Below are 288,358 nucleotides of genomic sequence, written 5' to 3'. Positions count from 1 at the left end.
GAAATACTGCCCATATCAGTGGCCTGTACATAAAGTTTTCACAATCTTGGCGGGTAATGCTTTCTCTGTGCACGCAGGCGTAGAGTTCTCAGCAGGTAGGCAGACCTCATCTTAAGTGAGGTCTGTGTGTGTGTGTGCGTGTGTGTCCCAAACCATGCAGTTGATCAGCTCCAAAGTTGTCTGGAGATACCTTCTCAAGTGATATTGCCACCAAGTTTGGTGAAATTCTGTACTCACACTTTAGAAATATTTTGCACACACAAATATTTTATGGTGTGTGTGGCTGATAAATTACTGTGATTAGGATTCTGACAATTGAAATATTTTGACATACAATTTGGCAACAGTTAACAATGACGTTGTATGTAGGGGTATGAAACTCTTTTGCTCCACCCTCGGTCACCCCTGTAACGAAGGCAGTGTGTAGTTGGTCACATTTCCACCCAGGAGAAATATACTTTCTAAAGTTCTTTTAAGTTTACTTCTCTTGTGGAAAATATGACAGTTTTTTCTCGTTAGTATTGATCTGAATTATTCAAGGATCCACTGAGCTTAAAGGGCCAAGTAGAACGTTAAAGATCACTTGAATTTTAGCACTTGGAAGGTGTTGAAATGTCAGTTCAAAAATAAGTGAAAAAGGAGCTGAAAGTGTCACTGATGTGTTTATTGAAATTATGGCCTGTGAAATGTGCTGAAAGGAATTTAATTTTAAATTAAAACTGAACCACTGAAGAACAAGTGAAAAGGGGGATGAATGTAGAAGTGTAACTGTTGACTAAAGTTGAAGTGACAGATTTTGCCCCACCACCACAGAAAGAAGATGAAGTCTAAATTGAATCGCTTCGTGCCCAGTTAACTTTAATATCAGTTGAAGAGTATCTGATAGTGTAAAAGTGTTGGAGTTGTCAGTTTCAATGTAAGAACTGAATGCTGATTAAAAAAAACAAGGTAGGGAGAGCGGGGTAATGTGGGACATCGGGTAATGTGAGATAGCCCCTGTATCTAGGCAACGGAACACATTTGTGGTCATTTGACCATTATGTTTTCAAGCCCCTCCCATTCCCCCCTTGCCATGAAGGAGAAGTTGGTGCTGGTGCTATGGAAAGTATGTTTTTTCACCAAATTTTTTTTTAATGTAAAAGTAAATTTTCTTGCTTTGAACTTAATCAACTGTTGTTTCAAAACAAATTGAATCAGGTAGAAAAACTTATATCATACATGTTGATAAACTTCCAACATATAAAACCATGTGATTGATGCTAGCTGAAGATTAGCCTGAATTGATAAGAGATGTTGTTTTTTCTAAAACGGTGGCTGTGGGGTAAAGTGGGACAAATGCTGTGGGGTAAAGTGAGACAGTGTCTCACTTTACCCCACCATGAAGCACAAATTAAGTTTAGTCTTAAACATATTCTAGTGTTATATTACATTATATATGTTTTATTTTTAATGTCATAAACATTGTAGAAAAGCCATCATTCCAAGAAACTACACCCGGAAGTCAACCTGTCCAATCCCCATGATTCTGTTACTAGTCCGATATTAGTGGTTGTCAATCTAGCTGTCAGGATTTTAACTATTACAACATGTGTTGTTATGGTAGTTTTAAAGTGGAAAAAGTAAGTGGACCACTTTACCCCGTTGTTGGAGCAAAGTGTGACACAAGACCACTTTTTTTAAAACAATCATATTTTCACTGCCCTTTGTGTTGAAGACATTCTGATCATTTCCATTGCTAGAAAACACCCTGAATTAATGGGAAATGTGTCAATTTTAATGATATATCAGTTTAGCTCGCCTAGAGGGGAGCAAATGTAAAAAGTAGCAGGTCAAAGGTCAAAGCAGCAGGAAAAATGACTTTAAAGGGTTGCACTTTCCAGATCATACGAAAGAATGCTTCCCTGCACAGGAAACGGATTTGCTTGAGAAACTGAAATCTCTCAAGCACATGATCTGTGTCTGTAACACGCAGAAAGTACAAATGTTGTGCACCCGCCTCAGCATGAATTTTTATCTTGATAATGCACACCCATGGCTGCTCTCACAGGTGCAAGTGCACTGGCCATTCAACAATGTGGGAGTTCTGTGAAATGTGTTGTCAAGTCTCCATCCCTATCCCCCTTCCCCGGAATCCCTTTGCTTTATCACCCGCAGATCCAGGGCCTCTGTGGCCGCACCATGGATTGCGGTTTGTGGATCGTACACCGGGGGTCGCGGTGGTGGATCCATTGTGGCGGATTCTGGGCTGATCGTGGTGCTGGTGGCGGACCCTGTGTCGCGTTGGCATTGGGCACGGGCGGTGGACCAGGACCGCGGTGGTGGCTTGTGATGGGTCCTGGTGGGCGGCGGTGGACGGTGACTGAGGACTGGAGTGGCGTCTGGTCTGGATGGTGGATCGTGGTCTGGATGGTTGCTGACCATGGACTGTGCTTGCAGCGGGACTGCTTGGCATGTCATGTTGGGGTTGTCCTTCGGGATGTCTACCCTCATCAAATGCTGCTAGAGACTTTGATTATTGATGATGTTTTCCTGCACGTGGCATCTATTGCACTTCTGTCCGTCCTGGGAGAGGGATCCCTCACATGTGGCTCTCTCTGAGGTTTCTACATATTTTTACCCTGTTAAAAGGGTTTTTAGTAGTTTTTCCTTACTCTTGCTGAGGGTTAAGGACAGAGGATGCCACACCCTGTTAAAGCCCTATGAGATGAATTGTAATTTGTGAATATGGGCTATACAAATAAAATTTGATTGATTGATTGAAATGTGTGAAAGCTGCATCAGTCTAGCAAGGTGCTTGGCACTGATTTCTCCAGGTTTAAGAGAGGGTCCTAAATGTTAACCATCAGGGCTAAGTCATTTCCAAGCTGCAGCTCCGATCTGCTTAAATCCTGATTTTTATAATCGGGACAACAGCTGGCAAGATGACTAGACATGTAAATCAAAATCACAGGCTATGATCTGGGCTATATATATGTTTATGTAAAATGATCAGTCAGAGAGAAATGTAGGAGCAACATCTTACTTATCTTCACTGTCACGCAGAGTTTACCTTCTATCTGGGTAATGAACTTCTGCTCTGCTTTATACCAGACACATGTATTTGCCTTGTAGTCCTGGAGAGGGTGCTTTTAAAACATGCACTTTTAACTTGACCCATTGACTTTTCGATTGACTCTCCATTAGGTTCACAAACACATTTCTTTTTAAATTGCATTCATAAAAACTTGCATTCATTAAAACCGTCAAATTAAATGTGTGAATAGTTTCTAAAGCTACAGCAACAATCGAAAAGTGTGAGTTTGAAATACCTGCTTAAGTGTAAGCGGTAAAAGGAGCTGACCTTATGAAAGGAGAGGAAGTGGCAGTTCAACAGTTCAAAAAAAAATTCACAATCTTTTACATTTTTGGCATAATTTGTCAATAAATGATGAAGTTGAGACCTGTTGATATCTCAACATAACGAGACGATTTATAACAAGATGATGATTTGTTTTACAGTTTAATCAAGTGTTGACATCCAGAAAACACAGAGAAGCACAAATCATAGTCTGTAAATCCTGGTTTTCAGCAGTGCGGTGGTAGTTTAGGAAAACACTATATGAATAAGTAGATTAATATTCAAAGCTGGTTCCTCAGACTGACGGCTGATAAACAGTCAGTCTTTTTCCCGCTGAGTTCACCGAGTGAACGTGTCAGTTTTCAGGCTTCACAAGAACTAAAAATACTAAGCAGAATCTATTAGCCCACTTTTTACACACAGAAGAGGAAATCAACCCAGTTCTGCCCCCCTCCACCTTTCTTGATTGTTGAAATCAGGATCAGTTCCCTGCACCTTCAGACGTGTGGACCTGATGAGTACAGTCCTGGGAAGTTTAATTCCCAATTCATCAAGTCATGAAGGAGCGTCAACACCTCTCTCATGTGGACATTCACATGTGTGAGACTTCACCACACTTCGTTTGGATAATTAGCCATAAGTAATTATGTCACATTATTAAAGACAGAAATAGCCATGGTTGTGCTCGTCTTAAACGAAAAGCAGCATCGACAAACAACACCTTACTTTCAACACTTGATTACTTTCATCTAACCAGTTCTTCCTGTTTTAACCAAAATACTTTCAGTCAGACACATTCAAATACTTTCATCTGATTTGATTAGGAATTATATTAGTTATATCGTGTTATCACACGATCATAATAATCAAGTTAATAACGGTTCAGAAAACCTGTTTGAGGCAGAACATGGTGTCATGGTCACAGATCAGCATTTGTCAGTGATTGGTTGCCAAGCGTCAAGAAATGTGGGTTTAAGTGTCGGAGAGTAGTGGGAGAAAGCTCAGCGCACACAAGCTGAACCTCAGACCACTCAGCATGTGCAACAAGCGGATGGACGACTAGGTAAGACCTGCATCCTTTGTTGTTGGAAACCAAATGCGTTTAGCATCTGTTGTGGCCTGTGAGCAGCTTGTACAGCCTAAAGCTTGGTGGTGATTAAACCCCTTGAAGTGCGCTCACACAAAATAAACCGATGTCGTGGGCTATCAGCCTCTGACTGAACTCAGGAGAAACTACACAAAGTTGTCACTGCCCCTCACTCGCTTTCCTTGTCAATCTTCTCTGTGTGTTCGGAAAGTTCGGAAAGAGAAAAGATTTTTCTCATGTTGAAACATTCTCAATTTTTGCAGACATCTTTCAATTGGCCATGGGTAGAGTTGTGCCTCCTCAAAAATTCAAGTTTTAAAGACTATGAAAATGAATGAAAAAAGTCTAATCTGATGGCAAATTTTATTCCCTTGAATAACTTGATGTGACGCTGCTCAGCAAATCGAAAATATCCATGTGAGTCCAGTCGACCAGTCTGGGACATTTAGAATAAAACAGACAGCAATTGATTTAAATCATTTATTTGATCATCAGTCGGCCAACCAACAGGACACATGCTCTTCATTTCATTTATTTATCAAGCGAAGCTCGAAAAAATTCTCTGGTTTTATCTTCACACATTAGAGGTTTTGTGTGAAGATACCATTACTGGTTGCTTTTGTTTCCGTACCTAACTGACTTCTTCTTCAACAACAGTACCCTAACACTAAAGTCGTACACAGCAAGCAAAATAGTTAAAATTGTTTCGAGTTCAGTGATTGCGTTTTTATTTATAAATCAATGATAATATGCATACAACCACAAAGGGCAAGACATAATTTGTAATAACTGAATGTACTTACTTGGGTTTTACTCAAATACAAATTGTGTTGGTATAATTGTATTTTTCACATCGAGTGTGCACGTGTGTGTGTGTGAGTGTGTGTGTGTGTGTGTGAGTGTGTGTGGATATTCCACCAGTGTTGGCTCTGAGCTGCTCAGCTCAGAGTGAGACATAAGGACTCTTACTCTGAAAATCAGATCCACTGTGACATTCAAGAGCAGTGAGGAGGTCTTACAGACTAAAATGTCCATAAGTGTATGCATGGTGGTCCACCACTTTGGTTACATTGTTTAGTAAAATTCACGCACCGGATAAATTGTAATAACTTTGTCTATCTTCTCAATTTTCATCTAACCTGCAACCTTCCTCAGAACTGCTACGACACAACTATTAAACTGTGCCTCGGAGCATCACTGTGATGTCATGTCTCCCCCTCAGAACAGCCACAGCCTCTGAACGCTCATCTGACACATTAATGAGAATAATCAGCAGCTCTGCCAGCTCCTTTAAAAGCTAATTTCCATCCCGTCAGCTCTTATTAAAACACAGAGCGGGGATGTGACACTGTTCTGCCCCGCCCACTAACTAGGACCTCATCACCTGCTCTAACAAAACACACTTTCGTAAATAGACGATCTGCTTTGCTGCTTTACTTATAATGACCCTTGTGTCCACTGGATGTGTCGGAGTCTCATCTCGGCTGCGGCTCCAACGTAGATTATTTGAAAAGCGCCAACATAAAAGGATTTCAGAGGTACAAAGTATCTCCTTGAGAGAATGTTGTTGCACCGAGTTCTTCCAATGAAGAGCCACAGAGGTGATCGTGTAAGTAAAATGAAAAGAGAGCGCTTCAGAGAGGCGTTTACACTCTGCCCACTTTGTTTATCCCCACATACCCTGAGGAACTGGGACGTACTATGTGTCTGTCATGTACAGAGTTTTAGTAGTAGCTGTGTGCAGCCATGTGAAGCTCAGAATGCAGAGGGTTAACGATTTAGCGTATTTGAAGTAACGTGTGTTGACGTGAACCCTGATCGGTGTTTCTGAAAGCCTCTGCACTCGCAACTGAGATGCAGAGACGCACTTGTACATCCTTTGAGAGACAATGACTTGGTCAAGGTTCGCTTGTGAATTGGTCGTCAGCAGGTGGCTGTCACATGCTGTCGTCCTTTCAGCATCCAACAAAGGTCCTCCTCGACCTCACTTCAAAATCAGTAAAAAATACTCCTTAGAAATCCAGAATGAAATGCCTTACTGACAGGTTGGTTGATATTTCATCTACTTTTTAATGCAAAAACTTAGTTTTATTTGGTTCTGAAACTGCCTCTCCATGTACAGTCATCATCCGAGGGAAAAAACTGTTATTTTTTTAATTCACCCAATAAAAATGTCAAGACCATATAGCACACGTGTGGTGCTATTTTTTTATTTAGAATATTTTGTGAGTTATAATTGCATTTCTGTTTTTACACTGATAAAAGCTTAACCCAGGTTTAAGAGATGTAATACTGAGTCATGTATCTTATTTGATCAACTAATGTTGTATATGAGAGGAGCATCATCTCATCGTTGCACCCACTGAAAAGCAATGTCAGGGAATTTGGGACAAACGCATATTGAAAAACATTTAATAGGGTGTATGACAATTTAAGCCTGACCAAAGTTATGTCTCTGAGATTGCTGACCTGAGAGGGCTGATGGCCTCTGCAGGAATCCTTTGGATCAGGATGTTTTTAGGTGGAAATACCCATCGTGTCCCTGGCATTGGGATTAGATGATTTAAAAGTGGAATGTTGAGTAAACCGCAGGAGGTGGAATTAAAAGGATGAAATTGCCTGATTATCTGTAGCAGCTGTATTGTTGATTCTGTCCTTCTTTTTTAAATTTGTTAATCCTAATAATATAATAATATAAAACATTGTTGTATTTTAAAGTGAATTCAGTGTGTTTCTCTAGAAGTCATTGCATGTGTCTGTGTCTGAGTTTGCTGTGTATATAGCTGTATAATTATTTTCAGTAATCTGTGACACATTGTTAATATGTCTTGTAGACATTCAAGTCTGACCATGGATTGAACTTTATTATAACGAATATTAAACTGTAAATTGAGACATGATGATATGTGACGCTGTAAGTCTGAATGATGGTCAGCTTCTCAGGCATCCATTTACCTTTCACTGTGGAACTAGACGTTTTGAGTTGATATTCAGACAACGGTCATGAAATGTATAAATATTAGCTGGTAGCTCAATCGATGTGAGGAACGATACTTTCCACCCACCACAGCAAACAGCCTGGCATAGCTGCGAGACTATAAAGAAAGCAAACTGGTCTCAGGTCAGTGTCCGGACTAACAGAACGACTCCGTTGAAAACACCGGCAGGCTGATACAGCACACTAACTCTTGTTTGTTCTCATCCTGTCGCTCTGCACCCTCAGCAGCTGCTGCTGGTCACATTGAGTCTGCAGGACGAAGCCGAGGCTCCTCGCCACAGAAGATAAACGACCACTGAATCAGCCTCAGAGCGGAGAGCGGAGAGCCAGGATGGAGGCAGGAGGCATGAAAAATGCAGCAGTTTCCCCTAAAACTCTCATCCTATATGTAACATTAGCATGATGAGATACTCTCTCACACACACACATGTACCCAGGCATGCATGCACAGATACACTCACACGCACACACACATATTCTTGTATTCTTATACTACCTTGTGAGGACCCTATAGACATAATGTATTCCCTAGCCCATTATCCCGGCCTAATTCTAACCTGAACCCTTTCTGGTCCTGACAAAGATAGAAGTGCAATAACACACTCAAACACACACACAATTCAATCAACATGTAGGCTTTTCACAGGAGGTTATTGCCACCTCCCATTAGCCTAAGACATGTTACTGTACACATTACATACATAACATGTTTGTGTGTTTGTGTGTGTGTGTCAGAGGATTTAAATAATTGATTGGTTGCAGGATGTGATGCACATACTATATTTTTATATCATGTTAACACACACACACAGAGTAGCTAGACAGTGTATACTGTGTACATCTGTGGTAGTGCATTTTCATGTTGAAACTCTTTTTCAAGTCATCCATGTGTAGCATGAATGTGTCGGATGCTGCGATTAGTCCACACAATAATATGCTGTAATAGTCTTCCTGGTTTTCATTTGGGACTTTGAGAAACAAAGAATTAGATTCTTCAATACTTTCTGACATTTAACAGACAAACAGATTAATTATGAACATTATTGTTGGATTAATCAGCAGTGAAAACTAGAACGAAACAATGGAATGCATATCTCGACTTCCATAGGAAAGTTAAAAAAGATTCCTGCTTCTGCCTGCTGATCTGGATCAGAGGCAAATTAGATGGGACGTTTTGTGACCCATAACGCATCCTTCCACCAAGGTTACTGGGGATACAGCTGGTAATTCTGCGAACTAATAGACAGACAAACAAACAAACACAGACAAACCCACCCTCCTTGGTGGAGTTAGTAAAGGTCAGGTGCAGCCCTGGTAGTCAATCAGGATGTTCTCATCGAGGTTTCGTGGGAAATTACGTTGAGTCAATTTTTGTTTAATGCTCAGTGTACACAGTTAAATAAAAGGAAAGTCAGCGTTGGTTAAAGTGTCTTGCTCAAAACACTTATTTTTTTACTAACTACTTGATTCTAGTTAATATGTAGGGTGTTAGTTAATACACTCACAGTGGACAGCTGAATTGAAAATCTGTACCTCCCAATGGCATTTGTCACTTAGCTAAGAACTTACAAACAAAGTCTGTAAACAGGATATTGAGAGGCTCATGTTTAATAAAGAAGTTTGTTGATTTGTTTTTGTGTTTTTTGTTGATTAGCTTTAAGAAGATGGACACGATATGATAGTGTCTCTTCTGTTCCTTTGACTAATTTATGTTTTTTTTTCTCTTTCTACAATAACGTATGTCGATATGTGTTTTTGGTTTATTCTGTATAGGACTTTGTTTGACATTGTTTGAATGAAAATGTCTATGAATGAAGTCTGATTGATTGAAGACATAGTAGTTTAAAGTTTCTGTTCCTCCTGTACTCAAATGTAAATCATTGTTTGACTTGATGCTGCAGTTAGAATTTTTTCTCGTATAGAAAGTGATTTATATTAAAAGTAAACAACAGGAGCGAGCCTAAATTTTCCAGAAACACATAAATGGTGAACGGTCCATATTTAAATAGTGAGGACCACTAAAAGCACTTTACAGTTAAGTTTGGACACACAAATTCATACAATACAATTCATGTATGTGCAGCACTTCCTCCATTACACGTTACTTGCACACTGCTGGCTCAGCAATCAGAGGCAAGTGTGAGTTCAGTGTCTTGCCTAAAGACACTTTGGCACATAGAAAGGGGTCAAACCTGGTTAGTGAATAACTAACTACAGCAACAACAGTGTTGAGTTACAGGAGCTGATGGGTTCAGCCTGACATAACACCATGACTCTGCTTGTCTGTTGAATGTTACAGAGTGGATCATCTTCCCAACAAACAATCTTTGGCAGAACTTGGCGGCCACGCTGAATGTTGGCCAGTTGACGACAGCTGCTGTGATGTGTTCACCTGGTGACAGTGATGGTTGTGTTCTGTGGATGCAAAACAGTAGATTCACTGACAGACCTGTTTGTAAAGGAGCTCAACAGATCTGGTCATTTTCTCAACCTGAGTGTGAGACTCACTCAGAAACACTTGTTCCCTCTCACACTATACTGTTCACTTGCATACAACATAAGGACCTCAATGTTGGTGCTGTGTATGAAGGTTGAACAGTGTCAATGTAAATGTCCCTGTGATGTTCAGTGAATCAGGTGACATTCAGGAGTCTCCACTCGGCTGTGAATCAATCAGTATTGGTCTCAGGCGCTCTGGAACAACCACCTTCACTTTCCACCTCCACCCTGATGTTGTAATCCTGTTACTATACCTCTGCTGTATTGTCCCTCCAACACCCAGAGCGAGGGAAGGGGGGTTTACTATCCGTACAGGATGGAAGGTCACGGGGACAGGAGCTGAAGTGTCAGTGTGTCGCTCTATCGGCTTCACCTCATATTAACAACAAGATGAACCATCTCAGCGTTATGTACACACACACACACACACACACACACACACACACACACACCTCACTGTTCCTATTCAAACCCATTATTAATTGTTTCATGGCACACTTGAATGTGACGATTGTGCAGACACACTGGACCGTGTCGGAGGAAAAGGTCATAAGAAGGAATTCATTCAATAGGTGGAAGGTAACAAAATGTGTGGGTGTGTGTGCGTGTGTGTGTGTGTGTCTGTGTGTGTGTGTATTTGTTTGTTTAGGGAGGTTAAATGATGTAAACATGGTTGATAACGGTTGTTAGTGGATATTGAATATCACTGTAATAATGTTGGTTGGCTGCTGATGACGTAGTGAGTTCCAAGAGAGAGATTTTTTTGTCCTCTTCCGAGGAGTTTGAAGGGAGACACTCCCAGCGAAGGGCACTTAATATCTAGGGGTCTGGCCAAGGGAGAGGAATTGGGACAGGGCATTCATATGGTGTCTCAGCTGCTAGAATCTGTTGCTGCCTGTATACGTCACATACTAGACAGAACCCAAAAGACGAACCAGCAACCGGGTACGATTATTTCAAATATTTTTATGAAAAAGTCAGATTGTGGTGGCTGGCATGTGAAGTTCTAGTAAGTTGCTGACTGGTCGATCTATCGGCTCACAGGGCTGGTCCTCTGAATCCTGTAAAAGAACCAGTATGAGCTGTCAAGCAAGGTGGTTGCCATGAACTCCTCACAATGGGCTCCAGAGTTTGAGCTCCAGAGCCTTTCAAGAACACAGCAGGAGATGCACTGCTTTCAAAACAACACAGAAATCTTCAGAATGTTGAGGTGAGGGGGGGGTGCATCATCGAGATCATCATCATCCTCAACTTAAAAATTCTATATCATCCAGAGCTTTTACCAAGGGGCTGGCAAGAGAGAAGAGGAAAGGGTAGTTCTCTTTACCTTCTTCTAAAGGTTGTCAGCACATTGAGTCACTGACACTCACTTTGATTTGACAGGGAGATACAGTGAGCATAAAGGAAGGATGATTGGTCAAACATGTGAGGAACAGTGATCTGGTAACATGGGACCTCTGCTAATTTTCAAAACATTTCTGTCATTACCCATCTGTCTAAAGGAAGGCTGAATCTGCGTGGACGCAAACAGATCATGTGACAGCCTTATGGTGTCAGAATGGGTGAGGTCAGCAGAATGAACAGAGGGGTCCTGAAGGACGAGGAGGATCGGGGAACACTAACGGACGAATAAGGCAAGCTACCGGGAGGAGGAGCAGGAGGAGGAGGAGGATAGGTACAACAGTGCCGGCTCGAGTCTCGGGGGGGGGGCTACGACAGCGGGGGTTGGCCCCTCTGAGGTATGTCAAGGGAAACAGAGAGACACCACCGCCTGCAGATGATTAATGTCGGGATCACAGTGGTTTGTTGAAGGTTAGATGAGGACTGAGGCGTATGAACCAGTCCCAGCTTGCCGCCACGACATCTATGGACGGGCACAGGGAGGCGATTCGTTCGCCGGACTCCCAGCAGGCCACCGCCAAAGCTTCACTTGTGTCCCCTGAGCTTTCCTTGCCTCAGTTTTCCCTCCACTATACACACTAAATTACATCCCAGACACATTTATCATCGGTAGAACTGTCTCGTTTCCTAATTTAAACCTTCTTTGACATCGGTGGATTTTTTAAAAAGCTGATGTAATTTTTCTTGCGGTCTGAAGATGAGTGCAGCAGCAGCCGCCTCTGGCAATAAATACTATGGAAATATAAAAATGTAACTCCACATGACATTGTTAAAGAACTGGCATGGTTTCCTCCTCTCACACACCACTGTGTGAGGGCTGATACATTTCACTGTTGTTGGATGAGCTGGAGTTTTCGCCCGAGGTTTTCATTTAGGTTTCTTCCCCTTGAAGAGAAATCATCACTAATCAGGAGGATGAAAATGTGTTGAGCTGCTGCTGCTGCTGCACAAACAATCAAAATTGTTTCGTTCAAAGTCAGGGAAGAATCAAACAAGACAAATAATCAACAGACTTCTTGAAATGTGTTGTATTCATTACAGACTTATGTTATTTAAACTATGTGTTATCACAGTTACCAGAACTTACGATGAAGTATGAGGATCAAGAAGAGAAAAAAATCATGAAATAACAAGAATGAAATCGTAATATTACGAGAAGACAGTTGTAATATGCGAGAAAAGAGTCATCAATTTAAATGAAAAAAAATCATAATATTGCAAGAAAACAGTTGTAAATTTATAATAAATTGTTATTATTACATTATCCTAATTATTGGGGCTTAGAAAAGATTGAGCACGAAACTCAGAATATTCCACACAGACTTGAAGGAAATTGGCTCTTCGAACAAGTTCTTCTTGCTGCTTATTTCATACAATATGTTTTGTCTTTATATTGTAATATAATGTCTATTTTTCTCATTAGATCACAACTTTACTCTTGAAATATACGACTTTATCTTTGTAAAGGTTTTTGTAAACTCACAACTTCACAATGTATTTGTACTATTACGTCTTGAATCTCAAAATGTAATTTTTTCCCCCTTTTACTGGCCCCAATACTCCGTCGTAAAACCTTAACAGTGGAGCTTTGGAAAAATCCTGTGTCTTAATCATGCATCAGATATGTAAAGTAGTTCCCCTCTTAGTCTTCCATCATTATTTGTCAATCCTTGCTTTCTTCATTAACTTAATTTATTCCACCTTTCCATCCTTTCTATTCCTGTCTTCCGTCCTTCCATTGATTTCTCCCTTCTTCTTGTCCATCCCTTTTTTCAGTTTTAAATGTCATCTCTATTTTTCTTTCATTTTTGTCTGTTTGTTTTATTAGCAACACTTTCTCTGTTGCATTCACTCTTTCTTTTCATTTTCTTGGAATCATTCTCTCCCTTTCCTCCTTGAGTCTTTCATAAATTTTTTTTATTTTGTTAAAGTCCCCCTCTACCCTTCCTCCTTATTCCCTTTTGTTCTCTTATTTTTTTTTTTTATTTGTTCCTTCCTTAAATGTAATAAAATGATAAAGAATGAAGAAGGGAGATAATTAAGGAAGGCAAGAAAATATGCTTCAAAGAATAGAAAAGAGAAGGAATGAAAAGAGGGACATCAGTAACAAAAGAAGTCTGCGATTATTGGAAAAATGTATTAATAAGCAAGAAATGTGAAGTGGAAGATGGAGGAAAGGAGGGAAGGAAGGAAAACTAAATAAAGGAAAGAAGACAGTAATGCTACAGAGAGTGTAAAGAGTAAGACATTGATGGAGGAACAGAAGAGGCTACTCCAAGCAACAGAAAAAAGGAGAGAAAAGAATGACAATGGAAACATGGGAGGAATACAGAGAAGTAAGAAATTAATTAAAGTGAGAAATGTAGGCCGTGAGGAAGGAAGGTAAGATTGAGGATGGAATAAAGGAGTGAATTAAAGAAAGGATGGAAGCATGGGGAAAGAAATGAAAACAATAATGAGACATAGAAAGAAAAGGAATTAAGAAATTCACAGAATAGAAAAGGGGAAAAAGGGAAATTAAATTTATGAACAGAGTGAAGGAATGAATAGATGGAGGGAAAGAAGGAAGATCGAATGAAAGAGAGGAAAGAAAGCAAAAAAGAGGAAAGTAACCGAACGTGAAGGGTTCTTGTAAAAAGTACGATAAACTTCGGTGAACAGTTAGATGTGAAACGCTTCCTTCCTTTAACAGCTGTTTCTTCCTTCTGCTGCAGCGTGGCTGTGAACATGTGCAGATGGACCAGAAATCAGCATGAATGATTCATCCCTCCTCTTTGCGGATGCTTAGCGAGGAGGCGAGCTGACCGTCAGTTCGTTTCACTGCCGACCACGAGTGACGAGTGGCCGGCTTTAAAAGGGAAAATATGTTTCCTTCATTGGCCCATATGGTAACGTGAACTGATGTCAAGACGTGTCACGGCACATGTGGAAATAATCCACATGAATAAATAAAGTGCAGGTGTCCAGGAGATGTCGGAATCGTCCAGTCAGAATGAAGACATGCTTTTTTTGTTTTACTGCTCAAGTTTTGCTCCGTGAGCTATTTACTATGATTTTAGTATTTTCTACACTTTTCTGCTTCTGGTTTCTACATTTGAGCTGTAATTAATCTTACACTTTTTTGTTTTAAATATCCAGGGAATCAAAACAACTTATAAATGTATTTTCAGAGATGAAAGGAATATCTAAAAGGTTATTTAGCTGAAAGGATGAATAAAAATAAAGATACAGATACAGTTTTTGATTGGTTCTGTATAGGCAGATCCCAACCTCTCCATCTGTGTTTCTCTGCAGAGACTTTTTAAGTCATGCCCCAACCTAAAATTTGCTCAATAGTTTTTTCGTAATCCGGCAAACAAACAAACACAAACACATAATAAACTGTGCGGACGGTCCAGATTTAGAACACTGGGACATTAACATCTGATATTCGTTGAGATTAAGAGCTGGCTTTGCAGAGAAAAATCAGATAACAAAGATTTAAAATGTAAGATTGCACTTATTTTCAGATGATTTTCTTTCAGAGTAAAGGTCCACATTCTGCAGTTATTTGTGTTATTGTTATACTTTATACTTCCATTTGAAGTAAGAAAATGAATCAATTGATAGGAAGGAATTAAAGACAGGAGGGAACAATGAGAAAACAAATTCAAACAATGATGGAAGAAAGTAAAGAAGAAATCACAAGAATAGAAACGGGAACAAATTGTTGAGTTAAATTGAGCAGAATGAAGTAATAGTAGGGGAGAGCGGGATAATGTGAGACATCGGGTTATGTGAGACACTCCCTGTATCTAGGCAACGGAACACATTTGTGGTCATCTGACGATTATGTTTTCAAGCCCCTCCCATTCCCCCCTTGCCATGATTGATGCTAGCTTAAGATTAGCCTGAATTGCTAAGAGATGTTGTTTTTTCCAGAGGTGTAAAAAGTACTGAAATATTGAACTCAAGTAAAAGCGCCAGGAGTGAAGCTTGTATAGAGCGCCAGATGTGTTAGGGCCGGCCCTGTGTAGCGCAGTGATTCTCAAACTGTGTGTTGCGCCCATAACAGGTAAATGCTCGCGACCGGAAAATGCGAGGCGGAACTAATATTATAGCCGAACTAATGTTTTGACATCCGCATCTCTTTAACGGCGGATCAGTAAACAAATCGCTCTTTCGCCGTAGCCAGAGTCGGAACCCGCAACTCTTCAGCCACGGGCGCCTCTGCAGCCGCTCTGCAGTGGCTCCCTGTGCAGTGTTCTGCATCTCGCGTATATTTTTCGCGAACTGTGAACTTTACGATCAGTTTCATATGTTGAACGTTCACATGAGGGAACCATCCACTCTATGCCGCATCTACCACTGCAGTGAGAATTGCCTTGCGCCTTGAACTATGTTTTTTTTTTACTCAGTAACGGATGTAATTTCCAATGTAGCAAAGTACAATACTTCAGTCAAAATCTACTTAAGTAAAAGTAAAATTACCCATTTCAAAAACTACACAAAAAAACTACCTAATTACAGTAACGTGAGTAAATGTAATTCGCTACTTTACACCTCTGTTTTTTTTCTAAAACGGTGGCTGTGGGGTAAAGTTTAGTCTTAAACATATTTTGGTGTAATATTACATTACATATGTTTTATTTTTAATGTCATAAACATTGTAGAAAAGCCATCATGCCAAGAAACTACACCAGGAAGACAACCTGGGGCCAAACACCCCTCACAGAGATGGAGAGTGCAGCCGCTGAGGTCATGCAGGGAAAGAAGTCCTTAAAAAAAGCTGGAAGGGATAGAAATATTGACAAGACAACCCTCAAAAGATTCATAAAGAAAAAAGAGAAAGGGGAAGTAAAATCAGTAGCCTGGGGTGCAGTAGCTGAGGCAAAGAGAATATTCACAGATGAGATGGAGGAGGAGCTTGCCAAACACTAGAAAAAACTAGCTGACCAGTTCCATGGCCTTGCTCCAGTTAAGTGCCGTGAACTGGCATTTGAATACGCAGAGAAAAACAATATCCCTGTCCCTGCCAATGTGGGTGTGCAAGAGATCACATGAATCATAATAATCATAAATGTGCTTAATTGACCAATCCCCATGATTCTGTTACTAGTCCGATATTAGTTTTGGAATGTGTGGTTGTCAATCTAGCTGTCAGGATTTTAACTATAACAACATGTGTTGTTATGGTAGTTTTAAAGTGGAAAAAGTAAGTGGATCACTTTACCCCCTTGATTTCTCTGGTCTGTCTCACTTTACCCCTAAGCTGGGGTAAAGTGAGACACAAGACCACTTTTTAAAAAACAATCATATGTTCACTGCCGTTTGTACTGAAGACATTCTGATCATTTTACTGATGTCATTTTAGCTCGCCTAGAGGGGAGCAAATGTAAAAAAATTCTCACATTACCCCGCTCTCCCCTACGAGGGAGAGAAGTTAGATAGAAATACAACAAAGAAAGGAAGCGATAAAGACGAAAGGGAAAAGCAAATAAACTTTGATGAATATTTGAATAAGAACTTATTGACGTTTATTGATGTGTCATTGGTATTGTACAAACTGCTTCTTGTTCAGATTTTTATCTAAACTGTCAGACATCAGACATTTGTTCCAGCTCTGTAGTGAGTGCTGTTTAACCTACAGTGAGACGCTAGGCCTCCTGGGAAACGTGTCCTCCTCTTCTCCTACATCATCCATCATGGCCGCCGAGGGAGGCAGTTGGCTGTCGGGTCCCTGGAGGAATGCGTCCGGCTCTGCAGGTCTCCGTTTTAAATCCACACAGAGCAGAAGGACACTAGTCCCTGAGATAAATAAACGTTTTGTGTGAAATAAATCAGTGCGGGGAGTTTCATCGTTCAGTGTTGCAGCTCAGGACCCAGACGCTGGACCTGTTCTGATTCTATCATCTGGGAAAAAAACAGGTTTAATTCAATGGCATTAATCATTTCAGAGGAGAAACAGTTTCCTTGTACTCAAATTAGTTTTTGTTTATACATAAATGTAAATATTTTTTGTCCAATTAAATTATTCCATCAAACTGCATTTTATTAATCATATACTACATTTTATAAATGTGAATCTTTTCTTTATTTTGAATGATTTTTATTCTGGCTCCAATATTTATATAAGTTATCATGTGAACGTTACTGTCAGTTATATTTAATTCACATTCAATTTAATTACATAAATAATACAATTCTGTAATAGGAGTTTTAGCTGTTGCTGCAAATTTCATTAGAAAAATATGATTTTAAACATTTTCTTTAGGTTTCACTAGCCATATCTTCTCGAAACTTCTGGATGAAGTATTGCTCAAGGTGCAACAGATTACTAATATATAACAAAAGTTTAGAAAACCTTTCTAGTGTCTCAACACATCCCGAGCTAAGGCTTTGCACTACAATATGGAAGTGTGAAGTATCAAGGGAATCCAGGGGGAAAATGCGGTGCCTCTGATACCTTCTAATACTACAATCCCTGCTGATTTTAATGATTGCATTTTTTATGAGTTTTCCCTGATTGTAAGGTAAAAATAGGAATAAATTAGGAATGATCATTCACCTTATTTCACACAAACCAGGAGGAAATCCCCCAGAGACAAGATAGGCCACAGATGTTATGTTGAGAAACATATTGATCATATATATATACATATGTTGAACTAAATCATTAAATATCATTACATTATATTTACTTTATCGAACATGACTTAGAGAATAAGCATAGGCTGAAAGAGTTAGACATACTTTAACTGACCAAAATAAACCATAGCTCTCAGTAACTGATTAAGATGAAGCAAAGTGATAACACCATGTCAGTGTTATATCTCCTTAGTAATAACACTAATCCTTGAAGGTTTTCACGTGCCTGCAAATGTAAGGTGAGCCATAGAACGGTAGTCACTAACAATAGCTTGCTGAGTCAACTACCCACACATAGTCATATTTTACTGGAATCCATCAACATTATGAAAATTACAATTATCTCCCAAGTTAATTACTAAGTATTACACTACTTAGTGGGAATTAGCATAGTATTGCTAGCACATTTAAGCAAAGCAATCAAGCCCTTTGTAATTTGTAATAAGACACAAAACCAGCTCGAGTGAAAGGTGAACAACAAACTAAAATTGGTCTAAAATGTTAGACAGTTAATTATGTGAGTATGAGAGGAGACTTACCGCCCTTTTCACGAGGAGAAAAGAGCATCTGAAAACTTCTAGTTAATTTGAAATGAGAAGGGGGTGGGCGGAGCATTTCACAGACACCAATACTTTTCGTTTTTGTATTAACTCTGAAAGAGTTCATGTACTTTGACTCTGCGTAGTTTACACTTGAAGAGTACCACATATTTTAACTCTGAATATTTTCATTAACATATCTTAGTCTTGCTGTTGTATCAACTCTGAAAGAGTCAATACTTTGACAAAGCATATTTAACACTGGGAAATTTATAACAGCAGAATTTTCCAGGTCATCTATATGCTAACATTAATTTGAATCGCTTCATTAATTCCGAGTCATATTACATTAGTCTAAACTCTCTGTTCCGCTCTGAACATCCGCCCTGCGGCTGTGAGAGTATTTTCTGAAGACAATTCCCTCACCTTCCTATCACGGTCAGGAGGAAAGAAAAAAAAACTGAATAAGTCGGTGTAGCGTCGTGGTGACACTGAGAACAATGACACTGAGCAGACCTGGCTCCCATAATGCATCAGCTGTCCTCAAATATCAATTTTGCACTTGACTACACACGGCTGGCTCCCCATCAAGGGCTCCTCCGGCTCGTTCTATCCATTTGTCATTAGTAGATCATCAGCAGGGCCGATACTGTATTAACACTGCAGGCAGTCCTCTCTACGGCACTATTTGAGTCTGGATTCATAGAGATGTTTGCAAAGAAGTGACCAAACAAGAGGTGGAATATAGACACAATGCAGTTTCTATAGATACCAGGTAAAACCAGGGTCACAACCTCTGACATCAGTGTCTTCACTTTATGTCATTACAAGGAGCTCATGAACTGAAGTGTCAAGAAAGCACGTCCGGCAAATATATTAAAATGACAAGCATGACATGTTTCTCTTTACCTTTCTGTTATCTATTTAATCACATGCATGTTTCAGCTTCTCTAGTCTTGATCACCACTCAAAGCACTTTAACAGAGATTTGCCGATCACCCATTTGTACACAGATTCATTCAGTGCATCTATCACATATCACTCATACATGACTCACAAAGCGGTCTGATAACAATTTGTAAATTATCTGATGATCAGCAAAATACAATTTCCTGGTTTTAGATGGCATGTTTGGTTTTGGACTATTGGTTGAATGAAATATGAGGACCTCCTTGTTTCTCTTCCTTGGAAATTTGACATGACTATTTTTCATTGTTTTCAGATTTATAAGTCTCTGTGGGTATTAGCAATTAAAAGAAATGCTAAAACCACAACAAACTCCAATCCCACATCTACACACAGTAAACTGCATGAAAGACAATAATACTATCATAATACTAATAATAATATCTGAAATATCTGAAATTCTCAATAGTAGCAGAGATAAAACTAAACTAAAAAGACTTAAATTAAAAATTATAATTTGATGCTGCCTCCGTCAGCAGGACCGGTCAATTCCCAGTGAGGGGACAATGCTTGTTGGGAATCGGGGGGGCCAGTGACAGTGTTTGGTAAGCACAATAAGTTTAAAGACGATCATATATCTGCTTTTATTCGTAACCACAATTACCACCACTTGGATGCATGTGCCGTGATCTCCTGCACTAAAGTGTGATGAAGTCGGATGTCGCAAGCATAAGAGAATAGAAAGAGAAAAGCACCAGAGAAAAAAATCCAAAGCTTTACAAGCACATGCAGCACTTGTGCCTAACACAGCATTTTGTTTGAAACAAGATCACAGCTCAGTCAAGTTACAGAACAAGTGTGAGAAGTAGATGTTAACGAGACTGGTATGTTAAAGTTTACAGTACAAGTACAAACGTAAGTGCTTTGTAAAATACAGCATGGTATGTTGTGACACCAACAGAGTATGTGAGTTTATATTTTGTGTCCACGCAGCAGCCAGTTTGCTGAAGAAGAGGCAGAACCAAGCATCATGCCAAGAGTGCATAGTGGAGGGGAAGGATGGGAAAGACGATCCGATGACTTATGTTAGAGCACTGATTATCTTCAGTTATTCATTGGCTAGGAAAATAGATTCAGTCGATCTAAACATCAGCTGTTTTCAGACATGAAAGCCACACAATGTCTGCACAATTTGGTCTGCAGATTATCCAGAGTTTGCCTTTCACACATGAACAACGCAGCAGGAGAATGGTTCAATCTCTAAAGAGTTAAGGCGAGGGGCGGCACCTTAGTAGAGCATGCAGGGGGCAAGACATTGTGTTTTAATTCTGCTGCGGAATTCACGTTTTATGTTAACAGCACATTGAAACTGGCCACTGCCCTTATCACCCAAAGGCTCTCGAATATCATTGTTTTTCCAAGTTCACATGTTTTTCTGGGTGTTCAACATGTGTGGCTCCTCTTTTTCATCCTGAGATATTTGTAATCTTTTTTATACCTTATTTTCTTCCATTGCGTGTTATAAAACATGAACAATGTTGTGGTCAATCCTCACATGGTCTCTCCTCAGAGAGTCTCCACACAATTTACTTGCCAGCTGGCAGGAAGAATCATGAATATTCGCAGCAACTGACTCAAACTTTTGTGTTCTCACATACAGTTCTTACAGATAAATGCAGGAGTGTATCAGTGCATGTTTTAAATCAGCTATTGAAAGGTGGTAGATAACAGTGCAATTCATAAGTTGTTGTAAAGCTACACCACTTTGCACAGATAGAGAAATCATGATGTTCTAAGATGCTGAAGCATACTTGTTTCTAATCGTACACATATCGCTAATCATGGTCAAGGTGACGGCTTCAAGATCGTCTCTAAGCAGCTTGGTGTTTCTGCCGGTCTCAGCAACAAGAGAAAAAAAGGTTGAAGACTTGGAAAGTTCAAATGATGAAACAGGTGTCAAGGAAAATGAGCACGGATACATCTTGACCTCTGTGATCAAGTACAATGAGTCCTGTTGCCCCATGTATAGCCTTCTAAATTCAAGTGGGCTCCATGGCAGAAAACCCAGGAACACACCTAGGAAGGAGAAACATTAAAAAGCCAGACTGGAGTTTGACAAGACCCAATGCTTCTCGATAAGTCACTTCAGCTACATACTCACAGAAGAAAAAAGCATGGGAGCACTCAGGATCAGATCTCATTTCCAACTAACGCGCACCACCAAAATAAATAATAATAAAGGGCCTATGCAGTTGATTAGTGTAAACCATCTTTGCCTGGATTAAAAAGAATAAAGTCCTTCCAGTTTTACGTTTCACTGCTTTGTTTTACCTAATTTCTTTCCTAAAGGCCTGTTATGAGTCTTGATCTTAATCTAATTCAATCTTGATCGAACAATTACAGGACCTGAGAAAACACCCATCACACTGGAGAAAACCATAGCAGATTGCTCAAGAGAAGCTCGGCCAGCTGAGGAGCGTCAATGTCTCCTACAACTTAACAGCTAAAGAGTTTGGTGTTTTAGTCCAAGCTATTTGTATTCATCGTATTATTTGTGTTACATTAAAAGTCACTTCTGCTCCCATGTTTTTGGTTTCGAAAAAGGAGATGATAAGATATGATACCCCCAAACTATTAGGAATCGTTGGATAACCATACAAAGTTACTGCTATAACTTGACTTCTACACTGTGTCTCAATGATAGTCCGTTGTTACAAAAACACCAATAGCTGATGGTTGTTTACACCCACACCTCTCTTGATCTTACATTGGCTATTAGCTTCCTATGTTAATGCTTTGAGTTATCACCGATCTGTCACCCACTTTTAAAGTTAAACAGAACTGTCAGCCAACATGAACCAAATGCTCTCTGTTAAACTGAATGTTGAGCAGACCTGACTCGACTGCTCAACAGTTTTAGCTGTTGCACTGAACTTTTGGCTTTGGGGTTGTTGGAGATCATCCTTTAGCCGACTTTCTGTCTGAAGACTGACAAAATACTTGCTAAGCTAGGTTAAACATCTACCTAGCTGACATGAAAGTCCTCTTGGAGAAATACGGCAGTAGTTTGGTGAGTAACAAAGAATCATATTACAAAATCACGATGAACAATCGTAATGTTATTAATGATCCAAAGCTTAGAGAAGCCAACCTAAAGTGTCTCGGATTTTCAGGTAGAGGTCCTGAAACTGTCGCCATGTGGCCAATACAACTGAAGCTCAGCATGTTCAACTTTAAGCGCCTGAAAAAAAGTTAAAACAAAGAGAAGATAAAGTTTTGTTAGACTTTCGCTATGCAAACGGTCTCTCCTGCAGCGACGGCAGAGCGCCACGATCTGTAATACAAACGGGAGAAAAATTACGTTTGTTCATGAAGCCAAATAGCCACGTCGCTTTCATCGAGTCATCTAATTATTTCTCTGGAGGTCCAATTAGCCCGGTGGTGGCTGGACATGAAGCAAATCGCTTGTCCAGCAAGGATCCCATGGATTGGCGGTCTTTACACAGGATACAAAAGAAACTAAAAAAAGCCTGCTTTAGATTCCTCGTTCAAATTCTGAGCTTATGGTATGATTAATAAAGAGTAAAAGTTTCTCAGTAAACTTTTTACCATCATGAGGGTGGCACACAAATGTGACAACTTTTTCACTTGACGTGAAATTGGAACAACATGCAATAGACAACACAGCTTGTCTTGTTTTAGCAGGTGACTAAAAGCTGTTCTGTCATTTTGCACAGACGGCAAAACAATAAACCATTCGAGAACATTCCGGATATAGCTCAATTTTGTTAGTAAGTAATCGAGCCCAACTAAAGTTTTAGAGTTCAAAAGTTAAGGGAATAATATAAAAAGCTAAGAAAACATTAAAAGATCAATTTAAATGAGTGTAAAGCAAAAGTTTAAATGAATAAACTGGGATAAGATAGAGAATTAAAGCTGGTGCAGGACGCCTGCGCTCAGTTAATATTCAGCACAGAATTTGAGATTTCAGACTTGAATCAAATGGCTGAGGGAAAAGAATAACACTAGAACTCAAACATTTCATATATCATAAGGGCTACATGCATCAGCATATGACACTTGGCGGGTAACAAAATGTACATTGAGAGGAAATGCAATGCAAATCCATCAAAGTTTCTAGCAACTTAGGTCAGTGTTAATTTTGTGTGTAATGGGAGATAAGTTCATGGAAAAATAGTGTGATAACAATGCAAGTCTACATGACAAGGCCACTGTCTCAGTGTTAAACTTCTCTTGGAAAATGAAAGTAAAAAAAAAATGGTCTGAATCATTTACCACATTTGTGATTTTGTCAGCTATTCAAATCAAGTCGAATGTTTGACTCTTTGGCTGTAATTGGAGAAGCAGCAGAGCATTGGGTGGGGATCTTGCTACATATACCTAGTTTGAAGAGAACCTCAAAACATTAGGATTCACTGGAAGTGGTGTTTATGTCCATCTGATGAGTCTGAGTCCATGCATCACTCTTCTATTATATCTGTTTTTGGTCTCCACCACTTCCTGAAATGTGTGGCTCTTCAGGAACTTGGTGCTGTGTTTGAAAACAGCTGTGTGGTGTGACTGAGAACAGCACTATGTGAGTAGTGAAAGGGAACCAAAACAGTTAAACTTTGGGGGCGAATGGATAAACAATGAGCTGAAACTCACTTTAAAGCTCTGTAAAACCGTCAGAGGGTGCCGCTTCACTTTATAATTTCCTCTGGGTTCATTACAACGTTTTTTCCCACATGGCTTTTACTCTACGAAGATATTCCCTTTTAAAATACATTGAACAGTTTCCTTTTAAAACAGTTTAAATTCACTAATCTAGACAGTTTTCTAATCTATTCATAGGAGATTATCATGACAAATTCAAGCTATTTCAAATCTCCTGTGAGTCTCTGACGCCTTTAATAAACAACATTTTCTCAGGAGATTTATAAATACTACAAATCAGCATTCCCTAATTTCTCACCGAGTCAAATGAACATCTATCTTATCTCCTTTCTTTCTTTGTCTCCTCCTCCTCCTCCTTGCTCTGCTGTGACCGGCCAACATTCAGGACTGCATGTTAAGCAAAGTTTCTTTTACAATTGATCCCGGCGAGTCTAAAGCACAGACAAATGGGCCTGGATGTGCATCATCCATCACACCAAGAGAAGACTTATTGTTTGCAGATTTTAACCTAGAGAAGTTCCTCCCGTTCCTCTCCTGTGAGACCCACAAATCACGAGCTGACAAGGAGTGCCGAGCTGGGCCAAGCTGAGCTGGGCTGGGCCTGGAGAGGGAGCTTATACAGGAAAGATTCCTTAGTTCTGGCTGTTTGATCAGGAATCTGCCATACCTACCCCAGCAGCTTGCTAACAGCAGTTTGTTTAATCAAGAAAGTTTCACTTTGAGTCTTTTTATTTCTTTTTGTCCGTCTCTTAGTTTGAAGAGGTAGTGAAAACGCACTCTCTGCCAAGCAAACTGGAAATCTGAACTCATCGTCATGCAGCATTTACCTTAAAACCCTAACAGCAGTGTGACTGAGTGAATGAATGAAAACACCATAAAAGCTCCCAACAGCGAAAGCTTCACACGCAGTGTGGGTTCGATGTCTTTGGACTGGTCTCGGCCGGGGTGTTCTGCAGATGTTGATGGAGCAGCATTGGTGATGTAACCAAGTTGGAAATTTCCAGGGGGATGGTGAATCTTCGGGACAGCTGGAGAACAGAGAGCTCCTGAACATGAGCCAAAACCTGAGAGCTTTCTCCAGAGATCATAGATTGATGATGCTGCTGCCGTAGGACCAGCAGAGTTTGGGAAGTTTGAATTATTCTGCAGAAATCCAACTATCTCTTTTTCACTTTCTTCATTCACTGACTTCTTATCTATTCATGTCTATTTTTATGACTGAGAGAATAAGGTGAAATACTTCATAAGAACGAGTGGTGCTTTTCTTTAAAGGATATTTTAAAACTGGTTTCCCTAAAAGTAATGAAAGTGGTTTGAATTGTATTACACTAGTGCTTGTTCTAAACCTGCCTGCTTGGAATGGGCATTTCCTGTGGAGATGCTGGGTGGAGCTTTCTTTCTGAAACTGTCCGACCTGCAGTAATTAAGCCAAAGCAAGTCAAGACTGCAAAACTCTATTCACCTGTTTATTCAAAGTTTACTGAAGCTCGATTCAGTGCAAAGAACTCAAGAATCAATTATTGTTGCTGTTGTCATGAACGCACCCTCCCTCATGGGTGAACTGTTGTAGCGTTCAACAATTCACTTAAGTTGAGGAATGCCAGCCATCACTGTAACAGAACACTGGTCACATGTTTATTCAAAGTGTCACGTGACCAAATCTCACTGGATTGTCTGACAACCCTTTTCTGATGAAAGAGCACCTGGTTGAGTCAATCTCTTTATTCATTGTTCACACAAACACCTCTGTGAATCATCACGTGAATACTGAATACAACATTTTGAATGATTTTGAGGACAGACTAAAAGAATCCGCCATTATCCACATTATCCACATCCTCTATATGTTGCCTTTTTGTGTAGACATAAAGAAAAGGCAGAAACATTCAAGAGATTTTTTGCAAAGTTTATTTTAAAGCACTGGGGACTTTTATTACATTTAAATGAATATATTGGATCTTAAAAAAAAACTGTATTTTCAAAGGACCTTCATCGAGTTCTGTGAGTGACTCAACTTAACCAGAAAAAAATTAATAATGCTGACATCCAAATTCATTACCATTTCCTCGCTTTGTCAAATGAAATATGATTTGATCGTGATTGTGCTTCCCTCAAAGTGTATTTGCTGCTGCAAATGAGATTTACATAAATGAAATGTCTGGGTGACAGCTTCTGTTTCAAGGCGCAAAACATAGGAGGAGGAAATAGAAATTTATACAAATGACTAATGCACCTGATTTATCACAATTGACCACTGTGTCGGAGGAAACTGGGCATGGAATTCAATGTCTGAGAGAAGCAGATGTAAAAATATGCTGCACTATAGCAAACAAACAGCGAGAGAGAGAGAGAGAGACAGAGAGAGACAGAGAGAGAGAAAGAGAGAGCGAGAGCAACATTATTGTCAACAAGTAATTCCAAGTTCAGCAGCTCCATTGATTTCCTAACATGAGTCACATGCATCAAAACAGCCCGACATCAGGGATCATTTAGGAGAACTTTACGCAAATCACATGAACTGTAATCTTAGTTAATAGCTCGCCTATTAAAAGTGAATTGTGTCATGCAAAGGCTTTGCCTCAAATGGTAATTTGGATTTTTTTTTATAAATGTCTCTCTTTGACTTTAAACTTATCCTTTTGCGGAAAATTCCTGTCAGCGGACCAGTGATAGACAGGGTTATGTCGTTGTTGGTTTCCACATTGATGTCTTAAGTGGTTCTGATCTAGTGCAGATATTTTGACAACCATCTGAACGATGTCATGCACTTAACTTAATACTGCTGTATGTGATAACACAAACGTTAGAGTGAGACACTATGGACCTTCTCCAGAGTTTCTCCTGCCAGACCCCTGGTAAGAGCTGCAGAGAATGTCTGAATGAGGCCATGCGATAAATAGCCAGATCCTTTACAAGATTCACCGCAAGTGAGTGCACACGTTGCGGGAGTTTCTAACATGTATCACAAAACTGAAAAGAAAGACTACAAATATCTCAGGAAGGAAAAGTGTTGTCCTGCACATAGAACATGTGGACAATGATGTCGAGAGAGCTTCTCTATGGGCCGATGTCGATGTGCAGTAAACAAAAACCGGTTATTCCCGCAGCTGAATTTATACGTTGTGTCCTTCCTCTGCCTGCTGCTCGACCCCTCACTTGATTGCTCCAGAAATGTCTGTGTTGTTGTGAACGTGTCTGAGCGGAGTGTCTCCTGCTGCGTTGTTCATATGTGAAAGGAAACCTCCATAGAAAGCCCAGACCCAATTGTGCGGATGTTCGGGAATGTTCATGTCTGAAAATGGCCTTATGTACGCGCAGCTTTAACTTCATAGGACGTCTTCAACCACTTGTATAAACAAACATGGGATGTGTGCAGTGTAACCTGCAGCCGTCTCCCTCCATCACCTGATGTGATGTCAGAACAGAGGTGCTGTAATATTACTAAAGACTTTCTTAAAGAGCGGCGCCGTGGCAGCGGTCTGGTTAATATTCCCAGAGAGACGTCCTTTAAAGACGTGATAAATGATAGAGAACACTGCGTCTGACACCTGCGATTAGCCAACATTCATCAACAGGAACTAACCACTCCCCTAGAAATGGCTTCCAGGAAACACAGCCCCCTGTTATAATGAATGTACTCATCTCTGATAATAATTCACAGGAGAAAAAAAAGGAAAAGAAAAATGAGAGTGTAAATGAGTGGCTGGAAGCAGAGTTGTGAGTCTGCTAACAGGAACAAATGATGGAGTGGAAGATTTGTCCTGATGGGAAAATATGAATGTGTTCACAGTCAGACAGGATGCAATAACAACAAAAAATAAAACAAGCAACAAAGAAGAAGGTCATGTAATTCTGCAGGAATCTCACACCAGCCATTTTGGATGGCAGCAGACCAAAATGTCAATTGTCCTACATTACAGAGTAGTGAGGGTGAAGTGCTGGAGAGAAAAAACATATACATAGCACCCTACAACTTAATGCACATTTGAGTGAGAAATGCCTCTGATATTGAAGAAAATGTCCGCCGCTCGGGCATTGCCGTGTACACAAATCTATGTACCGATCCAGCCACGTTTTAAAATTTCACCCAAAAAAAAACAGCAATTTCCTTTTCCTCGAAATCACTTCTTCTTCTCGCCTCCAAAACAACTGTTGTACTGTGCTGCAGCTGGTAAATACTGTTAAAAGTTAAAAACAGAGATATGAACCTTATGCAAGAGATCGGTTTCAAAGCGTGGCACTGGGGTTGCCAATGATAAAACATGCCGTCTAAAGAAAAAGCATTAAGTACAACGTAAAGGGGAATATTTTTTTTTTTTAAATTTATTTATTTATGTTCTTGACTGTCACTAGATAATAAAGTAAGTTATCTTTTCAAAGGGTTTGACCTGAGCCTGGCCATACAACAATGACAGTAATCCTACCAAACTGTGACCATCGACAGATAGCTTTAAAATATCTGATACTGATACAAGTATTGGAATCGGTATTGGAATTGGTAAAATTGTGGAAACATCATCTAAATATATAGCTCAAATAAGCTGTGAGTAATAAAATAGCCTTTCTTGATTTAAAGGCTTGCATTGAGCGGAGATGATCAAGTAAAGTACCTTAAATAGCTCCATCGATGTACAAGAAATCCCAGTGTAAATGTTATTTTTTGCATATTTCTATACACCAAAAATAGATATAGTCCACTTATAGGCTACAGAGACATGAAAGTTGATGATTCGGTTGGATGTTCAGAATTGGAGTTGTTGAACCAGATATTATTAATTCTGATTCTAGGAGTTACCTTTAAGATGAGACGCAGTCACAAGGCTGTAGAGCAGAGAGTGAGGGAGAGCATGCTGAGCATCAGGAGACACATCATACAGGAACATATGAGGGTGGAAATGGATGAGGGAGGGAGTTTATATATAATTTATACATAAAACAAAGAGAGATTCTGAGAACATGATACTGTATACTATCTTCTTGAAGGTACACTATAAAACCTATGCATAGTTATAAAGCGTAAAAGAATAATGTAACTTTGAATATATATATATATAATAATCTTTATATATAAAGTTAAAAAGTACACAATCCAAAACACCAGTCTGACCACTGCAGGTCATTCCTTCCTGCTGCTACACTGTTTAGATTTGGTGTATATATTAAATATAAATTTGTATTTTTTATATTGCCTTGTGTTTAAATATTATTTTCACTTATTTATTATTTTAACTGTGTCTATGTTTGCTATCCCCTTTGCTGTTGTATGTGACAGCAACAGGCCCTCGAAGGTGGATGAATCTGGCTGTATAAAAAATATTTTACTAACATGCTAATCTTCAGTAGATGTCAAACTGTGTAGTACGAGAGGCTAAACTCAACAAACACTCAGTTTACAGATTATTAAAGGAGCCCTATTATTCTTTTTCAGTCTTTAAAGGGCTCTTGTGGGTTGCATATCTTTTTTGTGAATGTATATGGTGCACACAGTTTGCCTATTTTTCTAAACTCCAGCACGCTGTGGAACTGTTTTCTCTACATACTTTATTTTGACTGCACCTGTATAATTAAAAATAATCGTCAGTGTAGTGTATAGTTGCAGCGTCGTCTGTTGTACTCTAACGAGGGGGGGCGGGAGCTGAATCCAGCTGTCAGAGTCTCTGCTGCTGTACCAATGGATATAATAATAAAGAAAGAAGCGTTTTCTGAACTTTTGAGACTGTAAACCTTTTCAAGTGGTGCCCCAAATTCAAATTATGAACCTCAAAAGCTAGCATAATAGGTTTCCTTTAACTAATTCAACTGTATGTTTGCTTCTGTTATTTAGCCTACACTGTCTGATAGAACAAAATAAGAGAGACACCTGTCGAACACAACATAATAACACATTATTACATGATTATAATACATGAACATACATACAGGTTATAAAATATATACCAAGGAACTGTACTTTGTTTGTTATAACACTCATACAGCATTGTACACAATGAAATTAATACATACAACTACCCAGTCTCCAAAATAATTTAGAACAATAGACTTCCAATCCCAGCCTGAAGTTTACATCGGTCTTATTTAGAACTTATTCAACTGTTTGTCCTTACCAGGGATTATCTTCTTCCACCAATTGCCAGACCTGTACAGAACACAAACATTAGTGGTGTAAAGTTTTATATCAGAATGTTTGTGTGTTTGTGTGTGTGGGGGGGGGGGGGGGGGGGGGGGGGGGGGGGCAGTTTTCCTGAATGAGACAAGACAATCATCCAGTGGGGAATTGAAGCAACAGAGCAACAGTTCAGGTCTTTAAGTTTAACCTATAATAAAACTGCCAGTCTTCTCTGTTTTATCGACCCTATCGTGTCAGTCGGGTCAAATGAATTTTTCCACTGGAAAACACGAGCAGGTGTTTATCTTTACTTGAAGGGGATCAACCCTTGACAGCCAGACACCATTTATGACTGTGAAGACTAGTTGTTTGCAAGGACACATAGGTACCAAGGCTGTTCTTTGGGAGGACACTGTTAATAAGTGTTTATTGTGACAAAATAGTCCTGATGACATTTTTGTAGAAAGGACAGTGTGGTTGAACCAATATTTAAGAGTTGAGGACATTTTGGCTGTGATGATAATATGTGAGTCACAAAATCATGTTTGTATGACATTTCGTGTGGGGACATATTTTGCCTTAGAATCAAAATAAGACTTGCTATTTGAGACTGTTTGTTTTTAGAAAGACATGTTGTGACATATCAGCTACCATGATGTTCTTTGCAAGGTAATGGTGATTGTTTTGCAAGGACACATTTTTTCACATAGATAATGAAAGTGAGAAGGACATTTTCGTGACTTGATTGGAATGACATGTGGCTCGTGAGGACATTTTGTTAGAACAGAAACGAGTGTGAGGACATTCTGCTTGAAATGACATAATGTAAAGAAAGCGGTGGCTTATGAGGTCATTTTGAAATGACATAATGTAAAGAAAGACGTGGCTTATGAGGTCATTTTGAAATGACATAATGTACAGAAAGACGTGGCTTATGAGGACATTTTGAAATTACATAATGTACAGAAAGACGTGGCTAATGAGGACATGTTTGAAATGACAAAATGTAAATATGGCAATGTGGGGTAATTGTGACTGGTTAAATGAGCTCGAACCAGTGTAATCAAGAAAACTCCAACTACGCCAGGGAATATTAATTACCTCAGACCAAAACTAATAACCATAAGGCATTCAGGTTCAGTATACTAAGGGAGCAGGAGACGTGGTTCAATCCAAAAATTATACTTTATTAAAAAGGATAACATTTAAACCATTAAAAGAGCAGTAAAACACCATTTACACATATAGAAAGAGGGGGGTGGGGGCTGATCCAGGGCTGAGGCTTTTTCCCGCCAACCATGTGTGAGGGAACACAGCGCTCTGCTTCTACTCTCTTCTACAGATTCAAAAGGTCTTTGTGAATTTTAATGCCTCAGAGACGAGTGGCTGTAATTAGTGTTTGTTAAGATGAATGCAGGCGCATCCTTATTAGCATAGCAGCATTTAATGAGTAGCACAATCACAGAGCTCTAATCACCAGGATAAACAAATGAGAGGAGGAAAAATCATTACCTCCTGAATGAAACCATGTCTCATCCGTGCTGACTGTGATGGTTTACAGCCCGACGGACACACGAGGAGAGAAACAGCAGAAACACATCCTGTATTTACAGCTTGCTCATTGCTTCCCCCCTCCCCCGCCAGGATAAGTCTCTTCATGTCATTTAACTTTCATTATTTTATTTTATCTTCATGTCAGGATGATTTTGTAGACTTTTGTTGTTCTCCTGCACATGTGTATTTGCTAACTTTAATGTGCTAGTTTAATCATACACGCAGATAAACTTAATACAACTTGAGTTTTGTTTGTCTACGTTGGTCATTTTCATACAAAAAAAACTCTCAATATGAATTAAAACATATAGAGCTCCCCTTTTACTTCAATCTGGGCTCAAAACAAACATAGATTTTGATGTTTTATTGATCAAATCTGACCGAACACCCTGCAGTCAAAGAGATTCAAACGTTTCAACTTCCTTTACAAGTGTTTAGAACTAATGGAAACAGTGAGAGCCGAAAACATTCACATTGTCACACATCAGAAAACTAATTAAAATACCGTCATATCCCACAGCATACAGATCCTCCCACTCACTAACACAGCTCCCTCTGGTCTTCTTTTGACCTCTGACCCCAGCGAGCTATGCTGATGACACTGATTTCATTACTCTTCAGCGCACTCAGATGTAATTAACGAGCCAGCAGAGCGGCTGGAGGTGAATATCAATCACCGCGGTGCTGAGGATGTGGGCGGCGGCTCCTCCGTCCTCCCACATGTTCAGAGGTGTCCATCAACCAGAGAGCAGCAGCGAGGGCGTAGGGGGTGTTAATATTAACGCCACCGCAGACTCTCAGGAAACCGATGTACTGTCAACAGACTCTTTAACTTAAATTATTCGTGAGCAATTTCAGCGGCGCGTGTCGTCTGTTCCACTTATGACAAACGAGTCAAGAGTGATTTTTATTTTTAAATGATTTTAATATTTAGATTTTCTGAAATGAGGAGCAGAATAGGTGAATACTAGATCAGTGTGAGAGAGCAAATACAGCAGCAGGGAAATAGAACAGATTATTTCTTACTAAAACAGACTGTTTACTCCTGTTGAAGACATTTAGGGGATCTTTTTTTCAGGCACATTTGAAAATTAATTAGGTTTTGCCTGTAGCTCAAGTTTGATTTAGCTCAATGATGCTGTTATAAGATTAATACAGAGGGTTTGTTCTTTTTTATTTTAACTAAGTATATAACAAGACATTTCTATCTACATTAGTACCATGGATTGTATCTAATGACAACACATCTCCACTCCAAATTCAGGTGCAAAACCATCCTGCCCTTTCGATGTCATGAGGAGCCAGAGTCTGTGGTGAGTTGGGTGTGGAGCCACAGTACTGAGGTCCTGCTGATAAATGTGTTCAACCAATCATTAGGCCTTTTGGGATAACACTATATGGACTTATCGTACGATATTTGTTGTCCTTCATAAATTGCTATTTGTGTATACATGCATGTTTGTTAACTCCAACAATTGAGGGAGTTCTGTCACTTCTCTCATCTCGTCTTCTCTATGTCTGGAAAGAAGGCAGAGTTTACACTCACACACACACAACCACATGACCTGTCTGGACCCTCCCACACTCACCAACAAAGAGACAGACAGTGAACCAGTCAGAGATGAAGTGAAAACACTAAGTTTAAGAGAGCCCATCAACATGATGGAGGCGCTACATCGATTTTGTTTAAGAACAGTGGGAACAAAATACGTGAATAAAGGGTTTCCAAAATGTTAATTTTACAAAAGGTGGCCCACCGCCCAACATTATTTCCCCCTCTGACATATGGCCATCGCCTATTTCTAATCTACAACCCCCTTCGTTTTTCTGTATAGGAACTGTAAACTTAGTGAATCATATAAAGCATCGCTGTCAACACAAACATTTTTGATAAGACTTGAAAAGTGCTATATTAATACAAATTTATTGAGTTTAATTTAACTTAATTTAATTTAGGTCCATGTCCCATCTGATGACCTAGAGGAGGCATGGCTTATGACCCATACCGCATCCAGGGGTTTTCAAGATGATTTGGCTTCACTTCTAGGAGTTGTACTCCAGAATGAAGCCTGACTTTACATTGCATTCACTCACATTATACAACCACAACCTCCAGATTATTTTACAGATTAACAGACCCGTCCACAATGGTTAGTTTTGTCCAGTGAAACAGAAAATGTATTCCAACAAGTTCCTCTCAACAAGAATAAGGCTGCGTTACCTTGTGAAATTATGCTATGCACTGAAGTTGATTTTTTTTTATTCAGCTCTCTCAGTCAAGTCATCTGTAAATACTATATGCTCTAATCATAAATTCACTTCATGTTGCAAACAAGTTGAAAAACTGTTTTCGCATCAAATTTTGTCTAAAATTCGTTTGAAACTAATATTTGAGGTATAAATTCATCTGAGCAGTCTCTTCCTCTGTCTCTGTGGCTACAGAAAGGTACCTTGGATTAAATTGGTCACATTTTTGTATTTGGTCTCTGCTACAGGTCGAATGATCATTCGACGTGATGTATGGTTTGTGAAGGTATTCTATCTTGTCACTCTTAAGGGCAATGGAGAAGTCGTGACCTTAAACTCACCCTCAAACATTACTCACTTTAAAGAGCTAGATGACCTAAATGGCTTAGGATCTTCCATGGTGTGGCATGGGACTGCTGCTGCTTTACCTGCAGTATCCCTTCCATGTACGTTACATGTACATTAGCCATCAGGATTCTTCTTATGTTGTTTAGTTGTGGTGGTCGATGTAAATAGTGATCAACAGGAATGTGGAGGATTTGTGTCTTCATAAACAGTAACTGAGTTGAATGGAGTTTAGTGTTTCAGCTCGAGTCTGTACAGCGCTGTCTCACCTTTAAATCGTCTCCACATCGACTTTTCGCAGGCATGAAAGAGATGTTTTGACGGATTGTGAATGCAGCCCAGCTCGGTTCGGCCTCAGAGGAAAATGACTACAGCTTCATCTGACTTCATACAGCTCTCCGTGTTGAAAAAATATGAATCCTCTGCTTTATCTCTTGCTCTCTATTTCCTCTAATTACCCATCGGCACGGTACCACTCTTTGTTTCTCTGTGGTCGAGCAGCGGCACATGCTTTTCTCCTGGTACCTTTTGGGGAATTAATTCATTTTTGCTAAAGTGTCTTAATAATTACAGTGACATCGAGGTTAATTGCCTAATCTCTATTGCCATTGAGGCATCCGGTTGAAATCCCCACACAATCTGTTCCAGAAACAGCAGCCAGAAGATCCTCTCTTACCAGAGGGGACGCTATGACCTAAATAAAGTTCTCTTTTTCTTTTTCTTTTTTGAAACATCCAGCAGGTAGCGGACAGGGAGCTCAGGTACACTGTCGAGTGTCATTAATTTCCCAATTTGATTTAACACTGGAAACTTGTTCTGGAGCAGAGGGGGGAGCTGTCTGAGCTCTCTAAAATATAGAGGTCCAGTGTAACAATGTCAGCCAAGGACTCCTGTTATCACCTTTTAAAATACAAAGGCCACAAAAATCTTGAAGCTCTGAATTATGATGAGGAATCACTTTATGTTGATGTTTTGTTTAATGATCAAAGTCGTCCTTCACACTTAGAGAACCTTCACACACACACACACACACACACACACACACACACACACACACACGAACCCCCCACACACAAACACACAAATGGAAAAACTAACTTAGGTTTAGAATAGAATAGAATATATCTTTATTGTCCACCAGGTTAGAAATTTGTCTTGTGCTCAGCAACACAGGGAACAACCAGATAAGAAACACAAGACAAACAGTGATGGGCACTCTATTCTTGGATTAAAGTTATGTAAGGCCGGAGGTTTGATTTTACAAGTGTAGCGGGTACAATGAAGATTAAGAAAATAATTAGTAGGTCTATGAAATAAAATTTTCAGTGGTTAACACTGTCGTCTCTCAGCAAGACGGTAGGGTTCGAACCTGCTGGCCCTCGTCTTTCTGTGCGCAAATATGTTATTCAGGTTAATCCATCCATCTATCTATTATCTGTACTGCTTTTCCTTTGTGGGTCACAGGTGAGCTGGAGCGAATGCCAGCTGACACTAGATTAAATGCGCGGGACATCCTGGAAAGGTCATCAGTGTATCTCAGGGCTCCATACAGAAAGGCTTTGACCAAAATGGGATTTAAACCGATCACCTTCTTGTTGTAGGGCAGTAGTGCTAATGACTGTACCAGAGTAATCAATATTTACATTAGAGAATAATTATTATATGAGATGGAAACACTGAATTGACCTTGAAAACCAAACAAATGCTGTGAATTTATACAAGAGCATGTGTGACTGTCTTTGAAGGTTATCAGTGACACTTGGTCAAACATTGGGTTTCTGCCCTCTAAATGACCCTGAGGCACACAGAAACTAACCATCTACATGACTCAAAACAATTAATAGGGGGACAGGTTTTACCTGGTTGATCATTCCACCACTAACAGCGTCTATTTTTTACTTTTGTCTTGAACATGAAAGAAGACAACCCCCTCCCCCTTTTCTGGTGAGGTATCTATTGTTCCACTGTCATCAATAACTAGCTATCACAAAGGTAATAAAGCGTTGTCAGCTCTGTCACTAACTTCTTTGACTCTTTGCCATCTGAGCCACATATTCTAACCATGTTCATTCGAGCAGCTCAAATATTTATTTTAGATGCTGTTGAGATGGGAGAGGTTGAAGTAGAATAAATGAAGCACTGGGACATAGTCACTGTCCTCAGTGCTGTTTTCTACTATTTACTAACCCTGTTTTCTGTGGTGTTTATGATTTAGAATTTGAGGCATCAAAAAAAAACATGAGGGCATACTCATTAGTGGAATTTCTGGGACAGGAGTCAATCCCATTTTTAGTAAATTGACATGCTTTTAAAAAGAGCTAGTTTCGATGACAGAGATGGTTCATGAGTTTAAACGATCAGAATGTGAAACATCTTCTCTTTCCTGTTTCCATTGATCTGTATTTTTATGTGGGATTGCACTGTTATTGATCCCCAGGCCTGCAGCAACCCTTCATGATGGTCTGTTTGCGTTTCAGCACATAAAACCTGAACTATTGTATCATAAAAGTCGACATCAACCTGCAACATTAACAATGAAAAGGCCTAAACACTGCCATTCATCAACAGTCTATTGATTGATCTGTTGATTATGTGGGACATCAGTTAGTCTTGCACAACCAGCTCTGTTTTCCTCAGAACACATTTAGATGTTTGTTTGTCATTTCTTCCTCTGTGTTTTTGGTTTAAATGTGAAACTGTATCTGGAATGGAGACATGTTCTTCGGATCCTCTTTGAAATTCATATAACGGGTCTATAAACACACACACACACACACACACACACACACACAACTACAAAAGGGGGTGGAGCAGGGCTGGCCTGTCGCTGCGGAGGTGAACGTTGATAGATGTTGACCTGCACCCAGAGGTGATGGATGTTGGTGTCACTGGGAAGAAGCAGACCCAGGATGGATGCAGGGGGGGGGTGCAGGCTACAGGTACACTGATAAGAATCCACACTACTTACCCAACCCGAGTCCATCCATTGGGTGTGTGCCTGATCAGAGTGAAAGGTCAGTAATCTGTGTTTAATAAGGCAATGAGCAAATACAAGCACTTTATGCATTTCGCAACTAACCTTCACATTGCCAAAATTTCATGATAAAAAAAAAGAATTCGCTTCATTGCAAAAAAAAAAGTTTTACCTTCTCTCTACCTCTGTTTGATTCTGTAAAATGATCACACCATCAAAATGCCCCTGCTTTCCAAACTCACTTTTTCAAAACACAAATTAAACCAATTTTTAATTCATTACATTTATTTGACTTCTTGGAGTTCGCTTACATTTGCCTGGAAAGGTTAGAAAGTACAGCAACGACTGATACATCTCACCACCTCCCATCAACCCTCTCTTCAAAGCTCCGCCCCAAAACACATGAACGTGCACTGACTGACAACTGCTGGAAGACGATCTTTCAGTGACTTGCTCGCCAACCTCTGATAATCGCTCAGCCTCAGTCGTGATGTCTCGCCAGACGAAGACTCTGGGCAGCACAGGCAGGGTGGAGCAGGCAGGTTGGTTAATGACAGACAGGTACACCAGCCAATCATTTCAGTCACATTAATTACAGTCCTGTGAGAGCCACAGACACACCCACTTTTCCTCTTTTTTTGACAACTTGGATGTCAAAAATCAGGATGTGAAGATGATTTTAACAAATCAGATAAAAAGTGTTTCCAAATCAACTAACTAACCGTACCTTTAAGCTCTTTAAGATTTTAATTATTTTATAAATATATTGATTTTATACATTCATGTATTATTTGTTATCATTTATCTGTAAAATGTCAGCCAACAGTGGAATAGATGTCCAATGCTCCAATGTTGCCTTAAACACAGCAAAAGCTTTGAACAGCAATACAGTGATCATCTATCTAATGTTCCATACATCTCTGTCTCTGGCTCATATATCTTGACAACTGTTCATCTTATCATCATCACAATGTGTATGTTAAGGGCCAAAGCTACTGTGTTGAATTTGGTGCAATTTGGAAACGTTATACCTTCAATTAAAAGAAAAATTGAGGTGATGAGCGCTTAGAAGCAGCGTAAAACTCAATTACTGAAGGTCACATTGACAGTTTCAGATAAAAGCTGCAACCAGCATCACCACAGGCCAAGAAAACCGCCTATTCGTAACAGTTTTAGAACAACCACTGCTCTGGAACACAAAATATTAATATTCATAGAAGTATGCCCTCCCTCAGCGGACTGTCATGTGGTCAAACAAAAACGAATGTCGCTGACAGCTGGAGCACGATGCCATCAACAGCAAAAACTGGTTACAACCAGTTGCATTTCAGTGTCACAGCCAATCATGCGCAAACACTAGGCATTCTGGGTAATCTGGGTAACTCACACTGTCCACGCCAGTGCTGATGTGCCACTTATCTCTTGCTTGAAACGTGGCGGTGTCAACCCTTTCCGCAGCAAGAGGAGGGAAACAAACGGCCTTTTTAGAATTGAAATGTCAAACATTTGGCAAAAACGTCCAGCGTCCTTGGGGGCAAATAACACATTTAATTCAGTGTTTAATAGGTTGTCATAAACTTGGCAGACGGGCCCAGAGAGTGACTGAATAAACCATTACCTCCCCTCTAGCACTGTGGTGTTAGTGGTTGTGGGGGGGCTATAAATGAAAATGACAACAGCTATGTTCACGGTGGAAGGGTCGGCTATGAATAGTAGAGTACATAAATTAAATAACCTGCCACTTAAATAGCAGAATGAAGCAATAACAAGATGCAGAGACAGTATAAACACTTTGTTGCAGTTGTTCTCCTCCGGAGAGTGTTACATCCATCAGTGACTTGACTGGTTTGTTTACCCGTTTCATCGACTTTCTGTGTCCTCTGCAATCCGCCACAGCCTCTCTGCTCTGCTATGAAAAGATGACCGGAGCACTTGGACACTCTGTCCCCCTGCACCCTCAGTTCTCAAAATTCATTCATTTTCAGCTGAATGAGCACTCGGCAAGGATTCTCACAAACAGCTAAACTGTTTCTGTGTGTGTGTAAGAGGTCACCGCTAAGGGAATCTCAGACGGAACATAAGCTTGACCCAAAATGCATCTGTTTGTCATTCAGTCGCATCAGCTATAATCTGTTGACAAATAAGCCTTTGGGGGCAACTGCCAATATTATGGGGTTTCCAATGTAGACAGCAGAAACCCAGGACTCCATCTTCCGCTTGCACCGTTTACGGCCGTTTCTCTGAACAAAACACAGACTGATACTTTTTGCAGTTGTTTTAGGTCCAGTCTACATTTTGCTTATCTAACAGTAATCTACATCTGAATGCATGTGAATTGAAAAGCCGATGCATTTCACTCAGTCCGTTCCACTTCTTTGGATCTTGCTTTTGTTTAACCACGGGCTAAAGCTGCTCAAACGGGATTGGGGAAACTAGAAACGGAAACCAGAAGATAGGGAGGGCTCCAAAATTATGTCCCTCGCCTACAGATTTAGGATATTTCATTGTGTGTGTTACAATAACACCCAATCATACCCTTCGATTTCACTGCATAGCTGTGCAAGTTTCTATGGTGCAGCCCTGGAGTGACCACACCCTCAAACCCCATGACACTGGTTCAAGGTTCGGCGAGGGCTTGAGACCCGTGGTTTGACATCTGGAGAATTTTTTTCAGATTGACGCAGAAAATCATAATGCAGTTTAAGTTATATAATTCCGTCAAGCACAAGACATAAGAGACAGGTACAAATAAATCAACATCACAGAATCGTTGGTACGATATTGCTAAATCTATACTATTGCATTTTGGTTTAAAAATGCATTAACTCTCATACGGAGACGGCTGGTGTCCACACTACTCCACATTAGCAGCTTTATCCTTAGTCTACAATCTAGTCAGCTCCTCATCACCTCTGACCTCTGAACTCACTGAAACCATTGCTTCCCTTGGTTTGGTCTTCAGTGTTCAGCAAACTTTGTAAAAGCACTGTGCAGAAGCAGGAAACCATTTCTCTGACGCCTGTAGTTGACCGATCTCAAGCCGCCACTCGCTCTCTCACCCCCTCCCACCAGTTAGCAGTGACCCCTGAGGTTGGCTTACAAGGTCGCCTGCGATGGATTGCTCCCATATTTGCTGACATAACCTGATCATGAGCTTAGATGATTAATTAAGCCACAAAGTATTTCAGACAAGCCTGCTGGATATTCATTTTGAAGCTTTCATTCATATATTTATAACTATTGTTAGTTATTAGGCTGCTTTGGAGAACAAGAGGCAGATGAAAGAAGGATAATTAAAAACTGGAGCAATGAGGGACGAGGTCATGAGGACACCGCAGGCCTGACATAACCTCGACTGTTCAGTCCTACGAAAATGGTGCACTTCTTAAATCCCCATGATAACTCTGAACCGCTAATCTGCAGTCATTGATCTACAGGATGCTGACAGGGACAAAAGAGTTAGGCTACATTGTAGCAAGAAAGCATCATATTTTGCAATAGATGAGCAGAATCATCAGACCGTCCACTCTGGTTTTCAAACAGAGCTTCTAACAAATTGAGTTTGTCACAATATTAATTTCATCATTATTTATTTTAGCTGGATTTTAATAATAATAATAAAAAATTGAGAATAGCTGCTAGATGATGCTTCTACCACCACAGATCAGAACAACATGATCAAAACTAAAACATTTGGTGGATGACGTGAATGTTATGGTGTATGACATAAGACGAAAGGGTGAAAGGGAACCACGTAAGACGGCAGACTGACAAAGACAAAGGGAGGCACAGAGACTTATATACACAGGAGAGCAGGGATGATTGGACACAGGTGAAACACATAAGGAACTGGTGCAGACAATCACAGGGAACGGGGAGACAGGACAAAGACAGGAAGTTAAGGCAGAGACACACAAGGAGTAGAGACTTCAAAATAAAACAGGAAACACAGAACTCAGAATGAAACAACTGAACCTAAACTCAGGGAAAACAGCAAAAGTAATAAACAGAGAGTCCATTATCAAAACTACAATGCTCCTCATCTACCAGTCCAAAACCAGAGTCATGACAGAATTCTGTGTGTTTATATTGCTCCAACACGCGACAGACACTAGCACAAAAAAAAAGAAAACAAACTGAATCCATGGAGCCAAAGGATTTTACTACACCAACAAAAATAAATGCAACCTGTTACTTCCAACCCGTTGTAGCGCCTGTCTGCTCAGCACACACCTTATTCATTTTTGAATGCACTGACTTCATATGAAAGCCCAGACTGAAATTCACTTCAGAGCACAGTGTCAGGGTCCAGTGGTGGAGAATAGAAGTATTGGCTCCTCATCCCTCCATCTCTCCTCCTCTAATAGATTTATCTCCAGTGGGAGTTTGATTCTGATCTCTGGTCTCATCCTCTCCCTGCTCTGTCTGTTGGAGCTGATGGACTCTATCCCTCCTTCACCTGACCTCTGACCTCAGCAGCCCTCCCACTAAATCACCAATGATTTCAGACAGAGAGGAGAGGCTGGAGGTTTGTAGGTTATAAAAGCATTTATCTGTCAGTGTTAGGACTGCAGACACAGATACACTCACTCTGTCTTTATTATTCAATTATTCTCAGACCAATATGGCTGTTGGATCCTCACAATAATAATTGTATGTTCTTAACCTCTGCCAAGGAGTTTATGTTTCCGCCCCTGTCCATTGGTTTGTTTGTTTGTCAGCACATTTACGAAAAAACAACGGAACGGATTTCTATGAAACCTGGTGGACAGATGGGTTTTGATTCATTGAACCATTGAAACCCATACAATTTTGGCAAGGATCTGTACCAAGCCATGGATCTAGGAATATTTTTTTAGCCTCCTTTAACATTCAACATTTTCCTCGGAAATAATTCATGGATCTTATTGAAAAAAGGTTTTCACTTTAGTCAGTGCCATTCTAGTTTATTTGACTGTCTTGAATCCATAAGACTGAGCAATATGACCGAAATGCAGGAAAATTTAAATATGAATGTAACAAAACTTTCTAGGATTGAGAGGTTATGTACAGTTTATCTTATACAGCTACGCACTGCCAGTACTACAAGATTGAAAGACTATAAAGCTGCTTCAGACATGCACTCAATAATCGGAGGGGCTGTATGGGAGAATGTAAATGTCTAAGTCTGTTTCTCCTGCCCCTAACCAAAACTCTGTCAAAATGAAAAGACAACGAGATTTGAGAGCTTTTGCTGTTAAGGACCAGTGCCGGTGTTGATGAGCTGTCAACAAAAGCATAATGGATTTTGTATGTTATGTCCTGCATGCTGCGCCATCCCCTGCCAGAATGTTCGGGACATGTCTGACCTGGACAAATGTCACTTTTCAGTCCTTGATGAGGACGGTTAAAACTGCAAGTATGTTTTAACTGGCCACTAATGCAGGAGGGATTTCTGCCAGTGATGCTGAGGGTCAGTGTGACTGTGACAGACAGAGAATGTGTTTGTAAAAGAGACAGAGAGAGAGAGAGAGAGAGAGAGAGAGAGAGAGAGAGAGAGAGAGAGGGTAAAGAACGCTGCACACAGATCAACTATTAAACAGCATTTAAACATTAAGTTAGAGATATTTGATTATATTTTCTAGTTTTTTAATCATCGCTCCATGAGATGGCAAAACCAAGCTAATGCTGATCTTGTGGAGACCAAAGACTCCTGTGAACAGTGTTAGTGTTAGTTAACTAATTAACTTTCGTAAACCATTCCCTTCAGTTTACTGCATTGCTGGTAGTCAAGACAATATAGACGGCTTTCCTCTTCTCATTCTCATTCTTGTCTTGTCAAGGGGCAGCTGTGGCTGAGGGGTAGAGTGGTCGCTCTCCACCTGAAGGTCGGCGGTTCGGTCCCCAGTCTGACCCATCTACATGCTGAAGTGTCCTTGGGCAAGATGCTGAACCCTGAATGGCCCCCCCATAGAATAACAAAGTGCTGCAAATAGATGCACTGTATGAATGTGTGTGTGAATGGGTGAATGTAAAAACTGTACTGTAAAGCGCTTTGAGTGGTCATCAAGACTAGAAAAGCGCTATATAAATACAAAACGATTTGACATCTTTATTAATTCACACTTTAAAGTGTGAATTAAGTGTGAATTAAATTTGTTTGTTTAAAGGAATTGTCTGGCAGCATCAACCAAAAAAGCAAACAAAGGCACAGTGTGGATCATAATGAGATCTGAGAGTGCCATCTTCCATTACATTAGGATTCTTAAGGTAATGAGCGGATTTATGAGGTGGTGGTTATTTACTCCTCAGGTTAGGGGAAGCAGACGAACATTTGCAGCGGTTGAAAGGAGATGATGAACAGAGGGTTGGAAGAGGAGGAGGGAAGAGGTAAAGGATGGAGAATGAACAGAGAGAGTGTTGCACAAATAATAATCAGTGAAGGTCAGTCTGAGGCCGAGCAGCTGACAGCACCTTTTTAAATGATGAAAGAAATGAAAAATTGGAAATGAGGCCATTTGATTATCCTCTCGTCAGCAGCCTCAGTGATGCATTGAAGACGACCGGCCTGTTTGCTCTTCATTTCATTACAGAGTGTAAAAATGAAAAGCGATAGAGTGAGTGGGTCACGGATTGAATATCGAAAAGATGACAGCAGTCACTGCTCGACTCAGTGACGGGCGGCGTCCTCTCTGGAAGATGTGGTCTGACCTCAAGGTCGAAGCACTTCAGCGAGAAGGGGTAGAGAAGAAGTGAGACACTTTGATAGTGAAACAACGAATTGAACAAACCTTAGAGGTCCAGTGTGGATAACTTATTATAATAATAGGTATTTTCTTGGCAGAAATTTCACATATTGTATGTTTTCATACGTGTTTATTCACCTGACACTGAGAATCATTGTGTTTTTCTAATCTTAGAACAAGCCTTTCATTTGAGCATAGGAAGTAGATCAGGTCTGTCATGTTTTACCGCCATATTTCTACACTAGCCCAGAATGGACAAACCAAGCTCCTACTCTATGAGGCCTTTCATGTTTATATGTTATCTAAAGGCCACTGTACAATTTCCTACATGCTTGTAAGGGGAGGGTGAGGTGAGTTATATTCAGTTAGTCGAATCAACCTCAACCTCAAAACTAGATACCATTAAATCCTACATACTGAGCCTTTCAATTTGAACCTCACGAGGTCACAGTTTAAAGAGATAGAAAATAAGGAAAAATGACATGGCTGTAATGTGACTAAAATTGGCTGAGGGAAAAAAAAACATCCTCTTGCAACAATACTCTGTTCTGATGTTATCAGGGGAATTTTCCATGGAGTTTACCCAGAGCTTGTCTTTTACACATGCACACACAGCTGGAGGTTCTATGCACAGACGCTTCTACAACAGTAACAAATCCTCGGCATTATTCAGGCGAGAGGTGGAGCAGCTGGGTGCAGCAGACAGAGACTCTGCTGCCGAGATCAGCTCTTATCAACACAAGCTCTCTTGACATCTTCATCGGTGACTGGACATCTTCGTCTGTGTCTTCTACATGTATGACACCACTTTTTCACTGTTTTAGTCTATCGTATCATCAAAATATGGAGGAACTATGGAGTCCAGTGCATGTCTGAAAGCAGGTTAGGTTTGGTGAGGACCAGATCAATTATTTTTATCACCATTGTGAGATATGGCATTTTTCAACATGAATCTGGCATTTTAAGGGGACGGATATTTATGAGTGTGTGTTATTTGGTGCCAACCCTTATAAAAGGATTTGGTGAATTGTGGTTTCATTAGAGGACTGTGTGGCCTTAGCAGAGGTATAAGCTAAGAGAGTGCCCCTTGCCTTGCATTGGTGGTAGAATTAGGATTACAGTTATAGAGTCTATTTTGTCAGTGGAGGTCCCCACATGTCTGTGTTAAGTTGAGTCAGAATTTGTCCCTGTAAATAAACATCTTTAAGTAAACAGTGTTAGCCTCCCAGCAAAAGCCCTCCACCCCTCCCTCCCTCCCCTCCCTTCATCCCTCCCTCCTTGCGCTTCTTTTTTTATGTGGCAGCAGCAGTGAAGATGCTATCATGCTTTCAGCATTTCACCTTCCAGTCATATGTCACCCATAGGTCTCAAGGTATATTATGGGACTGTGGATGGGGGTTCTTGGTTATCAGCCTGTTGACAGCTCCATTTGTGGCTGCAGGGATAGATTTCTCTGCTCAGGATGAATGTCAACACCAGCAGCCAGATGTTGTTGTTGTGTCGCAGTGGTCGACACTTAGATAGAAACTGACTATTTGGTTGGTATCGGCCATTGCTTTGGACAGAATTCCCTTGTAACAGATTTTAGAGTCCTAATAAATCAAATTCTGGTACCTGGAGGGGCAGTCAAGATTTGCTTTATAACAAGATATTCTTATATGCTGGGAATAAATGAAGGTTTAATGGACTTTTTTACTTCAATCAAATTTTAAGGTTTTTCATTTGATACACAACCATTATCAACTATTTTTTTCAATAATTCATCCTGTGATTAGCTACAATGACAACTACTAAGAAGGATAATCAGGGCCACTCAAAGGAAGAACATGACTAGACAGAATATAAATTAATACAAAAATAAATAATGAAGTTAAATATTAAGAGAATAAATTAATCATATTATGAGAATAAACTTGGAATAATAACATTTTACAAAAGGTGTCATGTTGGAGGGAGAATATCAGAAGATCAGCCTATCCCCTGTATTAAATGAGGAATGTGCAGCATCCTTTTAACTTTTCGTAAATAACAAAACAATTTAGATTGATTTTGACAATCAGCATCTCTTTATCATAACTTTCAAGACTTTGAAAAGGTTTTGTAAGAAACCGGGGCACTTACTTAAAAAGAGCCACACAGACTTGGAGGAAACTGTATCTTGTGGAGGAGGAAATGTTTGGAAGTGGTCGACTGTGAAGTCATTGTTACTTCTGTGTTAGTCAAGATTTAAGATCCAGAAAGATTTTTTATTTATTCTCATAATAATATTCTCAATTCTCAATATTATCATTGTAATATTAGGACTTTATTCTCAGAATCTTTGAATTTCATTTCTTCAACGTGGCCCTAGAGCTCGTAGATAGTAAACGCTGTCTCCTTTCATTCCCTTTAATTTCTTAACCGTCTAAATTATATTAAAGTTTAAAGATTACATTTTTTCCCGTCAGTTTGTTTCACCATTTGTCATGTTCTCATTGAATCTGCTGCTTTACATGTTACCTGCTTACACTGCGGTTTGTAAACACACATACAAACGGCAAATGACCTTGAAGATTAATTTTGTGCAAACTCAGTAGCCGATCTTGTCAGAACTAATTAAAGATGTGAAGTGTGTTAATGAGAGAGTGTGAAGGGGCTGACTGATATTCAATGTGGTGCAGCTGAATACTTTCCTGCTGTGTTTATGAATCAGCTGATCAATAAGTCACTTGGCTTGCAGCAGACTGTGTGTGTGCGTGCGTGCATGCGTGTGTGTGTGTGTGTATGTGTGTGTGTGTGAGAGAGATTCACAGCGCTGTGTAAAGATGACTTTGGCTGTAACACAAACTGGTACAGGGGATGGACCGGCCCCCATTTAATGCTCATGTAACAGCACTGAATCCTTATCGGATCATGTTGTTGGATTGATATCCAATACATGGTTTGGCATATGGTTATGCAGCTACTACAGTGGACTTGGAGAAACTAGACCTGGGTCCTGTTTTTCAAGAGTAAAGGTTTAAGTCCCTATCAAATGCTGGCTACCAATTAGGCCTTTCCTCTGTAGGGCATAGTGCGTATGCCTGTCTGCTGACAATAGTAAAAACTTCATGGATGTTTTAACGGTGTACGTGGACCAAAGACTGACCCCTGAGCCATTTCAGATGGGAAAGTGAGAAAGTGAGAGAGAGCGACAATGGGGCAAAGATTGCCGCCCACAGTTCTAAATTGAAGCAACAAGACAAAACACATAGAAACCTTTTATGTTGTTATGAACATTTTTAAAACATTATCATTATGAACCTGTGGTGGGACAAATGGGACCATGGAAAGCCGCCACTATCTAGATAGCCTTATTAACCACTGTGTAGGCATATTGGTCTGTTTTATTAAGAATTAAGAATTAAGAATTTAAGAATTAAGAAGAATTTAAGAATTAAGAATTAAGATGCATTTATTCATCCCAAACACATGCACAGTCATGCAAAGGCACACTCATGCAGGAAGGGAAATTTAATCTCTGCTTTTGACCCATCTGGTGCAGGACACACCATGTACGGCAGTGAGCGACCATGTACGGCTCTCGGGGAGCAGATGTTGGGGGAGTAAGGTGCCTTGCTCAGGGGCACTAGAGAGGGTAGGGAGACTCTTGGATTTTTGGACAGATCAATCCAGGTTAGTCTTTTGTTGTCTCTCCGTGGAGTCGAACCAGAGACGAACCAGAGACCTTCTCTGCCCATAGTCCAAGTTTGACTGCAGCTGCAGGTGTGTGATGAAGACTGAATCATCATCTTCTATTGTTTAAGCTGCTATTTTCATATGTAAATTGGAAGGTTAGGGTGAGAGAGGAGAACATTTGTTATGGGGAAACAGAGCAACTTTTAATTTGGGAAACTGAGGGAAAAAATTGTACAGAGCTTCACAGATGAGAGAAAATCATATATCCAATCAAAACTTAATAAAGACTAATTTAATTATGCTGCTGTGGTTTTTTCCATCATAAAAGCCGAGCTGTGATTGTTATGGAAATAATACAGCTGACGTTTCTTCAGGAAATAGGTCCCTGCGTGCCCACTGATGATGCAAATCTCGTCTCATAAATCATCGAGGTGAGGGGCTTCAGGGTAATTCAGTTTAGAGTTATAAATACTCACTGATTTTCAGCTCCCATGGAAACATTTCAGAAAGTTACTAGCCAAACAACAGCAGCTCGAGTTTCTGAGCGGACTCTGTTCAGACTTGGCATCATCACCAATTCCACCGCTACAATATATGTTTTTTTCATTATTGCAGATAAGGCGAAACACACAGATTCCAGGGAGCTCATTGTGAAACAGCAGCAATGTTACTGAAGAATTCTTTGACTGATAAGAAGCTTGACTGATTGATTTTAAATGTATCAAGAGAATGAGACTAAACTAAAGAATGAATAAACAATTCCAACCGAGATCAAGTATTGAAAGTAACTGAGATCCAACATTTGTGCAAACGCAACAACAACCACAGAGAGACACCGGACAACATTATAATCTGATTTCAGACATGCACTGAACTCCGTAATACCTTCTGAAATTGTCCATGGGTCTGTATGTTAGAACGTTAATGTACTCATGTCCAAATGAGCCACTGATCATCTGGAGGACTCACCACAAGCAAGCAAATGATGATTCGAACACATAATGGATTCAATATTTAAAAAACTAAGAGACACAGGACGACAACTAGATGCAAAGCAATCATTGACATACACATAATAATAAAAAACTAGAGGCCCAAAATGACCACAGCAAGATGCACAACTACCATCAAAGAAGTTTTGTTTTGTGACCAGGAACATTAACCATGCTGATGATTTGTCATAGAATTGGAGCAGGAGCACCCTCAATGCTGAAAAAAGTCAAATCTCTGCCGGGCTGCTTTTCTAGTGACAACAGTGAAACCACTTTTTGTAGTATTGAAGTTGACCTAAGAGGAGATAAGAGGAGAAACTATTAGGAGGCCAACAACCGTTTATTGTGAGGGGGGCAGAAACATATCGCATCATCGCTGGTCATGTTTTGTCAAAGTTAATGTTCGCTGCAGTCGGCTGTCAATTAGTGGCGGGGTACAGGTTATTGTCAGAGCCTTCCCACAATCCACCAGTCCAGAAATAGCCAACAAACAATTGAATCAATTTTTTTTTTCTTTTTTTCCCCCTTCCCCCGCTTCTGCTGCTTGCTGTGTGATGGCCCTCCATCCCTTCTTGTTTTGAATCGGTTAACCTTTCTTTTTAGGGCGGCACGGCAGGGTCCTGCTCCACAGATTAGCCACTGACGCATTTATCGAGGGATGACAAATGAGCTGTCCTTCCAGATGCCTGATTACTTGACCTTTATTCCACGGGAGCTGGGCTGTTAGCTGAGAGGTCCTGATGAAGCTAAGTGGTGCCAGTCTGGTATTCGCCAGCCCGTTGTGAGGAAACGCCTGAATGCAATGTCTCGAGGCAGACGTGAGCACGAATTAAGAAAGAAGTTATTAAGATTGGCTGTCGCTGAGGCGAGGTAATTGAAATTCTCACATTCTCCCAAAACAGGCAGAGAGCAGGCACATCAGTTTCTATTTGAGGCCAGAGGGCTGATGAGTATCACACATTACGGCCTGAGGGGGGAAATTGTCCATTTAGTGGCCTCTGATTCAAGATCATTACATGAGTGAGACGGCATCGGCCCCTGAATGTGGCATTTCTTCTATTTGTCTTCTGCCAGCTCATTTCTGCTTTTGTCGGGCAGCAGATTGGCATTTACACCTCTAATTGTCTGTTTTCCCTGTTGTCCCTGAGTCTGCAAACACTAAGCAGGCCTGCTTGTTATCACACACCACATTACCACACCACATTTAAGTGTGCTTCCACATGCACAGACTGCTGTTACTGCTGTCCCCCCTATTAGCTGCATAAACCCAGCCATGCAGCTTTCATCATTTTATCCAAGGCACTGGAGACTTGTGCTAATGTTGACCTGCAGCCAACCTTCCAAAAACTACTTGTTTAGCCAGTAGTGCACCTCATTGACTTAACTAACTCAACTCTAAGAAGAAAATGTCATAACAAATAGGCAAGGATTTCCATTTCAGTAAATCTCTTTTCTCAGCAGCTTTACTGGTCAATGTGTCTGTAGAAAAGAATAAAACCTTGCTCTGTCTGGGTGTATCTCAAGCTCGACGAGACTTTGCAACAGATCCAGGAACTTTGTCTTGGCGATGGGAGGTTCAAGGCTTCTTTCAGAGGATAAAAGCCAGTTTGACTTTCTTCTCAGAAAAGTTGGCCCAAGCCGAAAAAAACAGAGCTTCTTCTTCTTCTTCTTCTTCTTCTTCTTCTTCTTCTTCTTCTTCTTCTTCTTCTTCTTCATTAGTATGAAGTTATCATTAGTCATGTGAACTGCGGTGCGCTTAATGTATGAGAAAAAGTGGGGATTGCTATATTTTTACATATTTGAACAGGTTCGGCGGGCCGAATTAAAAAGCCCAACGTGCCGTGCTTTGCCCGTATGTCTGTCCTAGAGAATAAGCTGTGTGACCTCTTTCAATTTTAATGGTTTCATCGTCAACACCATGGACAGAAAATATATTTTCATTGGATATTTAGGAAGACCATTTAAAGCAGTTTTTGTCAATGTTAACAAACACAGACATTGACCGTCGATATGAGGAAGGACAGCGCTTCGCATTTCAATTGTGTTATTATACATAATCTTGCTTTTACAAAATGATAGATATTGATGTACACCGGCGAAAAGTTTGAGATTTCCTACTTCAAGTGAACACAGAGACATTTCAGGGGAGCTTTTTCTCCGGGAGTCGATAGAAGAAGAAAAGCAGAGAGGACAGGCGCTGGTCATCATCCTGTCAGACAGCTGGTGACAGTTAACTAAAGCCCTGACAACAACTTGACAACCTCAAATTGTTTTTTTGTCGTCTTCCATGGTTAAAGATTGAGATCATACATTTATTAAAGTGATTGTAGAAAGCAGACACATATTTCTCCCTGTCTCTGTGAGGTTAACTCTGTGCTGCTGCAGCCTTTTCGTTCATCTAACAGTATTCACATCTCTCAGATTAGCATGCATGGGTGCATACTTGGAAATAAAGATATTCTGATTCTGATTCTGATTCAACTGGCTGTTGAGATTCTGGAGTTTTGGAGCATTTCTGGTCACTTCTGGCTCCTGGAATGGTTTTCTGTTTTATTTGCTTGTCCAGACTCTGCCTGTTTGCCCTGACAAGCTGTTTTCAGACACTAGCGGATGTGTTCCAGAAGAAGTGTATCTAAAACAACGTAGAATCCTCTAGAGTGTTCAGGTGAATAGGGATGCAGAAGGCAGATGCACAACGTAATACATTCTATGGACGTAACATATAAATTCTGCTGCAAAGATCACGTGTTCTTGTTTACAGCACATCCACACCCGCGTCGGCCCATATCACCAGAAACTCTCTTGACATCTTCTCCTGTGTCTTCTATGGCAACACTCTTTCATCCATAGGTATTTGTATTCTTCTTATGTCTCGCTGGCCAGTGAATCCTGTCGAGGATTCGCTGGTGGAGAAAAGCTGCTGTTGCACTTCCTCCTCTGTCCACTAATCACTTACAGTCGGTCACATTTAATAATATTGGTCTTGAAAGATTATTTAATGACTCATTCAAAAGAAGTAGAGGCCAAAATATCACCTTCCTCAATTAATTGTGTGTTGATGAATTTAAAAAAATCCGATTTTGAGTAGTAAAATTCATTGTCTGAAGTCAGACTTCAGATTCACCTTTTAATCTTGGAATAAAACTTTTCAATTTGTCCGTTGACTAGCTGTAGCAGCTGTCTTCACTTTAATCAGGAGGAGTATTTCCTCTTTTTTTTTAAGCCTGAGTTGTGGAGAGTGAGGTCAGGACTTCATCAGGGGCCTCCGGGGCCCTCGGAGCCCCTCTCTCATGTCTGCAGCAGATGAGGGGATCAGCAGGGTGTGAAATGGCCATGGTGATTGCTCCGAGGCCACAGGGCCTCCAGCCCATTCACAGCCCTGTCAGCTCCGTAATAGAGCTGGTGGAGATTGGAGACAACCCCACAGTTACCCCCCCCCCCCCCCCCCATTCACACTGGTAAAGGTACATAAAGAAAAGAAAAACTATAGTGAAAACGATGTTTCTTCAATATGTTGCTTTTGTGATGCACTTTACTGACAAAAATTAACAGAATTGTCTTGCTTTAAATGATTAAACATATCAGTCTCATATTGTCTTGTCCTTCCAGAAAGAAATAACAACAGCAATATATATTTTTGGTTTGATTTCATGACATCAAACTCTGTCTCTGCATCTATCTGTCAACAAATCAATATAGTTTTATTCAAAATGCTGCTGCTATAGCTTTTCACATGCACTAAGAAAAGCATTTCACTAACTCTAACTGCCCTTCATTACCTGTGAGTTATATATAATATATAATAGATGTATATATAGATTAATGAAATGCCAGACTCTATATATATGACTTGATAACCCCCCTACATTCTGCCGCTGCCTGCGATCCTCCAAGAGGGACCTGCCATCAGTTCCAAAATCTCAACTGGTCACTGATTGTGACCACTTTGTAACTTTTTGTGAAAGGTGCTGTATAAATAAGTATTATCATTATTTTAATTATTACTTGTATCGCCCATTTTCACAAATAATTTCGCCTCATAAGGCAAAACCAACTAAATAAACTCTTTTAACAAAAATCAGAAACCTTAGAGTCACAAGTGAGGGATCCCTCTCCCAGGCCGGACAAAAGTGCAATACAAATTGCGTGTAACAGAGAAAGTAAACAAAATAACATTATTTATAACACTGATGAGAAAAGACATTGTCTCACATGGATTAATGGAGAGGACCATCTAAATTCAAAGTATCTGTACAACAAAAATGAACCAGTGTTGGCCTCCTTTTCAAAACTCAGTTTTTTTAACTTAAACATGTCCCAAAATAAGAATAGGTCTCAGAAGAGGGCTTTCTATTATATTGTTTTTATAATAATGATGTTTGGTATTATTGTTACAAAGCAGTCCTTCATAGATAGGAAGTGAGCTGTGCATGGTGGACATTGAAGTGGGCCAGGCCGCTTTTTGATGTGTGCAGTGTAAATATAGTCCTCCACCCTCCTCTCTCTAATTGTAGCTGTGTTGTTTTCATATTGTTAACTCCCAGAGATGTATAATTCATCACGCAAATAATGTGGAACAAAACAAACTCTCCTCTGAGCCCATGAGAGGCCGAGCGTCTAATGAGTTCACTCCATAAAATATTTATACCTCCTGCAAAATATACTGTCACTTTCCCTGCAACACACACACACAGAGTCCTATATCCCATTAGATATAATAGCAGGGTGTTCGACTGTAACTCCCCGTTGATCATTGTCACCCAAAAACACTGTATACTTTGTGTGTGTGTGTGTGTGTGTGTGTGTGTGTTTGTGTGTGTGTGTGTGTGTGTGTGTGTGTGTGTGTGTGTGTGTGTGTGTGTGTGTGTGTGTGTGTGTGTGTGTGTGTGTGTGTGTGTGTGTATGCGTGCATGCATTACCCAGGTGTGGTAAAGTTTGCCCAAAATGTAAGAGCAGTTTCACAACAGAATGCTGGATAAAAAAAAGGTGGTTAAGTCCAAACCTCTGTAGTACCATTCTAAAGCTGATTGATGACTTAAAAGATCCGATAAACCAGTTAACTCATGTTCTCTTGCATATCTGTCTTTGCCTTCGAGGTCTTTGACTCTGCAGACATTTGCATTATTTTAGTTTTTTTCCATTTTTGCGTCTTCCGAGTGTTAGAAAAGTCATCAACACACCGACTCACTTGTGTTGAATCCGGTAGAGGATCTCATGCTGGGTTCTCACATATCATTCAGGGATTATAGAGTTGTTACTAGAGCTATTTTTCAGGAACTACATATTCTCACACTCGGGTTGGGGTACGACAAATAAATAGCTTTGCCTGTGTGGCTCCCTATCACAAATTATCAAGATGGCAAAACATATCCTCTGCTCAGATTGCTTAATTACTTTTGAAGAGATAGAAGCTTTGGAAGATGGCGAAGAGAAGCGTTTTCAGAAAATAAGGATTACTTCTCTGTCAATTCAGAGTCTGACAGTGGGTTTGAAGTAGAGGATGAGATTGACCATCAGCCAGCGTCAAATAAAGCCTCTCAGCATCCAGCCACAGGACCAGCGCATCAGCTGCCAGCAAGGGGAGAAATATGGATGGACCAAGTCCATTTGCATGCATACTTTGAGCTTCTTATCTTTGCTAGAGTTTTCAGATCCAAAGGGCAATCCGCAGAATCTCTGTGGGATGCAGAATCTAGCAGATAACTTAGTCTTTCCAGAATGTCCCTGGAAAACTTTTAGATTATTTCCAGGAGTATCTGTTTTGAAAACAAAAATTAAAGATTAGCTCGGACGAGCTACTAACATCAGGACAGTTTGGTTAACAAAAATATGAACTCAACACAAGGGTTCAATTACAGGAGGACCAGTGATTTTGCCAAACAACAGAAGTTAAGTGCAGCTATAAATGTTATTGAATGAAATTAAGTTATCGACTTATGTTGCAGTTATACTGACTTGGGCAGGTAAAGTTAAAATCATGGAGATAGAAGTCCATCCCAGTAGGGCTTAACTTATTTTTGTACTTTCAACTTAATGGACCAGATTTGGCCATTATGGAACTATGACGTTTCCCCTGGTGTGAAGCTGTCACCGAGCATCACGACAGACAGGTGGACTTGGCAGCTTCATCCAATCACATCCAATAATGACCTGGGGATCGCGAGATGAGAGGGGCAGCAGGTTTTTCATTTTGCCATCGTCCTTCGCCGACTCACTTCTCCTTCCGAGGAGAGAATTAAGTCCAGCAGGCTCTTCAGGATATAATCTCTACTCTTCAATATTCCCCGACACCACGTGGCTTCTCAGGTAGCTGAGGTGATGAAAGGTCGAGAACTGGCTTCATGATCAGCGGCCACATCACGGTGCCAGCGAGGAGGGAGGGCTGCGCTGATTTTCATTAAGATGGACTGAGGAACGCTTGTCTGATTAGCGGGCCATTAGGCTCTCCATGGCCGACAGATTGGTTGAACAGGAAGCAGGGGAGTAGGCAGACGGTAATTGCAGTCGGAGTGACCACACAGGTGCCAGCTATAGTCCTGCTAGCCTTGATTGGTTAATTAGTGCATTGTCAATCAGCCCCCTCCAGCAGCACGCTCTCACAGTAGTTAAAAAATGGGGAGGGGGGGTTCTAATGAAGACTGAAACTTTCTCTTTCAGCTAATTATGGCTCCAATTAAAATAATGGTTGGACTAAATAGAGTGAAGACCAACACACACACCCACACACACACACACACACACACACAAATACACTGAAGGTTTCTATTGTTACAGGATGTGCAAGATGAGGACATGAACATCAAGTATCTGCTGCCCCTTATTTTGATTTAAAAAAAGCAAGTGTAGTCATAGCTTGTAAGCAAAGTAAGTGGACAACCTTCACATCTAAAGATGAGTCATGCCTGTAGTAGGGCTCTCATTTTTTATTTGAAATTCAAAAAGTTTGTATCCGACCTGTTCAAATACAAAATATCGATCCATCTGGCTTTTATAATACAGTAATATAGCCTATTATTTGTGTGTGGACGTATATATTTTAATTGTTTAATGTAATTATACATTATAAATAATTATCATTAGTGAGAAACATCAGACACAACTACAGATTTGCATTTAATGTTAAATTTCGATTGAATAATTTTAATTAGATACAAAATAAACTATTCAGAACTCAAACCATCCCAAACTGATAATAGAACATGGTGTGCAATATATCAAACAAAAAACTAATTACAATGTTCAAAACAGGAGAAGTAAACCATTAGAACAGGGAACAGTATTTGGGCATGAACCAGCTGCCAGCACCTGTTGAAAGCAGCTGTCATAGCAATCGTCAAGATAACCTCGGAGAGAGAGTGTTCAAAATTATAGTCCCTCTGTCATATCATTTTGGTAGTTGGCTCTTAGACAGGAGCCGTCTCCCATTGTTCACAAAAGGAAGCCAGTTCATAGAGCTGAATTGAAACACATGAAGAGAAAGTGTGTTAGACATGTTAAATGGTTCTGAAAAAAAATTCTCGTTCGTTTTTGCAAAAGAAAATTATACATGACTCCTAGCCCCTAAAAGAGCTTGAAACTAAAACACACAGCTAGAAGTTTGGTTCAGTTGTGATTACTTTCAGTTAAAATACATAAATTCAGTAATCATCATGTTTGATTCCAAATTCAACAGCAATCTTTTCTGAATTCACAGAAAATGCTGAGTCACACCTCCGACTGGATTCTGTTCCACATGGACAGCAGATGATTATCAGTATTGTGGTATTTACAAGCATGTTCAAAACTGCCTAACAAAACATGACAAATTTGAAACAATTTTAACTGGGGATTATAACAGAAACCGATGGGGTCATCAAATAATTGCTGAGAGTCCCATGATTCCCTGTTATCACGAAATGGAGAAACGACTTCTGTAAACCAATCACAGTGCTGTAGGGGGGATTAAGAATGGCTGAGGTTCTTTTGTTAAGAGTTAAAGTAAAGAAATTTGTGTTTTTAAGAAAATTATTAAATCTATCTCAGATTTTGTCCTTGAAGATGATCTGATTTTGTTTGGTTCAAATTCTGTCAATCATTCATAGATACACAATGTGAATTTATCTGGAGCCTTGGTATGTTTTGTTCACATTGTGTCTATAACTGTTGGTCTGAGTCCACAAATAGAGAACATTTGAACACTCACACAGCCCTAAACAATACAAACACTGAAGCTTTTAACACCGTCACTGCAGATTCTGAGTTAGCCGACGTTCCTGCTGTCAGACCAAAATCTCTTTGTTTGCTCCGTCCAATCAACAGCGACCGAACTTGACCTGGGAACACTGGTTTCTATTGATTGCAAAGGCATGATTGCCGTGGAATTACCTCATACGTGGCGTTTTCAACAGAGAGAGCTCTGTTGCTAACAGCGTTAAAACCTCAAGGGTGACCAGCCACCATGCATTAATATTCACGAGGACGGATGTGAAAGATTCTCCCAAACCCAGCAACCACTTGTTTATTTTTTCGGAGAGATGTTTTGTTTTGATGTCGGACTGCAGCTCTGCACTCAGATATGTTTATTAGAATACTTTCTTGTCCCACAAGCAGCGTGGTGTTTACAGATTTATGTAACAGGCCGTCTATTGCCGCAGCTTTTCTCTGCAGAAGCTTCACTCAGGTGAGGGATATCCAAACGTCTGTTTCTTGGATTAAGTGACTGCCAGTGTTTAGCCTGATAGGAACAGATTTCATCACAGCTATACTCATTAACCTTGGCAACCCGTATGCACAAGTTTATGTTTAGTGTTAATAATTGTTGTCTTCAGCTGCTTTAAGATAGGCACTGACATTATCAGGAGGGGCTGCATGTGAGAACGCAAATTTCCGAGAAACTCAGGACTTTCTCAGGAGTTTCATCTGTCAGCCCCCTAATCAAATCTCTAGGTAAAGTCCTAATGAGCCAATGTGATAAAAAAGCAGGAGCTCCTCCAGAGGAGTCATTGCGAGCGAGTGGGAGACGGTGAGGCAAAACTGAAAATAACAAAAGAGTGGTGCCAGATGAAGACGTCTATTTAGAAAGACAACACAATTTGAGAGCTTTTGATTGTGGTCGGTAGGTTTGTGATTTTCAGTGTAAATGAAATGTGGACAGCTACACTCTTTGCTTACAGAGTGGATGTCTAGAACAAAAAATGACGGAATAGAAACTCTGGACACTTTGGACCATTGAAGTTTCCCAGGAATTGTCCTGTTGCCAGACTCAAATTTGAAGTGGTATTAATATGTTGTCACACAAACAAAGTTTACGCAGACAAACCAGGTGCTATGTGAAGGAACCTCCTTCGTGCTTGTGCTTGCTTCTTCTCTTTCTACTACAGTTTCAACCGTCAGTATCCACCTGCTGCAGCAGGAACACTGGGATTCAAACATACCGTACCACACAGCTTGACTTTTCTTTTCTTCAGACATCGTCAATGGCTAACAGCCCATTTCAAACATTACTGCTACCTCTGATAACAATGATAATATTTCCTTCCCATCATGCTCTTCTATTTTAACTTGATCACTGGTATGATGAGACAATCATGGTTCAATATTCTGCGCCACTACACTGTAATGAAGCGGCTCCTGCCTGATATGTCACATGTCCTGAAATAATACGTTAGTTGTTCTGCATTGTTTTTCAGAAGCTGCATTGACATAAATCCTGAGAGACGCATGCAAGCAAGCCAGGAGCCTGTGCAAAGCAAGAAGAGTGGGAAGATGGGGGAAATGAAGGCAACATCAGTGAATACAAACTTTCTGTAGTTCCTAAAACATGTATTAATTTACCCAATAACAAAAAACTATAAATTTTCTAACAGGTGGAATTCAAATTTTACATCTTCCCATTTTTTAGCATAATTGCATTGTTTTGAAGCTTTAGGGGAGAGTGGGGTAATGTTGGAAATTTTTTACATTTGCTCCCCTCTAGGTGAGCTAAAATGATATATCAGTAAAATTTACACATTTCCCATTAATTCAGGATATTTTCTAGCAATGGAAATGATCAGAATGTCTTCAGGACAAAGGGCAGGGAAAATATGATTCTTTTAAAAAAAGTGGTATTGTGTCCCACTTTACCCCGGCTACGGGGTAAAGTGGGACACTTACTTTTTCCACATTAAAACTACCATAACAACACATGTTGTAATAGTTAAAATCCTGACAACCACACATTCCAAAACTAATATCGGATTAGTAACAGAATCATGGGGATTTGTCAATTAAGCACATTTATGATTATTATGATTCATGTGATCTCTTGCACACCCTAGCTTACCTGCACAGGGACAGGGATATTGTTTTTCTCTGCGTATTCAAATTCCAGTTCACGGCACTTAACTGGAGCAAGGCCATGGAACTGGTCAGCTAGTTGTTTCAAGTGTTTGGCAAGCTCCTCCTCCATCTCATCTGTGAATATTCTCTTTACCTCAGCTACTGCCCCCCAGGCTACTGGTTTTACTTTCCCTTTCTCTTTTTTCTTTATGAATCTTTTGAGGGTTGTCTTGTCAATATTTCTATCCCTTCCAGCTTTTCTTAAGGACTTCTTTCCTTGCATGACCTCAGCGGCTGCACTCTCCATCTCTGCGAGGGGTGTTTGGCCCCAGGTTGTCTTCCTGGTGTAGTTTCTTGGCATGATGGCTTTTCTACAATGTTTATGACATTAAAAATAAAACATATATAATGTAATATAACACTAAAATATGTTTAAGACTAAACTTAACTTGTGTTTCATGGTGGGGTAAAGTGAGACACTGTCCCACTTTACCCCACAGCATTTGTCCCACTTTACCCCGAAGCCACAATTTTAGAAAAACAACATTCAGCCTAATCTTCAGCTAGCATCAATCACATGGTTTTATATGTTGGAAGTTCACCATCATGTATGATATAAGTTGGTCTACCTGAATCAATTTGTTTTGACACAACAGTTGATTAAGTTCAAAGCAAGAAAATTTACTTTTACATGCAAAAAACATTTTTGTGAAAAAACATACTTTCCACAGCACCTGCACCAACTTCTCCTTCATGGCAAGGGGGGAATGGGAGGGGCTTGAAAACATGATAGTCACATGACCACAAATGTGTTCCGTTGCCTAGATACAGGGGGTGTTTCACATCACCCGATGTCCCACATTACCCCACTCTCCCCTAGTGTTATACAGTCATTTAAATTGAACTGCTGCTGTTCTGCAGCAGGTTAAAATAAAAGAAACAGTTTGATGTTCCTTTCTCACAGAACAAAGTTATAACGGTAAATAAGGATATGTAAAGAAAAGAAGGGTTCAGTTAAAGTTTTGCTTGTGTTGCACTTGTTACTTATTGTTGTTTTTAGTTATAAAATGAATAATAATAATTACAGATACAATTTGTAGATAAAAAAATACATACTGAAAATATACAGTGAAGCATTGCACATTTAATTCCACTAATTCACCTTAATTCTGAAATTCTGTAAGAAGCTGTTAAAAAGACAGTATTTTACAGGTGAAGCTGCTGCCAGTTAAAAACAGTGAAGCACAGTGTATCTGTTCTGATCACCAGAAAAAAATGTTTTTAACTCAACATATGTTGCTTGCAATTTGATCTCAGATCTCTTGACAGAGTCAAATTGAATTTCTTAATGCCCCCTCCATACGGTGCTATTCAGTTCAGTACTTTTCGTGTAATCCTGCTGACAAATGAAGAAACAATTCCAAGGAACAAGTAATATATCTACATCTATAATTATATGAAATAATCAAAATATTAACTTGTAAAGCATTAGAATAATAATCACATTTAAAATGCATTTCCCATTGGGAATCAGTGTTGATTCAGAATCTGATTCAGTCGGACACTGCTGACACCTCCAGCTGGTTTTCCGCTTTTTACAGAAACACGTTGTACCAGTGGTGTCGGCTGCATTAATGGTGTGTGTGCAGAGAAAATGTATTTGTTTATGAGCTGGACACTGTTAATTACCGACTAGCATGGATAATTATCTCCAACTTCAAAGACACTTTAACCCGCAGAGACCCAGAGAGAGAGAGTGTGTGTGGATGAGCTGGACGACGAGTGCAGGAGGCCCAGAATATGTGCTGCTAATTAGAAGATAATGATGAGTCTAGAGTCGGCTTGATACAAAAATTTAGGAGTCTGATACCTGCCTGGATGTACTGATACTGCTTCTGGAATAATTCCATATGTCTGTTTCATTTTGAGTTTTACTTTGACTAAATAGAAGACTAGAACATGCAGACCTCCATCAGGGAGATGTATCTCTTTGCTCAGAGTGTGTTTATTGCACTAGTGTTCTGCTGATCACACATATGAAAGCCTGGTCTTTGTAGCAGTTTGCAAGTTACATGATAAGACAACGATAAGTTACATAAAAGGATAAATTCAAAGTAAACAGTTCTTATTGTCCTGACCTGCCTCATTAAGACGCTGATGGTGAGAACAGTTAGCCTGCAGTAAATGACAAACACTTGTTTGTCTTTTCTTGAAGGTCATGATCCTCAAGAATTGACGCTATCTATCACATTTACTAACCTGTCGCTCTTTGAGCAGGTCGGCATGACTGTCAGTGAGATGCTTGTTGGCTCCATTATAACATCCAGAATCATAAATAATGCTATATTTCGCTTTGTGCATCTGCTTTGTACCTGCAGCGCACACACACACACACACACACACACACGCACACACACACACAGACACACCGCCTCACTGTCTTACAACAACGTACCTCAGGAAAATGACTCTGACAAAAAAAACATTGTCTTTCTTAAAGTTTCAATTCTGACAAAGTGAAGTGTAGTAATATTTTGAATGGCAGGGTTTTGTAAAACCTTTGCAGGATCATTATCATTATTATCGTTAGAGTCATTATTATCATATCATTACCATAATTCAACATCTGTCTTGTGCTTAAGTCGCCTGTTTCCTGTAAATCTCCATTTATTCAACAAGTCTGGATTGAGTACTGTCAGTAGCTGTCTGAGAATCCACTGTCCATGTCTATAACAAATAATATTCACCTTTATTGTTTTTCCTTCAAATGTCTAATAATAATCAAATGTAAGCTTTATTTATTCAGCAGCTTTTCTAACAAAGTTACCAATTGCTTCAAACAAACAGACACAAAAGTGTGTTTTGCTTATGCGCAAACACCCCACCACAAAATTTATTGTAGAAACTTCTTGACAGCTAGCCCCGATTCATTTTTTTTGTAACATTTAATTAAAGTACATTAAGATACAAATAGAGATAAAGTTTATCTTTTAAAGAACATTTTAAGCAAGGATTTAAATGTAGTGACAGATGAAGCATCTCAGCTGGTTAAGTCATTCCAGAGTTTTGGGGCCTGGACTTTGTAAGCAAGTCAGCCTTTAGTCGAGCTCTGGACCCCCAGGAGATTTCAGCTGTTATAAGATGGCTGAGAAGAACTTCATTTGGTTTAAATGCTCAGGCTCTAAATTTATTTTGAGAGAATCTGCCATTTTTTGCATATTTATGTCTTTCATTATGATGCCATTTAAACAAGGTGTAGTGTAGGTTTTCAATATCCATTTTTAAACTAAAACACATTTTTATTTACATTGGCACATTTCACATTTATTGCCGTCATAAAGTACAGTTAAACACACAGAAGAATACACTGCCGGGGAAAAGGCCTTATTGGTATTGGAAGTTTTGCATGCAGAGAAAATGTATTAAAGGCGGAAAAAATATGGATGTCATCTAATTTTGACATCTGGTACATATTTTTTATAAGCTCCTTATTAACTCATTTTTAAAGAAATATGTGTTTTCAACTATTTCACTTTATATTGTTATTGTCAGGTTTTTAGTTTTCAGCAATTTACGTTGTTATCGTCATTGCATTCTGTGGTATATGTAAAGAAAGCAAAGCAGGAGGAGGATTCACATTTTACTCAAGTAAAATAATCAATAATAGATAATGTTTGAAATTGTTTTCAATAATAATAAATAATGAAATGAGATTATTAGTGAATTGGATTTTCAGGGATAGATAGATAAATAGATGGATAGATAAAATAAGTAAATACTTAAAAATGTTTAAATATAAATAGTAAAGTTCAATGACAAAAGTCCTTAAGGACTTTTGCACAAAAGTGTAATTGTTATTGTGTATGTGAGTCATGAGCCACAGCCAGAGGCAGGAGCAGTCTAACTGCTGTGGGGACAAATGACCTCCTCTGCCAGTCAGTCCTGCAGCGCAGCGAGATGAGTCGTCTGCTCATCTAGAACATGTTCATAATATGGAAAGAAAAAAATAAAGATACATTTTCCATAATAAAGAAAAAGTGTATGCAGGAGAAAATGTGACACTTATAAACACAGATTAGTGATGGGTGTCAGTGTAGAACATCCAGAGCAGCAGAGGATAGACGGTCCTTAGCTTTGTGTTTATCATTTACCATATCTATCAAACAACAACTGTGACCTAATGAACCAAACCCTAAAAATCACTGTGAAGGAAAGAGCATGTTATGATCACACTGAATAGATAAAGATCCGCAGCACAGCTTTACGTGGTGGTTCTGTATTTGTGACCCCACTGCATAGATGGACTGACTTGCATGGTACTGACACAAGGCTCATCTGCTTTTACCTCCCAGTGCAGTGTCACAGCCAATAGGGAAGAGTTACATTTTGGTGTGGATTTGGATCAGAGGTTGGATCCAGGATTTTTTTACACTTTCATTAACATTGTGATGTTGATTTAAAATTGTTAAGGGGACTGATAATTATCAATGTGTGCCATTTGGTGCAGATCCAAATAAAAATCTAGGTCTAGTGGAGGTATACACACTCTCTCTCTTTCTATATATATATATTGGACCTATATATCCTCCACGAGCAAGAACCTGATCTCCTCCCAGTCCTCCCACCCTGATCAGACACTGAACCGTATAGTGTGTCTTCCCTCAAAGCCTCATCCTGCCTTTTAAATCAGACTTGTTACCCTCACCTCGCTGTGACCATATTCAGCCTCAACACTGTTTATAACAGTTATTTTCAGTTAATTTCTTCTTAATGTGTTATTTAGTTATCATAGTTGTGTACCGTATGTACAACATATCTCAACAGAAATACTCAGTTTTAAATTAAAAAGGAATCCAAGATTGGATGATGAAAAAACTCTGGGCTCATCTTCTCAGCTGTACGTTCATGGGAAGGAGTTGTCATTGATCGCTGCCACTATCCAAACCATGAATGAAGTAATAATAAGAAAATACAAAAAGGGACAAATATGAAATAAAGCTGTTATAAAAACTGTTGCGTGATGAGGTATCAGTTTTTTTTAAATTACAAGAAATATTGAACAGTTTGTTGTTTTAGCAATTTTTTAAAACCCTGTTATTACGAGCAGAGGAGAAAAATAAAGGAATCAACACCGTCAGGAATCCCGAGTTTTTATCTTTTTCACAAACTGAGCTTCAGCCGATGAGGGACACCAGTGTCTGCTCAGACAGGACAACAGCGCCACTTTGGGGTAGATAAAGGAAATGCAGGAAAATTGCTGTATTTCTATGGGAGTTTATTGTTGTGTTCATTGAAATTTGCTGGTATATTCTTTTCTCTGAACTTGACATGGTTAATTGGTCCCTACCTGATAATGTACACAGGTAACATACATTTTCTCCCAATGAGAATTATTCAATAAATCATTGTAAAGTATAATTGAATCTGATCTAAAAAGTTTTAAAATTTCATATGTAAATCAAGAAAAACAGAATACAAAAAAATTTCGGAAAATAAAAGTAAATAAAATGAAGCCAGAATAATGAAAATATTTTAAAAAACGGAATGATAAAATGTCTAAAACCAAGTCTTTAAACTAAAAATGTAAATTAAACAAAAATGAACAAAATCAAAATCTGTAATAAAAATGCTAATTAATTACGGTTAGAGGTAAAACCAATTAAAATAGATTTTAAAGTAATTACTTTATAATAATAACAAGGACACATTCAGGCAGTGATTCAATAACATATTTTAATTTTTCAGTGTTTTAGTATAAAAATCCCACCGGCCTGCTGTCGGCTGGTTTCCACTCCCATTGGCTATAACTGTGGTTTTTCCCAGAGAATCAGCTAAAGTACCAAATCTATATACACACACAACATCCACATCCAGAGGAAGTGTCCCCGTCACTACCCTGCCAAAACAAAACATCAAACACTATCACCTCACCGCTCAGATTTAATGCTATTAATCCAAAAGTTAAAATAAAAATAAAAAACAACAGAGGAAGAGCAGGGAGCCTCTACACGTGGCTCCTAGTGTGCCCATAGTATTTTATTACAATACTCTCTCTATAAAGTAATGCATATACATTTTCTGTTTTACAATAAATTAGTACAGGCACATTCTCTTCTCTCCTAGCTGACTGGAGGTCAGTTCAGGTGGAGAAGATGATTACAGAAGACTTGAACTCATCACAGCACACAAACAAAAAGGGGAAAAAAAAAAACTAAACTGTGGGGGGAGAGAAACACACACACTCACACACACATTAGTGGGAACCTTGAGTGTAGCAGATTCTTTTTTTTGGTTTCGGTGTGAATGATGCACTTTAGGCATTTTTAACTGTGAGAGCTCCTATATAGATTTTATATAAATATGTACAAACAAAAAAAAGGAAAAAGAATAAGTAGTCCAGTAAAAACATTCAGGTAAAAAAATAAAAAGATGCACACACAAAATGAATGCCAAATAGAAGAGAACTTGAAGCTTGAGAACACAATAAGTTACAAAAACTGTAAAAAAAGGGTCTGAAATAAAAATGTTCAGTACAGTATGCATGTTTGTTTTTCTCTATGTAGAGATAGCACCAACAGAAACACCGACACCGGCAGTGTCAGCGACGACGTGGATCATCACCTCTGACTGTATAAATGTGTGACTGCGTACCATAACAACTGAGGGGATGAATAAATTAGTGTCAGACCTTGTACAGGATATTTACAGGAACTGCTGCCATCACTCACTCACTCACTCACACTCCTTCTAGCACACGCACGTACACACACTGATGGACATTTTCATGGCAGTGAGATTGTTGCAGCAGTCTTGCAGCACATTTAAGGAGGTCAGAGGTCAAACTCAGACACATTCAACAGGTTTAGACCCGTGATTTTCGGTCCTCACAGCCAAAGTTAGATTTTTTCCCCCAAACTTTTGCGCCTGCTAAACGGGTCGTTCTCATTGCATAGCTCTTTGACAAAACAAGACAGCCGTCACAAGCTACAGTATTTCAGAAAGGAGGGGGCAGATGTGCGGGGAGACATGAAAACAATCCAGTTGTAGGGAATGGTAAACATGTTGCGAGTGTGCGAATGTGTACGTGTGGGTGTGTGTAAATGTTGTGCGTATGAGACCGGAACAGAGTATCTCTGCAGGGGGCGATGTTCTTGCAGGGTTGGGGAGGTGCTTCAATCTGTGACGACGAGGCCGGCGCTTGGCTCCGGCTCGACGCTACCACAGTTCAGGTGCTTCATAGCTCGGTCGAAGGCAAAGCGTACAGCTTTTCGGATGTGGCCAGAGCGAGCTTCCGTCAGCTTGATTCTATCGAGTGTCTCGTTGATCCCGAAGGGCACCATCTTGGATCTAGGAAGCCATTGCCTGAGAGGGAAGATGGAGGTCAGTGCGTGATCTTGCACCACACTAAATCAGATCATGCCGTGTATGTTCCTAATTATCCCTGTTCTGCCATCTTGAAGTAACTGATCCTCAGTTCTCACGTCTTTGGTGATGCTGATTACTGAAGCCAGTCTGACTGTGGAGTCTGAGAAGTATTAAAAACTTCTGATAGACACTGTTTCAATTGGGACTGACCCCAAATTATTCGTATTGGCAAGATATTGCCAAAAAAAGGAGGCGTACTTTTGTTAAACCTGGGCACAATCCTGGATACTGATGTTATCCTTATCCTAAGGTACTCCTGTCCCAAGATAATGTTTTTATTAAAAAAAAAACTTTATTGCGAGCAAGGAAGTCATCACAGGGCGATGGCTACAAGCAAACCTGCCATTGAAAGACGACTGGATCACTGGATAGAATGGATTCACCGTCGGGAAAAACTGACCTTTTCCTAAAGTCTAAGTCAATATAAAAATATGACTAAACACTTCATGAGATGTAACCCAATCTCTCTGTATCTGAAAATCTTCACTGTACTGAAGAGTGGTCCGAACCAATTAAAAGTCTTCAAGTGTTTTTACATCTGTCTATTTTCTTCTTTTATTTTAATTGCAATTAATAGTGTTGATGATAAGAGTTGGTGATTTGTGATGGAAACAGATTTCTACAGAGTTACAAATGTTGTCGTTATTGTTGCTACAACGATTCTTGTTTTTCTGACAATCACATTGACACTTTTTATTTATGTACTAAAAAGGTTGTGCTTGAGAGAGTGGATGACTCTTATTGTCAGACATGTTAAAAACTGGTGAGACGTGTTCAAAACTGGTGTTACAGGCACTGGTAAATCATGAACATATGGTTGGAATAGTAACACTGTCTGCTGAACTTAAATAGAGGAAAGAACACAATGTTAAAGCAGGATTTTACAGAGACTAAATTGTGTCAACAATATGTTTGAATTTCTTGGGGTCTCCCGTATTTTTGAACCACTCATACATTCAAAACTTCACACATTCGGCATCATTTGAGATGCTGTGGCAGAAACAGTAGCTGTGCTTAAGTTCTACTGCAACATTTTGTTATTTAAAAAGCTTTAAATGTCTAAATCTGAAAGTTTGGGGGTCAGGTGTGTTTGATTTTTCTGTTCCCTTTCTTAGGTGGGTGGAAATTTGGTTGATCTGTTGGATGGTGATAGTAGTAAAAAATCTGGCTGGGGTCTGGTCTTCTCATTGGACTAAAATTAAGTCATTGTAATCATTAACCCTCAGTTTCTTTATATTCAGAAAAAATAACCAAATTCAATCTCATCAACAGGCCTCTTGACCTGAGGAAGTACTTTCTCAGGTGTAAAAAACTAAGTTTGGTCCCTTAAATGTTTCCTAAATTTAACTTAGAGGAATTTAACAGAGACAAAGAAGAACCACAGAAGTCCCAAAGCACATGGCTATTATAAAGACCAGCTCTAGGTGTGAGGGATATAGAAAAGAGCAGAACAGCAGAATCACTTGTTGAATGGCAAAGAGTAATGCTGCCTGGGGAGAGCACCCTGATACAGACTGTATAATCAGAGATCTCTTACTATTCTAAGGCTTAGATGCCGCACACAAGCCAAAACTGAATGAATGTCAAATCAATGTGGAGCTAAAATCACTACACTTGTCCATTATGAAGAACTGAGAAGAAACACTGTTATTATTGGTTTATTTCAAGCTTTTTCAGGGAAATGATTTGACCCATCTCTTTTTTTCCCTTTTCCTTTGTTTTCCTCTCTGACAGTGACTTTGCTAACAGTGAAGTGACTCTGCGAGTTCCTCACCAGCTGCGCTTGCTGTCGAAGAAGTGGACGAGGAAGAGTTTCTCTGCGGACCTGAACTGCATCCGCTCTCCGGCTCTGAGAACGTCCAGCGGCGGCTGGGGAAGCACCACCCCGTTGTGCTGAGACACCGTCCTCCGGACTCTGGGCTCCATGATCTGGGAAGACAGACAGGGGGGAGACTGAGTGAGACGGCCTGGCAACAACAATAGTGAGGAGTAAATCCTGGTGGTGGCGGTCGCAAAGGGGAAGCCTGCACTCAAAAGACATAAGCATGCAAAGCTGAGTCAAGCCGCAAACGCTCTGAGCGAAAGCGGCCGACTCCACACACACCAAACAGTTAACAACTGGCCAGCTGGAAGCTGCCGCATGGCTGTGAGCACAAATCACGAGCTACGGCACGTACGATGGCAGTGGGGTAGATGGGTAATGAGACACAGAGTGGACTAACACTCACTCACCAGGGCAGGGTAGGAGGGAAATCCACTACATTTAGCCCAAACTAGTTTAAGAGGCTCCAGAACAAATGGAGAAGCAGCGGTGGGCTTCCACACCTCTACAGGAACAACGACAAGCAAGTTATGAAGGATTCACTGCAACAGACACAGAGCACAACCAGTCGGAACAAACAGCCACACACACAGGACTGGAACACACGCACCTTTTTTAAAGATAACCTTTAAAAAACATTTGAAAAGATTCCTAATGACTTGTCAATACATTTAAGGCATGAAATAAATGAAGTTAAAACATGAATATATGGGGGTAGATTCTTAAGGATCCACAGATGTAGGTGAAGGTGTAAGTGAGAAGTCCTCATCAACAGAGAGCAGGGTGTAGACATATCTTTCCATGTTGAGCTGCTAGTTTCTGTCAACTCTTTCAGCACGATGGGCTACTGTAAACACCAACCAATCTCCACGACAATTCCCATCACAGCTTCATGTTTTTCCCAGACACTCAAGTATGTAAGTACAACACACAGTTACATCTGAAACTTGATCAGGACATCCTTACAAATGAGTGCAATGTTCTATAGGGTATTCGTAGGAGTAGTTGTGAACACTTGATTGCAGTGTTTACACTGCAGGTTCTTGTTCTATATGCAATTACTGTACTTATGTTTATACATACCTATGTAGATGCAAGTGATATTTTTACTTGCATTTAAATCCTTTGTAGTTATATTGGAGGTGATAGTGATTCTAATAAATTAACAAAAAAGACAACCAGTTTAAACACTGGGCCATGCATACAGGAGACACACACTATCCATTAATGAAGCCAAAATATCATGGGTACGAACGCTGCCATTTTGTAACAATGTTTGTATTTGTATTTGAAGGGGACTTTTTAGTTTGGTCCCTGTCCCATACACTAACATGGATAGATTGAATTTATAACCTATATTGCATCCAGCCACCAGTTGCGATCAAGACACTTTGGCTTCACTTTTGGGGAGCTGTCATTCCGTCCATCTTTATATACAGTCTATGACACACACAAACCAACAGGACACAAATAAGGGATGGATATCATTTGACATTTCTATATATGAGTGCAGATACAGTACCTGTGCCGAGTCTCAGGGCTGATAACATACTAAAGCACTGCTCACCTGAAGTCTTCTTGACAAGAATAACTAATGACTAAATATTGAATGTGTTGGATATCCAAGTATTAGGTTAGGGTTATCAAGGGCAGGAATTTATAAAACTACGTAATGTTTGCAATGTGGCTTTTGAGGCTTGCTCTTAGTTTCACCTTTGGTTCTAGATATGTTAAAAAATGTTATATCAGCTACTCTATTTCTCGGATTACTAATAAAATTCTCAAATATAAAAAAGGTTTTGGCCATGAATATGATTTGGTTATTGTTTGTTGAGTGACCATGTTATGAGCGTGTAATTAACTGAACCCACATAGACAAATTACAAACTTCACTTCCGGGTTGTCAGTCTTAAATCTTGGTTTCCTTCTTCTGTTTTCCCCGTTCGTTAAGCACTTAATTAAACCGTCATTTGGCTTACACTTTACGATTAGTTTTTCTGCGGATTTCATCCAGAACCTCAACCTCAGTTTGAGAACCAGTGAGGTAAAGTCCCTTAGTGTGGTGATGTGTGATGACCTGCTGGATTTGTAAAATCTTATTATACAATTTTCTTATATTTGACATTTACAACAGAACCCTGGATCCTCAAATGAACAATCCACTTCACTTCAAGTGAAAGACAAGAAGTGACACAAGAGTCAAATATCAAAATAAGCATGCAGGGACATTAATAGTATTAGTATACGTACAAAAAGGGATTGATTGATACGTTAAGTAAAAGTCTTCAGCAATCGGAGGACAGAACTGAGCAACATGCTGCCATGCTCTTTGATGCACATTTATATCTGAGAGGACCGACGCTGCTCTGCTCACCTGAGGAGATCTTGGCAGCTTTGGTGAACTCTCCGTTTTTGATACAGGTCCTCAGAGAGTTTTTGTCATCCACAGTGCTCCTTCGAGCTGCTGCCGGCCGCCCTTTACCACCTTTAGATACAATGACGGTGCTGAAAGAGATGAGGTGGGCCAGAGACGGAAACTGTTTAAAAACATGTACAGTCTAAGTGTGCATAAGAATGTCTGAAGTAGTTTGTCTCTTGATCCAGCAGAGGGTGCTGATCACTGTCAGCTTGACCTATTACCTGCCCTATTGACCCCACAGTAATGTAAGTCAGTAATATTACAATTTTTATGAAAATGGAGGAAGCTAGCAAGCAAAGCAATCCTGAGTGGACAATCATGACACCAGAGCATCTGAGGCGTGTGGAATTATTTAGGGTTCTACACCATAGATGGCAATGTGCCGATCAAAGATGAGGGTGCATCTGCTTTGTAGCAAATCTGTGCGATCGTGTGTCATGTAAAATTCGTTCGGACTTGATGTTTTGACAAACTGACAGCCATAATGCTGAAAAATAATTATCACTGATATGCCACATATTTAATAAATTGAGTTAATGCATAAAACTGTGGCATTTCATTTTTAATCTAATCAATCAACAGCCCCAAAACTTCAAATTTACTATATAATGTAGAAAATGATTGGTTACATACAGAAGTACATTCAAGGGAAATTTTGTTTTCTTTGTGCTTTTTTTCTCCATGATTCTCATCATGTTTCTCTGTTTCAAGATCATGTTTTCATTACTTATGGAAATGAAAAAACAAGACTCATTTCAGTAAACTCCCCCATGGGCCCTTAGCTCCTCCCCTTCATTTTGATCGTTCACGTGTAGGGCTGTCCCGATACCTATTGGGACGGAGGGGAAGGGCTTTATAGACCCTCAGTTCGAACCTAGGGGTACCCAGAATGCCTTGCGAATCACCGGTAAGCTGGGAGAGAGACCCACAAATGTAGTATTTTCTCGAAGGATTTACAAATTACGATAATGATTGTTATATCTTAATTGAATATCATTTAAATGTATTATGGATGTTTTTCTCAACAACAATTTAAAAAAGATTGCGAGCATGCTCGTATGCTCACGATCCCTTTTCCTCCCGATGATATTCCCTAATTTTCACAAAATGTAATATCGCACACAAGATTTGAGGACTCACAATGTGCTTGATTGAACCTGTGTATAGCCGCGATGTTCCTGAACTTAAATGCTCCTCTAATAACAAAGCATCCTGGCAGAGTTGCCAATAGACCACTGCTAGCATCCTGTGTGCTTTTGATTCATACGTGAAATAATGCAGAGCATCAAAGCTTTCAGATTTCAAATATCATTGATTCACCTGCATTAGCTTAGATATTATTTGGATATTATAGGTTTGTCAATTTAGTAACAACAAACAATCGCATTGGTGTATTTAAGATGACAACAATGTTATTACAATGATATCCCCGGCAAAACCTTTGTCTCGTCTGTTGAAATCGACGACTACTGATGATGTGTCGGGTTTTGTGACGACTACTGTTGATGTAACGGCTTCTTGAAGGGCTGTCCCAATTCGTAGGGGAAGGTTTCAACCTCTCCCCTCTGTGAATCCATTTAACGGGGCAAGATTACCTTTGAAAACAGGGGGTAGGTGTAGTGCCAAGCGGTGTGCTGGGATTGGGATCAGTCAACAGTAGGTCACTGGCTGTTTCTACCTCGACTCACCTCGTGCTGCAGAGAACGCTTCCACTGGAGGAGATGCTCGACTCCGACGCACAGCGACGGCGAGGCTCCACCAGCCGAGGAGAAGGCGAGATTTCTTCCTCATCTACCACAAATCCATTTGCAATTCCTTAGGATTACAAAAAAAGGTCACTGTATAGCCAAATATATTTCAATAAGACTTCTTTGACATTTTAGTTAATGTTTTGGAGGATTATTTATCAGTGTGTACCTGTGCCGAGGCGTTTTATTGGTGACTCGTCGTCGTCCTCTCCATCAGCACTGCTACTGCGGGTTCTTTTCTTCGGCAAGAGGAGCGTCTCCAGTCGAGGTATCACTACCGACAGGAAGGTTTTGGCCCCTAGAGACGGAGGCGATACAGCAGATGCCTCTTGGGTCTTAGCTGGTTTCTGTGGGCTGGCACTCTTGGACTTGCGGAAGAGGACATTGGTCCGTCGGTTGCAGGGAACAGAGACCTCTGTGCTGAGGTTGCCGTTGTGGAGCGGTTGGTCTGGGATGTGCCTTGTGGGGGAGTCTAAGGGTAGTGAGGTAGACGTGTCACTGTCGAGCTTCATGGGAGTCTGGTCCGTGCTTGGTTTGAGAGGGGGCAGCTTCAAGTTGCTGGGCAAGGCGTCAAGCTCTGAATGTAATGTCAAAGGGCTTAACGTTGGCAGAGGTAAATACTTCTCTTGTTCCGAGCAGGGCTTTGCTGTGGGTTCGGGTAGTGGTTCCTCATCAGACTCTGTGGAGATTGAGCCGGGCTCTGAGGCAGCGGGTGGTGGTGGTCGGAGAGACTTCTTCAAGCTCATCTCACAGCGGACCTCCATGATGGTCTTTTTTAACAGTTTGAGCCTCTTGCTGCGGGATGGGCCATGCTTCATGGCTGTGCTCAGGTCCAACTTCTCCAGCAGCTCCTTCAGCTGATCCTCCAGAGGAGTCAGCTGGCGGTAAGCGGGGCTCAGCAGGCGGTCCACTGACAGAGACAGAGAGACAGTCAGTATCATCATGTGCAATCGTCATAGTGTTATCTCCATTCTATCACTCCAGCACTTCCATTTCAACTGCTGCGCTTCAGTGACCACAATGCACAGGTCTCGTACAGACTTTGACTTATTTCAGTGAATCAACATTTATTTCATCAGTCACATGTCTAGAATACCATGTAATTAATAGATTTTCATTTTCGCAACTTACCTTCCTCCCAGGAGAAGGGGGATGGCGCCTCAAGTTTGGGGGCCGTGGACAGATGCAAGCCGCTTGGGAAGTCAAAGCCAATCCGCTCAGATTCGCGACGGGCCCTGCGTATGATGGCTCCTCCGTGATCCTGCATCCTCTGAGCTGCCTTGTAGAAGAAGGTGTCCTTAGAATTGTAGGACATGCAGTTGGCGATGAGGAGGTTGAAGTCCGCCTCAAACTCCTCCAGGCTCCTGTAGTCATGAGCGTCGATGCGTTTCCTCATTGTGGAAAAGTCCATTGGGATTTTAATGTGGTCCATGTAGTCAGGAACCTGCAGGGGACAGAGAGGTCATGTCAGGGCTCGAGACATACAGGAATAACAGACATTGTTGTTCTTTCTTATTGCATTCAATTACTCTGAAAGCTAGTGAGTGGACCTTTGGATTTAGTTTATTGTGGATTGTTATAGCGTTTCCAAAAGCACCAAATTTACTTCCTTACTCATTTTCTGGACATTTGCATCAGAAAAGCTTTGGCACAACAAGTTATCACTTGAGGATAATTTTTGGGACTGAGAAAGGGTTGCAGACCTCCTTGATGTTGACAGGCTGAGCGAAGATGCTGTACTGGTCCTTTTCCTGTAGCTGACTGAGCACGGCTCTCAGCAGGATGTTGAAGGGGGTCAGCTGGACCTCCAGCACTGACTGCTGCAGCTTCATCTGACAAAAGGACACACAGTCTAACAGGGTCAACACAGGTGAACAAGAGTTTACAGTCTTGTTTTTTTAACTTGTACATGGAGGGGTTCTCACCACCATAACATATATCATTGCAGTTTTTTCCAACAGGGAAGTTGTCCCTGTTAACATACAGTATGCTATCATGCGCACCTCATGCACAGTGAGGACAGGTCTGTCTGTTAAGAGCACTGTGCTTGATGTGACAACACGCACATCAAGGTATTATCTACTCAGTTTATGCTGAATTATATTTGCCTGCAGAGGACTGTAAGTGTTAAAAATGTTCAGCTCATTAAGAAACATCAGATGATCACTACAAAGGGTGCAAATTGGGAAAAAAAGTACCTAAAAAGTGGTCAAATATGTTGGCATAACAAGAGGCAAAAGGATGATCACTTTTCTGTCTCACAACAAAGATTCTGACTCACAAACACGTTATGATTAATAAATAACATAATCATTGATACTAATTGATAAATTAAACACCGAACCTTATCAAAGATGTACTTGAAGATTTGTATTGATAAATAAAGAGAAATGTGAGGTTAATCTGTCATCCTGGGCATTTTGTGACTGGCTGGTTTTTGGTATGTAGTTGTTAGTCATAAATCCACACAAGAAACTTCTTGCCATTCTCTACAGATATACAATAAATCTTGAGACAACTACCTCCTCCCTCTTCAGCTTTTCTCTCTTCCTGATGAGCTCCAGCAGCAGACGAGCTCGCTCGAGGTCGTGGCGGAGGCGGTGCCACTCCTTCAACTGTTCCTTCAGAGCCTGGTTTGTCTCCTTGCGGTCCTAGAGAAAATCCAAAAAATCCTGTTTAGTAAGATGATCTTGGTAAGAGGTTAATGCTAAACTGTCTGAAGCTAATGTGTTGCAGCAGCATTCACCATCTGTTTGACTTTGGGTGGCTGAGGGTTGGCCTGCAGCCGGCGGATTAGCTGCACGTTGTTCCTCGACTGTCTCTTCAGCACCCAGTAGCTCAGCACACTCTCGACAAACAGCCGCTTCCTCTGAACTGCCACCTGGTTCAGGATAGTGTCAAAACTAAACCACAGGGAAACAAAAGGAGATATTAGTCAATAAAAACTCATCATATCTTTCACTAAATATTAAGAAAAGAAATGACATGAGCTGTAATACAACATCCCATGTCACAAGCTTTATATTTTTGGTCAGTGTCTGTATATCTATAATAGATCATAATAGGACTGGGTTAGGGTGAAAACATGGCCCAAAAACAATATTGTGATATTTTTAGGCTATATATTGCTATACACAATATATATCTTGTTATTTTGAAATCTCCTCTTAGTCACTGTACAAATGTTAAATTCATAAAAGTCCAAAGGAAGTGGCATAGCGGACGTAAGCATTTCTAAAGGTCCCTGAATGCACCTCGTTGGAAGGTATCAGTGGATATTTAGGTTTGAAACCCGGTGTAAAAGACCTTGTATCGAGTTGAATGTAAGTGTCGGGGCTTGCCCTCTGACCATTGAGCAGCTGTGGAGCATAGAGGAAACTCTAGTCATGATATAGTCATTTTATACATCTTACGTGGAACAAGCCGCGATATATATTAGATATATCGCCCACCCCTAGATCATGATCCATTATATCTCTGGTTGGCTGATAGCTTGAGTGTCTTGGCTAATCAGTCTTCTTTTTTGATATTTAACAGATATTAAGTTCGTAAATGCAGAGTTAGATGGTCAAATGATGGACAAGATTACTAAAATAAGACCCCAGCCTAAGCAAAAAGCTTAATTCTTCATTATTCTTACTTTGGTAAAGTTCTTCTACAGTCAAGCTTTTCTCTCTTAAACTAGACTAGTTGTAATTTTGTAATATTAATGTGCAGCAAAATTGTGACCTTGATCACAAACAGGCTTGTCCTGGGAGAGGAATGTCTCACTTGTGACTCCCTGTGATAGTTTCCCTTGTTAGTTTTTTCTTACTTGAGTAACTGAGTATTGATTAATAATGAAATGCATTCTTAGAGTCCTGGATGCCTGCATACCTTGAGGCGGTTATACTGGGACCAGAGTTGGTGGGAGTCTCAGGTTCTGGTTCAGGCTCTGCTCTCTTACTCTTCTTCTTATGCCAACCCTTGGCACGGGCCTTGCCCCTTTTCTCAACCCTCTTTTGGCAGGCTCCATTTTTCGGATGCTGCTCCTCGTAGATGTTATGGGGCCGGCGGTCACAGCCGTTGGGTGTGTGGCTGCAGCAGTAAGCGGTCTTTTGCACAGAGAAGGTGTTTGCACCGGACGCAGTCACCTCTTTGACTGGTTCCATTCTCATGTAGAGGCCAGCCTTCTGGGCGCAGCTGACATGGAAGGCTGTGTAACAGTTGATCTTGTCACACTGGATGCACGCTCCTGCACCCTTCTCCTTACACAGGTAGCAGGTCAACTTCCAGCGTGCTGGCGGAATGTTGCGGACGCCATCAATTGGCTCAATGAAAACAGTGTCGGAGAAACCGACCTCAGGGACCCAAAGAGCACACGCTACATGACCCCAGCGGCCATCATCAGTCTTCTTCAGGGCTCCACCTCGGTTGGGGCAGAAGACGCAATCTGCAGGCCGCGACGGACACTGCAGACAGTGGCGGCAAAGCCACTGGCCCTCTGGGACGTACGGCACACCGTAGCACTCCTGGTGCACAGCGATATTGCAGGAGTCGCAAAAGAGGATAACATTACTGTCAGCACCGTCTCCATCCATACAGATGCAGCAGACGGCGTCCTCATCCACCAGCGACTGCATGTCACTCTGACCCTGCGTGGATGAGTACGACTCCTTCTCGAAGCGGTCCATTAAGAACTCAAAGAGGTTGTGGGACACCTGGCTGATGCCCTCGCTCTTCCTTTTCTCATTGATGAGCTCCAACCAGGCATAGTCTTCCTCGTCCATGTCGTACTCCACCTCCTCATCCAGCTCCTCCGCCGTCCTTTCTGTGTATTTGTAATATGCTGCTGGCCTCTTCGGCACCACTGGCAGGTTGTATTCAACTGTTCTAACCTTTGCCTCCAACAGGCCGCTGGTACTGGTGTGGGTGCCGCTGGTGCCATGTGAAGCTGTGAGTGCTGCGTTCTTCTTCTGCTGGTTGTTTTTGAGGCGCATAGAGCGCACCAGGACCTGCTGGGGCTTCTCATTGTTCTCCTTGTTGCTGTTGCACTCCATGATTTCCTGGGCCGTTGGATCATCGTCAGCGATTACATCCAGCTTGTCGTAGACGCTGAGGCGATGCACACGGCCGTCCAGCTCCAGCTCCACAATTCGCTGAGCTTGCGCATATGTCAGTGTCTCCCGGTTGGGTGACGGCTTGATGGGTGACGACTCCCTCTTCAGCACAGATGGGCGGTGATTTCGACCTTTTTTCTTCATGTTGAAACCGTTAAGACCCTTAGAACAAAGAAATTGAAAAACAGTGTCAATGACAGACTGTTGTGATGCTGTGGAAGCTGAGTGCAGATATATGCAAATGTCTCTGCAACATGATACATCAGCACTGATACAAAAGCTTTCCAGCACATTAGCTTGGGGAATAAAAACACACTTTGTATAAATAAATTTAGAAGAGCATCCCTATTTGATTCAGGAAAAATCCAAATAAAAAGTGTCAAGACCGTCTAACTAAAACATTGATATCAAAGTTTGATGCATGACATTTTACATATTTGGTGCCACAGAATAAGAAATCTGTCAGTTTTCCAGTAGAGGTTTGATATTCTGTTATTCTCAATATTAATCGAGCTTTTTTAGTTGAATTAACCATTAGACATGTAGATTATTTTCTTAAATAATGACTTGTGATTGTGAGAAAATAGTGAAAAGTTTTCAAAAGCCCCGACAGACAAAACTAAACTTTTAGTTTTAACAGCCATCGCTAAAGATGATAATTGATTCAAGAATCATATACGATGAAATCAATTTACAAACCCTGATCCTAAAGAATGTGTTGAATGTGGCTGTTAAAACGACTTAAAGAGTTAGTGATGCATTTTTCTGTCAATTGTCCCGACAATTCTACTATATTGTTATTGGCACAAATATGGTTCTATATATGTAAAATATCAGGCAAATACATAAATAAACCTATTCTTTAATTGATTAATAATTGAGTGATTTTAATTAGGCAAACAAAATCAAGAATGTGAGGTGTTCACCTCTTCAAATGCAATAGGTCAATGTATATATTTTGTTTGTCAGTTTGTGCCTGTTGGTCAAAAGTAAAAGTAAAATAAAAATAAATATGCAGATTTAAGACAATGGGAATTAAAGTAGGAGGCAGGTCTACATAACAATTGAACAACTTTACAAGCCTCTACAACACAAATGTAGTGCAGTTGAGTTTTACATTTAAAACTCACGTGTCTGAGCAGTTGAACTTTCTGATATCCACATTCTTTCATTGTGGGATGGGTGTCGAGACCAGGATCATAAACAGATTGACTGTGCAAACTAGGTTTCATTCTCAGATTGGCAGTGCTTTCGAAAACTGTTACCTTTAAGACGTGTGGCTACATCTAAGCAGCCACTGTCACCACATTAGTTCCATTGCAGTTGCCTACAGAGGAGTTGGGCCGCTGCCCTCTCTGTAAGAGGCCCCAGGATGTGTTTCTGCACCAGTCATTTCTGAGATCAACGTGCTTCAGTTGGTGTGTAGTGAGACAACAGGGGGCGGACACACACTGGATGTGACAACATCCACTGGATGAATGAAAGAGAGACCCAGGGCAGCCAGACGCCTCTACACCGACCCCTTGGAGCCCTCGGTCGGCGGCCTGAATCCGCTGAGAGTCGGTTGTTGTTGTTGGAAACCAACGTCTAACGACAACAGCTCGGTCAGGTTCTCTCCAACTGAAACTGTGTCTGCTAACCACGGCTAACACTAGCCAAACTCAGTTGAAACACAACCCTGATATATGAGTGCAATCGAGCCTGTTTAAACAGTATCCGCTAAACACGGGCCTCTCGTGACAAAAGATGACCCGGCGTTGTGGGCCAATGAGGCGGCGGCCCCTCCGCTCGTCCTACAAACGCATTAGGACACTCCGTCCACAAACCGGGCTAATGTTAGCCTGCTAGCATTACAGTTACTGAGTGGGGGAGGAAATATGGCGACCAGCACAACAAGAAGCTGGCTCGACAGAAAAAGTTGGCTTTTCCTCATTGCAGCACGGGTTGGTTCTGGGTTCAAACCATCCCGGGCAACTGGGGTTGGATATTAAAGAGGCTAGCAGAGAGTTAGGAGGAACCTACCTCGTTTTTTTTACCAATTCAGCTCGCAAAGACAGCAGCAATGGCGGCGCGGCCTGCGGGGCGAAGCTGCAGCTAAATCCACATTCAGTCCGCTCATCCACCGGCGGCCGCGGCTCGAGCTGAACCGAGTAGAACTTGAGAGAGACCGACAGGTATCCAGGGCGAAGAGCCGGTCCCGGACGTGCTACTGTGGTCCGGGTAGACACCAGGGGACAGTAGTGTAGAGAGACAGGTGGCAGAGCTCCACCGCTGCCCGAGCTCCTGCTTCTCTTCCCCCAACAACAATGCGGGACGTTGTGTGAGTCGTTACGGCGTGACGTCACCGCGTACACAACGTACAAATGAAAACCAGCTTTTCTGACTCGATTGTAGGATTATGTATTGTTTAAATTATATTCAAAATATATATTGTATAGGGTTAACCCTAACACTATAAATGATGTAGAAATTATATATTGTATGAATGACATACTAATAATATATTGTATAAATGATATGCAAATGATATATACATTATATACTAATGATATATTGTATAGAGTTAACCATTACACTATAAATGATGTATAAATGATGTATTGTAAAAATTATACTCAAATTATATAGTGTATAAATGATTTACAAAAGATAAATTGTATGAATGATATACAAATTATATATTGTATGAATGATATACAAATTATATATTGTATCAATGATGTACAAATTATATTTTGTATAAATTATATACAAATTATATATTGTATACCATATTTACAAATTATGTATCGGATAAATTATATTCAAATGATATATTGTATAAATGATATACAAATGACATATTGATACTTTAAATAATATACAAATTTTATATTGTAGAAATTATGTAGAAATTATATATTGTAGAATAATGTACAACTGTATAATGTACAGTCTCTATTTTAATTTCACATCCATTCTGAGATGATGCATGTTTGTACTGTTTTATTTTTTCTAATATCTATTTATCTACAGGTCTGTTTTTTTTATTTGTACGGTCACTTTAGCAGGTTATTTTCTGTGTTGTACACAGTAGGTAAGAGCAGGTTGTTAAACTCAAGAGGAATTTAGCGACCATACAGAGAATTACAGTTTTTTTTCTTTGGCTCATTTCACGAAAGAGAAATGACATTCTCAGAGCTCTAAGTGCAATTGGAAAAATAGCCTATATGGTTGAGCACAACTACATAGATCACCTTCAAAAGGTCATATCTCTCCCAAAACAGTTAACTCAAGCTTCAAAACCAAATCATTTTCTCATATAAATAGTCAGTGCCCCCAAAATGAAAAGTCCCTTTGGCATTGTGTAAACACTACAGGTAAAAATGTTTAGATGTTTTGTCAGAATGGCAGTGGACCATAGAAATATCCCTCATGTGCACATTTCAATCTTGGCTCAGTCCTTTGACACTGAATGGTTACAGTGGATGTTTTCTTTCCAGAATACTATGTGTATCAAACAGAAAAAAGATTAATTCAAGGTTTCACATAAAATACTTTATTGCACTCATACTGCAATGGAAATTGTTAAAGTAATTACCATACATCGTGGTTACAGTAACAGAAAATGTGTACAGCACAATATACTGTCAAACAATAAGCACATCAAAACTAAAAGTAGGTATAGCCTACAACACTAACAACACATACAGTAAGAAAGTAAAGCAAAGCTGGAGGTTCACTAGTTTTTATCCTCACTCTCCTGCTCATCCTCACATGTCTGTCTGGCCACAGATTTTCATCAACATCACATCTGATGTTCTTCCTTGCTATGCAACAGGGGAAGAATCGCCATGCATGCCGCAACCATCCCTGACACTGCTCTGCTGTGACATCCACACAAGCAGCATCCATTGCCTGGAGAAGGGACCTCTGGTTTTGAGTCCGATGCTCATAGACCCTCCACCTCCATGCAGAAAAAAAACTGCACCCGAAAGTTGCACCTGAAAATTAAGCCGATCATCCAAGAGATCCATATTACAGTATATACCATGATGTTTTTCATGGTATTATGTGCCTGAACGATTTTGACAGTGGAGTGAACTATTGTGCAGGTGATGATGTACACAAGGAAATTATGCCAACATGTTCTGCAGAGAACAACCACTTGACTGAGAAGCAACAGTCAGTTTAGACCAGCAATATATATTCAATTGGTAATTGGGCTAACTGAAGGCAATTGTACCTAACCGTTTGCAAAGGTGTGCGAAATCATTTGAAATGTGTGCAAGCTGTAGGCAATTGTACTTGTCATGTGCAAGGATGTGCTAATACAATTGCAATTTGATTAAAGGAATGAGATATTCCAATCTGTTGTGAACAAGTGCCCAGTGGTTTGGAGGTTTGCACGTGTTGTTTTGAGAATGTCATTTCTGTTTCGTGAAATGAGCCAAAGCAATGGAGAAAAACTGTAATAGGCTAAGTAAACTGTAAACTTTTACATTAACAAGAATTAAAAGAATAATAGAGTGTTTAATGTCAGCAGGCTTAAATATTGAAGCAACAGTGTCTTTCCAGGTAGGAGTAAAAAAAAAGAAGCAGATGGCAACAGATCATCCAGAGTCCTCTCTGAAACCAAGGAAGTCCTCAAATCACTGCACTAGTTACCCATTTCAAAGGATTCATTTTAAAATCCTATTACTGGTCTTAAATGTCCTCGGGCTTAAATACATCTGTGATCTATTTGTATTATCAGACCCCTCCGGTCACCTAAGACAGCTTTATTCTGTGTTAAAGAGTTCCCAGTGTCAATCATTTTCTCGTTGCTGTTTTCCCAACCTGTGGAACTGAGATCTGCTTAAACTCTCAGTTCACATACATCAGGACTTGCTCTCTGCTGAAGCTTTCCAATAAATAAAATACACAACCATGTAAATCTTTTTTGTTGTCGTTGCTTGTTTTTCATATCTTTTAAAGGCAGTTTTGTAAGTATTTTATGTCTGTGTAATGCACTTGTCTAAGTGGTACATAAACATAAAAGTTTCTTGTGTAAAGGGAAACCCATTCATAAGTTTAAGGCTCTTTAAAGCTCAGAAGAAGCACCTTCTTGTAGACTTTGGTGAGTTCTCTTGTAGATTTCAAGAATATAGAGAAAAAGTGTATAATTGTACTGTTTCCTTATTTTAATTAGGCTTATAAATGGTCCATAGCACCAAAAATTTCAGCACAAATATATATATATTTTTTTATTTCACCTTTTTAATGCACTCAATATAAAAACACAGTTATGGTTATCAGACAGGTAGAGTTGCTGTTGACAAGGTAAAGACTGGTTTGTTAGAAAGAATGATGATGAATGATGAAGGTCTAAAGGCCAAAACCTGATTTTGGTTTGCGAGTAAGGAGCGTGCGATCATAACCAATATTGAGTTATGAACACTATAATGTTTTAAAAAGACAATACATTACTCAGAATTTTGTCACTCTTAAAATGAATGTAGCTTTGAACATAAAATGTTTACAATTAGTCAGCCTGATGGATGAGGGACCTGTCACAAAGAGATCTACATAAAACCAGAGAAAACAATAAAAACTAACTTCTGTGATTGAACAAACAACCGGTACAGAGATCCACAGCATGTTGAGCCTCTCACAGCACACAGAGTGAAAGTAGGAAGATATACTGCAGCGGCTGAAAGTTTCTGCACAGCATCGTACTGAACACATTATTTAAACTGAAGTCCATCGGCCAGTGGCTCGGTCTCGTCTCGACTCTGGTTGGGACTGACGGACGGAGCGTCCTCTTTGGAAAGCATGTTGTTTTTGCGGAGATGGCAGGCCTGCTGGTAAGGGGGGCAGATGGGCGGCTGAGTGGGGGGCGTATACTGGTACTGTTTATCAGTATCCAGCTGAAGAAAGAAGACATGCAGAGTGTGAAAAAGAAAACACATTTTTACATCAAATACAACAACATCACGTACACATTTCGTTGAACAGGAATCCGTAACATCCTTAATTCATCCTCAACTGACCCCTTCAAACTCCCCTGTAGTCAGAGGTCCTTTCATTTATCTGTTAATGTGAAATGTTTAATTCCACATTCAATTTAACTACTGGACACAACTTTGACAATTTACTAGACTGTAAAATGAATTTGAAATGCATTTTAATTGGGCAGCACGGTGGAACCGCAGAAATGCTTTAAGTGGAGACCTTAAAGGGCTTGTAAGTGTGAATGCTTATTTTTCAGCCCTGTCATACAAAGCGACCCGTTCAGTGTGCACCCTTCATTCCACCTAATGTCAGCTTAAATTAGGTGTTTTTAAGAGGTACAATTCTCTGAATATCATTGCAGGCAATCCCTCATTTTGCCTCTGAAAAGATCTTTATCTTTTAATTTAAATACAAAATCAGGGCTTCATCTCTACATCAACCCCCTGTAAATCCCTGTAATTTGAAAAATGTTTCTCCTTAACTGACATTTTTGTTTTTTACCTAAAATATTTAACAAATTAGATAAAAACATCAGTTCATTTATCAATTCATTATCACATGAAAATCCACACAACTACATAATTGGTCATGAGTAAACGAATGATACTAATAAGTAATAATAAAACAAAAATCATTTAAATTATTATAATATGTATTATTATTATAATTAAACACTTGCAATAACACAGAAACTGGAATAGCAACTGTTATAATATGAATGAAAGGAGTGAATCTTGCTCCATGTTCCAGCTGTTCAGTGTGAACATGCAGGTTAAAGCTGCATCTCCTCACCTGCAGAGGATAGGTTCTGTCTGAGTCAAAGGCACTGAGGTCACCACATGCCAGGAAGGGAACAATGACACGGTTTGGACCCTCTAACTGGTTAAAGTCCACATCTGATGGAGAGAGACCAGAACCCAGAGTTAGAAGTGGCATGAGTCTTTTGCCTCCGCGTCAGTTCCAATCCCCTTCCATGCTAACACACCTGAAAAAATGCTAATCACGTGCCATTTGACATGCAAATGCCAACATACACAGGAATTGCTTGAATAGTAGCTTGTCTCTTCGCTAGTGTAAACAGGTGTATCATTGTAAAATGCTGAATTTAACTACACAACAGCTGACAGAGACAGAAACAGAGACAACAGGCAATGCTTGTGTTCCTCACTGGTAGTCGAGGCTAATGCCGGTTGTTACTTCCGGCAGTATATATGCAGAAGAAGACCTAATATGGTAAAAGGGCTCATCGTTACCGTAGGAGTGATCCAGCAGAGGGTTGGACATGTTGGGGACGTAACCTTCAGGAGGAGAGTAATTCTGACAAACTACGAACGCCTCTGCACACACAGACAGAGATAGACAGATTTCATGTAGACATCATGGGTTTATGAAAAAGGAAAATTCCGTTTTTTTTACTTGTGTTTGTTCAACAGTGGCGGTGGCTCACCAATGCTGGAATTCCTGCTGCTGCGAGGCTTAGCGCAGGTCACACCACTGAAGAAGATCTTCAGCTGAGAGTACAGCAGTGTCACATCTTTACCTCTGAAGATCTGAGAAACAGAGCACAGGATGGGGTTAACAGTCTCCATTGAAAGGAGATATGATGTCCACAGCACACAATGCATGCACCACTGCACCAACCTGTTTCTCAGGCTACAGCCATGATAAACTTTTCGTTTGAAAATGCATCAACTCTGCCCCTGAGACACCAGGCGTCTACACTACTCTGAAATCTAAAATTGAGAAGTTTGGAAACGCTGCTGGGCCTGTTTAATTTTGAAAACTGGCTACACCAGTAACATCGACTACCAAAGCAACACTAGTGTCATTGAGTGTCTGCTATGACTCACAAAAGCCAGAAAAGCCCAAATCAGACACAGAAAGACTTTACAATTTTCTTAATTAGACATGACATTTCTGTGATGTCGTGAACGCGTAACAGCGGAGAATGTGTCTTAATGTGTGAAAAGAAAACTCAGAAAGTCTGGTCTCAATTCTCTGGACATCCTCTAGAGGTCCTGTCTTAAGAATGGCTAAATATATATCTAAACATAAAGCTAGCTAAAACATTAAATAAATAAGTTGAATAAAAGTTGGACTCACTTTAGCCACAAATGTTCCTCCAGGTTTCAGGACGTGAGTGGTGATATTCAGAGCCTGAAACACAAGCAGATGTCAGCAGGATGCCACACAAAGACAGGTTAATACAAACAAACCTCTATACTCACAGCCAATAGGAGCTGAGCCTGGATGTACTCATCAACATCGTGGAGACCCGTTACTGTGGAAGCACAAAGGAAATCATTCCTTAGAGTTTGATAACAACAACACAACAGGGAGACAGAGGAGACTTGAGACCAGGTGAGGACAAGTGGGAGGGTCGCACCGTCTGGGGCTCCGTCACACACCACGAGGTCGGCCGGCTGACCCTCAAAGTGACGGATTATCTCCTGAGCTGTCGACACCTGAGAGGAAGAGGCAAAACAGTTCATGTGGCAGTTCTGCAGTGAGTTTCCCCTTCTGTTTTACAAAGTGGGACATTTCAGAATTCAGACTTTCAAAAATGTTATTATGAATTTTTATCACATTCACTCTGAATCCATGTCCCTGCTTGAGCCAACAGAAACTCAAATCAATTTGCAACAAGTCAGACCACTGTTTCTCTTTTTGCTCCACTGCAGAATTTTAATTCTTTACTTTTTCTACTATGACAGAGTTTAAATATTTCAATTAAATTATACACTAAATTCTAAATGTTGCATCAAAGATCAACTCTTTTAATGTCTTGTTTATGCAAACTGAGGTAGTCTGTGAAAGTGCCCAAAACAGCTACATTCAATTAGCACAAAGTCTTTTTCAGACATGAAATCTGGAAAACATCTGGACAATGGGGTCTGGATAGTCTCCAGAGGTTGCCTTTCACTACGAAGAACACAGCAATCCTGGTGGAGGCAGGACGTAAAATAACGGAGACTCACAATGATGTTTTTGTTTACAGCACATCGACACCGGATTCTGCCCGCATCATCTAAAGCTCTCAAATCTCATTATGCACTGCACAGAGGGAATAATAGATTCCACAAAAAAAAAAAACTCCTGAATTTATCCAGAGGCGTGGTATGGGAGAACACAAATGTCCATGAGAAAAGCTATGGACTTTGTCAAAAAATTTGGTCCCAAAGAAATGAGCCCATGTGAGAAACAACATTCTCCAGAGGATTCAATGTGAGCAGTGGGAGTGTTTATACATTTTAACACGCAACCACGGCAAAATAAAAAAATAAAAAAAGATTACAGACATCTCAGGATGAAAAAGCAGTGCCACGCACAAAGAAGACGCCAACGAAGATGTCTAGTAAAATATTTGGTGATAGGGGCCCGGAGCCGGTGTGGAAATGGTCCATTTCCATGAAGAGCCAATAACAATGGCGACACATCATATTTCATTATGTTGCTGAAGTGGAAAATGACTGTCAGACTCATCTCCTCACCTTGGTGATGTCTCCCTGGATCTGAGTGACTCCTGAGAGAGGAGCCATGGCCTGCAGGTCAACCGCCACAATCTTCACCTCTTCATCCTTCTCCTCCCGACCTCTGAGTAGAAAAACAAGTACGTGTAATTTGGTTATTGTATTTTGTTAAGATCAATTTAATTTCATCAACTATTTCATTTTACTGTTTCATTCAAATCCATTCAACGAAATTGTCGGCACACAGAGGATTCCTGCCCAGGTTCTAAGGATGTTCATTTGGTAATAACCTGAGTTTCCGACTGAGGACCTGACTCCAGCTGCCAGGAGCTGCACACAGATCCACTGCTCTGTTCACGCCTGACGGAGAAAGAGACAAACAAAATTGATCAGACATTTGTTAAAAGAGAGCAGTACATACAAGGCAAGCAGGGACAGACACTTTTTGTCCGAGTCAACCCATGTTGGCCGCTTCATTTAGACATTGACAGCTGTCATTCTGGTTGGCACCGTTTGCTGGAACTCCAGTTTTGAGTACACCATAAACTTGACTAATAAGCAGTGGTGTATAAAGTACTTGAAAGCCATACTTGAGTATAAGTACAGATATCTTACTTGAAAGTGACTTCGGTAAAAGTAAAAAGTCACCCGTCAGAAAATGACTTGAGTAAAAAACTTAAATTGGCTCATATTAAATGAACTTAAGTATTAAAAGTATCTGGTGTTGAAATTTACTTAAGTATCAAAAGTAAAAGTACCAAAATAAAAAATGCAAAGTGCTTTTTATAGTCTATACAGACACAAAAATACCAAAAATGTTTCTCCTCAAGATTTATTTCAACTGAACAACAATATGCATATAATGTATAATTTTACAAATTTTTAACCCTAGATACTGAGGTTCAAATAGTAATGGACCAGTGCATCTGAACTTCTAGAGACAACGAAGAATTAACACAACAGAATAAACATGTGCCTCTTGTGTCTACCTAAGAACATTAATAAACCACAGTATAACCACTAAAACATTCTGTAAATATCACTAAACCTGGACCTTTCATCAGTAGCATGAGTGATACACAATGCCCCTTCTGATAACTCAGCAAAGGGAAACAAGTTCTAGGCACACAAAATATGACAGTTTCTCTTTTGTTAACAGCTGCACTTTGCTAGTACAGAGAAGAAAAACTCACTGGACACAGTCTCGTTTTGCTGCCAAATTTCAGACCGAATAATAAAGACTGAACTGAACCGAGCTCCTGCAGGAGCACCTGGATCATTATAAAGGGAATACATGGATGGGGAATGTGCTGGTGTTGATTAAGTCCCTCCTCTTTGTACACACATCGCTACTCCTCATTGGATGGTTTAGTGAGGTCCTCGGATCGGCCCCGCCAGAGTCGGTCACGGCCCTGGCGGAGCGCCGAGAAGACGATCAAACTGGACTCTAGAGGAAGTCAAACTCGTAACAGGGTTTCTGATGGTGAACCTGCGGAGGGATCATTACCGGTACAGCCTGCTTGCCCCCGGTCGACCAAGGCAGCCCGACCAACCTCCGGACGCTTGGGGTCTCGCATGAGGGGGGTCTCGCACCTCTGTTTTTCTCTGTCACATTCTTTTTATGATTTAGATTTCTTTAATGTGTGAAATTTAAGGTATTGTTAGCTTCCAGCTACTAGGAGCACTTGGATGTCAATTTGTAGAAGGAAGGATCACTGGGAATAGGACATATCACTTGTATCCTCTTTACTAAGAAAGTTTACCTATGTATTTTATTAAAGCCTGAGCCTGAGCCAAACTTTTGATGTCCACATCAGAGTTTTCAAGCAAACACAACAAAAACAAAGACATGTACTACAACCGTGACTGCAGCACATTTCACGCAAAAACATGTCACCTAAACATGTCTTATTTTGATAATCAATTATTATGAAATCCACGAAAATTGCATGCGTCTGTGTAAGATTTAATTTCTGAACATATAAGCAGCATTTTCAATCTTTTTGTGGGACCCTGGGTTCCAGGGGTCTGTACTGACAGCGGTACGGGAGGCAGCTGTGTGTTAGGAAAGGGATCTGTTGGTCTCTGGGTCTCACCTGTGAACAGGTTGAATTCGTTGTCAAGCTGCAGTAGCTTGAAGGCGCTCCTCGCCCTCCAGCCCTCCTCCTTGGCCAAACGGTAGTAAATGTCCCGCTTGTCTTTGGAGGAGCGACCCATCGTCACCTCCAACTGCTCTGACAGAAAACACACAACACCTGTTTCACACCTGCCTCCTTTCCTCCAGTGTCTTCTCTCCTAGGTCTTACAGCTATGACCTGATATATAATGTGAAACACCACTCTGCCATCTGAAGCATTTAGGGCTTCAGCTCATGATTGTACTAAAACCTGACTAATGTCTTATCTGTTTATATTTATTCAGATTTAATGTGAAAAATTTATAAAATAATAAACAGAAAGAAAAAGAGTAATAAACAATGATATTAAACGTTTTTTTTCCTGTAAAAAGTCATGTTATTACGACATAGAAACCTATCACGTTCTAACAACACACTTTAACTGTAATAAAAATATAACACTTCTCTTATTATAACGCGAAACTGATCATTACCTCCTTTGCTTGTTTTAAGGTTGTATGGATTAACCAACTCTAGTCTATATTTTACACAAACAAGCGATGGTTGCCTTAATTGTTTATTGGCCGAATTGAAGAACACACTTTTCTGAATGTAAGCATGTATTTAGTTTGGATTCAGTGAACACATGTCGTGCCTCAGGCTTATGAACTATGTCTTGGTTAAATGTTTCAACAGAGTTTGGTGTGGAGTGCACAAGAAACGAAAGATTCCATTGCTGTCTGAGCTTTTTGCCTGATGTTAGGTCAAGGCACGACTCTTAAAACAAAAACACATAAATACATACTTATAATAAACGTCACTGACCGAACAATAACATTATTTCTCATTTGCAGAGCCTGAAAGAGACATTTCCACTCACTGTTCACGTGCTGGCCTGGTGTTGATAATGGAAGGACCCGTAATGGAGGTGTTCCTGTTCCTTGCCTGTTCAAAATGACGCAAACACACGAATCCATCACTCGTGTTTATCTTTTTTTGAAATATTTCTCAAACATTAAGATGACACCAAGACTATCAGTGTATCTATATGTGTATTTTAAGCCGCAATTTCTTTCTATACATAACGTGGTGATATTTAGTTTCTCAGATTAGCCACACGGTATCGCTGAAAGTTTTACTATGTTTGTTATGTCTCCGTATTGAAGTGACAAGGGACACGCCAGAATCATTTAATTTGAAATGAAAATATTTGCAGACAAAAAAAAACGATAAACTCTATGATGATTGTTATATTTGAATACAAACACAAAAACATTTTTTAAATGTTACTTGATAGCTTTCTTTTTGTGGAATTTTTACACTTCACCTATATTTATTTAACAGACTTAGATTATGAAAGCAATATATAAATCAACAAATAATTTATGATGTAATGACAAACAGAATACTGAGTACTTAACCTTTACCAGCTGTAACATTTAAACAAATGCATCCATAGTTCATTAAATTATTTGTAACATTATTTGATATTATTGGGGAAAATACCTATTTGCATATTGACTCCTGTTAAAGTTAATACATCAGTAAATACTTACGTAACATGTTTATTATGTCGGAGTCAAGTATTTCTAAACTGTTTGTTTTATCACTGGTTGTTTCCACCAAAATCTACTGTTTACAAGATAATGACAGAGGTATATAGAATAAAAAGAAAGAAACTATCCAAAGTCTACTCAAGTCTAAACCCAATAATTGAGAGTACTTCCTGATTATTACATTTCAAAGATTGACAGATTATTTTAATGTCAATCTTGTCTGTATTTTTCCAGTTCTTTTTTATTTCAATCACAACATTAAGTTCTCCAGATCTTTGTATCTTCATCTTTTATCAGTTTCTCTCAAAGAAGTTGACATTTATTCTGAGGCTATCTGTGGTCATGTGGTTGGTGCAGAGAGTTTAGAGACTGAGAAGAGTGGAGACATCACACAGAAAATCAATTATATACAAAAGGTTTAATTTGACAAAATTCCATGAAAAAATACCTTTTCCCTGTCAAAATTTTACATTCAAAACATCAACAAACACATGAAATGAGAATAACTTCAAACCTTTAAACCTGACATGAGAACCCTCAAACCTGACCTAGACTTTATCCTCGTTCTGTAGCTCAAAAACCAAATAGAAAAACATTTAATAAAAAACTGAAGATAAATAAATAAACACATTATGAGGAATGTCTCAGTAAATAAATAAAAAAGCAAAAAATTTACAAAATATGTATATAAAAAACAAAACCTATATTTAAAATATAAAATAAACTGAGTATTTGCATTGACATTGCATTTACACCCCAAGACAAAGGATGCGAAAGAAGAAGGAGGATGTAATGTTTACAGGACATAAGTCAGACAAACTGACGGGGACACCCGACAGAGAGAACGAGACAGAGAAAAAGAAAATAGGTGATGGAACCTTGTGAAAAGTGTGAAAATAGTTTAACAGACAAATGTCTCCGCTGTGGCACTGACACGAAAAACACTTTAAACTTTCTAACTGTATTGATACCTGCTTGACTGAAATAAAACAAAGACAGAGAACACAATCAAATCTGTTTCGATGAAATCTTGCCCCCTTAAGCTTGAAGCTAACATGAAGAGCAGCAGGATGAGAAGACTGGGTCAGTATTATTTCTTTTAATCAGACATTTCCTGATGTATTTCACACTGCTGTTCTCGCCTGCTTCTGTTCAGACAGAGTAAACACGAAAGGATGTTTATTACATGAAGAAAATGTAAGTATATAAAAAAAAAAAAAAAAAAAAATCATATTTTGGTATCAAAATTGAGTCAACGAATCCCAGCCTTCCAGAGGCGCGTGCGTGTGTGATCAAGTATTCCACCACATCAGCAGGAGAGGACTGTTTGCCCAGTTCACCTCACACCTTGGTGGTGTGAAGTGAATGGACAGAAATATTTTTGGAAACGTTTTTGGGGAGATATGCTTGTTCTCTTACTTATAATAGACGACTGATGAGCCATGTGTGAGGCTACCACCAGCAGCTGGTTGTCTGGAAATGGAGGGGAAACCGCTCACCTATACAGGTAAATGTTACAACCAGCACCTCCTACACTTGAAAATGAACTAATTATGGGCTCTAGTTTAACAACCTAAGCAACCAAATAGAAAGAGTGCATTGAGCACATGTGAAAAATCCCTTTCAGCAAATTAACAACAGAAGAATAGGTGGCTGTTGTCATTTTACGGGGGTTATGAGCCACAACATTTCTTGTTCAGGACCTGCCTGGAAACTGCTGACAGCCAAATAATAGTCGAGCAAATAACCCCCTGAACTACCAACTGTTTGGATGGTTTGGTTCTGGCTGCTCACAATAGATTCATGTTTGCTGCACAAACATGACAGTTACATCAATCCTCTCACTTGGCAAAAAGCAAATAATCACGTTTTCCAAACTGTCAAACTATTCCTCAAAGACCGCTTTGGACTTGAGATGCAACAAATAATTAGGGCTGAAACAATAAAGTAAATTGATTGATTAGTCAATACAAAATGATCAGTCCCAATGTGGATGTGATTTATTATTGAGGTAAAGTTTCAAGCAAGAGTCAGCATCTCCCACAGGAGGAGTTTCTGCTTTACTTATATCAGTGCACAGTCCAATTTCAAAATTTGGACTCTTGACTCATTGTTAGGAAAATGTGTTCAGCATTTTTTTTTGAATATTTTATAGACTAATCAATCAATGGCTACAACATATCAGGTGTGTTTACCTTTGTCCTGTTGTTGCAATAAGACCCCACATTGTAGTTATAGTAATACTGTGTCAAGTTTTTTTCAGTGGAAAATAATCTGACTGAATTTTTCAGTGAACTCACATTCTAACCATGAAAACTCTTTGGAACACTTCCCTCACTATTCTGGACTTCAGAAGCAGCTTCTGAAGTCAAGGCACTCAAACAGCATCACTGGGTGGAAAAAAAGGATCTATAGCAGCTGCTTTGTAGTTTGATCAGGAGGGGGTGCTGTGGAGCAGCAAACAGTCAACTGGAACCTGAACTGAGACCATGAGTGCCTCCATCAATAAACAACACTTCCTTGGAGCAGCAACGCCACAATCACGAGGTAACTGAAACTGAAAACAGTAGTTGATAAGGTCCAAGTCACTCCCCTTGGAAGCGGCCCACTGACCAATCAGGAGCTTTGCTGGCTCAAGGAAGAGGATGTGGGAGATGAGGAGTCAGCTGTAATAGTGTGAAACGTGACGATGCCATCTGTCTGCTGACCATCGCTGCTGGTCACCCAGGGGTGGAGGAGGATCTGCTCCAGGGTTGGCCGGCTAGACGGTTGCTGGCTAAGACACCAGCCAATCAGCTGCTGGCACTCTGTGACAGAAAAACAAGGAGGTTAAGAAAAATAGCAGGAAACACACTGCAGAACTAAAGAAAAAACAAACAATAATTTGTACCATATAGTGTTTCGGTTAGTTATAGAGAATAGAAATAGTTACAGCCACGTACAGTTTCAATCTAAAACCAGAACCAGTCTAAGACTACGACTGACCTGTGGAGATTTTGCGTCTGAAGAAGATCTGTCCTCTCAAGATCTCCTCGTCCTGTTCGAAGGGGATATCCCCACACACCATATCGTACAGCAGCACGCCAAGAGACCACACGGTGGCCGAGCGGCCATGGTACCGGCGGAACCGGATCCACTCCGGAGGACTGTACACCCGTGTACCTGTAGGGAGGAGGAATCAGCTATTTCAGATAATATGAAACACATATTGTTTTCTACATTTCGACAATAAACAGGCCTGATAATGAGTGTTTATCAGGCATGTTATGGCAGAGCAGTTCAACACAATGATTAGGCCTGTCAGTCTAGATGATCAGACTCACCATCAAAGTCGGTGTAGGCGGTTTCTTTGAAGAGGGCCCCAGAGCCGAAGTCGATAAGTTTGATCTGTCCGGTTCTGAGGTCTACCAGGAGATTTTCATCCTTGATGTCTCGGTGGACGACACTGCAAGTGTAGCAGTGACGCACCGCCTCCAGCACCTGCAGGAAGAAGCCACGGGCCTCCGCCTCATCCAGCGCGCCACGCTCCGTGATGTAATCAAAAAGGTCCTGTGCTGACTCTGGACGCTCCATCACCATTAACCAGCCGTCAACCCGCTCCCACCAGTCCAGCAGATGCACCACACCGCCAAAGGCCCCACCCACTTTCTGCAACAGCACAATCTCCAGGGGAACCACAGCTCCACACTGAGAACATACAAGAAATAAACCATTTGTTTTCTCAATTCTTGGAATGCAATTTACAGTAGATAATCATAGTAGAAGTCACCAATTTCAAAGTGCTCTCAAAATGAGTAAAGATTATTCTAGTTCCTCTCTCAATTCACTGCAGGTAAAATCTGCCACTTGTCACTGATTCTTCTAATAATCTGTCTATTAAAGCCTAGACAGAGTTTTATTTAACATAAGCTTATTTTTCATTTTCAAGGACATTGAGTAGTATTGAGCAGCTCTGCTGGTTGATTATAAATACTAATTACTCAATCTAGAGCAGAGCTAGAGTTAAAATGTGTTCATCAAGAACTAATTTGTCTATGCAAATAGTTTAAACTGTGTCCATAGTGTTTACTGAACATTCAGGGAGATTAATAAAGGACGAACAACTAAGCTTTTTAAAGATTTACAGAAAATTACTATAAGACTGCTGATTTGTATATAACGACAAGTAAATCTCACCAAGGTGCCCCACTCTGTCACTCTGTCCCTGCACACATGTTTTACCGCCACCTGCATGGAAACACATAATTACTGCACAGCCTACATACAATTAAACACAACAGGGTAGAATTATGTTGCTATACAAAAACACAGAATAAACAGCAGCTGGAATACAATATGTGTTTGAACACTAACATGAAACTTTGGGATAGCTGCCTCCGTCTTTAAATTTGATAATTTATTTATGAATAAACATGGTTTCCCAATCACCTATTGGTATTCAAATTACTACTTCCTGCTCCCGAAGGGCTAAAAACCTAGGTGAAAAGGTATTTCAGTATGTGTAGACAGGAGAGATGAAGAGATCATCACTTTCTTTGTGAAAACAAAGACCACATGCCAGAGAGCATGCACGCCTCAAGCTGCTCAGCTGACAATGAAACAGGAAGTACAGGGAATTGGAACGGCCTTCAAAATAAAAGCACAACTTATAAAGAGATGACTAATTTGTATTAACAGCATCTATGATTTGAGATACATTAGTGGACTGAAGACAGATGTTACATGTTACAGTAACCTGTATAAAGCACATTCTTGGGGCTGACACTCCACTAATTGTTCGGCAGTTCAGTTTCAGTTAATATTCAGCATCTCCACACATATCCCAGTGATGATTATTAACACTTTACTGGCTACTGGTCAGAAAAATTATATGTGAGGGAAGCTCCATGATCTGATCTCACTATTTAACCATGTCCTGTACAAATTTGTGATGGGAATTCTTTATTCATCAACTATTCCTTCACAACTTATCCATAAAATAATAGATTAATTTACTTTGACAATAATTATTGGTTGCATTCTTAATACATATAAAGAATTATGCCGTGGTTGGACTAATAGCTTGTGTTTCCAGAGTCAATAATGATAATTTTTTTATGCTCGCAGAAAACTGAATATTTAAACATTTGACTAATGACTATATCGCTTGAAAATGTCGGCGCTAGTTTTATTTTGATGGCTGAAGCCGGATATGCGGCCGCACTCCTTCGTGTGAACCTGACGCTGTGAACCTCGGCCATGTGCCGGGACCAAAACAAAGCGGCTCCCCGGTCTTACCGGCAGCCCGTCGGCCAGGCGGACAGCAGAGTAGACGGTTCCGAACCCTCCGGTACCGAGCACCGAGTCCAGCCTGTACAGCTTCTCGAATGGCTGCTTCTCCGCTTTGGCTACAAAACACAGAAAATAAATTAGGATGAATCAGATTGTTCAGTTGTGGAGCCGCTGCGGAGTGTTGCACGTGAATGTGTAACCCCTCAAATCCAGTGTCTGCCTTGTGTTCAGCAGAGGAACCAAACACATCGATTAGAGGGGTTACACATTCAGGTGCAACACTTACACACGTTTAAAAAGAAATACTGAAGAACACATCATTCACCAACACGAGTCCATGTCCTCAGATGACTCCCGCTGTTATTGTGTCGTTTAAACATGGCGACCATCAGCCCTTCAGTTAAATAAAGACTAACATAAGCAACCGTTTTAACAAACGTTATTTAACAGATTGCACATTATCTTAAGACCCCCGGCTTTCAAAACGGCCCCACGCGGTGTTATTTAAAGGTCACCCACCAACATCGAACACTGCACTGAAAATGTGTTCATTTAAGAGTTGTTATCATATCTCTGGAGAAAATATCAATGATACACAATGCAAGCTGTTCTACAGTAAAGACGTGACACTTCACATGTTATCGGCTGAACTGATTTGAGCAAACGTGTGTTTTCAGCTAATTACCTTGAAGAAATGCCCATTAGCGGAATAATAAAGACGAGAAAATGGCGCTTGATTTGCCACTGCGTGTGTTATGTGACCCGTCTGATACTGTGGCCTGGTTCTGACTGGAACCCGGTAGCAGTACACGTCTAGTGAGGTACGGTAAAAGTCATGAGATCGTAGAAACACGGGAGAGCACGGTGCACCACGCGGCTGGTGTCGTGGTTCACATCGTTACCTTGCTGCAGGTGGAGCTTCGCCGGCAGATCCATGCTGTGGGAGAGGGAGAGCAGCATCGTGCCCCTGACCTCTGCAACTCTAATGAAAACACACTCGGGAAATATCCGCGTGATGATCCACGGAGCACAGCGGAGCCGCCACGCCCTTCTCACGGGCGGAACGGGACAACGGCGCGGTTTAAATCCACCGAGAGTTCGTCCATTTCGGGGTGAACAAAAGACAAGCCGCTGTATGGTCACTGATCCACAGGGGCGCGCAACTCAACTGCCGCGCTCCGCCGCCGCTGCACATGTTTACAATCACCACACAAATCCTTCCGCCAGACATCAAATAACACCACAGAGCCGGTTGCTGCATTCTGACACCCGCGCGTCCCGGCTTATGTCGACGTGTAGAAAAGTAACGGGTTCTACTGAAGTTTAAACCGGCGAGCCGTAAATAACGGGAAAACACGCGGGCTAGTTTTTCGTAGTAGCACAGGCGGAGGGATTCAGAGAGGGTCACTCTGGTTGTGCTGAGGTAAAGGAGATGACTATATATATCCTTGATATTATTATTAGTAGTAGTAGTATTAGTATTAGTCTATTGTAGTTGTAGTTTTTTTATTATTACTACTATAGTAATTGTATAGTATATTATATAGTAATATCCACAACTACACCAACATGCCTCAAAATTCCAATGATCAGTCCAGATTTCTATCATGTCTGAAATCGAGGTGTGCAGAGAAACTGTGATATACTCAAATCCTGTGTTCAAGAACAATTTTGAGGATGGCTACATTCGTGTTTATTATCAGATGACGCTTTAGGGATTTGAATTTGGTTCAATTATTGAGTTACAAGGTGCAAGATATTCTATTCAAAATAGTTTGTACAGTATCACTAGACGTTAGTAGTGATACTGTACAAACTATTTTGAATCACTGTCCGTCAGCAGCATCATTGTTTTCAAAAATCTATCAAGGGAAATGCTGCATATTCCTGCTCTTTGTCTCCTAACTCAGTCTCTGCTCAGAATCAGTGAGATCACTTCAGGAATATGTATAGGTCTGTGATTCACTAATGTAACGCAATCATGTAAATTCCCACTTGACTGTTGGCTCATCCAGAGCCACAGCGGGACCACACATAGAGTCACTGCTAAGTCATGACACTAATTCATTGCTACTTTAGGACCAGAAAGGACTTAAAACTTGAATGCCATTTCTCACAGAAAGAACACATACATCACACACATTGATTGTGTTTGCCCAAGCTTCCCCTAATGGAAATGGTTCTGTTTAGTGAGTTAAGTCCATGTTAACCCATTGTTCTAGTTCATGAAACACAGGGAACTAAAGAGCCCTACCCATCACTGATCCAGTGTGTGGGTTAGATCCTTCTGCTCAAACTGGCTCACAAATACAGATCTATGATTTCATGTTCTCAAAAGTTAAAGTATTTAAACTCAATTTAGACAAAACTGTGTTTAGTAATACCAGCATCAGGGTGGTGCATGTGGAAGTCAAAGCGTCCACGTAGGAGAGTCCAAATACATTACAGTAGATTGTATAAAAGAATATGTCAACAATCGATCTGTAAGCTAACCAACCTCAACTCAGATCTATTATTTTAAATGTGAAATGCAGTAAATTAATTGTGGACTGACAAGATGAGCCGATTATTCAGATATTTGAGTTTGAGCTTTGAGTTTGTACCATAATATATATATGATACCGTTTTTTAAACATTCAAATGAACATGAACTACTTGGGTCTATGATTTACAATAGATACCAGAAGTGAAAAAAACTTTATTAAAAACCCTTTGATATTTGTACCTATGGTGAACAAATAATACAGCCTTGGAACTAATTTAGTTGTGTTGTAAATGTTTTTTCAAATTCTCTTATGTTGTTATTCATACAATATTTATGTAACACGATAGGCTCTGAATATACCATATTGTGGGTTAATGCTGCATTGACAATAGCTCAAGTGCTAAGCTAGGAGTCACACTAGATGAATGGAGTGCATTTACTACCTTTATATATTTATATCAGCATGAATGCATTTTTTATTTTTTTTTACCATGAGGGCTACAGAGTAGTATAATAAGATATTGGTCATATTATTGGCCTGTAAAGAAGTGTGGGCAAACAGCTGCCTAAACTGTCACATCCAACAGACTGGAGTTGTGAGTGTGGGTCCACCTTATAAAGTACATACGTCTCTTTTTAGCTCTGCTTTGGTCTGAGTTGGTGACTGCTAAATATTTCAGTATTTTCACCAACTATTCTCTGGCTGTGTCTGTGCTTCTGGAAACACTGAACCCCTGAACCCAGTAAATGTGCCACAAAGCCACAGATTATACAAATAAAAAAAACATTTTAGTTAACTCTATTCTCTAGCTGTGGGGCGGCTGTGGCTGAGGGGTAGAGTGGTCGTCCTCCAACTTGAAGGTCGGCAGCTCGATCCCCAGTCTGACCCATCTGCATGCCGAAGTGTCCTTGGATAAGATGCTGAACCCTGAATGGCCCCCCCATAGAACAACAAAGTGCTGCGAATAGATGCACTGTATGAATGTGTGTGTGAATGTAAAACTGTACTGTAAATCGCTTTCAGTGGTCATCAAGACTAGAAAAGCGCTATGTAAATACAAAACCATTTACCACTTATTCTCCCCCAATTCCTTTTATTTCTATTTCTGCTCATCATACAATGCCTGCAATACAACCCATTTGTCTGTGTAATGATATAATTGAATCCCTTGGGCCTATTCCTCCTCTAGTCTTCTTTAAGTCCTGTGTTATTACCATGTTGGACCGATCAAAACAGCACTCCAACTGTCCCACAATCCCCTCTGTCTACTCACACATTCTGCTGGAGCCGCTGGATTTGTTTTTACTGAGGGCTGATCACATGACTTGCTGTGTTATGTCTGCCCCAGTGAGCTCAAATGTAGGTCAGCCCCTCCTCCTTCACTGTAAGTTCATGTAAAGACAAGGTTGACAGAAAACGGATTTAAAGACGCAAACAGAGAACATGTTTTTGTTCTCTGGACAAAAACATCTTCAAACTGATCCCCGCTCACATCCACACACTCACACTCACTTGGATGATAATCACATCTCTGTTTTGTTTTTTGGGATGTTTACATCCCAACTCCAGCTCTGAACCATGCAGCAGCAATACAATAACAGAATGATTCAATGATACTCTGAACAGCAGGAGACCCTGCACTGTTGTTTGTAGAGGAATGAAAGGAAAGACCGGAGTCAGGGGAAGCTAGCAAGATTTGTACAACTTTACCGTCTTCATTTATACACATTTTGTGTTGGACTCTCACCAAATAAATAATTTTTCTGAGAACATCCCTCTCAAAATAGCTTTTGGTTCTGTCCGATGCTTAGAGCAACCATTTGATGTCATGACTTTGGTCAATCAAGAGCAAAGTTGGAAGACAGCTGACATTTTTATAGACACAATAAGTCACACAGAAGGAGGAGGTGCATGGATGGGTCAGCAAAGCATTGAACATTAACACCAAGTTGATTTTGACCCTGAAACTAACCAAACCTTAACTGTAGCAGAGTAAGATCAAGATTCTGAAATAAAAAACGTTTTTCTGTTGTCAGGGGAATGTTGTGGAAGGAATAGAAATCAATTTCTGTTTGCCATTTATTTTGGGTAGGTGGGTGGTTGGTCGGTTAGTGAGCTGATTAATAAAGTTTGTAAATATTGTTGATACAGTAAATTTGTCACAATCACTGGCCGTTCAACTCCTTTAAACACCTTGGTCCCATGCATATATAACTGAACATGTGTAGTTCACCAGCAGTGACCACTGAGGTCTGGGTCTTATAATAGTTACTTAAATGCACATCATGATTATATTATAATTTGCAAATGTGTGCTATTTTCCTTCATTTGACTGTGAAAAGCTGTATCTCTATTGCAGTTATATGGGGAGACCAGACTGTTTTCATTGGAGTTAATTCTTGCTGAAAAACACAGTGGGGTCCAAAGGTTGGAGCCCCTTTTCCCATCCTCACACTTTTAGAAACCACTGTAGTAAACAGTAACAAAGACGTTTAGCAAGAAAGTCTGTTCCCAAAACCTCTGTATCAATCCAGGGGGTGCATCTTTCAGAGGACATTTGTTGGCCACATTTGAAGGAGCCTTTGAAATAGGACAGCCTGGTTGCACTCAGTATTTGATTGTGATGCAATCAGTATTAAAAAGGAGCCTCTGAAGAACGCAGCCTCTGAATTGAGATACAACTATAGTTTATTGTCTGGATTATCAACATTAAGAGATATTGCAGGGTTTCTCCAAGTTTATTTTGGCAGAACATACTACATATTGTTCACCTCTCTTGTGGGCTTCAAAGCAAATGTCTAACCTTTGGACATCTCAAATCCCCCTGCAACTCAAACCAAATCAGGAAGATCAACCAACTTGTAGATAAGTCAGAAAAAGTTTTTGTATGATTTGGGAGAACTGACCCTTTAAGTCTGCAGCAGAATTGACAGCAGATCACTAATCCTGCATTTGCTTATTGCTCTTCCCTCTACTATATGAATGTGACACATGGTCATTTGTTCTCTTCTATGTTTAGCTGTTTCTATTTTGAAAGCTATGAAACAACTGATCCTCCCAGAAGAGTGAGGCAGCTTCCAGCTGCATTGGTCACTTTTCTTCATCTGTTCTTTCAGCTTCGGCATTTTAATCGAGGATATTTTTCGTGAGCGTCACTGTCAGAGAACAGTTATGTCAGCACACAGCAGTGAGTCAGCTGTCTGCCGCAGCAGTGACCTTGCAGACAGTGGAGGTTATCTGCCGTGTTCTGCCCCAGGGCTCGTTTCAGCTAAATTAACCGTGGTGGTCGGAGATACTCACTTCTGCGAAGAGAAGAAGTTACTCGTCCAGAGTTGCGACTACTTTCGAGCTCTGTATCGCTCTGGGATGAAGGAGTGTCGGCAACAAGAAATCCATCTCAAGTCCCTGCACGCTCGAGGCTTCCTTATCGCCCTGGCAGTTTTACGAGGTGAAATGCCAGTCCTGGATGCCGATGACATTGTTGAGGCCATTGAATGTGCTGCTTTCCTGCAGGTGGCGCTGCTCGCTAAACACCTAATCAACCTCATCGACTCTGACAATTGCTTGTTGATGTATCACACAGCTGCAACCTTCGGCCTCATGGATCTTTACCATGCTGCTGCACTGTTCATACGAGACATGTATGTCGACCTAGAGGTGGAGGTCAGGAAAACCTTGCCATCAGAGCTGATTTCCTATGTTGACTCTTTGACCCCAAGTGTTTTTGTGGCTGTAGGGGCCCATGCGACCTGTGGTGTGGATGAAACTGTACATGCTTCTGCTAGGACAGTCTGCTACCTGGACGAAACTGCCAATAACTGGAAAGTCTTAACAGATCTTCCACTGGAGGCCAGCACCTCCATGGCTGGAGTGACTGTTTTAGACAACAACCTCTACATCGTCGGAGGAGTTACTGGAGTCCATAGACAAGTCATGGACTCTTGTTTCTGCTACAGTGTTGAAAACAACAGCTGGAGCAGGATCACCAGTCCGGCACAGCTTCGCTACAATCTCAGCCTTGTGGGTGCAGACGGTCGTCTTTACGCCATTGGAGGGGAATATGAGCGTACAGTGATGTCATCTGTGGAAACATATGATGTAGAGAGTGGGAGGTGGACATTTGCTGCTCACTTACCTCGGCCGGCGGTGGGAGTGGCATGCACAAAAGCTATGAGAAGAGTATTTGTATGTTTATGGAGGCCGATGGAGACCACAGAGATCTATGAGTATGTGTCAGCAAAAGACCAGTGGCTGCTTGTTACCACGCTGATCAGGCATCAGAGCTATGGCCACTGCATTGTCGGCCATAGGGACAATTTATACGTCATGAGAAACGGGCCATCTGATGACTTCTTAAGATGTATGATGGACTGTTACAATATAAGCTCGGGCCAGTGGTCAGCCCTACCAGGACACTTTGCCAACAGCAGAGGTTCACTGTTCACTGCTGTGGTCAGAGGTGACTCTGTGTTCACTCTCAACAGGAGCATGACCTTGGAGTACGCCATCGATGCTAAAAACTGGAAGCCACGGCGGCAAATGAAGGGTTTTCCCAGAAGTGGATCCTTGTGGACATTTCTGCTGCATCTGCCAGACTCACTAATGTTGCACCAGTGACTTCATTTAGTCTGGGGTTCATTGGAAAATCGAAATGTTTAAACTCAGACATTTGTCTGATACAGACCCGTGCTTATGTATAGTTACTGTTTATTACATATATCCACATTGATACTTTTCTCCACCATTTCTATTGACAATTGATTATCAGCCATTATATCATAACAATCCCATCAACTGTTTTTTAAGAAAAACAGAAAGTTGTGAACTTTCTTTGTGAAGTCAAAGAGAAGTACCAAAATACCCATAATCCTCAGGTGTAATATCATTGTCTTTGATAGGTGGAGCTCTCTGTTACCATGGAAATGATATCAACATCCGCAAAAACATTGTATTAGGCTACAATCAGATTGTTCAGCATTACAACATAAACTTTACATTTTTGGAAATGCTATCAATATACATTCAAAGCTCAAACTACAATATAATAGTAATAACACTATGGTTTATGGGATGTGTAATGCCTTTCGGTTTTTTTCTCCAAGTAAGGTGATTTATTATCTTGGTTCATTTTGTAGCTGGTCGACCTGGTTCCAGGTTCCAGGTTTTAACTTTTTTAGAAGGATTTTCTGAAACATCAATGAGAAAATAAATGGAACCAGGGTTTCTAAAAGTGGGTGGTCACTGTTCTGCTCCATGCTCACACCACAGTGTTTGCTGGGAACTATGGGAGCAAGGTTACATTCCTCATAAGTCCAACAGGGTCTGCAAATAGTATTTCCTGTATTGCTGCCCTCTGTGGTTGGGGTGAGGGAAAGCTGGGTTTAAATGTGTCAGGTTAAGCACAAATTAACAGGGAAACAGACTATAGGCTCTATAAAAGAGGCTCCATTTATTCTTCTTGAGAGACTCGTATCTGCACAAAATCAAGATGCGAGCTCATCATTGACACAGCATTTAATAGTTATTAATAATAATAAAAATAACACAGTTCAGTGCGTCATGCCCTTCAGATGACAGTTACTCTATAAATTCACTTTTGTGGTGTCATACAACAGCACTGTTCTTATCCTGAAACCAATTAAATACTTTTCCTCTCAATGTTTGTTGTCCCACATTTCCTAATTGTAAGAGGAAAATAAGAATCTAAGAGATTACTCGTATGATGTCCTCAGCGAACATCAGGATGTGATGTGTGTCGCATGTCTCACTTTGCCATGTGCACTCCAGTGTCCATCATCATATAAAGCCTCTGTATCATGCAGCAGCCTCTGTTTCCTGATAGCACAGAGCAGTGATGCTGCTGAAGATGATAGAGGATAATGGAAGGCAGAGCCAGCCACCATGGGCAGCTGGGCAGCATGCCAGCAGCAGGCAGCGATGTTTAATCTAACCCAGAATAAGGAGAGCGACTGGGGTCAGGCCGGGACACAGCATTCAGGACGACAGCCCCCAGCTCCAGTCTGGGAGTGAAGCCAGGAACCAGAGCTCTGACTGGCTGACGGATGAGTGTGTATCTGTGGACATTAATCTGGTTATCAGTGTTTGACCACATTATGAGAGGGTTTTCTGATGGATTTCTTGACCTGAACACTCTCAACCCCCATTTGAAATGATCTGCATTCGTCATAAAGAGGTTCTGCTTTAACTTATTTTTCAACAAAACCTAAAAAAAAAAAATGACATTGCTGCAGCTCATTGTTCTGAAGCCCACATGGAATAACTGAGTATTTTTACTCACTTAAATACAGATTTTAATTCCATCTGCAGACTAATTCCACAAACTTCTGACTTTCTGTATGTAGAAGGATATCTTGCAAACCAGATTTTGTCGAATTCACACTGGGCATGTGTATTGTAAATTGCAAGAAGAAGTGCAGTATAAATTTTTGTGGAGTTTGGACACGTTCAATATGAATAAAACTTAAAATCAGATAAATTACAACAGTTGCTGACAACTGGTGGCCCTCGATTCAAAACTGGCCTGCGAGCAATAACATATGGCCTTGCACATAATTTGTATTATTTGATCTGACCATATGAGACTTACAAACACATGTGCAGGTATTGGCCTCTGTCATGGCAGCAAACTTCATTTAAATTACTTCCTGTAGCAATTTCTCTATAAAGTAAAAAGGACAACGATCATTTATTTGCTGCAATGCTTTATATGTGAACGGTATATTGTGGAGCTTTCATTTTGAAAAGAGATGAACTTGGGTATGAAGATTTTGTTTAAAAGACCCCTGACGAGCAAGTAATAAAAAAAAATCCAGTTCAGTAAATCAGTCAAATATAAATGTAATCCAAACACATGAACAGTAATAAAGCAAATTCTTTAAAAAAAAGGTCAAATAGACAGCCCATACCAAACAGGCAGGTTTCAACAGCCCCTGTATTACTTTAAACTCCAGCTCATCACATATTTTGGAGTTGAATACTGTTCTTTTTACTCCACTATGTAGCTTTAGTCACTTGATACATTTCAGTTGCTGTTAACTAATACAAAATATGGTTGACTAATGAAATATAATGTAACATAGATTGAGCTATTCATTTGTAAAAGGATGAGTCAGCACTTCTTATCCAATGTTATAAACTTGTTTTGATGCAAATTCTGATGGACTGTACTTTGGCTCAAGTACAAAAAACAATATTTTATAGAATATTCTATTTTTATGTCTCTGTGGTGGTTTGGTTTGTCTTTGTTCATATTGTGTCTTTTCATGTATCGAATCCAAGTTCTCTGACTTTTAAACAATAAATAATAATGATGACTTAACATAGATGATCTATGATTTCTAAAAAATCACCTCTACTCTGGACCAAGGGACCCCTGCTCCCATCATGTGTTCTTGAGTCAGTTGGTAATCCCTCCATGCTTGAGCTGGATCAAGCTGAATCTCAGATGCCTCAAAAACCGGATAAAGACAAAACAAGAAGTGAAGGCTAACGTTTGGCTCTTTTTCCTGCTGGACAAAGACCTTCCAATTTGACGGATAACAGCTGATGAGCCGATACAGATGAGTGTTGTTTTGACAGCAGGGTGAGGTCAGTGAGGTGACACGTGCTCTGTGATCTCTGTTTACATCCGATGTATTTTTTTCCCACCAGCACTGCAGAGGAAATAGGTCAAACACTCGCACTTGATTCTTGACCTCTCACTCTCCTTATTAACAATTAAATAAGACATGTAGGTTTTTTACAAATTAACATCACACTGGAATTCAATGAAGTAAGAGAACAAAAGAGGGCAGATATCATTCCTGGTTAATCCTGTTGACATGTCATTTCTAACAAAAGCTCCTATAACACAGTCTGTTCAAGTTGGGCATGTTGTGGCATTATTCCACCTCTCAGACATTGTTTTGTTCCGTGTAAACAAGCAAATTCGGCATAATAAGGAGCCTCTCTGTAAAAGGGGGGATAAGGAGATTCCACTCATCCTCTTCTTCTTTTGTCCTAATTTTTCTTTTTCTGAGATTTATCTGATTAGTCTCCTTTACCTCTATTTAATTAGGAAATTATGTAATCTAATTACGTTTTTTGTAGTGTTTGTATTGGTGCTTATACTTACATCAGAACTTTGATGCTGTTAGATGGATACCAAATTAACAATGAAAAGGATAAATTGGACAATAACCATGTAAGCCCTGATACGATGGCGGCGATGGGACTTCATGCTTCTCATGACACTAATTACTGTTCTGCATATGAATATAAAGAATCTGTAGGTAAGCAACAACATTTTGGGGCAGGAGCCATTCTAGTTCCGTCTCTATCACTCACGTCTCCCTCTTGTCGCCCACAAGTAAAGAGTCCGTGTGGAGCGCAAAAGCAACTGCTTTCCAATTTATCTACATTCATATGAAGGTAACTGTAGATACAGATTAGCCATCGACAATAAGTATCAATGATTGCGTTTTGTGTGGAGAGACGTTCGACTGCTGATGGGCCAGAAACAGTTTTCATGAAGGTTTTTTATTGTATAAAGTAGTTTCAGTAAAATTTGTGCAAACTGAAGCAGAGAACACAGACAGTGTTCACCAAAATTGAAACCAGCTACATATGTGTCACTGTGAGCTCCATGTTCACAGGCAGTCTTGTTCCCTTTTCAGAGAGAGGAGAAAAGCCAGCCTCAGTCCTGATGGTAACAGGTGTCCCCCCCTTTGTGTCTGGTCATTGTGAAAGAAGTCTCCTCCCAGCACCCACACCCAGTCCGCCCCTCATAACAATACAACGACAATGATATGTGATTCCCATGAATATAAAGTGCCTGAATATATTTTAAAGTAGACGACTTTTTCTGTCTGTTTCCCTTCAACAAGGCTTTGGTGTCAGTGATTTAGTGTGTGTGTGTTTGTGTGTTTGCGTGTGTGTGTGTTTGTGTGCGTGTGTTTGTGGGTGGCGGTGGCACGACAGCAGAGGAGGCGTGGCTCGACACATTTCTCACTGGTATGGAGACAGCTGATCTTTGACCCTCTATCTTGTCTCAATATGTGTTTGTTTTTTTACATTCAGTTGTTATTAGTGTGATTAGCATTGTAGCTTCCAGGTGGCAGCAGGGAACTGGGGTTGTTTAATCAGTCTGATGTTATGGTTTGAAATAAACAGCTCAACTAACCCACACTGAACAAATGTATCTGTTATAGTGGAGCATGTGGTCAAAACGAATGCAGAGTCAAATCATAATAACACAGGCTACACTTTACCTATACCTTTGCTCTGTAGCTGTTACTTTTCAGAGGATCTGCTGACTCAGACAGAAAGTTGTTGGAAAATGGATTTTGTGACAGAACTCGGCCGCATGTTTCCTACATCAAGTCTTTTTGCAGCAGGCTAAACACACTTTGGAGATATTTCTGTACTGGAAACATTGAGGTGAACAGTGCATCTTGAGGTGTCAGATCTGTTGCTTTGTTTCCAAAATGTAGACACAGAGTTTCTCTGCCAGTAGCATAAGAATCACTGTTTTCCATTATATTTGAAGTGGGACCCAATGTAGACCATAATGTTCTTTTCCCCTTCCCCATATGTTCTCTGATCTCCTATAGCCAAAGTTTGGTTCAGTTCAGCAGAGCACTGCTGTGTATACAAAGAAGATTATGCAGGAGTGCAGGAAGATAATTCTGCAGTGCAGCCATAAAATTTTACTTAAAACACTTATTGTTTTCATTATTTTTATTTAACTTTGCATCTGTCAAATACTTCCCAGCAGAAAACCAGAGAAGGTTCAAAAGTAAAAACGTAGAAAACAATGCAAATAACATATTGAATAATGTAGGCTTCAAAAAAGGCCTTAAGGTGGCAAAGAGGGTTTTAACAAAATTTAAAAGCAGAGGAGCCATAGCGAGGAAATTCTAACCCCTATACCTATTTCATTTCGGCCCCTCATAAAGTTGGAGGGCCTCCAGAGGACAGATGGATGTTTTGGTGCTGACTGGAAACCAGACTACAACAGGTTGTTGGTGTCCACTCAGTCGGGTAAAAACATTCTCCTCCCCTTCCCATTGTCGTCAGAGATCTAAGGTCAGAGGGCACATGGGGTCGTGCTTTTACTTGTCACTAACTATTTGCATATTAAATATATTATCTTCTTAAAACCTTTAAAAGGGATTTTACGCGTATAGCAATATCCACCCACACACACACACACACACACACACAAACACACAAACACACACACACAGAGAGAGAGTAGCTGATTAGTTTATATCCATGGTCTGTTGAAAATACCCATGTCGACCACAACATTAAAACTAGTAACTTGATTTAATGTTGTGGGTGCTATATATATATATATATATATATACATATAAACACAGTACCCTTGAATATTCAAAAAAACATGATTACAAGAAACATACCCATTTTTCAAAAGAGAACAAATATACTTGTGTACATACATACATTCATCTGTTGGTTGTATTGACTCCATGGTGCCATTTTTTGTCCAGAGACAGTAATGTTTCGATGTCCAACCCTGAAGATAATGAACGTTACAACTGAAGGTGAGTTAATCACATTTTCTGATCTTTTGATTCTGATCACAAGTTGCCAGTTATATTTATGAAGTGTAATGTAATGATCCATGCATTGGTTTTAACATTGCTAATTACCTGCTTCTCAAAAAAAACACCCAGTTTGCTGTATCGACCTAATGTATTCCAAGACAACATGGCTCTCTCTTGTAGCGGTTACAGATCATATGACCGTGAACATGAGCTCAATGGTTTCAGAACCCAAAATTAAAAAAAGGGAAAACTCAATGTTCTGTATCCATTTACATTGTTTGTAGCAATGATAACTATATGTCTGGACTTCTCCAGTCAGGCAATTTGTCGACACAAAAACAACCACATCAGTGTTGCCAGATTGTACGATAATTATTGTATGTGTACGTTTATGCCCGCTGTACAATGCATGATCAATAACGCCAAAATCTCAACGATGTTGGTTCATTTTTAACATTTTTGTGACACTTAGAACTATCAGTTGCAATCTGGATGGTAAAATATGGATCACGTCTGTGTTTACTAATGTCTTTCTACAGGACGTCTTTCCAGCCTATCTCCGACTCATGAGCATGCCAAAAGCGCTCAGCTCAGTTTGTCCCCATGTAACCATATAGCTAGCCAGGCAACTTAGCCAGGGTCACGTGAAATGACTGTTTTGACCCAAATTTTTAGCAGTGTTTCAAAACAACTGTTAGATTCACAAGTGCTGCAGCAAGAGTTGATTTCATTATCCCACTCAGAAAAAGTCAGTCTGCATTCTCCGCACTAGGATAGACCTTGCCAAAGAACTGCGATTTGTATTTGCAAACCACACTGTGAATGGTACGGAATTTGTCCCATAGGTTTTGTTTGTTTGTTTTGGCATGAAGTTAACTCCAAGTGTTGCTGTATAAGAGATTGTCACTTGTCTCCACACTATGAGAGGAGTTTGAAAACCAGGGGATTCTGACAGAAAACCACAGCTCTACAGTGTGTTCTCACTCTGTTTAGACAGTAAGTAGTTTATACATGGGACTTATATTGAGGACTTTGAGATGACACTCAAATGTTTGCAGAGATTCAGATTCCAATATATAGAGTCAGATACTCTATTATCATTGTAAATGTCAATGCAATAACAGACCCCAACCTTGCACATACATTTGATATATTCAAACTTTCATTTGATAAATTAGAGTTTCATTTGATATATACAAAGTTCCTTCCAGATATATATATAAATTTATACATATACATTATATATATATATATATAAAGATTTAGTGCTGCTGCCACCATTGTTGATGTTGTTGTGGTTATTTAAGGTATTGATGGTTATACATTATGTCACAGTTATGTTGTTATTGGCGCTATTGTTGCTCTTACCACTTGTGGGTGTCCGACATCTTGGATGTTATATTTGTTCTTATTTAGATTATCATGATTAATATAGAAGTGGGCTAAAGTAGTAACCTGAAATCTATTTGATGTTGTGGTGATTGACTTAGACTGGTTTTCTTGGTTTATTTGAAGATGGCTGTGTGTTATGTTTGAATAGGTTTTTCCTGTCTCTATTCAAGAGCTTGGTCTTTCAGTTTGAGAGCAGGACTTGTTAACGTTGTTATGCTTATTCCATATTTATGTTATATAAAAAATAAACAAAAGAAAGATCTCTTTCGTATGTTCTCTTTTTCACACATTGATCCTATCGCACTCTGGTGGCTTCAGGTAAACCTTTCAACAGTGACAAGTGTAAGAAATTACTGGTAAAACTCATAAATATAAATCAAACCTCCTATATAATTCATGATTATTGCTTTTTTTTAAGCTTTTAAATGGGTTTGCATCACTTTGCTGTTGGACGGTCCAAGACCCAGACACAAATATACACAGAACATTTGCAGTGGCTGTTTTTCAGGAACAGAATAGTTTAGCCACTAGAAAGTTTACCGCCTGATGACCCGTCTCTTCTCACTGGACTTAATCTTAGTAAGAACGCGCCGCATTGGCCTTATCTTTTATTGTGGCGAAATCATTTTATTCTTATCATGTTTATAGTTTTATGGTATTCTTGACGAGTTTGAGTGCACTTTGATCAACTTGTTTTTTATAATGAGCCATATCAATAAAAGTTGACTTGATCTGACTTTGGTGAACTCTATTTTCTTTCTTTTAATATTGTCCTATTATTGTTGTTCATCTGTTCAGTCAGATAGATTTAGTTATACTATAGTTATACTCATGGTTTGATGTATTTATCTGTGATTATTTTATCAGTCTGCTCAGTCTCACGATGGACAGGAAACAATGTTGCGTGAGTCTGTCGGTAAAGCCGTCCAGAGGACAAATGGATGAGAAGTTCATTGTCCTCATCCAGAATGCCCCACCTGGTTTCAAGCGGATTGTCCACGCCTTCCACCAGTGTGAAGATAGAATCAAATAGAAGGTGTTTGGTCACTACACTGCTGATGCCACTGGGACTGTGAACGGCAAGTATGCATACTGGTTTTAATCATATATTTTGTGTATGAGATGGATAGTCACACAGTCTGAGTAATATTACTATGTAGGTTGAAAGTCTTCTCTGTGTTTGTGTGTGTGTGTGTGTGTGTGTGTGTGTGTTCCATTAACCTCTACTGAGTCACTCATTCACTCAGACTAGAGACTGCTCAGGTGTTGCATTTAATGCCGGGTCCCACTGGAACAGTTGTGGATAATATTATTATTGTAAATGTCAATGTAATAACAGACCACAACCTTGGACATACGTTTGATTTATTCAAACTTTCATTTAATAAATTAGAGTTTCAGTTGATACATACAAAGTTCATTCCAGATATATGTTTATTCATATACATTATGTATATAAAGATTTATTGCTGCTGCCACCATTGTTGGTGTTGTTATGGTTGTTTAAGTTATTGATGGTAATACCCTTATGTCACAGTTATTGTTGTTATTGGTGCTATTGTTGCTCTTACCACTTGTGGGTGGAACGGCTTACTTTTCATTTTGGCGTCCATGTTATCACATGAGAGCGTCCACGCTGCCTGCGTGAGCAGCAGGATTCAACTGCAGCATGAGCAGTGCAGCTCTTCCAGATCTCGCATATTTTCCCAGCGTAACGTGCACAGTTCACAGAAGAATAGACAGTGTAGAAGTGTAAAATATCTCACAACATAAATGTTTGCAACACTTCCTGTGTGGGCGGCTGTGGCTGAGGGATGGAGTGGTCGTCCTCCAACCTGTAGGTCGGCGGTTCGTTCCCCAGTCTGACCCATCTGCATGCCGAAGTGTCCTTGGGCAAGATGCTGAACCCCGGAATGGCCCCCCATAGAATAACAAAGTGCTGCGAATAGATGCACTGTATGAATGTGTGTGTGAAAGTTTGAATGTAAAGAGCTTTGAGTGGTCATCAAGACTAGAAAAGCGCTATGTAAATACAAAACCAAAACCATTCCTATCCCTGTTTCAAAGTAAAAGCACACTCCCGTTTATGTTATCTGACTTCATTCTTTTTTTCTCTAACCAGGTTTTTATTGTATTCTCATGACCAGAAGAGGCAGGGCTTCATACCAAAGAGTCCTGTCATTTAGTTGCGTATATAGCTGTACTTATATTTGATGAAACACATTGATCATACCAGAAAGCTAACTTTGCAGCTCTTCTACAGACACACAGCAGAAACGTTGCCTGTGTGAACAACAGACAACCGCGACACGTAGTAGAACCGTGGCGCAGCTTTCACGCTTCGCTCAATTCAAGTCAATTCAACCGGGGTGACCCACACACTGAGTCTTGTTCTGTTAGAGGTTTCTTTCAGTTAATGAGGGAGGTTTTTTCTCTCCAGTCGCCAAAGTGCTGCTCATTATGGGAACTGTTGGGTTTCAATACAAATAATTATTATTATAAAGTTATTGTTAATATTACACCTTATTTTGAAAACCGGATGTTGTTGTGCGTGTTACCTCACGCTATCATCCTAAAGTCCTCCGCAGTTTGAGGATCGCTGTGGTTCAGGTAAGAGTTCACTGCAACTGTCGTCTTCTCATGGGGAACTAAGAAGAAGCTCAGAATAAGGTCGCTGAGCTTCGTCTGCGCTGTTCTAGCGTATTAACCATTAATATCGGGGCGGCTGGTCTGACCACGGGAAAGCGAATCACAGAGGAGCCACAGTCAACAACCACAGCTTCTGAGAGCACTGGTCTGTGGACGTCTGGGCGGTGTTTGAACAGTTCGTGGAAACACCGCCACTGAAGGAAGTGGGGACCAGTCTGTTGCAGTAGAACAGCTCGACAGTGTTTTGTCACTGTGTTGACACAGTAGCAGTTTATGCATGTGACTGATTCTGAGGACTTTGAGCTCAGACACTCAGATGTGTGCAGAGATTCAGACTTTATACATGAAGCCTATACGCTGCTTGGCCCCATTAGAATCCGTTCATATGACTCTACTGACCCGCAGCACATAGCCAGTGGCGGATTTAGTAATTTGGGGGCCCAAGGGGACACCTTTTTAAATCCTTATTTATCTAAGAAAGTCCTGCTTGTAACTTCTACCGCACTCAACAAAACATGTTAATAGTTTAACAAATGCACTCACTTATTTTCATAAACAGTATGATCTCTGTAAAATAAGAACCATATTGTCCATTCACATGGAAGATCTGTCATCTATTACCTTGGTTTTCAGCAGGATATCTGATTGATGTTGATGATGGGCGTCTGTCTTATATCTTGTTTTAATTAAGTGAGAAGATAACACACAAGACATTAGGAGATCAATTATGGAGTTAAAGAAATAATTACAAAAAAATTCAATTTTCCTGACTTTCGCTAGTTCATTATCATCTGTATGAACTGAACTTTGAACTAGTCTTTTTAAGTGTGAACTGGCTCAATGCCTCTTGTCAGTCTGTGTTTATGCCCTGAATCACGGAATAGTCCATTGTAGTGGGATGTGAGGGGGGTTGCTGCGACACTAGTGACTCAAAATTGTAGGCATTCTGGTGCCGTTTTGGCATATAGATTTTAAAAATGAAATGATTAATTAACAAAAAGTACAAATAATTATTTTAACCACAAGTTTATTAGGTTTTTTATGGGGCCCCTGGTAGTTCGGTACCCAAAGCAATAGCTGACCTTTGCCTAATGGTTAAGTCTGCCTCTGCACACTGCTGAGGAAGGAGAGCTGTTGCTGTTTTTGTTGTTGTTTCTCGATGACCAACACCCAAAATTAAGATGTATTAGGTTGTTTTCAAGTTTAACACATGAACAGAAGTGGATAATGAATACCAATGTCAATGTAATAATGGACCATAACCATGCACCCACACTCTTATTAAATCATGTCACTAACTAAACATGACACCCACACAGAAACCACTTGACACATACACACCCGCATGAATAGAATAACTTATGTTAACAACTTAAAGGACCAGTGTTTAAGAAGGACCAGTGTATACAATTTAGGTGAAAGGGATCTATCGGCACAATAGTGCGTGATGATTTAAATTCTACAAATATTTTTCATGTTTGAATGGGCCCTTTATAATTAAATACCTTACATTTACACTGGGAGCAGGTCCCCTCTATAGAAGCCACCTTTTTTTTTTAAAAGTCATTCAAACTGGACAAACCAAACAGTTTGGAGTTGTTATAACAACTGAAGGCTACCACTAGTTCTCTTTCATGTTTAGAAGGGGAGGGTGAAGTGAGGTGCATTCACCTGCAACATACAACTTCACCACTAGATGTCACTAAATTCTGCACACTGAACCTTTAACTTGTCACAAACACACACACACAGACAGAGTTTTCGAGCTGGGACCTCGCAATTGCATCAGTGATCAATTCCCTGGTGAAATACTCTATTATTTTACTATTATTATTTTTAGTCGGAACATACCACGTTGACTTTATCTTTAATGTGCTGTAATTCTTTTATTGTTTTCATGTTCATAGTTTGATTGAATTTGATACCTGTTTCTGCATTTGCTCAACTGCTTTTTGTACTGAGTTATATAAAATGTTGACTTGACTTAACTTTGACTTTGGAGAACAGGCAAATATAGTTATACTTTACTCATGTTTTGACCCATTTATCTGTGATTATTTTATCAGTCTGCTCAGTCTCACGATGGACAGGAAACAATGTTGCGTGAGTCTGTCTGTCCAGCCGTCCAGAGGACAAATGGATGAGAAGTTCATCGTCCTCATCCAGAATGCCCCACCTGGTTTCAAGCTGACTGTCCACGCTTTCCACCAGTGTGAAGATAGAATCAAATGGGAGGCGTTTGGTCACTACACTTCTGATGCCACTGGGACTGTAAACGGTACATGCTTCAAGACATAGACATGGAAAATTAATGAAAATTATGTTAAAGTGTCTGATGAAACATTTAATAAAATGCTGGAATTGCAAACATGAAAATTATAGTTTTTTTCTAACTCTTTACTTCCAGTTTCAGAGGATCTCAGTCTGGGTGGGACATATTCAGGGGTTGAACCAATGGGTCTACTGTGGAGCCTCATACCAGTTCCAGGCAGCAAACCTGGACTCAGGTACGCAACCAGGCCAGAACTACTTACATAATGCCAATCACAATCAGTTATTGGTATCAATGACTCTCCCATCATGTTTCAGGATGAGGAAGTTGAACGTCCAGACACCCATGGAGGTCACAATCTCAGTGTACCAGGGTCACCAGACTGAGGGGTTTGTGGATCTAGTGTCGCTGGCGTCTGTGTTGGTGGAGCGCTGGCACATGGCGCCTGGCATCCGCAGGATCCCAATTACAGAGGATGGACTATCTGCAACTCTTTTTCTGCCCCCAGGTAAGATAAGATTAGAGTCTGGTGGTGTGAGGGAGGTGTCTATGTAGCTAAGACTAGCATCACATGATGCAGTAGGGAACCAGTGTAATGAAAGGAGAAGAGGAGATTCAGCTAAAGGAGCTGGCAGCTGCAGTGATGATCGAGGAGAATTACAGTTCATCATACAGGGTCACCACTCAATCGTGCACTGTCTGATTTGACACCACCACAGCTTTCAATGGCAATAGACAGGTCCTACTTTCCCCTTAAGTAATGTGAGTTCAGTTTTACTAGGATGTTTGCCTCTACCTGAGTGTCAGCGGAAGTCCTCAGCATAACGCCGGGTTCACACCGGACGCGGAAGCGACTCCGCAGCGACGCCGAAGCGCAGCGCCAAGCCTTAAAAAACAGCTGGCTCCCATCCACGCCCATGTTAAACCTTTGTGCTGTTCACAGCGGACGCTGAAGCGCCGCGCCATGCCAAGGCTGCCTAGCGGCGTGAAGCGATCGTTTCGGCGTCGAGTCTATTTTTTTCGCTTGACGCGAACGTATTGCAACAGGAAACACACCGAAAAATTATTTTAAATGATATTGATGAAATATATTTATATGATATAAATTATCAAATATGCATCCCAATAGTTTGTATTCACCTTCTGTTGTCCTGGAGTTTTAATTTTACCACTTTTACCAATCACATTATTAAATCTCCCCCTCTGCCAATCCACTACAACCACACATGTCATATAGGTAAAAAGAGAGATAGAGAGGGGGGGGGGCGCCTACGTATTCTTCACATAGGCTTGAGTGGAGAATACGTCATTCACCCTCGACACCCGACATTGAACGGAGCAAACAGCGGAGAAGTTCGTCAACATGGATGACATTAAATTAATAATTGAGGTTGAGAAGTACAGTGAGCTGTATGATCCTCGGAACATTTTGTATAAAGACAACACTAAAAAGGACAAATGTTGACGCTGTTGCAGCTACTGTTGGAGAAACAAGTAAGTATCTGCTTTTATACTACTGGGTTTTCCATTTTTCCAAAATTATACCAAACAAATGACACATAGCTGGTGGTATATTTGTTAAAAATACGGCCTCAGTATCAACCCTGTGTTATCAAATTTACAGCGTTAAGAGAAGACTACAGGGCCCATAGAGCCCCCTCTTTTCTCCCTCCCCCACTGCCATTACCACTTTGTAAGGAAAAATGTAGTCACCTAAAAACTCACTTTCCAACTCTAGAAAAAAAGATTAATTGCCGTTTTTACTGTAGGCTGATAACAGCAAAAGTATGTGATCTTATAACATATGAAGCCATAAGTGAAACTACTTTCTTTAGAAATATGAAGTCATTCACTTAAAGTAATACTTCTGTGCAATGTTTATTCATAGTCTTCATATTAACCACATAATCTGTCTATCAGGTTATTTAAATGTCTGAATATGTCAGTACAAGACAATAAATAAATATATATATATATATGTATTTTGATGATTTGGGTAATCAAATAACACTGTTCCAGATTTGTGATGTGATGTCGGCAGTTATAGTTTTGGAGTAGGCATCAAAATCAACATGAGCACTCACATAAAGCATGTTATGGAATCGCATCATACTACTATAGGATTTATGTTTGCTTGTAGTTACTGTGCTAGTGCAAGTAAAACATTGGCATTTATTTAATAGCATAAACAATCCTACTCCTGGGCAGTACAGTTCTAGCAGCAAATATTATTATTTACCTCCTCCTTAATGAAAGGTCTGTTGGGTAATTATTGCAAAATAGATAATAACAATTTGAGGTTTTTCAAAAACTTTAATTGAAAGTCTACTTTATTGAGAGCAGACAATCAACAAAGAGGAAACAGTGCCAAATGAAAGTTCCATTTTCAAAGATTTTTGTTTAATAAAAAAAGGATTTATACAGAAGGCTTCCACATACAACGACTCAGGTCTTTCAGTCCATTGAAGCTTCAAATGGATTGTCAGATTACACCATGCGGTCCTGCCAGGGCACTCTTCATTCAGGGGAGTTGAAGAATGCACAGAGCTTCTCTCTGACATCATACGCTTCTCTGCTTCCTCTATTTCCCCCAATGTTCCTCGCATCCTGCAGGTGCTCCCCTTGTTCATCAGCCTCATCCAACCCTCTTTGGTTTTCTGATGGGTCCAGGAGGTAATTGTGTAAAATACACACAGCCATTATAACAGAGTCAACATTCTCTGGCTTCATGTTAATCCTGGTGTACAGCACCCTCCATCTCGCTGCCAAAATCCCGAAGGCGCACTCTACAACCATTCTGGCCCTGGACAGTCGTTAATTGAAAAGTATCCTCCATCTTGGAAGGTGCTTTCCTGGAAATGGCCTCATCAAATACTTTTTCAGTGGGAAAGCATCATCTCCCACCATGGTAAACAGAACCAAAGTTTGTTGGTCAGAGCCTGGCAGAGGACAGTCGGCAGGAACCTCCAGGGTTTTCGCTTCCATGCCCTTCCCTAGATCAGAATCTGAGTATACACCTTCATCACTAGATTTGCCATAATCCCCCACATGGACAGTAATGAATCTGTAGTCAGTATCTACAAGCGCTAACAAGGCTATAGATAATGTCTTTTTGTAGTTAAAAAAAAACTGCCAGACTTGTGTGGTGCTGTTATTTTGACATGCTTCCCTTCTAACCCTAACCCTAGGCAGTTCCACTTGCTCCAGAAAGTTGATGCTGTCTCTCTCCACGTCTGCTCTGTTGGCGTGGGGATCTTTGTTGCCATCATCCGCCTGTCTATAGCCCTGCAAGTCATGTGTACCAACTGGGATACAGTGCTCCTTCCCAGTCAATACTGGAATGTCAGGCTGGCAAAGGTTTCTCCTGTGGCAAGGAATCTGTGGAAATAAGGAAAAAAATTGCTAATTATACGCTGTGTTAATGACTCTGTTACAGTGGAAGATTGCAAGAGGAGGTGGAAGCAATTGCGGGACGCCTACGTAATTGCTTATGCCGGTGGGACAGCTTTTGAGGAAGATGAGGAGGAGGCAGGCCCATCAACACTGCCTTCAAGGCCGGCCACTCACACAGTCATATCCCGACCCTCCTCTCTGTACATCACAGAGGTTGAGCAGAGGACGGCTTCCATCCCACATCACCCCCGAGTGCAAGCCTTGACATCAGGGTCAGCCACTAACCCCAGTCAGCCTAGCAGAAGGGAGAAAAGGCGGGGATCTTCATCTGCCGTGTCTACTGAGCAGCAGCTTCTAGACATATTGACTGCAGATTATGTCCCTCTACCAACCCATGTACCAACTGATGGCGAGGAAATGTACTTTTTCGCCCTCAGCCTGGTCCCAAAGCTAAAACGACTGTCTGTTAGTACCCAGGCACGGGCTCAAATACACATACTCCAGTACCTCACAGACTTAGCTGAAAAAGAAGATCAACGCACCCAAAATCAGCTGTGTACATATTCATCAGCAACCCAGTATTTTCAGCAACACACTAGCCAGCCACAAACTTCCGCTTTTAAGGCCTATCCGTCTTTTCCACACAACCAACAAGTTCACACTCCACCCCCGACAACATACCAAGCTCATTCACAACCCCAAACAATACACCAACCCCAGCAAGGACAAGCCCATCCCCCAATGCCACAACAACAGCTTGAAGGTGTGAAAAGGCCCAGGTCCATGCTCGACCCCTCTTCTCCAACACCCTTCTCTCATTTTGACGGATAATAAAACAGAGTAAAAGGTCACCAATATATGTTTATATAACTGTAATGCTGCCTATTTTATATTTCTGTGTATTTATTTTGTTATTACAGCTTTGTATTTAATTCATATTTTAAGTTTGCTTCACTATGGTAATAACAGTGTCCTGATTTTGTGTTTTTTAGAATAAGTAATAAAAGTTACCTCAGTGTTACAGCAAGCCGTTGTTTTGTTTCGATGGCTTCTCGATAATTTGATGATTGCCTCGTAACATCTGGTCCTACCAAGGAAAGAAGAGGATCCATCTTCTCAGCTTCCATTCGGAAGTACATGATATGGCGATCTCTGACGAGGAGCAATTCAGCAACAAGATGATGAAAGACTAGCCTGGATGCCAGACGAACTTAGCCCCGGCCAAAACATTTTAGGTCGGGCGGTTCGGTCTGGAGTCGCTCCGTTGGGAAAAAATTATGCCCGACCGGGCCAATCAGATTGTCAGGGCGGGCTTTATACGATGATTGACAGATGATCAACGGTAACGTAATCATTCACGTCGTCAAAGTGCCCTTGGGTTGAATTCCTTTTCAACAAACTTGCCTGCCGCTGGCGAGCTGAGATGTGTAGATGCTGCCATTGAGTCTGTTTTAGAAGACATCGACAGCGCATTCATTTTGAAAGAGGAACACAGAACGTGGAGGCGACGCCAAAGCATCGCGCTAATCCCTATCGCCCCGGCGCTTGGCTGTTCACAACGGACACTGAAGCGACGCTGAACCGCCGGCCAGCGCTAATAATATCACCCGTTGATCCAGTAGATCGCTGCACGGCTTTGTGCCAGTCACACCGGAGGCTGAAGCACCACGCTGCGCCAAGGCTGCCTTGCGGTGCTTCAGCCTCCGGTGTGACCGGCACAAAGTTTTAACATGGGAGTGGATGGGAGCCAGCTGTTATTTAAGGCTTGGCGCTGCGCTGAAGCGTCCGGTGTGAACCCACATTCTTCTCTGCCATCGGATTCTTCGGGGCACGAGAAAAAGAGCAAGGGCTCTCCTCCTTTCTACAAATCGCACTAGGAAAGAAAACAAACACATTACTACGGTTGTAATATCTTTGCTATAAAGAAGTGGACATAAACAGGCTACAGTGCAGTGTATCAGTGAAGAGATACAACGTTTAACGTAAAAAGTAAAGTAAAGTACAAAGTTATTACTTACCCAAGACAAATATCAGCTGTATGTGTGATCACGGAGCAGAATCGGCAGGATGACCGGCGTGGGGAAATGTGTGAACAGCCGATGTGAACAGCCAAGCGCCAGCGCGCTAGGGATTAGCGCTTACGCTTCGCTTCGGCGTCGCTTCCGAGTCCGGTGGTGTGAAACCGGCGTAAGGGTACCTTTATTGAAGGAGAAGAGGAAGAGACCTAGGGATGAGCATTATGGACCTGCTGTTATCCGGATGCATGGTTCAGACAAATTCAAGTTAGGTTTTTTTTCAGGTTAAACAGAATGTTTTTCATCGCGGACCCCAGTGCAAAAAAGAACAGACCTTCACTGTTTTCAGAGATAAATTCCGAAGGATGTCCACTAAATAGGGTCCGGAAATTCCCACACCACTCCTACCATTAAAGCAAACCCTCACTAAGTCCCAAAAGCCTTTTTATGGTTGTATCCACTGCCTAACATCGATATTACATTGTGCGCTCCTGCTGAAATAAGGTGTTGTGATGTGTGGTTGGTGTAGATATGTCTTATATTGACATAAATTAAATCATCTCTGATTTTGTAGACAATATTTTGCATCCGTAAATATAGATAGATAGATAGATAGATAGATGGATACTTCGTTAATCCCGTGGGAAATTTAGATCATCCAGTAGCTTATACACTTAAACACCTCACTGACATACATACATAAATCACATACGGAGAACATATTTATATTTATATACAGGAATGGAATGCAATGATGTGAATGTGTCAGTGTCCAGGGGAAAGTGTTCTTGTGCTGCTGGAGTGGATAGTACAATAAAATATATATATAAAAACAACAACAAAAAAAATATATAAATACATAAGAATATATAGTGGTAAAGTCTGTGCATTGGGCTAGTATAGCCAGTAAAGGGTAGGACAGTGGGTTGGTATATAGGTCTTTGTTAATGTCTTATATGGTTTGTTAATGTTTGCAGGATATTTGTAGTTGTGACAGATGGCAGAACTGACATAATGTTTAACCATTCATACTGAAAGATGCAGACAAACCAAATGTTTGTCCAATGCCTTACGGGGAGCATCAAAGTTCAGCTTCAATAAGTAGTGTCTTACTTGCTGATACTATTGCTTTAATGAAATCAAAAGCCCTAAAAATACATACATCCAATTTAGGCCAGAGAAGTAAGAACCTCAGAAATCTATAAAGTAATTTTAATGTGAATTGACTCTTTTGGGTGTTTTGAATCATCTGAAGGACCTGGACCTTTCCCTGGTATCTTGGACCTGTGGGGGGGTGGAGGGAAGTTGGTGGAGTACCGCTCAGCGCTGTTGGCCTGCCATGGCTTTGCCTCCCTTGCTCTTGACTACCTGACAAATAAAGTCACCATTGAAACTGGGAATTTCGTGGACAACAAGTACTTTGAGGTAAACCTGAGTGTCTGCGTGTCCAAAAATACCATTTACCCACTAATTGCACAAATGTCTCGGTCATTCTCTCTGTCTGTCTCTGTATGTTGAACACAAATCTTGTGAATCATTCATCTCATCAGCTTCACACTTGGTATGTGCGGCGAAAATGTCTGAAGGGGACTACTGCATTTTGGGAACCACTGCAGTAGGGTACTTACCTTATTCTGACGACACTTGTAAGTGTGGTTTTAACGGCGGGTACGTTGATGGGCGTGTTCGTAAATTAGCTCTGAGAGCGCCGGAGCGTCCACGTGACTGCGTCATGTCCAATCGTGCATGCGTATTGCGATCTACCCACACTACCTTTGCGATCGACCAGTTGATCGCGATTGACTTATAGGGCACTCCTGTTCTACGTCTTTGGACTTCTTTGTTCGCCTCGTAAGGTGATTAGAACACCTTAGGCCAACGTTCTGTGATCGAATTTGTGGTCGTATCATGAGATCTGAGGCTGTGTGATCACTCGGGTGAAGAGAGGAGCAAAGGAATTAAGAAATCACCAACTGGTGGTGAATTGTATCAGATCACAGGGAAGGCTGCAAGACACACCTGGAAAACTTAAAGGAATAGATCACCCAAAAATGAAAATTCACTCATTATCTACTCACCCCTATGCCGACGGAGGGGTGGGTGAAGTGTATGAAGAAACAAAACACTCCTGGAGTTTCAGGGGTAAACCGTGTAGCAGCCGAATCCAATACAACTGAAGATATTATGGACTTATCTTCCAATTACACCATGTTTTAAAACCTAAATGTCCATTGATGTCCGTTCAAACACTTCACCCACCCCTCCATTGGCATAGGGGTGTTGTTACGGTGCATCAGCAACATCTGACAAAGGCCACTGTCAGTCGGGACTTCAACTCCCACCTCCGGAAGACTTGTTTATGCATCCCAAAGGAGGTATCATAGTGGGCATGCTCAGGCCCTCCATCCAGATTATTGGTGTTGTCAAGGTGGCTACCCAATAACCTGCTAGTGGACATCAGCGGGGAAGGCCCTCCTGTATCAGCCAAGACCACAGAAGCAGCGGCTTGGGTGTGGGATGATTGGGAGGAGTTCAGGGAGGCCATGGAGAAGGACTTTTGGTTGGCCTCAAGGAATTTCTGGCAAAGCAGCTAAGGAAGGGAAAGCAGTGCAGATTCTGAAAACTGTTTTGGGGCATTATTTGAAAAGGTTTAAAGGCTCCAATGTTCAATGTACGCATTCGTTTCTTCATTCTATTCATTACCCTCAAAGCGGTGAACCATGCACTCTGTATACATTCACAAAAAAACCTAACCCACTAGAGCAGGGGTCTTCACGGTTTTTCAGGCCAAGGACCCCCAAACTGGTAGAGAGATGGAGCATATGTGTACTTGTATAAAATTGTGTTTTATATTAAACCAGGACTAGTGGCATGTATAAACATAGCTAACATAGCTAACCTGTTCTTGGGCTATTAAAATATTACACAGGTTCATATATTCATGTTTTTAATTTAAACATGTGCAAGGTGGCCATGCCACTGCCCTTTATAAACATACATCTTGCATACAACTCTGAGCCATTAAAGTAATTCACAGATTCATGTTTTTATTTTAAACATACATGCAGAAGAGACAGTGAATCCTCAAGCCATCTGTGGATGGCACACATACTCCCACATTAGTGAGATGTCGGACCCTGATGGGTAGCACACAACTTATCTAATCTTGGACGGATGGAGGTTGTCAGGCAGAGGGTCATATCAGCCTCACAATATGTTGAAAAAAAAATTAAAAATCATATACTAAAAAAAAGAAAATCGAATCAACCAAACATTTCACGACCCCCCTGCAGTACCTCCGCGGACCCCCTGCACTAGAGGACAGAGAAGACTGAAAAAGCATAATAGGTCCCCTTTAACAGCATTCAGAAAATAATTCATATTGAACAATAAGATCACACTCATCAACATGCTAATTTGCTATCCATGTGAATGTTTGCTCAAATGCACACAGATTTCATAATTTTATGCAGGTCAGCTACATTATTTTCTGAAATAAGAATTATTCTTATAAGAGGTCCAATTTTTCAATCCTAGGTTCCTCCCATATTAGTGCCCTGTTAACTTAGGGTGCCACCTTTCCTTTCATTATGATAGTACTGAATAGGTCAGAATGACAAAAAATTTTGCATGGTGCTTTTATTCTGATCATTAAAATCTGAGAATGATTGCTTAATGTCAGTGCGTAAAGTATTGCATAAAGTCCTAACTGTTAACTATGTTAACTGCCTGGCTTCATCAGTCGAACTTTTTCGATTTTAATTTGTTCATCCGCCCTCCTAAATTCTGTGTTATGAATATGTGCTATGAGTTATAAGAACCCATGCTAATTTTACAACTGTGCTTTACTGCTGCAGGCGGCCTACAATGTCCTGCAGCAGCATCCTCAGGTCCTTGGCAGCAGGATCGCCATGGTGGGACTTTCCTTAGGCTGTGCTATCACCTTCAAAATGGCTATTTATTCTGAAGTTTTTAAGGTAAGACAAGTATTGTTCCCCACAGAAGTAGATTTTATATTTGACAGAAGACTGCTCAAGACTTTCCGCGGCCTGCCTGCTTGCATGCTAGGATGGAGGATGGTAAAAAACTGGTAAAATACATGCTTGACGGTTGACTGTCAGCAGCCTCAGAATATCCCCGACTATGACAGACAAGTCAATTTGTTTGTGTGAGAGAGAGAGAGAGCAAAGAGTTCTACACATCACTTGACAATGAAGCAACGATGCAAATCACTTAGAGATGTTAAGGTTATTATGAGAACATTCAGATCACTGTCAAACTAAGGCAAGATAAATAAGACTATGGTGTAAAAATTCTTTTGGGTCATTGTGAAACTGTCGTGTGTTAGTGTAGCAAAGTACATGTACTTGCCTCATTATAACACTCATAACATGTATGACCAGCAAACATTTCCCATTGGGCTAATGGTAAAAGATTGGATTTTTGGTGTTAGCGTAATAGTGTAGATACAAATGTCCGTGGAAGTTTGATTGAGCCATAATGAACTTTTATAGCTAGGATGAGCTAACCGGTCCCATTAAATATTGGAACAGATCTAGAAGACTGGGTGTGGCAGTTGACCATGCCACGGGGCCCTCGTCACAGCAGCCTGAGACAAACTATTCAGGTTTTTTCCAACTTTTATTAAAACCAAAACAAACACGTGAACAAACACAACTAAACTGACCCAAAGGGACTAGCTTTGCAGCTCAGTGTCTCTGAGTGTCCGAGTGTTCTCTGAGTGTTTCCCAGTTCTCTGTGAGGCAGCCCAGTTGCTGCCTTTTAAGCGTGCAGATCGATCATTAACAGCTCTCACTGGTGCTGATTGATCCTCTGTGGTGCCGGTGAAGGTGCTCTTCCAGCCCCCTCACCTCCACATTGGGCGATCTCAGAAATAGATATTTTTCTCTATCTTTAGCATAGCAAGATTAGGCTCTTCAGTGTCACTTATTGAAACTTGTTCTCAAAAGACTTCTGCCAACGTTTTCTTTCTTAGCTGATGCTATGTAAATATTTACAAACACATATTTATATACATGTATAAATAATATGAATTGTGTCTGTGTGTCTCCCAGCTCAGTTGTGCGGTGTGTATCAGTGGGAGTCATGTGCAGCCAGTTGCTGGATCTTTGGAGCACATTATGGATTATTTTAAGGAGTAAGTTGTTGTCTGTGACTTGAAGGTTTCTGTTCAAAAATTCCTCAATTACAGCCTCCCCAAACAAACAATGCTCCATCAGGAGACTGGCATCATATTCGGAAAAATGGCAAGGCCTTAGAAGAGTCATCTACTGCATCTAGTTTTTATTTTCTTACCAAGTATTAACCATATTCAAAAAGCGATCAAGAATTAAAAAGGGTTGGTGATCTCAGCCAAAGGTAACCAAAGTTTGATAAGTTACTGAGCCAGCCACGCAACTGGCGATCGCACCCAGTTCATCCCCCTAAATTACCAAAGGAAAAGCCAAACTGTTAGGAAAAGGAAAACGATAACTGGATTACTGAAGACCTCCACCAATTGTGTCCTTATCTATTAAATCAAATTCAATATCGCGATGATTATATGATGCGATAAATAAACAAATGCTGAGGTATACAGTGTTAAAGTCTGTCTGCTTTGGTTTCACAGCTAACATAGACCTCATTCAATGTGTGTTTCTGTGTTTGAGTGAGACAGAGAGAAAGAGCAATCGGGACGGCTGATGTATGCTTGCTGAGGAAGGATTTAACTACTTCTGTTGTGTCTTCATCAAATTTAAAGATTTTAACAGAGTCACAATGTTAAATGCAGTCGTTTGTGTACAGTGATTACAGGAGCGGTGATTGAACGCAACTCTGACGGAGGCCACCATGTTTTTTTACTGTAGCCCAGACTGGACAAACTAAAGGTTCTCATTCATGTTTGTAAGGGGGATTCAGCTACAAAATGCAACTTCACCACTAGATGTCACTAAATTCCACACACTCAACCATTAAGAGACCTGCTGAAGAAATCAGTGAAGTGAGTTCATCTGCATTTTGGTGTGACAGAGGATACAAAGTCAGAGCAGCAGGCTACATTCATACTCCTCTATGACAAAGGGGGGAGTATGAATTGGGAGCGATCCTCTTCTGTCTGTGATTAAGCTCCAGACCAAAGAAAAATTGTGAGGATAAAGGAATAAAGCAATCAACATTTAGCTGTCCAACAACAAAATACAAACACTGTGTAAATTCATTAATAATAATTCAATAAATAAATAAATAAAAGACCTTTTGAAAAGGTATCTTAAAATAATGTTCTGAATTACCCCTGTTCTTCTTTTTTCTTAGTATATAACTACGTAACACATATAAACAATCTTAATAACAAATATGTATATAACTGAGCAGCTTTAACTTTCCTCTTTGTTCCCAACAATTGTTCAGTAATAGAATGAACTCTACCTGGTGCTTCCAGGACTTACCACCGTAAAGAATATGCGCAGGTTAAATTAACACTACCGTAATCGTGAGTAAAGGTGCACAATTTAAATAATATAATAACAGCTCTGGGTCTGTATAAAACGGCTTCTGTGTCCTTTCCAGACTGTGGTCTACATATAGGTGACCTATGCTAGATGATAGTGAGTGTTTTTTTTCATCTTGCAAATATCAAAAATCGGATTACCTGTTCTGATATTTCTCCAAGTTGTTTTCCTTCAACAGAACCTTATTAAAATGTCAATAAGCATTGCCAGGTTTTAAGTTTTATAAAAAGAGAAGCTGCGACAAGTGAGTGATCAGAAAAGCCAAGAGTGCTGATAGAGGAAATTATGTTTAAAACAGTTAAACAATCACGTCTGGCAATAGAATGTGTCCAAGTGTGTTGTCTCTCCACACAACTCCTGAGCCTCCATTAGGTGCAGCAGGCGAGTGGCGGAGGTGCGAGTTTCTGCATGGCTCCTGTCTGACCTGCTGTTCTTTGTACAATTAAAATCCCCAACATTAAATATATAATTTTCAATTGTTTCATTAAAACATCTAAAAAACAAATCTCTCTTTGGGGTCCAATCAGAAACGCTTGGAAGACTCGTTTCAGTGAGGAGAACGAGACGATTGTGCGAGACCTGCTGCTGCCCATTACCACCGACACCTCATTCAAAGCAGATGTGAGTACCAGCAGTGTCTATGTCTGGTTCCCTTGATGTTGAGTTTTGTAATTGTGTTTTTCATGTCAAAAATAATAAAACAAAAAGTACATGTTCATTGGCAGTGGCAGTCAGCTGCAGTTGCAGTTAACAAGTTTGCTTTATGGTCTTTCCCTCATGGAGTCATTTGTTTCAACCAACCCCTGAAAAGCAAAGTACTTCTGGATAAATTGAAATAGTAGATTACAAGATAATCTACTACAAGATAATCTACTACACTTACTAATTTAGTGAAAGTATGGAGCTGGAGGAGGTGGCCTGGAGCGTCTCCGTTTGGTTTGACGCAGTCGGAGCAGCGCACAGCACGAATGATGGAGACACAGAGGAGCAGTAAATTACTGACCGCATTGCTAAAGACTGTAAAAAGATAAATTGTCAAAGCCCAAACATGTAAAGAAGAGCCACATTAACACTGTCAGTGGACTTAGTGGAGCTGTGTATGGCTCCCTGGTGTCTGCCGCGGACTTGGTGACGCTGTGACCGGGCTGCATGTGCACCGCCTCCCGGCTGTGGAGCTGTGTGTGGTTTATAGCCAGGGACTGTTCAGTTAAATGTTTCACCAGGTGATGTGAAGCAGCAACAAGTGAAGGAATCTCAAATTCAATACTTGCTACTGTTTGTCTCTGAGCAGGTGGGACGACTCCAGTGTCCTCTGTTGCTGGTGGTAGGTGAGGATGATCAAAACTGGCCAGCCTACGAGTCTGCGATGGACGTGAGTTTACTACATTTCCTGTGTGAATAAATTATGTGAGATTAAAGGACTGTAGTCAGGTTAGAAAGCAGGATGGAAGAAGGTGGATAACTATTTTCAGGGATATACATATGGACGCTATTCCAGCACGGTACAAACCAACCTGTGCTTCGGTCCTGATCCTGAAGCAGCAGCGTTGCTAACACATTTAACATACCAAAATCAAACCTATTTCGCTACTTTCAGATAAGAAAGCTCTTACAAAAACAATTTCCAGAATGAACAGTTTTTAAGTGGCCGGGGAGCAGATTTGTGGTTGAAACTGTCAGACAGGAAGTGGGAGACTGTGCTGGGACTAGTCCATACCTCCTAAATATGTGCTAAGCACAGCCTTATACAATGTAAGATCTTACTGTTTTACAAATATATTTCCAGGCACATGTGATATGACAACCATTGTGGACAATCACCTGCAGGCTTGCTCCATATGTTTTGGACTTATCACCATCTATCAGATCATTTAATCATGTTTTATTGCCTTTTTATTTGTCTGTATTTATATAATTATTCTTTTTCTATTTAGCAGGAAAGGGTTAGGGTGTACACAAACAATGCCATGTTGTAAACGTCAATAAAATATTTTCTAAAAAAGAAACCGCTAATTTATCAATTAAATTTAAGGATTGCCCATTGATAAATAAAATCAAATGCATCCTGAAGCCCTCTTACAAATATGAGATTTGTACTTCCAGATCAAGGAGATGATGGAGGGAGCAGGGAACAGCCACCTGCTGACTGTCCTGTCTTACCCGAACACTGGTCACCTTATTGAACCTCCATTCACGCCGCACACCAGAGCCAGCAACTTTATGTCAGCCGCCTCACATAAGTGTGGGTACACTTTCAGACTGACAAACTGTTGATGATAAAAGATATCAACTGGGGTTTTAAGAGTTGCCTTTTGTCTTTACAGCAACATACTTGTGGGGCGGAGAGAAGGTGGCCCACTCTCATGCTCAGGAAGACGCCTGGAGGAAGATGCTGCTCTTTCTGAGGGAGAATCTGTATGCTGGCAGAAACCCTGTTCTCACCTCTTTTTCCCACCTTTGATGAAGTTGATAACTAGAGGAAATGGAGTTGCAACGTGAGAGAAATTATTTCAGTCTTACGTTATGGATGTTAAAATCCCTTTAATTGTTACCCTAAGACAATTTTATATGTCTCACAGGTGAAGCACATTCATGGCGCAGATTGGCATGAAACCTTCTTGACTGAATCATCAGTACAAAAGATGAATAACCTTTAGAAAAAACACTCATCAAGCACATTGTCAGGAATACTGATACAGCTGCTTTACCCCTTGTAGACGAATGTCGCAAATTCGCCTCAAACCCCATTCCGGTCTTAATGCCGCCGAGGTGAGGTGATGGGACAGCAATGATTGTACAGAAACATATGTTGTTATTCAATTCAATCAAAAGCAGCATCAATATAATAATCTACATACCAGACACTGGAAAATGTGTTAAATTAAGGTTAGCCTCATACCTAAATTTATATCTATTGTATATGCTATATTGAAAATAACAAATTCCACTTAATTTAGCATCTGTATGACAGCCAAAAACACAAATAATATATTTTTTAAATATAATTGGAAATTAATTCATTCATTAATAAGGGGTTAATCATGCAGTTATCTCATCAGCCAGACAGCAGCCTGATGCGTAAAATCATTCACCTAGAGGTCAGATATCTTTACTTAATGTTCACATCATCACATTGTTAATTCATATGTGTTAAAACCAAAGCACATGTTGATTTGCATAGCACACTCAGACATAATCAAGTGAAACGTATGTTCATTGATAACATGAGCGCCATGTCGTGTGAAAGATGCACCACAACACTGGTAGCTGCAATTTTACCATCTTCACATAACATCTGAGAAAGTAAAAGTCATTGGCTGCTCGCCAAAAAGTTTGTTTCGTCCGATGTCTGAACACATCCTGATCTCATTGTCAAGATGGCTGGCCACGGGGGAGTAATGGGCTTAAAGCTTCATTTGTCTGTTATGATTTACCAATGTATGTTTTTCCTGCTTCCGAAGTTTCTGATAATTTCATTTAAGAAATGTCACAGCTTTTGGTTGATAAATAACTACAGAATACATTTGCTGTAGAGATCCGTTTAGGAAACTGTCATCCATCCTATTTTAAATGTTATCTGACTGACATACTGCACAGTAATTACATTAATTAAATGATAAAATAACCACTGCAAGTCTCAACAGCATCTTACTTATTCCTTTAAACCTGCACTAACTATTTGTTCTTCACCTGCCAGAACCCTCATCTCCCCAACACATCTTTGCTTTATTATTCTTTTGTCATCATTGCTGTACAATTTGTGGGAGTTTATTTTTCTTTTAAAAAATAAGAGCAAAAAGATGTGACTTTCATTTTGGTTAATCAAATACTGTACTAAATACTCAGAGATGACAAGGGAATCTACATGCTAGTCCATGATGCACACAAGTAGACCTGCTGGAAGCAACATGTTTGATTTGGGACCCGTGAAAAGTGTGTAGTGTGTTAATTTATGTCCTTCTGCCGGGTTTACCCAGTCACCGTGTGTATGTGGGTCCTAGATGGGTTATGCTTGAGCTACATGGGTACAAAGAAGGTGTGGGTCCAAGCGGGGCACCTCCATGACCTACCTGGGTCAACCAGGTAGGTCACACATTAACAAACCCTTCCTGGGAAAGAAATATTTCAACAAATGTCTGCCTTCTGACTTTACGTTTGCTTTCCTGACATATTGAAAATCACTTCTCAAGCAGTCAGTCACTCCCTCTGATTGCGTGCGGCCAGGACTAAACAATTAATTTGTGGTTGAGACAGGTTGGAAGCCTCCACTATTTGGATAAGAATTTCAGTCATTTTCATTAAGTACTTACAAATTAAATGAATACTATAAATTATTATAATTCTTTTTTCATGCCTTCGAGGTAGTAGTTCCGCCTTTGTGGAACGCTCTTCCTTTGGACATACATTGAGCTGTCTCTGTTGCTGCCTTTAAAAAGCAGTTTAAGACTCATCTTTTCAAACTTGGATTGTGTCACCTCTATAGTGCTTGTGATTTAGTTTTGTTTTGGCTCAATCATTATTTTTAACAGTTCTCTTTCTTTCGTACAGCACTTTGTGACAATGTTCTGTGAAAGGTGACATGTTAATGTTAATGCTTAATGCGTTTATACCTCAAATTGATATGAAGTAGTGTTTGTGTTCTACATTTTGGATCAATATTTGATGTTTACAATTTCAGTTTTTCAGGAGTTACGTCAATTGGTATCTGGTAGAGGTGTGCAGGAGGACCCAAAAATGCAGAAGCCAGTAAAATAACAAAAAGTGTCCTTTAAGTAGGGCAAAAGAAATAACACTACAAAAGAAAGAAATACAAACGCATGACAAGATTCTAAAATAAAATAAAATAAAAAACTTGCATGCAAGAAACAAAAGGGGAACATCTGAACATAAACCTAAACACAAGGAAACACAGGTAAAAGTCAATAAACCAAAAACAATCAAAAACAGCCAACAAAACTACCAAAACTCTTCTTCTCAGAGTTTAGAGTCATGCCAACTGGATCATTTGGAATCTACTATTATTAATGTTTTTTATGGCCTGATAACAAGCCTGTTTCCATCCCTGGTTTGTAAAGTGCATCAAGATTCTCTATTCAGGCCATTCTTTTATCATTGAAGGATTCTCTATGTGCCCATAGCAATTTCCTATAATTGATTATTATATCACTTCGCTAAGTGTCACATCTTCTGCCTTTAACCCTCAACAAGAGTAAGGAAAAACGAAAAAAAATAAACAGGGCAAAACATAGAAATCTCAGATAGAGCCGCATGGGAGGGATCCCTCTTCCCGGACGGACAGAAGTGCAATAGATGCCGCATGTAATATGTATATTGTCAGGCAACCTGGTAGATTTTAGGTCTACCACCATGATCGGGGTGCCACCATAATCCACAATCCATCGTCATGATCCACTGTCTGCCACTAATGGGATCCATCATCGTGGTCCATGATCGCTGCAAACACAATGCAGGATTATATATACGATCAGTTGAGGTCGGGATCCGGAAGAGGGGAAGGGATTTAAAGTTGGACAGCTGTTGGACATTTAAGAACACCCACAATCAGCTGATCAATATACAGAAGGTCCAATACAAGCTCTGAGCAATGATTGTGATGCATTCTATAATTTTATGACATTTACTTCCTGTCTGTCAAAGACTTGACGTTACTGCTGTTGTTCAAAAATAACTATATTGTTTAATAAAACATGAATACATTTCCAATTGAGTGCTCTAGGCTATGGGAAACAGGGGTGATTTATTCATCTTTAAAATTATATTTAAATTATATATATACATTTATATTATTTTCAAATTGATCTATTCCAAATGTTCTGTCCAGTTGAAAATGACGTAACGCACTTTCTGTAACCTAACGTGTACTTGTTTTCTCCATCTGCATGCCGGAGTGTCCTTCGCATCGAGACTAGAAAAGCGCTATATAAAAACAAAACCATTTACCATTCATCCTGAGGAATATCATGAAAGTTAGAAACACCCTGTCTCGAGAGGATGCTGAGAAAATAGTCCAAGCATTACCTCAAGACTTGATCATTTGAATTCTTTATAATCAGCTGACAGTAAGGAGAGTGTGCAGGGACCGTCTACAAAGTGCACTGACGAAAACATAAATTGCAAAAACTTTCAATATGCATAGGATCATCATAATAAATAAAAAAGATTGCCTCCTCTGCGTCACTCTTCAATCTTTTTGGGGGAAAAGTGCTCTTGTATGATTTACTTTTAAAAGTTGGTATAAAATAATGTATTCTTCCGCTCTGTGTCACCAAAGTTATATCATATGTAACCGAGTTTAAAAAACGGAATCTCTTTACAGCTGAAACAATGTCACGTTACTTTTTCCACTACTGAATGTCGTGGAGGTATTTGATGAAGCAGCCTGTAATACCTGTGTTTGTCCGCTGGGAGGCATCCAGCCTCCATGTCTGCTGTCTGACCCCAGGAGCTCCTTTCTCAATCGGGCTGCACGATGACGCTCATTAACTTCATGTTAGTGCACGAGTCGCACACGCGTTCATCCTGTCTGCAGCTGGAACGCACTTTCTTACGCGCTCCATCAGCACCAGCACCACGTGCAGGCTCTGGTCAGACCTGAGACCACTTCGGTAACTGGGGAGTTGGATGAGACCCTCAGGGTGGGAACTTAGCTGGTGCAAAGGAACCTGGAAGCCTCCCGTGTTTCTTGTGACGCACTCCGGAGACCTGCGACCGGCGCGTGCGACTCCAGTCCTCCAGAACCAAGCGACCCTGGTGTGGGTCTGTTCCAGCAGAGGGATCTGAGTTGGCTACTGTCTATGGGCGGGGGTGGGGGGGAAGAGTGGGACCTGGATTCCAAACCGTTATTCGAACCAAAACCCCGCAGGTGATCCGGAGCGTCAGAAACCTGCCGCTCACAGGAATGTATAACTTCTCTGTGATGACAAGAGGCTGCGCTGCTCTGTAACTGCAGGGGCAGAGAGATAAAGTGGATTCTAGGATTAAATGACTGAAATTTGGTGCAAGGATGCTGATGCGGAGCCAGATCGAATCCCCGTGGACACATTTGGTTGAGATGCTGTGGTGATGTGACAAACAGCTGGAGTCGGACAACATCTGTGTGACCTGTGACACTGAGAGTGAACAGCTGCTCCTGCTGCGGAGAGAAAGGTACCTGAACACATCACAATCTGTGCAACTGCGGAACGTGTCAAGTATTAAGTTTCGTTTGGAGGTCTGAGTGCAGGTATCGACCATTTAAAGTACAACAACCTGTTAGATTATAATGATATATTATCACCCGGATTCTCATGTGGTCAATCAGGGAAATCAATGAATCAATCAATTTGAAACCCATCGAACTGCTGGATGGATCTCAGCTTGTGTGTTTCAGCCAATTCAAGTGTGTTTGCGAATCATTTTGCCATCATGCGCATGATCATGCGTACCCGTGCACCAGTGAGTGTCGGCATGTGTGTGCGTAACCGAGGAAGTTTGTCTTTGTGGTCGTGCGTGTATGAACTTCTGTACGTTTTCGCGACGCGCGCATACTTTTTATCGTAATTGTTGGCGCGCCTTTGAGTTTGCTTTGTGTAAACAGACTCGATTGATACGTGTGTTTGATGATGGGGAGCTGCGTGTGCGCGAACGGGGATCACTGTGAGCGATGTGCGTAAATGTGCCTTTGTGTGTGTGCGTAGGTGAAACCGAATATCCACGTGCACGCGCGTTTAACGACGTCAGAGAGTGTGGACGTGGTTGGCTCCTGCAAAGATGCGTGTGTTTTCTGTTTGCCTGAGGGTGAATGTGCGTATTTGAGAAATGATATTAAAGATTTGAAAAGGAGAGTGAGGGCTGCACACGGGCAATGAAGATGTTACATAATGGAGAACAAGAAGAGAAAGAGAAGAGGAGAGGAAAACAAATGTAATCCTGCATCGTCCAATAAGAGCCGAGTGCCTATTTACTTTCTACCCTCAGGTAATCCTCCAGTCAGACCTTGACATTTACCGAAGAATCATCGGAAGGAAGGAAACCCACAGTTTAAATCCCTCTTTTTGTCAGTCCTTCAATTCTTTCAAGTAAACACTCACGTCATCGACTTATCATCTCTATTTCTGAGGAACTTGGGAAACGTGGTGTTGAATTTGAAGTTGTTTGCATGCGTTTTTCTCGAGACCCTAGTCCAGGGGTGTCCAAACTTTTTGTCCAGAGGGCCACATTCCAAAAAAATGTGAAGGTCTGGGCCACTCACGCCGCCACGCCCCCCTGCCATGGAGCGGACTGTTGAAAGTGCGCCTCAATGGTGTCGCTTAGGGCGGGGGGGGGGGGGCGTGGCACCACTTACTGTCAAAACTGAGAAGTACAATACAGTGGGCCATAGTCCATTACATTACAATTCATTTAGCTGACGCTTTTATCCAAAGCGATTTACAATCAGTGCATTCAAGGGAAGGGGAGAGCGGGGTAATGTGAGACACCCCCTGTATCTAGGCAACGGACACAATTGTGGTCATGTGATCATTAAGTTTTCAAGCCCCTCCCATTCCACCCTTGCCATGAAGGAGAAGTTGGTGCAGGTGCTGTGGTTAGAATGTTTTTTCACAAAAAAATTTCTTGCATCAACTCTTGTGTCAAAACAAATAGATTCAGGTAGAAAAACTTATATCAAACATGTTGATGAACTTCCAACATATAAAACAATGTGATTGTTTCTAGCTGAAGATTAGCCTGAATTGCTAAGAGATGTTGTTTTTTCTAAAATGTTGGCTGTGGGGTAAAGTGAGACAAATGCTGTGGGGTAAGGTGAGACATGTAGCACAAGTTTTAGTCTTAAAAATATTTTAGTGTAATATTACATTACATATGTTTTATTTTTAATGTCAAAAACATTGTATAAAAGCCATCATGCCTAGAAACTACACCAGGAAGACAACCTGGGGCCAAACATCCCTCGCAGAGATGGAGAGTGTAGCTGCTGAGGTCATGCAAGGAAAGAAGTCCTTAAGAAAAGCTGGACGGGATAGAAATATTGATAAGACAACCTTCAAAAGATTCATAAAGAAAAAAGAGAAAGGGAAAGTAAAATCAGTTGCCTGGGTGCAGTAACTGAGGCAAAGAGAATATTCACAGATGAGATGGAGGAGGAGCTTGCCAATCACTTGAAACAACTAGCTGACCAGTTCCATGGTCTTTTTCCAGTTAAGTGCCGTGAACTGGCATTTGAAAATACAGAGAAAAACAATATCCTTGTCCCTGCCAATTGGACAGAGAAACAATGTGCAGGTAAGCTAGGGTGTGCAAGAGATCACATGAATCATAATAATCACAAATCTGCCTAATTGACCTATTACAACATGTGTTGTTATGGTATTTTTAAAGCGGAAAAGTAAGTGGATCACTTTACCCCCTTGATTTCTCTGGTCTGTCTCACTTTACCCCTAAGCTGGGGTAAAGTGAGAAACAAGACCACTTTTTTAAAAACAATCATATTTTCACTGCCCTTTGTCCTGAAGACATTCAGATAATTTCCATTGCTAGGAAACATCCTGAATTAATGGGAAATGTGTAAATTTGACTGATATATAATTTTAGCTCGCTAGAGGGGAGCAAATGTTAAAAAAATTATCTATATTACCCCGCTCTCCCCTACCCGAGGGTACAAACCCAGAACAACAAGAATCAAGAAAGTACAATTTCTTAAAAAATAGAGCAAAACTACAAAGTGCTATAAGTAGGTGCCATTTAAGTGCTACGAAATTATTAGTTAAAAAAAAAAAAATTAATAATTTTTTGTAAATTTTTTTTTTTTTTTTTTTTTTAATTTTAATTTTTTTGAGGCGGGCCAATTTAAAATGGATGGCGGGCCGCAGATGGCCCGCGGGCCGTAGTTTGGACACCCCTGCCCTAGTCCTAACCCTCTCAGTCCCTTTAAACGCTATACTACCCTTGCTGTGATGTCACCGATAGGTGCGTTCAGGCATGCACTGAACTTCATATAATCTCCTGACATTCTCCGAAGGGCATTCCGTGACTTGCGTACTCAAATGTCCAACTGAGAGGCTCCTTTCTCCGGAGATTCTTCGTTCAGCCCTGTAGCAATAACTCACAGCAAGTGATGAGAAAAACAAGAATAAAGATATCACTGGACTGACGATGATGTTAAAAGAGAGTTGGTGATTAAGCCAGACCGGAATTTTATGTGCTGCTAACAAAAACACATGATCTCGGTAGTGGAATTAATAGATTGCGTTCTGCCTCTGCTCCACCCCTCACCTAAACGCTCCAAAGATTTCTGTGCTGTTGTGAAGGCATCTGAGCGGAGAATGTCCTGCTGTGGTGTTCATGTGGGAGAAAGTCCAGACCCAATCTTGCAGACATTCTCTGGAGTTCATGTCTGAATGATAATGTGCCTCAATTAATGATGTTCACCTACTATTTCTGGTCAAAATGGCTGCTGCCAAGAGGCTTAATTTGACAGTATGACTTCTATTTAGCCTGTCATAAAAATAAGTAAAGATCCAAGTGCCATAATAATCATTTTACGGGTTCAAATTAGTAGCAGCCATATTCCTTCATAATCTACCCCAGGGGTGTCCAAACTCTTTATCCCGAGGGCCACATATAGAAAAAAATACGAAGGTCCGGGCCACTCATGGCGCCACACCCCCCTGCCCTGGAGCGGACTGTTGACTATGGCCCACTGCAATACAATGGGCCATAGTCCATCACATTACCTTTCATTTAGCTGACGCTTTTATCCAAAGCAACTTACAATAAGTGCATTCAAGGGTACAAACCCAGAATAACAAGAATCAAGAAAGTACAATATCTTCAAAAATAGAGCTTAATTACAAAGTGCTATAATTAAGTGCCATTAAAGTGCTGCTAATTTTTTTTGGAGGTGGGCCAATTTAAAATGGATGGCGGGCCGCAGATGGCCCGCGGGCCGTAGTTTGGACACCCCTGATCTACCCCTATACACTTTGTTGTTTATGTTTCTGTCTGTCAGAGTGTCTTGCACTTGTTCTCTTAAGAGTACTTTACATGATTTGTCTTTAAAACGCAAACAGCAAAAGAAAAAACAACAACACAAAGTTTTCATGTTCTTCTTGTCTGGGGATTTTCTCTGGGACTCCCACAGTCCGAACATGCAGATTTGGGTTACGTTAATTTGAGACTAAATTGTCGGCAAGTGTGAATGTGAGAGTGAATGGTTGTTTGTCTCTGTGTTTTGGCTCTGTAATAGGCTGGTGACCTGTCCAGGTTGTTCCCGCCTCTTGCCTAATGTCAGCTGGGTTTGGCTCCAGCTCCCCCTGCGACTTTCAAAAGAAGAAGCAGTTATAGATAATGAATCATGAATAATGTGTGGAGTTTTCCTCTGTCACTGAATAATTAGGACTTATTATTTCTCAGTTTTGTTTTTGCTAAGATCAAGTTTAGTATCTGTTTATATGCATGTTCTCCTAGGGGACAACAATTAAAGGGTTATGGTAGTGTGCAAAATACCCGGCATAAATCGGGGGTGCCCTACCTAGTGCTCCAGTGTTATGCTGAAGTATAACACTGGTTAGTTTATTCAGGCTAAAATATTTTGTTTTCTGCATAGTGAGCTATAGCCTGAATAATGTATCTAAGTTTCACCATCCTTCATAAAACACGTACAACTCTGATGAGTTCTCCAAAATTACAAACCCACCTGACGGTATGTAAATCTTAGTGTAAATCTTAGTGAAAAATTACATCAAGTAGCTTTGAAATCAACTTGTTAATTAATTAGCAACTATTTAGAAATCAGTTATAAATATGTTATTATTAGTTTTCTTGCAAAAAGTCAAACATTCTTTTCTTTTTGTTTCTCATTATCTAAACCTGAATATCTTTCTTAGTCTGCAAAGCTAGATATTTGAAGACATTAGGCTCTAGGCAGTTATAAAAAGGTTCACTGTTTTACAGACCAGACAATCAAGAGACAATACTTCATTAAAATAAGCCCTATTGTAATGCCACAGAACCATTATCTTCTCTGACATACAAAGGTCTTCACTTGAATACAAATTATACACAACCAGGAATCTGCTAAACCTCCTCTGAGAACCTGTAGAAATGAAACAGGGCCACCACTCCCACCACAGCAGGAGGGGGCACCACAATTATGATTATTATCATTATCGTCATAATCATTCATAATGATGAACTGCTAAGTAATTGAAAAGCCTCAGAGACACTGTGATCGCAAGATGCATGGCTCCAGGGCGGCTGTGGCTGAGCAGATAGAGCAGTTCGATCTCAGTCTTCACCACCTGCATGCTGAAGTGTCCTTGGGCAAGTTTTCCGAACCCTGAGTTGACCCTCAGTGCTGCCCATAGAAGCACTGTTTGAATGTGAATAACCTGTACTGGAAAGTGCTTTGAGGTCATCAACCGTTATACCATTCATACCGTTCAGTTCTGGCATTTAGTTGAGTACATAACACAACTTTTTTATTCAAGGAAATACAGTAGTTAAACCAAAACCTCACGAAGCAGCTCCACTAGAGAACCGCAGCAGACACGCCACCAGTGTGAACAACCGCGACGCACAGCAGAACCTTGCCTGTGGCAGTGTGCTTGGGTCTGGAGAGCTGTGCAGGTGGGCTTGGTGATCCCTCCACGCTTGTTGGCTCTGTGGCCGGGCTGGGATGACTCTGGCTGGGGCAGTGGAGCTGTGCATGGCTCCCTGGGTCTCTACCCCATAAGGAAATGCAAACGTGTGTGTCTGTAGAGCTTCCCGTATCTTCTGCAAATGCCTAGTCTATCGTGCAATGTATACTATCTTCTGCAGAGTTTGTTAAGTTTATAAAGTAAAGTAACTTTCTTCTGTTTTGTGTGACTAATTGTATAGTTCTTGCCACTTGAATGATCTCTGGTTTAGATGAGGTTTGATTATTGATCATGTATTGATTGCTTCTTCCTATATCTGGATCTCCAACAGGTTCCAGGAAGAATATGATACTGCTACTGTGGTTACCTCAAAGCTGACTGATCATATCACTGCTCCCTTTCCCTGCTGCTCGACTTACTACAACATGGCGAGGGGTTTGAACCCCCCTATCAGCTTCGGCCTCTGCTTGCTCTCTCTGCTGATGCTTAAGAGCTGCTGGCTGCTAGGCTCCACATCTCAGAAGCCCGTCGACTCCCAGCCGCCCCAGCAGGAGTATGCCTCCTCCATCCGCCTGGATGGCGACATCATCCTGGGTGGCTTGTTCCCTGTGCATGCTCGCGGTGAGAGGGGCGTGCCTTGTGGCGAGCTGAAGAAAGAAAAGGGCATCCACAGGCTGGAGGCAATGCTGTTCGCCATCGACCTCATCAACAAGGATCCAGACCTGCTACCCAACGTTACTCTCGGGGCACGAATTCTGGACACATGTTCGCGTGACACCTATGCTCTGGAGCAGTCACTCACTTTTGTCCAGGCACTCATTGAGAGGGATGGATCTGACGTGCGCTGCTCTAACGATGTCCTGCCCATCTTTGCCAAACCAGATAAGGTGGTGGGCGTCATTGGAGCGTCTGCCAGCTCTGTGTCGATCATGGTGGCCAACATCCTGCGACTGTTCAAGGTAAGAGAACACTGTTTGGTGCCGTTGAACAGGGTTCGTTGATGTCAACTTAAGTGGCATATAACGATGTATGCAATAACCTTTGATCAGCTGATATCGAATCTACTACCTCCAAACGTGCCGACCACTGCCTGAAAAAGTTCACAAATAACTTTGGGAGTTGTTTTTTTTAACACCATTTCTTTACAGTTCAACAGAAAAGGCAAATGACTAAGGATGCACCGTTATGGAAATTCTTGGCCGATACCGATATTTAAAATAACAATCTGGCCGATAGCCGATACCGATATTTGTTTATTTTCTTTTTGTTGTTATTCATTCACCCTTTTGTGCCAGAAAAATAATTAAATCATTATTTAGAAAGCACTATAAATTTCAGCCCTTCATCACTCTTATCTTTTAATGAGCACAGATTGAATCAGATTTGTGAAACAATCTTTGATTTAACTAAACTTTATTTAACAGAGACATATTATGCCCATTTTACCGCAAGTTGAAATGGTTCCTTGGGATCTTAATGAAATGTCTGTAACATATTTTGGTCAAAATACCACAAGGGTAATTTAAAACAGTACCTTTTTACCCTGTCTAAAACAGCCCTGTTAAAGTATCATTATAGAGAACGCTCTTCTCATTGATTTACGGTAGCAGTATTGCCCGTTTATTAGATGTGTTACGGCTTCTGTGTGTATGACGTATGTTGTCAATTCCCTTGTTACCTGTGCATGAGACGGATGAATAGAGCCGGTGCACATGAGAATAAAGTACTTAAACAGACGCTACGCTCATACTTTTTACACCAAGTTACACTGCGTGAGTCAAGATAACTTAACAAGCCCTCCTCAGTTTTACCTGTTTTGAGTGTCGGGCAGAAATCACATCGCGTCAACACCCACCGTGGCCCTTTGCGATGCTTGTTTTAATTAAACAGTCGGATTCCCCTGGTCCGCACCAGTTCTCAGTCAGCTGCTAGGCGCCAGCCGGAGGGTTCCCCCAGCGGTCGCCGTAGCTGAGGTGATCCGCGAGAAGGGCCCGGCACGCGTCCAGAGTGGCCGCCGCTGACTGCGTACCCGGTCCCCTCCAACGGCCGGCCTTCCGCGCCGACGATGGACACCGCCCCGCGGTACAAGAGAAAGAAAGCCCCCCCACCAGTGACGCCGTTAGGCGGCACCGGATGAGGACCTCCCGGTGCCGCACACTGAGCCTCCGGCGGCGCGGAGAGGAGGGCGACGGAGCGACTGCTCCCCCAGCCGCGGCACGTGCCCAGCGGTTTTACCACAAATATGAACATCGGCCAATGATATCGGTGAAAGTCAAGTTTATTACCGATAAGCCGATATCAGTAAACGAGGCGAATATCGGCCGCTACCGATGTTCGGCCGATAAATCGGTGCATCCCTACAAATGACATATACCAAATGTTTTGTTTTTGGTGATGCCTTCAGGTGCTGTCGAAAAATCCCAAACACCAGAGTTGTACACAAAGTAGGGGAGAGCGGGGTAAAGTGGGACATCGGGTAATGTGAGAGACACCCTGTATCTAGGCAACGGAACACATTTGTGGTCATGTGACGATTATGTTTTCAAGCCCCTCCCATTCCCAGAGGTGTCAATTAACGAAGTACAAATACTTCGTTACCTTACTTAAGTAGAAATTTTGGGTATCTATACTTTACTGGAGTAATTATTTTTCAGACGACTTTTTACTTCTACTCCTTACTTTTTCACGCAAATATCTGTACTTTCTACTCCTTACATTTTAAAAATCGCCTCGTTACTTACTAATTTTGGCTTGTTTTCATTCCGGTTTGTCATCGTTCAAAAACAATGAATGGGGGGGTAGGTGGGAGATCACTCGCGTGCCACACCAACACAACCCCGGCCTCGGAAGACACGCTGGCCCTGGGGTGCAGCGCGAGACCCTAAGCACCTGTGGGGGGGTTTTGGGTGCCATGCAGTCGAATCAGGCTGTACCGGTAATGATCCTTCCGCAGGTTCACCTACGGAAACCTTTACTTCCTCTAGATAGTCAAGTTTGATCATCTTCTCTGCGCTCCGCCAGGGCCGTTACCGACTCCGGCGGGGCCGATCCGAGGACCTCACTAAACCATCCAATCGGTAGTAGCGACGGGCGGTGTGTACAAAGGGCAGGGCCTCAGCTGCCTGTGAAAGACTGTTTAGTGTTGCAGGGCTCATCTTCAGTTCAGATAGAGCATGCATAGGCTCAAATAACTTTGAGAACCTGCTGCTTTTGCGGCTGAACAAAGCCTTTCAGTAGTGCTTATGTACATACAGGATTTAGTCCAAAGGTCTCAAGGTCTCTTCCAATAAAGGTTATTGATAACATTCCATTGAAGTTTGACTTTTTGCACTATTACAATACTTATTGGGTATTGGGTATTAAACACCCCTCGCAGAGATGGAGAGTGCAGCCGCTGAGGTCATGCAAGGAAAGAAGTCCTTAAGAAAAGCTGGAAGGGATAGAAATATTGATAAGGCAACCTTCAAAAGATTCATAAAGAAAAAAGAGAAAGGGAAAGTAAAATCAGTAGCCTGGGGTGCAGTAGCTGAGGTAAAGAGAATATTCACAGATGAGATGGAGGAGGAGCTTGCCAAACACTTGAAACAACTAGCTGACCAGTTCCATGGCCTTGCTCCAGTTAAGTGCCGTGAACTGGCATTTGAATACGTAGAGAAAACAATATCCCTGTCCCTGCCAATTGGACAAAGAAACAATGTGCAGGTAAGCTAGGGTGTGCAAGAGATCACATGAATCATAATAATCATAAATTGACCAATCCCCATGATTCTGTTACTAGTCCGATATTAGTGGTTGTCAATCTAGCTGTCGGGATTTTAACTATTACAACATGTGTTGTTATGGTAGTTTTAAAGTGGAAAAAGTAAGTGGATCACTTTACCCCGTAGCTGGGGTAAAGTGGGACACGAGACCACTTTTTTTTAAACAATCATATTTTCACAGCCCTTTGTCCTGAAGACATTCTGATCATTTCCATTGCTAGGAAACATCCTGAATTATTGGGAAATGTGTAAATTTTACTGATGTATCGTTTTAGCTCGCCTAGAGGGGAGCAAATGTAGAAAATGTCCCACATTACCCCGCTCTCCCCTACAACCAAGATAAAGTCTCCCAGTCTACACAGTTTGTCCATTTACTAAAGTGTAGCAGCTATTTTTATTATCATTATTCTAATTTATTACAGCTGCAACATTAAAAATAATTTTCAGTGTTGTCCGTTTACATACGTCATCATCGATGGACGATGGCGTCACCCAACGCCCAACCCTACATTAGAACCAGTAAAAATAAAAATAAAGACTTTTTTCACAAGCAGAGTGAACATTGTAAGCAAAAAGCATTCAAGTAGTGGTGGGATGAGGGTGTCATTGATGATGGATTGATGTGTTGGGTACTGCAGTGAAATTAGTGTTTTGTGTACTACTCAGCAGTTTAGCCGTAGTTGAAATTTTCTGCATGACTTTATCTCTGAGGCTGTGTCTTCAGTTTCCACACACCTATGCTGAACATAAGGGAAATGTAGAGCTTTTCAGGATCTGCACTCTGGGTTTGTAATTGACATACCACAGGGTTATTGTTACTGCACTGTAAATACTGAAGTGCTTCACGATGCAGGTGTTGGTGTGACACTGGTTGTTTTCTCAGCCTGGATAAATGTGTTAAGCAGGCAATCTGCAGGTTAACTCCAACTGTATAAAAGTTTTCGATAGATGTGGAAATTATGAATGTGCTGCAAAGATCAACCAGATGACAGGTGAACAGGTTTTCCTTTGAACTAATACTCATCTATTTACCAATCCCAGAATTCTCTATCTGTATGTCTGTCTGTATCCGACATGCGTATCGCAAGAACAGTTAATAGCAGCTTCACACTAGGCATGTGTACTGATAAGGAAGTGCAGTTTAGATTTTGGTGCGAATTGGATAAATTATACTTTCAATTTTCATATACTTTGAATAAACAGGCAAACAGTGCCTTGCAGTGTGCAGGAGCAGCGGCACTATGCAATTGAAAATTACCCTTTATAAGTTTCACATACAATTTATACTCCCGATATAAATTGCAGAAATATTTGTCTGTCTGTGACTCACATAAACCAAGAACGAATCAGGACTTCACACTTGTGTTCAGTTCAGTATTAACAAACTTTGGATATACAGGTGACCAGCACTCTGTATCCGTGGTGGCTGGAACCAGTTTTACCTTAGGCCAAGCCAACAGCCAATTACAAACAGAATGGGCACTGGACGGGTACTGACAACACAAGTAAATATAAACCATCCATCATTATTATTAGAAAAGCTCTGTGGTATTTATCAGTTAACTTGTAGAAAAGAAAATGTAGAAACCTGGCCTGATATCTTCTGTCGAGATTTTTCTTTTCTTTTCTTTCTCTGCACATAAGAACATAACGTTATGCAAATGTTCCTGCTGTGGGACTAATAAAGGATTATATTAAGTCTGGGGTCCTGGTCTCAACAGTATATTTTGTTTGCTAAAGTGCAAGTCAATGTGTGGAGCTGAAATGATGTGCTAAATTCGAAAAACCACTGTAATTAGAAAAGACCATTTTTCTTGTTGTCTGTTTTTTATATTTGATCATATTTCATTGAGATACCTCCTTGTTTGATTCTACCCTCATTATAATTTGCAGCTTCTGCTTGTTTACACTTTTAAAATAAATTCACTACAAGCTCCACAGCACTAACTCCATCCGTACATCAGTCACACTCATGGCTCTGCTGCTCTTTACAACATGTAACACTACCAGGACTGTGTGATAGCTGATGATGATACATGATGATATACAGCATTTTATCATGTATTCTGTCGTGCCACAACTCTTAATAGATTTACATTCTTCCACACAATGCAGATGCCGGTAGGAAAATGCATAAAATAAAAGCAACATAATATGTGACACAGAAAAGGAGAAGGAGTCCAAACAACCTACACATAATGCATGAAAAGTTTGATACGTACCAGCAAACTTAACACACTCGAAACAACCTTTCACCACCTACACATGAAACAGGTCAAACAGTGCGGAGCGGGTCAAGGGATGAGCGCCTCTAATGTACAGTTGAGTGCTGAAAACAAACCTCAGACTCAAATGTTCAAGAGGCTTCTTTTCCCACTGCATAACATACGGCAAAGAGTCATTAAAAGAAAAACAGCCGCTGTTACATCTTGCAGCACTGAATGTCAGCCCCAAAATGTAGAGACAAACTGGGAGACTGTCACTTTGTGGCGGAGGAAGCGTGCTCTGTCTTCATCTGCAGCATAGATAACATGTTCAGACAAATGTTTCTCGTGGTGCGTTGAAGTTAAGTTGATCCCAGCTGTTGCCTCGTCTTCTTCGACTGGTGCACAGCCAATAGACAAACTGTATCTGGAGGCGGTGCATTGCTTGTGCACAGTAGCAACCAAATTCCACCGCCCTAAATTAGTGATGAGCTGTATGATTCATGTGCATGTGTTAGAGCCCGGCCAGCTTAATGAGGACAGAACGGCCCCACAACATCACTTATCTAAAATTAGCTGGAGATGCCTTCGGGGGGTGAGGAAAAGGAGGAAGGGAGGGGTGGGGGGTAACCAGATTGTGCTGACACAGAGGTTTCCGGACCCTGCTCCTCCTCACCTCCACTCACCACCACTGTCAAAACCTCTAGCTGCTTTCAGGACTTTCTGGTTTTAAGTTGATCACATAGTCTCAGTGAAGGTGACACACAGGCATGGATTAAGATTGCAAAAGCCCCATGGCAGCCATGATCACAACCTGAAGGACAATATCAACACCTTTAGATATCTTCATCAGGATTGATACCCAAATAGTGCAGTTCTAAACCTGTCTGTTTGACTAGGCTGTTCTCTTGAACTGTGGTAATTATTCCTTCACTTTTTATTGTTTGGGTGCTGGTGATTTTGTGCAGAGCTTTTTATAAACAGACCAGTGAACAGTGTGAGTCCTATCAGGTGAATGGTTCCCCGAGATATGCTTTCCACATACAGAGAGACAGCAAGCAGAGAGACGCATGTGGAATTATTGTAGTTCGATTTATTTTATTAAAAGAAAGATGACTTGGAGGCCTCTAAGGGTTGAAGGCCCCTGGGCCCCACCCAATCAGCCCAGTGGATAACCTGGGATTGGTAACACAACTCACTGACTTAAAGTTTAGACTCTTGTCTTTGTGATTCCACCGTTTATCAAATTTATATATTTTAGATAGAGACGTGCAAACTCAAGTGGGATGAAAATGATAACAGTGGTAAGAAGTGTGCCTTCTTGCACCTGTTGCCAGGGATGAAACAGTGATGTCATGCAGTCATGGAGTTGCACCCACACAAAGAAGATTTTACACCATACTTTCAATGAAAGTAGCAATACTGCAATAAAAACATCCCATTAATATAAATATTGTCCCAAGAATAAGCTACTGATCCCATGATCTTTCCCCTAGCGCCACCCCAGGACAGACTTTACATCTTTAGCTCTGCTCTATACTGTAACAAAAGACAAATCAGTCCTGTCTAGAGTTGTTCTGTTAGTAAAACCCTCTTGTGCATCTTCTGAAGATTCACAGAGGGTACCAGAGGTGAGATCCTCCCTCTGAAATTGTGATGCTCCCTGTGCATTTGCATGATATTTGCACATCCATTTCACATAGTATCACACAGTCTGAGCCCAGCCTGGTCGTCAGGAGGACACTCAGCTGCGACAGTCGCTCCTGCTGTCGCATTATATTTTCCATCTCTGCGTGGGAGAGGTGGAACCGCTGAAGCTCTCTTTATGAGCTTGCTGCAGTCCCATCCGAAAATTAAATAAATAAATGAGGTGATAAAATAACAGAAGGAGGAATGAAAACACATTGTTCCATACAAACTGTCAGAGGGAGGAGGAACACTAAGTAATGCAGCAGCACGACAGCCTCAACCGATAGAAGAAGGAAAAAAAGTAAATAATCCCGTTGTAGATGTGAGTGTATAACATGCAGTCAGCTGAGCAGAGGCATGTTCGAACTGTGCTTCCCACCCTGTTATCTTCTCTTACAATCATTTAGAATATAAGACTAGATGGTGAATCTCCCTTGTACGTTTGAAGGTCTTCTGCACAATTTAAGTTTAACTACCAGCGGATGTTAGGGACATAACTTCAGTTGTGCACCTTAGCATCATCAAGTGTGGTGGCCTTGTAATCACAGCTACAGGCTGAACTTATGGGTACGCTGAGGCTAAAGGTAAATCTGACTGGCTCCTGGTTTGTAAATGACAGTACTATGAAAGCCATGTGGCCTGCTCAGTAAATCAGTCATCATTACCTTTTTAAACTAAATGCTTTACCATTTTGGAACATAGGACAAGATGGAGAATATCCCTTGTATGTTCTACCGCACTAATTAATTCCAACTGCTAGTTGATGTTATCGTGGATGTACTAGTGGATGTCAGGGAAATATCTTCATTCGTGTGCCAGATCAAAATTTGTATCATTCATTTCCATATTTGTGGGCATTTTCATGTCTTTAGAGACATAGAATTCAATGCAACTAAAGGCCGGCGCATGCTTCTGTGTTTTCAGGGGTCGGCAAGAACAAGAGCCCTTGCGGGCCCCTTACGTGCTTATGTATCCCTTCTTACGTGCTTGCATGCGTCGCCCAATTTTTCAAACTATATGGCAAAGCTCCGCAAGACTGACGCAGCCCGCAAGGCTGTGATTGGTCTGCTTACTACATCCTTAACCCCTATTGTCTACAAATATAAATGCAAAAATAAAAAATAATAATAATCATTATATATCACAATAATAAAATAGCTCCGACACAAGGTTAGTGAGGTTATTGTGCATTAGAAAATGAATATGAAGATAATTTGTTTGAAGGCTTGATATCAGTGTATTTTTTCTAATTTCCTGTTGCAAAGTCACTTTATTTCGCTGTGCCTTGAAATTCCCCATGTTTGGTCTTTATCATTAACATCAGTCAGTTAGAGGAACCATTGGAAAAGCAGGACAGGGATTTTGAACTGCAGTTTATGAGTCTGAAAGGCTTCGAAGGTCTGCTATATTTCACTTAGTTTTCAGAAAACAGAGCTTCGCACAGTCTGAGAACGTGTGAACACTGAGACTTGTTTTCACTCTTTGTAAAAGTGTTACCTGCTAATATCACACCGATCTGTGCTAACGCCTGACACAACACAGCAGCAGATGGTTCATGTGGGGGAGCAAATCCGTCACCAATGGGACAAGAGGAAGTAAGGATTCATCGTCTGGAGACCATTAATATCTAGAAACACACTGTTGAAGTGAAACACGTCTTTAAGTACGCATTTGAAAATTCTGTTTGTAGTCCATTATTGTTTTTAGAAGCTTCAATATCAAAGCACAACACAATGTAGAGTTGGACAAGTTTATGTAGCAACATGACATCACTTCCTGTCATGTCATGTTGTCCGACTTGTGATGATCCAAGACTTGTCGCTGACTAGTCTCAGATTGCATTACACTTGTCTTGAGACCTGAGTTGTTGAACATGACAAAAAGACTTGACTTACACATTTCTCATACTTGACCCTTCTTTCAAACCAATTGAGAGTCGATGCAGATTTGAGGAGTACTCGACTTGGACTTGTTTTACTTGAGACTTGTCTCAAAATAATTGGAACTTGAATTAGTATTTAACTTGAGCTGGACTCGTCTGAAATGACTGAAATAAATCGTTTTCCCAATGACTTGAGGCCTGACTCAGACTTGGTCTCATGCCTCAGACTAGATACTGATCTCTTGAGTCTTAAGTTACATTTAACTCATTAATTGAAACTTGTCTGAACTAATAGACTGAATCATTTTCTCCAGTGATTTGAGACTTGGTTGAAACTTGTCTCAAATGACTGGACACTCTCCTAAGTTCCTCAGACATGACTCAGACTTCTCTCTGAGTCTCTCTAAAGTTGAGACTTTACTTCAATCACTTTTTGAATTAGACTTGTTTCCAATGAATTAAGTGTGTCTGACATGTCTCAGCTTATTTGAGACATATTATTGTTAGAAAAGGCTCCCCTGTGCTCATCCTGACCTATACCTACACCTGGTAACCTGCGGTCAGTGTGGCCACTGCAGGTATATATTCGGCCTCCCACAGTCAGTCACAGACAGATTATCAGATCTGCTTCTCATTAACTGACAGTGTGACTTCAACATCTCAGTCAGAGTAGCGTCACATTAAATCGGTAGTTTAATATCATGTTAGCGTCCTGAATGAGTGTGAGGATGAAACCACTGCACCTTGTGTAAGAGTTAATGGGAGCTAGAGGCGTCCGGCAGCTGATCTGTCTCGATGAGCTGATTGCTTTGTTGACAAATGTAATTTTTCTCTGAGAGAAAAAAAAACGATGGAGGAGAGGATGGATACTGGAATTTAATTGAGGGGAATTTGCTCATTGTAGCAGCAATTCATTAGCGTGGCTGTTAATAACGACCTCATTAAGCTGTCTGAGACCATCGTCCTCGTTGTATTTTATTGTCAGTATTGATGAAACCTTTCTGTGCGTCATGGTCATTTTCACAGTCTACATTTTTAATCCACCCACTTTTCAATAATCTATTCTCTTATTGAAAAGACTCAGACTATAACCAACAGCCATTTGTGTCAAGAAAGATAATAAATACAGTGTCTCATGAATTATGACCAACAGTCGCTCGCTCGTCCAGTTGGAGGGGGACAGCGGCTGATGCTCTGCAGTCCACAGCCTATCGCTCATCATCTCAATCCCTTCTACGTCATTCTTCTGTTGCAATTGTAAACTTTGTAATGACTTTGATACAAATAGTCTGTGTGGCATTTTGTTTATTCAATATTTACTTCTGTCAGGGGTAATCTAGAAGTGCCTGGCTCAATTTACCTATTTCTTTCCTTCAACTCCGACATTTCTACGACACATTCTACACACAAGATTCTTCTGCCAAGTAGGTGGTTGGAGCAATTGAAACAGAAGAGCATCCGCCTCAGTCCCAGAAAACCTTAACTAATGACAAGACGTCACAGTGTCTGTTGTTGCAACTTTTTCCACTGTGATTAACCACTGCTTATCTGTTTTGTGTTATTGTTTTGGACTAGTGGCTGTAATTTATTTAGACCTTTACTTTCTGTTTGGAGTCGGTTAAATACGTGCCATGGATAAAATAGTTTATTCTCAGATAATATTCTGACTGCTCGGGGAGTCAGTGTGAACTCCATAGATCACCATCTGTTGAGTGGTGATGAGGGTCAGAGGTCCGCTGCTCTGAGTACAAACACAAAAAGATCTGTCTTCGATAAGATTAGAGAAAAGATGGTGGATTCTTGGTCGTACAAAACCGGACATTTAAAGACGTTACCATGGGCCTCAAGTGATAGGTATCTTACACCATTTTAAAGACCACATGAGTTAAGAGAAACTAATCTGCAAATGATTTATTAATGAAAATAATCACTGGATGCAGTCCTCTGTGTCTCAGATTAGACAAAGAGGTGGGAAGCTCCATGAGATGTATCCTCTGAGGAAAGAGTTTCCTTTTTTAAGTGGCTTCAGTTGTTCTGGAAACATAGTGTCTTAGTGAGTGCTTCAACTAAATTCAAGAATGTATTGTTGTGTAATGTATATGAATACATAGGAATGTATAGGAACGAGCAGTCCACAAAAAATGCAAGCGATAAATCCCATACTAACTTTGGTTGGTCCTAGTTGTTTACCCAAAGGATTGTTTAACCACATTAAGCCAACAGTCTGATAAGACACTGCCATGTAAACAGCATATTCTGATTACCTTAACATGAGGAATTAAGCAAATGACCCTAGTCACATTATGTAGACATGTACGTTTTGATCGGATTACAACGAGTATTCCCAGCATTTTGTGACATTGACATACGACACCCATCTGCTTGACGATATGCTCTAGGCTTAATCAAAATGGAAAAATACATGGAATGTAGCTTTTACAAAATTAGGAAGAGAACACCCAACATGTTAAACAAGGTAGCATTATACTTTACACTATTTCAGGTTGGGGTTTTAAAACTGGCAGAATAACATTGGATGTAATGAGTCCTAATCGAACAATGCTCTGTAACGTGTAATGGTGAAAATGAAAAGGAATTGGAACAATGTTTTATTCTTTATAAAGCCAAAATTCAGGATATTGGTGTCCATGTCAACACAGTCACAGTTTCAGACAAAGTTACCCCGTCAGTTTATGTAAATAGGATTATTGATTTTGAATTTGAGGTACAGTAGCTGACGTTGTCTAAGGATGCCAAGTAAACAACAATCGCATGATATGGGTCCATCATAGTCACTAACAGAGCAGCGCTACATCAATATCTCTCTAGAAGACATCCCCTCACTCACCCTAACAAGCCAGTGCAAGAATTCAATCAGTAAATCTGCTCTCTACACAGTCCCTGACATGACATTGATAGACACCTGCTGAACAAACAGAATAAGAATTCTCACTGGTGTCTTTGGCTTCTAAACAAACTTTAGAATAAACTTTCAAGAACATTTTATTCAAGGTAGACCTTTGGACAGCATTTAGTTGTACAATGCCAAAACTCTCATTTCTCCTTTCTTCCTCCTAATCCTTTTCAAGGGAGAATGTCAATGCACTTGACTCCCCCGCCTCTCCTGCAGGAGTTGATTTGTCTCTTGTCCTTGTGAATGTCGGATGTAGCTCATTCATCAGCACCAACCGATTCATCTCCCATTGTCTCTCTATTCACAGATCTGCTGTGCCTGTGTATTTAACGCCGGTGGAGACATTAAAGGGGACATATTATGAAAATTCCACTTTTGTAGTGCTTCTACATGTTAATTTGGGTATCTGGCATGTCTACCGTCCCCAAAACTCTGGAAAAAAACAACTCCCGCGTTTTGTTGTGGTTCCTCTATTTCAGAGGATATGCTAGAGTGCGTCGAATGGGATTACGACAGAAAAATACGTCATAGTCTCGCTACATGGCCTTGAACCACCCCCCACCATCATCTCACCGGGGGGCACTCAAAACAGGTCAATCTGAGGAGGGCTGTTTTAGACAGGGTAAAAAGGTGCTGCTTTAAATGATCCTTGTGGTATTTTGACATACGTATTAAGACATTTCATTAAGACCCCAAGGAACCATATCAACTTGTGGTAAAATTGGCATACGATGAGTCCTTTAATACAGTGGATCGTGTCAGTCACCGAGTGTCAGTGCTGCGGGATTAAGAGATGACTCGATAAAATAGTCCGCGGGTTCGCTTCCGGCTAACCCGGAAGTCGAACGCCTATTTACTTCCGCGTCGCGGGCTGCTCGCTTTCAACACAAACGAACAGAGACGCGACGCGGACCACGGTAAAACAACGCTGTGTAATATGCAATTAATGTGACCTTTTAAACTAAATAAACGGAACATTTATAACATAAGACATTGTGTGGAGTGGTGATTTTAACGGAAAACTGACGGGTACAAAGGTGTATAAACTGTAGCGGTGTACTTGGGGCAGTGTATCACTGCCGTGACGGTCGCCGAGCGCACCGTCACAAACACAAATGCAGCTTTGTCACTTTGATTTGTTAGAGGACAGTTCTAAAGGTGTTTCGGATCTTGTCTTTTCCATCGCTCTGTTTTTCGGTTTATAGCCACGGCTAAGGAATGATGATGCTTGTCGGACGTCTGTTCACCACTTTAGTCTAAACTGAAATATCTCAACAAATATTATGATTAGATGAATTAAGTTACTGTGGTTATATCCACTGACCTTTCTCCAGGATGTTGACATATGTGCCCTTGAGTCACATGTCTAAGCAACCTTTGGATTGATTGAAGGTGGCATTTATGCTCACCTCAGGATGAATGTTAATAACTTTGGTGACCCCTTTATATTTTGATTTAGGATCGCCAGTATATTATAATATAAATTGTACACTGACTTTCTTTATGACCAGTGCCCTCATCTGTGCTTAAAGCTAATTAGCAAATGTTTGAATGCCAAAATCTTAAACTGTTTATAAAGATTGACGTTTATAGATTTTCCTGAAGGTTCAGTGTTAGTAACTCCGGCCAAGGAGGATTTGTTTTTCGTAAGGAAGCAGGATTACACAACAACTACTCCGATACCACCAATTTGCATGAGACTTTGTAGAGCAGTGGATAAGACGGACACATTACATTTTGGTGCGGCTCCAGATAAGGCGGTGGATTATTTTCACTCCTTTTGTGGCCTTGTGACATTTTGGTTGGGTAACAATTGGGTTGATTTCTCAAATCGGCAAATTTAGAGGACTGATAATTATGAGTGCTTACACTTTGGTGCAGATCCAACTCTGGTTTAGTAAACTTAAATGTGATTTCATAAAGGGCCTGTGGGGTCTTGGGTTGAGCGTAAGTGTTGACTCGCTAGCCGCTCACAGTGTGAAGTGACGTCACAAGCACAGATGTTAACCTGACATTTATTTGGGCTTCCAGATGATTTTTCTTTCCTGAATGAGTCGGTCAGAGGAGGAGGAGGAGCTGTCGTCTCAAGAGGCTCCTTCGCAAGTGGGGGAGCCATCTTCTGCTTCGGTCTCTGTACACACTTCATGTGTCTTTAGTGTTTCCTCCACACTCCCACTCATCTCTTCCTGTCTGCTGCTGGGTTGTCACGTCTCAGTGTGGCAGCAGCTCAAACGGCTGTGAGAGAGCCCTTTTATTCTGTAATCAGTGCTGCCATAGTTGTTGCAGCTTGACAGGGCCAGACCTAGATTAGTTGGGGTTGAATATTTCTGATTAATTGTGTTGTCAGAAAGTGCTATATATTGAGCTTCATTTCCTAGAGTCTCAGTTGATATTTTTTTCATAGGTTTTGTTTATTCTGTAAATTTAAGTCTCATACATATTCAGTGCTTGGTGGATAAAGCAGCAAATCCTCACTTTGCAGCCTGTCTAGTGTTTTTTGACTTGCAAATTACCTCATTCTATGTCAACTAATCATTTCAGCAGTGTTCACATTATGTTCTGTACTACTACACAATCTAAAAATATATCCAAAGAATCTTAATTGCTCATTGTGCAGATTCACCCAGCCTTTATAGAAACAAACATAATGAGGATTTTGCCTTCTTTTGCAATTTACCAGTAGTGATGCCAAAAATGTGATGTTTGTCCTGAGGGGGGCGATAGAGGAAAAGTCACTGGGCCATTCAAATCTAAAGGAGCAGAGCTTAGATCGGGAATTTACTGATAATCTGACATATGCATGTGGGGTGTAAAGAAGATGTCTGTCATTCTAGTCTCTTCTGTCAATTTAGGTAGCCTGTAAAGTGTTATTTTTCCTGATAAGTCTGGTGTTCATTAGTTATTTGATGCTACAAAAATGACTTGAAACCTCGACAGCTTAGACTGAGTTGGTCGAGCGTGTGTATTGGTGGGACCAGGCTACCTCTGCTCTTTGGCCCAGGTGGGCAGTGCTCTTTTCTGGGATAGTTTGGCTTCATTACAGAATAGTGGGAGTAAGTGGAGATGTATCGTCCATTGATAGGTCGGCTAGTCTTTGCTTCCAACACTCAGTGACATCGCAGAAGTGTGTGCTCCCTGCAGAAGGAATTCAAACATGTAAATTCACCCACGCAGACTCACTCCAGAACAGAATTAGATTTTTGATTTCATGGCACTTGATCCACTAGGCTTCTGACAACCCTCTTCAAACTACAAATTATATCTCAAGTCTGATGTTTCTGTCTCACCTACAGTTTCAACAATTAGATGTTTTGTTTTTTTATGTTCAATCTTTACTGAAGTATAGAAGACGTTTTATGTGGATTTCATCAAACTAGATAGCAGCACCAGTTGCAATGGACTCAGCCTCGGGAAGATGATGTCACAGCATGTTGTCGCCGGCGTTGTTCTTCCAGATTATCATCAACCAGCTCTTCAGATCGTTTCCTCATGTCTCTCTGCAGCAGGCGAATGTTGCTGTGACATTTTGAGGTTAAGCTGTGGGATGGCGGTGCTTCTCGGCTGCCGCAGGAGGTAATGCTTGCTGGCAGGCGTCTGCCGACACTCAGTCGGCGTTCAACTCGTTGCTTTCGAACCATCACTGCCTTTTGCTTTAGTGTAAAGGTTCTCAAAATGAAAGTCAGGCTGGGAGATAACATCTCTGCAAAGTATTGTATTCAACCCTTAAATCTACAGAGCTGTAATTATTCAGTTACGCCTGGAAATAACTCTAAAGCATATAAGCACCCAATTCGTTAAAGGAGGTAATGAAACCGACTAGGGCTTATCAACAGAAAGAGAAACGTTTTTATTACTGATTAATCCTTGAGATGCAAAATACTTGAGCTCATCTCCTCCGCTCTGAGAATGTAGTGCTCAACTCTGTTGTCTGTGATCGGAAACTGCATCTGGAGAAAAACAAGTCTAGTCTCAAGATTTTGATGTGTTTGTAAAAAATTCAGCCTTCTCCCACAGTCCAAAGACATGCAGATTGATGTTAGGTTGAGTGGAATCTCTAAATTGACTGTTGCTGTGAATGTGACAGTAATTTGTTATTTGTCTTATATGATGACCCTGTGATGTACTGGCGACCTTTCCAGGGCCCTTTACACAATGTCATCTGGGATTGGCTCCAGCTTCCAATGTGACCCTGCAAAAGTGCTTTGAGATTTTGGAAAAGCCTTAGGCCAAAAAAATATGAAGATTTTGTTTTTAAATATTTAAATGTTTGAACTCAAACTGAGTTCTCCTCTGTTGGTGGAGAAGGTTCCAAAAGTTTCTTTTCCAAACTTAATCCCAGGCTTAAAATATAAGGAATTAATTATAATTGAGCTTCAGAACATCTGATATCAAATTTATTGTCAATGAGTTTTCTTCTCTTAGCTCAGGGGGCTATCATGTCTTGGATCGGAGCAGTGACGTCTCACTGAGTGCTGCGTTGATTTTTAGAAATGTCTCGCTGATGAGGACTCACTGCTGATCTCACGTCAGATGTGTTCTCTGTCCCATCATCCTCTGCAGCTCTCCCTGAGCGCTGATGCTCACTGGTCCTGACAGCTTCCCGCTGCTGATGCACTGCTAACCCTGACTCTCCTTCTCCCCCATCCTCCCCCCTCTTTGGGGCAATCCTCGCGCCTGACTTCAGATCAGCCGTAAACCTGCTGCCTGTCATCACACTGCCATTGTCACACAGAGACAATAAAAACGTACCAATAGCTCACATTCATAATAAGGCAGTGTTAGTTGTTTTCAGAAACAACTGAATCAAAAAATGATGAAAAATGTTCAGTCAGCAGTGGATCCTCATTTATCTGTTTTATCTATGAAGTTTAAATCCTACTTAGTTTAAAGATGAGATGAGAAGCTGGATATCAATATCATGTCTTCTGTTACTGTGAGTATATTATCTAGCCTAGCTTAGAATCAAGACTCGAAGCACCTAGCCTTGATTTCTCAGGATGGAAAAATACAGTTATTCTTCCCAGCTTCACTAGTATGTTACAATTATTATAATTTTTTGCTTGTGACTGAGATACAAAAAAGTGACATAATTATGTTGTAAAAGGGCCTTTGACTGATACATGGCGTCATACCCTTCATCAGCTCCTCCCTCGTTGAATGGGAATCAGGTCTGTAGGGAATTTAGTATTTTCTATTCCTTTGAAACTGACCGCTGACCTTTTGGATGGACGGGTGTTGGGGAGGGGCCTGCTGCTGGGCCAATGCCAGCTGACATTGGGCAAGAGGCAGGGTACAGTCACCAGCATATCACAGAACTATGAGTCACCCTCATATTCACATCTATGGGTCATTTAGAGTGTCCAGTTAACCACAATTTCTCGTTGTTCAACCCTAACCTATGAGTGATATGAATGAATGAATTTAACTATGCAGAACCTTTAATGCATATAATTCAGCTCAACAGTAAACTGCACAGCTATTTATATAAAAATATATATAAAACAAAGCATTTACAAAGTTTCTTCAGAAAGATTAAGATATAAAGCATCCCCAAAGGTTTTTGTGGCAACCTTGGGAGGAGTTAAGTGCAGCTGTGGAGGAACATAGACCATTTGGGAGGCTGTAGTATAAAGGGGATGAGGCCATTAAGTGCTGTAAAGCTAAGAGAATAATTTAAAATCAGTTCCAAACGACACAGAGAGCTAGGTAACATAAAACAGTTAAATTATCTATCAATTTAGTTTAATTATTTAGAAACTCTCGCAGCAGTGTTCGAGCTGGCTGTTTAATTTGTAGGATCTCCCAGCGCCAGCCAAGGTCTTACTTTCACAATGTTTTTTGTTCATGTACTTGTGGCCATGTCTGTGTTACGGTGCCAGAGACATGTTTGACTTCTAGCTTTTATCAGCATATAATCGGCGTCATGTAGGGACAATAGTCCTTCTACTGTCAAGTTTGAAAATGAGCAGGAAAGTTGTGCAGTGTTGATTTAATTTACTCTGCAAGGAACACACAAATCTGGTTAAGGTATTCTGGCCGTAGAGGATGAAGGTATTCAAAAGCCTTAGCACAGAAGTTTGGTCGGAGTTGTTTTTATGAGTCACAGAAAACCTTTGCAGCCATTTAGCTGCTTCCTCCTATAAAATGTTCCACTTCAGTTCTGTTGTGTTTGTTGTATAGGAGGTGTGAGGCTGTGAGTCGTGTTCAACTCCAACATCTTTTTAAAACCAGTCCAGTAAGGTCACTGACTCAGTGGGAATATAAAACAGTGCTGTTGAAGAATGTAAGTGCTTGTTAGACATTAAATAAAACAATAGAAGAACATTTAAGGTTTAGAAAGAAATCCTCGGCAGAAACTAAAATGCTCATAAACAATCTGGCTATCAGACCTCAGCCAAATATATATATAAAAAATGTTTTTTTTAATCACAAATCACCAAGACAGAAACTGGATCTAATCCAGGGTGACAGTGGGTGAGAGGACTGGTTGAGTATGTAACTACCAATTATTGAACAATGGTTAGGGTTAGTCAAACAGGTGAAAAGTGGAATCTCAACTAATGAAATGTTGAGATGTTACAGTTGCTCCGTAAACTATGATCCGTGCTACTTTGGTTTCTGAAGATGACACTGACTTCCACACCAGTTTCTACACTGCTGCCTCTTTTCCTAAACATGAATCTGCCTCGTCCAACATCTTTCTATCTACTGATGTATCTACTGTATTGTACATGGACAACATACTGCATCTTATTGGCGTTACACTTGGCACGTGTATTGTTCAGGGTCCTGAGGAAGTGCACTGTCGAATTTGCTATGATTGGATACGTGATACTATCAATATTAATAAAACTTTAATAAACAGGCAACAGCGCCTTGCATTCGGTGGAGGCATCAGCAATATGGCAAAGATCATTTGAGATTTTTTATTATACCTTCACAGACATTCATGGAAACAACATTCATAGAATCACTTCCTCTTGAGCAATTTGTCTACAAAGTAAAAGTATAATGTTCATTTTGTTGCTATACATTGAGCTTCTGCAGCGCTTTTGATCTTTGGTCTGAAGATCATGCAGGTTGCTTCAACAGATCCCTGAAATAGATGACATGCAACGTAAGAAAAGAACAGCAGCAGTTCAGTAACTCATTCAAACTTATATTCAAACCCCACACGTGAACAATAATAAAGAAAATTCCATTTAATTTCATGAAAACCATTGACAATACAATCTTCACTAAAAGCCCAAACTCTGCACCATAGAATGTTAATGAAACGATAGATAATAAAGCCACGCATGAAATAAACCTGCCAACACGATGACAACTGCATTTTTTCTGTGTACTTCTGTGTGTTTACACCAGGGATCAGAGAGAAACGGCAACTGTCACCTGTGATAGTGCAGCTCACTGCTCCACATAGACAGACCCCAGCCGAGCTAGAGGGGGGATTTATTATCTATGTCATAATTAGAAGATGAGAGAAATAAAATTACAGAAATCTACTGAATGCAGATAACAAATGAGACATCTGGCCACCTATGCCTAAGGTTACACATAACACCCTTTACTCCCTTATATGTCGATTGGCGAAGACATTTCCGTTAATGTTCTCGGAGCAGTAATCCCAACCTAAAGTCTGGATGCATGAATCTCCAGCCCCTTTAGTTTCTCAGTTGATGTTTGTTCTCTGAGCATCTCTGGCTCTTAATGACGAATTTATTTTGGACTTCATAGACCAAACTGACACTTCTATGGATCGCCATCCATCTGTACCAATGACAAGATGGACCTGTTTCCCTTTGAATCCTCTCCACTCTCCATCGTCTGTCTGCTTCCATCCAGCTTGATTTACTGCAGGCCAGCATCACTTGCTGTTTGGCCTCAAAAAGCCTCCCTGATAACTGCAAAGTGATGGAGGCTAGAGATCCCACATCAGAGAACCCCTGTGGAGAAGACTCCCAACTTTAGAACACCATCAAACTGGCCAAAAGATATCAGCAGAGAGTATAACATACATCTGTTAAACTGCTTCCCAGGAGGCTGGGGAGGCTGTGGGAAGATGGAGGCTTATCTGACAGAGCCTCAGAGTGTGGAATGTGACTGGAGTCAGAGAGGAAGAAACTAAGTAAAAGAAAACACTGAGGCGTGAAGACGATAAAGTCAAAATTATTATTACCTTGTCATGGGAACTTACACTCCTCAAAACGTCAAACTGTGGTGAGTCTTTAGTGGTTAAATCGCCAAGCTCCACCATCCAAACGTCTGATGAGATTTAAGTTATAACCAAACAGCATCATGACATCACTTGTCATGATGCTGTCAAACTGATCAGTCAAACATTGCATCAGAAGGACAAAACGTGGCTTCCAAAATAAGATAGAACTGAGAGCGATTCAAAGAAAGATTTTCATCTGGAAAATCGTTGAACTTTTCCGTTCAAACCAAACCCCTTACCTGCACACCAGCCAAAGAGACATGTACTTAGTGAATGAACCAGGGGAAGCAAACCAACTCAACAAACTAAACATTTTCATCCTGAAGGGAATGACTGTATTGTCAAACAAATTCTTTGTGACATTTAATCCAACACGTATTCCTGCCCTTCATCTGAAAACATTTAGTGATGAGCTGACCACATGCAGCCTGGAGCCCTCTGATCCAGCACTTCCTGCAAATGTTAAAAAGCTGACATCACAACTGTTCCTAAAAATGATTTTAGACCAGTAAAATACCGACATTAATACTGACGACATCGTTTGAGAGCACTTTGTTATGGAACTAAAATTGAGCACATCATTAAAGCTTATCTTTATGAAAGAGGCACACTTCAAAACACTATGCTAAACTTCTAATTATCAACCAAGAGGTTAATCCTATACTCCCTCAGTTAAATACGCTGAAAAAGATAGAAGTGAACATCCACATCATCACATTGTACCATGTATTTCTTAGAAAATCTCACATAGTTTATATGTATTGGAGATTCTCAAGGTTGCATTAGCCCCCTTACCTTTTTTACACATTATATACTATAAATAAAGATAAAGATAAAAGATAAAGTAGCTTTATTGTCAATTCCTTAACATGTTCAGAACATACAAGGAATCGATACGACGTTTCCCACTCTCCCACAGTGAAACATATAAAGTACACAGGCACAACAGATAACACAAGACATGTCCTAATACTAAGTAAACATACAGAACTTTTTAGTACAGCAGCATAAGGTTCTCTAAAAGTGTAAACGTGGGGATTAAAGTGATAAAGTGCAAACAGTACAAGAGACAGTTTGTTGCAGAAGTAAACATACAGATTTTATTAAGTGATAAAAGTGCAAAGAGTACAAGAAGTACAAGAGACAGTTTGTTGCAGAGTCCTGAGTGTTTATTTAATTTTTTTTTTGGGGGGGGGGGGTATTTCAGCCTCCAGTCAGACTAGAGGACATGGCTGGGGGGAGTGAGGGGAGAGAATTTAGCTTCCTGACAGCTTGGTGTATGAAACTATTTCCGAATCTGGTGGTGCGGCAACGGAGGCTCCTGTACCTTCTTCCAGAGGGTAGGAGGCTGAACAGACCGTGTGCGGGGTGGCTGGTGTCACTCAGGATCGAGGTGGCTTTCCGGGTGAGGCGGGTGGTGTAAGTGTCTTGCATGGGAAGGGAGTGGGGCACCAATGATCTTACCAGCTGTGTTGACTATGCGTTGCAGTTTTTTCCTGCAGTGTTCAGTGCAGCTACTGCCCCACACAGTGATGCAGCTGGACAGGATGCTTTCAATGGTGCCCCGGTAGAATGTTTTCAGGATGGGTATGGGAGCTCTCGCTTTCTTGAGTTTGCAGAGGAAGTAGAGGCGCCGCTGGGCTTTCTTTGCCAGTGATGCAGAGTTGGTGGCCCAGGAGAGGTCCTCGCTGATGTGCACCCCCAGGAATTTGGTGCTGCTCACTCGCTCCACAGCAGCACCATCGATGGTCAGTGGGGGGTGCTGAGCACACAGCCTTGTGGGGCCCCTGTGCCGAGTGTGATGCTGCTCGAGGTGTTGTTGCCGACCCGTACTGCTTGTGGCCTCTCACTGAGGAAGTCCAGAATCCAATTGCAAAGGGAGGTGTTGAGCCCCAGCTTGTCCAGTTTACAGATGAGTTGTTGTGGGATTATGGTGTTAAACGCTGAACTAAAGTCTATGAAAACCATTCTCACATGGCAGTCTGCATTTTCCATGTGGGTGAGGGCTGGGTGGAGAGCAGAGAAGATTGCGTCCTCTGTGGAACGTTTAGCCCGATATGCGAACTGAAAGGGGTCCAGGGTGGTGGGGAGGATGGACTTGATGTGAGACATGACTAGCCGTTCAAAGCACTTCATAACGATGGGGGTCAGTGCCAAAGGGCGATAGTCATTGAAGCAGGATGGAGCCGGTTTCTTTGGCACAGGTATGATGATGGAGGTCTTGAGATGTGATGGAACAGCAGCCTGTCTCAGAGAAGTGTTGAAGATATCCGTGAAGATGTCTTTAAGCTCCTCTGCGCAGTCCCTCAGTACACGGCCTGGAATGTTGTCTGGGCCTGTTGCATTCCTGGGGTTGATAGTGGAGAGTGCCCTCTTCAAACTTTCGGCAGACAGGCACAGAACCTGGTCGTGGGGGGGGGGGGTTATGTGGGCTTGTGTTGTTTGTTGCTTCGAACCTTGCAAAGAAGCTGTTGACACCACTGTTAACCTGGCTGGGTTGGAATGGGCTGTTTGCTTGACCCGGTGGTAATACTGGTTGCAATTTTCTTTCTGAAACTGTAGAAGGGCCCTGCAGTAATTGAGCCGCTGCAGGTCCTGCTGCTGGACTCACTACACAGAACCCCGAAATGGAAAAACAGTTGTCGTTGACATGGATGCACTTTTGTACTGATCGACGTCACAGCCGCTGCTCCACCCTGCTGGTCACACTGCTGGTCACCTATTTATTCAAAGTTTATTAAAATTCAACGTATCCTGTGTCCAAATCGCATCAAATTCAAGATTGCTCTACCTTTGGCCCTAAACAATACAACTGCTATAAGTGTGAAGCCATTGAGACAATTGTTTTTTGAGATATTTGCACCACATACAGTTAGTAGATAGATAACTGTAGAATTAAATACAAAAACAACTATATTATTAGGGGTTCTGATGATGCAGCCATTCTGGTAATCAGCAGGTCAGCAAATGTCATCATGGTGCTTTACCCCTGTGAGAATTGAACCAGTCTTGTAGAACGGTAAATTCAAGAGTGATATCTGAAGTTACCTCGATGAGCACAGATCCTAGTTCATCTAGTCACAGCCCAGGTACGTAGTTATTCACTTTAGTTATCAGCTGCGTCTGCTTTTTTTTCCAAAAAGCATGGCTCTACAGGACCACCAGTAAATCTATTATTCATTAAGGCATTACTGCAAGTATTGGTAACCTGCTAATTTTTCCTCAAATCACAACAACAATCTGTGGTGCTCGGATGTGAGGATTATTTCTTCGGGCTGTACTCCGGACCTGGAGCACCTCATGATCAGATGCCGACCTTATTAAATCCCGAGGGAGTTTACATCGGTCGTAATAACAGCAGTGTACAATCCGCCAAACGCCGACACTAACCAGGCACTGGACGAGCTGCATGCGGTGATCGACAGGACAGAGACATCACAGCCCGAGGCTGCGTTTATTGTGGCCGGGGATTTTAACAACGCTAAGATGAGGAAAGTCCTGCCGAGATACTACCAGCACATCAGCTGTCTGACGCGCGGAGCAAACACGCTGGACATACACTCCCTTCCGGGGTGCGTATAAGGCCCTCCCCCGCACCCCATTCGGCAAATCAGATCACTGATTCAGGACTGCTTCAGCACAACGGAGTGGTGCGTGTTACAGGATGATGACATCAACACGTACACGGACGCGGCCATCTGCTACATCAGCAAATGCATCTATGACATCGTACCCAGGATTTCAGTACGAAGATTTCCAAACCAAAAGCCCTGGATTAATGGTGTCGTCCATGCTAAACTCACAGCACGGACTGCTGCCTACATCTCAGGGGAGAGGCCCCCCTCTCCATCAACGGGACCACGATGGAGTGAGTTAGCAGCTTCAAGTTCCTCGGGGTCCACATCACTGATGACCTGACCTGGACCCATCACACAGACTCAGGAAGACGGCCAGGCAGCGACTCTTCTTCCTCCGCAGGCTGCAGAAGCGCCACATGGACTCCAGGATTCTCTGCAACTTCTACAGGTGCACCATAGAGAGCATCCTGACTGGCTGCATCACTGCCTGGTATGTCAGCTGCACCGCCCTGAGCCGTAAGGCTCTACAGCGGGTGGTGAAGTCTGTCCAGCACATCACCAGGACGTCGCTACCATCCATAGAGGACCTCTACACCCAGCGGTGCAGGAAGAAGAGTAACCGGTTTATTAAAGACCCCTTTCACCCCAGCCATAAACATTTTGCCTGCTGCCGTCTGGCCAACGGTACCGCAGCATCCGGGGCCGCACCACCAGGCTCAGAGACAGTTTCATCCCCCAGGCCATAAGACTTTGAAACTCCTCCCAACTGCAATAACTCCACTATATAAGCACCGTGGTATATTTGCACTATTGCACAAAATTGCTGTATCTAAGCTGTATATATATATTTAGATATATATATATTTTAATTCATATTTTAAATTTTTGATATTCTATTTTACACTATTTTATTCAAATTTTGTCTTTGTTTTTTTAATTCTTGAGCATTGTTAGAAGAGAGCCTGTGACTCAAGCATTTCATTGCCAGCTTAATCGTTATCTCTGTGCATTTGATAATAAAAATCTTGAATCTTGAACTCAAAACTTGATTGGAAAAATAATGAGTATTCTTGCCTCATCTCCTCTCAAGGAGATATTTGAGGAGACATTGAGAATGCGGAGCGGTAAAATCAGCTCTGTCCAAATAACATCACAAAGAGAATGGGCTTATGCCTTGTGAGCTGTTTATCAAGCAAGCATAAAACTTTTGTTCAGTTCCACAGTTGAAGTGATGTGTATCAAACTGACCTGTATTTCTTGGCGGTGACTGTTGTGTTTGCTTGGCTTGCAAAATACTAAAACAATTAAAAATGCATGAAAACAGTTAACACTCAACTGATATCACATTATCTCAGTTACACATCAGTGGTAGTTACAGGCTTTCCGGACTGGAGGCCGGACCAAATTCGGAAAGTCGGATTGACTATCAAGATGTGACTCTTTGTGCTTGCCTTACATTTCTTTTTAAATGTTTTCTTCTCCTTTCCTTCTGCTCTTTGGCTGCTCCTTGGCTCTCCCTCCTTGACAATGCTATTATGTTGTTGTGTATTTGCTGCCAATACATTCCCTCATACAACAACAGAAATTCTTCTTCCCCTGGCAATCCCTAAATCGGCATCAAAGCATTAATACCTGATATATTGACCATCCCTTACTTGCACTGCCTCCGTGAAGGTATTCAATACCTTTAGCAGAGAACCAGGTTTGTTTTTGAGTCACAGAATACCTTTGCAGACATTTAGCAAATTCCTCCTATGAAATATTCCACTTCAGCTGTGTTTTTGTTGTAAAGGAGGTGTGAAGCTGTGAGTCGTGTTCAACTCCAACATCGTTTTAAAACAGTCCAGTGAGGTCACTGACTCAGTGGGAAAATAAAACAGGGCTGTTGAAGAATTAAAGTGCTTGTGAGACATTAAATAAAACACCAGGAGAACATTAAAGCTGTAGAAGGAAATCCTCTGCCGATTTTAATTCTCCTAATTCTACTCAAGCGTTTTTTTTCAACCTAATTGCTCATGATAACATCCTGATGTGTCATGTTCCTCTGGACATACTTATGCTAACTGCTGATATTTGGATTCTGAATAAAATGGTAGGCTTGTGATTCACTGAGCCTGACAAAAAAAGTTTTGGGGATTAATATTGCTTACTTCACATTTCATTCAAAAAGTTCACAATGAGAAGTGATTCCCTCACAGAGTGGAATTGTTATATTTGCTGCTGAGTTTGCACCATGCATTCTAATGCTCCACGACAAAAACATATTTTACAGTCAGTTATGAGACGCAATGTCCATAGTACAAATACTAATTTGGCATAAAGTTTCCCAAATATGAGTTAATGAACGGGCCAACATCATATCATATGACAGCATAATTTTTTCTCCAAGACAGGATGTTATGAGTGAATACTTGACACTGACTGAAATGAAAAAAATATTCTTTTTTTTTTTTCCAAATGTAAAATAGCTTTTAGTTTAAAACGCTAAACAGCAACAGCTACCCCCATGTCTCTCTTTAAAAAATGCTAATTGTCTACTTCTTCCCAGGTCTTTAAGCCCCCCCAGTCCTGCGCTCACCCACACATAATGAGACACTGCTTTTGCCTGAGCAGTCACTCCAAAACCCAACAATTAATTCAGCCACCGGTTGGAGCCTATTGTTATCTGAAGAATGGTCAGTAATTAGCCACATTGAGCCGATCTCTCCGAGTAAGTGTATGTTTGCTCTGGAGAGTGAGGCGTACCACACTGCTGAAGATATTGAGCTGTACACGGTGCAGCGAATGTGGAGGTAGAGCGCAGGGCTGACATCTCTCAGTAGAATGCAGCAAACACACTGCTGCAAATCCACCACACTGAAACCAACATCATTCCAATCTGTTCCAAAGCAGGGGCCAACAACTGTGGGTTGGCCAACAAAAGTTAACTTCTCATCTCATTTTCGTCCGCTTATCCGGAGTCGGGTCGCGGGGGGAGCAGCTCAAGCAGGGGGCCCCAGACTTCCCTTTCCCGGGCCACATTGACCAACTCTGACGGGGGGATCCCGAGGCGTTCCCAGGCCAGTGTTGAGATATAATCTCTCCACCTAGTCCTGGGTCTTCCCCGAGGTCTCCTCCCCACTGGACGTGCCTGAAACACCTCCCAAGGAAGGCGCCCAGTGGGCATCCTTACCAGATGCCCGAACCACCTCAGCTTACTCCTTTCTAAGTAAAGGAGCAGCGGCTCTAATCCGAGTTCCTCACGGATGGCTGAGCTTCTCACCCTATCCCTAAGGGAGACGCCAGCCACCCTTCTGAGAAAACTCATCTCGGCCGCTTGTACCCGCGATCTCGTCCTTTCGGTCATCACCCAGCCCTCATGACCATAGGTGAGGATAGGAACGAAGATCGACCGGTAGATCGAGAGCTTTGCCTTGCGGCTCAGCTCTCTTTTCGTTACAACGGTGCGGTAAAGCGAACGCAATACCGCCCCCGCTGCTCCGATTCTCCGGCCAATCTCACGCTCCATAGTACCCTGAGGTACTTGAACTCCTTCACTTGGGCTAAGGACTCATTTCCTACCCGGAGTAAGCAATCCATCGGTTTCCTGCTAAGAGTCATGGCCTCAGATTTAGCGGTGCTGATCCTCATCCCAGCCGCTTCACACTCGGCCGCCAGCCGATCCAGTGAGTGCTGAAGGTCACAGGCCGATGATCCAATGAGGACCACGTCATCTGCAATAAGCAGTGACGAGATCCTCAGACCACCGAACTGCAACCCCTCCCCACCACGACTACGCCTCGATATCCTGTCCATGTATATCACAAACAGGATTGGTGACAAGGCGCAGCCCTGGCGGAGACCAGCTCCCACTGAGAACGAAACTGACTGGCTGCCGAGGACGCGAACACAGCTCTCGCTTTGGGAGTACAGGGATTGGATGGCCCTGAGGATAGACCCCCTTACCCCATACTCCCGCAGCACCTCCCACAGTTTCTCCCGGGGGACCCGGTCATACGCCTTCTCCAGATCCACAAAACACATGTAGACCGGATGGGCATACTCCCAGGCCCCCTCCAGGATCCTTGCGAGAGTGAAGAGCTGGTCCGTAGTTCCACGTCCGGGGCGAAAACCGCATTGTTCCTCTTCAATCTGAGGTTCGACGATCGGCCGAACCCAAAAGTTAACTTGATTTGGCATAATTCAGTGTCATCTGGCATGTTGCTGCATTGGCCATTTAAATTCATGGGTCATGTTCTTGGTAGACACAGTAACTGTTATTAAAACATTCATATCAGAGCTTACATTTAGAAGTCAATTAGTTGATCAACAGAAAGGATAGGCTGTGTCCGAAATCCCTCACTTATGACTATATAGTGAACTATATAGGGGGTTAGGGTTATTACAGGACCATTTTGTAGTGGTGTGCTAATGTTAAGTTTTTTATACCCGATCAGCTAAATTCAGCATTTTGAAATGATTCAACTGCTTTCCTGTGTGTACACTACATCAACGCGTCTCATTTCTGTGTGAGCACATGAATTAGTTATGACTGTGAGGAAGTGTCATCTTCGACACAGATTGCAATATCAGTGCTAAGTATTTAAAAAAGTGAATTGCCTCCATTAGCTTTGATCACAGCCTCCACTACAACTACTGACCGTGTTGGGAAGTGGGCCGAACACAAACTGGAGAGGTCTGCAGACCGAGAGACTCCCTAAGCACTCTCCTCATGAATTAAAAAGATCTGTCGACCTAAAGATCACGACCATTATTAACAAATGAATCAATAATAAATGATCATCTGTGGCAGCTCAAGTCTTTAATTTAAGACCCTTTCAAGTAAAAGCTTTCTCAACTTTGTAGCCAAGAATCTTAAACATGCAAAACTCAAGTAACGTGCTTGCAATAGCAAACATTATGGTGGGAGACTTTTTCTAATCTAAACTCAGTTCCAAAAGGTAGAACAGTCCAGACTTTGTTAAATGATGTCCTGCAGCTCCAGACAGTCATTAGAGCCGAGAAACGATCCGTCCTGACAGACTGAGGTTTCCCTCGGAGGGATGGATGGATCTCAGGAGGAGAGAGTGAGAGATAGTGAGATGAAGAGAGAGAGAAGGCAGGCAGCTGCTTCTCACACTCATAAATTAAAATTGACGCTAACGCTTGAACTAATGAGTGAAAACAATGAAGATGAATGTTGTGAACATTCCTGGCTCATGTCAAGGTGAACTGATAAAAAAAATGACAGCATGTCATTAAGGCTGCCTCAGTATAACATATAAGTTGTGTTATCTATGTGAATTCCAATAAGACCTCCTGCCTGTTGAATCAGTGTGACAAAGATCGCCATGAGACAAAGTCAAAACCAAGAATATGGTTTCACTGTGTGCTCAGTATACATTATTTGAATGCAGTTAAATTCTACTAGTGTGCGCAGTCGCGACCTGAGGATTGAACTGCGATAATATGGCCTGACTAATTTTTGCAATTTACCAATCATGAGTCATAAAGTTTCGCCCTGTTTAAATAACTTATTAAAATCAAACTTAATTAAGATAATCCTTTATTAGTCTCACAGCGGAAATTACTTACACTATGATTAGAACTACCAAAAGGGCAAAAATGTGTTGACCCATATGTACCATCTGCCTACATGGAAGAGGAAGGATTTATGACCTATACTGCAGCCAGCCAAGTGGCCATCGAGAAGCATTGATATCACGTTGGGGATCAATCATGACGTCCATCTTTATACATAGACCATGGTTAAATGGTAAACATCTTTTGTCTTTCTAACAAAATATAGAAAGGTGTGCGTCTCACTCGGTCTTTCCCTCTGATAAACTGTGTCAACTTTCCTGAGACAGCTGTCGGGCTGCTTGTCCTCTCAGACTGAGAGGAGCTAATTACTCTCTGGAGAACGTCAGTGTTTGTTTCATCACTGTGAATTATGTTTCTCCATTTATTCCCTATGCTGAGTCAGCATGGGGAATAGTCCTTCCTCTCAGGAGGACAGATACTTGATTACCAGACAGGAACTCTTAGAATAGTTTGAAATACATGGCACAGCACACACCTCAGTAATTCCTTTGTTCAAACTTTCCACCAAGTTGCGTGGAAATCCGTTCTTTGATTATCGCGTTATTGTGCTGATGGACAAACAAACAGATACGGGTGAAAATGCATCTAGCATCATGATGAAGAAACAAGTGCTTTGGTTTCTCAACCAATATAGGTGCCTTTGCCTTGAATGCGATAAATGGTGTTCCATGTGCACTTAATTCAGGCTCTGTATCTCAATATATTTGGCCAATCAGCTGGAGCCCTGCTTCCCAAGATAATAAACTAAAGAAGGAGAGAATAGAGAGAGAAAATAATTGTGAGGAGGCCCAGTCTAATCTCGTGCCACCTCCCATGATTACATTTTATGTGTAAATTTCTTTTGATCACATTTGTCATATTCCTCATTATGAGCTGTTGATTATATAAATGAATTGCATAGCTTATTTATGATAGTCCCAGAAGCTTAGGGAAAAGTAACCGCCCACACACACTGACTCCGCTGCTCTCTTTTTCTCCCTCTCTCAGATTCTGCTGTAATCTCTGACTCGCTATGTTCGTTCTTTTAAAATGACATTAACTCTTTCTTTAGAGCAGTGCATCTATCTGCTGTCCCACTCGCTCTTGTCCTCCCTCTATCTCGCTCTCACACACACACACACAAAGTGTGATCGGACACGTGTACAACAACAGAATCTGTAAAACTTATGAGCTTGAGGAGATGGCGGCGCGGTTGACGCGTTTTACACAGTGTGCAGTGTGAATAATAGAGACACAGAGAGGGGCAGTAAATTACTGACAGAGCTGTTAAAAACTGTGACTTTTCACGGTCCAAACATGTATGAAAACTCCAAATTAATAATTTAAGTGGACTTATTGGAGCTTTGCATAGCTCTCTCGGTGCCAGACTTGGTGGCGCTGTGGCCGGCCTGTGCGCCTTCTCCATCAGGGTCTGGAGCTGTCCGTGATCCCTGCGTCCTCCTGGTCTTAACTTACTCAAACCTAAATAAGCTACCTTGACCTGAAGTGAAACCATTCTGGTCAAGTTCAGTTAAACATTATTTGGCTCTCAACCAAGTACACTGTAATAACTGGCATGGATTTTCTCTGTGCAGGTCACCAATTGATTATTGTTACAGTTTTCTAAACAAGATTATATTCACTTCAACATTATTTCACTAGACCAGGGGTTCTCAAACGTTTGCGAGCTGGGCCCCACCAAAGCTGGTTAGGGGTAGCTGGGGCCCCCCTACCCCCCAGCCGCCCGCCACTGCCGCCCTCAATTACACCACCATATATAGATAGATAGATAGATAGCATATTGTCATTGATAGGCCTGACATGTCAAGGTTAGGCTATTATTATTATTTGGCCCATACAGACAATAATTAGTACTATTTTACTATTTATTTTTATTATTCTGTCTTGCAAGGCCGGCAAAATCAGTGTTTCGGCAATTGTATGGGGTTTGCCAAGCTTAGCAATTCTATGAGCAACTACAAACGATGCCTCCAGACACTGCTATGCTTGGAGATGGTGGTTTATTGTTGCTGGAGGCCATCACGTTTACGTTTAAAGAAGTCCACAGGCTTCTCTTTCAAGTCAGGGTGTTTGGTGTCGAGGTGCCTTTTTAATTTGCATGGCTTCATGCTGTTATTTGCCAGCACCTCGGCACACAAAACACACTGAGGACGTTGCTCACTCGTGCCAGTGACGGTGAAACCAAAATGCAAATAACTTCTTTGCAAGAAGTTATTTGCATTTTGTGCAAATAACAAATTTGCATTTTATAACTTCTTTGCAACTGGCGCATCGGTTGCCTGACTTTTACGAATAAGAAACCTGTCCATAGTTGTGTTTGTTTGCTGATACAGTGTGTGAAGTTAATAAAGGGGGTGAGCTGACCATGCCTGCAGTGACTTTTATACTCGGAAGTGTACGTGCAACTCGCGTTCAAATGATTACACTTCTCTTTTGATTGGTGGATCAGGAATGAAACAGTCATTGATTTGTTTGTGTCAGTCCAGCGCCTTGCATTCCGCCACCGAGAAAGCTTTCACTAACCAGTGACAGGTCGGCGGTCGTATAATTTTTTTTTTCTTCTCCGTCTGTGACATCGCGCCCCCCCTGGAGAATGCTCGCGTCCCCCCAGGGTAGTCATATGATCCAAGACTGCCTCCATGTTGAAACTAGGAGTGTGTGAGGGCTAGATCATCTGTTGCAGGACTCCTCGTTCCTCTTTTATCTGAAGATAGTTCTTTATGACTATAAACATCACAATGTAAATGATACCGATTAGAAGACTCCTGAAGGGTTTATCTGATGGATACAAGTTGTTATGTTCTGAAAGAGTTGTTGCGGTTTATGTTATCTAAAGGTTATTTTTCAGGTTGTCCTCCTATCCCACGATAGGAGAAGAGAGATGAATGATAGCATTATCTCGTTTGAGAGGTAACAGGTCATGTTTCCACGTGTTTTAAAAAAAATGCTCCAAGAAATTAGATTAGCGTACCTTTGGCTAAACTGTTTATCACCGTTCCCCTTGAAATCGTTTCTGGCTCAGAGACCCCTGTCTTGCTCCCACTAGATTGGAGTTTCAAAAGTAAAAAAGTTGAAGTGGTACAGACATCTGCTCAAGATATCTCTGGGGAATCTTCCTCTTGAGGTTTTCCTGACATGTCTTGCTGATTGGAGAGCTTTGGCTGGACTAAGAACCTACTGATCATCTCATTTGGCACGTCAATGCCTCTGGATCCCCTAAGACAGGGATCGGCCACCTTTACTATCGAAAGAGCCATTTTGCCCTCTCTTCCCCCAGATTAAATCTGTCTGGAGCCGCAAAACATATTTGACAACACAGGTTATAAAGTTATGTTCATAGTTATACAATATATATAAAAAACATAGTTTGTTGCATTGATTAAAATATAGAACAACAATAGAAAAAACACCAAACTCTTATGAAGAGGAGAACAAAATATATGTTTAGGCCTACTTTGAAATAAATGAAACACAGAACTATGTTTTTTTTGCTCATCTCCAGCTTGCTGCTTTTCAGCAGATGCTGTGTGCTTGGTCTGGAAATGTCTTTAAACATGACATTTTTTGTTGTTTGCCAATTCCTCGCCACATATCAAGCATACAGTTAAACATTCTTCGTTGGCAGTGAAAGCAAATGAATCTGTCGACGCAGAAACTCTCTATTTTCCTCCCAGACTTTTCTTTTTGTGGATTTGTCCCTGGTTAGTTTACCGAGGCCGGGGATTGGACACTATAGATTAGCGACATGCAGGGAAGAGCGCCGGGCAGTAGATGTAATAGGATGTGAAGCATATTTTAGTTGACGAAATATTAAAACAAAACGTGAGAGCAGGTCAGACTGGAGGTGAACACAGAAACTGAAGCTCGGTACAAACCAAATGCAGCATCTGCTCTGATCAAGAAGCTGCGGCGCTGATCTCTGAGCAGCTTTGACCAGAGAAACTCAGTGTTTTCACTGTTTCCATTGTTAAGAATCACGATGATGATTTAAAAAATAAACGTCCAAGTGACGTTCACTCACATTCATGATATGAAAACTGATTCGTTAAGTTCACCGTTCACGAAAAATATGCGCAACATGCACAACACTGTACAGGGCGCCACTGCAGAGGGGCTGAAGAGCCGGTTGCCGACCCCTGCCCGAAGAGGATCTTAGTGGGAGACATCTGTATAATACCAACTCCAGATATTCGCCAGGAAAAGGATTGATATTTTATTTTTGGTCATGTCCAAATATCTTGAGACCCAAACATGTGTTTTTCTAATAATTCAAAAAGACTGAAGGTGCGATCCTAACAGCGTACCAGCCGTTCACAAGTGACATACACTCAATCTGTTCAAACATCCCTTCCTCCCACACTGTCTGAGGGTGATACACACTCACATACATATACTTCCATATGTGACTGTGTATCCATAATGCAGCAGCTCATCTCCACAGTCCACTGAGCAGAATTGTGGAGAAAATATTTCTGAACTGAAGGACCATTAATACTGAGCACTTACCATCATCCCCTGAGGGCAGAGATGACTTCAACACTTTGACCAGAATCTAAACAGTGAAGTTAAGGCCATTAAAGATGTTCAGAGGACAGTTGGTATCAGGCCCCTCTTCTTTGTTTACTCAGTGGGCGGGCTGGCTCCTGACTAGCTGGTTGAAACATGTACTGCCTCAAAATGTGTGTTTGTTCTTTGTGGTGGCTCCAGCTCTTTGCCACTGACACCAGGTGAAAGCTGGCATCAGCTGTTTTTTTTAGGCCAAAAAGTCAGCTGCCCACGCCGGGACCAGCTGGCTTGGACACAGAGCAGCACCAGGGCAGACACATCGGTGTCCTCAGGTTCAGACAGTTCTGAGACAGGACTGGACAGAGTGTCAGCAAAAGGACAGCGGAGTTCATCATCGATTTTGTGCCGACGGAAGGTTTCTGTTACTCAGATGAATAATGTGCCCATGGACAGAATCTGAGTGGGGATGGATCAGAATTATTTTTAGGAAAAAACAATGCCGGTGAATTTGTTCCGATATTTATTTCAGACTCTGCAAATTGAAGAAAGGAGATGAGGGGTAAGAAACAAAAAAATTTAATCAGTCGTAGAGCAGCCGTAAAGAAAGCATGTCACATTTTTAGAAATTCATATTTTTCCTCCAAAGTTTCTTTAAACCAATTTCTTTTAAACATCAGGAATATTATAATTTGATGGAATGATATAGTCAATCAAAGTATGGAGACTTGAATATATTACTCATTGATGAAACTTGAACTATTGTAAAGTGCGGTTCCATTTCTGTCTGTGTGTGTGTGTGTCACCGCTGAGTTAACAGATTTATATGATCTCCTTCAATTCACCGTGAGTCGCTTCAGAAGAAGATATAAAACAGGCATTTGTTTTTCTTCTCTGATGCTGAAGGAGGATCCGCTTCTTTCTCATCACACACTGAACTTCAGTACACCTTGTTCTCTCCTCTGAACTTCACCTGACCCTGTCAGAGACATGTGACCTGGGTTACATCAGGAGTGTGTTGTTCTCTCCAATGAGTTTCGTATCAAGATCCTGAGGAATTGATTTATATTTCCATCAGACTTTCCTGTCTCAATCAGGACAGTTTCCACTGTTTGATTTGAAAAAACTCCTAATGTCCGGATCATATGAAACATATGTTGTGATTTAATTCAAGTTAGAGCAGGCGAATTGGATGTGACTGCAGAGTTCCAATACATAATTGATTAATGGATCCCCGCTTCTGTTGCCTTGCATGTAGTTTTATCTTTGTTTAACAGTAAAGTTATTTGTTTTAAATGTTTTAGTCTTGTTTTCATTAGGAACCTATCGCCTGCTGTTTTACAGGAAAGTCTATAATTTGTTGGAAACTGTTGAAAATGAGTTTTAATGCTGGGAATCTTATAGTCTTTCAAACATCAAATTAAATAAATCTAATCTGAATCAGAAAGAACGGGAGCAGGATTCATTTAGTCAAGGTCATTAAATCAATATATTCATCCTCTGGTTGAACTAATTATTGTTTTAATTATGGTAAATTCCTCATTAAGAAACAGTGTTTCTGACTAAGTTGATGTGTGCCTGTAATTTTAATTAGTATTAAAATAGCATCAAAAGTTTGTTTTCCTAAAGTATTATAGCATTATGTACTTATCAATCTAAGTTACACAGTGAATGTGAAAAATATGATGCCATTATAATAATTCCACCTATAGTGACTGTTAATGAACAATCGTGAGCCACCTCTGTTTCTTAATTTAATGTTGATAATTAGATTGTTTGACTCACTTGTCTCATCTAGCACACTTATAGCTTAGTGTCTGTGAAATGACAGAAAGGTGTGAACATTTTTTTTCCTCACAGAGGTTTTCATCACTGATAGAGAGACACTGAGACTGAGAACCTGCATATTTTATTGTTACAACTTGTTTCAATAATTCATTGTTGTATAATTTCTGCAGACCACTTGTCTGTCAAACGACTTTGATCTATTCCCTAATTGTTGCACTGTTTTAATCAGGGCCATCTACTCATTGTCGAACACATAATCTTGCAGCTTTATTTGATGTGCCTCTGTGGCTCAGGTTGTCCCCTACTCGAGAAATGCTGCATTCATACATACATGCCATTTGATCCAACAGCTGATAATAGAGCTTTATGTCTTAAAAAACCATAATGTTGCATCTTGAGTCTTTTCCACTTGTCAGTGGGCTAGGTTGCATTCACTTGGCATAATGAAGTTAAAACTTATTGCAAAATGAAATGAATAATGTGGCAGGTGAGGGTGCATGTATGGAGGGGGGGGGGGGGGGTATCTTTGCAAAAAGGCATATTTTAAGCTTACATATACGATTGCATGTCTTTATTATTCAGTTTTCCACAATGAATAATTTACAAGATATATTCATTCTGTTCAGAGCGGTAGGGTGGAGGAGGTCGAGGCTTCAACAACTTTTCAAAGTGTCGAATGTTAATCATGTTTTGAAAATAAACTTTTTTAAAGAAAAACCATTGGGACATTAAAAGCATACATGTCATATCAAATAATTTGAGTTGTTTAAGGACTTAATTAAGCAGAAAAACTGCCTGTATGTTGAGTGCTTTTTTTGTATCTGTATAGTCCGTTTTAAGCAGAGCAGGGAGTCATTGTGACTTCATCCTGATTTCAGGATCGCTGCAAGAAAGGAAGATTAAGAGAAACGGAGCAGCAACAGCAGGAATCGTGTAGGATTTTTGCCCCAAGGCTGAAGCTGTTTGTCTACCTGGAAGGAGCGCGATGACAGTAAATAGAGCCTTTACTTTAAATAAGAAAATCTGATCACTGAGTGAAGGATGATGGACGTCTGCTGTCACCTCAGATGGATTTCTTCTTTCATCGTTTAGTCAGGCAGAAAGCTTGAGGCTGTCGTCTGATGACGAGCATCAATCACTTGCCAAAGAAAACACCGTAGATGACAAAAAGCAAACGTGTCCTAGAATGTATACACACACACACACACACACAAACACACACTCACACACACAAACACACAGAAAGGCAGGTGGGGCAAATGATAGCTGCTCCTCAGATGGAGGGAGCAAAGTGTTTCCATCCTAATTATTGTCTTAATAGGAATACACGGTCATCAGACAGTCTCTATCAGGTGCTTATGTTCATTTTTTTAACTTTGAGTTGGTTTAGTCCGACCTCTCGACAGGCTGGAGAAGACAGACAGACAGACAGGTCAGTTATAGACAGGGCGACGGACAGACAGACAGAACAGTTATAATCAGAGAGAAAGACAGGTCTGTATTTTCAGACAGACAAATAAATCAGTTGGAGACAGACAGACATAGAGACAGACAGGTCAGCAATACACAGAAAGGAATAGGACAGTTGGAGACAGACACAGAGACAGACAGACAGAGAGGAGCTAAACTTTTTACAGTGTTAAACCGTTTTCAGACATGACCTGTGGGTAAAATCAGAAGAATTGGACACTGTTTGCCTTTGACATATGTACGTCTCAGTGGCAGGTTTTATGCACAGAAGTATTCACAACAGCAACTAATCCTCCACATTGTTACTGAGAGGTGGAGATCATGTGATTTGTTTGACAACACATAGTCGGCTTTTATCTTCACAAACACTTCAGACATCTTCATCGGTGTCTACTATGTGTGCGACACAGCCTTCTTTTTTTGCGTATGTAGCATGTTTGAAGCGTCATCCACCCCCCCCCCCCCCCCCCGCTCACTCGTGTTATCCCCTTCTGTGATCTCACATCGACTTCTCCTAGATTTCTAACAACATTATACTAAGAGGTCAGAGGCAGAGAAAGTCGGCAGAAGCTGCGGAGAGTCTCACTCGGACATTTCACACATACATCTCCTCCAGAGAAAATACAGCTCAGTGCATGTCTGAAAGCAGCTTTAGTGACTTATTTATATAAACCAAAGCTCTTTGAATTTCCTTGATGTTTAATTGGGATATATATGAAAACCTTATTTAAACTTGCATTAACACTCCTCTTCATCAAAGTGCGAGGTTTCATCAGGTAAAATAAACAAAGGTCATATTGCTTTTCAAACCTCCCCCCAAAAGGATCTTATTTACCTGAATTTAACTCTGTACATGTTGCGCATAAATCTGAAATATTGTTATCCCATTGATTTAATTTAACTATTCTCATAAGCATTTACAATTCTTTTTTGTAAGTTTGCTTGTAAAGCAAGAGGATTGTCACACTGATGATGCTTTTAGGTAATCATTGGTTTTGGTACTGTTTTAATCCGTGCCGGAGGTCCAAATTAAATCCTTGAATACAACGAGACAGTAGGTTGATTATAGATTAAAGATCCATTCAGATGTTCTAAGCATCTCTCCTTGTTCAAAGTAAACACGTATGTGGAGCTGCAGTGGTAATAAATAATGAAATCACCCACCACTTGACCTCACCACTACCTCCGTGTTTTCTTTTTTATGCTGGTGATTGCACCGCTGTGAGGCTGGAGATATGAGTGTGTGGCGAACTGATCAGCAGGGTTTCCAATTAGGCTGCTAATTAAAATTGCTGTCCTCCAGTGGTATAGTCCTCTGTGTGACTATAGCGAGATGCTCATTTCACAAACCACATCAGTTATCATTGTGATTGTTATCATTAACGTTGTAATTTCATGTCACTTTTCTTCCCCACATTCTTGCTTGTTAAAGGATTGCAGCAGCGCTTTTCATGTTTTATTCTGTTAAATAATGATCACTGATTGTAATTCACATTCTCGTTGACCACTTTCCAAATCATACCAATCATCTAATTTTCAGACGGAAGAGAAAATTATGCTCATATAGTTTTAGCTGCTTGACATTCTCACCCTCAAAAAAACCCTCCAATATTTTATCCCCTGAACTTTGCACAGTAGCTCAAGGTGAAGGGCACCTCCACCTCCGACTCAGAGCGGCCAACTCTCTGGCCCCAGCCTGGAGGTCAGCACTCCAAAACCAAATCATCTGCAAAGAACACAACATCTCTGTCCTGCATGTTGCATCTGAAAGCTCCTGAGGTCTGGTTAACAACAGGAAAAAGTTCAACTGTGGATGTGAACACTTGAAATGAGTTTCATCCAAACAAACTGCAAATTGTTACCAAATGTCCAGAACATATTAAAAGGAAAATGCAATGTATTGAGCCTTTCCATTCGTTGCTGTGAATATAAGGAGATGAGTCATCACTTGTGGACAGTTGGTGATAATCTATAGTTGGACGCCATTAAACTAGGAGCACTGAGATAATGTAATTAACCACTCCAGTAAAACCTCAAATGGTGTAGAAACATAACGGGTAGGACATTTATTGTCTCTTTAGATAATCTTAGTCTACTCAGAGCTAAAGGCAGCTGACAATATATGGACGAAACTAAACCTGTGTATGTTAAGAAACAAAAACGGAATTTGGTACAAAGGATTGAGTGACATAATCTATTTAGAAATATATCTCTCTGTGCCAAGCTGAGAACAGGTTTATAGCTTTAACCGCAGATGAGCTTTCTGAATCATATGGAAAATTGTTATTAAAGTCCTCTTTATGAGCAGAGTAACTATTACATTTATGTTGTGGTTGTGAATTATTGCCCTCATTTATCAGTTTAGCACCAGATCTTATTTAGCTGCGCTCTAAATGTGAACATCTAATGTGAATACATACCTCATTCAACAGAAAACCGGCTCCCCTGACGTTTACATGTGCGACAGATATGATGAGACCACATGACTAACTTTGGTTGAAGCAGCTCAGAGTTTAATCACATTGAATAAAGTTGAAGGTTCTGTGGCGGTTCTGCAGGCATGTCCGATTGGATGCAGCTCCAGGTAAAAGGCTGGATTAGTTATGAGAATGTGCGGGTTCACTCCAAATGCTCTGATCACACATACATAGCCCTATGATCTGCTTCTGAAAGACGCCATTACTGCAACACGACTGGCATTAAATTGTGAAAACATTGGTATGGTCCTTTAAATACTGAAACACAGTTTGTCAATATGAGGAGCTGATGGGTCTTTAATGGAGCAGCAGCTGACTGAGCATCAATAATTGATGCTGATGTTTATTCAGCTCACAATGCATCATTAATGCTAATGGAGGGTCCTCAGCATATTCTCATGCATCTGCAGTTAGTTCTGCCTTCACCGTACTCTTACTGTGTGTGTGTGTGTGTGTGTGTGTGTGTGTGTGTGTGTGTGTGTGTGTGTGTGTGTGTGTCTGTGACAAACTCACACCTCCATTAATCACATATTTCTGATGTGATCAGTCTGCATTGTCACATCAAAACCTCACATCTGACTCAAGGTGCAGGGTTTGGATTAAGAGCAGTAGAGTTATTGATCTATGGTTTTCATTTTTTTTTCTTCTTCTCCACAGTCTATTGTTGTCATCTCTTCTCTGAAAATAGGATCTTTAACTTTTTTCCTCTCAACATGTTTAAAGTCTCTTGTAAACTGTTAAGTTGGTCTCAGAGTTTCCTAAAGGGAATTGTCCTCCTCCCTCCAGATTTGAAGCATAATCTCTGAGAGGAATTTTTCTTAAAATGTAAAGTGGGTAATGGCTTCTGAGTTTTTGAAAAATTATCATTTTGGACAACCCCATCCCCCAATTTTCTATATGTCTCCTCAAATCACAGAAAAAATTCAAATTGTCTTGCGTCTAAAAAGTCAGTAAAGCATCAGAAGCTCAGGTGTGTTTGTGTTCAGCTCTGGTGCAAATAAACCTCAGCCCCTGTGTGATGTGTTAAACCTGCAGCGTTCTGATAGTGTCGGCTCTCAGACAGGTTTGTATTTACAGTACAGGCCTTTAATTTGCTGCCTGTCGCTGAGCAAGCCAGACCGAGTGACATTTGTATTGCTGTCAGGCCCGATGCCATCCGTCTTCCTCCCTCCTCATCCTCCTCCGTGAATCCTTATGAGGCATTTGGCGGCACCCGGCCCAACATCTCAGCCTCTGACTGAAGTGAAATCAATCAGCCCTTCAATCCTTCTATAAAGGACCATTATCCATCCCCGCTGGGCCTGTCGGCCCTTCTGCTGCAGGATCTATGCCCTGATCCGCCTCCTAAACTCACACAGCAGAGCTCGTTAACTCGACTCCGACAAGAAACTGAACAGCACGAAGCAGAGTAAGGTCAGGATTTAAGGTTCAAACTCGATTGGTTTAAATCTCAACAAATATACTGTGAGACATGTAACAGTCCAGTTGAAAACAGTTTTCTATCTTCCTGTCCCAACCTAGTCTTAGTTGTCTAACTTTATAGAATTAGAAAAGAATAAGATAAGATAAGAAATCCATAGTCTTTGGTGGATAGAGTAGCAACTGAAATCTGTTGCCAATCGTACACTTGTTCCTACACGACCCGTATCTTTTGGACAGAATCCTGACCAATGGGCTGATATTTTTAACTCGCTTACAGGCAACATAAACATCACCCCACGTTTGTAGTTAACATAATACTAAACCCAGTTTAAAATATACTCTCTACATGGCTCTGGCAGCATGGAACATTAGCCTACAGTCAGCTAGAAGTTACGTGAAAATGTCGAAAGAATTGTATTGCATGTGAAAGGATTCAAAAACTGGGACCTGCAGCAGATGGGAAGAACACAACAATCTTAATGAACCACCATTACTTGGAGCTTTTCTTAAAGAAAAAAAGTATTGTTTCTTTACACTGTGCGTTGTTACCATTTAAAAGTATCAAGTTAGCACCATTATCAGGAAAAACCTTAACGATCACTAACACTACTCGTGAGCACACTGACACTTTCTCTGAATCACCTCAAACCTACTGTAGATTGAAATATATAACTGCAATTTCTACTACTGATAAATTAACTAATATTGCTAATGATGGCCTGGTCAATATCTCTGAATGAGACTGGTTAAATGGCATCATTGGGCTGGTTAAACCCTCCTGGGCCAAGCATAGCATCGCTGCAACATAAGCACATGTTCAACAAAACAACTTTTGAAAAATTTATGATGGTGCTGTAAATGGTGAATCGTGCGATTCTCCACTTTCCAAAGGCAACTTAGAAAGTGACTTCATGAAACCAAGAGCAGATTTACCCTGCGTGCAGAAGCCTGCTGGTTCACTGAAGTGGACATTTACCAGCACTTAGCCCCATGTTGGTAGGCATGTGTGGGTGTAGTCCTAGGCCTATTCAGGTGGAACTTCATCTGTCGGTGTTATATCCCAAAGTCTCTATGTCAAGGATTTTCTTTATCTCTGTTTTCTTTCTTCTTCTTAGGGTTAAAGAAGGCTACACACTGTGCCAATGTTTATACTATTCCAATAGTTTGAAACTAACATTTACCCCCTGTGTGTTTCCACAGATTCCTCAGATTAGCTACGCTTCAACAGCTCCAGAGCTCAGCGACAACTCCCGCTATGACTTCTTCGTCCGGGTGGTCCCTCCAGACTCCTACCAGGCTCAGGCCATGCTGGACATCGTGACGGCAATGGGCTGGAACTACGTGTCCACGCTCGCCTCCGAGGGAACCTATGGCGAGAGCGGCGTAGAGGCCTTTGTCCAGATCTCCAGGGATTCAGGTAGGAAACCCTGAGGGATTCTTTCTGGACCCTATAGTTTGCTTGACTGCTGGGATTTTCAGGCTGCTGGTGATTAAACTAGTTGTACGATTTTGCTCGGTGTGTTTCGACGAGGGAGCAGGATGAGAAGGCGTTTCCCTGACCCAAGATGTAATTAATCAAGAAGCAGATTCTTCACCTCGACTGGTCACTGTGAAGTAATCACACCAACTTTCGCTTCCAGACAAGCTCCTACAATAATTATAATATAATTATATATAATTATAATGATTAGATTTTGAGAGACATGTTGAAATCATTACTCTCTACCTATGTTGGAGGTCACTGTGTGTGTGTGTATGTGTGTGTGTGTTAGTGCTTATATATGCGTGTGTTGTGTATTTAGTGGATTAATCAGAGGTTTTGATTGGCAGCTGCAGACCCTCCCATTTTCTCTCGGACTACTTGTATGATGATGCATGAAGAAATGATGACAAAAAACAAACAAACGGTAAAACTCATTGAAGTGGAGAATGCAGGCTGTCACTTCCCATATTTCTTGAGCAATATCCAATGGTTTTTGTATAAAATAACTATCAAAGCGCATGATGAGGGGAACAAATTGATGAGGAGAAAAATGTCACGTGAAGTGAATAATCTCTTTCATTGCACAACACTTGCTACATTCCCTCTACAACTGTGGCTTATTGGGCAGTGAGGTGTCAACTGTTGTCTTGGATACAACTGTGGCTGATTCTCCGTCTGCAGCTGTTGGCATAGGAGATGCACTGTAGACAAGTGGGAGGGGTGTGGGTGGCACCAGCGATACATGCTAACACTTGTTCTGTGTAATCAGTTGTGTTTGTGGTAATACTTGTGAGCTGCACACTGACCTCTCACAAATCAAGTTATCCCTTTTTTAGGTGGGTTTTTCATTTGCATATCGAAACTAAAAGTGCTCTTATTTCATATATTTTTTATTAAAAAACCATAATCCTCAACAGCAACCATAAATTCAGACAGACTGGGATCCTCCTGTAATTTCCTTTCACAATGATGAGTCGTTTCCTACAGAGACAAATGAATACCATAGAGTAGACTGTTTATAAGGATAGACGACAGCTGTCGACTTCCTCCCACTATCCAGAAATGAGCTATCACAGCTACAGCAGCAGTTTCTTAACCCACAGTGGAGCCAACTAACTAGCTCCTGCTAATTATCTCAGTTTGTTCTAACCATGACCATTACAAGATACAAGATACATGTATTGGTCCCACACACATGCACAGAAACACTACATGCAAATGGCGGAAATTTGTCCTCTGCTTTTGACCCATCCAGTGAACACAGCAGGACAAACAGAGCAGTGGGCAGCCATGCACGGCGCCCGGGGAACAGTCACGGAGAGAATCAGGCGGAGAGAAACAAGCAGGCCTGAGAATGCGGAGAGACACTCAAGACAAACACACACACGGGAGGACAGACAGGAGAGAAACAAGAAAGGACTGATCTGCAAAGATCAGTCCTTTAAATTTGTTAATTTTGTTAACATTACATACAGGAGTGGGACACAGTAACAGCTCCGTGGTCACACCTAAGTGGTACAGAAATTAAAGTCTCAGGGACCCTCCTGGTTACACCCCTGTTGAGAACACGTCTTTATGATTTCAACATTTGCTGTATAATAAGAAACGGTGATATTTAATCAACGTGAAGAAACTGTTTTCTGGGTAGCAAAAATCCTTGCATATTTTATTGTTGTGCATTTAGAAAGCTGAATATTTAAAGTTCAGATTACTTTCAGTAACACAGATTGTAGCAGGATGTATCACTGTATTGATTATAGACCTAATGCGCATCATGTTGCAGCTCATGTTTATCCTTCCAAACAACTCTCCTGAATTACTGTATTATAGCAGACACCAGATTATCTATCCGGAGTATTTATAGTATATAAGAAAGCAGGTAAGGCCAGATGACTCCCTTGCCTGAATTTGGTGATGGGGGTATGTGAATGCGAGGGGACTGGGAGAGCAGCTTCACCTGTACCAGAGGATCAATTAGCGCAGGTAAGAGCTGTTAGCTGATTGATCCTCAGGTTTACAAGGCAGCGGCTGAGCTGCCTCAGAGGAACAGTCACGGAGGGAATCATGCGGAGAGAAACAAGCAGGCCTGAGAACGGGGAGAGACACTCAAGACAAACACTGAAACGGGAAGACAGACAGGAGAGAAACTAGAAAGGACTAATCTGCAAAGATAGGCCCCTATTTGATAATTTGTGTCTGCTGACGTGTGTTAAAAAAACAATAAAATGAAGTTGAAAAGCAACACCCTTGTCCCTGGCTGTGTCTGGGGGAGCCCTGTTGCATGGTCAACTACCACAATTTGTATACTTATATTTTACTATATATACTTTATATATTTATACATAATATAAATATCATGTGTTAAAGGTGTAGTTGGTAGGATTTAGTAACAACTAGTGGTGAAAGTGCATGTTGACGATGAACCCCCCCCCCCCTCCAAATATGAAATAGAACCTGTGGTAACCTTCAGTTGTCGTTAAAAATCAAAAGGTTTAGTTTATCCAGTTTGGGCTACTGTAAAAAACATGGCGGCCTCTGTAGAGAGGACCCATTCTAGGGTAAAGAAAACAACACTTCATACAATTGAGGTTATCACACACTAGTGAACACACTAGTGAGTTATTTTATATTCAATTTCTACGAATAGATCACTGTTACCTAAAGCTTACACAAGGAAACTTTAAAATGATAATAAAAAATTATAATATAAACATATAAATAATAAATGAAAGATTTAATGAAAAATTAAATGAAAATATCTGAAAGCCAATGGTACAATATTGCAAAGCTGTGATATCAGAACAAGTTGTGCGTCTTCAGACATTCCTGTAGACAGAGAGGAACCTTCTATGAGAGAAGCCCTCCCTGCTGTGGCAGCATTTAGCAGCTCAGTCCACCATCGAGGGACCAAAACAAGAACAGTCTGGACTGTGACTGCCTTATGGGGTGGCAGTGCCAAACAGTGTTTCTTAGAGGAACAGAGTGACCGTGATGTTCTCTGGAATCACTGGAAACCTGAGGTCATAATCACAAACTCTCACAACTCCCTCTAATGCTTCTAGATTAGCCCAACAGGTTAAAGCAAAGATTCTAAGCTTGGTGATTTATCTTCTTATTATTTGTCTTAGTGACTTTTATCCTAGAGAAGGTGTCCTCCTTTCTCAGTATGACACATTCTTTTAAAATGTGTAAATGGTTGATAGAAAAAGCCTATTTGACGTAATTAATATCTCAGTTGAATAAATTGTAGGCTGCATTTATATAAATATATATATGTTCTATTGAATTGCTTATATTTATATACCATTCCGCTTATTGTATAACGTATTAATATTAACGAAGGGCCGTTTTCCCTCAGCTTGCTTACTAGTCTACATATGTAGCAGTGATGCGTGTAAATCTACTGTAAACCCGAAAACACGTAAACAGCGAAGGAGGCAAATAAAAGAAGCAGATAAACAAACAGACGGATGACCAGTGTTTACTGCTAGGAAGCAGGTGTGAGAGAAAACTGCTGCAGATTAACACCCTGTTCCTTCTGGTTGTGTGTAGACTGGTTCTATGTGTTGTTGTCCAACTGCAGAACATAAACAGTTTCTTCATGCACAGGTGACACCGTCTCAGACTTCATCCTGGTCCTCTACTGATCTTTTCTCATAACACTATGAAGGCCTCCTCCTGACAGTTTGTCACCTGAGATGCTACAACAATTTTATTTTCACCTGGGTCGTAAACGTAGGAAGTTCTTAGCTAGACCATACTTCTAAGAATTCTCTTACACTTGCGTCACTACGAGCAGTGCTTTGTACCAGGAAGCTGTAACACAGACATATTTGGCTGGGCGTGTGACACTGGTGTAATCTGTTTGAAAACGGCTGCAGCAATAATCATGAGGAATGGCTGCGATCGCAGAGTTTAAAAGATTCAGATTAATAACGAGACGCTGTGCAGATAGCAGCTGTGGCTCCTGTGGGATCAGTGAGTCTTCATGACTGATGCTGCTCCACTTGTCTCTGCAAACCCCCCCCCCCCCCCCCCCCCCCCCCCCCACACACACACACACACACACACACACACACACACACACACACACACAAACAGGAAAAAACTTCATTAGCAGACTGGATTTCATATTCATATCAATGGGAGTTGCATGTGAAGCTTCTGCAGGATTCCCAACACATGGAACAGACATGATAAGGGTAAGATGTGTTGATTAGAGCCGATAACTAATTAGCTTCCATATTTCATTCTGGCGTGAAAAGCCTCATTGTGTATAATTAGCTGTAAATCTATTTCCTGTCACAGCTATTTAAGTGGTTTAGGGAAAGAAGGGAATAGAAGATAGGAGATATGGAGGGATTAGTTGAAAGGAGATCAGGAGGAGAATCTAAAAGGAGAATGTAGAGGAGAAAAAGAGTTGCAGAAAAACAGATAAGGCAGGAGAGGAAAAGATGAGGTAGATTGAGCTGGAAGAGTGAGATGTAGAGTAGGACGCTTAAGTGTAAGATAGGAGGCATCAAAGACATTGAAGGAAAATAAGGCAGAGGGGTAAAGGGATACGGAAGACGGATGAAATAAACGAGAAAAGGAAGGAAATGAGGCAATGATGATACTTGATTTGGTATCGAGGAAAGAAGGAGGTGAAGAAATAAAGGAGGAAGGGAAGAGAGAAGGAGAAGATGGAATAAGGCAAAGACAGGGGGTTGAGAATAGGTGTTGGAAGAGGAAAGAAGGGAGGAAGTGCAAGTTGAAGAGGAGGAGATGGGAAAGGATATAGGAGGAAAGGATATGGAGAAGGGAGTAGGGATGGGCATTCGATTAAATTGTCTTAATCGATGGTCGGGAGAATTAACGACGAATTTGCGATTAATCATTAATATTTTTTATATTAAAAAATTCACTATTTATAGGCTATATTAAAATGCAGTGAAAAAAAAGAAAAAAAGAAGCGTGTTTCCTCATTGAGATCTTTATTACAAGATGAACAAAGTATGCGCTGCCGTAATCTTAAGCAGCGGAGCCGACAGCTAGAAGCCGGTGCTACTAAACACAACTGACCCTCGTTTTTGTTTTTTTACCCAAGGAGTTGTGTCATAGTAGAGACCTGGACCGGACTCGGAGGCCGCGGCTCCGGTGTTTGCGCTCCCCTCGTCCGTGTCAGACAACGCAGGCTCCTCGTCTCCCCCAGCCTCTGGGATAGCTTCGCAGTGTTGGCAGTGAACCAAGTCATTTTTTAACTCAAAATTGTCCCACGCTACACTTCGCCGTGACCTCTTCATGTTTACTTTGGAAATCGAAATACACGGTAACTCGCAGGTAACTGAGTAGGCCTGTGGCGGGTTTTTTCAAACACTGCCCCCCGTGGTCAAATGTGTAATTATAGAATTTATCGATGAAAAAATTATTTCATCGACGAAATTCTTAATGATCAATTAATCGATCGTCGATTAATTATGTCTATCCCTAGAAGGGAGAAAGAGAAGAGGTGAAATGGGAAGGGAAGGGTTGAAGGGGAGAAGAGCTCTGAAGGAGAGATGGACAGAAAGGCTGCAGCAAGCATTGAAAAGAAAAGGAGAAGGTGGTGGAGTCTGAAAGAAGGACCTCCTCCCCGACCTGAGGATCCAGCTGCTGGGACGTGAACAGATGTTACTGATGTGTGTAACCCGAGGTCTACTGAGACCTGCACTAATGGCTGCAGCATAACACCGGATCACTGCCGCCCATGCCCCGTGAATCCTCTCCATGGCAACAGCTGCTGTTGCATAGATGAATGGTTAGAAACACTGGGATCTCTCTGCCATGCAGCAGGTTGAGGCTTGAGCTAACCTGAGGAGGGGGCAGAGGTCCATATAGGACAACTGACAGGTGGAGTTCACCTCCTCCCAATCTGTGATGTAATAGTTGGTTCTCTGGGCTGCTGGGAAGTCGCTCCACTCCAAGCTGGAGGAGTGTGTGTGTGTATGAGTAAGGACGCTGTGGTCCAGTGTTGCCATTTTGTATAATAATTTGATAATTTTGTGACACTTAGTATTATCAGTTGTAATCTGGATGGTCACGTATGGATCACGTCTGTGTTTACGCATCTCCTCTCAGGCGACATCTATCCAGACAATCATGCTTGTGATGATAGACGTGCGCGACGACAGCACTCAGCTCCTGCAGTGGGGGACAGCACATTTCTGGCGCACAACTTCGGGCACACAAACTCTAAAAAGTGACAGTATATTGTAGAACTGTTTAGGACTGAGTAGGACTCAGCAATGACATTAATTCTGAAGTAGCTCCAGAGCATTAAGAGAGGACAAGAGAAGGTAGAATTATAACAGGCACTATAGTGTCTTAAAAGTCTCTTGTCTTTTCCTCACTTATTACTTCCTCCACTGTAGAGGCAAGGAAGAGAAAAATGATGACCGTCCTTATGATCAGTCATCGAGGCAATGTCCGTTTCTGATGACACAGCTAATGTGTTGTCCTGTCCAAACTATAACTGCTGCAAGAGCAGTGCAGTGGCCTGTGTCCGAGTCAGGATGTTCAGAGTCAGCACTGGTTTGGACATAATACATCAGGAGCTTGTAGTTGTTTGGTCAATGCTGGTCAATTTTAAACAATTTTTATTTGTAGCCCACAACTCATTGAGGAATCTTTCTCTTCCCTGCACATAGAGTTTCCAGATACTTGTCTTTCTTTTTACCTATTTATATAATACGCAATTTAGCTACAATTCTTATTAATACACACAATGGATATAGATTCCACTGTGTCTGATCCTGACAGTGTGAGTTATTATTTTTGTGCCTCAACTCCCCCTGTCCAACAATGTAACCTACAGGTATAGAAAGATGGTGTTCTGAAATATCAAAGGCAACACAGCGTTTTTAAAACTTGTTTTTCACACATATCTGCAAAATGGCATCAAATAAAGAAGGACATATGCACTTTTAAGTAGCACCTGTTTTTTAATAAGTGTCTGAGTTGTTGCTGATCCATCCAGCGCATAATCAGTTGGCAACACCTGGAATGCAACTGTGTGGCAAACAGACTCCCAGACCAACAGTCAGCTTTCCTTGTGGTTCTCACCATGATGAGCCAGGAGGGCTGCCTTGGTGCCCCTCTCCACCAAGCTGAGCTGTCCTGGGTTGTTCTGTGCTGGCTCACCGGGCGGACGACAGCACAGTTCCTCAGTGAGGAGAGTCTGAGCTCACTAGCAGGGCGAAGCAGCAATACATTTAAGCAACATTTACATCATATCACTGGAAAATGAGTCATTTTTTTCCTGGAAGCTCCTCGTCTGAGCTGTCCCCCCCCTTTCACGCTAATTAACATTCTGCGGGAAAAATCCAAATGCCTCAATGATCAGTTCCACAGCTTAATAATCCTTTGAATCATGGATTTAATGTGTTTTCTTGCCCATTTTTTGAAGTGTTTGAACTCGACCTGAACTCCAGAGAGCCTTGACCTCCTGTCACCACCTCAGAGACCACTAACACAGACGTCTGGTTTTCAGTGTTTAATAAGAGTTATTTCCAGTTAATAGACAGAATTCATATGACCTGCGGCTCCATCACTGTAAATATTCTCTACTCCTGCATGTATGATGGCCTTCGTATGCGTCCATGTGAGCTCTCATCCTCGGCCCCTTTTTGTGTCCTTGAGACCAGAACTGTGCCAAACGGGTTCACGCCTCTGAACCTCAGGGGTGAAAGTGGTGAAACTCTCGCTGTGGACAAATATATATTTTTGGAATCAGTTAATCTGCTGATAATATATCCTGATTCAGAGAAAATATACAAATGAGAACTCCAGTCTAGAGACATTTTTTGAAAATTAATTCAGGTGAAAAATACCAAGTTTATTTACTTCCCCAAAAAACAGAAAAATTTGTATTTACATTTTCTAGAATGGAAGGTGACACTTTTGTCATAAAACCTCTAACACCACTGTGTCAGCCAGTCTGTCTTTGGACTGGTATGGCATCACAATACAGGTTTTGTAGTTGAGATCAAAAGTTGAGGGCTTGTTTAGAGTTGAGTATGCACACATGAGTTCTGAATACTTATCTAATAAAATACTAATTACTATTGAGGACTCATGAGATGGAATGCTGACATATTGACGAGCATCGCAGCTTCAACTAAACTGGTTGAAGTTCACTTTATTTATTGATTGAGCTGAAATGTACGTTTGTGTAATCATCACAGACAGCACAGTGTTTTCATAGAAAACATGCATTTTACACTTAAAAACATAAACGGTATAATAATAAAACCTGATTTAACTTTCTCTACTTTTCCTGTGGCTTTCAATCCCAAGGTCACTTGTTCCCATAAAGATAAACTCACAAATAAGTGTCATTTGGACGAAAAGCGGCTCCAGAAGAACATTCAGCTTTCACAAACAGTGGCACAGTGAGTATTTGGGGCAGAAGACAGAGGGGTTGAGTCAAAGTAAACTACTTATATTTGAGTTTAGAAAATGACGTCCATTGTTTTAACCTGATGAGAGTTGTAAGCATAGGTGGTCGCAAAGGTGACAACCCAAAGAACACAGAACCTCTCCCTATGAATTCTGGTCCAGCAGTCTGACTAGAGTATTGAGCCTTACAAAAGTAATGACCCAAAAAATGATAATGACAATTGAAAATAAGAACAGTGGTCCAACAAGCTGTAATTCTCAGTAATAAGCCCAGAGTGAAAAGTCATCTTATCCAACACATCCCTCTCTATGTCTGTGTTCTTAACTTATTTTTCCTCCATATCGTTTGTTTACTTCAGCAACTTTCTCCAGCTCCTGCTGAAACCTGCGTGTTGAGTCTGACTGAAAGACTTCAGTGAACACAGTGTTCCCCGCTAACAGCCACTTTCTGAGTGTGACCTGAAGCCAGGAGTCCTGCGGTTCTCTTCTCTTTTTTGACATCACAAATTGAGAAGGTGAAAATAAAAGACGAAATAAATACTTCTTGAGCTAAAATGACATACCTTTATGTTAGATTTCCCCAACATCTAATTTGATGCTCAGGGCCTTGTTTCGGGATTTAAGAGGATGGTATGTGGCCATATCAGGTTTAACAAAGAATCGTTGCGTGCAAACTGCAGATAAATGTGTCTGACAGATTCAAACCACTGTTTTTTTTCATGCCAGCAGCTTCACTCTGTAGTAGCCACTACCTGTTGTTCCAACGCTGACAATATAACTGCTGGATTGCTGACAGTTTGTCCAGGTATTCATGGTCCCCAAAGGATGAACAAAGTTTTGATGATCCCCTGACTTTTCCTCACGTGCCAACAGGAGGTTGACATTTGTGGATTAGTTTCTTTGGCACCTGTAGCGCTTTCTGTGGTAACTTTTCCAGGGTAGCTTTTAGTTATTGAGATAATTCTTGAAAATGTAGCTTTATTTAACACAAGTACAGAAAGAAACAGTTTTATTTGGGGGAGCTTGATGTGGTCTTTAAATCGAATTCCTTGTATTTTATCATATTCTACCACAATCCCTCTTTTTGATCCATAGCCCTGATTCTCTGTCCTCGCACCAACACACACACATTGGTGAACTGGGATATTTCAGCATGTAGCGGGAAACTTTTGGCCAACAGCAGACTGACTCTTGTTTGAACTCATTATCTGACGTCAGCTCAGCAGCTGTGAGGTACAGGCTCATCTTTAAAACCTGCGTGCATGGGTGATAGTTTGAAAAGCTGTGGCAGCGTATGTTGTTATCACGGCTCGTCTCAGGTTTCCAGAGAGCTATTTTTTGTTTGTTTCTCTTTGAGTGTCATTTGTTGTCATCTTGAGGCGAAACGGTCCCTGATAATCACAACAGCTTTATGACAGCAGGAGCTGTTGGAGAAGTTTAAGACCTGGAAATGAAAAACCCTCTGAACAGTGTTGGAATTACAATGAACATGTCAGCGGTTGCACAACCTACATGAAAAATCACAAACATCGTCAAAATATGCAGAATGTTGTTTTAATTTCTAACAGTGATTCCAAAGAAAACAGATCTTTGGTAAATGTGTCAGATTCATTAGTGTGGTATTTTACAGGGATTCAAAAAGTTGTTACCATCCAGTGAAAATACTTAAACTTAAGTTCTCAGCAGCATTCATGCCAGCGGATAGAAGTTTCATAAAATATAAACCAAACAGGGAAGTTTCACATCCATGTAAAATGTGGAAATCAAGGGGGAAATCATGGGACCTTTGTCTGCAGAACTGGAAGCGCCCACAGTAACCTCACAACTCTGTGCACAGCTTCCATAAGGATTACCAGCTAAATATTGACTTACAAAGAAATCAAGAATGTTTCCGCATTTGATATGTTGAAAGCTTGACTCAATGAGTGAAATCAATGAAGATTTAATTGCAATTTTTACACGTCAGTGGTTTTCAATTTTAATTTCTGTTTTCAATGTCTGCTGCTCAATGAATACAACAAACATGATTAATAAACAGTATCAAAGCTTTCTGTTATTGAAAATGCTGATGTTAAAAAAGTTATTAGTGGTTAAAAAACAAAGATCTGCAATCTCTTTGTATGTAAATGATATATATATATATATCACAGATTAGATTTGTGTTAAAATGACTGGATAGAAAATTGTCATATAATAATTACAATAACCTCAACTTGTGTGCCCTGCTCTCATTGGATAATTGAAAAGCCTTCAGCTTATGTGCCAAAAAATAGCTCTATATTATAACTATGTTTTATAACATGTTGACTGAATGGATGGCAAGACATTCTCTAGGGACTGCATTTTGTCCATAACATCCCTCCAATAGTTACAGTAAATTAATGCTTAGAAATAAAAGCAGTCAACAGGAAACTGAGATCCTCTGTCACGAAATCAGCGGTTTTAACTACATGACTCAAATTTAACCTTTTAGCGCCTCAGTAAAGCAACTCTTTTCTTTTTCCAAAGTCGGCAGCAGATATTTATCTTACTGCGATGGGTCCTTTGTGTGTGTGTGTGTGTGTGTGTGTGTGTGTGTGTGTGCGCGCACACAGCAGATTAAGTGATGGTAAAAATGATGGTGTTGTATTTTCCCTGTCGTTCTGTCGCAGCAATAACCTCCCATTTTTTTTACTGGAGAAGTGTGAAAGCCAGCAGGAGATAATCTGCTTTTCTTTGTCCTCTTCCTCACAGCTCCTCATTCTCTTCCATCTTCCCTTCTCTACATCTTTGTCCCTTAAACAGTTTTTCTCTTTCTCCTTATCACATAAGACGTAAATACTTTCTGTCCCATCTCACATTTCTTCTTTTGTTTTGCTTTTGGATAATTGGAGAAGAACATGCAGTTTTTTGTAAATCAAACTTTTTCCAAATTTGCCTGGTATCTTTTACTTCTCTTTATGTTTCCTGGAGAGCAGCACCTTCCCCTCTGCATGCACAATGAGGAGTAGATGAATATTTCATGTTCAGGGATTCCTTCACCATTCTACCCTCGAGAACAAGTTAGCAGAGCAAAATGATTCATCTGTAGTCAGGAGCTCACCTGTCCTCAACCAAATAGATTACTGGCTGTCCAATAGCGTCAGCCAATCGAACATGGTGTGGAAAGGAGCAGGTGAGAGAATGCACTCAGAGGAGATCTAAATTCAACAGGACTGACTGAGTGAAAGGAAAGTAACAAGAACACCTAAGTGGAATAGAAAAGCCCAGACTGGTTTATTACAAAGTCCAGTATACAAACCACAACAAATATTTAGGGACAGGATAATTTTTTTTTTTAAAGTACCGACTGAGTTTAAGGAACATCCCAGAAAAATTCCTCGGCCATCACGAGGTCATGGTTTTGGTATGTATTAAATCCTTAGTTAGGTCCCTTTCAAAGCTGCCTCTAGTATTTTCTACTGGTAGGTTTTGCGAATTGTTCAACCTAACAAGTAAAGACAATTTTGATAAATTGATAATAAAATGATAATGATGAAATATGTTATATTAAATCGGAGTAAAATGTAAATGATACATATTTATATGGCACTCTTCTAGTCTTGATAAACACCATTCACAAACATATTGTGTCACACTTTCTGCATCCCATATCAATCACACTCTAGCAGCCCAATCATAAGGGGAAATTTGGGGTTTAGTATATTGCCCAAGGACACTTTGGCACATGGAATGGGAGAGACGACCTGCTCCTCCCCCTGAGCCATCACTGTTCTAGATTTTTGGAATTTAATCAAATAATTGATTTTCTGTCTCTTCTTCAGCAGCTTTGTGGTGTGCATTTAAAGGACAATTGTAAGACAAGGATCCCATCATGAAGCCATGTCTTGCTTTCTGTATCAGAGTCCTCAGTGCGAGGGAGCAGGTTTAAGATGAGCTACTTTCACTGAATACATCATCACTTGAAGGAAGCTGTGAGCGCTGCAACAATGCAGAGCTTGTTAACAACGACACACTGAAAATTAAACCGGGACAAAAGTTTCTTAAATCACTGCCTCTGTCAGCAGCTCTGTTCAGACAGAAATGTGTCACCTGTAATTCCCATGCCCTCCTGGCTTAAATCTAGTTCTGGTCTCTGGGTCTCTCTTGCCTGTGGTGAAAAAAAAAACATATACAGTAACAAACACAGACCAACCAGATCACTGCCAAGTTTGATGCGCTGAAGAAATTACTATAGTTGCAAGCCATGCATGGCTCTACCAAGTGAAGTGAAGTGAAGGGAGGGTTTGCTTAAGCAATGGCTTAAACCAGCTGTGAGTGGCTTAATCATCATCACTACCATCTGACATCAGATTCCAAAGACAAGCTTTTCATGCCTATTTAGAGTGATATACATGTACAATAATTAACAATGACCCATGAACAATGCTATCAAAATTAGAATGGCTCTTGAAGTGGCACTTCCTGAACATGTGTTAGACCAATGCCCTGTGACCCCTTAGTCCTTCCACTTGGCCCTATCCCCTTCGGGTAGCGTTGTCCCTTTTCTCAATGTGATGTCATGGCCATTCAGCCCTTCAAACACCCCTTCAACTGGAGTGTATTTAGGAGCCCCCTAAAAACAATGGGGTAGACCGTCCGCTGGGGTGAAATGTTTTAATCCAGCAGAATATCGTACTTTTGTCAAGATTCTGCTGTTGTACCGATGAACTTTTGAAAAAAAGACTGCAAGACTACTTTGGTTCTGGTTTTGGACTCCTTAGTTTATGGATATTTACCTGGCGTTTCCTTGTGTTTAGGTCTGTGTTCATTCTGAGTTCTGTTTCCTGTTTTATTTTGAAATTATGCACAAGGAGTGTGTCTCCAACTTAATTCCCTGCCTGAGTCCTGTTTTTCTGCCCTTGTAGTTGTCTTCACCTGTTCCTAATGGGTTTCCCCTGTGTTCAATCATCCCTGCCTCCCTTTTGTCTCCCTGTGCTTCCCTTTGTTTCTCTCGTCCCATGTTGGTTGTGTGTGCCAGAGCTTTTCCTAATTTGTCTCTGTATAATGAATACTTGTATTCAGATATTTGGGCTGCATTTATCTGCTTTTTTTCTGCAAGAGCCTTTCCTTGTATTGTTCATCTTTTTGTTTTTGCAATTAAATTTGTCTCCTGTATTTGGGTCCGCCTGCTCACCACAATATAACAATTTGAATCCAGTAGCATGTAAAGATGTAATTAAATTGCTGTGAAAAGCACTTCAGGAAAATCCCTAATCACTCAGTCTAAACAAGATGGTGAACAGTCTGAGTGAGAGTAACGAACAACGTTAATCCTTTGTCCTGTATATGAAGTTTGAAAAAAAAAACTATCCCGCTAGGTTTCCGCTGCAGGGCAGAAGTTTCTATGGACATTATAATAACCGACTGTAAACTCGCTGACTGACTGTTTGTTGATCAATAGATCCATGTTTCCCATCTGTCCTCCAGTTGTCAGATATGCCACTATTATAATGTTGGATAATAACAGTTGTTAATATAATAATGTTAGTGATATCGGACGTCACTATAATAACATTGGTAGGCTGCTGATGACGTAGCGAGTAGTGTCCCAATTCCTAGTGGAAGATTTTCTAGCCCTCTCCATTGGTGCTCTGTTTGGAGGGGGACACTTCCAGCTAAGGGCACTTCATATCTAAGGCTAGGGCCAAGGGACAGGAACTGGGACAGGGCCTTTACATTATCTGAAAACACTCCCATCTCTTGATAGCGGAGAGTAAATGAATGATAACAATATCTCTTTTGAGATGTAATATGCAATGTTTATATATGTTTTATTAAAAATCACTGCAAGAAAGTTGTTCCTAGTTTAGAGACATGTGTCTTGCTCCCACTTTCCCTTCACCCCGTGCATCAAAACCTATTTCAATTGATAGTGTGTGAGCTCTCACCATTGCGATGCCAGATGTTAACCTTGACTGCCTTTCTTCCCATGTCTGCTTTAGGTTTGAATTCAGTATAATGCCATTAGTATTATATACTGTTATTGAATTTGTCCAATAATGTGTTGGATGACACATTATCGAAAGGAATTAAGAGCTTGATCTACACTTTGTCTGTGTTTTCCTATAAAGCAGGGCATACATGATTTATTTCTTCCTGTCATGGAACAACCTTGACAAGTATCACACAGGTCCTGACTGAGTCATAGTGATGAGCTGTTGCTGTGAATTTCTATCAGCAGACATCTAGGCTTTAAAACTTGGTGTAAAGAACTTTGTTTAGAGTCGAATATGATTGTCGGGGCTTGTGAACACTTGGATTACACAACAGGAGCAGTATGGAGGCAGGTTAGGTTTCTTTTCTTTCGTTTTTTTTCGATATTTCACTTATACCCTCAATTGTATTGGATTCGGCTGCTACCTGTCATCTACACTGTTTACCCCTGAAACTCCAGAACTGTTTTTTGGACTCAAACACTTCAACCACCCATCCATCGGCATAGGGGTGAGTGGAGCAAAGTTATCATTTTGGGGTGAACTATTCTTTTATTACAACAAAATACAAAATATTACGTCATCAACTGTCTCCACTCTGCAGAGGCCAGGGATGCCCACTCTGCCAGCTCATGTGCTTTGCATGGGGCCACACAAGCGGTCAAACAAGATGTTTTGACCGTGGTTTAAATGTATCCTGTAAACCACAAGGTGCTTCATCCAATTTGTTGTGTTCCTTCCTTCCTTCTCTTGGAATTAACAAGGTGCATTTTGACGTCAACTCTAGGTACTACGCTCCCCCAGGCACTAAACTCCCTGCTGTTGGCTATTGCTCAGACATGAGCAGCATGTCAGAGTCATTTCACTTGGGGCGGCTGTGGCTGAGGGGGTAGAGCGGTCGTCCTCTAGCCAGAAGGTTAGATAAGGCAAGATAGCGAATCCAAAATTGCCCCTCATAGAAAAAGTGCTGCCCATAGATGCACTGTACGAATGTTTGTGAATGGTTGAATGGGAATTAACTACTCTTAGGTGCTTTCAGTGGTTAGATTGACTAGACAAGTGCTATATAAATACAGACCATTTCCCATTTATTTGAAATACAGTCACACTCGGGGTAACGGCTGTGTAGCAAACAGTACCAACTCTAGATTCCAACCAGCACATATACAGATATCTGTTTAGGTAAATAAATGTATCAGACAATTGAAAATCTAACTAAGCAGGTCAAATTCAACTGTTCATTATTATGGTTAGAGATGTGTAGATATAAGGTCTGTACCAGACTCTACATATTTCAGTCAATTCACAAAATATCATAATATTATGTGAATTAAGTCGTAATTAGATGACAAAAAGATTTGATTAAAGAAGAAAAAAAAAGAAGTATCTTTCAAATAAGCAGCAAAACTAACCTATGCTTGCAGGAGTTCCACTCCTTCTGTTTGTCATCGTTTCTTGAGAAATTGTGAATATCACACAGATTGCAGTTCACCACTACCCCCCCCCCCCCCCCCCCCCCCCCAAAAAAAAAGTGATACTGTAAGGAAAGGGGGAGAGGAAACCTTCCTGTCTGACCTTGTCTGGACGGATACAATGTTTGTGAGATATTAAGATAACACTATTATCTTTGAAATTCTTTAGAGAGAACAGACCCTCATATCTCCTATTCTGTCCAAACTCAGCATTTTCTGCAGGAGCTCAAAACTTTACCATTTTTTCTTAAAAAACTTGTATCTATTAGATGGGAATAAATAAGGCTTTAGCACAGTGCTCCAACAAAAATACCTTTCCATTTCATAAGGTATATTAACTGTCCTTTTTATCAACCAAAACATGTGAACGGAAGCAATTGCATCCTGAAAATATCGCACACATATTTCCCAGACCACCTCCAAATGCAGTTCTTTTTACTGTGTTAATGCAAATGAATATGGACCTGGGCAACATATGAGGAACATCCTACTCAACTGATTTTCCTCTGACCTGCCACAGTTAAACAATGAATCAAAGGGGTACCATATGATTTCTATCTTTTTCCATAGAGTTGTGTGCATTGCATTGATTGACTCAGCCTCTCTCCTCGTACCCAGGAGTTGACTTCAGACATGAACTGAACTCTGGAGATTCTCCTCACTTTCTGCAAAGGAGGTGCATGTCTTAACGCAACTGCGGACTCAATGACGGATCCCACAATGGATTTCTTTGAGCGAGTGAGGGGGTTGATGATGTTTCTAACATGCGACAGACTCAAAAATGGAGAAAAAAAGAAAAGAAAACATTTATCTCAGGATGAAAATGTGTAGCCACACAAGAGCCAACGGCTGTGTAATGCCATTGATCCTGATACTGAAATTCCAAATTGATTAGCTAAAATAATCGTTAATTCGATGTGAAGGTTTAAGGGTTGGAAGATTCAAGTCCCTGAAAATGAGTTAGGGCAATCTTCCTGAAGAATGTCGAGGAAGCCAGGGAAACACTTTGAAGTTTGAGGGAGATCTTTGCTTTAAGGGGTACTGGGAGCTTTGTGGACACACTGCTTCGCTTGTTTTGTCTGCTTTCAAGTCAAGGCCGTGCATGTGTTACCCAGGAAACCTTTCATGATCCAGCGTTCAGGGCCTCAAAGGCACGGAATGAAAGGGGGCGAGTGGGCACACGCCTCGAGTTTGCATCCGTCACTCTCACTTAGGATTTAGAGGAATGGTGGGTGGGCGCTTTACACAGCTGCCATGGTGAACTGTTAATTGAAAGGTCAGAATAAAGGCGTTGCCAGAGGCTAGCTTTAATGATATCTGTTATTATGGATAATTCTATTAGACAGTGTGCCTTTGAATGTTCCCAGCCATGTTTATTTAGTCCAGCTTTGTTTTCAGTGGCTCCCGCTGAGACTTTCTTTCGATGAGTTAATTAAATGATGTTATTCCTTCACTTTGGTCCCATGCTCTCTCTGATACGCTTCATTTTATTCCACATAATTAAAACGCTGCTGCATTAGAGCATGTGTGAAATCACAAGCTTCCACTTTTCTTGCTGACATTTACAGTTGAAACTAATTGGTAATATTTGACTTTCTGCCCAGCTGTAGTGATTCAATTAAGAAAATTCTCTGATGTAAATCCTCATACATTCATGAATTTGCTCATTGCCAATTTTGGAAAACTATGGTACTTTTTTTTAAATTAGCCGTTACAGAGCAGTAGCTTTATTTGGCGACTTTCTTAGAGACGGATCCAGTTTATGTGATTATATTTTAATTAGAAGCCGTTGTCCTCTCATGCCTTTCCTAATTTACTGCTTAATAGAAGCTTTAGATTGACACCTCGTTTTCACACAGTTTATATTGTGTCCATTTTTCTGTATAAGCAATGCACTCCAAGGGTTTAACAAAAGGAAATAATGGCACAGCACCCATGGGGGAACAACTACAGTATTGTTGTACTTTCAGAGTATGCCTTGACTTTGGTTTAAACTCCAGTTCCATAGCAGCACACCAAAAAGTTTGACTTTTGTGCTTGTTGTATATTAAGAATGGCAACTGTATTTTTTTGTAATCTAAATTCTGTGGGTTTATTTTCTCAGACAGAAAGGAATGAAGTATGTTTCATTCTTAACATGCCTGTCAAACCTCAATTAACTGATTTCACAAGCATTTGGTGGAGAGTAAGATAATGGAAACCTCCTATACACTAACCTACTTTCACATGGACACCAAAATCCATGCGATATTCAGAATCAGAATCAGAATCAGAATTATTTTATTGCCAAGTGGGTTTACACATACAAGGAATTTGCTCTGGTAATTGGTGCATACAATGAACATAGAAACATAAAAACGCAATAAATACAACATACATAGGAAAAGCAATAAAAAATAGAAAACAAGTATATATTTACTCACTGTTTACTTCTTATTTACTCACTTTTTTCCAATATTTATACAAAGTAACATTTATTTGGCATAAACATTTCTGAATAAAAATATATAAAAGATAAAGATATTAAATGTGAAGTAAAAAGTAATATGCAAAATGCAAAACAGTAAACAGTGTCCGATTGCAGTATGCCGAATTTTTCCCTCATAGAAAAAAGTGCTGCTTTGAGTGGTCAATATATAAATTCAGACCATTTACCATTTACGGCCAGGGCATATGTGTTGTCAAGCAGTAGGTAACTGCTATATGTTGGTGTAACAAAATTCTGTTAAACTCCCATAGGGCATTATAATGTGATTAAAAAGGATAACTCCATGTCTTAATCTGATCATGGCTTACTCTGAGTATAATCTTATTCAGTAAATTCAGTAAATGTTCATCACATGGCAGTTACTTATTTAGACTTTAGTCTTAAACGGGTTAAAAAAGGTTTTATTGCAAAATATAGTATTTTGTTGAGAATTTTATATTTTTCACATGAACAGCAGCATTTATCAAATGAAAACAAAGAAGTAGAAAAAAATGAAATAATTAGAAACTTATAATTATCGTTGCCTGAAAATCATACCTTTTTTTTTTTGCCTGAGTAAATAGAAATCTGCCTCTGGGCAGTAAAAGTGTTTTATTAGTCTTCAGTTTTCATTCATTCCCAATTTCAGGATAAATGACAGACATTCAATCGAGTTAAAATTCTCTTTCTGTTCATTTTCTAATTAAATGGCTGTGCTGATTTCCCAATTTCCTCTTTCAAAAGAGTACGTCTGTAGTGAATTAGATCCTAAAGTTCATTCCAGCAGCTCACAACTGAGACGTTCCCTGTGGAACTTAAAGTCAATCTTCAGCCTGTTAGAGACTGCAGGGATTTCCTCTTCTGTTTCCCAGGAAACGGGAGCATATCCCTACATTATCAGTGTGCGTGTGCGTGTGTGTGTGTGTGTGTGTGTGTGTGTGTGTGTGTGTGTGTGTGTGTGTGTGTGTGTGTGTGTGTGTGGGAGGGTGCACTGGAAATGAACTTGAGAACGTTCCATGCAGAGTCTGATAACTGATCATGTCCCACTTTGTCACCCAAAGTGAATTTAGTGGGTGTGAGCGCAGTAGAAAAAGCTGATTTTGCACTTTACTTATCTTCTATTGAAAAAGTCTCAGCAGAACCCTATTAAAGTCAAGTTGTGGTCCGTCTTTATTATGTCCACATTTATCTTTAGTAGTTACTTCTGGAGGCTCTGAAATGCTTCTAGTTTTCACTGACTGTTTGGCCTCCTACAGATAAATGCAATTATTATCATGCACAGCGAAAATATTAATGTGATAAGAAAACATCTCGTAGTACAGTTAAAAATATAGATTACTGATACATAATAACAACAAAAAAAGAAAAGAAAACCTCCTCACTTGATATTTTAAGTGCCTCCATTAGTGGTGACATACTAAACTTACAAATATTGTTCTCTTAATGAAAAGGTTTACAAGCGATTAAAGTACTAGCTCTGTTTAATGAAAACCTATGTTATCAGAGTGCACAGTATGTTCAGTAGCTCAGGAGAGTGAAGGTCAGCAGTATTAACACTCATCATCATCACTAAGATATGTTGCGAAGAGAGTTAATGTAAAATGTCTCTTATGAATTCATTATTGATACAGAGTTAAATCTTTTGTCTTATCTGTTGTATGTTTTTGTTTCATTATGCACCTCTATAGTATATTATTTTCAGAAATGCAATTTTACTCATTATCTTTTTATATATATGCATATTATAGAAAGTATTGGACATAGTAGATGCACTCTATGAATGTGTGTGAATGGGTGTAGGTAACTTTATTGTAGAGAGCTTCTAAAGACTAAAGAAGTGTAACATAAATTACAAAAAAATTCCATTTCCATTCAAAATAGATGAAACATTACATTGACATTTTAATTATGATTTTGTCATGAGTTACTTTTCTGTATAATGATTCTTCTACCAACGCTAATATCAAACCAATCCATTTCAAACCATCCGTTACTGTCAACATTAAGCTCTGCTCTGATGACAGACATTGGCAGCTTCATTTATATTTTCTTGAGTCAACTATTATACTGACACTTTTCTCTATGAGAATAAATCCTACCTCCAGATAGAGCAGATCATGTTGCCCCAATATAGAGATTTGTGGGCCATGTTTTTTCAATCTCATGGATGCACATATCCTCATGAACACATGCTATTCATTAGGCTGAAATAAACAATTTAGTTTATGCAGCTCAGAGCATTTTATGAATCTTACTCAGAACACTCACAAGCTGTTTTCAGACATTAATAGTATTATATTAACTGGTGCTGCGATCATTAATTACATAATTTCCTTATTGTCATTATAAAGTCTTATAGAGCTTAAATATGATGGTTACACTAGCCTGGATGCCAGACGAATTTAGCCCCGCCCACAACAGATTTGGTCGGGCAGTTCGGTCTGGAGTCGCTCCATTGGGAAAAAATTATGGCCGGACCGGGCCAATCAGATTGCCAGGGCGGGCTTTATACGATGATTGACAGATGATCAACGGTAACGTAATCAACCACGTCATCACAGTGCCCTCGGGTTGAATTCGTTTTCAACAAACATGCCTGCCGCTGGCGAGCTGAGATGTGTAGATGCTGCCATTGAGTCTGTTTTAGAAGATATCGACAGCGCATTCATTTTGAAAGAGGAACACAGAACGTGGAGGCGACGCCAGAGCACCGCGCTAATCCCTATCGCCCCGGCGCTTGGCTGTTCACACCGGACACTGAAGCGACGCTGAACCGCCGGGCAGCGCTAATAATATCACCCGTTGATCCAGTAGATCGCTGCACGGCTTTGTGCCAGTCACACCGGAGGCTGAAGCACCACGCTGCGCCAAGGCTGCCTCGCGGTGCTTCAGCCTCCGGTGTGACCGGCACAAAGTTTCAACATGGGAGTGGATGGGAGCCAGCTGTTATTTAAGGCTTGGCACTGCGCTGAAGCGTCCGGTGTGAACCCGGCGTAAATAACTCACAATGTGTTGCTTAGCATACGTCACATACTACGTTGCTCTGATTGGTTGTAGGTCTATCCAATTGAGCATAGAGGAATTTTACTTCCTGGTCAGTTGAAACACGCCCCATCATTTTTTCCCAATGGAGCGACTCCAGACCGAACTGCCCGACCAAAATGTTGTGGGCGGGGCTAAGTTCGTCTGGCATCCAGGCTATGGTTACACTGTTCCTGCTCTCGCTCTCGCTCTCCCTTTCTCTCTCTCTCTCTCTATATATATATATATATATTTCTCCTGTCTCCCCCCTCCCTCTATCTCTTCTCTCTCTCTCTCCTTTCTTTCCCTCTTTCTCTTCTCTCCCCTCTTTTCCATCCATCTCTAACCATTTTTCCCTGCTCAGCCCAACCGGTCGAGGCAGATGGTCGCCCACATTGAGTCTGGCTCTGCTCAAGGTTTCTTTCTTATAATTCTTAAGTAGTCCAGGCAAAGTAACTCATTTTGGAGCCAAAAATCTAACTTATTGTAAAATATTTTTTTCAGCATAGATCTTTTCTATGAGGTGTCCGGAACAGTATACTAAAAGTTCTGAGAAATCCTAGTTGAGGAAATATGTTTAATTCTCATCAATGTCTGCCAATAAGGCCAGGCAACAATACACCCCAATGGGGCTATTTTTTTCATTTACTTCTATCAAAATGAAACTTTACACAATGAAAGTACCAATGAAAAATAAAAATGTTTGTATTACAAGTTTCTTTGAAAATGAATTTCAATATGCAAATTAACTATACACTAATTGAATATGCCCAAAATAAACTAGGCTTAATTGTTGACAGGTATTACCAAGCCAGGCAGTTTTCAGGTTAGAGGCCAGTCTAAAAGCAGCATTTCCATCACCCATTGGCAGTAGGATGATTGGATGAAGATTGGGCCGATGTATTTGAATTGTGTTTCTGGCTATGCAAATTAGGACATATTCGATAAGTGTGGAGCTCATGGGTCTGAACTTGAAAGTTTGTCTTCCACACAGCAAATTCTCTTGAGAATTCAAAAAGATGCTGGTGCCTCGGTCAAGCACTAAGGAATAGGGCTGCAACTAACGACTATTCTAATAGTCGATTAGTCATCGATTATTGAAACGATTAATCGACTAATCGGATTATGAATGACACAAATTCTCAATTGATCTTATTTAGCCAACAGCTTTTAAATTTAGCTTGAGGTTCTTAGACGCATGTGATGACTGAAAATAAAGACAATTAAGATCGATACTTCATGCAAAAAAAAGTATTTTAATAAACTTTGCTGCACATTAGTGTACTGTTGACACAAAAGCAAAGAAAGATATAGTTTTTGTCCATTTAAAACCAAGGATAGGCAAAGTGATAATTGCAACAAAAAAAATCTAATTTAAGTTTCCCTTTTTCTGTGAACAAAGAACAGGAAAAGTGCTGATACTAAAAATATATTAAATTTCAAAAATCCAATTTTCTTGTTAACAAAAAGGACAGGGAAAGTAGCATCAACAAACGAAACTACAGTCTTCTTTGGACTAAATAATTGTAATTAAAAAAGACGTTTGTCAGGCACTAGGATAACATTACGCTTTAAACTCGTAAAAAAAAAAGTTTAAACCATATTTTTGTGATGGATTCTAGAATCCCGCGCACAGGTAGATATTATGTAGCAAGCTAGCTAACAGGCTATTTTACCAAGGCGAGTCTGCATCGTTTACGTTACGATGTCAAACCTCCTCCTCCTCAAATGCGCGTGTCCGCCATCCCGCTCGTCCGGCCCGGCTGTACGCGGGTCCGACGAGCGGACCAGCATTAAGCGGGTCCGGTCCGCTCGTCCGGCCCGGCTGTAAGCGTTCCGACGAGCGGACCAGTGTACAACGGGTCCGCCGTACACATAATGCAGGTAGTTTTTTTTGGGCCATGTTGAGGGTGAAGTTCTCCCGAACTATGGACTTCCTGTTGCACGATGCTGTTGCAGCGCACGCCGCCATTGGCCAATGTGTTGTCACTACTGCACATGCGCGACTTTCAGAGATAGGAAGGAAGCGAGATGGCTCACTCCTCAGCGGTTTCCATCAGCACCTCCGATAAAACATAGTTTAGTTCATCGGCACGGCACGAACAACACGCGCTATGACCAACGACTCATCGACGAGTATATCCGTCGTCGACTGCTTTTGTCATCGAATTTTTTCGACGACGTCGACTAATCGTTGCACCCCTACTAAGGAAGCACAGCAGGACGTAATTGTCTCTGCAGAAGCCACAGTGTTTTAATGTACATTGAAGATATATACTAAGATAATACGAAGTTCTTGACTCAGTCATAATATATATTATTGCTTCTAGTGGAGTGTAGATCATGAACCTGCTGACAGGTCAACCGGTGTCTCTCAGTATTTTTAAAAGGTTGCATACAGAAAAAAAAAACTACATTTTACCATTAACCTTCAGGTGTAAAGAAAACAGGATTTAAGTTGAATCAAGAATAAAAAAAAAAATCTCACTAAGATGTTCTGATATGGCTGGTGTTCCTCTCCCAGCAGCCTGACCTTCAAACCTTCAAATATATCATCTCAAACCACCGCTTAAAGAAAGAGCCTATTCAAGAAAGATGCTGCAGCTTCAATCTGCTGCCCTGATCGACCTGTGTGAAGCCGCTGATTGAAGGCGTGTGTTAAAGCAGGGACTCTACACGGCCTCTGCACTCTGCTGTGGATGACGTGGTGATGATTATGGCTGGGGGGTCTTAAATGTTTCAAGTTCCATTCTTCATCCTGCCCCCCCGGAGATCAGTCTGTGCAGACAGCCGTCTTTCTTTCACAGAGATAAAAGTTAAACTCTGTGACATTTCTGTAATATTATTCACAGTTTTTACTACAGCACCACTTCAGCAAGGATGTGATGGAAACCTTTAATTTCCCAGGTCCATGATCTCTTGATAATTACCCCTGAGGGTAAATTGAGTAAATAGTAATTCATCATTCATTATTATTGCAAACTTTACTCTGTATTAATCAAGTGGAAGTATAGTCACTCTACATAGTTTGCTACACAAACTTTAGTGTAGATTCCTGAACTGCAATTTCCGTCTGTCAATTTCATCAACTAGTAGATGCACTGCACTGCATTGTGGTACAGACATACCCGTTACCCATCGGATGGATATTAGTGACTTGGTTAATTTTCCCTCTTGACACTTTTGAGCATCAATGCTTGTTATTGTGAGCATCATATCTTGCTGATGTTGGCATTTAGCACCGCTGTGTCAAAGTGCAGTCTCACAGAGTGGGCATGGTCAGAGACAACTAAGGCTCCAATTTATGTTCAACCTTAGATTTGTATAGAGACAGACGGAGCTTTCTGTTCAAATTCCATATTTGTGCCCATTTTAAGAAAGATACAGACAACACAGACAAAACAGGGCAGAATCAGCTGAAATTGGGGGGGGGGGGGGGGGGGGGGGACTAGCATAGGACCTGAATATTTAGTTTAATAAATAGTGGACATTTTGAAGGGAGACTTTGCGAGTTGATCAGAAACTACAGGCATCTATAGGATATTACTTCACCTGGTCACAGGAACAAAGAGTTGCTCTCTCTTAACATTATCACAACCTCATCCACCATTGCCATGTTTGTTGTGTGTTGACTCTGTGCTGCTCTGTTGTGGATGTGCTGATTAACAGCCGCACCAACACAAAGGACACATGGACGTATGTGGGCAGTGCCAGTTACATTGTTTGACATCTCTGGAATGTAAGGAAGCATAATTAGCCTTTAAGGCTCTATCTCACACTCAGCACATGCAGAGCAATTCATGTATGGATTGTGATCGTAGTGGCAGCTGATTGTGGATTGTGATCACAACTACATTGCTTAGATATACAATATGCTACTACTCACATATACTACCGTTATTGGCATTACCTCCATCATTGCAATTATAATTGCTGCTCCCATCATCTCTGTCAGACATTTTCTTGTGTATAAATACTTTAAACATTGATACGTATCTCAATTTGTATTAAACACTGTCTTTTCTAATGATTGTTGTGGCTCTCTCAGGCTTAATAAAAATGTTTGGTACTCTAGTTGAAGTTTAACGAAGGAGAATGTCACACCTTGTCCACCCATATGATTTGTGAATATGGGCTATACACTTGGAATTTAACTGATTGAATAATTGATGGGTAAAAATGTCTTTGCTAGTTTTAGAAACACAGTTTTACTTTTCCTGTCCAGTGCCCGCTTTGTTTTAAAGTTTCAGTGTGGAGAATTTAGTGACGTAAAGCTGAATACCCCTCACCTCCTCCTCCCCTTCCAAACATGAGAGAGAACCTGTGGTAGCCTTTAGTTTTCATAAAAAACTCATAGGCTACTACAAGAAACATGGCAGCCTCCATAGAGAGGACCCCCCTGTTGTAAATATAAAGTATTTCAATATAAAGGAACCATTCTAGGGTAGAAAAAAACAACAATTCTATAATTTAGATGAAACACACTCGTGAAAACATAGGATTATTTTATATAAAATCTTTGTCAATAGATCCCTTTCACCTATATTTTACACACTGGACCTTTAATAGCGAATCCCAGTGTCCATGTTGGCATGTGTTGGTCTTATTATGACGTGTGGAGAAGCACATTGGTGCTTTGATATCTTAAGGCACCAGAATCAAGACAGAAATACGCGCCTACATAGGACATGCACAATGTGCTTACACTCTGCTTGTTATACACACAGATGGTCTGCTCACGCACTTACACTTTGCATATGAGCAGATCCATTTCATCTGCAGAGACATGTTTTCTGTTACCACCTTTTGATAGTAATCAACAAAGGTGCAAATGTACCTGTCTTTTATTGGAAAACATCGCAATGATTAAATAAGAAACCAGGAACAACACTTCTGAAGTGTGAGCCTGACGCAATCACCCATTTCTCTGATGTTAAACAAGCAAGAGTGGATTTGGACATAAAATGCTCATGGTTCATAGACATTATACGACTATGAGCCAAGACCGTTAAGATAGAGCCCTACTAGTCTTGTCATCTGTTTCTGAAGGACATGTCTTAAAACTGCTGCCATGATAAGTAAATAACTGTATATTAGAGCAGCTCGACCATTGATGATAATATTTTACCTATGAAAGAAAAAGGCAAGGTACAATCAATCTTTCCTGAGGACGCTAGAAGATGGAGTGACCTGCAGCGTGTTTCAGTTTGAATTTTAAAATCTTTACTATATAAAAGTAAATTATATTATGAACACCTTCATCTGAGGGCTATTGTTTCTATGGAAACCACGGTTTGTGCTGCTCCCTAAATAACGTACATTTTCATCAAACTTTTCATAAAATTAAAATTCTCCTGCTGCTGCTTTACCTATGACTTAAACATTTCATCAGATACAGATTTCATTGGTCGTTTGTGTCAGGGAACTAGAGAAAGGTGATACATTGATAAGACTTTCCTTGAAGTGCCCTTATTAAGCTTTCAAGAGAAAACATATTGAATACCTCAAGCTATATAAAAGCTTTAAGTAATGTTGTAAAAATGTAAACTCCTGTGTGTGTAGACATACCTTCAGTATTTTTTTATTTTTTTTATCTTTATATCTCTTTGCTGCAGTTATATTAAACTCTCTAACTCCAGTTCTACCTTGTTAAAAAACCTCTGTGATGCTCTGCTGTTAAAACAATCGAGGTCACACCAACCAGACATGATTATTTTCAGCTGTGACACTCTTTCTCTTCCCCACGAGGCTTCCTGCGAGACTCAGCCAGCGAGCTGCTCCGTCTTTCTGGCCAAACGGAAAAATAAAAAACCTCTCCAGAGCCAATTAAGCTGGAATAACATTACATTCTGAGGGTTGGTTCTCCTGCAGCCGCTACTGTACTTGACGTCATCTCATGTTGTCAGAGGATCAAAGTTCATTTTAAAATCTGCACCAGTGCTTGCCAGAGGCATACGGCTGCATAACCAATATCACAAAGTTGATGTCTGTTTTAGAGGCAATCATTAATTCTGTTTTAACTGCCTCAGACTTTTCAACATTATAGTAAGTTTTAAACCGCTGTTTTTATTGATGTGTGTGTACTTTCTCATTATAGAGGTAAACAATTCAGTTGAAAAATTATGTTATATAATATTATAATATATTATATTATAATCTTTAGTTCTCGTTAAAGATATCTTTAATTCTCCTCAATTTAAGATAATAATCATAATACGAATTTGTCAGAATGGTGTTGAAGATATCATGAACTTTAATTATGAATAGTTAGAATAAAATAGTAGATATATCAATCTGAAATTATCATCATTATTAAGTCGCAAATTAAGTTGCTTTTTGAATAAACTGCTGCTCAGCAGCGACTCATTTTTTCTAGATGTAAAGTTTGGATTTCTGCCCCAAAACACTGGGAGAATTTTTCCTGGTGCTCTGAGTCCTTTAAATGCAGTTTGAATGTGTCAAGCTGTCATATATCTTTTACTTTAAAGGTACTGATTCTGGTGAACAACAGTTGATGTTTGAAAACAAATACACCCCCCTTCACTGCTTCTCCAGAATCTCCACCCCCAACATTGCCAAGGTGCACCACTGATCTAAACAGATAGGAATTAGCCGCCCAATTTTTTTTCCTTAGACAAAATACACTCTCTGTATTTACACAAAGGACATGTTCAAAAGACTAGAATCAGCCGCAACAGTGATTAGTGATCGTCTGTCTGAATACAGTCAGACACTGTTTGTGACTGGCTGCTGCACGTTCAAAGGACGTTGTGTATTACTGTGTGGTCGCCAACTCCAGCAGTGGGATCTCTTTAACATTGAAATGGCTCACCGATGTTTAGCCGGCCCTCTCCCCTGCGTTACCTTCTTTGGGTTAGCTCTAGTCTGCTGTGATTTAGCACTAAGCAATTAGATTGCCTCTGTGAAATGATTGTTGGTCTTTTGAATTGTTTTCGGGTTGTCCTCTCCCACCCCTCTGTAGGAGAGGGCAGAGGAACGATCACAACATCTTGTTTGAGATGCATGATTTTTTTTCTTGTACTCTCAGACTCCTTTAGAAATAGTTTGAATGTCTAGAGCTGCCTGCCATGTGTTTCTGATATTAACCAGTAGGCTTCTGTGTGGCTGCTCTACTAAGATCAAATTGATAAAGGGGCACTGAGGTTGTCATCCTCTCCGTAGTTTCTCTATCTTGGATTGTTGATCCAACTGACGAAATTCATTCAGTTTGACTCGATGAACCTACTGAGTTTTGGTAGTTGCAAACTTCCATTTTACCCTCATTGAGGCCACTGTTCTTCAGGGAACACTGACGCTTTAGAAATGTTTCTATAGCCCTGCTCTGATCTATGCAGCTCTATAATATTATTGCAGAGTTCCACATATATTTCTCTTAATTATTCCTGCTCTCACACATTTTCAATCAAGTTAATGGCCTTCAACTCACCTCTTTCTCCTCATCTTTCTCATCCTCATCTTCCTCATCATCTGCCTGTATGTCTGACATGACAGAATGAAGCAGATTGAAAAGACATATCTTCGGGAAGAAGAAGTAAACTGAACCCAAAGTCGATTCCTTTCGGCATCTTTTCAAGGAAAATAAATCATTAGTTTGTGGTTAAACTGATTCATGCAGTATGAAGGAATCCCATTGGTACTCCCCTTGGTGAGATGTAGGTGATAATCTGATTTAGAATTTAGTCTCTGGCAGCATCAATAAACCCCCTGACCTTTGTTTCAGAGACTGCAGATGAAAGTTTAATGATATCTGTGGTGAAACGTCACAGCAGCAAGGCGAAGTTGAAAACAAGACAAACAGTGAAGTTCATTCAAACAGAGACACAAAGAGAAAATAATGCCACCGTCAAAGAATAAACTGGAGTGAAGATGGGATGTGGTCCTTAACAGACAGAAGCAGATGTGTTAACGTGTTTACTGCCAGATGTTTACATTGCTGAACAGACATACAAGCAGGAGAGATGGTATGAAGGACGACTGTCTACAGTAGAGAGGAAACAGTTGGAACATTATGTATTAAGATTACAGTAAATATAATTATCTTGGATATCAAAATTATTTGGGTATTGTTACAATGTGCTAGTAATGTTTAAAAATTACCGATATTTTTTTGTTTACACATCAATAAAGAGTGTTTCATTATTAATCGAAAGTTGACAACTTGTTACTCTAAGTGCAGAAGTTGACCCAAATGTAAGGGGACAGAATATCATCATTTGTAAGCTGAGGCCAGAGATTACTAACAGATCTCCTGGTTTATTCATATATATATGTATATATACAGTGGTGGCCAAAATTATTAGAACACCTTAAGGATCTGACTAAATTGACCCTTTTTTTGCCTCAAAAACATGATTTAATTTCATAATGTTCATGAAACATGCAGATGGTTGCTCTGAGCACAAACAAATACCAGATGAAATGAGTCCTACTGTTTTTGCTGTTTTATATCCATATACATATACTGCAACAATGAAGTTAAAACAATGTGTTGCATCATAACTTGCAGGAAGAACTTCTGTCTGCAAGAGTTTGTGTTTGTGTGTGGGTGACTGAGTGTCTGCTCGTCTCTGTCGCTCTTCACCTGCTGACGATCACATTTATTTAGTTATTAATTAAATGTCACATCATTAAATCCCGATCGTTCCGGTCACTTTAACGCTGTTGTCCTGGCTGTGAGAGTCATGTCTCGTGTTGTGTGAGGTGAACTGCATGCACGCAAAATGTTGGACTTGTTTGAATATGTGTCTCAAACTCCTTGAGTAAATCAAACAAACTAAGTAAACTTCACACTAGCACTTAACAAACCAACGCATGCTTCACCAGCACCCCTGTGTGTGGGACACTGTTGATCACTGTGGTTGATGATGGACAGTTTTTATTTAACATGGTAATACTAACGGTCGGGACTTGTACTGTGGTTAATCTTGAAACCAGTAACCATTTCATCCCTATTCGGTAGAAATATGAAACAAAGTTTGTTGTGTGTAGCAGGAATCATGTATTTTATTCACTGGATATTTTCAGCATCGCTAGCTGTGATCTAGGGGATTTAAATCAGACTAAATTATTTCAACTCTAATATTGATTTCCATGAACACACAAGAGGTCCCCAACAATTATGATATAATAATTTATAAATGGATTTTAATTCAGACCTTCATGCTCTTTACAGGATGAACTTAATACATTTTGTGATGATCCACTTCAACATGATCGCCAAAGGACCCAGTTGGTCCTCAACTTTTGTCCGTTATATAATTTGGTGTTCTTTATACAACCTTTACAGTCTATGGGTCTGATTCCACATTAAAGGGATAGTTCACCCAAAATTGAAAATTCCCTCATTATCTACTCACCACCATGAGGATGGGGTCGGTGAAGTGTTTGAGTCCACAAAACACTTTTGCAATCTCAAGGGTAAACAGCGTTGCAGCAAAATGCATATACAATTGAAGTTAATGGGTCTCCTTCTTCAGACGTAAAAAAAAACTGGAAAAAATACATAAACTGCCTCCATAGTGCTTGTCTCATGTTTTCTAAGTGTCCGTAAGCCCTGACATTCATATATCATAAACTTTACACACTCTCGCCCAAGTGCATGCGTGGAGAGCGCGTTTGCATCGCTATGTGCACTACTAGAGATGAGCCGGATACTCGGCTGAAACGAGTATCCGGTACGGATAAAGCACTTTTGCCGAGCACGAGTATTACACGAGTAATACGAGTCAATATCTGTGCTCGGACTGAATGAAAATCCTCACACAGCGTCACAGCGCTCCTCCCCTTCACACACCGCTCTGCTCACTCACTCACAGAACAGCTCTCTGTCTCTCAGTCACTCAGGTTCGCGGGTCTTTTCCGTTAACGTTTAGGGTTTCTTCAGCTTGAAGTTTGTTTTTATTTCAGTTTGTACTTACTTATTAACCAGTAGAGTTCTGTTAAACGTGGGTTCGTTCAGACGTGGTGCTGGTAGAAAGCGACTCGCGTTGCGTCTCTGCCTGTCGGAGTTTTTTTTTTTTTTTTTTTTTTTAAACAGTTTTTTTTTTTAACTTCACGGATTGAGTGTCTGACTACTCTCTAGCGTCTGGCTACTCTCTCTCTCTCTATCTCTCTCTCTCTCCCTCTCTCTGCCGGTCGTTGGAGTTTTTTTTTTTTTTTTAAACCGTCAGTTGGCTCTAACCAGTTTTATTTTACTTCACGCACTGAGTGTCTGACACTTTCTCGGTAGTAGTGGTATAAAAAATATTACAAATTAAGCTACACACACACATTATATATTATATATATTATATTATATTATATTACATTTCACTTCATAATTGCAACAGCATGTGTTGTATTCATTGTTGCAAAACTTTTTCTGTAAATAGTTCGTTTGCTATTGTGATCAAAATCATTGATCTGAAGCTCAATGCTGATGCTGTCCTGTAATAGTTTTCTAATCAGCAATAAATATAACAATTTCTGATCAACCCCTATCAATTGCATGCTTTCAAGACAACCCGGCCTACTTCCGGGTTAAATCACACCCACTTCCGGGTTAGGCCCCGCCCACTCCGAGTACGGATACGGATACAGATAATTCATATGGTTAACAGATACAGATACAGATAATGCTGTACTCGCTCATCCCTATGCACTACCTTCACTACTTCCGGTGGTGGACTTTAAGGGTTAAAACACAGAGTAAACTACGCCGTTTCAAGTTAAATATGAATGTTGGGGCTTGAGGACACTTGGATGACACCACAAGGCTGAAACATCCTGCAGGTTCTGAGTTTGATCCTGGCCCATGGTGTCGAGAGGTTTACCATCCCACTCTTTCTTTCTGTTCCTCTCTCAGGTGGGGTCTGCATCGCCCAGTCTCTGAAGATTCCTCGGGAGCCGAGACCCGGCGAGTTCGACAAGATCGTCCTGCGTTTGATGGAGACACCCAACGCCCGTGCTGTCATTATGTTTGCCAATGAGGACGACATCCGGTATGAACACATGAAAATTACCAAAGAAAATCCATCGAAATTCATTATTTGTGGGGTAGAATTAGCTGATTCTGAATATGTCCCTTTACTTTTCAGCCCTCATTTGTTGTCAAAAGCTTTGGGTAAAATGAGGGATGGATAGAAATTCTGTCATTTCACTCATTCTGACGGTCTCTGGAGACTTTTCCTAAGGTCACTAGGTTCCTAAGATTTTCAATTTCTTATCCATTTTCACTAAAATAAAAAAAATCTGATTTTGTTTAACCTAAAAAAGCAGATCAGATCAATGCATATTTTCACCTGCATTTTAGGTTCTATGACCCTATTAGTAAGAATTAATTTACGTTAACCCATTACCAAGCCCGGGTCTCTCTTTTATATCCTGGTTTTGATTTTATGATCAAATGTATTTGTCAAGTAAGAAACAAGAATTTGTCACCTCAGTCTGATTATATTAACTTCCTTGTGTCGATTCTTTTATTTCACTTTGCTCAATATGATACATTTTATGATCTTTTTAAGAGTAAAACACTGAATAATTAGTTGATGTATTCTGAGGGACAACTGCTGGGAAGCAAGTGCATCTAAAATGACACACATACACACGCACACACACAAACACACACACACACACACACACACACACACACGCACACACAGAGTCGATGAGTGTAGCAGCTGATGATAATCTGTAGCTTTCATCACACGGAGACCTCACAGCGGCAAGAGGAGAGAGATGAGCCCTAAAGGACCAGACTGATTATCGCTCATGTCTCTAAAAAGAATAGGCACTATATGAAAAACACAGTGGATGTGATTGACAGTTGTGGTTCTGAGTCTGACCCAACAAAAACACACATCCACGTCCGCCTCAGGAAGAACTGATATAACTTTGATGATAAAGGATAAAAAGCCCTGCGTTCATAACTTAAGTGATGTACAAAGTTTTTAGCTTCAGAACTTGTAATCGTAATGTTGAAAGTAAAAGATTGTGTTGACAGTCTTACAAAAACTGCTCCTATGTTACACATGTAATGAAATATTTGCACAAAGCAAAAGAAACAAAATAATAATTCACTCAGCTTAAGTGAACGTAACTTGACTCAGAATAAAACTTAAACTTAAATTAACACAAGATGCACTTGGCCAACTGCAACCTTACCATCCTGCCAGCCATGCCTCATCATCACAATGGTTTTAAGTCATATGACAAGATGACAGGTTATTTATCATTGGAGAAAGTTTGATAACATTGCATCATTTGGAACACACCTAATTACAAAACCTACTACACCTCCCTCACACATTGTGGCTCCCAGCGACATCACTGCCAATGTCACCAAGGCTTTAAATACAGGAAGTACTTAGAACGTATTCCCTTTGTTTCTACAAAACAAGGTGGGAAAGGAAAGTACCAAAGAAATGGAGTAAAACTGAACTGAATAGGTTTTTATTTGATTATGATGCTATGGGAACTGTAACTTGAATGCGAAACAAACAAACCCAGGATAGTGTGTGTCTGGAAGCTGCAATTTAAAGGCGAATGAAAAAAGCATGGTCAAGTTAAAGTCTATGGGACACACACGGGGTGTTCTCACCTACTTTGACACAATCCTAATCAGCAATGTAGACTAAAGTATTTGATTCAAGGCTCAGTAGAGCACATACCTGTGGCTAGGCCCAACATGTGCTCTTAAATAAAATCAAGCTGCATCATCAGTTCCCTAAATGTGCCAGATTTTTTTTCCAATATCTATTAATTATTCCCTGAAGTGCAAGTGTCAAAATATGACAACAATCTAGTTTTTACATAATCTTGCTTACAAACCAACCAACAGACAAGTGTGAAAACAAAACCTCCTCTGCGCATGGTACATTTAGTTTTTGTTATAAAATGTAGTGTAAAACTAGAATAAAGTAGCACACAGTGGAAATGCTTAAGTACAGAGTAAATACCTCAACATTGTACTCAAGAACAGTATTTCAGTAAAAGTACTTTACAGTGCAATTGTGAAAGTGTGTAAATGAGCTCGGGAAGCATAAAGGATGCTAGATGGCTTTGGTTTTTGAGCAGTAGACAGATTCTCTTGTCTCTGACTTTCTTCCCCCCTATGACCCTGACAGGCGAGTCCTGGATGCGGCGAAACGCAACAACCTGACGGGCCACTTCCTGTGGGTGGGCTCTGACAGCTGGGGCTCAAAGATATCTCCAGTGGTCCAGCAGGAGCGGGTGGCGGAGGGCGCCATCACCATCCTCCCCAAGAGGGCGTCAGTGGATGGTGGGACAGGAAGAGGGACAGAACAGCCCCTCGTGTGACAAACCTGAGCACATGTCTGACATCGAGAAGCAGATCACAACCGTTTTTCTTTCTGTCTGCAGCGTTCGACCGCTACTTCAAGAGCCGCTCTCTCTCCAACAACCGAAGGAACGTCTGGTTTGCCGAGTTCTGGGAGGAAAATTTCAGCTGCAAGCTGGGGATGCACGGCAAGAGACTAGGCAGCCCCAAGAAATGTACAGGTATGCATTGGGTTTCATCATCGAAGAGATCCCACAGAAACTAGTTTTGTTCTTTCTGTTTTATCTTCACTGTCCTTTCCTTTATTGCTTTCATTATTCCATCCTCCATCTCCTTTTCTGTTCCTTTTTCTTCTTTTGCCTTCTTCTTACCTTCTCAACAACTGTTATTTCTACCTTTATATATTTGTGTTTCCATCTCCCACTATTAATTTCCTTCTATACATCTTCCTCTTCCCCCCCACCATCTGTCATTCAATTACTACTTTTTTCCATACTAACTCCTCCTTTAGCTTAACTCCTCTCATCGACTTTTGCCTCCCTGCTTCCTTAACAACAGATTTTATTTCAAATTCCTTCCCTTCCTGACCTCATTCTTTCCTTCAATACCACTTCTGTATTTTTTTCTCCTATGTTCTTCACCTCCTTCCCTGCACTGCCTCGTCCTCCTTATCTTAACTCATCTTATCTTCTCCTTCCTGCTGTGGTCCAGCTGTGGGTAAAAAGAGACAGTCTCAGTTTCTCTGGCATTTAAAACTCTTTGATGCTGATTTGTGATTTCAGGCTACAAAATGAACCGACTTTACTTGACTGAGAGCATTTATCATTTCCTCCTCAGACACGCACACAAACAAACACCCCATTGCATTATACAAAATCACATCGTGGAGATCTCTGCACTCTCCCTGAAGTCAAAAGCCCCAAAACTACAAAACCCTGATTAGGTTAGGTCTTAGTGCCAGACTCTGTGAGAAGGCTCAGGGTGATGTCAGGCAGCAGCAACATGCTCAGTGTCTGCACTGCACACTGCTAAGTGCCACGATCCATAGGGACCTCTATGTTAAGGCTAAAGTTGTAATACTTTTAAGTTAAAAGCATGTTGATGGAACAATGTATAAATGTATCAATAAACTTGTTTGCTGCAGTTTTTGCTGTGATGTTCTGCTCAGCTACTATTTCATGTTTTACTACCACAACTCACAGATTTGTCTCGTGCCAGACAAACACAAGCCATCAGAAATACTAGGGACGTATACACTAAAAGGAAATGTTTTACAACAGGTCTGTGAAAATGTTGTCAAATATAAACCTGTCTGCCTTTACCCCATGATAATTCAGCTTTTTGATGACAATACAAAGTAGAATCACCATGAGAAGGCTGAGACATGCTGCCCTCTCTCTCCTCCCGTTTCTCCAAAGTTGTCTTTCTGTCATTCTTTGGTTAGAGGCCTTCAGCTTTACACCACTTTTCAAGATGCCCTGTGGGATGCAATAGTTCACTTTATGAGCACGCTGTGGCTCAGGAGCGGATCTCCAATAAGCAGAACGACAGAGGTTCCCTGTCCCCTCTACTCTTCTGACGGCTGTCATATTTATATATATGAAATATAAACCCTACATCCTGGGTTTTGCAGTATTTCTCAGGTGGATAAAATAATTACAGGTTAATAATTTGATATGATGGTCAAACAGTATAGACTGGATGGAGATTTCTGAGATTAGTCTGAATGGCAGAAGTGGGTGAACCATAATACTGATGAAATTTGAGAGCTATGCTGTCAGGTGCAATAATGGTGACTTCAGTCTGGTACTATACTGTGGATGAAAATAATAATGCAGAATAAAATTGCAATAATGCTTCTGAGAACTGTAGATATTAAATTGGAAAAACACTCCAAGTACCCTGGATTCTAGGAAGAGCTGGAAAACAGGCTCGGAAGAGAGACGCGACACAATATGTCACCGATGGAGAAGGCAATGGATGGAAGTACCTGAAATATTTATCGAGTACAATATAAGCAGCAGTACTTCTGTGTAATTTGTAAACTCTGAATAGAATTACTCTACTGAAACTTGACAGACATCTAACTAGACACTTAATATTAAGGCCTTTAAACCAGAATGGTTGGGAATGACTCATTTAATATTAAATGCTATGTTTTATTTTATAAGTTCAACACATCTCTTAATACAGTAAGTGTCGGGTAAAAAATCAAATCCAGTTATTCTGTCTAAAATCAAAGTAGAAGTTTAAAGTATAGAGCAGAAATATTGCTCTTCACTGCCGAGCAGCTTTTTATACATTGTTTTTTATTCCTCTCAGCTGGATGTTATTACATGTCTGAAAATGGATCCTGATCACCTCTGTTTAATAGGATTAAAATCAAGAGAACCTGAGGGAACATTTGTATTTATATTGTATTGTATCACAGTTGTCCAGAATCCTCCCCATGTTGCCAGGCTGAATGTTTCTTTGACCTGCTCCAGCACTTCTATTCATGAGCCTGATTTCTGACCGGCTCTGATGGACACTTAACACGTTGGAAAATCATTCTGGGGCCCGAGCTCTCGACCCCACAACACAAAGCACCTGACAGCCCATGAGTTTATCCAGTATTCATTCAATCATGTTGAGTGTAGCAATGAATATATTAGTGTTTTTAATCACCGTAAAATACAGGAGATAATTCGTCAGTGTCAAGTGAGAGCAGTGAGTAGGCGGTGCATCGAAGCAAAGTCTTCACATCTGTAGTCCAACTGAGTGTCACATAAAAAAACAGAACCTAGCTCAACTTTTGTGAGCTCGAAATGAAGCGTCATCCAGTGTCGCGTAGGAAATCCACAATGTCACACTGCAATGTTTTTGCAGTGGCCCAGATCAAACCAAATACTGTGTCTAAAGAGGTGCTAAACGTGATCAGTTGGTTACAATCTGCAGACTAACCACCAGATGTCACTAAATCCTACACACGGAAACTGTACCAAAAACGTACAAAAACGAATGTATGTAAGTTACAAAGAGTTAACTTACTATGAAAAATGGCTGACAATTATAATTTGTCATGATGTCATGTCTTGTTTATACATTTTTTGTTTACTACTGCTGTGTTTAAAAAGAACACCCATTATCTCCTTTGTTTTGATTCACTGTTATGTGGGTAAACCTGAGCCTATTAAGGGTTAAGGGGAGGAAAAATAAGCCAAGGCCTCAGGCTACACGGTATACTACAGTGCATTCATTTATGATGCACTGCTATGTTATTACTTTGTGTTATTACTGTATTATTTTCAGTCAACAGAGCGGAAAATCTGTTGCCTGAAAATACTAAATTGATTCCCAGTCATATATGATGGAGATCAGATTTTTCACCATAGCAACTTTACAGAATGCCTTTCAAATAACAGCCCCGACTGTATGCTCATCGTTTGCATCTATGGTGTATAAAGAAAAATATGTTGACATTTTCCCGCAAATAGTTTGATGACCTGATTATCTTTGTAGTTTCCTCCATTTTCCTTCAATAAAGGCAACAACGGACTTGTTGATAAGACAGTCTCACAGCTTAGATGCTTATCATATTATGGCTGACCATCAAAATCTTTGGTAAGAAAATGAATGGGATGTTGCTTCTTCAACCATGATGTTAAGCTTTAAACAGAGTGAACGTTTAAGTGATTCCTATTTCAAAGCATGTGTTTGAAGTTGGAATCAAAACTGATAGCAGCACACATGCTTAGGGTGCATTCAGGATGAGAAAGTTACACAAATCAAGATTATACAACTTTGAAAATAACAATGTTTCATCCTCCAGCGAATGGAACATTTTTGGTGTAGACAAACAGATGAGCCCTTGAGAAAGGTTAAGTGCTAACCTTTGGGTTAATATCACGATTCAACTTAAACAAGAATTGACAATACTTGATTAGGGAATGTAAGAAAAAATGTCAGCTAGTCTGATTCTTGTTGATTCTATATGTAAGTGATCTTTTTAAATGTTGCAATGGTTTCAGGCTTCAGTTGATAGAAGATGTAAAAGCTGAAGTAAAGTCTTCCTCGGCTCTCTGATCACGTCCGGCCTTCATCTGCTGAGTCTCCCAGTGCTGACTGCACAGTCCCTCTGCCAGCATGTTGTAATCCTGCCTGATTCAGGAGGACTTTCTCTGTAGAACAGAGGGCCACCGAGGTCCAAATCCTTTACAAACATGTCCGACACGCGAAATGGGATTTGTGCAAGGTGTTGGGTTGATGTGGGCGAGTGTCAGCCTCCCGCCAGCAGCAGACAGAAGTGAAACAGCAGAACAACAGTGTCAGCGCTCCGAGGAATAGCTGCCATGTCCCAGCTGCTGCTCTGATAACGCTGCAAGTCTTTACCTGAGCTCAGTGGACAGCTTTGATCAGTCTGCTGCTGTCAGGACGCAACTCTCAAATGATTGTGTTAGTGAATCCAGATTGAGATTTGGAGCTGCAGCAGAGTCATCACACTAAGTGACAAACAACTTAGTCAGCAGGTCGGCTTTCCCCACTCCGCATGAGTGTTTGCGTGTGTTTGCAGATTTTTTTTCAGAGTTGAACTGTGAGCTCGGAGTGCTGACAGGCTGCAGGTGTGTATCTGAAAGTGTGTCTGCGTTATGATTTGTGTTGTAAACGATCTCACATTGCTGCTGTAATGGGTGAGGTTCTGTTAAATTTATTTTGCATGTGTCACAATTGTTTTCATTCAAGTGTGTGTATGTGTGTTATATCTCACCTGGCCAGAGCGCAGAACACGTACAAATAACCTCAGAAATATGTAAAAGGACCATGCAGGAACTTTTCAAGGGACTTTGGGGGCTGTACACAAAAGGGACCTGAATAATTGATGTTTGTAGGGTTTTGAGTAGTAGCCTAAACTGAGGATGTGAAAATCTGCAGGTTTTTTCCTCTCTTTCATGTTGAAAGCATTACTTCCTCATTTAATGTGCAGATTCTGAAATTCCTGATCCTGCCTCCTCTCTCTAAAAGACCCCGCCCGTAGTCAACGTTTTTATCTAGCATTCTATTGTCTGAGGAATTTGAACAGGATTATGTCAAACAAATCCAAAAGTGAGAGCAGGAGTCGGAGAGCAGAGGTTTGACGAGCAAAGAGACCCAATCTGAAAGCAATGAAAAGAAACTCTGACATTTTTTTTTTCTGCAGACAAACAGATTTGATCTGGAACTAAGCAAATTTGAGAGATGGAAAAAATTACTAGGTGAAAAGAAAATGAGTGCTCTCAAAGTGAAGACTTTTCTGTCTCAGTTTGAACATATTGGTTAGAGCAATTAAAACCTTCATTGTCGCTCAAAATCAGCAGCTTAATGACCCTTGTGGACGTCTTGCTTAACTTCAAATGACAGAAATAAAAAAACACAGCATCGCCTGATCAAAGCAATCTGCAGTTTCAGTAAACTGATCCTGTTCACAGCCAATCAGATGGATTTCTGTCTGACAGAGCTCAGACTCCTCACTCCTTCAAGTTGAGAGATGCACCTCCATCAATGTGTGGTCATTTAGACTCGTCCATGAAACACAGTCACACGTTTCTGTTTTCTGCTGCAGCAGGAACCAAGTGGACCATTTTCAACCCTCCTAATGATCCATCTTTTCACTTTCCCGTACATGTAAGAGAGAGATGCTAGTGGAGCCAAGTCTTAAACCTCAGTGTGTAGTGTGTCAACAACGATCCAAACGTGGAGCGGGAATCTGCAGGAGTTGACAGAGGTTAGAGAACGCTGAGCTGGATCCCTCCAGAGAAGACCAGAAAGGCACGCTCATTAATTATATCTAATAAGGATAATTAAATATCGATGTAACATGGTGGCCTGAGGTCTGAGGGTGACTTTCCATCGCTCACCGCTCGTGGATGAAGTCACCACACCGCATTGCTTACAGACGCTGCCTTGTAGCACATACTTTTCTGACAGATTAAGTGTGTTGCTTTTGTGATTTCAAAATTGTAATTACAAAAACTCCCCGCCATTAACGCCCCTGTAAACCCCACCTCCCCATACCCTAACAGTAATACTTTGGAAGATTTTAAAGGCTTGCAAGAGAAACAGTGGAACTCAAGAGTTCAGAGAAAATTCAACTGCAAATGCAAATCAGCTGCATCAGTCCAGATTCTGAGATTCTTTTTAGCAGTCAAGCCCTTCTTCCTCTCTGAAGGTGGATGTCAACTGTGACCTCTGCAGCCCCCGGTCGATGGATTCCCTGTCAGCCGCTCACCGACTGTGATCTATAACTAGCGTTCTGTTTGTTTGGGTGCGAGCAGCAGCTGCTGACAGAGGCGTGTTTGGACAATGCAGACAGCTCGTTGCAACCACTCACTACAGAAGTTACACTCACAAAACTCTGTTCATTGACGTGGTGTTAAGAAAGCACATCGCCACGATACATTTTTTCACAATTTTATTTTTGAGATGTTTTGTAAGATCTGGAGAAAAATAAGCAGTTTTTGTAATTTAAAGGAGACATGTTATTCTTGTTTAGTGTTTCTTTCTTCTAAACAGTCTACATTAAAGGGAGCTCCTGAGTAGTCCCGCTGATGATTGTGCATCACCGTGATGTCACATTACATTGTTTTTAATTACGATTGTTGAACTATAAGAGACGTTTGGGATGTTTTATTTGAGTGAAACAAGCAGTAGTTTGTGTGTTTGTTTTTTTCATAGATAAAATGATAATATATGGTCTGGGAGTTTGAAGATTCATCAGACACCAAAATACTGTTCGGAAGTTTATGGCACTTCAACGTATTTGCTGGATGATCCTGTGTCTTTTTTAGAGCAGCCCCACAGCGATCTCTGAATTATCAGCTGTGAAATATTCAAAGTGAATCGAGACAATAACGTCTCTAAGGACGAGAGTGATAGAAACTGGGGGAAATGTTAATGAGGAGTTTTTTTATAATCAGGGAAAACCTTGTTTTTTCACCCTCCAATTGAAGACCCCAGTTTCACCAGAGGACATGAATATTTGATTCCGTTCTTCTGCTTCGTTGAGCAATGTGTTAAGAGCCTTTTTGTTTTCTCACCTTCTAACAACATTGTTCCCCTCTGCTGCAGATGTAATGCACTGAATGGATATGGAAGCCACATTTGCATTTGAGCATCTCTTTGTCTTTTTTGTTCCTCTTTTTGTTTTGGTGGGAGTATCAGCAGATGAAGGAATGGGGTTGAGATGGGCCAGGCATCTCTTTTCTCCTCACTTTGAATACAGCGATGATCTCTTATGGGGGGAAGTTGCCTCTGAACCAGAGATTGAGCAGCTGTTTTGTGTTCAACTGCACTTTTCTTTTTGTCAACTCTCTGAAGAGCAGAAAAAGGGGGAAAATGACAGGGAGCAGCTTTCAGTTGGCCCCCACTAATGGCATTAGTTTCACTGGCTCAGATTTGGAGCCACATTGTAAAGAAATGCTGGTTGTTTTATTTGATCACTGTCCAATTTGATCTGATTTATCCTTAACTTGAACCGTTTAAACACAGTTCAGTGATTGTTCAGTCACAATCAGCTCGCTCACTGACTTCAGACTCTTTGCTCTTGCCTCTTGGACGAGGGGCTCTGTTTGGGATTTTCCTGTGGTGAATCGTTGGTCCTCACGGGGGACTTGACTCAGGACCTGATTTGGAACTTCTCTCTTGTTGTGGGACGTTACTTTGGACTGCTGGGAGTTAACCTGACTTATCTTGTTGGTGTTGATTGGCTCTTCATTCCAGTCTTGTTGGTTTCAACGAATAACTTGTCTCACAGGGGAAGAATTACCGGAATTTTTATCTGGTCCCTTTGTTAAATGTGGTTGTATAAATGAATGGAACTTTGAAAAACTTTTGGAATCGGTCCAGCCACCGGGTCAAACCTACAGCCGTGGCTACAATGTAATCTTATGCTGCAGCAGAAACAGTCCACAAAAGGTTTTTTTTTCATCAACAAAGGGCTGACATTTTTATTCTGGTTTGTATGAGTCACATCTCACCCAATGAGAAGTCTCACCTGCAACTTGTTTGCTCTTCAATTTGTAGGGGATCTTCATCTGTATACATCAGTTTAAACAAGTCATCGAAGTCAAATGCTTCACGACATTGTCCACATCAAGGTTGAAAAAATACCAGAATTTCCCTTTAAGACACAATGTTAATGACTTTTAGGTCATGAACTGGGATTTGCTTGAAAAGATTGAAATTCCGACACTACCATCAGAATAATAAACCCAACATATCACTGATGCTGGTTGACATTGGATAGACTTTCTTCTTATGTGCTGTTGCTACATCTTTCTGCACGATTTTCTGCTTGTTTTCTTTTAATGCAAATCCCTTGCTAAAGATAAAGATGGGCAGTAAATGAAAAGTACTTCCTTAGTCTTCAGTTCTTCCATGGACACAGGATGAATTCATGAATATCTGAGCAGCACTGAGACGTCTCTATCCTGGTTTTATGTTCCTGTTTTTATGTTCTCCCAGTCGGAATCAGATGAAACATAATTTTTAATCCTCTCCTGATGTATGTGACACAGACTGATGTAGCTGATAAACAACAGAGCCAAGAAAAAGACTATTAATGTAAATATATTCAGGCTTTTGAGACACCGCAGCTAGGCAGGTTTCCACCGAACTCATCCCATCACCACTAACCTCTGTAATTAGTTTGCTGTTTATCTAATTTCCGAATCTAATTGAAACAGAAGGATGCCTCAGAGAGAGAGACAGTAAAACAGAAATGCAGCCGCCCTGTCGAGAAGGAATTACATTTTCCCTGCAAGTGATGTTTAATTGAAATGCCAGCAGCTGTCATGAAGCTGTGTGTCATACACGCTGCCTCAACTCCAGTGTTGAATTTATTTCGTCATCATCAATTGGGCATCAAGGATTGTTAGCAAACAGGAGGCCAAATGGAGTTGTGGCCAGTGGGCGCCCGGCCGAACCCATCACTCATTTCCCCTCCAAAACTAGGTTTCACTCATGAAGTTTCCACTTGGGAAATTACTGACGCATTTGTCCCAGTAAAGAACATCTCCAGAGCGAGAGGCAGCTGTTAAGTAAACACTGGGATTTTGTGCAAATCAAGCAGTAGTTTGACACGGTTTGTGCTTTTTGTGAAAAGAAAAGTCAGCAACAGTTTTTGTTCCAGAGTAAAAAATAGCTCGACAGCCAAAGGCCAGATTAGAATAAAACTTGTAAGAAATATTCATGTGATTATCATAACGCCATGACCTCTACTCCAGCACCACCCTCAGGACAAAGTGATAGAGCTGGAAAGATGGACCTGTTATTCATTACCTCCACCAAGGAGTTTGTGATTTCACCACTGTCCCTCTGTTTGTTGGATTGTTGGATTTTGAACAGGATTATGCAAAAACCACTGGATGGATTTCAATGAAATAGGAAGGATAAGGGATGGGAGAAGGACAATTTTGGTGCATATGTGGATCGGGACGGATCAAGGGATATTTTTTTGTATCTTTCTTTACAAGTAATTCAGTGAAGGAGACTGTTGGGCCTTGGTGGAGGTTTGAACCCTCTAAATCCAATATTCCCTTCCCGCAGCTAATTGCCACGCCATGTTCACCAGCTGGTCTCTGAGTGTGTGCTGACAAGCAGGTAGTGTACAGTGGCTATTTGGAGCCAATACAAAGCCCCATGAAACAGAGGGAAACATGTGAACTCAGGTGATATTGTTGATTATAATTGCTTACGTAAATGGTGAAAGACCTATTATTTTCTTCGTTTTTAACCCCTGTTATCCAGCATCTAAAATAGTTTCTGCAAAATCTGATAACACTATGTTTCCTGTAATTTTAAAACGCTTAATTTGGGCACCATTGAATTTACAGGATTTAAAACATGTACTATTCTTTAAATATTTAAGTGCGTCTTATCATGTGCAGTGAGCAGCGATCCTCTGCAGCATGGCCGTACGTCTCCTCCCTGCCTCTGCTATTTGACATCCTCTGCTCTCCACTCGCTGTTCTAGTCTCATTCATTACCAACGATGAGTGATCAGTCTTTACTGCCGGAGCAAATGACTCCCCCCGGACAGATCCCCCGTCGCCCGCCTACTATTGAAATGAAATTGGATTTCATTACTAAGCTCCTATTAATCCAGAGAAGTCTTGTGTGTTGATGGAGGGTCCACTCCAGCAGTTGGTTTCCTCGTCCGCTCTTTCTCCGTTCTGTGATCGCAGAGCACCACGACTCTAATAACAGTCATTTTTGGAAGGACTTAAGAGTTTTCAAATAAAAGTTGATGATGCATTTCCCCCTCTGTTATTCAACCACAACTAATGAGATGGAGTCAGATGTGTTTTTCTGATGATGGGTAACATCCTGTTTGTCCTGTTGGCAAGGACATACTCCACGAGCTTTGGGTTGAAATAGAAAGGTAAACACACAGAGGCAGAGGGAGTTTGTAAACACTCTGCTGTTGTTTCTGCTTCACCCTCATGTTTCATGTTTTATATCATTTTGCCGTTAATTACTCTGTGGATAATTTGCACCAGCGGTCGATTCCCCAGCGACTGAATCTCTAGAAGCACACTGTATGAAAGCTCAATGCATTCATGAAGAAAAACACTTTAAAATGTATCTTGACAACAGTGATTAAAACTGGGGTTGGTAATCAATTGGGGGGGGGGCGTCAGTGCGAGAGACAAGGTGAATTATGAATTAATGCGCAGCTATGAAGAAAAATGTGACTCATTGAATCAGAAAGTATTTATTGCCAAGTAGGTTTACACCTACAAGGAATTTGCTCTGGTTATTGGTGCATAGAAACATAAAAACATAAAAACAATAAATACAACACACATAGGAAAACCAATAAAAAGAAACAGAAGGGTATTGATCATGATGTGGTGATCAGTGTTGATATTGCGGCATTTCAAACCAATTGACGTTTAAAGTGTAGCGGGTCAGGCACGTCAGCTGAGACGGAGAAGGAGAGATTTGATTTTCAAACCACTTATTTGCTCTAAAGAAAATTCAATAAAAAAAAAAAACTCCGTTGGTTTTCAGAATATGACCGAAAACCAACGCATCGTTCTCCACAGAACACAAATTTCATTTGAGGCACCAAATGTCCTTAAACACTGAAATTGGATTTCAGTCTTGCTTTTATCATACCAACAAAAGTAAAAAATGTTCACTTGACCTAACCGAAAATTGAAAACTTGACATTTCATTTTTCGTTTCCTGTTGTACCTGTAACCCAGAATGAACATTTGATGAGAAAAAAACGAACCAAACAAGACAAACATCTGAATCAAATCTCCAGCCCTCAACGGTGGTTTGTACAGTGCTTTCCACTCAGGCCTCTGAGCAACAATCTTTTAGCTTCTTCTGATTTAACACTTTTACCAATAAATATTGCATTGTCTTACCTACCATAGTGCTCAGAGTGTAATCAGCAACATTATTCACTTTCAAGACACCAACATCACATTTGAAGACAGGAGCAATCTTTACATCAGGAAAAGAATCCGCAACAACAGGCTGAATCATTCCATTACAATGAGCAGCAGTCAGTAACAGTTCATTCTTGAGGCTGATCACCCTGAATGACCCGGTCCTCGAACCTGAGGTCAGACCAGCCGCATCATCCAGGTGAGGACCACACACTTCAACCACACGGCCCAGTCCCACCATTTTGGCGTCGCACAGTCCTGAAGCAGGGACGGCCCTGCTTCACTATGGAGACGGGTCCCGTAGCCACTGACTCTTTAAGAAGACAGAACTGAGAGTCACATTTCTTTGGTCTTTCTTTTTGGAACATCCTCCAAACTTTTAACAGTCCTTCATAGAAAGTGGGACCCAGCCCACCATACCACTCGAGTATGGCACTAGCTACATTGCCGACCAGATCTGCAGGTCAAGTCAGAAGTTTGAATAAACTAAAGAATGAAAGCAGCCCCCCTGCTCGCCAAGTGGACAAGTCCATGTTCCCCCTCCTCCTTGGGCAGGTAAACGGCAGGTAAATGTCTCTGAGGGACCCAGTGCATTCCCAGCCTGCACTCTGGACAGAAGGTTTACAGGAGGGTCCGAGCATACCAGCCGGTGCCCCAGCATGGAGGACTTAATGTTATGAATAAGGATCCGGTCTTTAAAAGACATTTTTGTTTAAAACGACCTTCAGAGAGGGTCTTGTCTCCAAGATGAACTCTAAGATATGTAATCCCTCCCGCCTTCCACACCAAATCCGTCTGTCACCAACTGCTAAGGGTTCCCTTTTTCTCCAGTTAACTTAAGCAGAGGAGAGTTTACTAAAGTTAATTACATTTTCATTAAGAACATTAATATCATGCTGAGTTTTGACAAGAACAATTACCGCATCAGCACACGCAGACAATTTAAAACCATTTTTATACAGCCACGAAAAGAGAAACCAGACGAGTGAATCCTTCGTTTGTGCAGAGAAGGCAATGAGAGAGAATATCATAGAGGGCAGCCCTGTCTGACTCCCCTCTGAACCTTAAACGGAGCACTTAAACCACAGTTAATCTTAAGTATACTCTCAATGTCATTGTACAAGACCTTGATCTTCTCTAGGGGATCAGAGCTAAACCCAAAAGCTTACAGCCTCGGCCACAAGTACTCGTGTTCAACACACAGCTGAACCAGAGAGGTCCAAAATGTCCCACATCTAAGTAATGATGTCAGAATAAGTTTGGTCTACATGAATGACCTGCTCCTTCACTTTTCATGTTATAGTCTGTACAGAGTAAAGACACAGGGCGCCAGTCCTTAATATCCAGGTCTCCTTTTTGGAAGGAGGGTGAGGACAGCTCTCCTGCAGCTCAGAGGCAGATCTCCCTTATAACATACAACAAACCTTCGCTGATAACAGTCCAGAAAGTCTTATGAAAATCTGCAGGGAGACCATCTATCCCAGGAGCCTTCCTACTGCGCCTCCAGCTCTGCATTGGCCTTCATAGAGAGCGCCACCTCTGGTTCCTCGTTGAACTCCGTCTTGTAAACTCCTGATGAAAACCAACAGACTCCTCCGGCCATTTTTTACGTTCCACAATGAAGAAAAAACTGCAGGGAGCATTTCCGCAATGTTCTGAAAGCAAGATCGAACCGGAGCACCATGAGCATAAACACCCAGCAGGTCAGGCAGAGCTAATTCTTTGCTTTTGAGAACTGGAATGTGTTCTCGTTCTCCTGCAGAGTGTGCTAAACCCTGCAGCTCCACCACTTCTCTCTCCAGAGCTGTCATGGACCTGGCCATGTCCTTTGTGACATTGACAGTGAACTGAAGGCAAAGCTGTGTGATTTGAACTTTACCCACATTCTACCACTGCTGTTAGGAAATGTTCTCAGATTTAGCCTTTCTGTGGTTATGTCCAAAACACCTGCATATATTCTTTAAAACCTTTATCCAACAAAAGAGTGGTTTTGAACTTTTACAAAACTTTTCAATTGTACATCTAAAAATCAAACACTGTACGGGCAATGATCAGAAAAATCTACCTGACTTATAGAACAGGTCAAGTCAAGCCCAAGTCTGGCCAGGGATAACCGATTATCTTTGGAGGGTTAGGGTTAGGGTTACAGGTGTACAAGGTGTACAGCCGCTGACTTTTAGAAAAATGTCTACAAGAATCAAACAGGTCAAAGGTTTGTAGGACCTTAATGAGACAGGTCTTAGAAGCAGAGTGAGGTTCCTGATGGTTCCTGTCTACCACATGGTTTTCAGTGCAGTGAAAGTCACCACCCAGAAACAGATTCTCTTCGCTGCTACAATTATGACGAGCCTTTTTTTAAAACATCCAGAAAAACAAGTCTGTATAAAACCTACAGTTGGAGCATTAACATTCATAAAAAGGCTCCCCACTCCATTCCCTCTTCCAATCCGATTCATTATCAGAGGTACTAGGAGTTTCCTGGAGGAAAGTTTAGCTTCTGAGTCTGAATAAGATTAAAAAGAAAAGCTGTCTTTACACCTTCTGGAGTACCATTAATATTTAAAGAACCCTGTGACCATGTCAAAATAAACAAATGAAAGAATAACTAAATGCACTTAATCATCCTTCACTATTTGGGCTCGAACCTTCAGCAACAGTTCTCATAACCTGAAAATCTCTGGATCGTTGAAAGAAGGCTTCCCCAAGTTTCCTGTATTCTTCATGTAAAACAAACAGCCTCTGCCACTCTGGTCGCAGTCTGTCCTGTCTGCTGCCTTACCTCAGCCTGAGCACCGAGCTCATCCTGCTGACTCTGACAAATGTCAGCGTTATCAATGTGTTCATCGTCTCACTCACTGTGCTCACTGTCTGCCCTGTGATCACCTCCCTGTGTCTGTCTCTATGTTATTCTGTGTGTTTCATGTGTCCTTCTGTTATAACTGACCGTCAGCTCTGACAGGTGGCACCTCTGCAGATGCAGCAGCCTGACATCACCCACTGTGTCCGGGAACGAATTGACCGAAACCCCCTCTGCCCGGTATCCCAAACTTTTTAAAGTGTCTGAGGTCAAATGAACAGTGTAATCAAAATGGAAACAGAAAGCTGAAGTCAGTTCATTGTTTTTTCTGAATCATAAACACCTGCTTTCTTAAAGACATGAAATTTAGTTCAAGGAGCAGAGATTACCAGGAGAGGGGGATAATTTTAATCAGAGACACTAACAATCAGTGTCGGGTCACAGCTCCCTCTCCAACAACTCATTCCTCAGAAATGGCAGCACATTAGAAATGATTCTTTGCACTTTAACACGAGATAACACCGGAGTCAGTTTTCCCTGCATCATACCTCCACTTTTAATCAGCTGATTTACTTTTCTGTGCTGTCCAGGAAAATGACGACAGCACTATTAATTCTGGAGGCAGCCTTCACACTGCCATAACCCACAACTGCACCAATAGCAAGGCTGCACTGCTCCACTGAGACACTGACAGCAGGAGAAAGTTTCATGGCATGTTCGGGAGTGAGCTTCTCCCACCGGGACGGGTCACCCTTGTACCCTCGACAAACGCTCCCTGAAGCTCTCGAGCCTATCAATCAACAGAGTTTGGTGTCTGAGTGACAGATGGACTTTAAATCTCATTCCATCAGACTTGTATGTGTTTGATCATTTCATTCATTATTAACCTGGCGCTGCTTTGTCTCTGTTCCAGGGTTGGAGAAAGTCGGCCGTGAGTCCACCTACGAGCAGGAGGGGAAGGTGCAGTTTGTGATGGACGCCGTGTACGCCATGGCCCACGCTCTGCACCACATGCACCGCGAGCTCTGCGCCGGATCCCCCGGGCTGTGTCCGCGTATGGCCAACATCGATGGCAAAGAACTGCTGGCTCACATCTGCGCTGTTAACTTCAATGGTAAGAGCAGCAGTGGCCTCATCATTCACTTCATCACTCTCCATCAATTATGTTTTGTTTTTCAGCTCATTAATATTAAATTCCTTTGCTTGCCAATGTTGCTCCCAGGTCTTCTACTTTGTGTTTTCATTTCAAATGAGTTAAGGACGCCAGAATTACAGCAAATTTTCAAGGTGGTATTTAATCTGAGAACATTAGTTTGCTAGCAAAAAAAACTAAAACATTATCAATTCTAAATGGAGCCATTTGTTTGCCTGTGAGTTTGAACAAACCCGACCGTCACAGTCGCAACCTCGGCCTGTTTTCTGTCAGAGGACAAACGAGTTGACAGTCTCACATTTCTGACAAAGTATTAAGCTCTGCTGTTCTGTTTGTTTGTTGGTTGGTTTATTTATTTGTCAGCAGGATTATGTAAAACACACAGAGCTGATTTGCACCTGATTTGAAGAGAGGGGGCATGAGTCTGAGAAAAAACATTAAATTTAAATATGGCTGATCCAGAATAGTTTTTATAACTTTTCCTGAATATTTTAAGATCAGACATATTCATGATGTTAAGAGAAGAGTTTGTCTAATGTGCTGCTCTTCCTCCGTCCTTTATTTTTCTCTTAGGAAAGATAAATAACATAGGTGCTATTTTGGAAAAAAACTATGAATAATTAGTATTGTAAATTATGTTAAAGTTTTACTGGTGTAAATAATTGTTGTCAGTCCTTACCACTGTAGTGCTCAGATATTGCTAAAATGCAGCCAGCATAGGAGATCACAAAGGAGCAAGTTAGGACCGAAGAAGCACTTCCTTGTTAAATAAGAATAATATATAGTCCATTATGATTTCTTTGGTTTTCTTCTGCCCTGTTTGTGTCATGCCCTCGTGCTTTCAAACAAACAGTCTCTCTCTGGTTGGGTCACAGCCATACGTGGGTTTCACAGGAGCTTTAATGAAGACAGCTTTCCCTCGCTCTTCTAAGCGCTGGCTTTTATCACCAAGGCCGGCTTCTCTTCTCTTCTCTTTCATGGAAAAGGAAAATATTCTATATTCTCTAAATATTCTCTATAGTTTAAATAAAAAAATAAAAAAGCCCATTCCACACACATTCTTCAGCTTCTCCACCCCTGCTGAGGTTGAAGCTGAATGTGACTTCCCAAGGTGAACATGTTTGACGAGCTTCTCAGGAACCTATTAAATACACATCACAGAATATAACCCCGACAGCCCCATAGACCCACACATAAAATTAAACTGACTTTTTTTGTTACAATGTTTTCTCATTGCAAAACTGTTTTTGACTGGTATTACTTTAGATTCAAGATTTTTTATTGTTAAATGCACAACAATAACATTAAGCAGTCACTGGCAATGAAATGCTTGAGTCACAGACTCTCTTCTAGCAAAGCTCAAGTAATTACAGCCCCAAATAAATACAATAGAAATTTAAAATAGAAAATTAAATATATATAAATATATATATTTACAGATGAAGAGAGAAATAAAATAAAACAATATTGCAATTTGTGCAATAGTGCAAATATGCAAATATGCCACGGTGCTGGTTTGGTGTTCAGGTTTGCAGTTCAGAGGAGTTTAAAAGTCTTATGGCCTGGCGGAAGAAACTGTCTCTGAGCCTGGTGGTACGGGCCCTGATGCTGCGGTACCGTCAGCCAGACGGCAGCAGGCAAAAACGATTGTAAAATTGACAAATAGGTTATTTGTATTTTTTTCACTTTCAAACAAACAGTCACTGAGAAAGCATAGCTTATAGAATATTCTGTTTGTTGTATATGTCAGTAGGTAATTCATATCATATATATATATAAAAATGTATACATACCTATGTGGGTTTTCTCCAGGATGATTTGATATCCTACCACATTCCGAAATCAAAAATAATTTTGACAAAGAGCAGAATTTTCTGTAGTGGTCGAGGAATATTCCTGTTTTTTGTGGCAGCCAATGTCAAAATTAGGGACACATTGGCAATGAAACATTCTGTATCTGTGATTTTTTTTTTATACATTTAATAAAATTACAATAACAATTAAATGAAAACATCGAATGAGACACAAAAGTTAATGAACTGAAACACTTCAACACATAAATATTACATGAATTTTACAGTAAAACATCTCTATCCCACTATTATCAACCATCAGCTAGATATGCGTGGATGTGTTGCGAGAAACAAATTTCCAAATATCAATATGAAGGGATTTTTATTTCTGGAACCACGATGTTTCTCACTATAGTTACAACATATCAACATAATTACAGAGTGGCACTGCACTTTGTGAAAGTTCTATCCACGCGGTGAGGGAGACAGGAGCAGGTGCAGTGAATCACATATTTTTTCCCCCCAGATAATTAAGATAATTTATTTAATCAGGGATATTACCCTGAGTGCATTGCTCTCTTGAGAAGAAAGGTCTTGTATCTTGTCTTGTATCTGGCAGCTGTCAGGTGCACTCAGTGTTCAAAAGTGAGCCCAAGTGCCCTCAGATTTTTTGACTCTATAACCTTTATCTTACTGTATAACCTTAATCTAACAGTAACGGGTTACAGCTTCTGTGCAGGAGCACACGTGCATCAATCCTGGCTCAGCAGTGTGTAACGCATGTGTGGTTTGTGCCTGATTGAGCTTTTGAAGGCAGACACACACACACACTCATGTCATGCTGTATTTGGGGCTTTCCTGTTTGAATCTGTGAACAGCATGCTCAGTTGAACCGTCACATACATCAAACGTTGACATAAATCAAACTCGAGCTGCTCCTCTGTATTTTACGCTCCACTTCACTGAGCACGGGGCAGTGGGGTTACCCATAATTCCATGTATGAAATGCAGCAAATCCAGGACGACAAAGCGGTGCTGTGTGGCGGTGGTGGCCGGGGGGCTAATCGCTAAGTCAGCCATGTGCTCCTTGCTCGCGTGCTTATTTTTAGAGGAGCGTTGGGAGGCTAATCGAGACACTTTTGCTAATGTTAGGGCTCGCTGTGCTAAAGCCATCTGCATGAGGCCTTCGTTGTAATGCCCTGTTTGAACGCGATCAGCAGAGCAGCGTGGGAGGGAGGCAGGAGAATGAGGTGGGGGCAGGACATCAGGGATACTCCCCCCTGATTCCTTTGGACAGCACATGCTAACTAAGTGGCGATAAAAGCTTGTTTTTTTTTTATGGGGATGCAACATGGCTGACCCTGTGGAGCTGCAGGAGGAGAAACCCTTTGGAGCAAGACCAGTTGTGGAGGGAAGGATGGGGAGGGGGTAATGTACCTATCTGAAATGATGAATATGTGACAAGCCCCTGCTGTTCAGAAGTTCAAATATGCACCTTTGTAATACCAAACATAGGACACATCCAGAGAGAAGTTAGTCATTGTACTCTGTGAACCAGTAAGTAAGAAGCAGGAATTATGTGTTTGGAACTATGTTGAACCATCAATGCTGTGGCCGGTGAATGTTGCCCTGACCCCTCGGCCACCAGGGCACTCTTAACTAACAGCAGCAGCTTTTCAGCCATCAAGCAGAAAGTAACTTGAGCGAGTTATGATCTGCATATTAACAGTCAGTCAGTGACTCATCCCTTTCTTTGTGATCAATGATATAAATTAGAGCACACTGTTTTTTATCAAACTAATGTAGGATTTAATAAACATACAGTTGTCAATTTTTTAAAAACTTTTTATCTATAAAAAAAAATGCAAATCCTAGCCTCTTCAGTTTTTCCCTGCACACATTAAAAACATCAGAACAGGCTAAACTCTGTCTGTTGTTCTTGTTTAATTTGGTAAACACAAAACTGTCCATCATAGCCAAAAGACTTTAGAGTGGGACAGACTGACTGCTCAGTCTACTGAGTCTCAGATGATAAAATCTGTGATCATGTGAACAACTAGTCGTTCTGACTGCTATTAAGCAGATTGAATCATCGCTTTATTATTGTGATATCTGAAAAATGTCACTTAAAAACGGGTCAATGACCAACGCCTGGGCCACACTGGGTCCACGTGCAGCGTGTGAAGGCTGTATTACTGAACTGCTCCATCTCACATTTATCTGTTGTCCACACACTGCTGCAGATTTGCTATGTGAGGTTTCTGATATGACTAGTTTTGTTTACACCATATTTTTGGCCTAAATGTCCTCTGATAGCCTCCTGTGAGGTGTGTTCATTGACCCCCTTGGAAACCATCGAGTCTGCTAGACCACAAGCATCACCACATCCGGTAGAGGACATTTAGACTTACAATTTGGTGTAAATGGCTACGCTTCCAGACGAATATGAATGTTGGGGCTTGCGGGCACTTGGAAGACACCGCACGAGCAGTATGGAGGCATGTGGATTTTTATGTCTCAAAAAGATGTCGCCTGGGCTCAAGCACTGTTTACCCCTGAAACGCTTTAAGTGTTTTGGTGGACTCAGACGCTATTCCCTCCATCGGCATATAGTGGTTAGTAGATAATTGAAGTGAATTTTCATTTTTCGGTGAATTATCCCTTTCACGTGAATATACAGATTGGGGGTTACATCAGAAGGGAGGCAGTGCATGAGCTCCACAGAAACCATCTGTGTGTTCTGTTTACCTCACAGACCCCAGCACATGAGCCGAGTGACCCAACCATCACCAGAGTTTCACTGGATACATGGAGTTTTTAAGTAGGTTCCATGAGGGGCATTCAAGATGAAAACAGTATTTCTCCCTGCCTCCGCAGCCTCTGTTTCTACTAAGAAATGCTTCGTAGAGACACGATCTCACAGTAAAACTAAGGGAGGGATCATTCTTTACAGATCCTCTCAGAATGTTAATAACATATAAAGAGCTGGAGAGTTGTGTGATGATTTAAACAGCTGTTAGTGGAGATCATGCTTCACTGAGTATGACAAAGATCCAGACCATAAACAACCAGGGCTCAGTGGCGTGGATTGATATATTTGATCAAATGGAAGCAAATCTGTCCCATGAGTGCAGTGACTGACGTCAAAACACTAAAATGTTTTGAATCCTCTAAACTTTTCATTATATCCAGTATGCACACGCACATCATTACACAAGCTTTTGCTGAATCTATAGAGTGGATGAAGACAAGTGGTGTCTTCTGAGGACCCTTTAGCAACCATTCATTCAAGAAAGTGTTCAGAAACACCACTCAATGGTTTTCTTACTGTGTAACATTCTTACCAACAAGCTGTGTCTCAGTTTTCTGGCTGCATTCTTCTGGGATTGTATTTAAAGACCAATTGCAGCACAGCGGTGCGACTGGGCTGTCCCATATTGAAGGCTCCTCCAAATGCATCAGACAGATGAATCCTTTCATCATAGATATACAAAGGCTCTAACAGGCGGCTCCTTCCCAGTCCAACCTATCCCAGAATTAATTTGGACTTTGGTGAAAAACCATTTTTCCAAGAGGTAATGGCATCTGCAAGTGATAAGTCATCGGATGCTTGAGTATTGACAACTCAACTAAACAGATAATGGTGTACAGTAAGTGTTAAAAAAACAATGGGCATTAAAAACTTCATGTGTCCAACTGCAACAAGGGAAGTATGAGCTGGTGACACCGATCACTTTAATCCACTGCTTTTGTGTGTCTGACCGGGTAGATCATGTCATCTGAAGGATGCAGATGTCGAAGCTCAAGTATAGGCACAGCAGAATCCCAACGCACAACTAAGGAGAATCTGGGTTTAACAGGATGGGTTAAGGACAGGATCAATATCACAAGACTAAAGCAAGGATACAACGCTGGAAAGCTAAGGCACATGGCACAAAGACAATCAGACTGAAATAAACTAAGACACTCAAACCATGACAGAAGCCCCTGAATTGAAACGACATTGTTGAAATGTGCAGGTGCAACAGTTTAAAGATGAGGAAAGTAATTCAGGTCCAGCGACAAGGAAACACGATTTTGTGAAAATGTAATTCTATAAATATAAAATATGTAAATGAGGATATATGAATATCATTTCCTCCGCAGCGCATGTTCAGTTCAATGATACTCACTGTCACCGTTTGGTGGAGGAGATGGACCCAGGATGCAGAGGTTACAAACAAAAAAAGGTATTTAATATAAGAAAAGGCTTTAAACAAGACAAAAACAAAACACTAGCAGGTAAGTTCTGGCGACAAAGCGCACGAAGAACAAGGAAGCAGGAGAAGCTGGTCGAGACAGCAGAAACAGACAAACCATATCTGACACGTGTGGAAACGAGTAGACAACAACGAGTACGAACCGACAAAGGGCTTGGGGAACACAGAGGCTTAAATAGAGACACAGAGGAAAGGCAGGAGCAATTAACCACAGGTGAAACACATGAGGACTGGGAAGACAATCACCGAAAGGAAGTGAAGATAGAAACCACACACAAGGGACAGATACTACAAAATAATACAGGAAACAGAAAATACACTGATGAGACTGAATTTAACAAACTAAAATGACAGGACGTCACACTCACTGTGTCTTAAAGCGCCGTGGTTTAATGATGGAATGTCTTAAAGAATGACAACCGGTTGGTTTTCTTATGAACGGTGTCTTTGTAGCTCTTTCTGAAAAGCTGAACACTTATTTCAGGGTATCTATTACAAAAGCTTCTGCAAACCTGCCTCACTTACTGTAATCTAACACGAATAAACACATTGTATTCGCAAATTCACATTCGTCAACTTTTCCTCCGCTCTTTGGAGCTTGAATGGAATAAAAGCTGTCACTTGAACCAAAACTGATGGTGCATGAAACTGCATGAAATCAAAAATGATGAAAACTCAGAAGTTGAAATTGACTGAAAAACTTCCCAACTCAACAAGGAAGGAATGTGACAAAATCACTCTTTAGAATGAGGATGCAGAGAAACGTGTGTGAATGTGTAGTCTATGTTTAGAGGCATGATCCCACGGATGAATCGCTGAGCTGCCGGACTGCAGCTCTAACTGGCCAAGGTCCCTGTAAACATCTATACTGGAAACTGGTTCAATAAAACTCTTAGACCGCCCTGTGCTGTGTTACAGAGACACACGCTTCTGTCAGGGCAGCGGAGAAACCCGCTGCTGTCGGATCCATTCAGATCAGAAGGTTCGACTAATGGAGGATCACGTCTCCTCCTGCTCAGACTTTCTGACAAACTGCAGCTAAGAGGAGGCACAGTATCAACAACCTGGAAGCAGAGTCTACAAATTGTCGGAACATCTGAACACCCTGACTTGGTATTCATGGTTTAACTCTGAGGAGAAGGGCTTAGTGGAAACAAAGAGGACAGTGTGAATAAAGAAAAAAAGTCATAGATGCTGATGTGGTTCCTAGTGTTTCTGAAGATTAACCACTGCCGGACCTTGATCAGCAGTTTCACACTTAACACCTGGTGCAGAATATCTGTGTCCCATTAGAGACGTGGCTTAACAACACATCCATGTCCATCCAACTGACCAACTACAGGACAAATGTCGGCAAAACTGACTCAACATTGATGTAAGAAAAATCCTAATAATTTTGGTTCTTAGAAATCTAGAATTCTCATTTTATCCAACTGCGCTGCTGTGTGCATGTGAGCATGTGTGCATGGCTGGGTGAAAGAGAACATGCTATTATGATCGGTTTACTGTATTAACTGTTAATGCAGTCAGTGCTGTATATTACTGCTCATGAATTGGTGGAGCATTGTCTTTCTGGCAGTGTTGCTGTTCATGTAGTTCGGGTCAGACTTGAACAGATTGGGCAATGGCACTCTTTTCAATCTCGTCTGCCTCTCTTTACTATGAACCTGAAGCCTTCCTTGCCGAAAACCCAGACAACATCTGACTCACATCAGCCACTTGTTCGGACTTCCACTGTTTTTGCTGGTATGATTTTTCGTCATTTATGTAATTTCTCTACTTACGTGCCTGCTTCCAATGCTGTGACCAAAGAGCCACACGAATCATTTCAGTATGTATGGAACAGGGCCCCTATTATCACATTTGGGTGTATTTCCTGTAAATGTACTTGAAAGGTTTGTGTTGCAGGCTTCCATGTTAAAGCATCAGGTGTTATGCCCGCTGTGCCAATTGGGCCCAAAGGTTCACTTAGACTAGCAGATTACCTGAAAAACACGTTTTGGGATTCTTGAACATGATATCTCAAATATGCCTTTGGAAATTGGAATTTCCTGTAATATTCTCCAGCTGTCCCTTGGACTCAAAGAGGAATTGATTAGATTTCAGTGGTCAAACGTAAAAGGTCAGAGTGACCTGATATGAGTCTGGAAAAATAAATGTATGTAGATTGAAACTGCACTGGTTGATACAACCCCAATGGTGTGTGTAGTCAGCAAAATGTAGGTTTCAGCTTCAGACCTGTACCTTCAGTTATGAAAGGACATAGAATTGAAAAATCAATAATTATACAGTACACATTATGTATCAGTTCCAACTCCTGGGGTTACAGGTATGGTCAAATTTAAATTATATATAAATACAATATATTATTATACTAAATTGCTTTTCCAATTATCTTATAATGGAAACATAATCTCTGGCTAGATTATATAGGTTTTCGGAGTGAAAGAAGCATTTATGACAGAACTGGAGTCGTAGAGAGGTGCTCAGGATGGATTGTGGGTGTGAAAAGTTCAGCATTGACTCCTCTCTATAGATTCAAGCAATACATGCCTGTTGGTTAGTGTCAGGGAAAGATGGTGGATTTGACCAGATAAAAACAAAATGAATACATTGGCCATTAACATTTTACCGTAACCTTTGTTCTGGATGTTTTCTGGAAGCTGATGAAAGGAGAATTCTGGCAGCAGCTGATGTCTCATGCAGAAGATTTTAAAGCAGACTTGATGCATCAAGGAGACCAGAAGGTGAAACAATATACAAACGCTAACAGAGTAACATGAGCAATTGTCATCCTCAAGTCTGAAGATGTCTCCCACAGCATCCCAGTATATATCTCCCTTCTACTAGCATTACCCATTCTAACAGCAAGCACATCCATGAATGGTTAGAATTGCTGTCACTCTCTGCGTTACATGTAGGTGTTCGCATCCTATTGTATAGTTAAGCCTAAAGTATGCATTTCTCAATCAAACTGTGTCCGTACGTCTTGTTACTGGTGAAATACGTAGAAGAGCTGAAGTTGGTGAGAATAGACACTACAATGTACTCTTGGTTGGTCCTTTATCTATAACCTGACCTTGGGTACTGTTTAGAGAGAGCAGTGGAATCTGTGGAATCTGTGGAATTAGACAGGCACTATTCTCCTGTAAATATATAATGTAATATTCGATAGTGGCATACACAGTAATGTGTGAGGATGGTGAATTCCTCAACAACATCCAGTTTCAACATTTTTGTGACTAAATACCTTGACCTCCCACATGGTGCTGCTCAACTTCAAAAATCTTTGTGGTTAATTTGCAACACTTTGTCATTCTGTGAGTTGAAAGCAACCCATTCAAACTGAACTGGAATTAACGAAACTGTCTTCAGGCTAAATGAAATGAATGAATGAAATGAAGGGTACTTGTGTAAATGGTCTGCAGTTATATCAAATGTGTTATTTAAGTCTCAATAAATAAATCGTGTGTAGCAGTTTGGTCCATTTGAACAGCTCTTCACTCTGGACTCCACTGTAACATCTGCTTTTTGTTTTGCAGAGTAGATTGTTTGTTTGTGGGTCATCTCATTGTGTTTAATGACAATGCTGCGGCGCGTTTCACTGCAGAGTGATCATGATTCCCACGTTGGGAAATAACGTGAAGCGAAGATGCTGAGTCCATAACAGCAACGATTCTCTGAAGTGAATCGAAGTGAAGTGAGCGATGCAGAGGATGGTGTTTCCACATCCTGAGGCGCACTGTGGTGATTCATGTCCACGCTGATGTGATTTGTGATGCTTGTATTCATGTTGAGGAAGGAAATCAGGGCAGGATAGAATCAAACCGGCGCCCACTCACTTCATTATAAATCAGTTTTCTTTTTGTTTGTGTTGTTGTTCTGCTCTTTAGCTCCAATCTGCTGCTCTCCCTCTCGGCCTCAGCCGCTCCAAACTAATCCACTTCAAGTTCAGGCCTGTTGTCCTCCTGCGTTAAATTTTCCCTGTGGCGAGAAATACAGCACCGCTGTAAGATAATAATACTGCATGATGAATACAGTTGCTGAAGATTAAAAATCAGAGATCCAGTGACTGAATGTTAAAACAAAGCATCAAGTTTAGCAGGATTAACAGAAGCTCTGAGTTTTCATTTAAGTTTTGACAAAATCGAACTAAACTCTGTCAGTCTATGAGGAGAGACGTTAAGTAAATAAGGGCTGCTGCACACTAGAGGATAATCTGATTAGGCAATCGCTGTCCCGTTACTGTGAGATCCAAATCTCTGGAATTGCCTTTATGAAATTGTTTTCTACAACTGCAAGTGTGTGGTCTTGCGTTCTGACCAAGCAGTCGATCGGTTGAATCCGTCAGAGGTTTCAGCAAGATTGATTTTATCATCGGTCATTGCCTTAGCCTTTGTCAGAATGGCTGCGTTTTTGTTCTTGCCCCGCCTCCCATAAAGTCGAGTCTGCTCTGATTACAATAACAGTGGTGTTGATTTGTTGCATGTTACATGTTAATCTGTGACTATCAAACTTGAGCACGCCACGTGCACTGATTATGTTTTCAAGCACCTCCCATTCCCCCCTTGCCAGGAAGGAGAAGTTGGTGCTGGTGCTGTTCTGTCAAAAATGTATTTTTTGCATGTAAAAGTAAATTGTCCTGCTTTGAACTTAATCAACTGTCAAAACAAATTGATTCAGGTAGAAAAACTTATATCATACATGTTGATGAACTTCCAACATATATAAAACCATGTGATTGATGCTAGCTAAAGATTAGCCTGAATTGCTAAGAGATGTTTTTTCTAAAATGTCGGCTGTGGGGTAGAGTGAGACAAATGCTGTGGGGTAATGTGAGAAATGTAGCACAAGTTAAGTTTAGTCTTAAACATATTCTACTGTTATATTACATTACATATGTTTTATTTTTAACTTCATAAACATTGTAGAAAAGCCATCATGCCAAGAAACTTTACACCAGGAAGACAACCTGGGGCAGAGATGGAGAGTGTAGCCGCTGAGGTCATGCAAGGAAAGAAGTCCTTAAGAAAAGCTGGAAGGGATAGAAATATTGATAAGACAACCCTCAAAAGATTCATAAAGAAAAAAGAGAAAGGGAAAGTAAGCATTTAAATACGCAGAGAAAAACAGTATCCCTGTCCCTGCCAATTGGACAGAGAAACAATGTGCAGGTAAGCTAGTTTTAAAGTGGAAAAAGTAAGTGGATCACTTTACCCCTTAGCTGGGGTAAAGTGAGACGCAAGACCACTTTTTAAAAAACAATCATATTTTCACTGCCCTTTGTCCTGAAGACATTCTGTTCATTTCCATTGCTAGAAAACCTCCTGAATTAATGGGAAATGAGTACATTTTACTGATATATAATTTTAGCTCGCCTAGAGGGGAGCAAATGTAAAAAATGTCTCACATTACCCCTTTCTCCCCTAACACCAATAGAAAATATTTAACTAATTTTAGGTATATGGTTCAAAAGGTTGTAAATATACTTCCTGAGTACGATACCGAAACTCAATGTAGTGTATTATGATACTGAAAGTGAATACACACCAGATACATCATCTGCTTGCATATGACACTGAAAACTTGATCTTAACCTGAATGTGTTCACTTCAACTCAGCTCTGTACTGATCCACATCACCCCTCAAGGTTGTTGTCACAGCAACTAGGGGAACAGATACATGTTTAAGTTTTCTGATGATTCTGTTATTGTTGGCCCACTTGAAGAGGCAGAATGGGACCATGGTTCAGAGATTGAGGTCTTTGTGTCTTGGTGTGACTGAAGTCTTTCTTCCATTTAACTGTGTGAACAAGTCTTAGCCCTCTGCCAACTCTTAGGATTATTGTTTAGACATCAGCCTGTTGTGGAGAGCTATGGTGGGAGCCCAAGGGTGTTTTTGATACAAACTGTATGTTAATGTTGCCATTAAACAGGTCTCACAGTTCCTTTTTTTTTACCTGAGGGCTATTAGCTCTTATACCATTTCTGCAAAGGTAATAACCTCTTTTTTTCATTGAGATCTGTGATGATACGGCTTGCTTTGGAAACTTTTGCAACTCTTATTAAATTAGCCAGTAAGAGCTCAGGCAGAATACAGACCAAGTATGTGGCCATTAATAACAGACAGTTCCTTCGGAGGTTTTGTATTTGATATGAGATATTATCCCTTACAAAGATGCAGGCATTACATACCTTGCATGAGACATCACATACAGATAAATTCTTACTCTTAAGGGTGTTGGATGCACTGTATTTCACTGTTCAAAAACAGTGTTCAGTACACAAATGGTAGTGTGGTAGAAATAATTGTTAAGTCTTCAGTAGTGATGTAACAGGGAAAAGTTCATCCAGGAAGTGCAGATGATTATGTTTAATAATTAATCCTTGTCAATAGAGCAGCGGGGTATCCTGATTGACTGATGATGCTGGTGTGTGTTGCCCTCTATATTGAACCTATCTGCATTTAAAATATAGGCTAATCACAGACGCATCCACTCAAGTCATTTGAATTTGATTTCAATCAGGAACTGTGAAATCACAGAATAAATTTGATGCAAACTTTCAGAACCAAACATTTTCGCAGTGAGATTTGATAACACAATTTAATTTTGAGACTCAAACACTTAAATCCTTTAGATTACATTGGGGCTGAAAAGTGTTTATACATGGCCGCAGTTAGTCTTGAATGAATCATTAAGTCTTGCTGTAAAAGAAGGAGCCACTGTGAAAACATCAAAATATACAATTCAGAGACACAAGCGAAATGCAGTGTATCATATGTACAATGAAACATCTAGAAAAGGGCAGTTCTGACCAGTGGAGGAGAAGGAGACAAGCAGTCTTACCCCATCAAACTGCTGTAAAGCCCGAGCTTGGTCCTGATTTCACACCCCTCTCCCACGTCCCAAAAATATGTGATCTCAGGGTCTGTTCTCTGCTTTGTGATTTCACAGGAAGTGCAGGGACTCCTGTCATCTTTAACAAGAAGGGCGATGCCCCTGGACGCTATGACATCTTCCAGTATCAGATCAACGACGGCTCGACAGCAGAGTACAAGGTCATCGGACACTGGACTAATCAGCTGCATCTATATGTGAGGACCACTGAACTCAAATTGTAACATCTTATAACTGGAAATGATCGTATTCTGTTTTTGTTCGGAAGCTGTTAGGCCTGATAATAAAGATGGCATATTGATAGTTTCTTGGTTCATTAACCCATCATCCTCTTAATGAATAAACCCAAAAGAGTGGGATGTGAAAAATTGGCAAGTTTAAAAGTTTACTCTTGAACTTTGAAAAAGCGGTGTGACAAAAAAACTCTTATCTCGAGGTCCACTTGTTTAATCTGGATGTTTTAGCCGCATCCCATGGTTTTCAAAGACACTTGGGAGTTTGAATGGAGAATAGATATCCACGATTTTTACTGAATATATTTGGAGATTTTTCAAAGTAAAGCCCAACATTTTCACTGTTTACAATTTTTCAAAGTCGAATAGATAATTTCAGGATACTTCAGAGTACTGTAAATACATTTTGCTCAATAAGTTCAGAGAGAAACTGATATGCATGTGTTCAGGACCTCCCTGGCTACCTACATACGGGAATATCAACGATTTTTACTGAATATATTTGGAGATTTTTCAAAGTAAAATCCAACATTTTCACTGTTCACAATTTTTCAAAGTAAAGTCCAACATTTTCACTGTGAAGTTTCATGATGTTTCTGAAAACGTTCACATTCTCTCTACTGACCTTGTATGCAGCATTTGACAAAACTCTTTCAAACCACTACTTATCAAGCTTGGAAAGAAACTAGTTTGTGCTCGGGGACAAAAGCATGTTTCATAACTCTCCATTAAGAATAAAAACAATTTCAACCATTTAATGTTTTTCATACAGAACTTCGATGAGAGTTCTTGTTTTCAACCTGGGCCCTCTTTATAAAAATCGGTCCACCTTTGCTGTCAGCTGAGACACGGCAGCAGTGGCACAATGTTATCTAATGGGGCAACTGTGACAGGCCACTGAAAGTAATTTTCTCACAGATAAGAGGCTCACATTGTTCTTCTGATACACCATTACCCATGTCTTCCTCATGTCTCGCTGAGACAATCTACTGGACCAGTTCCAAATGTTTCATGAATGCCATTCATTTACACACCTACGTTTATAAACATAGGACCCAAGTTAAAAAACACACAAACTGCCCTTTAGAGCACAGATTTGGTTCTATTGTATATATGTCAAAATGCTGAATGTGGAGGAGAAGCCCAGAGTTACAATGAACTTCATTCATTCAAATCTACAATATAACTGTTGCTCTTCTCGAGACTAAAAAAACATCCTGTGGCATAACTGTCTTTATCTGGCTTTTTGTTGTTTTGCATTGGTTTATTGTTGTCCTTACCTTTCCTGTATACTGCTGACCAGACAAACGAAAACTGTTTCAATCCTCCATGTTTTAAAGGGAGTTTGAAGACAGTTTAAACATTGGGTTAAGTTAAGTAGCTTGAAGCACAATTAACTGAGTTCTGATTTAAACCAATGGTAAAATAAGTATGTTTTATTTAATCATTGAGATATTGTTGAACTGCTTGTTGTGTTTCTCATTTGAAGATGAATGTTAACTAGTCAGATTCTCCCTCTCTTTCCCCAGATGGAGGCCCTGCAGTGGACCAGCGGCGAATCCTCTCTTCCTGTCTCCGTGTGCAGTCAGCCATGCCGGACTGGCGAGAGGAAGAAGGTGGTGAAGGGCGTCCCATGCTGCTGGCACTGTGAGCGCTGTGAGGGATACCACTTCCAGGCCAGCGAGTTCACCTGCGAGCTCTGCCCCTACGAAAAGAGACCAGACCAGAATCGCACCGGCTGCCAGTCCATTCCCATCATCAAACTGGAGTGGCACTCGCCCTGGGCGCTTGTTCCAGTCTTCATCTCCGTGCTGGGGATCATTGCCACTACCTTCGCCATTGTCACCTTTGTCCGCTACAACGACACCCCCATCGTGCGTGCCTCAGGGCGGGAGATGAGCTATGTACTTCTGACAGGTATCTTCCTGTGCTACATCATCACCTTCCCCATGATCGCTGCGCCAGATGTCGCTGTCTGCTCGTTCCGGCGCATCTTCCTTGGCCTCGGCATGTGCTTCAGCAATGCTGCGCTGCTCACCAAGACCAACCGCATCCATCGCATCTTTGAGCAGGGCAAGACGGCAGTGACAGCACCACGCTTCATCTCACCTGCCTCCCAGCTTGTCATCACCTTCTCACTCATCTCAGTCCAGCTCCTGGGCGTCCTATTGTGGTTCACTATCGACCCACCGCACACTTTTGTGGATTATGGAGAGCAGCGGACTCAGGATCCTGAGAACGCACGTGGCGTGCTCAAGTGTGACATATCTGACCTGTCGCTCATCTGCTCTCTGGGATACAGCATCCTCTTGATGGTCACGTGCACCGTATACGCCATCAAGACACGTGGCGTGCCAGAGACCTTCAACGAGGCCAAACCCATTGGATTTACTATGTACACAACCTGCATCATCTGGCTTGCATTCATCCCCATCTTCTTTGGCACAGCACAGTCAGAAGAGCGGGTGAGTGCGCCTCCCTGATAAATAATGTAATGTTTTATGTGATGTTGAGCCCTCCAGCAGAGTTTATATATGGAAACACGCACACTGCAAGCGGCATCATTTATTCATACCAATAATGTATGTTTATGTCTTACAAACATCACTTGATCACATTTGTCACAAGGCACTTCCATTGTTTACAAATGCAGATTTAACTAAATTTATAGTTGTTTTTAAATGGGTCCTTGGTTTCTGACAGGAGTAAACATGAACTGCTTCTCATTCAGAGACAAAGTTATAAAGCGGGGGCATCGTGTTCTGTGTAGCAGGGCAGATCTCTATCCGAAGAAAGGTACCTTTGGTCAGGAAAATAAGTTGCTAACTCCAGAAAATTATACTAGGCTAGCATCAAGGATTTATAACCTTTTGGAAATCTAGTCAGAGTTGGCGACAACTCGACCCAACTCCAGCCAATCAGAGCACAGGACAGGGTGAAGTCGGTGAAGGTACATGTACGGTGGCCCTGAAAGCTCAACGAACGGCAACTTAAGAAAACACATGCAAGTTGACAAAACACCAGCAAAGTAAAAAAACATCTTCATCAATTTCACAACACAACACAACACATTACAGCAACGCGCTGCAAAAAGAGAAAAGCGCTGCAAATACCGGAACGAGCTGCAAATAGAGAAACGCCCAGCAAACACCGGAACGCGTTGCAAATACCGGAACGTGCTGCAAAAAGCCAAACGCGCAGCAAGAAGAGGCCACAACACAACGGAAGTGTTTCCAGGGGACAGCTAAAAGTGATGGACACTACTGCCACAAAAACATCCAATACACCATATGTACGTGACGTTCACTCACGTTCATCGTTACGTTCACGTTAATAATATGAAAACTGATTCGTTAAGTTCAGCGTTCGCGAAACATATGCACAACATTGTACTGTACAGCCACTGCAGAGGGGCCGAAGAGCCGCGGGTGGCCGAACCCTGTGTGGAACCGAATTTCTATGGTGTATTGGACGTTTTTGTGGCAGCAGTGTCCATCACTTTTAGCTGTCCCCTGGAAACACTTCCTTTGTTTTGTGGCCTCTTCGTGCTGCGCGTTTGGCTTTTTGCAGCACGTTCCGGTATTTGCAGCGCTTTTCTCTTTTTGCAGCGCATTGCTGTAATGTGTTGTGTTGTGTTGTGAAATTGATGAAGATGTTTTTTTACTTTGCTGGTGTTTTGTCAACTTGCATGTGTTTTCTTAAGTTGCCGTTCGTTGAGCTTTCAGGGCCACCGTATACATGTCCTGGTTAGGTGCCACTGATATTTTACACTGCACATGTCTGAAATCAGGAAAACAATAAACATGCTTGGTAGAGACGGGATGACACAAACTTAGACTCAAGTTGGGTTCAGGCAGAAAATCATAAAGCTTGTTGAGTGTGGTTAGATTTCTCTCAGGTCGGGTTCGGACAGAAAAGAGCAATACACACTCGCATGTGTTTTTATGATTATATGTAGTTTAGGGACCAACCAGGGTTTCACCTGGTGAAAGATTGTGTAGCGTGAGGATGAGAATTCTGGAGTTCTTCAAGCAATCACAGAGGCTAACTGCTAACATTCAGGTAACACCACCAAACTGAAGGCTGCGTACACTTCAAACAATAATCTCATTTTCTGCCTCTATGCATGTTAAACATAAATGTCATGATCATGAGTTTTTTTTTTTTTTGAGGCAAGACTTTTAAAAACCACACTGTTCTGAGTGAATGATTGATGACTGATGGTTTTTGATCACCACAGGCTCGACTCAGCTTGCTCTGCAGTCTCTCGACACAAAACTAATTAGAGCAGAATTAAATTTAGCACATTCAGACAACAGTTTTTGGGGTTGGGCTGGCTGTAAGCGAGCTGCCAGATGGAGGACTTTGCTCATTATCATGTCTGTGGGGAGGTCTGGCAGACAGGTGGAGCGATTCCCTGAGATTTCCTCCAGATTTAGTTTATCGGTCTATTTATGCTGCTACTGTTCAGACGCTCAGGGTGTTGTATCTGAGTTTTTTACTTTGATAGAGGAAGATTTCATTAGGAACACTCTGACATCATCTGATTTTCAAGATTTTGTGAAGCCTTTACTGAACTGATTGCCAGGATGTAACCATGGTGCCACCAAGTCTTCTGTCTTGGTGAAATGTCCCAACTGTTCCTTGATCAAATTGTGTATGAAGTCTGCTCTGTCGAGAGGGAAACATAATCAAACTATTTATGCAGGAACTCTTTTTTGAAGTTAACTTTACAGTTTCTTGTTGACCTTGGAAAAAGAAGTTAACTAAACTATCTAAATTTTCTTACTTTGAGTAAACATGTGATGTGTATTCACCCAGAAAACCACATCAACAAAATTTGCATCATTGGTGCAGACTCGACATCTGTATTGTCCTTCTTTATTCATGCCAGATTGCCAAGTATCACTGACAGTACTGTTCAAAACCACAAGTATTGTAGGAATGCTTCCAAAAAATCCTGATTCAACAAAGAGCAAATACATCAATATCTGATGTGTTGCCTCAATACACATGTTCAATTTGCTGCAGTTCCTTTGTGGATGCTTTGGAGTCAGTGTTTTCCATGGATCACATGAAGAAACAAGTGGGGACCTGATCATCTGCAGTCTCTAAACATGAGTCTTTACAGCTCTGGATGTGTGTTTTGACCTGATTTCATGTTGCCTAATGAATTTGGGACTGATCACATGCCTTTCCTTTGGTACTAAAATATGTGCGCAGTACTGTATACTGTATGTTAGCTGGAAGCAAGTAGCAACAATCCTCAGAAACTCTTGGAGCTTCCTCTGCAGTCTGGCTCCTTTTTCCTGTCATCACTGTAAAGTAGATTCTTAATGCCACAGGATTCACATTCATTTGTACAAAAATTTGAATATCTTTGGAGCGAGTTGCATCTTCGTGTCTGTTTGCATCTCTCATGGGAAAATTCACATTTAGTTCAAGGACAACATCCACATCTCGTGTCAGAAACAATCTTTTAACACAGACCTGTGATACCTGTGTGCCAGGTCAATTTACTGATAAATGATGTTAGGTGCAGTTGAAAGGCTTAGTGAGCATGTAACTGAAGCTGAGGTTATGTCTCCCACACAATCTTTCTACTCATACTTACTACACAGACTACAAAAGGCCAGAAAATCCAGTTTACCAAGTCTGCAGAACGAAGCCACTTATTCTGCAACACATCTCAAGATTTGACTAAAGAACTTCAGCCAAACCAAAAAGAATACATTTCACTGAGAATAACATTTCCCAGTTCAGAGGAAATGCAGCAAACAGACTGTTAGTTTTAAAGCCTCAGGGCAGCTACATTTTTTTATTGAAGATAGAAATTCAACAAACACCTCATTACTCAATAAACATCTACGTGTCTTCTGTTCCTGTTTCCTGCAGATGCAAATAATGCGATCTGTTTGGTAACATCAGACTAGGTACATCAATAACACATGTACATCAGATAAACATTTGTAATTTAAATTTGAGTCTACTTTTCAGTTATGTCAGAGATGATTTATTCAGTGAAATCAGAGTTACAGAAATCATTGAGTTTCTTCATTCAGGACCACTTATATCTTAAAATTACAGTATGAACACTAGTAGAGAAACCAGTCAGAAAACTGTCAATGGATTTTGACAATGAATCTAGGAGATTCACTGTGAAGTAAGCTGTAGTTTGTAAAAGACGGTCAATTTAGTTGCTGCTTAGAATGTGATGCTTGTCTATTTGAGGTCTTACATTACATGTGCTTGGAGAACCCAACAGAGGAAAGCACCTGTACCATAACAACTCAAAAAGACTAATGTCAAAAAACACAGAAGTTAAGGAAACTAAACAACGTTTAGCGTTTCATTGTTTATTTCCAGTTCTTTCCCAGTTTCTGCCCTCGTGATCGTTTGCATCTGTTCCTAATGTGTTTCACCGACATTAAGTCTACCCTGCCTCCCTTTTGAATATAGCCTCTGTGTTTCCGTTTTTCTATGTCAGTTTGTCTTGTTTCACATTTGTTGGCACTTGTTATCCTGGTGTTTCAGTTTCCTTTCATTTAAGTATTTACCTTTTGTTTCTGCGCTTATTACCGCCACCAAAGGCTTTGTTTGGTTTCTTAAAAGACTGTGTCATTAAGTTTGATTTTAATTAATTATCAGTCACCTACCAAGCTGCAGTACCTGTGTCCTCTATTGAAACTCCGGAAACAAAATCAAATCGATCACACTTTACACAAAGACAACAAAAAAGTACAAAAGACTTGCTACAATTTCCATTGTTTCTGTGGTGGAAGATGTGGTGCTGCTGATAATAGGCAGGTAATATCTCCTGTATGTGTCCCCAACCAGTACTGCTGCCTTCTCTGCCACTGTATCTGCTATAGCAGCTGTCACAGCCACAAATGAGAGTGACTCACTGAGGGCCTCTATGGAGACGCCTTGTTAAAAACTGCTTTGAAACATGCCATGTATTGAACTCTGCAGAACCTCAACTATACTTGAGGTTATCAAGAGGTGTAGCTGTGTGACGACAGTCGATGAAGATGGCTGCTGAGTGTTTCTGTCATCCTCTTCACTTTAATTAACTCATCATGCACTCGTCTGTCGCTTTGTCAGACTCCCCAAGTCATTGATCAAGCAGGGTGTCGAAAAAGTCAGTGTGAAAACAGTTAAAGGTTTTAACAAATCATTCGTTGACATCACATTAGTTTGATTGTTTCATTTCCTGTTTTCTTATCCTCAAACTTTGCCTCTGCAGTTTCCTGGCCAATGACATACCTGTATAAAACCTGCCTGCACCTACATAATAAAAAAGAAATCTGCAGTGAAAAGAGCCCAGGGTTGAATGGCCCTGAACTAACCAGCTGATCTTTTCGGTCATGCTGTGGATTTGGAGCAATACTCTCACTGGTTTACATTATTTACAGTAGCAGCAGCAGTCAGCTGTGTGCCGGCTATAGCTGGGGTGAACTGAGATAGAGAGAAGGAGAGAGGGAAGCTGATAAATGAATTAGAAGCCTATCCGAGAGGCTGGGCTTTGAACGCAGCACCGGCTGCCTGAGGAGGCGTTTACATTCACAGGCAGGTAAACAGAGAGAAGTCGGGGCCACTGGGAGAGAGTCACGCTGCCTCCATACTTAATGAACCGGGCTTTGATATCCCAGAGAAGATTAACATGGAGCCTCCACCCACGGCAGCTCCCTGTGGGAATCCAGCTCCTCTGACCTCAACTGATGAGCTACTTTATCATATTAATACGCCAGGAGTGATATTATTACTGTTGTTAACGGAGCCTACAGCCACTTCACACCTTCAGGGTTTATCTAGTATAAAACTCACACTCTCCTCTCTGATGCATGTATTTTACAGCTCCAGATGCAATAAATCCATATTTTACAAAACAAACAAGAGAAATGTAAAGACCACAGAGATGTCAACAAAGCATCTTTGTATTTGTAAGATGAGGCGAGGCTATGGCAGCTTCCCACTGCCTCCACTCATATATGTGTGTGTGTGCACCTACATGTTGGATTGTTCCTTTAAGATGATTCTCATGGTGAATGTTGACGTGGATCATAGTGCTGACTCAGCATCTCATCTCTAAACTTAGCATCTTCAGACCCTCCGGATCACCTTTGCCCCTTTTGGAGGGAACAAACGGAAGGTGACTCACAATTGCTTTCTCTGCTCTTTATTTTTGTAAGTAGTGATTATCACAGAATCAAACAATAGGAATTTCATATTTGTGTGCAATGTTTCTTACTGAATTAACTTTTCATCAGCACTATAGCATCTCCTTTTACGTTTAAATGTCTAAATATGGGATACTCTGCACACTCATCGAGGTCTCCCTAGATAAGACAATACTATGTGACAATGTTTGTCAGTGACATAAAGTCACACTGGATTATTTTCATGTGATACTGAGATATAATTGGTGTAATGTAGAAGATTAGATTTTATGAAACTCTTGAGGGTTATGACTTAAGAGTTCTTTTAAATGAAGCAATTAAGAATTTTCAAACATTGAAATATAATTAGTACTTAAGTAATTAGCATAGTATAATTACAGAATAATACGTTCTCTAGTAATGAAAATGTATTGATGAAGGAATTTTCTCTCTCTCCCTCTCTCCCTCTCTCTCTTTCTCTATGTATGTGTCTGTTCAGAGATGGAGTGAGAAGAAAATAAAAATAATGATCTTCCAAAGTGTGCAAAAAAATATAGAAATTAGTAATAATCCTAATACTCTTTTTAACTAGATATGAAAGTGCTATAAACTATAATTTCACAGATCTCTTCTCTAAAAAACTCCACCTTGACACCCATACATTTTTTGGGGGGGGTGAATCACCTAAAACATATTATTGCCTTTTTACTCCTGGCAATTTATTCTGCTTCTTAAATAGAAAACTGTGTAAGCAGTGATTAGCTATGCTCTGCTGCGTATCTGCTCCTGGAGCCTCAGACCTGTTGAGAGAAAGTCAATACCAGCCACAGTGTTACTGGCTGCCAGAGCTGCCATTTAAGCAGCGTTATATTTTCATTTTACATTAGGGGAAAGGTCGCTTTGAGCCAAATGACGAGAAGATATCACTGCGGGAGAGAAAGCGGGAGACATGAGCAGGAATGGGATGAATCCTAATATGTCAAAAAGGGAAACTTCTCTTATCGGTAATCTGACAGGAAATGTACATCGGACAACCTCAGCCAATAAGATCTCATCACCATCACATTATTACATTTGCTGATATTCTAAAGGGATTGTAACCTGATGCTCAGTGACCTCGTGGCACCTCTCAATGTTTACTCTGTGGCCTTGAGTAAATCCTGATTCAGAAGAAAATGTAAACACATCAAATCCACAAAGCAAACAAATGTACAAAACCTGATACTGTAAACACACCTAAAGTACATAAAATAGTATAGTACATAATATAACACAAAAAGTTAAATATTATATCCAGGTGAAACACATCCATGAGTTCATGAATGTGCACGTACAGGTTGACAGGAGAGCAAATGACGGTTAAGAAGAGAAAATGAGGAAGAGAGAGGTTCATGAGATGATATGGCTCTTTGAAAGTCGGCCCAGAACAGGGACCAGGTTGGTTAGAAATATTCAGGTGTTCCACGGGAGCAAAAAGTTCCTCCAGCTAAAAGCAGCCCAATAAGTCTACCTGCACACAATGATTGTAGGCAGGCAAAAAAGTTGTCCGTGGTACAGATGTATATACAGAGTGGTGTATGCTTCTGTCCTGTCCTCATGAATGTTAATCAATCTCAAGTTGAGAAGATTTTTAAAAGTGATTGTGGGTTTATTTAGTATTTATATAGGGTCTTGTCTTTGAGAGCAGGTCAGATGGAGCTTGGGTTAAGAAAGGCGGATAGGTGCAGTTTCAGTGTAGGGAGAGATAAGGCTCATGCAGAGTTCTAGATCTACCTGACCATCACACAAACAAGCAGCTGAAGTCTGTGTCGTTATTAGCTGCACTCATCCTTAAGGGCACACACACAGCTGGCGTCCTGACACACGTCATCACAGGTTGATGGGTCAACTCACGCTGATGCTTGCAACTCCCCAGGAAAGCAGCACACCCGAGCTGCATGACTGCTACCACCTACCCTCTGTATGTTCAGTACAAACAGTATACAGGCTTCAATTGGCCGGAGACTCTATGGCTTATTTTCTACTGATCAAAGAACCCACTGACAACCACTCATATTTGGCTTTTGTCTGTAATGCGAATATATTCAAACTGTATGCACGCCGTGCAGTGATGGTTTCGGCGTTTCTATTTTTTCCACTCGCCGCAAGCGTATCGCGACAGGAAACACACTGAAAAATGTATTTAAACGATATTGATGACATATTTGATATGATATAAGTTCTCAAATATGCATCCCATACTTTGTATTCCCCTTCCGTTGTCCTGGAGGTTTAATTTACCAATTTTACCAATCAGATTATTAAATGTCCCTCCTGCCCATCCACTACAGCCACATAAGCAGTCATATAGATAAAAAGAGAGAGGGGTATTCTCCACATAGGCTTGAGTGGAGAATACGTCATTTATCCTCGACACCCGACATTGACCGGAGCAAACAGCGGAGAAGTTCTTGAAGATGGATGACATTAAATTAATAATTGAAGTGGAGAATTACAGTGAGTTGTATGATCCTCGGAACATGTTGTATAAAGACAACACCAAAAAAGACAAATGTTGGGTCGCTGAGTTAATGTTGGAGCAACAAATCTACCCAGCTTTTATACTGCTGGGTCAACGGGTCTCCTAAAAGTGCAGTGCGTATTCCATTTTTACAAAATTATACCATACAAATGACACATAGGTGTTGGTATATTTGTTAAACATACGGCCTCAGTATCAATCCTGTGTAATCACATTTACATCGTTAACAGTAGGCTACAGGGCCCATGGAGGCCCCTCTTCTCTCACTCCCCAGTGCCATTACCACTTTGTAAGGAACAATGTGCTAACCTAAAAACTCACTCTCCAACTCTAGAAAAAAATGATTAAATGCCGTTTTTACTGTAGGCTGCTAACAGCAAAAGTATGTGATATTATTTGCTCTGCGCGGCGCTTCAGCATCGCTTCAGCGTCCAGTGTGAACCCGGCGTAAGGGATAGATATACAGTATGCCATCAGGCCGATATCAATGAACCCAGACTTAAATTATACCAAAATTGCTGTGCGAAACCTAAAAGATACAATCACTACAAAGAGTCACTAAAATCCCAAAACTCTCTTGGTCTGTAACTTAACACGGGAAACAGTTGATTCTGAAAAAGATCATCAGTGAGAGCTGTGTTCCAGGATTCGTGGGAGCTGTTGCCTAATGTTGCCTGAGTTTCTTCAGGGAGTGTTTCTTCCCTTTATGAAAACACAGTGGATTTCATTTTAAGTAGAGCCATTCGTTAACATTAACATGGCCTGTGAGTTGGAAGCCAGTCAAGAATCACATCATCGTGTAAGAAAAGTACATCTGCACTAATTGACTTTGTAAATTTGAGTGATTCCAGAGCTGAACAGGGAACATTTCCTCTGATGTCTTTTTTCTCTGAGGTACTCCCGTCTAACGCCGGCACTTCACTTCACTTTAGGCGTCACTCCAACAGATAACAGACGAGTGACGTGAAGCGCAGGAACATCCAGATTCTTTGCCTTATATCGCCAACATCAATATAAAAGGGAGGGAAGTTGTGTCTGCTCCAGGTTAAGTGTGTCCTTCTGTTGTAGGGACAGGGCCTAGTTTAAGAAAGTGGATAAACTATGTAGACATGGGGGGTCTGATCGCAGCTGCAGACGATAGCAGCAGATGGAGAACCTGTGGGCTTCAGTGCCCAACATTTGTGATTCTCCCAAAGTGTCAGTTCCATTATCAGTTTAAATCAGCATGCTGCAGTCAGTCTCTGTGATAGCAGTGGTTTGATGAATAACTTCCAAACTGACGGAAAATGAGATAATTATGCTGAATATCCGTGTGTTTTATGATCCTATCAGCTGCATCCACCTGGGTCTCCTCTGTCCTGCAGCCTGCTGACGACATTCGGATTAAATATCTTCTGCTCCACTTTCACCCGGACCTCAGCTGCTCTCAGATCAGACTTTCACAGTCCTGAGCTCTAAACCAGTTCTGCTTAGATCAAGCCGGGGGTGGCATCCAGGTCACAGACACACAGAGCCGTGCAGTCACAGGATTCAGCCGCCATTAACCTCCTCAACCACCCTCTTCACCTTAAACTTCCAAGTTAAGGAGATTTAAAGTTGGATGATTCTTAGGTTTTTTTTAATAGCTGCACTTTTTGTCTGCATCATTATAGAAATAAATCCCAGAACTAATCCAAAAATAACCCATAATCCACCTCTCTGCTCTCCATGTGTGCTCGCCTTGTTCCAAACAATCTTTCTGATTTGGAAGTGGTTATTAATGAGTCAGTATTGGTGTTGCCATGACGTCCTCCAACATGTCAGGATATGTCAACAAATGTCTACACTGATTGGTCTAAATCCGGACTCCATACTTAATATAATTAATCCATACAGGTTGGTGCCCAAAAACATGCGTCACACACAGAAACAAGTGCTAACACTGCAATTACGTGTCAACCAATGAGACCACATGGGAAACTTTGCATCTGCTTGGCAATTATTTTATGCACTTTAACACTTTTAACGGCTGGGGTTGATGGGAAAGTCAGTAGATCTATATTTGTTCATTATTATCATTCCAGATGCTTGACTTTCTCAATATTTTGCTAGCATTATTGAAACTTGTGACACGTGGTCATGTGTCTTTGTCTGGTAGTGATAGGGCCAGAAAGCTCACTAAACAGTGTGCTGGCGGACAGGCTGTCTACTGAGTTGAACATCTTTTTCTACTTCCTCGGATGAATTGCAAATGATCAGTAATAAAGCAACGTTTTCAAACTTCACTCTGCCTGATAGAATGTTCGTAAAAAGCTCTGCACACAAACAATAAATAGTGACAGTATAATGTAGAACTGTTTGAGGAGGACTCACTAATGACATGGAATAATTCTGTACTAGCTCCGGAGCATTAACACCATTACCATTACAAACAGGCAGGTTTAGAATTGGCACTGCACCAGTTAATGGGTCAGATCAGGTTTAGAAATTTCCTCTAACATAGTGCAGGTGAGTTCCAATCAGAAAGGTCTTTATTGTGGCTGAAAGTAATGCCCCGTGATGTTTTCTACTCCAACAAGTGAAACAATCGTAAAACCTAGTGAAGGAAAAGCTGATCATCTTGGTCTCCAGATATACAGGAGTGACAAGGATAAATAGGATTAACACATTCCAGCACTACCTAACATTTCTCCTTGAACTGCATCGTTAGATTCGTCGTCTGACTTTCACACCGCTTATTTTATCAGACTTTGTGAGAACAGCTTGTGTCGGAGAGGCCACATAAATCACTTCCAGGCGTGTTTTTTCTCTCAGGCCCACAAATGACTTTATGCTTCACTGTCTGTCATACATTTTCATAATGATTCCTTGATGCGTTGCTGGAATCTCCGCCGTCGTTGTTTTGGGCTGCTGGGTGTGGGGACTCACCATCTGTCAGAAGATCTCCTTCCTTCCTCTGGGCCCTGGTGGCGCTGCCTTGTGGAGGATACCCCGCTGTCATTTTGACTCACAGTCAGAGGGCCATTAACCCAGGCTTCGACTTACATGAAAGGGTTGCCATGGCGACGCAGGACATGGCGGCTGTGGTGGTGGTAGGCGGTCCTGTGTGTTGGGAGCATGAGCACAGGTGTGTTGTGACAGATGCTGCGGGGCGGGGAGAGGAAGCATAGTTTGTGCTCCCCGGCTGAGCGCTGCATGGTGCATACATGTGTGTGTCGGTGTGTTTGTGTGTTTGTGTGGTTGAACGAGCTTGAATCTCTTTCTCGCTCTTTGCCGTTTGAACCGCTGACATAGGTAACTGTTTCTTCCAGCAGTTCAAACGGTGCAGGTATGAGAGAGAAAGCCAAGAGGCAGGAGAGGATGGGGGATTGTCCTGATGTTGTGTTTTCGGGGTTTAGTTGCATTATAGATTTGATAATGAAGAAGCATTTCCAGATTCCCACTCATGGTGGCAGGCTTCCGTTGTTTAAATGGATGGTTTTGTATTTATATAGCGCTTTTCTAGTCTTGATAACCACTCAAAGCTCTTTACAGTACAGCATTACATTCACCCATTCACACACACATTCATACAGTGCATATATTCACAGCACTTTTGTTGTTCTATGAGGGGCAATTCTGAGTTCAGCATCTTGCCCATCGACACTTCGGCATGCAGATGAGGAAGACTGGGGTTCGAACTGCCGACCTTCAGGTTGGAGGACGTTAGAGGGTGTTAACCTTTTTAATTATATGTCATGATGTAGACACAACAGTAGACTCTGCATATGTACTGGCCCTTAAAGTCCAGGAAGGTTTGAAACACTATAGGTAGCATCATGAGCGATGTTTCACCAATACATATTTTTCTGGGGGTAATATATGTACAAGCATTAATGTTTTTATTTTCACAACCTTTGTATAAGAAGGCAGGAGTTACAAAATACGCACCAACCCTAAACAGTTAAATCTCAACACTCTCACAATTGTGTGATATCACCACAGCCCCTCGGAAGTTGGCCAATCAGAAGAAATGGGGCTGTTAGGGGGCTATTTACATTGTGAATTATGCAAAGCAACTTGAGTGGAGTCCCAGAATAAAAATGTAGAACTGGAAATGAGCAGAGCAGGTCTCCTTATCAGGAGCTAATGATCATCCAGCTGTTCCCGTGATGTTGCTGAACAGTTAGTCCACTGCTGGAAACATGTGATTCACAGCTCACCGTTAACAAGGCGGGAGGAGGAAGCACTGTGCCTCGTAGTTTCTTCACTATTATCACCTAATTCACTCTATGATATAAAAATAACTAATGCTGAGACTCACAGAGAGGGCAAAATGGCAGCACCCATATCTTATCAGATATTTTAGCTTCATTTTTGTGAAACAGGAGGAAGTGGACATCAACATCCGTCTTTATTAATGTCTGTTATCTTTCTTTCTCCCTCAGACCTGTAATCTGAAAAATCTGCACAAAGTGTTGAGTTTCACCAACAGCAAAAACAGCAAAGGGGGAAACAATGTAACCTTTAAAAATGATCCAAACATGTGGGACACTTTGCCACAGAAGAGGAGATCCGAGGCCTAAGTTCACCTGTCAATCGAAGAACAAGACTGTCAGTGAAAGCAGCTTCTGTATCTGAGAAAACACAATCTGTCACCATAAACATGAGTCACTGATTGATTGCAGTGAACTGAGCCGAGTCAGACATCCGACCATCAGGTTTAACTGCCTGTTCTGAGAATCGGTTACATTGATAAAATACTGCCGATGACTCAGTTAGGTCGATGACTGAAATGTGCTTAACAATTGTTTGAGCAAACAACAGAGAATGTATTGGGTTTATTTGTGAAAGTAAAAAAGAAACAAAAAAGTGTTTCATCTAAATTGTACGATTTTTTTTTTTTTTTTTTTTTTCTTCCTTGAAATCGACATTTTTATTTAAATACTTTCTATTTACATCTGGAGTGGGTCCTCTCTACGGAGGCTGCCATGTTTTTTAGAGTAGCCCAGGCTGGACAAACTAAAGAGCTTTTGAGTTTTTATGACAAATGAAGGCAACCACAGATTATTTCTTGTTTGGAAGGATGATCTAAGAGGTATTCAGCTTTAACATGCAACTTAACCACTAGATACCTTTAAACTGAATCTTTAAACTGCTTATTAAATATAGTTTGTCTTTGAGCACTTTGGGTAGGAATGAGAATATCATTATCTCTATTGTTACTTTTGCAGGGTCTGTTTGGAAAGAGCTGTTTGCTTGGCCTTTCATAATGTTGGTTGCAGCTTTCTTTGTGAAACTGTTTAAAGTGATAGTTCACCCAAAAAAAAAATTCACACATTATCTACTCACCACTAATTGTATTGGATTTGGTTGCAACACGGTTTACCCCTGAAAATCAAAGAGTAGATAATGAGATCATTTTCATTATTGAAAATAAGTATTCCTTTAAGATCATGCCACTTCAAAACAAAAGCTCTGTAATTGAGCGCAATATAAAGGATTACAGTAACAAAACAAACCTTGTGTGTTGTAGAGCATTCCTCCTCCAACCAGAAGGTCAACAGTTTGATCCTCAGTCTTCCCCATCTGCTACCGAAGTGTCCTTAGGCAAGATGCTGAACCCCGAATTGCCCCTCATAGAAATAAAGTGCCGCCAATAGATGCTCTGTTTGAATGTGTGTGTGAATGGCAAAACTGTCCTGTAAAGCGCTTTGAGTGGTCATCAAGACTAGAAAAGCTCTATATAGATACAAACTATTTACTTTTAATTTGAAGACAGCTTGATAAGGATGAATATAGTTTATGAATGATATTACCATAAAGGAGGTCAGCTCCTGTGCTGCAAAACTTGTGTTGAGATTATTATTTTATTTGTTTTCCAAGGTGAATAATGAACTTTTGGTTTCTTTGTCCACACAAATTATTAACATGAGGCCATGAAATAATGATTAATTTGCACATCTAGTTTTTACCCCCAGTGACCCTTGCTGGGGTTAAGTAATTAATTTGAGTATTGAGTATTTAGATAGAACACACACACTCACAAACACACACACACACATACACACACACAAACAAACAAACACACACACACACACACACACACATACACACACAAACACACACACACACACACACACACATATACACTTAGATTTTGAGTTATTAGTTTAAGTAAACAAAGGTCCCAAATAAGGGAAGACATTAGGGAACAATCAAAATAAATGAAAGTTTGATTTAATTTGAAAACAAAGTTTGACATCCATTAATCACTATGTTTCACTATGTTTTATTAAAGTCTTACATATATATATATTTTCTTCATCAATGAACACAAATATTTTGAGCTTTTTAAAAATGTCCGTACATGTGAGTTTACATTCTTCTTCTTTCTTGTTATCATTGACCAAAAACATTTCTTCGCTGCTTACTGCCGCAAATTGTTGCTTTTTGCAATAACATGAAACTTCAGTGTGGCCAAGAAGTTTGAGAGCACAAAGCATTATTTACTTCACAGAATCAGTAAATATTATTCGTCAGTTATTTTTGGCACAGATCAGTATCTTGGTTAATGACAGTGTTTTTTTGTTGATTTCATACTTTCATCTATCAAGTGTGTTTATTCATAAAGTTGAAGTGAAAACATGAAAACCGACAAAACTGGAGTTGAATGGTTGTTTTCAGTGACGGTCCATGGAGGATCACTGAGAACCTCCACACATTGTCTGGTGTGATGACATGATCCCCTAACGTCTCCCTGTCTTGTTGACTCCTCAGATGTACATCCAGACGGCCACGCTGACCATCTCCCTCAGCCTCAGCGCCTCCGTCTCTCTGGGCATGCTCTACATGCCGAAGGTCTACATCATCATCCTACACCCTGAGCAGAACGTCCCGAAACGCAAGCGCAGCTTTAAGTCCATCGTCACCGCCGCCACCATGACCAGCAAGCTGTCACATCTGGCAGCTGAGCGGCCTAACGGCGAGGTCAAGACGGAGCTGTGTGAGGGGGTGGAGGCCAGCGGTGAGTGGAGGAGGGGTTTATTTTGATGTCACAGGTGTAACCTCAGTGTTTTAAGGACTGTAATCACATAATGTGATTGGTTGAATGCTGGCGTTATGGTTTAATGGATGCCACATTAAAATCCCATTGACATGTATCGTTCCTCATATCAATAGCCACAAGGATAGTCGTTGATATCATATCATATCTAAAATCAGTGTTTATTCAATTTTAGTGTTTTCCCTTTAACTAACACCGTGAACCCATCATGGCTCAACAAAAGAGGAGCATCCATGAGTTAGTCATGGGGTTGTGCTTTCATCAAACATGTCTGTACCATTGACATAAAGATGGATACGACAGACCCCAAAGTTAAGCCAAAGCTCTTTGATCACCCCCTGTTTGCTAGCTACAGTATAGATCATAAACCCTGCCTCATCTATGTTGGCAAATAGGATGTTGACCAAACTAAAAAGTCAAAAAACACAAAGATGGTTTCTGTCATTGAAGGTAGTTCTTAATACGCTGATGTAAGTTCAGATAACACTTATTCCAGAGATGTTACGATTGACAGCTGAGACTGACTTGAGTGGTGAAGCGTGTGTAATTGCTCCATCATCCGCAATCGGAGGAAGTGGTGACATGTCATCCATGGTCTGTACACAGCAGAGGTAACATCTTAAGAAGAGAGCATTGGTGATGTTTATGGATTTGTGTGAAACCGAGTTTGTAAAATGCAGTTTTTGTTAGTAGTTTTTTTCGCCGTGTCTAAGTTTTGTCTTAGAACATGGTCATCAAACGTGTAACCTGATGAAAGAAGTGCTGAATGAGAGATCACATTGCTTTACACAAGCTCAGGGCAACAAAGGCCAGTCTGAACCTGACGTCATGACTGTGGCTCTCTGAGGCAACTGACTAATTAGGCATCCACATACCTTTGGCTGTACAACTCTTTCTATTTGACCCTAGAGAACTGTAGGTTGAAACAACTGTGGCACTGCTTCCTTCATAATTACATTAGAAGCATTTACAGTGAAATAGCTACAGTACAAAGCCAAGCGTCGGTTTCTCTGAAAAGTCTTTGGATATCTAATGGAGCTGAAGAGTGGAGCTTCTCGGCAATAATGAGGATTTAACAGGAACCTCGACATTTAGACGTCACCTGAGACCTGATGTGATGAAGGCAAACTGTTTACGGCTCAGAATAACACTTCAAAGCTGCTTCTCTGTCCGTCAGCAGAAAAGTGGGAGACGTTGTATTGTTTACTCGTCAGAGATGTGCTGACTGAGGTGATGTGTTTATCTAACAAGCAGCAGCTCTCACAGCAGCGTTACTTTCTAAGCCCTACACAGGGCTGAACGTCCTCTTTTATCTCGCACAGTGTACGCTTTGAGGGAGAAATTCACTTTTGAGAAAGTACACGAGGTGAAAACGCATTAGAGGATTATTTGATACATAATAACTGCTGAATACATTACATTTGTATTTGAGATGTGAGAGTAGTCATACACCCCAGAGGATTTATTTTTAGCTCCACTGCTTCATTAGCATATGTGTGACAGGGTCTATCCTATGGATATAGTCCTCCTCTCCTCTTTTTCAAAGGAGAATTATAAATATTTGTGCCCGTTCACTAAACACAATGCAAAAATGTGCTTTGTGTTTGTGAACATAGCATAAGAATGGCTCAAATGACGGAATTAAAAGTGTGCAGGTCATAGGACACGAATAGGACTTCAGCCCACTTTACTTCCTGAGCTACAGACAATCATCTGGCTGGATGTCAGTGAAGGTGGCAGAATAAGGAGCAGGCAGGGTGTTAATTCAGGATCCAGCTCAGAGTACAACAGGGTGTTATTGTCAATCAATGTCTGATGGGGTTGCCATTGTGGCTGTTGGCAGGTGAGGCTTGGGGTCACTGGGCAGTTTAAGGGATTGCCATCTTTGGGTACCACGCCTCCTTTTAGGAGCTCCGACCCCTGGATACTGGTGATCAGGTGCATGTAGAATCAAGAAGAAAGTACGTAAGGAGATCTGGTGGTCAGTTGGAGTGTGACAGGAATCCTGACAAACTGTAGTTGCCTGGTCAATCAGCTCCTTGTTATTCGCTACCAGTGAACAGTCAGACCTCAATTTTTCATTCACTGACATTTGAAGATCTGTTTAACCTGCAGGGCAGTGTTTCCCTTTACCAACCTGCTGCTTTCTTTTCCCCTCCTCAGTGCCTCCAACAAAAACCACCTACGTCAGCTACACCAACCACGCCATGTGAGGGAACGACGCCTCGGACAAAAGGACCTCCTTCACAGGGAGTTTTCTGTCAGACAGAGGAGATGTCACCAGAGCCAGGAAAGAGATGCTCTGCATAATGTGAAGGAACAGAGCAGCTGACAAATTGAACCAACAGTTGTGTGGTGTCTTTGTGTTTACAGACCGTGGGCTTGTAAGGCATGTAAGGACGCGTGGAAGCTAGAGGATGGTAACCTGAAAAAAGAAGTCCTCAAAAAGAAATACAAAAAAAAGAAATTATGGAGACCAACCATACTTGTTGTTATTCTAATTGTATGTAAACAAATTTGTGGTTGTGAAAACTTCTGATTCTTGTCTCATGTCGTGCGTCCGTCGACCTGCATTTTGAGATGAGTCCGTCGGTGTTCTCGGGTAACTGAACCGTAGCTTTTGGTTGTGAAATGTCTAAATGCCCTGGTTGAACTGAAGCATGCTACTTTTTATACAAATGATTTATTTATAATAAAAGAATGTTTCTGTAGTCTGCGTCGTCTTTGGGTCTGTTTGGTCAGTTTACATCTGAGCTGAAACATAAAAACTTAACTGTATGTGAGAATGCAAAAGTGCGAGTGCGTTTCCCGTTTCCATCCCCTAATAAAACTCTGGAAAATATCTGGCCGGTGTCAATGGGCGTTAAATGAAGACATGTGATCACCACAACAGAATTCAAACATTGCGCCCTGCGTTACCCCTCACCCGAATCATATGGAGATTTCTGTGTTTTGAATTTGTCTGAGCGGAGAATCTTCTGCTGCGATGTTCATTTGTGAAAGTCTCATTTGTGCCGACATTCTCCAGATTTCATGTCTGAAAACAGCTACGGTACTTCTGCTCCAGAAATGCTACTGTTCTTTATGTGTGAGTCTCTTGACTCTTGTGTGGTCGACACTCTTATCATATCCAAAAACTGTGGCAGTCTAACACACACGCCACCATTGTTGCTGGGTGGTGGATAGTTTTAGGCTTAATAGTTAAATTTCACAAAGATTCTAGACTACCGTATATCCTCTAATATAGGCCCGGGCCTTTATTTGACTCAAGTGCATCGCAACCCAGGCCTTTATTGGAAGGAGGCCAGAATTAGAGGCAGGCCTCTATTTCTATTTGAGCAAAATAGACTACCAGTAGAATTAATAAAAACGAGATTTTGTGTCTATTTGAACCTATAAAATACTAGGTTCATTTATTGAAAAAGTAGGCTACAGGTACCATATACACACACCTCTGCTGCATTTGTTTCCATTAGGACACATTTTGTTGTAACGCATCCTGCAGAGCTGATAATGTCGTAGTCTACTATAGTACATTCTGAACGGATTGAATGACATGTTTGTTTGCAAGGCAGAGGATTCAACAAGCTTCTACGCTAGCGCTATAGCCGCTTAGCGCTTAGCTATAGCCGCTTAGCTATAGCCGCTTAGCACTTAGCTATAGCCGCCGCGTAGCGCTTAGCTATAGCTAGCGCTAAGCGGCGGCTATAGCGCTATGCGGCTATAGCGCTAGCTAATAGCCCCGGCCACTATTAGAGACCGGCTTTTATTTACCTCCGCCGATAGCGAGCCCGGCCAATGTTAGAGACCCGGCCGCTAATGAAATACAGGCCACTATTAGAGGATTTACGGTATATCCAAGTTGTTTTTACAGTAAGAGGCTTTGAAAATAGCTGATGAGACATGACCTACAGTATATATTCAAAAGATGAAAGGAAACTTTACCCAACACTATACGTCCCAGTATGGTAAAAGCTGCAGAGCAGGAAATGAACAGAAACTCCATCTGTGCTGGATTTGACCTTTCACATCATGCAAACCTGGTTCTGGCAGGAAACTCAGCACAGTGTGCGCCTCATTACAGACTCTTAAAAACCCAGCTGATGTGATACGTGCAGTGGAACAGGAGAGGCCGGATCAATACCAGCTGCCAGAGTGAACTCCTCATGCATGTAATGAATATTTCTGCGTCTCCTGGAAGAGAAGTAGAGCAGGACAGGTACAGTCTGTGATGAAGCCTGCGGGCTTCCTGCTTTTATTTCCCCAGGCGCTGCTCTCATTTCTGCCGTTTGCAGTCAGCTGAAAGAAAAGAAGCTTTGTCTCTGCACTGCAATGAATACTGAAGATGAAACTGCTCATCTGAATTTCTACACAGGTTTGATTTTAGGTTCCGTCTAATCCCAAATTCACTGTCCTCAGGCGCGGCTGCAAATTTGAATTTCCTGCTCCGGTATGTCTGAACACTGTCTGGAAGGAACTCCAGGTGTCTACCTGTTTCTTATTGTTCTGACAACTGTATTTCTGAGCACACGGTCTCCTTAGGTGTGGAACATTTATGAAAAGTAAGAAACAATCATCACATATTTGAGACAGTGCCAAAATGTTAATAAACTTTTAACCTCAAACTGTGTCTGCTGTTTTTACTCTTGTTTTGCAGGATTGTTTACAGAGTTACTACATGTTGCAGCTTAATGTGTCATATATGGTTTAGTTTGTGTTTTATCTCTCTCTCTCTCTCTCTCTCTCTCTCTCTCTCTCAGGAATGTTATTATTACTAACTGGTGCTGCTATCATTATTTACATCAACACCTCGCCTCTCTTCCTCATTTTTCTCCGCTCACCCCAACCAGTCAAGGCAGATGGCCCTCCTCAGAAATACCTCAGTACATTAAAATTCCATAACCATGTACAATGTTTGTAACTTTGAGAGTGGAACATTGACCTTTTTCACGTCTCTATTTGAATTGAATATGGCTACAAAGATGTAGCATGTACCACATGTTTCCTTTCTCCTGAAGACAAAGGAGGGCTTCCAGAACTCTATCTCCCAGGGAGCTAAATCCTCACACCTAGGTGTTACAAACTTACAAACCAAGTACAAACTTGGAACTAGGTTTCGTGAGACTAAATCATTAAATTGCCTATCTTTTCCCATCTTTTAAAGGGTTGTGCCCCATGGTTGCTTTAATGTGAATTAAAGCTACTATTTAATATCTATATATTTATAATTTGTATTATTAATTTTAGTCAAATTTATTGAAGACCCAAAGGCAGACCATTTAATGGTGCCACGCTTAAGGAAGAATAACCTCAACAAAAGAGAACAAATAGATTCAGATGAATTATTAGTTACAGCTATTGATGTTTGTGTGATGATTCTACAATGCTACAGGCTAACCAGCAATATATAAAGACTGTTAGACAAGCCCTTTTTGCATCAATGAACAGAATCCTGAAAGATAATATATTTTATCCTGTAATGATCCATTCTGCCAGGTGAACACTTTGCATTGATTGTTATTTGTTGCTGACAAACAGGGACGTCTGGTGTCCAACAGTGAGGACACTCAGAGAAGCCGACATGTTTCCAGCATTAAAGGAATGAATGTGTTGATCTGATTATTTCTTTTCACAATTCAGATGAAGTAAAATCTGATGACTATTCACTCTGTGGTCCCAAGATGACCCATTAACTGCAGAACCACGTCTGTTCTACTTAGACACTGTCTTATCTCAAGAAAGTTGTTAATATTCATATTTTGTTGACTCTGTTACACGTGACATCTTTTGCACTTCTGTCCGTCCTGGGGGAGGGATCTCCGAGGCTTCAACATCTTTTTGGTCTTTCTTTCTCACTCTATTCAATGGTTAATGGCAGAGGATGTTTTTTATAGCTCTGTGATTGTCTGTATGTGAAACACAAGATGGGGAGCCCAAACCAGATTTAAAAAAAAAAAAAGTATGATTGTCAAAAAAAGTAGAGGGTTCAGATTTTGTTTGTTTAGTGAAGTGGAACTGATGTGGCGGTGACCTCTGAGGCCCACAGCTCAGAGACATAAGAGGTAATTATGTCTCAACAACAAAATTACAGATGGACACTGAGAGAGGAAAAGAAAAGGATGCATCAGCAACTGTTTTGTTACTGAGGCATTGAAACAGCTTGCCATGAAAATCTGTGGTACAGATCTCAGTCCTTGTGCTGTCAGTCTGTGGATGACAAGTATTCATCCTGTTACATTCAGTTGTTATTAATCTGTTGGAGTCAAAGACTCCGGGTCTCAGTATTGTTGAATGTAAATTCAATAGTGTGACAGAGCCTTTGAGTAGAGTCAGACTTAACGGTCTTCACAAGAGGAGTCCATTCAAACAACCCTCTTCAGTCGCACCTTTCAAAAGCATTAAAAGATTTTGTTTAAAACGTCTGAGCCCATTGAGGTGACATCTTTTTTCTAAATTTATTTATGTTCCTGTCTACCCCGCTGTTTTTCCCAGCACGCCAGTAAAATATGGCAAATGTGTGATTAATTAAATGGAATAGCTACTAACCTGGCCACTTAAGTCACTTCTAATAACAATCTATAAATCATTTTGATGTTACACTGACTGGTTACAGTGAGAATGTTGCCTCTGTTATTTTCACTCACCCCACACCATAGAAGAAATTATTAAAGAAAATAAAAATTGTTTCATGTTAGGTCTGTTACTCACAATGTTACTGTAGAAAATTGAATTAAATTCCTGAAATCTATTTTTAAGTAATTAGTAGGGGCTGCTCTCGCTCCCTCAGCACCCTCACTTCCAGCATCCTGGTTTGAAGTCAGAATTTAGCTGTGTCTCAAATGGGGGGCTGGATCCTTTGAAGGGGGCGGCCTACCCGTACACAATCTAAACGTAGACTGCTCAGGCCGCACCGAATGAGACGGTCTGGTCTACAGAGGCTTTCTTGGTGACACCAACTAGTCCAGGCCCAATTGCTGTTGCCTAGCAACAGAGCTGAGGTTTCCCCTTGTTTTAGTTTTTTTATATCATTTGTGATTGGTTGAGTTGAAACATGAAGCACAAGCATTACCTCGTCTTCATTGAAGCACAATGAAACCTGGGATATGTTGAGCCAGGGAGGATCCACTTGTTGGCGTCCTCCTTTGCCTGGGACATGAGGACACATTTGTCAGCTGCATTTGATGGAGCATTCGAAATGGGACAGTCTAGTTTCACCAATGTGACGTATTCAGGCTTTATCAACAGGTGCCACACACATGCAGCTCACGTGGCATGCGAGCCTCACACAAGCCTGCAACCGGCTTATTGCCCACTTTTGATATTGGAATGGTTGTGTGAATTTTTTATTCAATTAAATAAACAATCGTAATTAAGATATCTCATTTACCTCTTTGTCATATTTGTAACTACAACTACAACTGTTTAGAGGTATGCCAGGGATAGACATTGTTTTCTGCACGTAGGAAATACTTATACAGAATTATTTATCATGTGTGGAGGAGGATGAAATATGCTGAGCGCCACATGAAGTCTACACTACACTGCTCAAAATTCTGTCTTTGAACGATTTCACAGATGGGCACTTTCATATTTCATGTTTGAACTATTTGCAAACTCTAGAGCTTTTTGTGTTTGGAATATTCGGACTGAAATTCAAGGAGTACCAGGGGGGATCAACGCCAGCCAGAATATGATTAACATCCTATGGTCAATGTGTCACAAAGTCTTAAATCCTTCCAATAAAAATAATCAGCATATAATCAGGAGTAACACTGTGTACTGCGAGTGTTTGGCTCTGACTGACGGAGATGTATTTGGAACAGAAATGCGACAGACCACTCTGAATCTGTTCCCACAGAGGGAAAATCATCCAAGCGGCTTTGGCAAAGCACGCTGGCTTGAATTTGTGAAGCCATTGCCAGGAAGTAATCAGCTCCGGAATGGACACTGCCAAAATAATCAACAAAGGAAAATTTAATTTAGCCCACTGAGGCGTCCACTTTAAGAATTTACATTACAGTTCTGAAGAGGAGAAAACAAGGCAGACTGCAGTTCTAATTAATTCAGACAACTCACAATTGAATTGTTTATCACAGCAGAAAAACATACTTAGAGTTTGGCATCAAGGCTCCGACCTCATCGCTTCAAACAGATTTGATTACATACAGATTATGGGGAGTGATGAACAAATATCATAACCCCCCCTCCCCAAGGAACCTGTACGTGAATGCTTGGGTGGGGACGCTGAAATAAAAAAAAGGCAATAGCAGTTGAAACGTGGTATTGACAGGCAAAAGGAGATATGGGAAAGATTTTTCCTTTAAATAGATCGGCAGATTAGGGGCTTGGGTGTGTGTGTATACAGTGCCTTGCATAAGTATTCACCCCCCTTGGACTTTTTCCCATTATGTACTGTTACTAACTGGAATTCAAATAGACTTAAATAAACTTTTTCCCGTTTGATCAACAAAACATGCATAGTACTTTGGAGGTGCAAAATAAATTTTATTGTGACACAAACAATAATGAGAACAAAAAAGTTGACATCTGTTGGGTGCATAAGTATTCACCCGCCTGTGTCAATACTTGGTAGAACCCCCTTTCGCTGCAATTACAGCTGCAAGTCTTTTGGGGTATGTCTCTACCAGCTTTGCACATCTAGAGATGGAAAGGTTTGTCCATTCTTCTTGGCAAAAAAGATGAAGCTCAGTCAGATTGGATGGAGACCGTCTGTGAATCGCAATCTTCAAGTCTTGCCATAGATTCTCTATTGGATTGAGGTCTGGGCTTTGACTGGGCCATTTTAAGACATTAACATTCTTTAATCCAAACCATTCCTTTGTAGCTCTGGCTGTATGTTTAGGGTCATTGTCCTGCTGGAAGATGAACCTCCACCCCAGTCTCAAGTCTTTTGCAGACTGCATCAGATTTTCTTCAAGGATTTCCCTGTATTTGGCTCCATCCATCTTTCCCTCTATTCTGACCAGTTTCCCTGTACCTGCTGAAGAGAAGCATCCCCACAGCATGATGCTACCACCACCATGTTTCACTGTTGGGATGGTGTGCTCAGGGTGATGGGCAGTGTTGGGTTTTCGCCACACATAGCGTTTTGCATTGAGGCCAAAAAGTTCAATTTTGGTCTCATCTGACCAGAGCACCTTCTTCCACATGTTTGCTGTGTCTCCCACATGGCTTCTGGCAAACTCCAAACGGGATTTTGTATGGATCCCTTTCAACAATGGCTTTCTTCTTGCCACTCTTCCATAAAGGCCGGATTTGTGGAGTAGACGACTAATAGTTGTCCTGTGGACAGATTCTCCCACCTCAGCTGTGGATCTCTGCAACTCCTCCAGAGTAACCATGGGCCTCCTGGTTGCTTCTCTGATTAATTTTCTCCTTGTCCGACTCTTCAGTTTGGGTGGACGGCCTCCTCTTGGTAGGTTTGCGGTTGTGCCATATTCTTTCCATTTTCTTATGATGGATTTTATGGTGCTCAGAGAGATGTTCAAAGCTCTGGATATTTTTTTATAACCTAACCCTGCTTCATATTTCTCCACAACTTTATCCCTGACCTGTTTGGTGAGCTCCTTGGTCTTCATGATGCTGTTTGTTCAGTAATGATCTCCAACAAACTCTGAGTCCGTCACAGAACAGGTGTATTTATACTGAGATTAAATTGCAGACAGGTGGACCCTATTTACTAATTATGTGACTTGCAAATGTGACTTGTGAATGCAATTGGTCGCACCAGATCTTTGTTAGGGGTTTCACAGTAAAGGGGGTGAATACATATGCACTCAACACTTTTCAGATTTTTATTTGTAAATAATTGTGAAATCCATGTAATATTTCCCCCCACTTCCAAATGATGCACTAGTTTGTGTTGGTCCATTACATAAACTCACGATGAAATAAATTTTAATCTGTGGTTATACCATGACAAAATGTAGAAAAGTCCAAAGGGGGTGAATACTTATGCAAGGCACTGTACATTGTTGAGAGTGAGGTTTACAGCAGAAACAAGCATGCTCACTCCATTTCACTCAGACAACTCATGTTTGAAATGTTTATCACATGAGCAGAACATTTCGGTGATGAGGCCCCGACCCAATCCCTCCCCTCAGATGTAATTAAATAGACATAATGGGGATTGATGAGCAAATATCTTAAACCCTCTGAAAACTGCTCAATGTCTGAGCGTGACATGACTGTAGATCTGTTAAGGCTACTTCCACAATATCATGGTTTCAGTTAAAGAAGCATAAACTCTGCTACGGATACACCTGCCCTGTACACTACTCCAGAGATTTAGCGCCACTAAAACAAAGTTTTTAAACATGACTAGTCCCGTTTTAGTTTAAAAACTCCAGTACTCACAGTCATTATGCTACCTTCTCTGATTTGTCAGGCCCCTATCATGTGACCCCCCCTTCCACAGGAAAACCACCTGCATTAGCATGAGCATCCAGAGTACAACGCACAATGGATATCAATCATTACAAGTTTTGCTGACCATGTTGTCTTTGCTGTTGTGACAACTGTTGTGAAATTTTATTCAGCATTTTAAAATGATGCAACTGTTCACATGCATAGGAGATGAGCTAATATATACAACGGTAGCCAAAAGGGCGAAGGCTTGGTAAGGACTCAGAAAAAGGTACTATACACAAAAGGCTAACAAGTACTCGCTGGAGGTAGTAACAGAGTTGGCTATGAGGGAAACAAACAATCTAAAAACACATGAAGACACAGAAGGAGGTGACACACAGGTCAGACAAGGCACGGGTGAAGCACATAAGGACGGGGCAAGTAATCACACAGGATGTGGGGTCTGAAAAGAGAAGAGACACAGGTTACCAAAATAAAACAGGACACACGGAATGAAAATAAAATATATAATGTAAACACAACTTTAGTAGTCAGGCCAGATGTGACACTAACTACCTAAGACGGCAGCAAAGCATATAAAGAGTTAGCCATCTCAAGCAGCTACAGACCAGGATTTGATAGCTGCCCTGAAGTGAGACATCTTGTCTTGGGGCCTGATGCTTGTTGATGTGTATACCAAAGATTTCTAAACACGTGGTGGGGCCTCTGTACATTTTAATCATTGAAGATAAGACAGAAGTCTTTTCATTGTAGAGTCCTCGGTTGAGTCAATGAATAGAACAAGGATGTGAAGGGATGCTACTTAAAAAAATTCCAAACAAACAAACTAGGTAAATGCTAACAAGAAACACAAGATAAACTAGAAGGTCACTGCGAAAGTGCATACCTCCGCCAAGGTTGATTGGCCAGTACATCACCATATTGCATATTGAGATCAGCTACATTAACCATGTACCCAGAAATATTCTGTAAAAATTTTTAAACTGAGGCAACTAATGCATTCTTTTACGTAATTTGTATTCTAAAAATCCAGATCATTATCTGAATCCACACCAAACTCCACATTTCATAGATATTCAAAATGTATATGCCTGTTTTTTCCTCACACAGATCTTCGCATTATTTCTTGAGAAATTTACCAAAAAAACTAAATATAGATATAATGGGTCCTTGTCTGACCCACACCGCATCTTTCACAAAGTTTTGTGGTAATCCAGCCTCTCTGGTTTTTGCATAATCCTGCAAACTAACAGACACACAGACAAACTTAGGAAAACATAACCTACATTATGATAAAAGTACTCTGAATACTGAATATTTTCTTTCACCATCTTCTCCTTGTATTATTTTCTCGTTGTTGTGATTGTCTTTACGTGCTTGTTGTGGCTTTTTGTATGTATGCACATTAAACTCCATTCAAATTTTAAGTCAAGAAACACACACACACACACACACACACACACACACACACACACACACACACACACACACACACACACACACACACACACACAGAGGAGGGTGACAGAGAGAGCTGTGTGCTCTCTGTATCTCCTCTGACTGATAACAATGACTCCAGCAGGTTCAACTTCCTCTCTGCATCTTATCTCCACTACTCCAGTCTGACACCGGCAGGAAATCCTGCACCATCAGCTTAATTGTCTCTTTGACAGACACACTGTAGGTTTTTCCTTATTACCAAGCACTTTCATGCAGCGGCTGTAGGTGGCCCCAATGGCCAATTACGCTCTTAGAGTTTACATTGTTTAATGGAATCTACATGTCACAGCAGAGACGAGGACGAGGGACAGCAGATGAATTCAATTAGGCTTCAGTTGTGCTAAAACACCAGCTTATCAGTTTTATACCAAAGAACAGAAAAATGTTAAACAGTACATTTAATGAAGTGACACTGACTGGAGGCTTGGGCGTCAGTCTCTGTGTGACAACAGGGAGAAACTCTAACACTGTTTCCACATGAATCTGCCCCTCAGTCAACTTCACATTCACTTGAAATGAAATCTGTTAGCAGACGTACACTCAGTCTGTGTTCAGCTTCTCTCAAGAGCACTTCACTGCTCTTATTGTATTTAATTTGCTGAATCAAAGCATTAATGGTTTCAGGGAATTTTATTCAACACACTGCATCTGCATAGGGTTGGTTATCCCGGAAAAGATAGCAGGAGCAGGCAACACCTTGAAAATACACAACCACTGCATCCCACTCCCTCCCATCAGGCCCGACTCAAAGCTACGCCCCCCTAAAACACATGAACGTGCATTGACTGACAACTGTTAGATGCTGACTTTCCCATGACTCGCTTGCTAAATTCTGACAATCGTCTCAGCTTCAGTGATCTTTGTCTCTCTGGCTGAAGTCTCTGGTCATTTGCAGTGAGACCACAGGCAGAATAGAGCAGGCAGGACTGTTAATGAAAGACAGGTACAGCAGCCAATCATTTCATTTGTTTTTTTTACAGTCCTGCAAGGGCCACAGACACCGGCTTTTCTATTTTTTTCCAAACAACTTTATGAAATGATGGTTAACAGGATGTGAGGTCTGTTACCTACCTTTCATAAAACGTGCATATAGACAACACAAATTAAGAAAACGTCTTCCATTAGACCTCACGCGCAGAGCAAAAAGAAAACCCATCGCAAATACACAGAAAAAGTATCAAGTGGGGGGTCAATCGGTATGGATTCAACACAGATCAACTTCTGGTCCGTTACACCACTAATCACCATGGAGAGGACGAAGTGGAGACAGTGATGCCCAATTGAGTTTATTCCACTGGGCAGATGGCAGGTTACTGTAACTAGGTATCTCCTTTGTTGTGTGAAGCCATATGTGTCCTCCTTTCTCTGAAGGTTTAAAAACAGTTACTTCGGTTATTAGTGGAGGTCAAAGCTCTCTGGGAAACCCTGATGAGAACATGGAAACACAAAATTGGAAAAAAAACAACAACAACAACATTGTAATATCCTCATAAATTCGCCTTACACTGGGTCCACAGCAGTGAAGCAGCAACTGAAAACACAGATCCTCTGTGAAGTCGTCCAGACTGCTGATTAGAGCAGAAATCATCAGAGAGTCAAATCTGCTGCTCGAAATCCATCATCTCCAATGATCAATGTTCATTGTAACGCAAGTGTGACTGCTGCAAGCTTCAGCAGCTTTTGTTTTTCTTTTCGCAACATTCCCGTCGCGTCGTCAGCTGATTTAACAACTCGTCTGCTCTGATGGATTCTGACGCATGAAGAACTTTATTTTTATCCTGTGAGGCATCAATTCTCAGCGTGTGTGTGTGTGTGTGTGTGTGTGTGTGTGTGTTTGTGCATGGGTGTGGGGTGGGGGGTGTTTTACAGCACCTCTCTCACTCTGTTAGGTTTTAATTGGCTGCAGTTCAGTCCCAGGTGGTCTCTCCGCGCTGCACTGACACGTTCAGTGGTCCTGGTTCAGAGGTCGGTCGACTCACAGTTCACCGCTCCCCCTGAAACCCCCACTCTGACGCCACATGTTTTCACTGTGCTTTGGGTGCAGCATATCCCCTATGCACACTATTTAGACAGTATTGTGTGTCATGTCAAAGTAAGGGCTGTCTGTAGCACAACTGCTGGACAGGTGTGTCGGGGTTATTAGACTTTCTTCTGATTTTGACCACTTTCAAATCCTAGTTAATAACTCTGCATCACTAGATGATGATTTATATTTATTTAAAATGGATACAATCTCATTGCATAGAAGAGATTTGTGCAGCGCATTGATTCACTCTGCTCCTCCTGACTGCGCTTTAGCTCTCGCTTGCAACAACACACACACACACACACACACACACACACACACACACCTTGACAACAAACACATCTGTTTAGTCAGTCCGTCAGAAATGCTGGACATAAATGTGTTTTTCAATACAGAGCAGACAAATTAGGACACTTGTGAACACACTGACTTAGAGCTGTCCATCAGATGTATGAACGTATTGCTGTTCCTCTGTGAATAGTAGGCATTTCAGAATCAGAATCAGGTTTTATTGGCCAAGTAAGTTGCACAAACAAGGAATTTGACATGGTGAAGTCGCTCTCAGTGTGCACATAACAACACAAAACAAAACAAACAGTGCGATAGTCTAAGAAAAAGAAAGAAAAGAAGTGCAGGGATAAATATTGAACGGTATGAGTATTACAGTTGTACAGTGAGGGTGAAATAAATAATATAATTACAATATAATTACAATATAATTACAATATAATATAACTTCGGGAGTATTTGTACAGTTGTAGAGTATAGAGTATACAGACTATTGCTTCAATTTGGCTTGAAGCCATTAAAATAACCCATAACAAACAACTGTTCATTGGAAATCCAGGCTTTAACTGGTGCCAGTGCAGAAGCTCTTTGAATAATGCAGCTACCACAGAGCTCATTTTCTGCAAGGCTGTTTTTGTAATGTGAGGAGGAACCTTCCCAAAAAATGTCTAAACTCCTTTAAAAACAAACAAACCAAACGGTCTTCCCTCAGAACACTCGCTGAGATCATCCTGTCATCCTACAAATATGAGTTGGACAACTGCTCTCATTGTCAGCCATCATGCTCTAAAGACTCCTGTTGTTGTCTTGAGCTAAGAGCAACGTAAAATGTGTTAGATTCTATATTACATAATCTATATTACTTAATGTAGTGGAATTATATAAAAAGGCATGAAAGTCTAACTACACAGACTCATGCACTAAGGTAAACAGTAGATTCGATCATCATTGTCCATCAGAATCAACATTAGCAGCAAATAATTCAAATTGTTGTCATCAGTCATTGTTTCTAAGTTCTAAACTGAGAACTTTTCAGATATGAAGCTGGAGAAGAGAATTAAAGTGCTGAGCTTTGCATTTCATACTTGATTCATGACCTGAGCCGACTATGGGGGAAAAAACTTAACTTTTCCCTGAACCCAAAATGCCATCTGTGATGAAAGTGCAGGAGAATGTACAGCAGAGGAAGACTTGCAGCTCTGCTCTTTAAACTGCACGGAAACTACCAGTCATCTTCAAGTTATAATAATAAAACTGCACTCGTGCCTGAAATAACAGCTTGTCTCTTAATGCCTCATCGTCGTCTCTCCAAACTAAACGGTTATCACACTCCACGTCTTATTTAAATTTTTAAAAACACATTATGCCTGACATTTTCTCAGCACATGTCCACTCCGCTCACTGCTTCCTGGTTGTTTTCATTCTTGCAGATTGAACATAATCATATTCAGATAAGGCTGGTCACAGATCAGTCGCTGTAATTCTTCTGCGTTATTAACATGTTAATCAGTTGGATGATAAGCATGTTAAATCTGCTGTTTGCATCTCACTGCGTTGACTATTTATAAACTGCACAATGAAAAGATTATTTTGACAAATTGACTTTTGCTAAAAAGCCAACTCATACATAAACATTAGGCTGAAGAGAGTGGGGAAGTTCAGCAGCTGATCAGACTATTCCATGAAGTGTCTTCTTGATTCATTTACTGGCTTTAAGTCAAATGTTTCTGTAAACCATGACTCCTTATAGCTGTAATAATTGAGATATTAAAACAATTCTAATCATGAACAAATCTAAGACAGTAAACACAGTTTATTCTTAACCTCATTTAAAACTGAAGTAGCAGTTTTTAGTCACTAGGGGCCCGCAGAACAAGCTGAATTCACAACATTGACATAATATCTGTTTATAAAGTAGTTGTGGAATATTATATTACCTGCATTTCTATTACATTTGTCATTAAATATATGAATATGATCGAATGACTGAGGTCATAACGACGAACACTACTCCAACTTTAATCAAGTGTTAACATGTGAGATTAACCTGGTTTATTATTGGCATTTTGATTGTAAACTTGTTACAAGAAATGTACTAAACCTCACAGAGTCTGTCTACAGACCTATAGTCTACTGTGATGTAATGATACTGTTTATGGTGCGATGCAGGTGATTCGCAGTACAACTAGCACTTCAGTAGTGGGTAACTAAAAATAAACACAGGTGCTGAGTAAACATGACACACACAAACACAAGCTTGTTCATACACGCGTGCCCATAGAGACACAATCAGCCAAGCAAATATGAATACCGAGACACGCGTACACTATTTTTCTCCAGCAGCCTCCTCTTCATCATCTCCCTCCTGGGCAGGGGCTATAATTAGCGCTGGCCCCCTGGGGCCCCTGCAGGCGCAGATGACCCATCTTCAACACTTTGAAATTAATGATCCACATACTTTCCTGTTACACACACACACACACACACACCACAGGATATACTGTTAACTTTGGCTTTGAAGGGGAATGCTGGGTTTTTCTTCATTACAGCGTCACTCTGAGGCACTGGTTTATTCACAAATACACTACGAGGATTGTGGGGGATAGAAACCAGCTTAAGAACCAAGGACAGTGTCGTTGCTAATAGCTGTGGGTTTAGTTTTGTTTGCTGCGTTGCCATCCTGCCATCTGTCTGCATATGTCAGTATCAGGAGCTCGCTCCTGAAAATGCAACACAGTCTGAGCTGAGAGCATGAAGTGCACAGTGGGTTTCTGTAGACGAGGTTCAAATCAGGAACCAGGAAAATAAAAGATATATAAAAACAACCTCACAACTAACCTTCACTAAACAGACCTTTAACTCTCCGAATCTTAAATGTGTTAATGTTGACTCCTGTCATTATGTTGATGTTGAAGAGGTTGATGCTTGATAGAAATTCACATTTTTAATCTAGGGCTACTTAAATACTTGGATGTTTTGTTTGTAAAACCACTCACTCAATCACTCAAATTGCTTTGGCTACATTCACAGTAAACATTATATTTAGACTTTTAGGGGCTTTTCACTATGCTGGCCACTGGGTTCAGAATAAAACATGCTGCTTGATTTTTAAAACACACTTGCCTATTTGACTCAAAAAGTTTCCATGTTACAGCTTTCCTCCCAAGGTCTTGAAATACACGTAAACTTGTGTCATGTAACTCAGGGAACTCAGATACATACATTATAGATACACACAATATGCTTTTTCTCCATTGTGCGTTCCATCCCTCGTAGACTTGTGTTCATCACAGCTTGTGCTGTACTCGAAAAAAACATCCTTGCACAGTAGGGCTGCCCAATTATGGAAACAACCATAACCACGATTATTTTGGACAATATTGAAATCACGATTATTCAAACGATTACTTTTGAGTTTGAAAACATGATGCATTTATTCAGTATTTCTCTAAAAAAAAAAAACTTTGTTACTGAAAACTTTGAAATTTCCCATTCAGCATCCGGTGTAGACCCAGCATTATCTGGTTCACTGAGCTGAGTATCATCACTAATCTGACCCTCATGGCATTTGTCCCATAACAATACTTGCTACTCACTTATGGCCAGTTGGAGTCTGTGCCCAAAACATTGGAGCCTCAACCATCCATCTAAATGCCAAATAAATCATTTCAACTCGATTGTATTAGTTTGGAGATCGTTTGACCCAAAAATCGAAATCACCATCAAATTTGATTAATTGCACAGCCCTATTGCACAGTGCATTAATGGATTTCTGAGCATAGTGGTGTTGTTTGGTGTTCCATCTGAAAGAGTGTTTATAATAGGCTTGGGGTTATAGCATTACGTCATATACCACTAACTATGGATCTTCAGCTAGCCAGGAAATGAGCTAAATATTCTCAGCATACGAACATCATGGCAAAGGTGAAGAGACTCATTTCGTGGTGCACTTCATCAAGTTATGACCAGCCTCTCTGAATGCCTGTATTTCAGGGTTTGTATGAGCGTGTGCTGTATCTGTGTTCTGGGGCTGGACTCATATGTAATCAACCCTCACTGTCCCATCCCAAAAACCTACAGAAAGACCCAGTACAGCAATGGATATCATATGATATGGAGTCATGGCATCTACACTGGTTCAGATGTCTTAAGTCAATCTGATTAGCTGAATGCATTAGTGGATAGTTATTGCTGGTTTGTACTAAGATGATTATTTTGTGTTTGGTATTATTCCAAGATGGTGAGCATTGCTTGTAGCATTTATGTCAAAGCACTACTCTCCTTAAGTACATGTTATTACACGTTTTCTTTATCCTAATGAACCAACTTCTAATATCTTCAAACAGTGGAAGATGCATATTAAATATGTTAGAGCCGGCAAATGTTATGCCCCTTTTCCATCTGTGCTCGGGTATTTTCTCCTTCTTTCTCTATCCTGTAATCCTCTGCTTTCTAACAGCACTGCCTCACAAGAGGATATTTGACAGTAGGTATGTTGTCATCTACCTGTTTCTACTCCAATTTCAATATTTGCATAATGGAGTGGAAATTCTGTAAGTTAGAAATTAAAACACCAAGTCACCGTAGCATCGACCGAGGAAGCTCCCAGCAGATTGTCCTACACACTTGTTTCGCATCATCCAAACAACCACTCACCTGTTGGCAGCTCTTCCAGGCAGATCCTCGCCAGAGCTTTCAGTCACATGATGTGGTAATGCTTGTCATTGGTTGGTTTGTCTCATATGTCACTTCTCCTATGCTACATCACCTATTTGCCCTGTATAGTACCCAGCCATGTCTGCATTACGTGACAATGACAACTCACAATCAGAAGACCAGGGTTTAAGTCAACAGGTGTTATTCACAGTCCAAAAGATGTCAGTCCACAAACAAGCTAAAGACAGTCAAAAGGTCCAAAAAGAAAAATGGAAAGTTCAAACACACAAGCAAAACAAGGGAAATGCTGGGATAGATGGACACAAGGTTAATACAACTATATTTGGAGAATAAGTAAGTGTGGACTATTTAAAGGGGTTTCTTAGCAGAAAGGGACAGGGACAGCAAACTAAACAAGTGAAAGGTGTGTAATGGTTAAAATGACTGGGAGCCAACAAAAAAGTGTAAAAATAAAACAAGAAAAAAATGCTACACAATGTGATTCCAGCTACAATGTTAGGAGAAGTCTTCGAAGTGAAAAAAAAAACTAAAACATGCTGAAGCTAAAACAGGCTGTTAAGTTTTTCTATTGTCATACCAACTTGTGTATGTGTGTATTTGTGATTCAGTGAAAGAAAATGCCTTTACTAACTCTCCACCAGGGGGGAAACAGTCTTCAGGCTCAGTGATGGCTCGACCTGTCCTCAGGAGGGAACACAAATAAGAAAGCAGTGATAGAAAAGCATCAGGGAAGTGCATCTTGGTGTACAGGTGAACTGTCTAACGGGGGATCTAAGTGTTTGGTGCAATGCATTCAGAATGAGGCAGAAGCTGAGAAAAACACATGATGTGGATAGATAATCCAAAATGATGAAATCTATTGTTATATCAGGAAATATGACTTTTGTGGCTGTGAAATCAGTTTTATCTGTAAAGTGAATGACAGTTAAAGCATGTCCACTGTACAATCTGTGGATACTTGTCAAAAGTGTATTTGTTTAGCTCAATTCAAAGTCTGAGAGTATAAAATCATCAGCAGCAGCTCAGGACCATTAAAGACTAATTTGCATGTCTGTAATGTTTGAGTGTGGTAATGGGGGTGTTTTGGGCAATTTCAAACCTTTTGTTGCACAAAAGAAATTGGCACCGATTGATCCTGAGCGGTCATCAGACATTAATTTAGGACAATGTCAGTACAATTGGGTCCAGTCTTTCTCCGGAGCTTTACAGATGAAATTCGCAGGAGATAGGAGATACAGATGTCAGATGTGTTCACAATAACACAGAGATCTCTTGAGCGTTCAGTTGGTGGGTGGTACAGCAGGTAGCATGTAATGTTTTAATTGTATTTCCGAAATCAAGTTTTTGTTTATGGCGCATCGACAACGGCGTCTGCCGTCATCATTTAAAGCTTCCTAGACATTGTCTGTTTCTACTAAGTGTATGGCATCATGAGCGATTTGTTTTTTTCAGTTTTGTGTCCTTTGTGTGTTAGAAATGCCATCAACAGATCCACTTTCTCAGAGAGAATCCGAATGAGAACCTTCTGCTGCTCCAGAGAATCTCCTCTTGGTAAGTGTTAAATTTAAAGCGAACAAAACTGATCTCACATTTTTTTGTTTTTATTTCTAGTTTCCAGAACCATTGTTCATATTTTATATCCGTTTAATATCGGCCCTAAAGAATGGCCTCTGAGGGGATCAGTTCACAATGTGCTCGCAATGCACTTCCCCTTGTGTTTTTCTCCTCCTTAACATGTGACTCCAGAACTTTATCTGTAAATTCAGAAATCAAATGTGCAATGGAGCTAAACAGACCCAACAAAATCACATGTTTGTTTATAAATCCAGCAGAGGATCTGAGTAGTCCCAGGGAGACGACTCTGACTCATTGCTGTTATGTTACCCCACAGAAAATCCAGCCATTCAGTGGATTGTTTTGTACATTGGCCTACCAGGATTTGAGTTGCTAAATATACCCTGTCTCAGGGCCTTTTTCTAAAAAAGTAAGTAGACAAAATTGTCTTAATATGCAAATGCAGAGCTGCAAGCAAGAGGAAGACAGATGTGTTGTAGCAAAGAAACGTTTGGAGGATGACAAACATCCAGAAACAGGCAAACATTTACAGTTTGCTCTGGAAAAACAAGTAACAAGTAAATGTGCGATGTGAAGGCTAGGTGCAGTTAAAGAAGCATGCCAGTGTTACCAGGTTTTAAAAAGAGCAACAATAAAAAATGATTGAGCAGAGAATGAAGTCACACTCCCCCTGTGTGTGCTAATCAAAACTCGTCTGTGTGCATGTGCCTGTGAGCTCCTCTCTGTGAAACAATTCTCACATTTATAAAGCAAGATACCTCCAGCTCTGATCGTCAGTGACGTGAACACAAGGCCCATGTGTGTGCTGCTCAGGGCTCCAAGAGCGAGAGAAGCACTAAAATAAGTCCTTAAAACACACATTTACCAAATGAAGAGTCTCACACAATGCTCAGACACTGACAGGAGCACCAACCCACGGAATGGATCCATTTTACCAGTCTGAAAAGCAGTAAACTTAAATAGTTAGTTGTCCTGTACAAACTGTCAACAATTACCTGCTCAGCATGGTGTTTAGGGGATGCTTTCAGTGGGATTCACAACACAGAAAGTAAGTGTGTAGTCCGCAGCTTGCTGAGATCACAAAGAGAGGGAGGTAATGCTGTGTTCACACCAAATATGATTACATTTTTTTTTGCACAATGAGTGAATACAAAGACGCGAATAGAAGTACATTTTGTGTCTTTTGCTCCAGGCAATGCGAATGACGCAACCCAATCGCGAAAGCCAATCAGCACTGAGGATGACACTCACCGGACTGATCCAAGCTAGTCGATGGTTAAACCTGTCAGCTGGTCAGCAGCAGGTAGCGCTGGAAACGACATGAAGACACTGCTTCTGAAGAAGACTATGTTCCACGAGCTATTTGTGCCTCTGGATGATCTTGTGGGTGCACATAGCGGCACTGTTTTCTCCGGACTTTCCACAACAGTTATAATTCAGCAAAGGTCGGTACTTAAGCTAGTTTCCTCATTTCCTATTTTCCATAGGAAGGTTGAGGAAATACTTGAATCTGTTGTCTAGTTCTGGTGCTTATGAACCCAACCACTTCAGAATTACCACGTCACCAGCACACATTTATGTACATTTACTATAACAGGAAAATTAAGATTATGAAAAATGCTTATTCAGAAACTGAACTTTTTAATCTCACAATAGCACATACAGTTGTTGTTTTGTCCAGTCTCTTGCTGATGCAGATTGCGATGCGCTGCAATGTTGCCGTCCTGAATCTGTCAGCGCAGATGAGTCGTGGAGAAGCGCGGGAGCCTTTAGCTCAGCTGTTACTCACCAGTTGTCTCCCGCTGTCATCCGACATGTTGTTTTCAAACGTCACTTCACGCTGAGACGGAGCGGCTGAACCCCATCATCTTGTCTGGGTACATAAGAATCACACGCACCTCTTTGTAAATACAATTGTGTCACATGCAGCAATAAGTCGGAAGAAATCCTCCTCTTCAAGCTCTCAGCCCTCATCTAATCTACTTTATTAGCCCTGACAACCATCCCAGGCTGTAACAGAACCAGATATCAAAACAGTACACTTTCACTGGAGGGAGTCACACATCAAACAATTGACAATGTACGCTTTGAAAAGTTCAGGTTTACAGCTGGAATTTTTCCGGCTGCCATCAGGCATGAAGCTCATCCAGCTGCACACTCAGAAAGAGATGCATGTCTGTATGTAAGCTCGCTGATGTTGTCATGACGACAAGATCATCCCGTCAGATGCCATGCATGCCAGATGGTTAACGTTTCAATTCTATACTGTTTTATATTTATTGCCACACATCAGAATATACCTTGACTTGAGACCACTTATTATACCTATTTAAATATATCAGTTTACGCAAATACTGTGAATAATCAGGTCATTGCAGCCATGAACAGAGCAGGATTCCACTCAATTTGGACTTTTTCTTTACCAGTTAATCAGCAAAGTGTCGTACTCAGTGATTCAATAACCATATCGTTCAGATCGGCATACATGAGGCCAACAGCATGATGCAGTTAGTTGCCACCTGGTAACCAACTACAAGATCTAAGGCAACCAACAGATCAATCATTACAACTTTATCATCCATCTAACCAATAAACCACACAACCAACCTAATAACCCATCCTACCGCTTAACCAATAACTTAAACATCCATCTAACCAAGTAATTATCCAACATCCAGCCACACAGATGATCATCATCCAACTAACCGATAAACCAGACATCCAATCATCAAACGAACCAATAAATCACATATCCAGCTAACTAGGTAATCATCCATCCAGCTACCTAATCAATACATTGAACATTCAACATGCACCCAACTACACAATAAACCAGGCATCCAATCAACCAGCTAAGTATCCAACTAACCAATAAACAAGCCATCCAACCAACCAGGTAATCATCCAACTAACCAATAAACAATCCATCCAACCAACCAGGTAATCATCCAACTAATAATAATCCAATAATTAATTAATCAATTGAATGAGGCCTTTGGTTCAGAGACCCCTTTCTAGAGTTGCCACCGACATGTGATTGGCTGAGAAATGTCCAGAAACTAGTTTTTAAGCCTCAATAGCAGCATAATGACATATTAATTGTAAAACCTCTTCACTAATACTAACAGTAAAAGAGGGAAATTATCTTCTGCCTGCTCAACATTGTTCATTTGTCAAAAGAAGATGGTGCTTTCTCTTTATGTCTATATAGTAGAGATTGTATGACAGCAGCTTAATTGTACCTGCTGGATTTGACAGTTGATGAAAAAGAAGAATGTATCTCATACGAAAAAATTATAACATCATGTGCTGTTAGTAATGAGACCAGATGTCAACAGTGCAGCACTTTCACCAAAATGAGTCTAATTCGAGTCTGATTTGAAGTGTGGCTGAAAAGCAGTGCACAGCAGAGCGTTTCCTCCCTTTCTGTAACTTTCAAGAGACACTTGCACCCCGCCACAACAAAACAGGGACATCAAAATATTTATCAGCTGGAATAATAAGAAAATAAATGTGCAGTGGCGCCACTCAGAGTGACACTTCAATAAATCTTCTGATGAAAAAAAAACAGAGCCTGGCAAAAGTAGGAAATTCAATTTGGAGTGTCAAAATAATTATGCTACGTGCAGCTGACACAACGGAAATTGGTCTGTTTCAGAGAGAAGTGAGAGGACAGGGAAAGTCCTGTGACTCCTCAAGGACACTGGACCTCTGATAGGCTGAACACATGAATCAGTTTGGATGGATTTTCAGTAAGATTATTTCTCCTGGAAAATCTGGTCTCTTCTACATCCTTTTAATGGATCATACAATTTTAGTCATGTTGTATTTTAGGTGCTAAATATTGAAGATGAAGGCACATTTTTTAACTAGAATTTAAATAGAAAATGGTGCCAGTAATTTCAATAGGAAATGTAGTACTTGCACAAATATTAATTAATTTTGCACAAATGACAGGTACAGCTAATTTATGAAAATAATCTTAAATGTACCCTGTTAAGTTTTGAAACAATTCCATCTCATGAATCTGACTTGGTTCTGCTGTTGATTGTGTACTAATGATCAACTAGGGTGCAGAGCAACAGTCTGCAGGTTTTTCTCTCTTGTATTCAAGCTGCAGATTAATAAATGTTCCCTTTAAAGACAGACCACCTGAATATCCTATGATAATGATAGTGTAATCGTCTGTGGGTGGCTCAGACTGTGAGCGCTTATTTATGCAGTGCATGAGTTTGTATGTATTTTCTCTCTGTGTCT

General features: G+C 40.8%; 6 protein-coding genes across 11 annotated transcripts; 3 read left to right on the top strand and 3 right to left on the bottom strand.

The window, feature by feature from the left end:
* Positions 1 to 64,689: 64,689 nt before the first annotated feature.
* LOC128444068 (bromodomain-containing protein 1) lies at positions 64,690 to 79,786 on the bottom strand. 2 transcript variants are annotated; one of them, XM_053426364.1, is made up of 12 exons: positions 79,506 to 79,786; positions 76,261 to 77,645; positions 75,131 to 75,287; positions 74,907 to 75,035; positions 74,088 to 74,216; positions 73,516 to 73,828; positions 72,554 to 73,294; positions 72,325 to 72,451; positions 70,592 to 70,722; positions 68,628 to 68,722; positions 68,170 to 68,324; positions 64,690 to 66,332 (listed from the first exon to the last, which is right to left on the bottom strand). In XM_053426364.1, exons 2-12 carry the CDS (start codon positions 77,625 to 77,627, stop codon positions 66,143 to 66,145), a joined length of 3,534 nt encoding a protein of 1,177 aa, XP_053282339.1. In that variant the 5' UTR covers positions 77,628 to 77,645; positions 79,506 to 79,786; the 3' UTR covers positions 64,690 to 66,142. The 2 variants fall into 2 exon arrangements, with proteins under 2 accessions (XP_053282339.1, XP_053282340.1); XM_053426365.1 differs by lacking the exon at positions 68,628 to 68,722 and having other exon boundaries at positions 66,167 to 66,332.
* A 2,907-nt stretch (positions 79,787 to 82,693) lies between these two features.
* Positions 82,694 to 89,973, bottom strand: ftsj1 (FtsJ RNA 2'-O-methyltransferase 1). Of its 3 annotated transcripts, none has more exons than XM_053426362.1 (11): positions 89,923 to 89,973; positions 89,023 to 89,155; positions 87,217 to 87,286; positions 86,948 to 87,050; positions 85,843 to 85,921; positions 85,685 to 85,737; positions 85,560 to 85,613; positions 84,904 to 85,006; positions 84,710 to 84,793; positions 84,249 to 84,352; positions 82,694 to 83,371 (listed from the first exon to the last, which is right to left on the bottom strand). In XM_053426362.1, the coding sequence occupies exons 2-11, from the start codon at positions 89,141 to 89,143 to the stop codon at positions 83,189 to 83,191; spliced, it is 954 nt and encodes a 317-aa protein (XP_053282337.1). In that variant the 5' UTR covers positions 89,144 to 89,155; positions 89,923 to 89,973; the 3' UTR covers positions 82,694 to 83,188. The 3 variants fall into 3 exon arrangements, with proteins under 3 accessions (XP_053282337.1, XP_053282336.1, XP_053282338.1); XM_053426361.1 differs by having other exon boundaries at positions 89,023 to 89,160; positions 89,923 to 89,967; XM_053426363.1 differs by having other exon boundaries at positions 89,868 to 89,947.
* A 1,024-nt stretch (positions 89,974 to 90,997) lies between these two features.
* On the bottom strand, positions 90,998 to 97,021 carry LOC128444464 (serine/threonine-protein kinase pim-3). Its single transcript, XM_053426968.1, has 6 exons — positions 96,772 to 97,021; positions 95,876 to 95,985; positions 94,775 to 94,825; positions 93,922 to 94,285; positions 93,584 to 93,760; positions 90,998 to 93,405 (listed from the first exon to the last, which is right to left on the bottom strand). The coding sequence occupies exons 1-6, from the start codon at positions 96,827 to 96,829 to the stop codon at positions 93,215 to 93,217; spliced, it is 951 nt and encodes a 316-aa protein (XP_053282943.1). The 5' UTR covers positions 96,830 to 97,021; the 3' UTR covers positions 90,998 to 93,214.
* Positions 97,022 to 101,526: 4,505 nt separating this feature from the next.
* On the top strand, positions 101,527 to 102,972 carry kbtbd13b (kelch repeat and BTB domain containing 13b). The gene has a single exon (XM_053427452.1). The coding sequence runs from the start codon at positions 101,527 to 101,529 to the stop codon at positions 102,970 to 102,972; it is 1,446 nt and encodes a 481-aa protein (XP_053283427.1).
* Positions 102,973 to 112,849: 9,877 nt separating this feature from the next.
* On the top strand, positions 112,850 to 130,786 carry LOC128444850 (peroxisomal succinyl-coenzyme A thioesterase). Of its 3 annotated transcripts, XM_053427514.1 has the most exons (12): positions 112,850 to 112,928; positions 115,034 to 115,245; positions 115,375 to 115,474; positions 115,557 to 115,747; positions 121,903 to 122,072; positions 124,505 to 124,624; positions 125,723 to 125,805; positions 127,684 to 127,777; positions 128,448 to 128,528; positions 129,260 to 129,398; positions 129,481 to 129,651; positions 129,736 to 130,786. In XM_053427514.1, the coding sequence occupies exons 2-11, from the start codon at positions 115,050 to 115,052 to the stop codon at positions 129,615 to 129,617; spliced, it is 1,311 nt and encodes a 436-aa protein (XP_053283489.1). In that variant the 5' UTR covers positions 112,850 to 112,928; positions 115,034 to 115,049; the 3' UTR covers positions 129,618 to 129,651; positions 129,736 to 130,786. The 3 variants fall into 3 exon arrangements, with proteins under 3 accessions (XP_053283489.1, XP_053283488.1, XP_053283490.1); XM_053427513.1 differs by having other exon boundaries at positions 129,481 to 130,786; XM_053427515.1 differs by lacking the exons at positions 121,903 to 122,072; positions 124,505 to 124,624; positions 125,723 to 125,805; ... (3 more) ...; positions 129,481 to 129,651; positions 129,736 to 130,786 and adding an exon at positions 118,676 to 119,653.
* Positions 130,787 to 134,000: 3,214 nt separating this feature from the next.
* grm8b (glutamate receptor, metabotropic 8b) lies at positions 134,001 to 266,417 on the top strand. Its single transcript, XM_053427908.1, has 11 exons — positions 134,001 to 134,323; positions 140,126 to 140,753; positions 182,484 to 182,700; positions 214,960 to 215,095; positions 217,220 to 217,374; positions 217,476 to 217,613; positions 232,520 to 232,720; positions 245,767 to 245,906; positions 247,472 to 248,407; positions 263,361 to 263,607; positions 265,810 to 266,417. Exons 2-11 carry the CDS (start codon positions 140,220 to 140,222, stop codon positions 265,857 to 265,859), a joined length of 2,754 nt encoding a protein of 917 aa, XP_053283883.1. The 5' UTR covers positions 134,001 to 134,323; positions 140,126 to 140,219; the 3' UTR covers positions 265,860 to 266,417.
* Positions 266,418 to 288,358: the final 21,941 nt, after the last annotated feature.

This window comes from Pleuronectes platessa, chromosome 7 (assembly GCF_947347685.1).
Source record: "Pleuronectes platessa chromosome 7, fPlePla1.1, whole genome shotgun sequence".
NCBI lineage: Eukaryota > Metazoa > Chordata > Actinopteri > Pleuronectiformes > Pleuronectidae > Pleuronectes > Pleuronectes platessa.
The sequence above is the reverse complement of the archived record's forward strand: the minus strand, read 5'-3'. Positions and strand labels throughout refer to the sequence as shown.

Coding starts and splice junctions, on each gene's coding strand:
- LOC128444068 (XM_053426364.1), bottom strand. CDS start 77,627: ATGAAGAAAAAAGGTCGAAATCACCGCCCATCTGTGCTGAAGAGGGAG. Junction 75,288..76,260: donor CCCAGTATAACCGCCTCAAG/GTATGCAGGCAT, acceptor CCTGTGGTTTAG/TTTTGACACTATCCTGAACC. Junction 72,452..72,553: donor AATAAAACGCCTCGGCACAG/GTACACACTGAT, acceptor TGTAATCCTAAG/GAATTGCAAATGGATTTGTG.
- ftsj1 (XM_053426362.1), bottom strand. CDS start 89,143: ATGGGTCGCTCCTCCAAAGACAAGCGGGACATTTACTACCGTTTGGCC. Junction 87,287..89,022: donor CGAATTCAACCTGTTCACAG/GTGAGACCCAGA, acceptor TTTCTCCGTCAG/GCGTGAACAGAGCAGTGGAT. Junction 84,794..84,903: donor CAGCAGGAATTCCAGCATTG/GTGAGCCACCGC, acceptor CTGTGTGTGCAG/AGGCGTTCGTAGTTTGTCAG.
- LOC128444464 (XM_053426968.1), bottom strand. CDS start 96,829: ATGCTGCTCTCCCTCTCCCACAGCATGGATCTGCCGGCGAAGCTCCAC. Junction 95,986..96,771: donor GAAGCTCCACCTGCAGCAAG/GTAACGATGTGA, acceptor TGTGTTTTGTAG/CCAAAGCGGAGAAGCAGCCA. Junction 93,406..93,583: donor CAGACGCAAAATCTCCACAG/GTCAGTCGTAGT, acceptor TTTCTGTCACAG/AGTGCCAGCAGCTGATTGGC.
- kbtbd13b (XM_053427452.1), top strand. CDS start 101,527: ATGTCAGCACACAGCAGTGAGTCAGCTGTCTGCCGCAGCAGTGACCTT.
- grm8b (XM_053427908.1), top strand. CDS start 140,220: ATGGCGAGGGGTTTGAACCCCCCTATCAGCTTCGGCCTCTGCTTGCTC. Junction 182,701..214,959: donor CCAGATCTCCAGGGATTCAG/GTAGGAAACCCT, acceptor TTCCTCTCTCAG/GTGGGGTCTGCATCGCCCAG. Junction 232,721..245,766: donor CTGCGCTGTTAACTTCAATG/GTAAGAGCAGCA, acceptor GTGATTTCACAG/GAAGTGCAGGGACTCCTGTC.
- LOC128444850 (XM_053427514.1), top strand. CDS start 115,050: ATGGACAGGAAACAATGTTGCGTGAGTCTGTCTGTCCAGCCGTCCAGA. Junction 115,748..121,902: donor AACTCTTTTTCTGCCCCCAG/GTAAGATAAGAT, acceptor AATCATCTGAAG/GACCTGGACCTTTCCCTGGT. Junction 124,625..125,722: donor TTTATTCTGAAGTTTTTAAG/GTAAGACAAGTA, acceptor TGTGTCTCCCAG/CTCAGTTGTGCGGTGTGTAT.